The sequence below is a fragment of the Anolis carolinensis genome, chromosome 1 (assembly GCF_035594765.1).
Source record: "Anolis carolinensis isolate JA03-04 chromosome 1, rAnoCar3.1.pri, whole genome shotgun sequence".
NCBI lineage: Eukaryota > Metazoa > Chordata > Lepidosauria > Squamata > Dactyloidae > Anolis > Anolis carolinensis.
Genome location: NC_085841.1, coordinates 241,617,367 through 241,879,834, shown reverse-complemented (window position 1 = coordinate 241,879,834; position 262,468 = coordinate 241,617,367). Strand labels below are relative to the sequence as shown.

Genomic DNA, 262,468 nt, shown 5'->3' with positions numbered 1-262,468 from the left:
TTAAGCACCAAAACATCATGTTATACAACACATTTGACAGAAAAAGTAGTTCAATATGCAATAATGTTATGTTGTAATTACTGTATTTACGAATTTTGCACCAAAATGCATTGGATAATCCAGAATGTTGGATAAGCGAATGTTGGATAAGTGGTGGAGGCTCCTTCTTTGGAGGCTTTTAAACAGAGGCTGGATGGCCATCTGTCGGGGATGCTTTGCATGCGATTTCCTGCTTCTTGGCAGGGGGTTGGACTGGATGGCCCATGAGGTCTCTTCCAACTCTACCATTCTATGATTCTACGAGGGCTATCCAGAAAGTACATGATGTTTTGGAATTAAAAAAGAACAAAGTATAGGATAAACCACTTACGATATGCAGCTGAAAGCCACACTGAAATAGTACATTTCAACATAGTCCTCATTCAGATTTAGGCACCTATACTTTGTTCTTTTTTAATTCCAAAACGTCATGTACTTTCTGGATAGCCCTCGTATGATTCTATGAAGTGAGACTCTACTGTATTAAGGCAAGTGTGAATGTTGGAAATAATCACCTTGACTAGCTTTGAAGGGGCCCCTGGTGGCACAGTGTGTTAAAGCGCTGAGCTGCGGAACTTGTGGGCCAAAAGATCGCAGGTTCAAATCCAGGGAGCGGAGTGAGCACCCGCTGTTAGCCCCAGCTTCTGCCAACCTAGCAGTTCGAACACATGCAAATGTGAGTAGATCAATAGGTACCGCTCCGGCGGGAAGTTAATGGTGCTCCATGCAGTCATGCCAGCCACATGACCTTGGAGGTGGCTACGGACAACGCTGGCTCTTCGGCTTAGACATGGAGATGAGCACCAACCCCCAGAGTCGGATACGACTGGACTTAATGTCAGGGGAAACCTTTACCTTTACTACCTAGCCTTGAAAAGCTTTGCAGCTTCTAGGCTTAGCTGATTCCTGCCTGGAGGGGATCCTTTGTTTGGATGTGTTAACTGGCCCTGATTGTTTCATGTCTGGAATTCCCCTGTTTTCAAGGTGTTGCAGTTAAACATAAAAAAAACCCAAGATTATGGCAACCAGACACATTGATAGCTGGCAAATACAGGAAGAAAACGTAGAGGCAGTGACAAGCTTTGTATTTGTTTATATTGTGGATTGTGTATCATGTCTTTGTTTATTTTATTTGATTATGTTGTTCGGGCCTTGCCCCATGTAAGCCGTCCCGAATCCCCGTGGGGAGATGGTGGCGGGATATAAATAAAGTTTTTTTTAATAATAATAATAATCATCATCATTATTATTATTATTATTATTATTATTATTATTTCTAGGTGCGATGATACTGCAGATGCAAACTGCACCCTGGAAATTAGAAGACATTTACTTCTTGGGAGGAGAGCAATGACCAATCTCGATAAAATAGTGAAAAGTAGAGACATCACACTGACAACGAAGGTCAGCATAGTTAAAGTAATGGTATTTCTCATAGTAACCTGTGGATGAGAGAGCTGGACCATAAGGAAGGCTGAGTGAAGAAAGATACAGTAGAGTCTCACTGATCCAACATAAACGGGCTGGCAGAACATTAGATAAGCAAAAATTTTGGATAATAAGGAAGGATTAAGGAAAAGCCTATTAAACGTCAAATTACGTTATAATTTTACAAATTGAGCACCAAAACATCATGTTTCGCAACAAATTGACAGAAAAAGCAGTTCAATGCACGACAATGTTATGTAGTAATTACTGTATTTACAAATTTAGCACCAAAATATTGCAATGTATTGAAAATATTGACTACAAAAAAATTGTCCACTAAAAGGCAGACTGTGTTGGATAATACAGAACGTTGCATAAGTGAAGGTTGGATAACCGAGACTCTACTGTATGTGGAATGTTCAGGGTGGGAGAAAGAACTCTTGTCTGTTTGATGCAAGTATGAATGTTGTGATTAATCACCTTGATTAGCACTGAGTAGCCTTGCAGCTTCAGGGCCTGGCTGATTCCTGCCTGGGGGATCCTTTTTTGGGAGGTGTTACCTTGATTGTTTCATGTCTGGAATTCCCCTGTTTTCTGAGTGTTGTTCTTTATCTACTATCGTGAGTTTAGAGGGTTTATTTTTTAATACTGGTATCTAGATTCTGTTCATTTTCATTGTTCCTCCTTTCTGTTGAAATTGTCCACATGCTTGTGGATTTCAATGGATTTCAATGGCCATAGCACAACACTTGACGAACCGACCTGGACACAGCACATTATTTGAAAACACAGAAATCCTGGACCACTCGCAGAACCACAATTTCTGGCTACACTGAGGAGCCACTGGGTTCAGAAACTGGGCTTCATGGCAGTGTAGATCCAACCTCAAAGCCCTCTGAAATAGCAAGTTCAACCGAACTCCCAGAGCCCAATGTATGTGTTGCAGAGTAATTACATTTTCCCAGCGCTTGGGCATGAATGCAGTTTGACACCACTTTAGCTGCCATGGCTCAATGCTATGGAATCCTGGGAGCTGTAGTTTGGTGAAGCACCAGCACTCTTTGCCAGAGGAGACAAGACTGTAAAACTACAACTCACATGATTCTACAGTGTTGACCTATGGCAAACACTAGTGTGTTTACCATTGCTTAACACTATAGAATCATGGGAGTTGTAGTTTTACTAGAGTGTTTGCCATACACTATTGTTTGAGTGGTGCCAAACGGCATTAATTTTACAATGTAAATGCAACTTCAGAAGAAGAGAATTGTCTTCTTCCCCCTGTTCTTTACTACTAGTGTATTCTGTAGTGTGAAGAGTGTCATCTACTGGATAGTGTCAGTAATGTGGTATGTCACCTCCCATAATTTCTCTTCTGTATTTTTTCTGTATTCATTGTGTGCTGTGTGTATTGGTTATGAATATCCCAATTAATATTGTAAAATGAAGACTGGGAGTGGCAACTCTCGTTCTTTATTTTTTGCACTTTCGCATGGTATGTTTGCTACATGTATATTACATTATCCAACCTCCAGACAATGCATGGGGTGGCCAATATAGTCCTCTTATATGGAGGAGATCGCCATTCTGGTAAATGCTGCTTTTAAAATCAAGATCAAAGCTCAGGAAAAAAATAATGTGTGCACTACATCTCTGATAATTCCCAACCCCAAGTCTATGCTGGCTAAAAGGCTCCTGGGAGTTATAGATCAAAAAAGTAACTTTTCTAAGTTCTGGCCACTGTCAGAAATGGTCCAGTATGTTTATAGCAATCCTGACTGGTGCAATGGTTTGAGTGCTAGGCTAGAATTTGGGAGATCTGAGTTCAAATCCCACTTGCCCATGGAAACCCACTGGTCAAGTCACACACTGTCAGCCCCACAGAATCATAGAGTCGGAAGAGACCACATGGGCCATCTAGTCCAACCCCCTGCCATGCAGAAAAAGCACAATCAAAACACCCCCAACAGATAGCCATCCAGCCTCAAAAGGTCACTTTAGGGAAATGATTTCAAGAAACACAATACACATATGTATATGATTAATATTGTTTTGCAAATATATCTGCATTGATATTGTAATAAATATATAAATAGGCCTTTCTTTAGCTAGGCATAACTATAGAGGCAAATCGAGCTCTCACTGCTTAAAAGGATGAATGGCAGCTAAAAGCTATTATTTTAAAACATTGATTTTGTACCAAATGTCATTTTTTTTGTCTCAGGAAGCCCTTCTGTTACTATGACAACACAGCTACTGTAAAGATGTCTTTAGATCAGAAGACAGTGAAGGGTTGCTTGAGAAAGAAGGGAGGGGCGGAGGGTTAAAATGTTGGCCTCTAAATATGACAGCTATACAAGCCTGTAGTGGCATTATCTCGAGCCCATTTACATGCATTAAAATAAGCAAATGACTCAACACAGGCTTAACACAGTTTATTTCTGATGCCTTTCATCCCTGCTTTTTTATTCTCTGAGTTTATACACTGCAAATGGATGCTTCTGTCCTGAAGTGCCCCCTATTTACCCCAATCTCCTTATGTATAATCCCACCAGAGACATAGTAGTAATAGTAGTAGTAGTAATAATAATAATAATAATAATAATAATAATAATTTTATGAAATTGTCCACATGCTTGTGGATTTCAATGGCTTCTCTGTGTAGTCTGACATGGTGGTTGTGAGAGTGGTCCAGCATCTCTGTGTTCTCAAATAATATGCTGTGTCTGGGTTGGTTTATCAAGCACTCTGCTGTGGCTGACTTCTCTGGTTGAGTTAGTCTGCAGTGCTTGGGCAATGCTGCTTTTGGTGGTGCCTATGTAGACTTGTCCACAGCTGCATGGTATACGGTAGACTCCTGCAGAGGTGAGAGGATCACTGAAGGTAGCATTTGTTGGATTTTCTTAGTGGGTCTGTAGATAGTTTGTGTTTCTTCATCAGCTTCCCTATGTGGTCAGTGGTTCCCTTGATGTATGGTAAGAACACTTTTCCTCTGGGTGGATCTTTGTCTTTCCTCTCCTGGCTTGTTCTTGGTCTTGCAGCTCTTCTGATGTCTCTGGTGGCATCTCTATTGGCCTGCAGAGCCCAGTTTGGGTGCCTCCTCAACTCAAGACAAAATAAAGCACCATAGTATGCCAGTTGTATTTAGACAAATATTGGATGTCAAGGTCTTTATTCCTAGTTTCCCCTTTCCCTTCTTTCCCTGCTCAGGAATTCAAGGGAAAGCTGACTCTGCCCGTCTGAAAAAAAGCTCTGTCCCTTTAAGGAACAGGCGAGGAAGGTAGTTGCTATAGTAACCAGTGGATACATTGCGGCCTCCTCTAGAAGAAAAGAAAAAGCAGTGAGTCTATTATGGAAGGCCTCTGTGGGACTAATATGGGCTGGAATGGGTTTCTATAGGGCCATCCATCTTCCTGGGAAGCTCCTTGTATACAATGGAAGGAATGTAAATAACCGGGGGGGTGTGCATCTATACTGTAGAATTAATGCAGTTTGACTCCACTTTAATTGCCATGACTGAATGGGATGGAAGGCCTCTGAGGGACTAATAAGGGCAGGACGGGGTTTCTGTAGGGCCACCCATCTTCCTGGGAAGCCCCTTGTATACAAGGGAAGAGATGTAAATAACTGAGGGTGCATCTACACTAGAATTAATGCAGTTTGACTCCATTTTAATTGCTATGGCTGAATGGTATAGAATCAAGGCAGTTGTCGTTTGGTGGGCACTAGCATCAGGCCTGTAGCGAGGGGGCGGTTTTAGGGATTCAACCCCCCCCCCCCGAAATTTTTCAGGTTATAAAAAAAAAACCTGGTTTACTCATGAATTTTAACTGGTTAACCAAATCCCCATGCTAAGTCTATGAGACACAAAACATTAAGAGTCCCTCCAGGCACTATCTCAAGCAGATATTGACAGGTTTGTAGCGGGGAGGGGTGTGTGCAAGGGGTTAACCCCCCCCCCCGAAATTTTCAACCCCCCCACCCACCCACCCCCCCAAATTTTTTTCTGGCTACGGCCCTGACTAGCACTCTGGCAGGGAAGGCTAAAGACCTTGTAAAACTAGAACTCCCATGATTCTCTATCCTTAGGAGAGTTAAAGTGGTGGCAAACTGTATTAATTCTACAGTGTAGATCCCATCCCCCCCCCCCCCCCCCCGGTCAGCCTTAGTATGGGTGTTGCTGCACCCCCTAATTTCCTTGCTTACTGTTTCTGAGGGCCTAGATATTGGATTTCTTTGAGAATACAGATTTATATTTGTGCATGGGAGGCAGAGGTAATATATTCAGAGAAGAATACGACACAATACATGAGACACGCTTGGGTTGGGGGCGGGTTGAGAACATGACACCTCTGTTTACCAGAACGCACCCCTAAATATCTGCAAAGTAGTCGCTGTTGTTGATATGATGACTGCCACTATGATGTGAGACCAAGAACCGGATTTATTCCCTTTGACTCACTCGCCCATATTATGTGGCCCCAATTACATCAATACAAGATAATTATGGCCTTTAATCAAGCCTTCTTATTAACAGTCCTTTTCTTCCAGAACTCCAGACCTTTGGAAAACACACATAAAGTCACCAGCTTGACAAGCTCCTCAAAATGCAAACTCAGAAGTCAGAAGTGACTGAAGAGGCAGCAATGCCAAAAATCCCAGTTGCCAGCAAGGGGGCAGTGGAATTCCTCTCCCTCATTGGTGAGTGTCCCTTAATTAGCAGGTGGAGGCGAGGCTGTTCATCTCAGGGTGCATCTACAGGCATAGGCAAGTTTCAGCCCTCCATGTAGATCAGGCATAGGCAAGTTTCAGCCCTCCAGGTGTTTTGGATTTCAACTTCCACAATTCCTAACAGCTGGTACGCTGTTAGGAATTGTGGGAGTTGAAGTCCGAAACACCGGGAGGGCCGAAGTTTGCCCATGCTTGATCTACATGGTTGAATTAATATATGTTGACACGTTTTTCAATCCCATAGCTCAATACAATTGAATCACAGGAACTATAGTTTTACGGAGTCAAAGAAGGCTGGTGCTTCACCAAACTATAAATTCCAGGATTCCATAGCATTTAACCTTGACAGTTAAAGTGGTGGTAAAATGCATTCATTCTACCATGTAGAGCCAGCCTCAGAAGGATCACATTGTTGTGGTGGTTGACAGACTAGAGCTTCTGTAATTCTGGATTTTGTAAATATGGAGTTTTGTGTCCAAACTAGACATGACACTGAATGCATCATGGTAAATCATATTAGATTGTTGTCAATGTTTTAATCACAAAAGATACTGAGGGTCCTTCCACACAGACATATAACCCAGAATATCAAGACAGATAATCCACAATATCTGCTTTGAACTGGATTATCTGAATCCGCACTGCCATATAATCCAGTTCAATGTGGATTTTATACAGCTGTGTGGAAGGGACCTAAGAAGGAACAGATTTTAATCATGCATCGAGGGGCCATTTCGCCTTTCCCACATGGCTGCAATTCCTACTGACAGACCATGCTTCTGTTGTCTCTGTGTAATCTTTCCTTGTTGGCAGTGGAACTTTTTCCCACAGGCCCCTTCCACACTGCCCCTATATCCCAGGATCTGATGCCAGATTATCTTTTTATCCCAGATTATCTGGCAGTGGAGACTCATATAATCCTGTTCAAAGCAGATAATTTGAGGTCAGATCCTGGGATATAGGGCAGTGTGGAAGAGGCCTTAGAGTAGCTATATGGAAAGGAGGCAGCATTCATTGTAGTGAAGGGAAAAAAGGAAAGTGTTAAATCTTCCCTTTTACCTTACAGTCCCAACATAAAACACCTCCATATTGGCAGTCTTAACTGGTAAGTCTTTGAGGAGAACCAGGAGGAAGCAGTGGAAAGTGGGGACAGTCTGGTTAATTTCAAATTGCCCTTCATGTTAGCATGCATGTAGCTGTTAGAGATCTTGATTTAAGGAGTAAACACACCAAAGGCTTGGAGAAAGAAACTAAGCTATATTGTAGGAATTCCATTCTGAGGTTATTGATATTGATATTACTCAAGATATTGAGTAACCCAGATATACATTGGAGTGTTCATACAGAACTCAAGGAAAGAAGAGGTAGAGAAACACCCCAATGCTATAAGGCATTCTTCACTCTTCAGTGCTAAGTGTTGCTGGATTTCCAATAGTTCTGCTCACAATAACTGGTAGCCATTTTTAAGGGATTTCTTTTCTTGCTCTGGGTGGGAGCAAGGGAAGTCTCCCGGTTTTCCCTGAATGATGCAGTTCTGCTGGTCTCGAGTCACAGGGGAAGAAGATGTCAAGCCTTGCCTTTTTGAAGAATCGCTGGTTGCCATCTCAGAGAGTGGACAGACGATTGGAACTCTTTCCATCTCAGTGAAAATGGCCTACTATTCAATCAACGAATGGCAGGATGAAGACTGTTACCTAGTGTGTGCAACCAGCAAGGTGACTATTGATGGCGTACCTTGCACTACCACTATTACAGGTAATTTACGGGTGGATTTTTGTCTTTACTCCCTTGGCTTGTTCTTGGTCTTGCAGCTCTTCTGATGTCTGTTGTAGAATACGCATTAGCCTGTACAGCCCGGTTTAGATGGTTCCATTCACCTTGGAGGAGGTGGGGTTCGCAGATCTTGTTTGCACGGTCTACCAGGGCTTTTATTGTGCTTCTTTTTGACCTGGGTGATGGTTTGAGTTTTTGTGTAAGTATCTATCAGTGTGTGTAAGTTTTTTGTAAACTGTGTGGCCCAACTGTAGATTTGGTTTGAGGATGACTACGACATCTAGAAAAGGTAGTTTTCCTTCATTTTCTTTTTCCATGGTAAATTGGATGTTTGGGTGGATGTTGTTGATATGGTACAGGACAAGGGTTCTTTCTTCCACCATGGACATTCCACAGGTATATATACACTCCACTTGCCTCACTGCCAACAGAACCACTGAAGATGCCAGCCACAGATGCAGGCAGAACATTACTAGAGAATGCTGCTGGAACATCGCCATACAGCCCAAAAAACCCATAGCAACCCACTGAAAACATTGGAAAAGAAATAATTTAGATTTTCTATTTTTTTGTTTTAAAAAAGCCCCTGGATGAACTGATGGTTGTCATTTCAACATAAACAATAAATATGTAAGTATCCTGAATACAATAGGTCCAACTGTCAATTTTGTGATTTCTAGCCAATTAGAGACACATCTTCAGGCAATTTAAAAATGTGGATTGATGCAGGGTCACTTGATGAAAGTGTTTCCAAGGGAGATAAAGAACAGACAAGCAACTTGCATGTAGAAACAGAATTGGCATCCTTCTTCAGAGCAGATGGCACTAGTCTTACTTGTTGGCTTTGTTCTCTCCCTCCCCCTTGCCTCCCTTCTGCATTAGGACATGTAACAAAGAGACTGGAAACTGTTGAGCAGCATACAAAGGAAAGTGTGCGGGTCAGTATATTCATTGTCTTCTACCTCTGTTAACCAGCAAGGCCTGAACGTACACAACTCTGATAAACTTTCTCTTCCCAGACGCAAGCTAGTTTTTGTGACTAGGTTTGGATCAGATTTTTGAAAAAATTTCTTCTTTGGACAATTAAGTCTCATATTTCCCCTGCTAGGACATTCTGATCATTGGTAAAAGTAATTTACCAAGCTATAATTTAGATGTAATATCACTGGATGTTAGTATTTTTCCATGTCTTTCACTATCTTATCTCTACTCCATCCTTCAATGAAAGTGACATGTTACTGCCTCCGGTGGTGCAGTGTGTTAAAGCGCTGAGCTGCTGAACTTGCAGACCGAAAGGTCCCAGGTTCAAATCCCGGGAGCGGAGTGAGCGCCCGCTGTTAGCTCCAGCTTCTGCTAACCTAGCAGTTCGAAAACATGCAAATGTGAGTAGATTAATAGGTACTGCTCCCGCGGGAAAGTAACGGCGCTCCATGCAGTCATACCGGCCACACGACCTTGGAGGTGTCTACAGACAACGCCGGCTCTTCGGTTTAGAAATGGAAATGAGCACCAACCCCCAGAGTCGGACACGACTGGACTTAACGTCAGGGGAAACGTTTACCTTTACCTTACTGGGGAGCAGCCTGTTTCATCAAAAGGAAATTAAATGTACATTCAATAATGCACTGTATAACAGAGAAGGATGGTGACACACCAGGCGAACGTGACAAATTTTCTCCAGAATTGCCAGCTTCCCATGGGAGCCAAAAAAGTACATAGTGAAAAAAGTCTGCAAATTGAAAAACAACAAGGCATGATGAAAATATGCCTGCTGCTTCTTCTATCCCTCGGAAGCCAGGGCAGTGGCAGTTGGGATGGAAGGTGAGCTGTTCTCAACTTCTGGGCCTAGGAGTGATGGAGCTGTGCCTTTCTCTTCTCTCCCTCCAAGAGAAGAAAGCTGAACTCAGTACGGCTTCATTCTCAGCAGGACATGCAGTTCCACTCAAGGGCTTCAGTTCAACATGCTTTTGGTATTGTGTAAATATCTGCATACAGACCTAGGCTTAAATGAACCAAATTCCAGCCCTTGACCTAAAGTAAAGCCCTGAAGCTGCCTCATATAGCAGTTCTGTGCTTCAAGGTGAGCAGGCAGATTAAGAAAAATTCTAGCTACATCCCATACAATGATGAATCAGTACTGAGATTTATGGGGATCCTCCAGGGGTCTCCATATGTCTGTAATCACCATGCATCTGGCTGAGTTGCCAGGCAGTTGACCTTGCTTGCTCATCTCGAATCATAGAGTGGCCATGCAAGGTGGCTTCAGGGGTTTACAGTAAGTTGAGAAGGACTTTTTGGATGCTGCAAATACCAACCCCTTCAACACTTGCCAAAACACATCTGCATGCATAAGGAACACTTATATGAAATACCTTATGAAACTACAAATCCCAGAATTGTAAAGGATGAAGCCATGTCAGTTAAGCAGTGTAACATGAAAGAGCACGGTGTTGCCATGGAGGCGTCATCATGCTATGTTTCCCCTTTCCCACAGTTTAGAGAGCATCCAGTGGAAACTAGGATCCATGTGATGAAGCGCCAAGATCAACTTTTTGTGAGGAAAGCCATAGTGGAAAAAAATGTGAGTAAAGTGAACAATTCCTAAAGGTTTTCCAATTGTTTCTCCAGGATGAAAGGAATCCCATAGGCAATTCATAAGGCTTAACCAAAAGTAACCACATGTTGTGGCTTCTGTTAGGAAGGAGTGAGCAAAAGCAGGTCCTGGGCCACATGCAGCTTGCAATGACATTTTGTGCCTCTTGGGTGTCTGCCAGTTTTTTCCCACCACATTTTTTACATTCCTGGAAGCCTGTAACAGTGGCACTTTTAATCAGGTTACAACCTTCCATGCTTTTCAAGTTTCTTCTAGGTGGGGTGGCAATGTTGATAGAAGTTGTTATTGTTTATTATGGGGCCTAATGGGCCTTCCCAGGGGATCTTGTGGACTCTCTGAAGTAACCTCCTAATGGAGACAAACCAAGTCTCTTTCCAGTTCTTTCTACTTCATCTCATCTCCTCTAGTACAGTAGATCTGATCAATTAGCAAAAAATAGTATTTCAATATTTATTTTAAGAATCATTTATTTTCAAAACAAAGATTTTTAAAATACATTTTGATATTGTATCTGATCTTACAACACTCAGAAAGTGAATTTAAATCTGCATATTAGTCTGCTACTTCTGGAATGCCACCTATTGTTATGTGCCTACAAGTAATTTCCGACTTAACAGGAACTTTATCACCGGTTTTCTTGGCATATTTGTTTAGCGGCAGTTTGTCTTTGCCTTCCTCTGAAATTTTGTCGGGGTCACTTCCATGGCTGAGCAGGGTTTTGAAGCCTAGTTTCCAGTCATAGTCACCAATAGTAGTTCTCAAGAATGCCACTTACAAGACCCAAAAGCCGTTTCCCCCTCTCCCACTAGGTAACCTTTTTTCCTAGGATTTGGTGAGGGATTCTTTCCTTCTCTCTCACACAGGAAGAGATCCATGTAGACACTTTCTCTTATAAGTGCTCACAACTCCAAGGCTTCATCTCAGAGTCTGCCAACTTCCTGGTGCTGCGGGTGATGGCTCGAAGGCAGCTTGTGCCACAGGATGCTATCTTTCTCACATTTGACACTGAGCAGCACATCTGTACCTCCACCTATGTAAGTCTGCCTGGGGCATACAAGGTGGGTCAGTAGGGGCACCTTGTCTGTCTTGGTAATGGAGAGAACAATGTGTCTTAAAAATGAGCTGTAAATAGGGGTAAAGCAGCATTGTGTAAGGCAGGACTATCCATAGGTACTAGACATGCTGGTTGTATTTCCCCTTCAAGACCAGAAGTATTATTCTTTTGCCATAGCTGGGAAATATGGGGGTTTTGGATGAATATTCCTGTAATCTCTCTCATACAACTGCTAGTGCTGGGTCTTCTGGGATTTTGAATTTTACAAAGTATTTTTTCAAGCTTGGGGCTCAAAATATCATTTTCTAAAGGGCATAACCAGAAAGGTGCTCTTGCAGTTATCACATTTTTCTTATGAACTTCCAGAGGCATCAGTTTAGTCACTAAAGCAAACAATCCTGTAGACATATACTTTTAGCCTAATCCAGCGCAGGATTTCTTATGTTCAACATGCAAGAAGGTCCAGGTTCAGTCCTTAGCAATATCAAAGACAGCTAGGAAATATCTCTTCATGCTGTCAATCAATGTAGATATTTCCAAGCTTTGGCCAGTATGAAATGGCTTCATATATTCTTGTGGCTTTCTTGTTCCAGACATTTCTCTCATCCCATCTAGCTCTACTCCTTCTGTAAGACTTCTTTAATCTATGGGACTGGAATAGGTAGAAAAATAAATATAAACTGGATAGCCATAGATTAAGAGGACTGTGATGCAGAATTGTGGGGTGGGTGGAGGCAGAAATAAAATTGAGATCATATGTAGAAATCAAGACATTGCTGCCTCTGCAATTAGCAAAAGAAAAGGAAAGCACACACCTCTTTTCATTTGTCAATCACTTTCTAGGATACTCTGGGTTTACAGAAGCAGCAAGTGGGCAAAGAGGAAGTGGACGTGTTTGTGATTGAGAGAGCTGTGCACCCTGTGGATGAGATTCCCCTGAACTGTCAATTCTATTTCCTATCAGATGGGTAAGAAAGATCCAGGCTTTCCTACCATACAGTACTACTCCTAGCCCCTCTTGCAGTGTTCTTGATGGTGATTTCCTTGATGCTTAATGTGGGTCCCAAGTTTCCTTTGAACTCTGGTTGCACATACAGCAGAAATGTATTTACAAATAAACACTTCTTTCTGTCTTACGGATGTTACAGTGCGTTCACAATGATAGGTAGAATAAGGAGGAGACACAAAAATTGAGGAAGTATAGTTCTTCATAGACAGCATTTTCAGATACTTTCACAAGAATGTCCTGCCTGTGGGTTTTGAGGTTGGATAAAGGATCTCTAGTCTAACAACATCTGGGAACCATAGGCATCCATCTTCCTGGATTTCTGGTGTTCTTGACCCTAAAACATCCACAATTATTTGCAGGAGAGATTGGGGTTGGCTACTTCTGATAGGGATTGGCTGCTTAAGAGAGTCTAGTATCCACAGTTGATTAGATAGCCCCTTCCTGATGAATTCAGAAGTAGCCAAGTCCATTTGCATTTTTTGGGTAGAGTGAAACCCCTTCCCCACTGTTAAAAGATGAAGGGAGGGACCTGAAAAGAGATTAAATTCCATGTTCTAGGGCAGTGGTTCCCAAACTTATTTGGCCACCGCCCCCTTTCCAGAAAAAATATTACTCAGCACCTACTGGAAATTAATTTTTAAATTTTTTAATAGCAATTAAACAGAAAGATATATGTATTAATGTTTCTACCTTTTTCGTAAAATATAGTAAAGAAATGCACCTGTGGTCATCACCGCCCCCCTGGATTGCTGCAGCACCCACCAGGGGGCAGTAGCGCCCACTTTGGGAATCACTGTTCTAGGGTAAGGGTCCCCAAACTAAGGCCTGCGAGCCGGATGCAACCTTCCAAGGTCATTTATTCCCCCCCCCCCCCAACCTAAACTTTAGACTTAGGGTCGCCCTAAATCTGAAACGACTTGAAGAAACACAATAACAACAATCCTAATTAACTTGGACTATTTCATCAATCAAAAGCAGGCCCACACTTCCCAAACTCTGAAGCACCAATCAAAGATGTGTATGCTTAATTCATGCTCCTCCCTTGTTTCCTATGCTTGCAATCTTCTCTCACAACTTGTGGCCACTTGTCTAATTTTTATTAGGTAGGGCAATGCTCTTTCAGTCCCATACTTTGGATCCTGTACTGGGAGAAAGGCAAGATTATTAATTAAATAAGTAATGAAATGCTTCTGTAGGAATGGGTCATAAAGCACCATAGCTGTATTCTTCTCAGTGCCTCAGAACATTCAAAGTATAGGCCAGACCTCTGAAACTTGGTACTGTCTGCACAATGTGAACTACCATTCCTGGAACCCCAACCAGCATTGGCCATGCTGGCTGGAATTATAGAAACTCTATACTTAGAAGGTGCCAAGTGGGAAAAGGTAAGGTATTAAACACTCTCTTAACCCGAGGCTTTGACAACTCAATGGGGAATGGAGAATGTAGACACTTAAGAAAGGGAAGCTTATGACACCATCTACAGTGGTAATATTTTTAAAACATCAAAAGTGAGGAAATATTCTACATGTTTGAAACCAGCATTTACTGGTTGATTAGTTGCATATACCATGACAAAAGGAGTTCCCATTCATAGCTGAGGCATAATGATCTATTCACCTTTTCTCCTCCTGAAGGCAGCAGTCTCATATGGCTTACAACACTGTAGGGCTCCTGCCTGTCTCTTTCAGTTCCAGAAATAAATACAGAAGGGTCCAGCTGGCTAGTTTTCCTTCTTGCCTCCTCCACCCAGGCATTTATCTCGAAGCATCCAGATTGGATCCCCAGCCATCATGGTGATCCTGCAGACGCCTGTTCTGATTGAATTAGGTAAAAAAAAATGTTATGAACTCTCCTAGCTAAGTCCTAGCATGTACCTCCCTACCCACTTAGTTGGAAATGGTCAACAGTGGCAAGTGAATTGATCATAGCTGAGGGGAACTGTTGACCTTCATTGTGGGAAGCAGCTAGGGGTGAATTGTCTGATCTGAGCAAAATGTCACAAATACTTCCTCTTTCATTGACCATTGGTTGCGCATAAATGGCACCATTGGGAATTTTATGATGTAGTTTCTCAGATCTTAGAAATATTACTTTTTAAATATTGTATTAGGCATTATGCCTTGAAGTTTCTGGTAGTCTAGATTTCCGATATTCCTGGATATGCTGCTGCTATCACTACACCTCATGTTTCCAACACTCTTGTTCCATTTCTATCACTTCCCAGATGTGCCAGATCCTCGTCCGGTGTTTGGAAAAATACTTCTAGACTGGGAAGAAGATCCACAGCTATATTCCTTGTTCTTAGACAGAAAAGTGAGTTTGGATGGAAATGGAGTTCAAGGATAAGATGACAGGTGGAATCTTGCCCCATAATATGCTAATTTTCCCCCAAAGCCCAAACGTAACATCCCATAAAAGATGCACAATCTCAGCATTTGTATTTTTTGTCCTTAAAGCAATTGAAGTGGGGCTTCAAATTGGATAGGAGCAGCAGCATGGTCAGAGGACTGCTTAGCATTCCCTCACGATGTTGCTTTCCTTCTACAATGAGATTGTTTGCTCCAGGATGGATGAGGGAATGCATGTAACTTTTACAGAATTTACACTATAAGTGATGATACTTAGAAGTAATAAAATACTACTACTACTACTACTACTACTAATAATAATAATAATAATAATAATAATTTTTATTTGTTACCTGCCTCTTCTCACAACTTGAGGCAGGGCACAACACAGTTAAAACCCATCTCCATAAAAGACATAAATACAAACATTAAAACACCCCATCATGAAATACGTATACAGTACTGTATTAAAATACATAGTGCAAGGATTAAAATACAATATAAACACAAGTATTAAAATACAAATAAAATATATATTTAAAATTCACCCTGGGGATTCTATGGAGATGAGAATCAAATAGCCCTCCAGATTTGTTGGACTGCCGTTCCCAGCAGCCCTGACCAGCTTGACCAATAGTGAGCAATGCTGGGATTTGTAGTAACAACATATAGTATTGAAAGACTGAGATAAGTTAAGAAAGATACTATGTTGTAGTCTGTTCATTTTAGGTTACTGAGATAGCCTTAGAACTGTGTTTCCCAAGGGCCAGATAATGTTATAGATGAAATTAGATGAATCTTTCCTGGGAGAGTAGGTCAGTGCTTTGCCTTTATCTCTAATGCATTGCCCCATTGTAAGAGCACTCTACTAATAGTGGTCTGTTGCTTTCATTCTCCTAGGAAGAGCTTGAAGCCAGCCATGCTACCTATGTGCGGCGGCATCCCGAGCTTCCTGCCTTACTGGCAGACTTTCTGCAGCTGCTTCTCCTTCGCAAGCCTGATGATGTAGTCACCTTTGCTGCTGAATTCTTTGGCCCCTTTTCAGCCCAAAACCCACCATGCAGGTCATTTCAATCATCTGACAAGCCCAGCCCCTTCCGCAGTCGTGTCTAAATTATTCCAGTGGAATAATAAAAATTCATGGATTGGAAATGAATGTCTCTGAAACTGTAGGGGAATCAACTGTGGATGTTATTGGGCGACTCCTTGCCCAGGTGAATGGTAACTCTTGCATCATGGGTGGCGAGATTTAGTTTTGTTGATACTGGATTCATCAAGATGATGCATATGTGTCAGAAGATTGCATTGTGGATATATTGCTGAAATTCTTGGGATTTTTAAAATAAAATATCCAAAAACATTTATGTTGTCCCAGACAATAGTTGTCCTGTCAATTTCTTTGTTTTTAATTTTGAGATATATTGAAAACAACGTCTTTTTGACTTTTCCTCCATTTATTTTTTTTTCTTAGAGTTGTGGTGCATCAATGAAATGGCACTTTTGCTCTAGAACTTGAAGGAAAAAAATCAAAAAGGAAGCAAGCAATCAAGAAACATTTGCCCTTTAAGCTTATGATAACTCCAGCAACTATGTTCTGATTTGCAAAACAACAAACTTTAGAACAGCCTTAGTGTGGACACAAAAAAATCACTACAAATAGCTATAGAATAGAATGGATTAAGAATAAAATGGACACAGAGGAGACAATAACCAGCAAAACCCAGAAAAACTCAAGAAACTAAATCATGATAACACCTGGAGGAATCCACTCTTCTCAAAATGTTGTTAAATGTATTTCTATAAGTTGAAACTGCTTTGATTTCTAGGCAGAAACCCAGTCAAGACTGCAAATGGGCAGAAGTTCACTGGAATGTGACATTTCTGTAAGGGGTAGGAACTAAGAAATCAAACTTTAAAACAAATTCTCAAATTAATTATTAATTAAGATGTAGCCCCCTCTGCATAATACTAAGAGAATCAACTGTTGAATTTAACAAAAAGTGTGTTTAATTAAAATGTTTGAGTTTCAACATACCCAAGGCTCATACCTGTAAAGCAGGGACAACCAACTTCAGTGGGTGAAGGGGCAATTTGTCTGCCCCTGGATCTTCAGAAGGATGAAATGGACAATTAAAATGGAAAGAAATTTGGAAGTGTTTTTTTTTCTGAGCTGCCCATTATTTTAAATAAGATCCTAGGCTTCCCAAAACTTCCATCTGATCTAGTAAAGTTCTTCCCAGTTTAGCTAATTTAAGCACCATCTGAGGCAGAGGTGGAGAGCCTCTGCTCTCGATGCTGGCCTCCAAGACTCATCAGTATCAGGTAACTCTCAGGGGTCAGATATAACACTACTCACAGTTGTAGTTCAAAAATGCCCGAAAGGCCCACGCAAGCAGTGAACAATTTCTGCAAAAGCCTGCCTGTTGCTGAGGAAGGGCTCCCTGTTTATTCAATGTATTGTTAGTTCAGGACCATACATAATTAGTGACTTCACCAACACTTTGGAGTTCACCCCACCTCCCCACCCCAAATTGTTCAAAAGAAGAGGGAAACTGGAATGTATCTCAGGTTTATCCTGAGAAAACCAAGAACATTTGGGTTCCATGCTTCTATCTGCATGATTGTTTTTTCCTTCAGCTTCCTCATTGAGGGTGGTGATTCCGCAAAATCGCATGATGATTCAGCAACACCCAACACAAATGTTACACATCCTGTGCAAATAAGCAAAATGTGATAAGAGCGATATGCAGCCTTCGATTTCTCCTTCCAGGAATTTATTCATTTATTATGTGTATGTTTAAGGCACTTGTAAAACAAGTTCCTAAGGCATTCTTTAAAATCAAGTTTAAAATAATGAGAATAATCAAGGATGCTGTTAAGATATTGTTATCTCTTTTGAACTGATGAAATGATTGCCCTGTTTAGCATTGCTATAATTTTTAAGCACCACAACTCAAATGTTGGCTACTTTTTCAGATGTAGTTCGTTTTGCAGGTGCTTTCTTCTCCACAATCTTTAGATTTCTCCCTATAGTCAGCCCCCTGCATTTGTGGATTTAACTTTTGCAAATTTGATCATTTCTATGTTTGATTAATATGGTCTCTAGGCATCTCTCAGTCCTTCAGTGCAATGCTGTAGTCAACTTCTGCCCAACACTTGACCATAGAGTTTTACTAGAAGACATAGACCATAGAGTGTTTCTAGAAGTAGGGTTGTTGTATGTATTCCGGGCTGTATGGCCATGTTCCAGAAGTATTCTCTCCTGACATTTTGCCCACATCTACGGCAGGCATCGTCAGAAGTTGTGAGGCATGGAGAAACTAGGCAAGGAAGGTTACTATATATCTGTGGAGAGTCAAGGGTGTGAGAAGAGTTCTTTATCAGTTGGAACCAGCATGAATGTTGCAGTTAATCAGCATTGGAAAGGTTCGTCTCTTGCCTGGGGGACATCCTTTGTTCAGAGTCATTAGCCATCCCTGGAGCTCCTCTGCCCTCAAGGTGTTGCTTCCCATCTACTGTTCTGATTTTTGAGTTTTTTAATACTGGTAGCCAGATTTTGTTCATTTTCAGCCAAAAACTGCCATCCCTTTTCAATGTTTGTTTTGTAAACAAACTATAAAACATGTTTGGGGGGGGGGGAGGTATCCACATTTAAAAACGTGCATGAAAGCAAGACTGCATTAGGATGTAGGCTGATTTGTCTCCAATCTTTTGAAGTCTCATTAAAATTCCATTTTTCCTCCCAGTGGCACATTGACTTTCACCTGAGAAAATGATAAGCTTTGAAGGCAAGAAAATGAAGAAAAGAAGGGGTGAGGCGAAACTTCATGCACCTCTTAGGCTCCACTGTCCCTAAGAGGTGCGTGAAGTTTCACCTCACCCCTTCTCTTCATTTTCCTGCCTTCAGAGCCTACCGTTTTCTCAGCTTTCCACTTGCTGCTTGCTCATTATTTCTCCCTGCAGCCACCTTGCTTCTCAAATCATTCCTTCTCTTCTAAGGTAGCCAATGTTTGGCGAGGCTTCTCTTTCCTTTAATAGGTGTGCAAGATGCAGATATTCAATAGTGCCAGCTTTCTCCGTGTTACCCACACACATAGATTTTACATACCTACATGGTTCTAAATAAGACACAAGAGAGATTATCAGGTAAGTAACCACCTAGTTTTTAAATAAAATAAATAAATAAATCTACTCTTATGTCACTCTCTGATCGTTTTGTACTACATCTTCAGACATCTTCAGCCAACACATTTGCGGAAGGTTGGGAAAGACCACCCTTGTACTTAAAAAGGCAAGAGAAGTACTGTATGTTTTCCAACAAGGAAGCAGCTCTGCCTGTTGAGATGAGCACACAGAAATGCCCATAACTTCAGCTTTGCTGAAGAATGATTAACAGCCCTTGTGACTCAAATTATGGGGCAATCCAGAGAATCCCCAGTCTCGTACAATTTCACAGCCTTTCCCCTATTTCTGACCCCAGAGCAGGAAAATCCCCAGAGATAACATGTCTCTAATGTTAGCAGCTGACCTGCCCATAGAATTGACTGATTTGCTCTTTGCGTGTTTTAAGGACAGTTAGATCAACATTTTATACTACAAAGGACAAGATGTATCAACTGCTAAAATCTGCAGATCAAACTATTGTTAAATGTGCAGGAACAGAGTCTATAAGGTTGGAAATTGTGTAAGAGCTTTTATGGAGAAGGGGTTATGGGGTCAGGTGGGGACTTGGGAGATCCAAGCCGTACTGCCCACTGAGCCATGAAAGTCAGTAGGATGGCACTCTTTCCATGGGTAGTTGTGAAGTTGTTGTAGGGATGAGAAGACCCATCTATACATATTAGTTGCTGGGAAAAATGAGCAAAAGGGTGCTGTTGTAGTCATATCCTGGTGGTGAGCTTTCCACTTCCCATAAGCAATTGCTTGCCAACCGAAACAGAATGCTGGACCAGATAGGCCTGTCATCTGACTCAGATGGATTTTCTCATATTATTATTATTATTATTATTATTATTATTATTATTATTATTATTATTATTATATTTTACCCCACTTTATTTCCCCAAAGAGGACTCATATTGTAGTTATAGATCAAATGGACCAATTGGCCACTTTTACAGGTGTTTTTTGGCTTTTACTATTCTTTGTCATCTTATTATGATTATTTATTTGGTATTCATTTTTGTGGTTGTTGGGCCAACTTTCACACTATTTTGTGGTAAGGTAAGACACATTTAAATTAAAAATAAATAAATAACCATTAGAGGGAAAATACAGGCCTCGCTAAAGATAAGGTTAGGTACATTAGGTTAGTTCAGGCCAGGCAACTGCATAGTGGGCAAGAGCCACTTTTCCAGCTTGTGCTTGCACCAATACGTTTTGGTGAAGGCAAAGTGATATGATATCACTTCCATCTACCCTTTCTGCCGATTTTCCGCTCATTGTCTATTCATTTTATATTTAGGGCTTTGGAGACCATCAAAAGCAAATTGCTGTTGTTTGCAAATATTTTTGGTGGGTTTTGTGTAAGATTCAGTCTGAAGATTCCAAGGGTCACAAGTGCAAACTTTACACGTGCACACTCTTTGGTTAAAACAGAGTGTCTCAAACTGTGCTCCTCCAGGTGTTTTGGACTTCAGTTCCCACAATTCCTAACATCTGGTAAGCTGGCTGGGATTTCTGGGAGCTGAAGTCCAAAACACCTGGAGGAGCAGAGTTTGAGAAACACTGGCTTAAAGTAAACCCACATTTACATTAAGTGGAATTATACAGTAACAAAGAGCATGTTGTGTTTTTGAAACAGTCACACAATTCCAAATCATACCACAGCATCACCACATGAAAGAGGAACACAGTTGGATCTCTGGCCATTTCCAGTTCTGTTCAAAATTGTAACTCTACCCAGACTTTTTCCTATATGACTGTTCTAAAACACATAAAAGCTGAGGGATATTGCATAGAATTTTGGCATAGGAACGGCATCAAGCTTTGACTCATCCTGCATCAAGTGTCACATGATACATTGCAAAAGTGTCACTGAATACATTTCATTCCACTAAATATCTGTACCGTTCTGCTTCTCTTTGTTTCCTGAAGAACGACCCATAAGATGTTTGTACAATGTTTGCTTGATATGCAACAGTAAATTTGCTCCATGAATTATTTTTGGCATACTAAAGAGCAAAGGCATCAATGTATTTGCTTACTTCTTATGGGTTATGCTTAGTAATGGCATTGCCAAATACTGGCTGTGGAATACTGCTTGTTGTGGTTCCAAAAGTAACTTACAAGCTATGAGTTATGCTTTCATTTGTAAAATGCTATCAACAATTGTGAATTAGATTCCACTCCACTTGTCTTCTGTTCCACATATTGTGGCCGCATCTCCACCTTGTGGCTTTGTAACCTTGAAATGGAATTTGCATAGAAGTTAACATTTTTACAGATTACCAACATGGGTCAGCAACTATGGGAATTTTCAATTGGGGGATTTCCAGTCCCATCCCCTTCTTGAGAATGAATTTTTTGATATGATAAAGGACATCCTGAACATAGTGTTGCTGTTCAATTTCACTTTCCAAACCAGACAGAAAGTACCAAGTTGGGAAAGAATTCCTCCAAACTAAGCTAGACTGATAGTAGCTTCAAAAGACCATCTGGACAACAACAGACATTTCAAGCCTAAATGCTATCCCCTAATATCAATGTTAGTGTATGTTGGGTAGTTTTACCAGTGGGTTGTTGTTTTTAATTCCTATTACTTGGTATTCCCTATTTTCAAAATTCCCAAACCATACAATATCACTTGGAAATCAAGTTATAAACATAAAGTTAAACTACCGGTATATAGCAAACAGAAATCTGAGTCCGCTCTAGCTTTAGACTCAATAATCCTCAACAGGGCACCCTTTCATCTCCTGTATCCTCAGATGCAAGAGTATAGAATTCAGTATGGAAATAAGACAAACAATACTAAGAGAATGAAACAGTTATTCCGTTTAGATAAATAGTGGCACCTGAGTTTCAAGCAGGCAAATAGCTTTTTAATTCCTATTTTATTGAGACAACAACAACAACAACAACAACAACAACAACAACGACAACTTATTTTTGTACCCCGCTTCCATCTCCCCGAAGGGACTCGGGTGGCTTTCATATGGCACAAGGTGCCTAAAACAACGCATAACAAACACACAGTACAATACAAAATAAAACCACTAGTATATAAAACAACAATTTGAACTCAGAACAGCGCCTAATAACCTATAGTGTCATCTGTTGTAAAACCATGGCCAACTGTAAACAAGAAGAAAGGAAAGGGATAGTGCAAGTTGTAGCTAAGGAACAAGGGAATGGGATAAAAGTGCTGTGCTGTGTAATTACACGTTTAAAGAAAGGCTAGATTTGTGTGTATGTGTGCATATGGATATCCAATTTTATAAGCTCAGATAGGCTTCAGGTAGAAAAGGATTGGTATACTCACTTGGCTGAATGGATCTTTAGGATATACACATTACATTAGTATGAGCAGAAAAAGGACCCAACCTCCTAGTTGCACAGCCTAACAGAAAAATTCCATATTACAAAACAACACAGAGGGATAAAATATAAACACATAACAATCTGAGCTACTAATCCAAACTACTACTAAAACTAACCAACATAGAGGAAAGGAAAATATGAATTTCAATTTGCTTGTTAAATGTTTATTTATTTATTTATTTGCAGTATTTATATTCCACTCTTCTCACCCCAATGGGGACTCATGGCAGATCACAGAACATATATACAGCAAACATTCAATGCCGATTATAACAACGACAAGACAGACAACAGATAGAGATATATATAGACTTTCCCATCTTTTGGCATCTTTGGAGGCTGGGTTTGGTTGCGGCCACCAGGGAGTGCTGTTGCTCCATCTCCCTGCCAAAGAGCTTTTTTTGTTTGTAAACTTCCTCCTTTTTTCTGAACAAACGCTGAGCCTAAATACATCCCTGCTTTAATGTGGTTCCTATTTATCTACTCACATTTGTTTTTGAACTGCTAGGTAGGCAGAAGCTGGGCTAAAGTTCAGGAGCTCCCCCTGACCTGGGCTTCAAACTCTCAATCTTCCAGTTGGCAAAATTATTGCAGCTTGATGATTAACCTGCTGTGCTAAAGCCTAGTTTTGGGACTTGTCTGCATTGGCATTATAACCCAGACTCACCCTGAGTTCACTTCTGGTTGTTCCTACAACATTTCTCTACTTCCAGTAAATATTGCAGATTAAACCAATGTGAGGAGTGATTTAGCCCTGTGTTAGGAAAAGTTGAAGGATGCACTGGAATAACCCCACGGCTTCAGGGGAGTGTGGACAGCTTTGATTTGGACCAGTCTGCTGTCTCCACCAAACACCACTGTCCCTGTCTCCTGTGGTAGACAGGCTAGGATTCAGCATAAATTGACCCTAGAACCTTCTGCATCTGCTCACTCCTGATCTATGCCAAGGAAGATATTTATTTAATACCTTCATTATTTCCAATCTATTATCTAACCACAATAAATTCATGATTGACAGAGTAATCAGAAAAGCATTACAGGAAAAATTGATGGAATGAATCTAAAGAGTTTTAAAATTCTAATAACACTTGTTAATTCCTATCCTCTTTGTTCGCCAATACACTTAAGAGGAATGCATACTGATAACAATCCAATTAATTCCATAAATGCTAGTAACATAGTGCTTCTAATCAAATTCCTATTGAAATTTATTTTTGGTGTTTGATTTGCTCTTCCACAACAGTTGAAACCATACAAATGACTAGTAACTGATTAAGATTTTATGGATAGTGCAGTATATTTTGCTTTTATGTCAACAGTCTTGAGGAGACCGAATTTTGGATCTTGAGGAAACTGATTTCTGAGCATCACTTCCGAACAGCCCTCATAACAAAATCTATGAGCTCATACAAATTTCACAATCTGTTTTCCTTTGTAACATTAGAGTCATGCAGAAAACAGTCACAAGAGCACCTACTTCACTGCAGCAATATTTGGTAATTAATACACAAAAAATTAAACCCAGAAAAAATAATAACATAGCAAGTAGAACAAAGCAGGAAATGAATGCAAGATGTTTCTTAACTTCCTCAAAATACACTGAGGACTTTGAACTTTATTTATTGCAATGACGGGAACCAGAATATCAATTTTACTTTCAAACTCCACTTCCTACTTCAGTGCTAGAAAGTATTGGGAGTGGGAAAGAAAAGATATCACACCTTCTGGAGATTCTGCTTTTTTAGTCAAGAACTTCTAGTTGCATCCTATCTTTATTTCTCTTTTGGTTTTTGTGACTTTTCCTGAGTGACAGCTAAGGTTGCTACCTTTTTTCTTTTTCAGGGCTTGTCTGACTAATACTCCTCCATTACTGCACAGTGCACTTCTATGCTGCAAAGAGTAATTTCTTTAACGTTTTGGGCTATTCATGCAAATGTTAAAATATTGGTCAGGATTCTGGATCAGGAGATGTAAGTGTTCTGAACTGTGTCATGTTTCCTCCATCACCACCCAAAGGCTGCCATTTACCTGCTGTGGTCTCCCCAACATGGTCATTAATAGCTGGTGGAAAGTATGAGATAGCAGAAAAGTGTCCACTTAGGTTTCTGTAGCCGAATGCATAATGAAAAGTCATATTCTGCAAATGTTGAGGAAGGTATCCTTCACAGGTCCCAGAGGATGACATTGGTGTTGCGTATCCAACAACAGGAACATAACTGGTCATTCTCCACTACTATCACTACCATGTCCTCTCCATTGGCTAATAAATGGCTGTAATGCAGTGATTCTCAACCTGTGGGTCCCCAGATGTTTTGGCTTTCAACTCCCAGAAATCTTAACAGCTGGTAAACTGGCTGGGATTTCTGAGAGGAAGGGAAGGTAACGGCGCTCCATGCAGTCATGTGCCGGCCACATGACCTTGGAGGTGTCTATGGATAACACCGTCTCTTCGGCTTAAAATGGAGATGAGCACCAACCCTCAGAGTCAGACATGACTAGACTTAATGTCAAGGGGCAACCTTTTCCTTTATTATCTCTCTCTGTGTGTGTATTTAAAGCATTTAGATCCCATAAATAGTTAATTGGAAATAGCCTGCCTTCTAGTTTGTGATCTAAAAAGACAGGATACACATGGAAAGGAGAATGATAGTGAAGCAAGAGATTAAGTCCAGCAATTTTGTATCTTATTTATTTATTTATTTATTTATTTACAGCATTTCTACCCCGCCTTTCTCATCCGAGGGGACTCAAGGCGGCTTCCAAAATCTGGCAAAATTCAATGCCAATAACAAGTTCAAAAAATAAAGCATGGCACATTTAAAACAATTAAACATTACTTAATAAAACAGTATACAAAACTTAAAACATAAATACTTAAATCCATTCATCCAGGGACCTTGCATGTAAATCTTAATTCGGGCCATGTCGAGTCACAGAACTTATTCATCAAATGCTTGTGCACATAACCATGTTTTTAGGTTCTTCCTGAAACCCAGAAGAGATGGGACCTACCGAATATTGCTAGGGAGGGTGTTCCACAGCCGAGGAGCCACCACAGAGAAGGCCCTGTCCCTCGTTCCCACCAACCGTGCCCACGAAGCAGGTGGGACCGAGAGCAGGGCCTCCCCAGATGATCTTAAAGTTCTTGATGGCTCATAGGAGGATATACGTTTGGACAGGTAAGCTGGACCAGAACCCACAAGTCTAGTCATTCTCATATAGTATTAGGACTGCTGAGTTAATGGGAGGCACACTTTGTCTGATGGCTCTATTGCAAACCATCAGACCAAGAGCCACTGGCGGCTGTACTTGCTGCCTCCCACAAAGAACCTCAGGGCAAGAGGAAGGACAGTCTGGCCACCTTCAATGATCAAAATTGGTGCTCCTGCTCCAATGTTTGCTTGCTTTTTAAATTTGACTTTCTGCACTTTCTGATTGCTAGCAGGGATTGTCTTTTCTTATTAATATCTCTGTGAAATGGACTGAGTAACTTTGGGCCAGGTGCTGCATGTCTGGGACATCTCACCACTTGCAGAACTGAGGTGCACACAACTGTATCATCTTTGCAAGACCTCACCAGATTGCAATCTTGACTCAAAATCAGAGGTGGTCAGATGGCAGACCCTTTGGTCACATGCAGACCCCAGCCTCTAAAGGCAACTAAATTTCTTTATTAAAAATCATTTTTATTAGATTTTCCACATACATACATTATTTTTTAAAGAAAAAACACAATAATATTGTAACAAAATTGAAAAAATAAAGTGAAGAAAAAGAGAAAAAGATAACAAAACAAAACAACACACACACAAAAATCTAAAAAAACCTATTCTGTCAACTTCCAATCCATATCCTTGCCATCCAAAATAAAGAAATGTTTTATTTCTATTAATGCACTACTTTTAACTTTTGTTCAGCTTCCCTATGTTGTCGTAGTCTTCCGCGTGTAATAAAGTTTTATATCAATTTTCATGTTATTATAGTTTTCTTCTCTTTTTAATATAATCCAAAAGAGAGAAGAACAAGCTGTTCCCCTCTGGCAGATAACCCACCCACCCCCAGAAATACAGACCTCGATGGAAGAAGATGTTACCTCTATTCTGCATGCATATTAATAATTCTAAATTTACCATGACATCAGAAGTATATATAGCTCAAAATTCAAGGAAACAATACTATCAAGGGCACTAAAATCTCAAATCTTTCTTGCTATGAGAGAAAGGAGTCAGCAGCATGATGGAAAAACTGACAGGCCTGCACTGTCAGTTTTTCCAGGCATGTTCTAACAGGTTTATGTTGTGATACAAAGAACTGTGAGGTCTATTCCTTCTGCACATTTACAAGAAGATTTCTTACTGGAGTTGCTGATGCTATTCACTACGCCAGGGCAGTCATACGGTAAAATGGGGTTTACCTATAGCTCTCTGGGTGATTTGCAGTAGAATTAGCAAAGGTATCCAAATCCCAGTGGTTAAACAGAGAGCCAAGCATCTATGCTCCTTCTGAGATTAAGGAAGTGGGAAGAAGTGTCCGTGCAAAAAGCTTTGTGTGAGAGTTTCAGCCGTGATAGCAACAAGAAACTTCCTTGACTACGCATGTGTTCAAAGGTAACATCTTCCTTACTTTAATGTTTCCCTTCCAGGGGCACTATTTTGTACTTCTCTTTAATTAGTAAACCTAAAGAGTTTAAAGGTAAAGGTTTTCCCCTGACATTGTCTAGTCGTGTCTGACTCTAGGGGTTGGTGCTCATCTCCATTTCTAAGCCGAAGAGTGGGCATCGTCTGTCGATACCTCCAAGGTCATGAGGCTGGTATGACTGCATGGAGTGCAGTTATCTTCTTGCCGGAGCAGTACCTATTGATCTACTCACATTTGCATGTTTTTGAACTGCTAGGTTGGCAGAAGCTAGGGCTAACAGTGCAAACTCACCCCGCTCCTCGGATTCGAACTGCCAACCTTTTGCTCAGCAAGTTCACCTGTGAAAAAAAAAATAAACGAAAAAAGATCCAGTAATCCCACTCCTGCTTTAAAAGAGAAGGTAAATCTGGATCAACTAATTTGGTAGTACGAGATCTCTGGATCAGCAAGCATTTCGGATTACCTGGAGGCACCTCCAGAAAGGAAAAAGGGTATCTGGAAATTTCAAGAGTTTCCAGTTGTATTTGATTTGCTTGTACCTGTTTATTCAACATGTTGCATCAAGTCTCTTTCTCAGTCCGTTTAACCATAGTAGTGGAAGAAACAAAATTATGCCCTGTTCTACTCATCCTTATTTAGACTTTCAAAATTAAGATAGACTGGTTGGACCAGGAACAAATTGTTATGTGGAATGACTATAATCTCTGCTCAGTTTTGGTCCTCCAATACAGATTCTTGGTATTATCATTCTTTTGCAACAAGCTCGGATGGGTGAATATGATCTGGTTTTAAAGATCCTGCAAGACTGAAGTCTGCACTGAGCCAATGGCCAGCTCCCGTGGTCACGGGAGCCAAAAATAGTTCCTTCCATCCTGACATGAAATGGTTCCATAAACAATCCAGAATTCTAACAACCATGCCTGTGTTTTGATTGCTCATACCGTGTTTCCCCGAAAATAAGACAGTGTCTTATATTATTTTTTGCTCCCAAAGATGCACTAGGTCTTATTTTCAGGTGATGTCTTATTTTTCCATGAAGAAGAATTCACATTTATTGTTGAACAAAAAAAAAGAACATTTATTATATACTGTACAGTAGTTGTCATCACAAACCAGCATAACCAAACAAACTGTGAATCTTATCAAGAATTTCTTGTTATTACAATTATTTACATGTACAACAATTGATGGTACATACATTTACCGATCCTGCATGCTCTGGTGTTCTGTTCGCTGGGCATGCTTCCAAACAAAACCTTTGCTAGGTCTTACTTTCGGGGGAGGCCTTATATTTAGCAATTCAGCAAAACTTCTACTAGGTCTTATTTTCTGGGGCTGTCTTATTTTCGGGGAAACAGGGTACCTATTTCTTTTATGCATTTATTCATTTATACAGCACTTCCTCCGCAGTTCTAGGATTCAAGGTGACTTATAAATTATAAACACCAACACAAATTAAAAGCATATAAAACTATCGCTAAAGGTGTATAGTCATTATTTTAAAACAATCCATACAATATAATAATTTAAAATTGATTTTTATTTATTTTATTAGCTTGGGGACCCGGCAGTGTCTGTGTTATTGGAAGAAGGCATTGTTTGTTTTGGGGTGATAGGTAATATCACTTAAGTTTTGTCCAGATCCATCATCAGCTGGATTTAGTACTCTCTGGATAACGGTGAACTACAATTTCCAGATCCGAGATTAATCTTGGTTGGGTGAACAGTGGTCTCTGGATGTAGGTCAAGTACAACTTCTGAAAATCATGGTGAATTCTCCCCAAACCTCTTGTTCATTTGCCGATAAATTCTTCTGTGAACTGTGTGCCATAGGAAAGACTAGGAAAGGGTTAAGGTAGAGGCAGTGGGAGGGGTCATGCAAATTAAGGAACCCTGGGATGTCCATTCTGGAGGAGAAACAGAACATCTAGGAGGAAATTGTCTCCACATGGAAGCCTCACTTGGGTGGGGGACAGAATGGTGCTTGTGGAGGACACTGGCAGGGTTTGGCCTAAATGTTCATGGCACTCACTATAACCTGCATGTCGGGGAGGGAAGGCCATCTCCTGCTCTCCTGCTCAGTGGGAACTATAGCTGTCTGTGGAGGTGGGAAGCTGTTTGTGTAAGTGAAAACCTCCTACACATACAAATTTTTCACTTTTCATACACATTTTTCACTTATGTGTATAGATAGATAAATTATGTGTATAGGTAGGTAGATAGATTGATTGATAGATTTATTGTATCAGAAGCGAGTTGAGAATACAGTTATAATTTATAGAGGAACCACAAACAAAGTTAAGAACTTGGTGTTATGCTAAATTTCCTTTTACCAGAAGCTGGCCACTTGGAGTGCTTCTAGTTTTGCTGTAATAAGGTCCTCCATTGTGCATGTGGCAGGGCTCAGACTGCAATTGTGGTTTGCTCTTGTCCACACTTGCATGTTGTAGACTTCACTTTGTGTCCCCATTTCTTGAGGTTAGCTCCACTTCTCGTGGTGCCAGAAAGCAGCCTGTTCAGCGCCTTCCAAGTCGCCCAGTCTTCTGTGTGCCCAAGAGAGAGTCTCTCATCTGGTCTCAGCCATGGATTGAGATTCCAGGTTTGAACCTGCCACTTAAATTGATTAAAAGAATATAAAAATAAGCAATATAGCACATCATTAAAAGTAAATTGCAATCAGTTCTTAAAAGTGTCTAGCACTTTTGACTTTTAATATCTTGCTGCTTCTCCCCTCACCCTTGGTTTTATTATGATCTTTGCCCTGTTGAATTTTCTTTTTGTGTAATACTCACTATGATTTCTTTTGTACTTAGGCTGTTCCAAAATGATCTCAAACACATATATATCTATGAATTGTGAGGCAGTAGTCTTTTCCTATCGTGCTCGCTTCGGCAGCACATATACTAAATACTATCACTTGAAGCCAAACAGATTCAATTTTCTTTGATTCCTGTTTCTAAACAAATGAACAAAAACCAAATCTTTAGAAGGTTAAGTTGTGCTGAAAGCAAAATTGTAACTAATAACTTGTCTTTCTTTCTTGGCAGGTAGATATAACTGTACTGTACAATGGGACAGGGAGAGAATTATGTTTCTATTGGCTGGTTACTTCCTTGTTTTACTTCCTTGTGAAATCCCTTGCTGATGAGATTTGCCTTTTGCCAGCTGCCCCGTTACTGGGTTTCTTAGGCAATGCTTACAGACGCGTTCACTCCACTTGTTACAAAGTGTGTTAACATCCAGCTTTGCATCTGAGCTGAAGTTACCTCTTTATCTAAATGGGATCCCAGGAATCAGGTAAGGATTCATTCAACTAATCCTTCCTTTTGTGATTTATAAACTAAAGCAGAGTTATCTTTTGGTCATGCTCCTTATGTGGATTTTCTGATGTTCTGATGTTTTCAGTTATTTTCCCCTTCAGGCATTATCAAAGGGTGTGCTTAAAATATATAAGTAATTGCCCTAAAAGAATCAGATCAGTTTTCCCCAAATTAGTTCTCTTCAACTGTGACCTATAACCCCAAATGGTCATGCTAATGGGGATGATGACATTTGTAGTCCAAGACATAAGTTATGCCATTTCTTCATTCATTCATTCAATGTACCCTCCATCTTTCATTCATCCAGGATATATTCCAATATATGTTCCATGGAGCTTAGGTCAGATTTCCCCAGCCTGATGTGCTGGTAATGATTCCCATTGTGCTACAACACATATGTGAGTACCAATTTGGCAGGAAATTGTGAGGATGATGAGAGTTGTAGTTTGAGGAAGACAGGGGCTCTGAGAATTTAGCTTCTTCACAACTATTTGTCAGAGCTGTCTGTCCTACCAATAGTCAGAATGAGGCAGTGTCCATTAGGTAGCAAATGCAGGGAGATGCCACAGTGAAGGACATCATCCATTTGAACTTCCCATCCAGCCAACTTTTGGACATCAAAAGGGAAGAAGTACCATGTGGTCTTCATCTCGGCAGCAAAGTGTTCCTAGCTGCTGTGACTATTTCCTCATGCCTTTTCACTAGCCATTTTAAAATAGGCAGAAATTTAGGCTGTTGTTTTTTTTTTACTTGCTTACCTTGAGCATAAACCTTATTGAATTCAGTGGAATTTGGGAGACTTTGAATAGATTTCTCCCCCCTGTGTCAGGAGCGACTTGAGAAACTGCATGTTGCTTCTGGTGTGAGAGAATTGACCGTCTGCAAGGACGTTGCCCAGGGGACACCCGGATGTTTTGATGTTTTTACCATCCTTGTGGGAGGCTTTTCTCATTTCCCTGCATGGAGCTGGAGCTGATACAGGGAGCTCATTCACGCTCTTCCCGGGTTGGATTCAAACCAGCAATTTTCAGGTCAGCAACCCAACCTTCAAGTCATCAGTCCTGCCAGCCAGAGCCGGTCTAACAATGAGGCGAATTAAGCGGTCGCTTCGGGCACAAAACATACGGGGGCACAATCGAGACTGCTTTTTCTGTTGATTTGTTGTAAAACATGATGTTTTGGTGCTTAATTTGTAAAATCTTAATGTAATTTGATGTTTAATAGGCTTTTTGTTAATCCCTCCTTATTATCCAACATTTTCGCTTATCCAATGCTTTTATTTTTCAGTGATTGGTTTGGGGGGGGGCGCCAAAATTCTGTTTGCCTACACTTGCAAAATACCTAGGGCCAGCTCTGCTGCCAGCACAAGGGTTTAGCCCACTGTGCCACTGGGAGCTCCAGATGAATAGATGTAATGGCATAATGAAACTATCTATAACTGAGCAGCTGTAGAATGACAGCTTAGGGGTGTTACGTTTTTGGACAATAGTTCCCAGTATTCATGTTGGCTAGGGAGGTTCAAGGAATTGGAGCCAAAGGGGTACTTTCCCCCAAATTCGGGCTTACTTGATGGTTTGGGTGTCAATAACTTTTCAAACTGTCCTTCTGAATAGACATGCATATGATTGTTCTGTCATTTAGTTGTTGGCCAGTTGAAATCATGAGAACATTCTTGGTTAGTAATTGATGCTATAAACTACAAAGGTTATTATAAAACTACAAGAATACTTTTGCCACTGAGAAGTGTGGTGAAATCCTGTCTTTTCCAACTCAGTAAGCACATTGATTATGTAATGTGTGACATTCTTCTAGGCTTATTAACTGTGAATCAGCTATGTGATGCTGATGTGAGTCTGTATTTGTGATTTGTATTTTTTTTCCTGTTATATGTATGCTGGCACTGAATTTCTGCCATTAATAAACTGCCCTAAGTCCCCCCAGCAGTATAGAAATATAGTAAATAAATAAATAAATAAATAAAGGCATAGTATATATTTAATGACTAGGTTTACTCTGGATTAGTTCTGAATGATCTTTAAATAAAGAATTGTATGTGACAACACTGATAACTTTTGTAATGCTGATCATTACTACTACAAAGCAATTCCCATTATCCACAACAGTTAAGGAGACCATAGATTGTAAATAGTGTTTGCTAAATTACTGAATATATAGTAAGCATTCCTACAACACATTTCACCGTGACCTCGTCTATACTGACCAGTTTATGTAGTTCAAGATAGTTTCAAACTAGACAACAAACCCACACAAAAGTGCGCAAAAAGTCCGTAATGTGCATCAGTGCTCTGTGGTTTGTGTAATCCAGACTTCAAATTGGCTCTAGAATTTCCTATAGGATAATCTGCATAACAAAATCCCTTTCTTCAATACTGATTTGAAACTGCCTTAAATTGTCAGTGTAGATGGGGCCTATGCTGAAGAAGGCTTTAACCAGGGGATACATTTACACTTTAGAACTAATGCAGTTGGATAACACTTTAACTGCCATGGCTCAGTGCTACTGAATCCCAGGAGTTGTACTTTAATGAGGTCCAGCACTCTCTGGCAGAGAAGAAGAAAGATCTTGTAAAACTACAATTCCCATGTTCCCATAGCATTGAGGCATGGCAATTAAAGTGATGTCAAGCTCCAGAAATTCTACAGTGTAGATGTACTCCTGTGACCCATGCGCCTGTTCAGTCCAACAACATTGAATCTGTTTTTGATGGATAAGGGGAAAGGAAATCAAATCAATAAATAAGGCTTCATGTTTTATGGCTCTTTATCTCTACATTGGACAATGCTTTGTAGAGGGGTTACCTTCAATAGAGTATGTCTAAGAAAAATATCATTGCCATCATCATTAGCATCATTTGTTGTATGCTCTCAAGTCAGTCCCAGCCCTAAGACAAACCTTTCATTTGACTTTCTGAGGCTGAGAGTGTGTGATTTCCCCAAGATCTAATTTTAAGGACTGCAGAACTGAGCTGGAGTTGAGCCCTCTGTAATCTGAACTCTTTGATTGTTAACATGCCACTTAAGAAAACGTTTTATTTCCTGCATCTATTTCCCAAAGGGGAATACACGTTAAGCTTTCTGTTTCCTTCGGTTACGACACACACCCAGTTTTGGGTGCAAAAGTATTTCATTGATTGGGAGGGTATATTATTGTGATGGATGGTTGTTCTTTAATTGTTAGTTTGAGAGCTTTAAGTGTTAGAGAAGCATAATAGGAGTCTCATGTTGGGTTCAGCCCTCCCTAGTCCTACCTCTTTTATGGCTAACTAGTAACTACTATAGGTTAAGTACCCGGCATATGTGCTATTCATAAGAAATACCCATTGTTTGATTTTCTTTGTTTATGAATTCTCCCACTTAAAATTGTATAAATATGTTGGTGTACTACAACTCCCAGCAGTCTGAGTTCCCTGAAAACCCCACCAGTATTTAACCCCCCCCCCCACACACACACACACAATGCCTCCAGTATTTTCTGTTAGTCAAGGAGGTCTATGTGCCACATTTCATCCAGATTCATCACCAGTGGGGTTCACAGTGCTTGGATGTAGCAGCTATCCACATACAAACAAACATATCACCACTTTTATATACAAACAAGTTTACAAACAAGATAGGTTCTCTAAGTCAGTGGTTCTCAATGTGTGGGTCCCCAGATGTTTTTGACCTACAACTCCCAGAAATCCCAGCTAGTTTACCAGCTGTTAGGATTTCTGGGAGTCGGATGCTAAAACGTCTGGGGACCCACATGTTGAAAGCCACTACTGTAGGTTTATTCTTACATTGAATTTGAATGTAAGTCAGAACCGGTCCATTTTTTTAAAATGTAACTATTGCCAAATATATATATCTTTTAGCTTTGAAGATTTGACACTCCTGTGGTGTTGGTTTTGCTGTCTGTGCCTCTGTTCAGAAGGTTTCACCTCACTTTCTGTCCCTGTGATTATTGGATTTTGAAAAATGTGACTTGTTTTGGAAAAAAGGATTGGAGATAAAGCTTCAGTGGAGACACTTTTTCCCCATAATAAATCTTTCAAATGAAAGTTACCAATTTCAATTAACTTTGTCATGTGTTTCTATTTCAAATAAACATATTGTTCACATTCATAGCCGGAGGGGGGGGGGGGCTTTAGGGGTTCAACCCCCCCCCCCCCCCCGGAGATTTTTCAGGTTAAAAAAAACCTGGTTTACTCATGAATTTTAATTAGTTAACCAAATCCCCATGCTAAGTCTATGAGATGCAAAAATTTAAGAGTCCCTCCAGAACTCCAAGTACTATCTCAAGCAAATATTGACAGTCCTGTAGCTGTCAAAAATCCCCCTCCCCCCCCAAAAAAATTCTGGCTATGGCCCTGGATGGGGCACACCTTTCTGTCTTTTTATGATCTTTTGGCATCTTGTTCAGTTTATAAAACAGGGAAAGCCTTCCAGCTTATCAGGGACACCTGTCAACCTTGCCAAGCAAGAACTGTTTGCACATTTTCAAAATGACACCTGCTTTTCCTGCATATCTAAGTGTCATGTATTATGGATATGAGCATGTCAAGTTCAATCTTGCTGACTTTCTCCACATTTCATCTACATTTTTTTCATCCATGATAATTATGTACATTTGTGTGTGTTTTCCTTATGGATGCATTCATTTGCAGTTTCCTAAGCTTCATAACTTCCCTGTAGGAGTGGACCTACAGGGAATATATATGAGTGGAGAGAAACACTTGTACAGGATAAAAATACAAATTACAAAGTATAGTAAAAACATGCTCCTGTTTTCAATGCTTTTACTATACTTTGTAATTTGTATTTTTATCCTGTACAAGTGTTTCTAGCCACTCGTATATATTCCCTGTAGGTCCACTTCGTCATTGATAATGACACATTGAAATTAAATATTTGAAGAATGGAATTGACTACTTTAGGTACTCCATACCTGCATAACCACCACCTGAGGAAGACTACACAGTCAAAACCATTCGTGGATGGTGACTAACCTTGGACTTGTTTAAAACATTATATTTCATAAAAGGATTCACTTACTTGGACATTTAAATTTGGACTCACGATTAGTGACTTATACAGTCCTCCATGTGGAAAATGAACTCTGGTGGGCACTGGACTCACAAACTCTGAATATAGTTTTACTTTCTATGTATGTATGTGTGTTGGTAACACATTGATTATATTTTGGTTTAATTACTGTTGTATAGTTCATATTATTGGATTACATTTCTAGCTATAGTGGCCTCTTGCCTGCCCAAAATAACTGGTCCCATTCATTCAGGAAGACACATCTGCACTGCCATTCTGTTTGCTTTTGGTCATAATTTAATATGTCAATCATGAATGCATTTGATTCAGGATGCCTAAGTCCTGCATTAATTCTGTTCATTAAAGAAGCAGGCATCTTGCACTTGCAGTCTTCCACAACACATAGGGACTTCTGAAAAATATCCTGGTTTTTTACCCTTAACCCAACTTTACTTTGCATTAAACAAAGTCGGGGGATAATCTATATTGGTGCAGGGAAGGGAATGTGATGCTCTTCACTGGACATGTGCCTGGCCATTGTAATTGTATCTGCTGAAATCAGAATGGGGTACCTATACAATTAGGAAATAGGAGCATTTTGCTCTGCCTCCTCCTTGCTGATTACATTGGTGCCCCATTATGACCTTGGCAGATGTGACAGGCAAGGAGTAATAGCAGAAACACATGGACAAAGGGCACAGCTCAGTGGGGCCAATATGGTCTCAGTCTGGCTGGACCAGCTGGACCTCAACATGGCTGTTTTATGTAAATGTATGTTGTTTTTATGTAAAGGTATGTTGCTTATGTAAATGTGTACTGTCTTGTCGTGGCACTATAGTGTACTTTTTGTGAGCCGCCCCGAGTCCCTTTGGGGAGATGGTGGAAATAAAGGGGGGGAAAGGATGTAGCCTCTAGGAGTCAACTGCTCGCAACTGTAAGTCAGCAGCACTACAGCTCACAATTGAGAAGTCTGCAGCAGAGCCATTAACTCCCAGAGAGGAACCTATACATCCTTGGAAAATACTTCCTCAAACAAATGAAGCAAGCAACCTGAAGAAGGGAGATTTTCCTGAAACAAAGATAAAAGCACCCAGGAACCCTTGTAATTCCTCATTATATTCCTGAGCGCCGCTTGCATAAAAAAAGATTTTCTACCACAGTTTGAAACTTACATGGGACCGTACTGTATTTATTTAAAATTATTACTATGGAGACTATAGAAGAATTAATGAGGGTTTTTTTTGTAAAGTATTAAAACATGAACTTGATGTTTGTTATATCTATCTTGAATTTCATATTATTACAATTAAGTATACAGAGACAGGACAACTTTGTATCAATACTAGTTACATGGATATCTGTTGAGTTAGCTATCCATATGAAAGCTGCCCAAGTCTCTCTGGGGAAATTGAGGCGGAGTACAAAAATAAAGTTGTTGTTGTTGTTGTTGTTGTTGTGGTCGTTGTCTCTGCCAATTATACGGACAACTTTGGATTTTAGAGTATTTTGGAACTCTGGATATGGGATGCTCAACTTGTAAATTCCCTTCAATAAATTAATCAACTAAAAGGAAAGCGGCTAGGAAAAATAGGATCTTTGGTAGATCAGGCTTACCTATCAAGAAACATAACAGGGTGTTTGAAAAAGAACCCCCTATTCACCATTTAAACTAAATGCTGAATAGGGAGCTGTTTTTCAAACACCCTGTATATTAGGAGTTTCTCACTAAAATTACAACTATATGTTTTGGGCTAATTACAACGTGAGGACCTTTCCAAATAAACACATTTGTCTTTTTCATTATTCATTCCTTTAGTTTGACCCAAATGTATAGTTTATGCCTGATAGAACACATTGTATCTGTCCTTAGCATTTAATTTAATTTGGAGGATGGAGCAGTCCTGTGCCTGTGCAAAATCTATAGCTGGTGCTGTGGTACATTGCCACAATGTATAACATTCAGGATATCACACACTTTCTTACAATTTGCATGTATAGCATCTGAATGCCTAGTGCACCAAAGTGTTATGAATTTAAATGAAAAGTTGTATTTTCAAGAACTGTGACAATCTGTATTTAACTTGTTTTTATTAAAATGTAGAGAAGCTAGCTGTTCTTGCTATTGAAAAAAAAAATTAGCAATGAAAATGCTCCCTCCCCTTGTATACTATGTAGGACAGCAGTTTACTTTAGGGTCTCAGGAGAGTTTGTGTGACATTGCCACAAAGAGCTGAATAACTGGGGAGTCCATAAGGACCAGATAGCAGGCTCTCCCTGGTGCTTACAAGCATCTGTTATCCAAAGCAATTGCCTTGCTCTGTCTCTTTAAAGTATTTTCTACAGTGAGTGAATAGAATGTATATCCAGGACTGATGTATCTTAGACGTACAGTGAACTGTTTGTTGGTGGTACATCTCCCTATTTGATTCTGTTAGCAAAATGCCATCTCATGTGGGAGCTGGAGTAACTGAACTAGTTTTTCCTGACTTTTTACTTATTAGCAATGAAATCAAGGTTACAAAGACAAAACATTAGGGTTCTGCAGGAGTCAAATGTGAATTGCTTATGCAGGAACAGCATGGGTGATATTGTAAATGCTGAGCTTGCAGAAATGTTATAAATGACTTAAATTGAAAAACACTGTTGTATCAGTACCTGCAAATGTCCCAATTTGGCATGAACACTCCAGATGTATCCACATTTCCAGCTGCTTTTAAAAGGTCCCAGTTCCTCTCACCTTCTCCCACTCACCCCTTTGCCCTCAGCTTACTTCAGTTGCTGCAAACTGAGTTCAAAGGACAAAAGTAGTTAGCCCTCAATGAACATAGAAGATGGGACACTGAAGGAAAGTCTGGGATCTTGCCCTTCCCTGTAACATCAAGGCAAAGCAAACTGATGTAGGTTCTTATAGATTGTGTGTTCTTCCACATTAATAACTTTTGCCACCATAATTACAATCTGATGTTGCTTGGCCACATATCTCCTAATTGTCATCTACAAAACGGAGGGTATATACCTCTGTCTCATTGGTTCTCAACCTGTGGGTCCCCAGATGCTTTGGCCTTCAACTCCCAGAAATCTTAACAGCTGGGGAACTGGCTAGGATTTCTGGGAGTTGTAGGCCAAAACACCTGGGGACCCACAGGTTGAGAAGCACTGCTCTATCTCCTTTTCTTCTCTCCTTTCCATGGTCATCCGGATATCTTGGCTCCCTCTGCAATCCCATGGAGTTCTTATGGTGTAGCGCTATGCTGTGCTGTGAATCTTGGTCTTGCCTTTGGGCTTCACATAGGCTGCATCTACAGTACAGAATTAATGCAGCAACACTGCTTTAACTGTCATGGCTCAATACTATGAAATCCTGCTAAGTTGAAGTTTTATGTCTTTAACCTTCTCCACCAAATTATTGACTCCATAGCATTGAGCCATGGCATTTAAAGTGGCATCAAACTGCATTAATTCTCTAGTGTAGCTGCACCCATAGTCATCTGACAAGCCTTTACAACAGTGGTTCTCAACCTGTGGATCCTCAGATGTTTTGGCCTTCAACTCCCAGAAATCCAAACACCTGGTAAACTAGCAGGGATTTCTGGGAGTTGTATGCTGAAACACTTGGGGACCCTCAGGTTAAGAACCACTGCTCTACAAAAAACAAGTGCCTGGATGAGGTAACAGGTGTCTTACTGAATTTGCCGGATCATGTGTTTCTCTGCTTTTTCTCATATAGCTGTGAAGGCTGAGAAAAATCCATGCTGTAAGGACATGTTGAAAAGCAACTGCTCTTCCACATTCGGGGGAGTTCAGCAGTGGCAGGTGGGAAGGAAAAATAAAAAAATGCAGGTTTCTTTCTGTATCCTACTACCTGCAATATGATCTGATTATATCAGCCTGTCTTGCTCTGTTGTTGTAACAGTAACTAAAACAATAAATGCAAAGCACCTCAATCACTTGAAATCTGCTGAGTACTTTTTTATGGTAGCACTTAAACCAGGCAAAGACATTTGTATTCAGCCAAACCTTTGGTTATAAGCAGCAAAAGGGGGTCTAAATGGTTGGGTATTGTTTAGTTGAAATACGGCATGCAAAATGTTTCTGCAACCACTGAACAAACCTTTCCTTCCCTACCTACGTTCAATAAAAAGTTACTGAGGGCCTCTCCTTTCCTTTGTTTTTTCCTTCTTCATAGGCAGAGAAATCAAAAGGAAAACTACATATGGTGCTACCAATTCATCAGAAGCAAATCACCATGAGGAAGACCAAGATCAAACCTATTTGGATGAGAAGATTGCCATCCCAGATGTGGCAGGAGTAAGTTTGTGGATAGCAGGGAAACAGAAGATTGCACTGGGAATTGGGCTTTTGGCCAGGTCATAGTATCAACAGAAGGGTGCATTAGTGGCATATCAGAGTGGTCCCTTTGATTCATATTTGTGCAATGTAAATTGGCCCGCTGTGTCTGCATTTGGCTGGGAAAACAGGTTTTGTTTATAAAGTTAGAAGAGTAGAGGTTGCTAAAAGTCTTTGAGACCCTGGCAAAACAATGATTAAACCCTGAACACACTTTGGTTCCTTTAGAAGTACCATATAAAGGAAAAATATTTTAGGATGACTTTTTCTGCAACTGAAGCATCTCTATGGGAAGGAGGTCCTGGATCATTCTTGGATGAGAGATCATCAATTAATACCAGCTGCTGTATGCAGTATTTAGAGGAAGGAACTAGCAAAACCACCTCTGAGTATTTCTTGCTTTAGAACACCCTGTCAAATTCATGTAGTGAGATAAGTCAACAGGCAATTTGGAGAGAGCTCACAAAGAGAGAGTACTGCATAGAGACCTTGCTGTGCAGGCTTAATCCATGGCATGTTGAGAAAGACCAACAGCTGAAAATCTTCAGAGGGATCCAAATCAGAATAAGCCAACCTTTCACAATCTGGTGTCCTCAAGATGTTTTGGTCTAGTACTCCCTCTATTCTTTCATGGAAATAATGCTGGCCTAATCATCATCAAAGGAGCCACGGTGGCACAATGGGTTAAACCCTTGTGCCAGCTGAACTGCTGACCTGAAGGTTGGCAGTTCGAATCTGAGAGACGGAGTGAGCTCCCGTCTGTCAGCTCTAGCTTGCAGGGACATGAGAGAAGCCTCCCAGCAGGATGGTAACACAGCTGGGCATCCCCTGGGCAATGTCTCTGTAGAGAGCCAATTCTCTCACACCAGAAGTTACTTGCAGTATGTTCTCAAGTCACTTCTGACACAATTTTTTTTAAATGCTGGCCTAGGCTCAAGAAGAACTGTCAAGAATATAAATGTAAAAAAATTAATATGAAAAACTAGCCATAACTGGTGCAATTCCACCTTGTTTAAACAAGGTACAAGGGCATATATTGGGCCAGATAATCTGACAGTAGGTCTTATTTTGATGTACCATGACTTTTGTTAACTTCTTTTTCCTTTTATTACTCGGTCTTCTTTGGACAGTATATTCTTGCTTTCTAAAGCTAGAATCAAAAAATTCCTCTAATAAAATATTCAGATATAAAGTGAGACATACAAACATAGTTACTTTTTGTTTTGGTTTTTTTAAGCCAGCTCCCTGTACCAACATCATTATTCTTTCATTGTGTGAAAACAGGATAGGGTGCTACAGGAAATGGATGAATAGAACCGGTATAGAGTTGTATTGCTCAAGGACTGTGAAGCAGGTGGAGAGGGCAAATTATTATCTGTCATGAGACTAAGACATTTCTTTTTCCCTCTCCAGCATGGTTTCAGTTTTAGGAAGCTCTGGGCCTTCACTGGGCCTGGCTTCCTCATGAGCATTGCCTATCTGGACCCAGGAAATATTGAGTCAGACCTACAGTGTGGAGCTGTTGCTGGCTTCCAGGTGAGTGTGACAGTAAGACTGGACTTGGCTGGAAGTTTAGCCTACACCAGTATGAAGTCAACAATCCCTTCTTGGTCTATTTGGGGTCTTTCATAAACACTTAAGTTCCTAGACACCCTACTAACTTGAGGCTAACACAAGACATTTCACTAAGTGAGAGAAATAACAACATAGTGCTACCTCCATTGTATATATAAAAGCAGACTGAAGGGGCAGTTGGGGAAATGAGATAAGAGATTGCCTTTCATCGCTGAACTAAGGAGCCGTGGTGGCGCAATGGATTAAACCCTTGTGCTGGCTGGACTCCTGACCTGAAGGTTGGGGTTGCTGACCTGAAGGTTGCAGGTTCAAATTTGCTAGATGGGGTGAGCTCCTGTCTGTCAGCTCTAACTTGCGGGAACATGAGAGAAGCCTCCCAGCAGGATGGTAACACATCTGGGTGTCCTCTGGGCAACGTCTCTGTAGAGAGCCAATTCTCTTACACCAGAAGCAACTAGCAGTATTTTCTCAAGTTGCTTCTGACACGATAAAAAAATCACTGAACTCAGTGTTGCTCTTTCACGTCTGGATTCAAATGGGCTTGGCAAGATTGGTGTCACTGTTTCTATTCATCATAGGTAGCCAGTCAGCCATGCAGCTAAGATTCAGAGCTAAGCAAACATTTTGGAGAAAGTTGGGTTTGTACCTTGCAATCATGTTTTGCAAATGGCATGTGTCCTTCCTCCCTCTCAGCTCCTTTGGGTCTTGCTCTGGGCCACAATCCTAGGACTGCTCTGCCAAAGACTGGCCATCCGGCTTGGGGTAGTGACAGGCAAGGACCTGGGAGAGATATGCCATTACTACTACCCCAAGGTGAGTACAATGTGCAACAGGCTTACCACCTTCCTATGAAATGGGGGAACTCTATGAAAGGGGAAAACTCAAACTGGGAAAATAGGCTTTGTTTATAAAACATATTTCAGCATATCCCCCCACAACAGCAGAGGTAGAAGCCGATTGAGGTGTGTGCAGAACAAGTTATGAGGCATACACAGCTTTATCTTTTAATAGAGATGAATAGCCAGGAGTTCAGCAGCTAAGAGACTGGCCACTACTACCCCAGTATTTGACCTCTAAAGTTGTCACTTCACTTTGCCTAAGGCAGTGGTTCTCAACCTGGGGTCCCCAGATGTTTTGGCCTTCAACTCCCAGAAATCCTAACAGCTGGCAAACTGGCAGGGATTTGTGGGAGTTGTAGGCCAAAGACATCTAGGGACCCCAGGTTGAGAACCACTGGACTAAGGACAGCTGACTGGCCCTTCTGTGACTCATTACTCCATTTAATTCTGAATGTGAGAAATATTAGGTGTGAAATACCTTGTCATGACAGCAGGTCTTTGTGAATTAACTAGCCACATTTGACTAGCAACAAGTCAGTGATTTCTAGATCTGCAAGAAGACCTGGGTGCTAAAGGTTACCATGAAATCAATTCTCAATAAAATCATCTGCTGCCATTCAAGAAACCATGTGACAAATCCAGCTCCTAAATTATATCACATTCTAGTACAACCTTTCTTAACCTCAGTGCCTTCCAGATGTTTTGACTAGAATTTACACATTTCCTCTCACCATTAGAATTGAGTCTTGTGGTATTTCATAGAACCATAGAATCCTAGAGTTGGAAGAGACCTCGTGGGCCATGTAGTCCAACGCGCTGCGAAGAAGCAGGAAAATCACATTCAAAGCACCCCCGACAGATGGCCATCCAGCCTCTGTTTCAAAGCCTCCAAAGAAGAAGCCTCCACCACACTCTGGGGCAGAGAGTTTCACTGCTGAATAGCTCTCACAGTTACGAAGTACTTCCTCTTGTTCAGATGGAATCTCCTTTCCTGTAGTTTGAAGCCATTATTCTGCGTCCTAGTCTCCAGGGCAGCAGAAAACAAGCTTGCTCCCTCCTTCATATAACTCACATATTGATACATGGCCATCATGTCTCCTCTCAGCCTTGATGAATAGAGTGGGCCCTTGGCCTCTGCTAGGGTTTGGTTCCTAAATCACCTGTGGACAATAAAATCTGTGGATGCTCAAGACCTATTACATACAATGGTGTAGTAAAACGGTGTCCCTTATATAATAGGCAAAATCAAGGTAAAAAAGAATAATTTTAAGCCATCTATGATTGAATCCTTTGATGCAGAATCCATAGATATGGAGGCCCAACTATAGTCTGGCTATAACAGGTCAAATATTTATAAATAGAACCTAGCAGACATTGCCTCAAACACAATATTATTCATGAAGTTAAATAATGGGTTCAGTCAAGTGGCAACACACTGAATATGGATTAGCCATTGCAGTAATATCTAACTCATTATGTTAGAGAAAAATTCATTGGTCTTCATTGGGCAGAGAGAGATCTTACGCCAGCAGTTCTCTCTTTGTATGCCATTGTCTTCTTTAAAAATGTTCACATTCCTGTTGGTTGCAGGTGCCACGTGTGCTGCTCTGGATCATGATAGAAATTGCCATTATTGGCTCTGACATGCAGGAAGTGATTGGGACAGCGATTGCTTTCAATCTTCTCTCTGCTGGACAGTAAGACCAGATGTGAATTGGGGGGGGGGGGGTAAAGGCACAGGAAGATCTCACAGAAATTGCTGCCTACTAAACCCAATTTCCACTAGATCAAATAATTTGGCTTCTCCAAACTGGAAGACATTGACAGGGAATAGAGTAACACAAGTGGATGTGAACCTTTGCCATTTTCTGTCTTCTTTTGAAGATTAGGCATAATTTCTCCCCCCTTTATACTGAGCAATATCCTTACAAATTGGTCTGAATGAGCTGTGGGGTGTTTCCTCTGTCCTGGATGCCCCAGGCAGGTAGAAGCCAGGACATGAATCTGGCAAGGCCATTAATGCTAACCAAGGTGATTAATTAAAACATTCACACTGGTCTCCAACAGACAAGAGTTACTTTTCCCATCCTAGACCTTCCACATATATAAACCTTCCTTGCTTAGTTTTTTTCCAATATACCTCACAACCTCGGAGGATGCCTGCCAATGGCAGGCAAAATGTGAGCAAAATGTCAGGAGAGAATGCTTCTGGAACATGGCCATAAAGCCCAGAAAAAACACAATAACCAATTTTGTTTGCCTCTTGACAGAGTTGCACCCATTTTTCTTAGGATGCCATTCTTTTAAAAGGTGAGGAAAAAAAAAGGGAAACTCAGAGTTTGATACAAAACCAACTGTTCCCATGCCCTGAAGAACTCCGTATTTAATGTGTTGTCGAAGGCTTTCATGGCCGGGATCACAGGGTTGTTGTATGTCTTTCGGGCTGTGTGGCCATGTTCCAGAAGTATTCTCTCCTGACGTTTCGCCCACATCTATGGCAGGCATCCTCAGAGGTTGTGAGGTATGGATAAGCCCGAAAGGCATACAACAACCCTCTTAACTCCGTATTTGTTCAAAGCTGCAGAGCATTGAGTTCCCATGGTGATGTAAAGAGATAGCAGAGAGATGTGTGTGCATGTGTACTTCGTACAACTATTTGCATTGTTAATTGGATACCATCTGTGATTTTCCCTTTGCAGTATCCCTTTGTGGGGTGGAGTCTTGATCACAATTGTGGACACTTTCTTCTTCCTCTTCTTGGATAAATATGGTAGGCATCTGATGCGGGAAAAGGTAAAATGCATGGGATTGAGTTCAACTCTTGAAATGTCTGAAGGTAGTTGTGCCACATAGTAATTTCTTAGACAGTGCCCATAGGCATTGCACAATAAGGGGTCATCTACACTGACCATATAATCCAGTTTCTGAATGCAGATTATCTGCTTTAAACTGGATTATATGAGTCTACACTGCCATACCTAGCAGTTCGAAAACATGCAAATGTGAATAGATCAATAGGTACCGCTCCGGCGGGAAGGTAACGGCGCTCCATGCAGTCATGCCAGCCACATGACCTTGGAGGTGTCTATGGACAACGCCGGCTCTTCGGCTTAGAAATGGAGATGAGCACCAACCCCCAGAGTCGGTTACGACTGGACTTAACGTCAGGGGAAAACCTTTACCTTACCTTTACCTACACTGCCATATAATCCAGTTTAAAGCAGATGGTCTGTGTTCAGAACCTGGATTATATGACAGTGTAGATGGGCCCAAAGAGGTACCTAAGTTAATATCTTGAATATGTCTGAAGTAGCCTTGAATCCCAGTTCCTCCTGCAATGTCTAAACACCTCTTGTCTTTCCCTCTCAGGTCTGAGGAAACTGGAAGCTTTTTTTGGTCTCCTCATCACAATCATGGCAGTGACATTCGGCTATGAGGTAAACTCCTGCACACTCCCACAGTATCTGATGCCTTTCCCCACCATCCTTCATGCTCTCCTGGCCCTGATTCTTTTGGACATAGACAAAGCAACATAAGAGGAACTCTGCTAGGTGTCTCTTTGATCACAGTCTGTGCAGAAGGTGAAGGCAGTCACCTTCCCCACCCAATTGCATGTGTTATTTGCCTCTGCAGTCTGGTATACAGAAGTATACTGATATATCTTCTTGTGTATGGTGAATGATGCTCCAATTAGTTATCAAGGACGATAATGAAAAATGCACTGACATTCAAGGAATTTGAACAATTCTTTAGATAATCACTCTGGTCTAATCACATCTAATAACAAGAAAACTTGCTTTCATTGGGTATTTAGAAACTCATACTTTCATTGGGGTCTCAGTGCCCAATGCAGTGTTTTCTGCTTTTATCATAATACCACATAAACCTGGGACATCTACTGAAACAGTTGGAGAAGGGGGGTACAAATACAAGAAACTTTTCACACAGTTGTATAAAATCTCACATCTGCTTTGAACTGGATTATATGGCAGTGTGGACTCAGATAACCTGGTTCAAAGCAGATATTGTGGATTATCTGCCTTGATATTCTGGGTTATGTGGCTGCATGGAAGGACCCAAGGTCTTCATTCCAAAGTTAAACTGTGTGGTTCACTAATACTAAATGTACTGATGACTGCCTACTGATAAAGGTTGCAATATACATTCATGAAGAGTGGGTCTGTACATGGGTATTAGTTTTGATGCCTATTACTTCCATTATTGGAAGCGGTATACCTCTGTATATCTGTTGCTGTGGATTGCAAACTGAAGAATGCTATATTACACTTATGCCCTATAGTGGGTTTCCCAGGGGTATTAACTAGGCATTGTGTGAACCAAGATATCTCCTTGGTCTTGTCTAGCTTCACTTTTCTTACATTATTATCAAAAAGACATTTGTATGAATAATAATAATAATAATAATAATAATAATAATAATAATAATAATAGGTTGCTGTGAGTTTTCTGGGCTGTATGAATATGTTCCAGAAGCATTCTCTCTTGAAGTTTCGCCCACATCTATGACAGGCATCCTCAGAGGTGTGACTCACAGCAATCCGGTGATTCCAGCCATGAAAGTCTTCAACAGCACAATAATAATAATAATAATAATAATAATAATAATAATAATAATAATAATAATAGGGTGCCATGTCAAAAGATCTCAGCCGGCATTTGGAAACAATAGATATTGACAAAATTACGATCTGACAACTGCAAAAGGTCACCCTACTGGGATCTGCGCGCATCAGCCAAAAATACATCACACAGTCCTAGACACTTGGGAAGTGTTCGACTTGTGATTTTGTGAAACGAAATCCAGCATATCTATCTTGTTTGCTGTGTCATACAATAATAATAATAATAATAATAATAATAATAATAATAATAATAATAATAATAATTTTATTTCTTACCCACCTCTCATGGTTCGAGGTCAGTTACAACATAGCTAAAATGCATTATCATCTTAGACATTCTATTAAATACACATATTAAAATGTATTTCTATAAAATAAATATTAAAACACATATTATAAAAAGGGCATCAGAGAGGTTTCATTTAGACATCATTCCAAATAAAAAGAATGTGTGTCTCACTCACTCTTCTTTGACTGACGTCTCATCTTTCCTCCTTCTACAGTATGTAGTGGTGCGTCCCAACCAGAAAGAGGTGATAAAAGGGATGTTCCTGCCATACTGCAAGGGCTGTGGGCATGAGGAGCTTCTTCAGGCTGTGGGTATTGTTGGAGCCATCATCATGCCCCATAACATCTATTTGCACTCCTCCCTGGTCAAGGTCAGTATCTGTCAAGAGGGAAAATGCATTCCTGAGCACATTTCTCTTCTTTACAGTTTTGGATGAAAGAACACTTTTGATGGAAATGGGGCTATCGAGGAACTTAACACAATTGTTTTTATGAAGAACCTCAATGGCCTGAGGTTTAGGGATTTTTTTAATGATGCTAACTGTAATCTATTATTCTTTTACATTTTTATATGTATTATCTGTTATTGGTTTATGTGGTTATGATGCTTTGTTGAATTTTTATGCTATGTCATCTGCTACTTTAGTCATGTACACCGGGAGCCCCCGGTGGCGCAGCGGATTAAACCACTGAGCTGCTGAACTTGCTAACTGAAAGGTCAGCAGTTCGAATCCAGGGAGCGGGGTGAGCTCTCACTGTTAGCCCCAGCTTCTGCCAACCTTGCAAATTAAAAATATGTAAATGTGAGTAGATCAATAGGTACTGCTCCAGCGGGAAAGTAACGGCACTCCATGCAGTCATGCCGGCCACATGACTTTGGAGGTGTCTACGGACAATGCCGGCTCTTCAGCTTAGAAATGGAGAGGAGCACCAACTCCCAGAGTCAGACGCAACTAGATTTAATGTCAGATGAAAACTTTTACCTTTATGCTGCTTTGAGTCCCATCCATGGGAGAAAAGTGGGATAAAAATAAATAAATAAATAAAGTCTTCAAATCTGTATTCAAGGTTATTAGTAGAGGCTGTGACTAATGGGAACATTATCTATTAGTTACAGTTACAGGCTAACTAATTCCGTGAGTGCAGGATTGCATGCAAAAACACTCTTTCCTTATTCTCATAACAAGCCTAAAGCAGCCCACAGAAGGACAAACTGGTGCTAAATTTGTTTGTAGTTCAGGGTCAAATTCACATTCTTTTGCTAGAAATCATTTTCTAGACTTGGCAAGCTAGAATTGCCCACTGACTAGTTTTACTGTGAAAGAGAGATGCACATTTTTTGCACCCTCTCCCTACCATATCTTCATGTTGCTCATTAGATCCAGGGATAATGCATCTTTTGGGCACTCAAAACACAATTAAAGTGGCATGGGAGAGACATGAAACAACTCTCTCGACATTTAGAAACAGTGAACAAAACAACATTAGATCTGAGTTTGATCTCAGAAACAATTGAACGGAAGGAATGTTTAAATGTTTAGGTAGACCAGAATTGTAGTCCAGTGCTCAAACTGCTAACTACGCTGCCTCCAAGTCAGAGGGCCGCATGGTTAATCTTCCAGTTCAGCTTGACAGCACAGCTTCCCCTAGGCTGCCCCTAAACGTCCACTCGCCCATTTTGTGGTTTAGATCAATTTCTTGGAGGAAATGACTAAAAATGACAAACTGGGGGAAACGCCCCTGCTTTCCCCTTCCCCCTTGCTGATTCTCTGTTGCAAATGCCCTTCTTACTCTCCTATTAGCCTTATGAGAAAAAACTTGGAATGTAGTCAACTCTTTTGCTCCACTTTTAGCCCTTCTTAATTTATAAGACATTTAGGGGATTATTATCCCCCTTCTCTATGCTTGCATTTTATGTTCAGCCAGATTTTACAGAGGGCACCAAGCAAACAATGCTGTGAAAAATGGCTTGTCTCATTGAAGGAAAATCTTGAATGTTTGTTGAAGGACTTTCAATCAGTCCATAACACTGGAGTGTAAAAGGAGATGTTACCTGTGTAAAATTATCACGTTTTAGGAAAAGTTCTGTACCTCTCATTATCTAAGCTTATGGTTTGATTTGCTATAGAAATAGATTCAGACAACACCACCCATATGGTCATAGCCACCCCTACCCCCATAATATTCACTGGTTCCAGATTCTGCAATGGGGTGGGAAGTTGGCAGAGATCACAGAGTTCAATGAATGATAGAAAGAGTTGTGAGATATTTTATTATTTCCCCTTAGACTCGAGATGTGGATCGTACCAACAAGAAGGCAGTAAAAGAGGCGAACAAATACTTCCTTATAGAATCTACCATTGCACTCTTTGTCTCCTTCCTCATAAATCTCTTCGTCATGGCAGTCTTTGGACAGGCCTTCTTTCACAAACAGAACAAGGATGTGGTGAGTACATGCCAGGCTGTCAATCAATAGGCTGCTCGCCAGTTCATCTCAGTTTGGGCTTAAGGACCAAAGGTTCCTATCCCTCCATGGAATGTGTGGGTTCTTCTTCTGCCCTTCCTTTTGTTTCTTCCCTAGTTAGAAGAGGGAAGAGCAAACGTTTTAGCCAAGCACGGACTGGCCAAGTTCTTCCTCTTTTCTTAGCTTGGTCCATCAAACTCCTGAAGGCAAGGCATTTGAATACTGATAATGGTGGGATAATAGAAAAATTAAAAACAGAGAAGCACTTGGATGAACAAATGCCATGCAAAGTTGATTTATATAATTGCAAAAAAGAGGGAGGCTGGCAAGTGTGACATTTTATACCACTGGTTCTCAACCTGTGGGTACCCAGATGTTTTGGCCTTCAACTCCTTCAACTTCAACTGGGATTTCTGGGAGTTGTAGGCCAAAACATCTGGAGACCCTCAGGTTAAGAACTACAGTTTTATACAAAACACTGGCCCTACCATTAGGCAAAGTGAGAATGCCCCTCAGACTGCCTCACGGGCAGCAAGGTGATGGAGGACAGTGCTTTGTGGATTGCCCAATTTGCCCTGTTTCTTTCAAACTATCCTCAATCTGGTGCAAGGAGATGCTGTCCAGATGCCAGTGCTGAAGTACAACAGAACACCTGTTCTACTTAGCATCTACAGTAGAGTCTCGCTTATCCAACATAAACAGGCCGGCAGAACGTTGGATTAGCGAAAATGTTGGATAATAAGGAGGGATTAAGAAAAAGCCTATTAAATGTCAAATTACATTATGATTTTACAATTAAGCACCAAAACATCATGTTTTACAACAAATCAACAGAAAAAGCAGTTCAATACATGTTAACATTATGTAGTAATTCCTGTATTACCAATTTTAGAACCCAAACATCGCAATGTATTGAAAACATTGACTACAAGAACATTGACTACTAAAAGGCAGGCTGCGTTAGATAATACAGAATGTTGGATAAGCAAAGGTTGGATAAGCGAGACTCTACTGTACTTTGAATACAGGAGACCACCACCTTTTCCTATCCTTGAAGCAGCAATGGGCCCAGACTCAGCCCTGAGCAATGCTGGATTTCTTTTCTGTACACAATTTATAAAAGCATAAAGGTCACCCAATGGAAAATTCTCTTATAAATAGCACAATGGCCCTTTTGACCCTGGATAGTACTGATCCAAGTCACAGACACTGGATGTCAGGGGATGTGAATGTGCAATACTTACATATTTTGAATAATGTTGACAAATGCATTTTTTTAAAAAAAGGAATATACTTTATTAGACGCAGTTTCGGTATTACACTCAGTTTCAGTATTTCACACAGTTTCGGTAACATTTTAAGATCCAGTAATGGGCTGCAGTAGGACTGGAAATCATGAGACCTTCTAGATATTTTGTACTACAATTTCCAGCATTCCCTCCCATTAGCTATAATGCCTAGGGTTGCAGTCTGACAACACTTGCTTTGAGCTAAAGGGAAAAGGACTAGGCCAAATGATAACTTTATGCAGGAGTATATGAACCTTTCATACTCTTCTTTGTAAAAAAAAAATAAAAATCAATGGGCCCCCTGGTAAAACAGCCATCAGCTGTTTACGGGGGACATCCTGATACTCCCAACTTCTTTAAACTAAGGGTATATCAATAAAGCTTTTAACTTGGAAATGCTAGCTGTAGACCAGTTGCATGTTTACTCGCTCTCTTGATGGGTTAAAGAGCTGGGAGGTATCCAGTATGTGTTTCTGAGATGTATGTATTTCTGGGGCAGTGCATCATTCAAGAAAAAAGAAGTCATTGACTTTGAATAAGAAGGGATTGGCTTGAAGTGATTAACTGCTTAAGGTACTGATACATGTTGTGTTTGTTTTTTGTTAATCCATTTCCCTGTGCATTCCAGCATGATGTCTGTGCCAATCAAAGCATGTTCTCCAACCACAGTATTTTCCCAAATTTTCCTGATGACAACAATACAGTCTCGGTGGACATTTTCCAAGGAGTAAGTTCCAACAGAATCATGCCTATTCCCCTATCAATGTTGCTGTTGGATGTAATGCATATGTAGTTGAATAAAACCCACAGGTGAACTTTCAATGGCTGCTCTTCCTTTTGGGTGGTTAATGTTAACCGCAGTTAGCATTGGGGCCGTGGTTAGCACAGCGGGTTAAACTGCCAGCTACAGAAAATTGTGTTGACTGGAAGGTTGGCAGTTCAAGCTACGGGTCAGGGTGAGCTCCTGCCGTCAGCCCTAGCTTCTGTTTACCTAGCAATTCAAAAACAGCAAGGTAAGTAGACAAATAGGTACCGCTTTGTCGGGGAGGTAAAAGGTGCCCATGAAAACATGCTGGCAATTTGATCAGGAAAATGTCCATGGACAACAGGCTCCTCGGCGTGGGAAAATGGTACAACAGCACCTCCCCATGGCCAGGTTGAGTACAGCCTCCAGATACTGGAGATGAAAAAAGAGGGAAGCCTTGCCTCTGTCTTTGTTGTTAATTGTATAATGGCATTGAACATCTGCCATATATATATATTTGTGATGACTCATGGGCCATGTAGTCCCGTTCCTGGCGCTGTTGTGCCAGATGAAGAGGAAAACTTGGGTTTTTCACCGTTTCAGCCAGAATTGGAACTTTCCCAGCCAGATTTGGAGACCTTGCACCTGCAAGAGATTTGTCTTCCAGAAGTCTGTCAAACAAGCCCCGAGCCAAAATCTCCCCCGTTTTCTCGCCATGATTTTTGTAAACAACAGAGGGGAGTTCAACAGGCGTCTCGCAGGAGTGCTAGGATAGCTGCTAAGCATTCAGCTGATTAAGCCTGCTTTCCATGGGAAACTTTAAGGAGTCATGCATCTGGACTCAGAGAATAGCTTTCGTTTCTGGTTCTCCAGAGAACTGCTCTTTGGCGGGAAAACTAGACCCTATTTAGGTGTTTTGCCCACGAAGGGATCTTGCGGAGTCAATTCGTCAGCTACTGGAGTAGTGTGTGTGGACAGCTACTCCCGCTTCCAAGCCTTTGTTCCTGATTCCAAGCCTTCGTTTCCAGCCTTGTTTGCTCCACGGATCTTGCCTTGCCTTCCAGGACTCAGCCTTGCCTTGTTTCCCGGACCTTGCCAAGTAAATTACCACGGATCTTGTTCTTGTTCCTCGTTTTCTTGTTGCCTTGAATCAAGCCTTGTTTTCCCAAGAATCAAGTTACTTCTTAGCCTCGCTCTAGTTCATGGGCTAAAGGACCTTGTCGTCTCCCTTCACTTTGCTTGGCAAAGTGAGTGTTTCGGTTATTGGATTACAACTTTGGACCTTAATATTTCATATTGGACATTGTTTCTTTGGACTAATTTTGACCTTTCCTGAAAGGTCTATTTCTGGACTATTTCATACACTTGCTTTTATTAACTTTATATATTCCTTCAATAAAGATATTAGATAGAATCTGGCCTCGGTGTATGGTTATTGGTGCTCTGCAGCCTGGGTTGTGACAATATTCTATAATCCACTCTGGAGCCCCGGTGGTGAAGTGCGTTAAAGCGCTGAGCTGCTGAACTTGCAGACCGAAAGGTCCCAGGTTCAAATCCCAGCAGCGGCTTGAGCGCCCGCTGTTAGCTCCAGCTCCTGCCAACCTAGCAGTTTGAAAACATGCAAATGTGAGTAGATCAATAGGTACTGCTCTGGCGGGAAGGTAACGGCACTCCATGCAGTCATGCCAGCCACATGACCTTGGAGGTGTCTATGGACAATGCTGGCTCTTCGGTTTAGAAATGGAGATAAGCACCAATCCCCAGAGTCAGACATGACTGGACTTAACGTCAGGGGAAACCTTTACCTTTACCTTTAATCCACTCTGAGTCCCCTTGGGGAGATAGAGTGGAATATAAATAAAGTATATTATTATATTATATAATCATTATTAATGTACAGAATAATAATTATATTGTTAAGGAGGTAATACATTAAGTAGTAATCAAGGCTGCCTATAGGATAATTTTAGGTGGCACATCCTTTTGCCACCTCCTTTGAAATGGTACCAAGCCACTTCTTTTTTTAAAATCACAACTCTTCTTGCATTTTTGCATATAGGCATTCTCCACCCTTCCTCAAAAATGTATTATTGACTACCTGAAACAAAACTCTGAAATTATCACAATGACCAAGAAGTGGAGGGTTTTGATGGGAGGAATTGACTTTTTTCATTTTTTAAGGAAAATAAAGGGATCGCCTTCTTATTAAATACAAAGTGACCTATCGCTTGCAAAATAACCATAAATGCTACAATGAAAAATAGCATAGCTCTTTTCTAGAGTAAAGCTATTTGCTTTTAATTAGAAAAAATCAAGAAAGAATAGCTGGCTTCAGTTGGTGGTAGTCTGTATGTGGAGAGCCCTAGATAGAATCCCACAATGTGGAAAATACCACCTCAAAAGGCCTGTTTCCCTCCTTTTCTTTAGGTGCGCTGTTAAGACCTCCATCCCTTTTGCACCCTCATAGGTCCTGTTTTAGTTTGGCCTGGCTTTAGCTTTCTGACTCATTTTATTATCTTTGAAACATATTCATTTCTGAGTTGTAACTGTGAGATGCCTTAGGGGTCCTCTGTTGAGTCAGAAGGTGGCAATAAACATTATATTATACATAAATAGTTATTTTAAAATTATGGTAATATTCACATTACTTCCATGCAAGCGCACACAAGGACAGGAGCACTTATGGGAGGTAACTTATGTGAGTAATATCCATGCTTAGTTGTCTATAAGCATTGATTTTGTCTTTTTCTTCCTCAAGGGAATCATCTTGGGCTGTTACTTTGGGCCCATTGCACTCTACATTTGGGCTGTTGGAATCCTTGCAGCTGGTCAAAGTTCAACCATGACTGGGACATATGCCGGACAGTTTGTTATGGAGGTGAGAAACTGTGATGGACTCTTCCTAGATCAGAGATGGCAGCAAGCACTAGATGTCCTGGAGTCCAGCTCCCAACACCTATGATTGTGGTTGGAGTTGATGAACGGTATATTCCAAGACTCTAGATGGCCACCTCGCTGCCTATACTTGCCCTAGCTATACTGTGTGTCAGAGGCCCTTTCTACACTGCCATATAAAATCCAGATTAACTGCATTGAACTGGATTATATGGCAGTGTAGACTCATGTAATCCAGTTCTGGATCTGAACTGCTTTGAACTGGATTATGTGAGTCTACAATGCCATATAATCCAGTTCAAAGCAGATAATCTGGATTATCTGCTTTGTTAATCTGGATTATATAGCAGTGTAGAAGGGGCCTTAGATCAGCACCAATGGAACTACCATTTATACTCAAGTATAAACTAAGTTTTACAGCCATTTATTAGGGCTGAGAAAGCTTTTCTCATCTTATATTCGAGTCCTGGCTGGCTTATATTTAGGCTGGCTTATACTTGAATAAATATGGTACAATTATTATTATTCTCTATTATTATTATTATTATTATTATTATTATTATTATTACATGTATTATTTTACTCTATTATTATTACATTTATTATTTTACTCTATTCATTATTACATTTATTATTTCACTCTATTATTGTTATTATTACATGTATTGTTTTACTTTATTTATTATTATTGGAAGGATACGTAAGCACACTTACATTGAAGGTGATTAGAATAATGGTTTAATTTAATCAGAATTGGACAGTGTTATCTTAAATTACAGTTTTATGTAAATATTCAAAAACATTTATCCTACTGATGCCTCAATTAATGTAATTTTATTGGTACTGATTTTTATTTTTGAAATTTACCAGTAGCTGCAGCATTTCCCACCCCCAACTTATACTTGAATCAATAAGCTTTCCCAGTTTTTCATGGTAAAATTAGGTGCCTTGGCTTATATTCGGGTCGGCTTATACTTGAGTATATATGGGTAAATCTGTTGGATCCCAGCTGCCTTATATCTAATCAATTGGTCAATTTAGTCCAGTGTTGTTTTCTCTGATTGGCAACAACCATCCTAGGCATCAGGCAAATGTCTTTTTCCTGCCCTAACCAAAGGTTGCAGGAATTGAATCTGGGATGTTGTGCATGCAAACATAAAAGTTAATTTTTTGGATGCCAGCTCCCAGAATTTTCCAGCCAGTATAACTTTTCTGTGCTTAGTTTGCAAAGTAGATGCTCTGTCATTGAGCTACAGTGTACTCTATTCTTAACTTCTCCTTTCGGTCTTTGCCCTTTTATAGTCCTCTTTCTCTTTGTGTGACTTTGTTCCTTAACATTTTACAAAAAAAAAAAACCCTAAGGAAACTGTTCTAAACATCATCCCACTCATTTTGGTTAAGTGCTGTATTAGTTACAGTGTTCATAAGACATCTGGTCCACATCTCTATCACCACCTAGGTTTAAATCAGCAGCTTTTCGGTATAACATGGAACAAAGTTAATTGTACTCTTTTGTTGTTGTTATTTTCTATAACCCTAAGTGGCTCTCTAGATCTTTCTCACACATACCACTCTCACATGCTCTTTTTTCTTATGGCCCCTTCTTGATTCTGCCAACTTTGTCCCTTTTAAGTTCAAACTAATTTTAGCATGTCAGCATCTATATTTATTTTAGCTTGGTAGCTATTTCTGAGCTACAGATCCATGACCCACAGTAGCACATATCTTTTTATATGGACTTGTTAGCTTGATCACAGATTCAAAATAGGGGTGACTTTGCTTCTGTCAGACCAGGAACAGTAAATATTCAACCTGTAGTTTTGGAGTGAGAAAATGACAAGACTTGTCAAGTAATGGCCACAGGTGGGAGGGGGGGCGGGTTACGTTAGGCCAAAGATTTCAAATGTTACTCTAAAAATTATAAAGCCCAACTGGAATCAAAGTTTGGAAATATTCTGGGTTTTTTTTTTGAAAGACAACTCCCAGAATCTCCCAGCTAGCATGGCTGTTGTGATCTGGGTGTTATAGGTTAAGAAAGTAACTTTTCCCAGTGCCATGACAAGCCTACTCAAACAGCATAGGACTCTTGTGGTGTATGATATCTGCCCTCATGCATTATTCCTAATTTTTGTTCCTTTTCCCCAACAAGCTTTGTAACACCCATGTTCTTGTCTCCAGTATATATTGACATGTTGTAGCCTGAAGTCGTGCCATCAGCATTATTTATATACAGGTTTTCCAATGACTCTGTAGTCTACTTTTGATAAATAATAAAACAAGCCCTTGCATCAGCCAAAACAATACCACTACTTATGTTGGACTATGATTCCCATCATCCACTGTGCTGCTCAGAGCAGTAAGTGGGACAAAAACATAATGGGTGTACGGTATAACACCAGCAGTAGATCCAGGGGTCCAAAGCTGATGCTAGCCTAGATCCATGGATTTAATTTGGGCCCCAGGCACAGTATTTCTCTGAATGCAACCAAAGATAGCATACAGTAGGTCTTTTAGCAGCTTCTGGCTATTATTCAGCTTTTTAATCAACTAAGGCCAGAGCCGGCCCTAGGTATTTTTCAAGTGTAGGCAAACAGAATTTTGGCGCCCCCCCAAACCAATCACTGAAAAATAAAAGCGTTGGATAAGCGAAAATGTTGGATAATAAGGAAGTATAAAGGAAAAGCCTATAAAACATCAAATTACATTATGATTTTAAAAATTAAGCACCAAAACATCATGTTTTACAACAAATCAATAGAAAAAGCAGTTCAATACATGGTAATGTTATGTAGGAATTACTATATTTGCAAATTTAGCACTAAACATTGAACAGGGATATAGGGCAGTGTGGACTTAGATAACCCAGATAGCCCTCAGTATTAAAAAAAAAACCTCTAAAATCAGGACAATAAATAAAGAACAACACTCTGAAAACAGAAGAAATCCAGACAGTAAACAATCAGGGACAGCTAGCTCCTCCCAAAAAAAAGATTCTCCCAGGCAAGAAGAAGCCAGGCCTTGAAGCCACAGGGCCATTAAATGCTAATCAAGGTGATTAATTACAACATTCACACCTGCTTCAAAGAAAAGTTCTTTCTTCCACCCTGGACCTTCTACAGATATATAAACCCCACATACCTAGCTTCCAAGTTCCTACAGACCTCACAATCTCTGAAGGCCCCAAAGGTGGGCTTGTGTGGTGCAAAGGTGGGTCTGCGCTGGCCGGAAGGCCCAGCGCGGCTGCTGGAAGGCCCGAAAGAGAAGGAGATGGAGAGTGGTGCCCTCCTCCCAGGACGATGGTGCCCCCGGGACGATGGCGCCACAGGCAAATGCCTATTTTGCCTTATGGTTGGACCGCCTCTGACTAAGGCACATTGGACCATGCCAATTTCCTAGAATCATAGAATCATAGAATCATAGAATAGTAGAGTTGGAAGAGACCACATGGGCCATCTAGTCCAACCCCCTGCTAAGAAGCAGGGGGTTGGACTAGTTATGTTATGTTTATTGTGCCAAATATTTTACACAGTTTCTATAGGTAAATCCTATGTTCTTCCCAGAATCATTTTTATTTCTATCCAGAATAACTGTTCATTCACATGGACTTTGGGCAAGCACAAAAGAATAGCAACCTATAGTAATTTTTTAAAAAATCATGTCAGAAGTGAATTGAGGCAAGTCGCTTCTAGTGTGAGAGAATTGGCCCAGAGTATGCCCAAGAGACTTCTCTCATTTCCCCTCATGAGAAGCTAAAGCTGACAGACGGGAGCTCACCCCATCTCGCAGATTCGAACTGCCTTCAGGTCAGCAGTTCAGCCAGCACAAGGGTTTAACCCATCTATAGTAAATGAAAATAGGAAGAATAGCCTACAGGGAATGAAGGTAGGAGGAGAGCATGTCCTCTCTCCAGCTAAGACATGGACTTCCAAAGCTTCAGTGACAGCAAATGGGGTAACATCAGTAGCAACTATCCAGCACTTTTGCTTTCAAAGGATTAGTCCATGTTTACAGAGCAACAAACATACTGTACCTTAGTGTGGATGTTTTAACTTTTCTCAAAGCTGGTAAATCTTCAAGATATGTTGAACCACAGTCAAGCAGTTCTGCTCATCCCCCCAGCATATAGCTATGGTAGTTTTCATTTCAGCATCCACCCCCAAAACATCTGGAGAGGGCTCTGTATTTATGCCAACATTTTAGCACACTGACTTGAGAAACTCACTGCTGCTGCCTGTCCCAATCTGGTGTCCTCCAGATGTGTTGGATTACAAGGAATATTATTTCCAGTCATGCTGGACTACACTGTATGTCCTCCTCCACAAGATTTGTCATGAAGCACATCTGGGCAGACAATGCCACATGATTTGCACTCTTAGCTTGTTGCAGCACTGCCACCATCTGGTGAAAACGTACATGAAATTGAGCTTTTGGTTAAAGGCAAGTTTCAAACTAAAGGACTTCTACCTGCATCCTACTGTTTTGGAATAACCTTTCTCCAACCCTATGACCTGTACAATGAAAGTTATCATGTTTTTTTTCTTTGAAGAATAGTTAACACAATTAAAAAGCCTTATTATAGAACATGTTGCATATCCCTTATCTGGAATTTTGAAATCCAAAATACTCCAAAATTGTCCTCATGGATGGCTGAGATAGTGGCACCTTTGCTTTTGGATGGTTCAGTGAAGACAAATTTTGTTTCATGCACAAAATTATTAAAATATTGTATATATAAAGTACCCTTAGGCTATGTGTTTAAAGTGTCTCTGAAGAATAAATGCATTTTATGTTTAGACTTGAGCCCCATCTCAAGTATTTCAAAATCCAAAAGGAAGAACATTTCTAGTCCCAAGCATTTTAGGTAAGGAATGCTCAATCTGTACTTTAAATACAGACAGATTTTTTATAGCATATATAGGTGCCAAACCTAATCCTGTTGTTCTGTTTCTTCACTCTCAACCAGTGGGTTTTTCTCCTCCTTTAAAGTCTTTATTCCTTAGTTAACCTCTTTTGTTATCTCTCCAAGTACCTCTTCCCTTCTTCATGGAGATAGTTGTGTGAATCTGTTTCATCAAAAAAAAAAAAGAGAGAGAGAGAGAGTTGTTTGCCAGCACCTTCCAGACTACCTCATTTATTTTGGCATAAGCTTTTATGGATTTCTATCAGATGCACTGATGGGATACAAAATAAATGTCACAGCTATGATAGTACTGTATTTATTTAAGCAATTATATTGATGTGAAGGGAGAATTTACCACTAGGTGGCAAACACTATCAAGATCATAATTTGCTTCTTGAGTAGCCTCTTCCTACCTGCAACCTGGGAGGGAAGAAAATATGACAAGAGTAGGAGGTAGCAAGAGGGGTAAATATAGCATTTTACGCTTCATTGAGTGATGGTGCCTTGGCTTCTGAAAAATAAAAGTCTGCCTTCTTGTCTCCCCCATAGGGTTTCCTGAAGCTACGCTGGTCCCGTTTTGCACGGGTGGTCTTCACACGTTCCTTAGCCATCCTTCCCACTGTCTTCGTTGCTGCTTTCAGGAATGTGGAAGCTCTGACGGGCCTCAATGACCTTCTCAATGTATTGCAGAGTATCTTGGTGAGGAATCCTTCCTGACTACTCCTCTTCCAATATGCAGGCAAGATCTAAGGGAAAATGTCCTGTTGGACTAAGGTTGGCCTGTCGTTCCCAAGCTTTGGTCTTTCATGTGTTTGGGACTTCAGTTTGGCCAACTATCGAGACTGCTGGGAACTGAAGTCTAACAACGCTTGGGTTGGGAACCACTGGCCCAATATATTGTGCTACCCAAGAGCAGGAGCAAGTCACAGCCAAACACCCAGATGACGCTGTGCATCCCAAATCCAATCAAGTTATTTTTTGTACAGAGAGAGAAGACCCCTCAGTCATCTTTGTTACTTCAATAAGTATCCCTACAAAAGGTAACTAGTACCTCTACAAGAGGTCCATCTCTATCAATGACAAATACAATTACATAAGTAATAGTTTCCTACCCTTTGATGACACCCCAAATTTGCCTCACTCTGACTAATCATAGGGCCATCCCTGTGCCAGAGACTCCATCACAGATCTTGTTGAAAAGGCTACTATTTGGGGATTATACATCTTTTTCTCCCTACTGTGCCCACACACATGGTACCATATGCACCCCATTTATCCAAAATGCAGAGTCTACATATCCAGCATAGCCACTAGTCATGGTGGCATGGGGAGAGTGGGAGTTGTAACTCAGTGAGTAACATTCCCATACTTAGAGTCCCTCAATTCCTGAGAGAGATTGGCTTCAAAGTTTCCATTGTTGAGAAGGCAGCAGGAATCATCTAATGAGGAACAATTTCTTAATTTGCTATTCTCTAAATCCAGATATGTTGTTGAAAGCTTTCATGGCTGGAATCACTTTGGTTGCTGTGAGTTTTCCAGGCTGTATGGCCATGTTCCAGAAGCATTATCTCCTGACGTTTCGCCCACATCTATCTCCTGAAACGTCAGGAGATAATGCTTCTGAAACATGGCCATACAGCCTGGAAAATGCACAGCAACCCAGCAAATCCAGATATGTTAGTGGTCCTTGAATACGGAAAGAGAAATGCTGTTCATTTTAAAAAAAATAATGTGCACTCAACAGTTTTTCCTTCTGTTTTTAGCTACCCTTTGCAGTCATACCTGTTCTCACCTTCACCAGCATGCAGCCTCTCATGCAAGACTTTGTCAATGGGGTGTAAGTAGTGCCATCTTCTTGGTTGGGAATTCTGTTGTATTTTCATAATGAAGAATAGTCTTTCATCACTGAAGCTCCCACTAATTGTGGTACATATAAAATAAACAATTGCATTTACCTTAATATTGCCATCTAACCTCTGCATTTCCCTGCTTTTATCATAATCCAGCTCAATTATGTTTGCTTGCCTTTCCACGTAAACAACTTCTCTTTATGTTTGTCCATTACAAGAGCTGCTCAGGAAATGTTGAAATTCCACTAAAAACAAAACCCTCATTCTGTCCTCAAACTAGATAAAATACATAATTCATTCTGACCGCAGTATTTGGAGGAGAAGGAAGTTTTCAGGGCTAGGCTTTTTAAAATGTAATATTTTGTTTGAGGGAAGAGATGGGGAGGAACACATACTCAGAATATACACAGGAGACATGTAAAGGACATCCTCTGAAAACAGAGAGTGGGTCAAAGCTGCTCAAAATGGTGACCCATGGACTGGTGCCACCCCACAAACCCTCAGTTATCAGTCTCTGGAGAGCTTTCAAGAAAGAAATAAGCAATAGTAACCAATGGGGCACAAATTCAGTACCGGCCATGGCACATCGGGGAATTGTCTACATTGATACCATAAGAACCACTGTTTGCTTGATGTGTTTGCTTGAAGGCCGTGTGGAACTTTAAATATTTTCCCCCTCTCATGTTTCCCATGCTTTGCTGCATTTATGAGGGTTGTTTCTTCATGTTTATTGATTTTATTCAGACATTGCAAATACAGAATTTAGCTCTTTATATTCTGTGTGCCTGGAGTAGATGTGGATTTAAACATTTGTTAAAGGGGATGCTTTGTCCAATGCTCATCCTGACTGCCATGTTTTTGACCTCTCTTCTTTAACCTTTCATCTGTTCCTCCTTAGCATTGGGAAGATGATAATGATCCTCATCACTGGACTGGTCTGTGCAATCAACCTCTACTTCGTGGTGACAACTGTTATGGGCCTGAGCCATTTAGTGTACTACATTGTCATATCATTTGTCCTGGTTGCGTATGCAGCCTTCGTCTGCTACCTGGTAAGAATATGACAGATCAACGAGGCACCATTTTGAGTACAGAGCTGGAAAGCCTAAATTAGGATTGATATTATGAGAGGCAATAGATTATTAGTCTGAATATATGTATTTCTTTGTGTGATTAATAAAACTATTTCGTTTTCTTACTAAAACATTTCTGCTTTTATCTTCCTCATTTTCTCAAAACAAATGCAAGCTGACTTTTAAAAATCAATATTCTTAAAAGGTGACTTTTAAGAATATTGATGAAAGAGTGTTCTCAAGTGGAAGACAGTATTAAGTATTATCTTCAGGGTTGAAACCACTTGGTATTCATGTATTATACTCCAGGATCTCTTTTTTCCAAAGTACTTGAAAAAAATAGCACTTCATTTTTCAAATTCAGATAATTTTTTATCGTGTCAGAAGCGACTTGAGAACATACTGCAAGTCGCTTCTGGCGTGATAGAATTGGCCGTCTACAGAGACATTGCCCAGGGGGATGCTCGGATGTGTTACTGGGAGGTTTCTCTCATGTCCACGCAAGCTAAAGCTAACAGACAAAAGTTCACCCCGTCTCACAGATTCAAACCAGCAACCTTCAGGTCAGCAACCCAACCTTCAGGTTAGAGTTCACAAGGGTTTAACCCATTGTGCGGCTCAATATTTCCAGATATAGACAAATCAGAGAAGGTGTGGGGTTAAACGTCTAGCCCCTGGTTGCACAAGCTTTGTGGATAATATTGCAGAAATGTGCACACAGGTCTGTGGTGGTTTTCCCCCATGTATTGCAGTTGGCATCCTGAACATTAGAATTCAATTTCATGCATGGAGTAAGGTTACCAAAGGAAAAAAAATATTCTGTAAGTCCCAGAACTGGGATTCTAGTGCCAACTTGGCACAAGTAGCATGATGTCAGTTCCCATAGATCATTTTCTGGCTCTCCTTTTGCTGAAAGCCTAAAACAGCATTGCCCAACTTTGGCACCCTTTCCCAACCACCTTGGGCATGAAGGGAGCCATAGTACAACTGATCTGGAAAGTACTAGGTTGGACCAAGCAGCACAAATAGTTAGCCACAGCATAGGGAGAGAAGGACATCATTGACAGTAGTCACCTTCCTCTATAGTAGTGGTTTTCAACCTTTGGACCTATAGCTGCTTTAGACTTCATCTCCCAGAATTCTCGGTAATTGGCTGTGCTGCCTAAGCCTTCTGGGTGTTAGAACCAAGATGGAGAGTAGCCACTACCAAATGTCAGCTTATGAAAAGTGGAAGTTTTATGAAAGCAGCTAATGGAGGAGTTGGACAACAATAAGGGAAAGATGATCAGACCAGGAGAGACTATAGGCTGTTGAGCATTTTAATTTCATCCGGTCTAATTTTGCTCTATTCCCATTCCAGATTTGGACATGCCTCATCTCCCATGGAGCTGCTTATCTGGCACGGGGACCCCACACTCGGTTTGGTTATGGGCTACAAGAATAGAGCACCACTCAGAGCTGTACATTGGAAACTGATAAATTTCTACACTCCATCCCTATTTTGACAAGAAGCAGCTGACCCTTTTGTTTTGCCAAGAGGTAGAGGTGCCAGAACGTTGATTTTGACAAGGGCCAAACCTAAGGATGTCGTCAAGTGGCAAAACGTATGTTTTATGTGCAGAAAGTTCTCAGTGTCCTTCGAAGGATCTTGAGACACTGAAGAGCTGTGGCCAGTTAACCTAGAGGACTTGACAGCATATCGTTCTAATGGAAGAAGACAGCTGTTAATATCTTCAGTGGAACAAACTCTGTTGCACACAAAGAGTGACAAAGCAGCTGTTCCAAATGACCCGCACATCCTTTTCTTAGCAAAACACAGTAGTTTACATAGTTTTCTGTTAAGGCATCATTTCAAAATTCAAGAAAACTATTATGGGCATATATACCTTTGGTGTGATCTGACAAGCCATAAAAAACAAGTCACTTTCCCAAGAAATAGAGCACCGCGTTTTGCCGAGCTACACTGTAACACTATTCAAGTACCCATTTCCGAAAGGAAAAACTGGCAATATTGAGAGAAAAGCACAGCGCCACATACAAAAACAACTAGATAATCCCCCCATGAATGGATATAATTATGGAGGGTAGGGATGAAGGCATTACCCTCCAAGAAAAAAATCTGTGCCCATAAATTTTTCTGGTAAGAGTGATTCAACAGTGGAATAATTTCCTTGAAGACTCTCCATCTTCAGCTGTATTGACACTGAGATTGGAGGGTCATCTCTCAGTAGTGTTTTTGTTGTAGATTCCTGAATGACAAGGGGTTCAACTAGATGACCACTGTGGTCTCTTCCAACTCTATCACTTGACTTACAACTGGAGACCTTGAGGTTCTCCAAATTTTGATGAATGATTCCTCTTTATGTTCCTCAACACTGGCCAGCCTGGCTAATAGGAATCCAGCATTACATGGGCTACCTATTCTATGCACACTTCATCAACAAATGTACACTATAGAAGTAACTTGCCATTGGGAAGGAAACACATAATTACAAGTCTGCTCTTTTGGCATGTACAGTTTATATGTTTTGGCATGCATAATTTGTGGTTAATGGTCATACAACCATGGACCTCCAGATGTTGTTGACATCTGCTTCCAGTAGCAATGCTGGAATTGGCATAACTAATACTGCAGTCCGGTAATATCTAATCATTTAATTGTTTGCCTATGATATTAGCCTTTGACTGTAAAAAAGTAGAGTCTGATATTTGAAGAGGTAATTTGACAGAGTTCAATATGAAATGGCTTGCACTGACTGAAATTCTCTGTAACTTTAAATCTGGATAGCCATTCGAAATGAGTGAACCACATTTCTTTTGCTAAAAAGAAAATAGTTCCCTAGAGCTGTCCTCTTTTATACTTGATTCTGTTTCTGTACTAATAACAGGAGTATGATGTGCAGACATTAGCAAGAGATAAGTATTAGATCTGTGCTACAAAAAATTTTCACCTGATTTTGATGAATAATATGCACAAGATTTAATAAGGCAGGTTATTTCTAGTCAGCTGGCAGTTCCTTTGTAAACAAAACTCATTTATCAGAAGGTGAATGTGAAGAGCAGGAAAGCAGTTCTTCCTTTGCCTCCAAATATCTATGTCCTCATTCTTCCTCTGGTTTTAACAATGAGCCTGTGAACAACTGACTGTAATCTCATTCTACGTAAATTTGTTAACTGCTTCACTTTTTTCATTCTTTCACTGATTATTTGAGTCATGGAAATATATGTGACCAACTCCATTTAAGATGAACTGACTTGGTAGTGAAAAAAATCTTTCTTCAGCTAAAGAACATATAGTTTAAGAGGAAGTATAATCAAAGGGGTTTTTTTTAACCAAAAGATGTATTTTGAGCATTGGTTGCTGCTAGGGCTGGAAAACCACAGTTCAGAGTGAAGAAGCTTTATTTGAAATCAAACTTCATCGCTAATAGTCAACATGGATTTATCAGAAACAAGTCATGCCAGACTAATCTGATATCTTTTTTCGATAGAGTTACAAGCTGGGTCGTTGCAGGGAACGCTGTAGATGTAGCACATCTGGATTTCAGTAAGGCCTTCAACAAGGTCCCCCATGACCTTCTGGCAAACAAACTAGTCACATGTGGGCTAGGCAAAACCATGGTTAGCTGGATATACACGAATATTCTCCTGATATTGGAGGTGATGTACAGCCACCCTAATAAGTATCCATTAATGGCCTCATCCTTTGTAAATTTATCCAGTTCCCCTTTGAAGTCATCCAAGCTAGCAGCCATCACATTTTTGTCACTAAATTTCAGAATAAATCATCCACTAAGCAAAAAAGGTAGTCCTGAATCTCCTGATACTCAGCTTTAGTGGATGGCTCTGTGTTCTAGAATTAATTTTACACATCTCTTAACTCCCCTGCTCCCATTAAAAAGCCAGAAGTGATGTAAACTTTCCTAAAATGAGAATTACTTCAGTCTGTTCATTATAACGGTTGCCCTTTCCTGCCCCAAAAGATCCCAGTTTTTAAATTCAATGCTTATGGGCCCATTCATACTGCAGAATTCGAGTGATGTGATTCTGCTTTGACTTCCATGGTTCCATCCCATAGCATTTCAGACTTGGAGGAGACCACAAGGGTCATCCAGTCCAACCCTTGCAATACAAAAATATACAATCAAAGCCTCCTGACAGATGGCCAATCTCTGCTTAAAAACCTCCAGAGAAAGAGATTCCACCAAACAGTAATTAGTTTGACAACTAATTCATATTAATGGCTGTTGAACAGCTATTACTACCAGTTTTCCTAATGTTTAGATGTAATTTTTTTTCCCTATAGTTAGAATCTATTCCTCCATGTCGGTCTCAAGAGCAGCAGAAAACCATCTTGAGCTTGGTAGTTGAGGGAAAGCTATTTAGAAATCTCAGGCAGAGTGCTTAAATGCCTCCGCAAACTACAAATCCTGGGATTCAATGGAATAGAACCATGGTAGTTAAAATGTAGCAATAGTGCTATAATTCTGTAATGTGGATGGGCTCCGTATCGTTGTAGTCCAACACTTTTGGAAGACAGATGGCAGGGGAAGGGTGATTCGAACTTGAATGCTTCTTGTACCCAAATTCAGCTCTGTTTACTGTGTCACAGGGCCTGCATTTTTCATCAGCACTAGTAAATGTTACAAATACTGTACATTTCTAAAGCTCTGCTAATGCTGCATTCCCAATTTCCATGTCACTCCAACTTCCTCCCCACACTGCTATTTACATAACAAAAATTAATACTGATGAACTTGGGACATGACTTTGAGACAAGTAGAATTGCATTTTGGCCCCATGTGGGTCACCAGTTTTCCTTAGATTTTTTTTTTCAGATCACATCTAGTTTGGGCCTAAGCCTTTCTTTTTCCTTTCTATTCTCTCCTGGCAAGAGTGCTGTTGATTTTTAAGTGTGCTACATTATGCCTTTCATGTGTCTCTCTTGGCCTTCACCACAGCTCACTCTAAGCGAATTAGCAGACCCTGGAGATGCTCCCATCCCAATTAGCGTCTGAAACAAAATCTCTCTCAGGGAACTAAGCTTTGTGCTACATCAAACAGGATATTGGCAATACTTAACCACATGGGAACAGGATTATGGTCACTGCACCTTACAGCAATGTTTTTGTGCCTTTAACAGCTGGATGACAGGTCAGGATGAGAGACGTACCTGTAGAATTTCTTCCCTTTATTTATTAAACCCGCAGAGTTGAAGTTAGGAAAATGAGGCAGTACTAGACAACACATATGGAACCCCCACCAGCTCCAAAAAAAAAAAAAAAAAAAACCTCAAGATTCAACATCTCTGCCCCCTGATATTTGTTATATATTTTTTGTCCATTTGACCCTCTTCTGCATCTCTATAGTTAAAAGATAAGCTCACTCTTTATGTGCAATAGCACAATAGTACAAACACCACGGCAGTCAATGGAATGTCTAATTGTAGCAAAATGCACAGAGTCTAGCAGATACAGGTACATTAGGGGCATTTATAGCAGAAATAGAGAACATTTCTAAAGTGTTGTTGGACTACAACACCCATGCTATCCAATCGCTCACCATTGGCTATCCTAGAAGTTGCAGTACCATCTGGCGAGCCACATATTCCTCACATCTGATATCTTTGGAGGGAGGTAATATTCAAAATACTTTATGGAAGTTATCAGCAACTCCATAAGGCCCCTGAAAGGTCAAACACTGCCGTCCCCACATTTCAGACAGGACTCATAAGAGAGCGGTATGCTTTTGGGCACTGTTAAGAGGGTTTGGCAGGAGGTCTGTGATAAGAAATTGATACAGTACATAGTAAGAAAGATACAAATTACAAAAAAAAAATTAAATGAAGTAAAAGGCTAGACATGATAGCGTTTGAGGGGTACAGCTGCTGCTATGTCTATTCCAGATCTTCTAAAGCTTTGAAATTTCACAACTTCTGATCTCTGGAAAAGGTTTTAAATAAAAAGAAAAAAACTCATATATTTATTTGTAGTGTCTTAGTGAACTATACATCTTTCAGAAGGGGAGGGGGTTACCGTGGCTTGATAATGTCATCAACTGTTTTGCCAACCTAGCAGTTTGAAAACATGCCAATGTGAGTAGATCTGGCAGGACGGTAACGGCGCTCCATGCGGTCATGCCGGCCACATGACCTTGGAGGTGTCTACGGACAACGCCAGCTCTTCGGCTTAGAAATGGAGATGAGCACCAACCCCCAGAGTCAGACATGACTGGACTTAACGTCAGGGGAAAACTTTACCTTACTAAGCACTAGAGCAATCTACACCAGTGTATCACAAGGAAGTCTCACTTTTTTGGAGTGCTGGGATATACAGTGCTCCACAGCAGCGCATTTACACCTGATATCGGATTTTATATGAACCTTTTTATCACGTGTTTTTCAAGCAGTCCTGTGATCAAGAGCACATTTTCAGTCTGTGTTTGTTAGCCCCCCTTTTTTATCCCACTTTCTTCCAATTTTGGGCCTACGTAGATGGGGCACTCAGAGAAAGGAACTGGCAACACCATCCTTGATCATTTTTGCTTAAGAAAACCCTAAGGAATCAGTGGGGTCACCATAGGTCAACAGAAAACCCAGAGGCACATGCAGCATTGCTGTTTAAACTGCAAGAGAGATGCATCAATATAGGTTATTTTAAGAGTAAGAACCGAGGAAAGAGAAGTAGGAAGTGTTAAGAATACAGGACCAATCTATTCAGCATTTTCTGCAAAAAGAGTCAGAAAAGAAGTAGTTGATGGAATCTGCTGGTTGCAAACAAACCAGGAAGCTTTGTTAATATTATGTAAGAACCAGGAAGTTATGCAGGATGATCCAGCTGACCTCATGAACAGCACGAATAATAGAAACCTAATGGCATTTAATTGTACTGTACAAAGTATCAGGCCACTTAACAGCGTCCTCTAAAACAACTGTGCGAATGGCTATCTGTGAGCACTATCAACCAAAACGGGCCACACAGTTCAATTACAAAATGTTTTAATAAGCAGAGACAATAATATACATTGTTTGGTAGTACAAAATGTGCATTAAAGTTTTAAACTGTGTTTGACTGAAATAGTGAAAAGCAAATGGCATTATAGATTTATTTTTTTTAAAAATTAAATAATCATTTAAATAAATGAAGTTATCCACAGTGAGTTCCATTAAAATCTTGGTCATGACTAGCTTTTCACATTGATATGAATGGAACATAAGTCTGAATGGCTGAAATTGAAATTCTGGACCATTCACCTAGGAGTAAGCCTTTTTGAAATCAAGAGGAATTCATTCACGAGAATGTTTTATACTTGTGTCTGGAATGAAATATATGGTATTTTTTATACAATAGGGCATGGACAATGAAGACACCTTCAGGTGAGACTCTGGGGATACATCTGCATTGCAGATTTAATGCAGTGGGACATCACTTTAACTGGCATGGCTCAATACTATGGATTTGTAGTTTGCTGAAGCACCAGCACTCTTTGACAGAGAATGCTAAAGCCGTTGTAAAATTATAACTCCTATGATTCCATCGCATTGCCATGGCAATTAAAGTGGCATCAAGCTGCATTAATTCTACCGTGTACATGCATGCTTAGGCTATTTCCTCATAAAAATTTAATTTGAACACTACAGGGTAAGTCAGATGTAATTTCTACCCAGATCTATTGAAAATATTCGGAACTAAGGTTAATTGTGATTAACAAGTCCCATGCATTTCAATAGGTCTATTCTAGGTAACACTCACATTGGATTTAGCATTGGATCTGAATTTACATCACAATGTCTCAACACACGAGTATTCAAAAATGAACCTCACTGACGGTTTGAAATACTTCCAGTGGGAAAAAATTTGATTCAAATGGAAATTTCCCCTTCAGTGTTTGATCTGTAACCCCTCATTGATGAGAGTAAAAGACATAATACGCTTAGCATTTTTAAAAGACAAAATTCTTCCTTAAAAGTTTTGTGATTGGACAATAGTAGGTAAACACAGCTTAATTTGCAAATCTGATGGATAAGGCATGCATTTATGACAGTGAATACACATTTCCCTTCCCTTCCAATGTGACCCATTCCACCTTATCACAATGAGAAATTTCCCAGTCGTAGGACACTTCAGACTCTTTTCACGCACTGAGAGGAACTGAGCTCATCACATGAGTTAAAATACTTCTGGCAGGCATGCATAGTCCTCCGTGGTTGAAAAGAGGTAGACATGTCCTGAAAGGAGGAAACTCCGGCAATCAACCTCATTACATTGGGAAAATTCTGTTTTGGGCATTGAATTTTGCCAGTTTTTGCAAGCCGCCTTGAGTCCCCTTGGGTGAGAAAGGCGGGGTAGAAATGTTGTAAATAAATACATAAATTAAATTAATTTCCCCCTTGTAGTACACTTTGACTTCTTTTCAAGCATGGAGAGGCACAGAGCTCATCACATGTTCCAGGGTTGTAAAGAGAAAGAAATGCCTTGAAAGGAGGGAACTCTGAACATGAGCCAGCAATCATGTTCAGAGCTCCTACCTCTTATCACAGTTTACTCTCATCTTTACAACTAAAAACAGGTGTGATGGGAATCATCACAGTTTCCCATCCTGTTTCATTGCCCAACCTGGATCACAGTCTCTTGTTTCCTATGGGCTTTGATGCAGAACTATAAGATCTCATGGAAATGAATGGTTTTAAACTGGTGTCAGTCCCCTTTAATGTAAGGGGCTTTGGGCAGGGCAAGGTTTTTGGATATTGTTATTTCTCCTGATTAAAAACAAAAAAAATGTAATACTGACCTTGTAATGAATGTAAGATGAATATATTGCCAGTTCTTAATTTTCCATATGTGAATGTGAGTGTCATGGGGAGGCAGAATGAGAAATTGAACTGCTAATGATATGTACTCTTAAAGGGACGGTCACCCATGCTTTCCCCTCTCAATGTGATCAGGTGAATGAGGAACATCAGTCTGTATGCTTCACATTACACTTTGGAAAGAATCTGGCTCTGGCCTTGAGTTAATTTTATTTCTGCAGTGAAGCACTTTCACTTGGAAATCAAGAGCCGTGGTGATGCAATGGGTTAAGCCCTTGTGCCGGCTGAACTGAAGATCTGAAGATCAGTGAGATAGGGTGAGCTCCCACCTGTCAACCCCAGCTTCCCATGCAACAAGCTTCCCACAGGATGGTAACTCACCTGGGCATCCCTTGGGCAACATCTCTGTAGACGGCTGATTCTCTCATACCAGAAACGACTTGCAGTATATGCACAATTCGCTTCTGACATGATAAAAAAAAGTGGAAATCAAACATTTTAGCACCATGAGGCCAAACATATCTATCCCAAGACCTTTCCTGTTAGTATATTTGTAAAGCTATTGATTTCTTGGAACTCTAGGCCTCATCTACACTGCCATATAATCCAGTAGCTGATCCCAGATTATCTCCTTTGAACTTCATGATATGAGTCTACACTGCCATATAATCCAGCTCAAAGTGGATAATCTGGGATCAGCTACTGAATTATATGGCAGGGTAGATCCAGCCATTGTTAATATCTTGCATTCAAAAATATAGAGTGAAAATAAAGTAGCCTTCAATGAAAGCAGCACTTAATATGAAATAATAAATAAAAATGTGACTCCTAATTCAACCTGGAAGAAAGTTCTCGAGGATTTGGAAAGAACGTCCAAGTGATTAGATCTCATGTTTAATTTTTTTCCCTTGGGGGATAAACAGGGTATGTTAGTCTACCACACAAAAAACCTGAAAAATATTGGCCTTCCTGAAATATGAACTATTTTTATTATGGCATAATAATGAGCTGCCATCCACTAAAATGTATACCAAAATGAAATTGCTAAGATATTAAGGTGTCAGAAGACATAGAAGGAAAGAAAGAAAAGGGCCAAAAGCATCTGCCAAATAGTAGCAAGCCTGACAGACAAAATGACAACAATCCAAAACCCCTGTGTTTGTATAAAAAGTAGCGCATATTACAAGAAGTTCTGCAATCCGGGGTTAGTTTTGGTTTAGTTTTGTATTTAATATTACTATCCAGAGATACGCAGTCGAACTTTGGTTTTTATGGGTTTAACTTTTGCAGATGTAATTATTTGTGAGTTTGCCATCAATAATTAAATGGGAATTTTGGAGGAGCTCTGTGACCTAATGCAGAAAATCACTGGCAATGTGTGTAAATGAGAAAATGTGAAGATTTTTTTAAGTTTATTAAGTCATCAATACTTAAAATAAATGTATTGTACTGTAAATGTGTGCTAAATATGGTCAACAGTATTAAGAGTGAAGGCTTGTGGGAAGGCTATATGTGACGGCGTGAGTGGCGCCATCTATATGTTGGAACTATAAGTTGCAAGATTTGAATTGTTGTATCATGCCTGATTTTGCCCTTACCCTGTAAATGTAGTTGGATTGGTTATTTATATCTGTCAATCAATGTTGTTTGTACCTGTTATATTGCTCACTCAGCAAAACTGTTTGGCTCCACCTCTCCCTGGAGTAGGACTGTGTTTCCTCCCTTTTATTCCATCAGCAAGTTCTCTATCGGATGGACGTGAAAGAGAGGCTTGGCTCTGAAAGCCCTTCAAAAGTTACCTCTCAGCACCAATTCTGAGGTTCTTACCCTTGGGACTCACACTTCATGTTCAGGGCCAACCTGAACAACGTTGAGGAGTCTCAAGCGCCTTCACATCAGTCCTTTGGCAACAGAGGAAGACTCTTGTCTTCAGATATAGGTCATTGGACTGAGGCTGAGTTTGCTCCGGCATTCACAGCCAGAGAAAGAGGGATCTGGACAAGCTTCATGGACTTAAACAATCAAAGACTGTAATGTATATTTTCTTTTACCCCCTTTGTGAAGAATAAACCCAGTTTTGAGTTAACTACAGTGTTTTGGTCCTTGAGAGTTCCAGTTTCCCTAAAGGAGGGCAAGAAGCAATCCCCTGGGGAAAGATGTCACGTCCATGCCTCTTTCACTAAGAGTTTATAGCCCCAGGCGCGACGGCACAGTGCTGAGAGGACCCTTCTTTTCCAGCAGTGCTGAGAGAAGCCTTCTTTTCCAGAAGTACTGAGAGAGGAGCCTTCTTTTCCAGAACTGCTGAAAGAAGCCTTCCTAAAGTGCTAAGAAGGGAAAAGAAGGAGTGAAAGGGCCTTAAATTTGCCAAGCCCATAGTCTCCTAAAGATAAAGAAGTCAAAAGAAGCCTGCCTTTGCCTCCAGAGGGAAGCCCAGCCTTCACAAAATTGAGACATTTGCAAGCTTTCCCGCTCTTTTTGCATCTCAAGCCACCAGCAAATTGCTACATTCAGCTCTTGTAGCTGCAGCAAGTTGAAGCCTTCTGCAAAGTGGATACATTTGCTAGAAGCCTAGCCTTTGCAAAATTGAGACATTTACAAGCTTTCCCGCTCTTTTGCATCTCAAGCCAGCAAATCGCTACATTCAGCTCTTGCAACTGCAGCAAAATCCAGGTTTCTGCAAAGTAGATACATTTCTCCAGAAGTCAGCCTTTGCAGACCAACCAAGCCTCTTCCAGAACCCAGTTTGCAAAGCAATAAATTCCAACCTTCTGCAGTTCCTGCCATTTCTTCAGAGCCTGCTGCAAGTTTATGAAAGCCCAAGCTTAACTTCTCAAGCAGCTGTTTTAATTGTCTTGTTTAAAATATTGCATTGCCCTTTTGTGTGCCTTTAATTGTATAGTTATATAGTATTGCATTTTGTACTGTTTGAAGCTTGGGATAAGTTTCTTTTTGAATTTCATAATGGCAAGTCATAGCAATGGGATTTTGCAAACAAGGGTCAAATCCCCCCGCCCTGTCAGAGAAAGGCACCCCACAGAGAAAACAATGCTCTGCCTTTTGCAGCAGGAAGGCCAGCTTAGGCAGAGGTTTAACAGAGCTTGGCAAAACCTGCCAACCATAGCTGATGCAATAAGGGCATCCCTTTGCCCAAAGGAAAAGGAAATTCTTAGGCAAGAATTTGTAAAGGCCTTCAATAATGGGAGTGCTATTGCAGAAGAAATAATCTATGTACTGAACAAAATTAACACTCCAGAGTCTTTAGATAGGGCTAAGGAAATTTCTTTTAGCCTACAAGAAGAGAGGAGGCGCTACAGCGCGGTTCTATCTGAACCAGAGCCCAGTTCCTTATTCAAAGGTGCAGAAGAAAGGGTTCAAGGCTCCCCATGTGTAAGCCTTAGATCTAGTCTGCTCAAGATTCCATCTAATGATGCTAGCCATAAATCCAAGCATTCATCTAGGCATAGCAGTTCTTCCCAATCCACACACTCATTCATCAGTACTTCTTCCAAAGCAGCCCACTACAACAGAGAGGCTGTCCGTTTGAAAATTAGAAAAGAGGTTTTAGAAGCAGAGGCGTCTGCAGAAATGGCTAGGCAAGACTTTGCCTTCAATGAAGAGGAACTCCTCCTTCAACAGGCTAAAGCCAAGCAGAAACTGCTTCTAGCTCAGGCTAGGGCCCAACAAGAAGCTGACCTAGCACAGGCCAGGGCCCAGAGAGAAATAGAGCTTGCAATGGCTGAAGCCAAGCAAGATGAGCTGCAACGGGATCTAGATCTGCTTCAAGTAAAAAGAGACACAGCACAAAAGATAGTCAGAGCTAACGTTCTAGCCAAAGCCCTATCACAGGAACTAACCCAAGAAAACCTTAGTTTCCTGCCAACACAAGAGCCTACAGCAAAGGTTTCAGCACATCTGCAGCTGGAATCACCTGTAGTGCAGAGTCATATCTCCTTTCGCCACCTTGAAGATTGCTCACCTGTTCCAGTGTTCGCAACTTCAAGGCCTGCCCATTCCTCAGAAGTACAGCAAAGCACGGCCGGGAGAGTGCCATCATCTCTGTCAGAGTCCATCCCTGCACTTAGGCCTCAGAGATACCACCTGTCTACTTGGGAACGAAAGGATGACGTCTTTCAACAACATCCAGATGTCCATCCACATTGGCAAGGCATGGCCGGGAGTGAACCACCACATTCATCCCTGCATACCAAGTCAATTCTCCCATCGCTGAAGATGGAGGCTTCAGAGGTGCTGCCTGCCAGCAATCTGCTGAACCCAGCATCGCCTACCATCGCAACAAGATGTGTTCAACCGAAGAACATTGACTTCGTCGGGCCACATCACACTCCTCAGATGTACCCTTACACACTGGAGTCTCAATTGGGTTCCCTCTTGAGAAATCCAAGAAGAGACATCAGAGACAAAGGCGTCCAGAAATTCACTGACCGACCGGATGACTACCTTCTGTGGAAAATCACCTTCATGAGGGCCATTCGAGATTTCAAGCTAGAAGCGGATGAAGAACTGTCCCTTCTTATGGCGTGGCTTGGACCCAGCTCAGCCGAGCAAGTAAAAAGACTTTATGCTGCTCATGTAGCAGATCCCCAAAGAGCTTTGTCCACAGCGTGGTCTCGCTTGGACCAGCGCTTCGGGCGGAGCACTGAGATAGAAGCGTCCCTCATGGATCGACTCAACAGGTTCCCATCACTGAAGATGAAAGATTGCAAACAGCTTTGGGACTTTAGTGATCTTTTACTAGAGCTAGCTTCAGCCAAAGGAAATCCAGAGCTGCCAGGTTTAGCATGTCTGGACCAGCACACGTCACAGAGTGCCATTCTCTGCAAACTTCCTTTTCCTCTTCGAGAAGCTTGGGGGAAACAGGTGTTCAAGTACAAAGAGGAGAATGCAAATGTATACCCGCCCTTCACCTTTTTGGTGGATTTCGTCACTAGAGCAGCCCGTGAGAGGAATGACCCTCAAACAGGTCTTCTCGCTTTGTACCAAGACCTAAAGCCTGAAAAGACCTCCAAAGAAGACAAAGCCCAGGGCAAAGATCTTAGAAGGAACCTGAGTGTCAAGATGACAGACGCAACTCCTGCAACTTCTGCTCAACCAGGCAGCAACAACACCATATCCTGTCCCATTCATCAAAGGCCACACAGCCTAGCTGAATGCAGAGAGTTCGCAAAGAAGCCTTACAAAGAACGACTCCAAATAATTCAAAAGGCCAAGGTGTGCTTTAGATGCTGCGGCGCCACTATTCACTTCTCCAAAGACTGCAAAGAAAAGGTTAAATGCCAACACTGCAACAGCATCAAGCATTGCTCTGCAATGCACAACTTCGATTCCCCTCAATTCAAAGCAAAGTCAAATTCTCCTACCAAAGAAGAAACCAAAGAAGACCAAAAGCCTACAGAACCTCAGGTAGCCCTCAAGGCTCCTGCGGTTGCCTGCACCAAGCTTTGTCAAAATAGCCACAAGCCCAGGATTTGCCACCCAATCTGCCTGGCAGAGGTGTATCCAGACAAGCAGCCGTGGAATAAGAAAAGGGTCTACGTCGCCTTGGATGCCCAAAGTGACGCATCTCTTGCAACCCCAGAGTTCTTCAACATGTTCGATCTTCATACAGAGACAATAGAATACACCATATCCACTTGTTCTGGAAAGAATAAGATGAATGGCAGAGTTGCAACAAAGTTCAAAATCTCACCTGTCGGACAAAAGGCCAGGTACGATCTTCCTGACCTTATAGAATGCAGCCTGATTCCCAGGAACAAAGAACAGATAGCCACGAAGGAGGTGGTACAAGCCCATCCTCATCTCAAAGGTATTCAAGACCTAATTCCAGCTTTGGACTTAGAAACAGACATCGTCATGCTTATCGGTGCAGATTGTCCCACACTGTTCCGTGTTAGCAACCAGATTGAAGGTCCTAAGGGATCACCCATGGCCCAGCAGTTGCCTTTAGGATGGACGGTGTTAGGCCCAGTCTGCCTGAACAAGATGTTCCAGCCTGTCACTAAAAGGCCTTCACTAATGCAAGGATGTGCCAGCCACATCTCAGTTTGCTGCCAGGGAGTAATGCCCGATTACTCTCCCATCATCGAAGTCACAGAGAGAGATGAGCAAACAGCCTTCTCTAAAAATGAACAGAAGTTCCTTGAGATGATGAACAACCAAGTCACTCAAGTCTCTGAAAATAATTGGACAGCACCTTTACCTTTCAAGCCGGAAAAACCATCTCTACCCAACAACAGAGATGTTGCCCTTCATCGTCTCCTGTCCTTAAGAAGAAGGATGCTAAAGGATCCGAAGGTAAAGACCCAGATCACCCAGTTTGTGGAAGACTTCTTCAGAAGCAACTACGCTGAACCAGCCAGCGTGAGTGCGGAGGGAGAAGAGCAGTGGCATTACATATCCACTTCAGAAAATCCGGCAGATGTGACATCCCGAGGAACATCAGCCGCAAAGTTGTCCAAGTCATCCTGGATCACTGGACCCAAATGTCTTCAAAATCCTTCCTTTCCAGAAAGCATCTCCGTGCTCAAAGACACTGAGTTGCCAGAAATTCAGTCCTGCAAATCTACCATCGATGGCCAAGACTTATCAAGGCAAGGTTTAAATCCAGCCAAGTTTGAAAGATTTTCAAAATGGACTAGACTTCAGGCAGCCATTGCCAGGCTCATACATTACATCACTACAAAAAACAGTGGTGCAATTCAGCCCCAAGATCTTTCGAAAGCCTCAACAGTCATCCTGAGATCCACTCAAAGACAGTGTTTTTCAGAAGAAATAGCTTGTCTAGAAAGAAAAGCATCCTTGCCCAAAAATAGTTGTTTAAAGGACTTGAACCCCTTCCTGGACAATGAGGGTCTCCTTAGGGTTGGAGGTAGACTAAAAAGAGCAAAGATTAGATCCTGTGTTAAAAATCCTGTTATTTTGCCACACCATAACCACATAGCTCTGCTGTTGACACAGCATTTCCACGCAAAGGTTAAACACCAAGGAAGGTCAATTACAGAGTCTGCCCTAAAAAACTATGGGTTTTGGATTGTTAGGTGCCAACGTAAAGGTTGGGGATTTGATGTTACTTAAACAAAGATGCTCCTAGATACCAATGGGCTTAGGGTATTGTGTCAAAATTATATCCTAGTTCTGACAATAGAGTGCGCAAGGCCCAGGTTAAGGTCGTCTCTAACGAAAAGGTTTTTTTTTATTTGACAGGCCTATTAGCGACATGGTTGAGTTATTTTCAGAAGACATACAGTCTAAAGTTATAAGAGTTAAAGGTATTTAACTCCATTTTGTTTAGATTTCCGAAAGTCCGGAAATCTAGGCCGGGAGTGTGACGGCGCGAGTGGCGCCATCTATATGTTGGAACTATAAGTTGCAAGATTTGAATTGTTGTATCATGCCTGATTTTGCCCTTACCCTGTAAATGTAGTTGGATTGGTTATTTATATCTGTCAATCAATGTTGTTTGTACCTGTTATATTGCTCACTCAGCAAAACTGTTTGGCTCCACCTCTCCCTGGAGTAGGACTGTGTTTCCTCCCTTTTATTCCATCAGCAAGTTCTCTATCGGATGGACGTGAAAGAGAGGCTTGGCTCTGAAAGCCCTTCAAAAGTTACCTCTCAGCACCAATTCTGAGGTTCTTACCCTTGGGACTCACACTTCATGTTCAGGGCCAACCTGAACAACGTTGAGGAGTCTCAAGCGCCTTCACATCAGTTCTTTGGCAACAGAGGAAGACTCTTGTCTTCAGATATAGGTCATTGGACTGAGGCTGAGTTTGCTCCGGCATTCACAGCCAGAGAAAGAGGGATCTGGACAAGCTTCATGGACTTAAACAATCAAAGACTGTAATGTATATTTTCTTTTACCCCCTTTGTGAAGAATAAACCCAGTTTTGAGTTAACTACAGTGTTTTGGTCCTTGAGAGTTCCAGTTTCCCTAAAGGAGGGCAAGAAGCAATCCCCTGGGGAAAGATGTCACGTCCATGCCTCTTTCACTAAGAGTTTATAGCCCCAGGCGCGACGGCACACTATAGATATTCAGTTTTTCCACCTGTGCCCTTAATCCCTATGAATGTGGAAGGCTGACTCTATGTACAACCTATGCCTGGTAATATGTGCCCAGACCCAGAGGCATATTATAACTAAGGCTAAGCATGTACATCTTAAATAATCACATTCTCTTCTTTTCCTCACTTTCAGTTCCCTCTCTATCCTCTGTTGTTGTTTTTTCTGCTTATATTTACATTGTACATCCATCCCTTGAGGGTGGGGACCTGTCAGACCTGTTCTTTGTAAAGTGAGGTGAACATGGATTTTCCTATAGAAATGATAACAGAAAACAACAATGAAGAGTGTGCTCTGAAATGTGGGGAATGCAAGATACTTCCTATCCTGAATGGCACTCAGACTGACCTTGTTCCAGTTTATGCTGCTACTTTCTGTCATAATTATAGGACTTTTAAAAAGGACTGCACTACCTGTACAATGCAGTAGTGTCACCAGGGGGATTGACACCAAAACAGATGTCTATGGCCCCATTTACACTGCTATATAATACAGTTTCTGAATCTGGATTATCTGTTTTGAACTGAATTATATGCTAGTATAGATTCATATAATCCAGTTCAAAGCAGATAATCTGGATTATATGGCTGTATAGATCCAGCCCATAACATTTTTGTGCAGTGTTTCAGCAGAAATTTACTGATTTTTTAAAAAATCTCATCTTTATAATTAGATATAAACACAAAAACATGCTGTAAGCCATTTCATCTCCGTGAGTGACATCTCCAGACCATCCTCTGTTCATATATCAGCCAGCATGCCAATGCCTTAAACCAAGAAATAGCTTTCTAAGATCTACAGAGATACTTGCAGGAACACCTCTGCAAGCAAGAGTCCAAAAGTGGCAGGCTAGAATCTGGAACCTCAATCAGTGGCTGATACCAGATGAGAGACTCCCTCCTGAGCACACAGAAGACTGGGTGACTTGGAAGATGCTGAAAAAACTGTGTTCTGGCACCACGAGATGCACAGCCAGTCTTCAGAAATGGGGCTACAAAGTGGAGTCCACAATGTACAAGTGTGGATAAGAGCAAACCACAGACCACCTATTACAACGCAGTGTGAGCCCTGCCACATGCACCATGGAGGACCTTCTTACAGCGACACCAGAGGTACTCCAAATGGCCAGCTTCTGATCAAAGGACATTTAGGATAATGCCAAGTTTTTAACTTTGTTTGTATTTTTAAATACATAACTGCACCCTCAATAAATAAACAAATACCACAAAAATGTATTTGTAAAAACAGTTTACATGTACTATATCAAGGCCAAAACTCTATGCAAATTTACTGTTTGAATGTTTTAAAAGCACATGTGCTCTGCCACAGCTGTCATTATTATCCAATGAAAGCAAACTGCATTGCTCGCTGCTTTGAGTCTCATTTGAGAGAGGAAACCAGGAAATAAATAAGTAAATAAATACATATAATAATTGCACCGGAGCCCCTGGAGGCTCAGTGTGTTAAAGCGCTGAGCTGCTGAACTTGCAGACCAAAAGGTCGCAGGTTCAAATCCAGGGAGCGGAGTGAGCGCCCGCTGTTAGTGCCAGCTTCTGCCAACCTAGTACAGTAGAGTCTCACTTATCCAAGCTAAACGGGCCGGCAGAAGCTTGGATAAGCGAATAACTTGGATAATAAGGAAGGATTAAGGAAAAGCCTATTAAACATCAAATTAGGTTATGATTTTACAAATTAAGCACCAAAACATCCTGTTATACAACAAATTGGACAGAAAAGGTAGTTCAATATGCAGTAATGTTATGATGTAATTACTGTATTTACGAATTTAGCACCAAAATATCATGATATATTGAAAACATTGACTACAAAAATGGCTTGTATAAGCGAGGCTTGGATTAGTGAGACTCTACTGTAGTTTGAAAACATGAAAATGTGAGTAGATCAATAGGTACCGTTCTAGCGGAAAGGTAACGGTGCTCCATGCAGTCATGCCGGTCACATGACCTTGGAGGTGTCTACGGACAATGTCGGCTCTTTGGCTTAGAAATGGAGATGAGCACCAACCCCCAGAGTCGGACACAACTGGACTTAACGTCAGGGGAAAACCTTTACCTTTACCTTTATCTTTACCTAATAATTGCACTGGCCAACAACGTGTTAGTGACTCAAATGTTAGACCTGTTTCTGGGTATATTTGAACTGCTGATTCCAGAAATGGCACCAGTTTTTATAGCCTTTGAGATATACTGTAGAATGTATGCCATATCTGCTTGCACATAAACAATTATGATAATCATATCTAAGGAACTAGAGCTGATGTGGTCTAGCCAATGCAATTGTCTGAATCAGCAACCCAAATAACCCCAGGAACAGGCCTAAAAACCAAGACAGCAAGAAATCATAATAATCCTTCGAATCACATGGTTTTCTCTGCATGTGCTACAAGTTGTTTTCTCATAGTGCATGTGTTACTGTTTTCATTGCCACTGGATTTTTATACTCTGTTGCTTTTGTTCTATTTTCTGAAATGTTACCTACACTGTTGTGGGCAGAAGTTCATCATGCGGGGTGACACCGTGAGTGACCGTACCAGGTGACGCCACTGGAAGGATGCACAGTTAAGCGGGCGAAACCGCCTGCTGCAAGAGGCAATTATGCAAACCTCTTGGGAACAGCAGCAGCACTTGAATTAAGCACATGCGCCATTAAAGGCGCAAAGCCTCTGGGGACGTCTGCAACAGTTATTATTTGTGTCACACCCAAGGGCTTGGCTCCGCTGCCTTGAGTCACAAGGAGCAGGACGGAGCCTGAGAATCTGAACCCTGGTATCCTGGAGGCCACGTCTCATCCCACGGGAACGCAGGAGCGGGAGGGAGGAAGACAGGGCTGCCAGGCAAGAACTATGTATCCCATTGGTTCATTAATGACACCCGTGTGGATGATTACACAAACAAACCTGCAAGGCTTTCATAGATTGCATGAAGTAGCATGATGCATTCTGCACATGCATCCATTTTTGCCCACTTAAAAGATTCCCCGAGAATCTTTTAAAGCTGGGTTGCTGTGAGTTTTCCGGACTGTATGGCCATGTTCCAGAAGCATTCTCTCCTGACATTTCGCCTGCATATATGGCAGGCATCCTCAAAGGTTGTGAAGTCTGTTGGAAACTAAGCAAGTGGGGTTTATATATCTGTTGAAGGTCCAGGGTGGGGGAAAGAACTCTTGTCTGTTGGGAGCCAGGGTGAATGTTGCAATTAATCACCTTGATTTGAGCATTGAAAAGCCTTGCAGCTTCAAGGCCTGGCTGATCCCTTTTAAATCCTGAAAGGTGCATGAAAGTTTCAAATTGTGGTTTTGTTGAGGTTGGAATAAACCAGAAATTCAAAAACATTTAAAAAGAGAGAGGCAATGGTTGCATAACTCAAAGCAGGGGTCCCCAAACTAAGGCCCGGGGGCCACATGCGGCCCATCGAAGCCATTTATCCGCCCCCCACAGCACAAAGGCAGAAGGGGGTTGGCTAAATGACCCAAGGGTTCTCATCTTCTCTTTTATAATTTATTATTATTATTATTATTATTATTATTATTATTATTATTAACATTGAGGCGGGGAGGCCATCTGTCAGGGGTGCTTTGCTTGTGCTTTTGGTGCACAAAGGCAGGAGGGGGTTGGACTCAATGGCCCAAAGGGTCTCTTCCAACCCTCTTTATTATTATTATTATTATTATTATTATTATTATTATTATTATCATTGTTATTATTAACATTGAGGTGGAGAGGCCATCTGTCAGGGATGCTTTGCTTGTGCTTTTGGTACAAAAAGGCAGGAGGGGGTTGGACTCAATGGCCCAAAGGGTCTCTTCCAACCCTCTTTATTATTATTATTATTATTATTATTATTATTATTATTATTATTATTATTGCTTGGTGGCCAACTATAGTCCAGCCCTCCAATGGTCTAAAGGATCGTGAACTGGCCCCCTGTTTAAAAAGTTTGGGGACCCCTGACTCAAATTATTTACAGGGAGTTCTACTGAAATCCGTAACACTCTGGGTGCATCTATTATTGGGCACCACTTTCCTTGCCATGGCTCAAGGCTATGGGACAGTGGGAGTTGTAGTTTTGCAAGGTCGCTAGCCTCCTACGCCAAATAGAGCTGGTGCCCCACCAAACTGCAGCTCCCTGGGGATTCAATAACACTGAGCCATGGCAGTGTCAAACTGCATCCATTCCACAGTGTAGATCAGGTATGGGCAAACTTGGCCCCTCAGGGGTTTTGAACTTCAACTCCCACCATTCCTCACAGCCTCAGGCCCTTTCCTTTTCCCCCTCAGCCGCTTAAGCGGCTGAGGGGGAAAAGGAAGGGGCCTGAGGCTGTGAGGAATGGTGGGAGTTGAAGTCCAAAACCTCTGGAGGGCCCAAGTTTGCCCATGCCTAGTGTAGATGCTCCCTAACTCCTCTCCCCTTCTCCCGTTTCGCCTCCGGATGGGGTTGGCTCTTGAGCGACGCTCCCTGGCCCGTTTCAAGTCCTCCCTTTCCCCCTCCCTTTCCCCTCTTTCCAAAGGCGCCCCACTTTCCCTGCCGCCTGAGTCCTGGGGGGCTCCTGCTGCAAACAGACGGGGAGCAGGAGTGCAAATCTCCCAAAGGGCGCCAGCCAGGGACTCCCTCGCCCTCCTTGCCAGCCCCAGTCCGGACTCGCCTAAGTCCGGGGCGCGCAGCTTCCAGGCCCAAAAGCTTGTTTATGCGAAGAATTTCATCTTCCTTAAAAGGGCGATGTCTCTAGGCGTGGGGCCGCTTGGGGAAAGCATCTTCGGCTTGTGCTCATGCGCAGACACTAAGCTTGGAGAGAGAAGCAAGTCGCTGTCGAAGGCTTTCATGGCCGGATTCGCTGGTTTGCTGTGAGTTTTCCGCGCTGTATGGCCATGTTCCAGAAGCATTCTCTCCTGACCTTTCACCCAGAATCTATGGCAGGCATTCTCAGAGGTTGTGAGGTCTGTTGGAAAACTATGCAAGTGGGGTTTATATACCTGTGGAATAATATCCAGGGTGGGAGAAAGAACTCTTCTCTGTTTGAGGCAAGTGTGAATGTTATAATTGGCCAGCTTGATTAGCATTGAATGGCCTTGCAGCTTCAAGGTCTGGCTTCTTCCTGTCCTGGGGGAATCCTTTGTTTGGAGGTGTTAACTGGCCCTGATTGTTTCCTGTCTGGAATTCTAGGCTCTTCAGCTTAGAAATGGAGATGAGCACCAACTCCCAAAGTTGGACATTACTAGACTTAACGTCAGGGGAAAACCTTTACCGTTACCTAGCCAGATTTTGTTCATTTTCATGGTTACCTCCTTTCTGTTGAAATTTATTTATTTATTTCTATCATTTCCACCCCGCCCTTCTCAGGGTGGCTTACAAAAATGGCAACTAATGCCAATACACCAATCTATATATATAAAAGGGTAATGAAATTTCGGTCTAGGACAAAACAACAAAACCACACATCCCAGAAACACTAAACTTGGCAGCACAACCCCTCATCCATGCCTCTTCGTTCATACAACAAAAAGCTCCAGCTACTCCAGAAAACAGCCAGGCTTTGAGATTGCAAGGCTATTCACTGCTATTCCACCTGGCCAACAAAGGATTCCCATAAGCCACAGCAACGCGTGGACGGGCAAAGCTAGTATACAATAAAATAACATTAATACAGTTAAAACATTTAAATAGTATCATAATATACAATAAACAAAATTAAAACAGTGCAAAATGCTTGTCCACATGCTTGTGGATTTCAAGGGCTTCTCTGTGTAGTCTGACATGGTGGTTGTTAGAGTGGTCCAGCATTTTTGTATTCTCAAATAATATACTGTATCTAGTTTGGTCCATCAAGTGCTCTGCTGTGGATTACTTCTCAGGCTGAATCAGTCAGCAGTGCCTTTCGTGTTCCCTGATTTTGTGTTTGGGCAATGCTGCTGCGTTTGGTGGTCCCTATGTAGACTTGTCCACAGCTTCATGGTAGATTATGGCAGAAGTGAGAAAACACAAATGTTGGACCACAACCACTATGTCAGCATTTCTGTGTTCTCTCACCTCCGCAGGAGTCTACCATATACCATGCACCAAAGGCAGCAGCATTGCCCAGACACGAATCAAGGAACATGAAAGGCACTGCAGACTAACTCAACCAGAGAAGTCAGCCATAGCAGAGCACCTGATGGACCAACCTGGACACAGCATATTATTTCAGGACACAGAAATGCTGGAACACTCTAACAACCACCATGTTAGATTACATAGAGAAGCCATTGAAATCCACAAGCATGTGGACAATGTCAACACAAAGGAGGAAACCATGAAAATGAACAAAATCTGGCTATCAGTATTAAAAAAAACCCTCTAAAATTAAGACAGTAAATAAAGAACAACACTCAGAAAACAGGAGAATTCAAGACAGAAAACAATCAGGGGTAGCTAACACCTCCCAACAAAGGATTCCCCCAGGCAGGAAGAAGCCAGGCTTTGAAGCTGAAAGATTATTCAATGCTAATCAAGCTGGCCAACTGCAACATTCACACTTGCCTCCAACAGACAAGAGTTCTTTTCCCCACCCTGGGCCTTGCACAGATATATAAACCCCAATTGCCTAGTTTCCAACAGACCTCACAACCTCTGAGGATGCCTTTCATAGATGTGGATGAAATCTCCAGAGATAATGCTTCTGCAACATGACCATACAGCCTGGAAAACTCACAGCAACCCAGAAGCAAGATGCTTTGGGTGCACCCACCCAAACGGAATGGATGCTGTTTAACACTACTTTCACTGCCATGGCTCAATGCTATGGAATCCTGGGATTTGTAATTTGGTAAAGCACCAAAATTCTTTGGCAGAGGAGACTCAAGGCTTTGCAGAACTACATTTCCCATGATTCTATAGTACTGAGCCATGGAAGTTAAAATGGTGCCGAAGTGCATTCATTCTATAGTGTAGATGCAGCCTACACTACACCAACAGAGTCTTCAGATGTTGTTGAATTGCAAGTAATCAGCCCTATACAGCATAGGCAGTGGGGAAGATAGGAGCTAGTCCAACATCTAGAAAGCCACAACTTCTCCACTGTAGTTCAGAGTCACATAAAAAAAAGTTTTGCACAATCAGACTGTAGGCCTGTCTTCACAACCATTTAGTGTGTTGAAAAGGGGGATACTAAGGCCTAGCCCTGTTGATAACAGAGACCCCCACCCCCAAATAAAAAGAAGACATGGTTCTCCCACCCTGGACCTTCCACAGATATATAAACCCCATTTGCCTAGTTTCCAACAAACCTCACAACCTCTGAGGATGCCTGCCATAGATGTGGGTGAAACGTCAGGAGAGAATGCTTCTGGAACATGGCCATACAGCTTGGAAAATTCACAGCAACCCAGTAATTCCGGCCATGAAAGCCTTCAACAATAGACATGGCTTCGTCCCCCATCACCACCACCACTACCACATCCCTCGAGCCTCCCAAGACCATCAGAAACACCAACCCCATCACCTCCAAGCCCCCAAACACGTCCATACACACCTGGCTCAGCTGTTCAGCTTGAGCCAGTCCCCCCTCCCCCAGCCAAGCTACAATGCAGGTAGTGACAGTATATCCAAAACACCTGCATTTCCAAACCCCTGCTACAATGTATTTCTTTTTATATTTTTTTCCTTATGAGAATATGTGCCCGTGCGGAGGGGATAAAATATAAACAGATGAGGCAAATAACCTTTCTCACGTTATGCTCAGCAAAGTCAAGATCCTCTCACTTCATCCTCTCTTCCTTCTATAAGCCTAGACAAAAACACCACAGGAGATCTCTTTCATATTTTTATAATTATTATTGAACTTTATTTATTTATTTATTTATTTACTTACTTACTATACTGGTATTTCTACCCTGCTCTTTTCATCCCGAAGAGCGCCTTACAGTTATGACAAAACTCAATGCCGCATTATGAATACAATAAACAAATACAACACATTAAGCAATAAAACCAATAAAAGATATACATACAATTAAAAAAGATTGAAACATAATGCCTAGTTTCATAGTCGTTATTTGTAGTGGTGTGTTTAAGTTGAATTCCATATTTCACTACTCCCCGAACACCTGGTTTCAGAGCCAGGCTTTTGAGAAGGCCCTGTCTCTTATTCCCACCAGTCATGCTTGTGAGGGAGGTGGGATCGAAAGCAGGCTCTCCCAGGCAGATCTTGATACTCTTACTAGTTCATAGAGGGAGATAGGTTCATACAGGTAAATTCAGCCAGAACTGTTTAAGGCTTTATAGACTAAGGCCAGCAATTTGAATTGTTCACAGTAGCAGACTGGCAGCCAGTGGGGCTGATGCAGCAGCGGGGATGTATGCTCCCTGTATGTTGCTCCAGTGAGCAGCCTGGCTGCTACTTGGAGTTTCCGAACAGTCTTCAAAGGCAGCCCTACATAGAGCACATGTAACATCGAGAAAACCAACATGCTCTTTCAGCAGTCACCAGCCAATCCCTCTGCAAGGCCAGAAATACAGCTTAATGTTGTAACGTTAGAAAATGTTAACCATTTCCGCTACCTTGGCAGCCATCTCTTCATAAAAGTCAACATTGACACTGAAATACAACACTGCCTGAGCTCTGCGAGTGCAGCATTCTTCTGAATGAAGCAGAGAATGTTTGAGAATTGGGACATCCATAGGGATACCAAGGTGCTTGTTTATAAAGCTATTGTCCTCCCAACCCTGTTATATGCCTGCGAAATGTGGACTATCTACAGACGTCACACTTAACTCTTGGAAAGATTCCATCAGCATTGCCTCAGAAAAATCCTGCAAATCTGTTGGGAACATAGGCAGACTGTTAATGTGGAATTTGTGTATAGATAGTGTTTAAATGAAATTTGTGTCTAGCATGTATTGCATCATCCAGGAAATGCTATAGTGTGTAAAGAGTTAATTTGTTAAGAAGCTGTATTGACCTTGGATATGTGGCTGGAGTCAGATAGGAGTGTCCAGATTACAAGTGTGTTTGTATATAGCTGATTGCATCTGATGAGATCTGGTTCTGCCTACTGAGAAGATCTGTGCTGTTTGTCTAGAGCGAAAATCTTATGTCCATTGTCTGCAAGTCTGTTTGTTTTGTTCAGTAAAACTTTGTAAATACTCTTACATAGTCTCTGATTGTCCCTTCGTTCTGCGCTCAACTGACATCATTAATCTGCTGCTACGCTGTGTGCATTACTCTGATACAGACAAATATCAGAATGCTGGGGAAAGCAAAGCTCATGAGCACTGAAATGATGCTCCTATGCCATCAACTCTGCTGGACTAGCCACGTCGTCCGAATGCCCGATCACCGTCTTCCAAAGCAGTTACTATATTCCCAACTCAAGAACAGAAAACGCAATGTTGATGGACAGGAAAAGACATCTAAAGATGCGCTTAAAGCTAACTGTGGCGTAGACACCGAGATCTGGGAAGCCCTGGCTCTCGAGAGCTGTGACAGGAGGTCAGCTGTGACCAGTAGTGCTGTGGAATTTGTAGAGGCACGAATGGGGGGTAAAAGGGAGAAACATGCCAAGAGAAAGGTATGTCAAGCCAATCCTGGCTGGAACTGTCTTCCACCTGGAAACTGATGCCCTCACTGTGCATTTATACTTTAATATTAGCATTTGTCAATGTGAATCTTATTAATAAATGCTTTAAAATCTAATTATATTCATGATAGTGTCATGGCTTGATTAACCCAGCAATATGAATGTTGTAGTTTCTCACCCAGATCCTAAAGAGGAAAATGAGTGTATAGCAGTGCTTTACCTGCTGTCTCTGTTGCAGCTCAACTGGGCAGGCAGCCACAGGTCTGTAACCACATTATTCCTTCACTTCTCAGCAAAGGAAAATTTCTGACAGTTAATGCAAGCCAATAGCCGCCACAACTCAATCAGTGTGCTTCTTAAAGCTCTCCAAGGAGCAGAAATTTAATTCTCACAAAAATGTTATGAGGTATGTTAGGCAGAACCAAGATAATCCAATGAGCAAAGATTTCAGACTAAATCTCCTCAGGCTTAGCTTGACTGGCTTTGCAGTATTAGGAAAATAAAATTGTACCTTGAGCCTCTTGGAGAAAGGAAAGGGGGACATCAATGCATAAATTCAGATATGATTCAGATGTGAACCCAGAGGATTGCACAAGGTCACTCTGCTGCTATCTGAAGGCACCTGCTTGATCTTGGAAGCTCAGCAGCATCAGGCCTAGCCAGTATTTGGATGGGAGACCACAAGTGAATAGCAGGTGCTAAAGGCTATTATTTCAGAGTATGAAACTGGCAAAACCACCTCTGAGTATTCCTTGCTTAAGAAAACCCTGTGAGATTCATGGGATTCACCATACGTTTGCATGAACATTTTGAGAAACTGTCTTTAAAAGGGAGTCAGAGACTCAGGTCCCTTCTAGACAGGCCCTATATCCCAGGATCTAATCCCAGGTTTTCTGTTTATCCCAGATTATCTCGTGGATGAGCTCCCTCTATCAGCCCCAGCTCCACATGGGGACAGGAGAGAAGCCTCCCACAAGGATGGTAAAAACATCAAAAACATCCAGGTGTCTCCTGGGCAATATCCTTGCAGACAGCCAATTCACTCACACCAAAAGTGACTTGCAGTTTCTCAAGTTGCTCCTGACACTAAAACACAGGTGTTTTAAGAGCAACCCTAAAAGGAGAGAAATCTCTTGGTTCGCTTTGCACCTAAGATCTCCCTCTGCCCTATAGCTCTATTTTCATATCAGACATAGCTGTGTATGGATGATCAAATCTCCCACCACCACGAGCCTCAAAGAACCAGCAAATTTACTGAATGCAATCAAGATTTTCTACAACTGCTGTCTGTAGCTTGTGAAAGTGCCAGTGGTGGAGCTGAAGCATGAACTTTCTATTGGGATGAGATTTAGGGAGGGACAGAATACATAACTGATACTTTGGTAAAACTGCCAAAGCGTCACACAGCCAACAAAACGCCCGTTTCCTGGCAGACGGACATCCCTCCTCTTTTGGGATCTATTGTGGAAGATGAAGTGTTTTATCTGTTTATTTATTATCCTGCCCTTCTCCTAATGAAAGGGCCAAAGACAGTTCAGAACACAATTTTAAATACAGAATCAAGCCGGTTATTGTTTCGAGTCAGTCAGTATAACAATTAAAAGTGCATTTGAGAAAACCAAATAGGAAAAGTATAGCACACATACATGTTCTAATAACCTTTCCAGTCCTTTTTTATCTTGGAAGCTAAACAAAGTCAGGCCTTGTATGAGAGAGTAGTTGAATGAGAGACTGCAATGGAACACGATGGGCTTAATATACACCAGAGGAACGAACTGGCAAAAGCACTTCTTAGGGCCCTTCCACACAGCCATATAACCCGGAATATCAAGGCAGAAAATCCCACAATATCTGCTTTGATCTGAGTTATCTGAATCCACACTGCTATATGTTCAAAGCAGATAATGTGAGATTTTATTCAGCTGTGTGGAAGAGGACTTACCGTATATACTCGAGTATAAGCCAACCCGAATATAAGCAAAAGCACCTAATTTTACCACCAAAAAAACGGGAAAACATTGACTCCAGTATAAGCCGAGGGTGGTAAATTTCAGAAATAAAAATAGATACGAATAAAATTACATTAATTAAGGCATCTGTAGGTTAAATGTTTTTGAATATTTACATAAAGCTCTAATCTAAGATAAGACTGTCCAACTCTGATTAAATCATTATTCTCATCTTCAATGTAAATGTGCTTATGTATCCTTTTAGTAATAATAGAGTAAAATAATACATATAATAATAATAATAATAATAATAATAATAATAATAATAATAATAATAATAAATACAGGAAAATAATACATGTAATAATAAATAGAGTAAAATAATAAATGTAATAATAATAATAAGATAAGAGTGAAATAATAAATGTATTAATAATAATAATAAAAATAGAGTAAAATAAATGTAATAGTAGCAACAATAGTAGAGAAAAATAATAAATGTAATAATACCAATAATAATAGAGAAAAATAATAAATGTACAGTAGAGTCTCACTTATCCAACACTCACTTATCCAATGTTCTGGATTATCCAACGCATTTTTGTAGTCAAATGTTTTCAATACATCATGACATTTTGGTGCTAAATTCGTAAATATAGTAATTACTACATAGCATTACTGTGTATTGAACTACTTTTTCTGTTAAATTTGATGTATAACGTGATGTTTTGGTGCTTAATTTGTAAAATCATAATCTAATTTGATGTTTAATAGGATTTTCCTTAATCTCTCCTTATTATCCAACATATTCGCTTATCCAACGTTCTGCCTGCCCGTTTACATTGGATAAGTGAGACTCTACTGTACCATATATTCTCGAGTATAAGCTGACCCAAATATAAGCCAGCCAGGACCCTCACCCGAGTATAAGCTGAGGGGGCTATTTCAGTCTTAAAAAAACCCCTGTGAAATCCTTGGAGTCTCCATAAGTGAGCCAGTGAATTGAAGGCACCTACCTTATATAGCAGAACTTTCCAAACTGCGTCGGGACACACTAGTGTGTTGCCTGTAAAGTCTACAGGTTTGTTGCATAAAATTCCCCCCCCCCCAAACAAAGCACTCTATTTAAAAACCTCAACAAAAGAAGATTCCACTGGGAGAGACCCCCAAAGTACATCTAGTCTAACCCCCTTCAACCAGGCAGGAATACACAATCAAAGCACCCCTGACAGAAGGCCATCCAGCCTCCATTTAAATGCCTCCAAAGAGGTTTAATCACTACAGAAACAAGGCGCCAGCGCTGTTCAAGTGCAGGTACTGTTATAACTTTTATAACTGGCACAATTTGTTGGTCGAGTTGTGGTCATTGCCACTAAAATGGATAAGTTTTCCATTAAGAAAAGAAAATCTGTTGACAATAATGTTTATGATGAACCACATGAGGCGGCTATAGAGAAAACTAGAGGGAATCAACCGTAAGGGAAAATTTCAAAACCTCATTTATACATAGTAAAAATTATATGAAACTTATATGTATTGAGGAGCCCCCAGTGGTACAGCGGGTTAAACTGCTGAGCTGCTGAACTTGCTAACCGAAAGGTTGGTGGTTAGAATCCAGGGAGTGAGGTGAGGTCCCACTGTTAGCCCCAGCTTCTGCCAACCTAGCAGTTCGAAAACATTCAGAATGTGAGTAGATCAAAAGATACCACTCCGGTGAAAAGGTAACGGTGCTCCATGCAGTCATGCCGGCCACATGATCTTGAAGATGTCTATGGACAACACCAGCTTAGAAATGGAGATGAGCAGCAACTCAGAGTCGGACACAACTAGACTTAATGTCAGGGGAAAACCTTTACCTTTACCTTATATGTATTGCATGGAAATCTTATAAGTTGTTGGTTTAACCTCCAGTTTGCTAGTAAAACTGAATGACCATGTCACAAAAGGGGGCATATCTCAAAAAGCGGGTCCCAAACATGAAGAGTATGGAAAACTCTGTTATATGGCATCACAGCAGCTTGTGGAGTTAAGAATAGTATCTCAATGGAAAGGAACTTGCCAATCATGCCAGGTATGGAAATTTCTCACACAATCTGGCTAGTAGGAGAGAGTCCAAAGTGTGGGGAAAAGGGAAGAGACCCACTTCAAACTCCCTACCCTTTGCCTCCTTTTAGCATTTTGCCCTGAAAACTGCTAACAGATGGGTAGGAAAGGGACCAAGAATGCATTATAATAGACCAGGTTTTGACTACAGGGCAGAATGAGAGTAGTTTGGACACCACTTTAGCTGCCCTGACTCAGTGCTGTGGAAATCTGTTTGTAGTTTGTCAGACATTTACCCTTCTCTGTCAGAGAGCGCTCGTGCCACAGCAAACTACAAATGCCAGAATCACATAGTGCGGAGCTCTGGCAGTTAAAGTGGTGTCAAAGCCTTATCATTCTACAGTGTGCATAGTCTTCTTGGTGCATCTGTAAAATCAACAGTAGCTTGCTTTGACTGCTATGGACTCCTGGGAGTGGTAGTTTTACAAGGTCGTCAGCCTTCTCTGCCAGAGAGGGCTGGTGTCTCACTAAACTACACATTCCAGCATTTCATAGCATGGAGCCATGACAGTTCAAGTGGGATCAAACTGTTGTTGTTTATTCGTTCAGTCGCTTCTGACTCTTTGTGACCTCATGGACCAGCCCATGCCGGAGCTCCCTGTCGGCCGTGGCCATCCCCAACTACTTCAAGGTCAAGCCAGTCCCTTCAAGGATACCATCGATCCGTCTTGCCCTTGGTCGGCTCCTCTTCCTTTTTCCTTCCATTTTCCCCAGCATCATTATTTTCTCCAAGCTTTCCTGTCTTCTCATTATATGGCCTAAGTACTTAATCTTTGCCTCTAATATCCTTCCCTCCAGTGAACAGCCGGGCATTATTTCCTGGAGTATAGACTGGTTGGATCTTCTTGCGGTCCAAGGCATTCTCAGCATTTTCCTCCAACACCACACTTCAAAAGCATCTATCTTCCTTTGTCCAGCCTTCCTTATGGTCCAGCTCTCACATCCATAGGTTACTATGGGGAATACCATTGCTTTAACTATGCGGACTTTCGTTGCCAGTGTGATGTCTCTAACTCTTCATTATGTTACCGAGATTGATCATGGTTCTCCTCCGAAGAAGTAAATGCCTTTTGATTTCCTAGCTACAGTCTGCATCTGCAGTGATCTTCTCACCTAATAGAAGCCTGTCACTGCCTCCATGTTTTCTCCCTCTATTTGCCAGTTATCAATCAGTCTGGTTGCCATAATCTTGGTTTTCTTGATGTTTAACTGCAACCCAGCTTTTGCACTTTCTTCTTTCACCTTGATTATAAGGCTCCTCAGCTCCTCCTCACTTTCAGCTATCAAAGTGGTATCATCTTCATATCTTATCTAAATGAAGTTCAACAGGGACAAATGCAAGATACTTCACTTCGGCAGAAAAAATGAAATACAAAAATACTGAATGGGGGACACCTGGCTCGACAGCAGTATGTGTGAAAAAGACCTTGGTGTCCTCGTGGACAACAAGTTAAACATGAGCCTACAATGTGATGTGGTGGTGAAAAAAGCCAATGGGATTTTGGCCTGCATAAATAGGAGTCTAGTGTCTAGATCCAGGAAGGTCATGCCCCTCCCCCCTCTATTCTGCCTTGTTGTCACGACCCAGGCTGCAGAGCACCAATAACCATACACCGAGGCCAGATTCTATCTAATATCTTTATTGAAGGAATATATAAAGTTAATAAAAGCAAGTGTATGAAATAGTCCAGAAATAGACCTTTCAGGAAAGGTCAAAATTAGTCCAAAGAAACAATGTCCAATATGAAATATTAAGGTCCAAAGTTGTAATCCAATAACCAAAACACTCACTTTGCCAGGCAAAGTGAGGGGAGATGACAAGGTCCTTTAGTCCATGGAACTTGAGCGAGGCTAGGGAGTAACTTGAAACAGGGCTTGATACAAGGCAACAAGGACGAGGAGCAAAAACAAGATCCGTGGAATACTTGGCAAAATCCGGAAAACAAGGCAAGGCAGAGTCCTGGAAAACAAGGCTGAGTCCTAGGAAGCAAGGCAAGGTCCGCGGAGGTAAACAAGGCTGGAACGGGAACGTAGGCTTGGAAACAGGGACGAAGGCTTAGAAGCGGAGTAGCGCTGTCCACACACAACCTACTCCAGTTGCTGACGAATTGACTCCGCAAGATCCCTTTGTGGGCAAAGCACCTAAATAGGATCTAGTTTTCCCACCAAAGAGCAGTTCCCTGGAGAACCAGAAACGAAAGCTATTCTCTGAGTCCAGATGCATGACTCCTTAAAGTTTCCCATGGAAAGCAGGCTTAATCAGCTGAATGCTTAGCAGCTATCCTAGCACTCCTGCGGGACGCCTGTTGAACTCCCCTCTGTTGTTTACAAAAAGCATGGCGAGAAAACGTAGGAGATTGTGGCTCGGGGCTTGTTTGACAGACTTCTGGAAGACAAATCTCTTGCAGGTGCAAGGTTTCCAAATCTGGCTGGGAAAGTTCCAATTCTGGCTGGAACAGTGAAAAACCCAAGTTTTCCTCTTCATCTGGCACCACAGTGCCAGGAATGGGACTACATTGCCCATGGGTCATCACACTTGTTCAGTCCACACCTGGAATCACACTATGTCCAATTCTGGGCACTGCAATTGAAGGGAGATGTTGACAAGCTGGAAAGTGTCCAGAGAAGGGAGACTAAAATGATTAAGGGTCTGGAGAACAAGCCCTATGAGGAGCGGCTTAAAGAGCTGGGCATGTTTAGCCTGCAGAAGAGAAGGCTGAGAGAAGACATGATGAGTGGCATGTATCAAGATGTGAGGGGAAGTCATAGGGAGGAGGGAGCAAGCTTGTTTTCTGCTGCCCTGGAGACTAGGATGCGGAACAATGGCTTGAAACTACAGGAAAGGAGATTTCACCTGAACATTAGGAAGAACTTCCTGGCTGTGAGAGCTGGTCAGCAGTGGAACTCTCTGCCCCGGAGTGTGGTGGAAGCTCCTTCTTGGGAGGCTTTTAAGCAGAGGCTGGATGGCCATCTGTCGGGGATGCTTTGAAATGACATTTTCCTTCTTCTTGGCAGGGGGTTGGACTGGATGGCCCGCTGTGGGGTCTCTTCCAACTCTATGATTCTATGATTTTATCTGCATATCTAAGGTTGTTAATGTTTCTTCCAGCAATTTTGACTCCAGCCTTGGATTCATCAAGCCCCGCACATCGCATGAATAGGTAGGGTGAGAGTATACACCAGGCATGGGCAAACTTGGGCCCTCCAGGTGTTTTGGACTTCAACTCTCAGAATTCCTGGTAGGCTGTTGGGAATTGTGGGAGTTGAAGTCCAGAACACCTGGAGGGCCCAAGTTTGCCCATGCCTGGTATACAGCCTTGCCCTACTCCTTTCCCAATCTTGAACCAGTGTGTTGTTCTTACTGTCGCTACTCAGTCTATACAGATTCCTCAGGAGACAGACAAAGTGCCTTGGTATCCCCAGACCACCAAGAAGTTTCCGCAGTTTATTATGATCCACTCAGTCAAAGGCTTTGGAATAGTCGTGGCATGATCGTGTAGAATAGCCATGGCAGTTCAAGTGGGGTGAAACTGTATGACTTCTGTATTGTAGAAGCAAAAGCGAAATGAGAAGACAGGAAAGCTTGGAGAAGATCACGATGCTGGGGGAAATGGAAGGAAAAAGGAAGAGGGGCCGTCCAAGGGCAAGATGGATGGATGATATCCTTGAAAGGACTGGCTTGGTCTTGGGGAAGCTGGGGGTGGCGACGGCCGACAGGAGGCTCTGGCGTGGGTTGAAGAGTCGGAGGCGACTGAACGAATAAACAACAGAAGCAAAAGCTTCTTCCTCTCTTGTCGGTCAACAGCCGCCCTCTCCCTCCCTCCGTTTGGGAGCTGACATAAAGCGGAATGTAAACAGGCGTGAATCCAAAAGCGACCATCGCGGGAGGCGGAAGAGGGGCGACGGAGGGAAGGTCTGCTTTGGGAAGACCCTCAAAAACGTCGACCCAAAGCCCACCTCTCCCTGAAAGATAGACGATGTTCAGGTGGGATCCACGCTGACCATTTATAGCAGTTCGAAACTAGGCTAGGCAACAAGCGCCCACGACTGTGCGCAAAAGCAAGCCGTGAATGCGCGTCAGTGTTCTGTGCCTCGGGGTCTCAAGCTGGTTCCAGGATTTATTCTGCAATCATTTCTGCCATGTCGCTTTGAAACTGTACTAAACTGTATACAGTGGAGATGGGGGCCCAGGCTGTCCCTTTCGGAGCCATCGCCCTTTTAAGGGGGAGCTTGAAACCGCGCCTGGGCTCCATGTTTGTATCAGAAACCGTGAAGAGGGAACTCCATGTTGTAACAAAGTTTCCTTCGCCGCTGTCTTTTTTTTTCTTCCCCCCTCCCTTTTTTATTTTGGTCCCCCCTCTCCCCCGCCCCGTTCTTCCTCCCCTTCCCCCCTTTGTTAGCCCCCCTCTCCCCCTCCCCCCGACCATCATTGCGACCCAAATCTGCGAACTCTTGGGGGGAAAGGACCCCCCAAAGCATCGGCGGCGCTGGGAGGAGGACTGGCGGAGAAGGACCCGGAGGAGGGGCGCCCCCGGGACTCCCGGGCTCATGGACCCCGCCGCCATCATCACCCAGGTCAGGCAGGAGGAGCTGCTGCACTCGCCCCTGAGGGAGAAAGGTGAGCACCCCTGGGGCCAGGAATAGGGCCCTCGGCTCGCCCAACACCGCCCGCCTTGGGCTCCTCGGGCCAGGACCTGGCGATGCGCATCTACAATTAAGGCAGCTGAACGGCCATGGCTCAAGGCTGGTGCAGTTTGGGGAGGCACCAGCACTCTGGGGCAGAGGAGCCTAACGGTGGTTTAGGATGCCTGCGCCTTCCAGTCCATGCCTGTTGATTTATGGACACCGGAGAAATCCCTGCCTCTGAAAGACAGCCTCCAGCATTTAGTCTCCCACCCCAGGACTTCCAAGATCAGCCCGCCTTGTGTGCATGCCCCATAGGGCTGCCTGGGTGGTTTTCGCATGCCTGTGCTTTCAAGTCGCCTGTTGACTTACAGCCACCCATATGCACAAGGATTGCTTAGGTAAGGGAAGACTCTGATACTGTGTTGTCGAAGGCTTTCATGGCCGGGATCACTGGGCTGCTGTGAGTTTTCCGGGCTGTCTGGCCAATCCTTCCTGACGTTTCGCCTTCATCTATGGCAGGCATCCTCAGAGGTTGTGAGGTCTATTGGAAACTAGGCAAGTGGGGTTTATATATCCATGGAAGGTCCAGGGTGGGAAAAAGAACTCTTGTCTATGTGAAAGTTGCACTTAATTCACCTTGATTAGCATTGAAGGAGCCTCCGGTGGCTGAGTGTGTTAAAGCGCCGAGCTGCTGAACTTGCAGACCGAAAGGTCCCAGGTTCAAATCTGGGGAGCGGAGTGAGCTCCTGCTGTTAGCTCCAGATTCTGCCAACCTAGCAGTCCGAAAACATGCAAATGTGAGTAGATCAGTAGGAAGGTAACGCCATTCCATGCAGTCATGCCAGCCACATGACCTTGGAGGTGTCTACGGACAACGCCGGCTCTTTGGCTTAGAAATGGAGATGAACACCAACCCCCAGAGTTGGACACGACTGGACTTAATGTCAGGGGAAACCTTTACCTTTTTTTAGCATTGAAAAGCCTTGCAGTTTCAAAGCCTGGCTGATTCCTGCCTAGGGGGATCCTTTGCTGGGAGGTGTTAACTGGCCCGGATCGTTTCTTGTCTGGAATTTCCCAGTCTTCTGAGTGTTGTTCTTTATTTACTGTCCTGGTTTTAATTTTTTTTAAAATACTGGTAGCCAAATTTTGTTCATTTTCACAGTTTCCTCCTTTCTATTGAAATTGTCCACATGCTTGTGGATTTCAGTGGTTTCTCTGTGCAGTCTGACATGCTGGTTGTGAGAGTGGTCCAGCATTTCTGTATTCTCAAATAATATGCTGTGTCCAGGTTAGTTCATCAGATATTCTGCTTGAGTTAGTCTTCTTCACATCTGCCTCCAACAGACAAGAGTTCTTTCTCCCACCCTGGACCTTCTAAAGATATATAAACCCCACTTGCTTAGTTTCCAACAGACCTCACAACCTCTGAGCAGACTTTACAACCTCTGAGGATGCCCACTTTCATGTGGGCAAAACAACAGGAGAGAATGCTTCTGGAACATGGCCATACAGCCCGGAAAACTCATAGCAACCCAGACTCAGATACTGTTTTGCCACTTCCTTCCTCTGAAATATAGCCTTCAGCACCCAATATCAATTAGTGGTCTCCCACCCAAGTACTAATCAGGGCTGACCTCCTCCCAATCCCCTTAGCTTCCAAGATCGGTTGGAATCTGGTGCCTCCAGGTCCTATGGTGTTTAGGATCCCTTCCCTCCACGGACAAAGGGTTCACCCTGGACTCAGAATGCTCTCCGCTCCACAAATAAAGTGTTTAATATCTGGATATGATTTGCCCCATACCCCTGTGTTTATTTTGCACCTGGGGCTGGCTCTGCCTCCCATTATCATGACTTACACCAGGTTGGCATGCAGCTGTTGTTAGTCCATGCCTTGGCACCCACTGTTATGCCCAGGTGAATCTGGTGGGCAAAGATGCTGTGGTCAAAGGCTCCCCAACACCAGTGTGCTTGATAGCACTGAATCTTTCCTTAGATACACTTTCTAAGGACCTGCCAGCTGTGTTTTTGTGTACATGTTAGGAGCTGTCACCTTGTGATCTTCCCCTGTATGTGGTTTTTATTTGAGGGGAGCTGTTACGCAGCAACAGGTTCGAATTCAAAAGGAGCCTTCACAATATACTTGAAGCTTTTCCATTTACCTTTGCCATGGCTTTTCTGATATGTTGTCAAAATGCTTTTGGTGTGGGATTTGGTTTGTGGAGTGGGTGACCTTTGTAAATAAAGGACTGTAGTGGGCACTGTCTTTTTTTTCTAGTGCAGCCAGAGGTATTGTTTACTGTGGAAGGGACAGCCAGGGAATGCATTTTTTCCCATGCTGGTGCGCAGCGTCTTCCTGACTTGATCAGCTTTTTTCCTGTCCTCATTGGCTTGCCTACCCCACATCCGCCACCCCATTTTCCTTACTAGGCAAGAGGGGAGTGGTAACGCTGCTGTGATGTTTTTGTGGGAAGCTGCCAGTCTTGGTGCCCTCCCTGAGTGCTGGTTGAGTTGTAAACATTAGTTACTCAGGAGGAGGGAGGGCAGCTCAAATCCTTTTCTCTCTCTGTGGCTTTGATAGGTGCCCTAGATTTTCTCCTCTGTTACTTGAGGGTTTTGGCTCTTATTATGAAGTAGGTGGGTGGCAAGGTTCGGAAACTGGAAGCCTTTACCTGAGGAAAGAGGACATTTCCCAAGTGGCCAAGGAATGAAGAATATTGGTTCCTCTGTTGTTGTGTCAAACATGGACACAGATGCCTTCAGCAGCCATTTATTAATTTTCTTTCTTCCTTTGCCAGTTTTTGAATCTGCAGTTTTTTAGACAGGTATGCGTTTCTGATCCTGATCACCACTTGATTCTCCTTTCTCAGACCATTAAGGGTACAAGCACAGTCAGTAGGAAAAACCACTATTTATTGTGGCTGAATGGAATAGAACTAGTGTCATTTGGTATTAATAGTACTGGACAGTATGATCTCTTTATCCACAGATTCACATACCTATGTTCCCCAACCTATTCCTCCTGGAATTGTTTGTGGTCCTCTAGTGCTATTATTTGTTATGTTTCTGACTCCGGTATAATCAAAATAGGTTTGCTATTATTCCCAATTCAGGAGCCCCCGGTGGTACAATAGGCTAAACCCTTGTGCCAGAAAGACTGTTGACTAAAAGGTCGGCAATTCGAATCCGGGAAGTGGGGTGAGCTATCATCTGTCAGCTCTAGCTCCCCATGTGGGGGCATGAGAGAAGTCTCTCACAGGATGGTAAAACATCAAATATCCAGGTGTCCCCTGGGCAACGTCCTTGCAGATTACCAATTCTCTAACACCAGAAGTGACTTGCAGTTTCTCAAGTCACTCCTGACACAAAACAAGGGTATGTGGTGAGAGGAGGGGTGATTCTTGGAAGGGTCCAATATTTATGCTTTTCCCTCTCCCTGGAAAGACCTCATCTTATCCACAGGTCATATCAAAATCTATAGCCTTAACCCCAAATATACTGTTGATGTATACATGAGGTCAGTTTACATATATGGTACTATATTGAGCAAATGGGATGCATATCACTCAAAATGTGGCTTTACGCAATAATGCAACAATATGGTTCCCCCAGTGGCGCAGCAGGTTAAACCACTGAGCTGCTGAACTTGCTGATCAAAAGGTCGGTGGTTCGAATCTGGAGAGCAGAGTGAGCTCCCACTGTTAGCTCCAGCTTCTGCCAACCTAGCAGTTCGAAAACATGCAAATGTGAGTAGATCAATAGGTACTGCTCCAATGGGAAGGTAACGGCTCTCCATGCAGTCATGGCAGCCACATGACCTTGGAGGCAACTATGGACAACGCTGGATCTTCAGCTTAGAAATTGAGATAAGCACCAACCCCCAGAGTTCGACATGACTAGAATTAATGTCAGCGGAAAACTGTTACCTTTACTATGGTTCTGAAAACCCCCAGTTTCGTACTGTATTAAGCTAGATGGGCCACTGTTTTGATAGTATAGCACAGCTTATTATAAGGGTGACATGTCAGATCCTTCATCAGCCATACTGAAACATCTGAGAGGTGACCATGAGTTAGATTGGTCTTGGAATTCTCAGGTCTTGATGTCTAGAGATATACGTTGGATAGAAAGTGGTGCAAGATCACCCTGTGGGTTCTATGATTCAGTGGGGATTTGAATATCATTATCTCAAGCTCTAGACCAGTGGTTCTCAACCTGTGGGTCCCCAGATGTTTTGGCCTTCAACTCCCAGAAACCCTAACAGCTGGTAAATTGGCTGGGATTTGTGGGAGTTGTAGGCCAAAACACCTGGGGTTGAGAACCACTGCCTTAGGTAGATATGTTGGTTTGTTTGGCCCTAGGGTGGATGTGTGTGAAAGTGCTGTTGCTTTGCATCTGGTAGGTGCATAGTGGATCAAAAGTTGTCTTTCTTAAGACTGTGTTGAATTTTGGTGTGGCTTCCATAACAGAGGCCACTCCAAAGAGGTTGTTCCTTGCTCACAGTATAAACTCAGTCAAGAGCTCAGTCTGGAGGTACAGAGTAGTAAATCCGATCCTAGAGCACTGGGACAGAACTTGGAAGAGTTGCCTTTTCGGACTACAGATCCCAGAATTGTCCTGGTCACTATGGGCACTAGCCCTTTTGGGCTGGAGGGGGGATTTTAGGAGATGCATTGGCAAAAATTAAATTTCCCAAATGTTTGACAAATGCATCCTTCTAGCCTATCCAGTGCTAAAAATCTTTTTAGTTCTGAACTGGCAGCCAAAACCCGACACTTTTGCAGCCACCAGTTAAAGCTGGTGGTCTCTGTTGTCATTGTTGTGTTCAAGTTATGTTTGACTTATAGCAGTCCTGTGACTAAGGGATCCTGAAGTGCCTTAGTCATGAACAGCCCTGTTCAGGTCTTACAAAGTCGCGGTTGTGGCTTCCTTAGTTGAATCAACCCACCTGTAATATGGTTTCCTCTTTTACTGCTTCCTTCTATTTTACCAAGCTGTCTGATGATATACCATATACAAAGTCATTTTGGGTTAGAGGAGTGGTTCTCAACCTGTGGGTCCCCAAATGTTTTGGCCTACAACTCCCAGAAATCCCAGCCAATTTACCAGCTGTTAGGATTTCTGGGAGTTGAAGGCCAAAACATCTGGGGACCTACAGGTTGAGAACCACTGGCTTAGAGGGAAGTTCAGGCTTGATTTGCTTTAGGTGGGCCATGGGACCTGTTGAACTCTACCCTATCACCACATTTTAAATGAGTTGCTTTTCTTCCTATCAAACTTTCTTCATTGTCCAGCTTTCCCAACCATACATGGAAATAATATAGCATGGATACTTAGAACTACAAGTTGTGCAGGGTCACCCAAGAGGCTGTGAGCCTTAGGGATGGCAGTAGCTGCTCCCAATCTGTAAACAAAGCTATCTGGCAGAGTTACACTGAATCCAACCACCAGAACCTCCACTCTATCTACCTGAGTATTGCCTGCACAGACTAGTAAGCAGGATTCGGGCTAGCTAGAGTTGAACCTAGAACTTTTTACATGCAGTTCAGGTTTGTGTCTACCATTTAGCTATAGCACTCTCCTAAAAGATTATACACCTAGAACAAATATTGAGAAATGGGTGACAAGGCCTCATTGGGAAAATGCTAGTCCCATGTTTCAGTCTTTGCATCTAATTAAAAGAATAAAGGATAGTGGGTGATAGAAAAGGCCTGTCAGTCAGCAAGCTACTATACTAGATATATAGGCCCGGGCTGTGGCGCAGGCGGGAGAGCAAGTCAGCTGCAATTAACTGCAATGAATCACTCTGACCAGGAGGTCATGAGTTCGAGCCTATGTTTGTTTGTCTTTGTTCTATGTTAAAAGGCATTGAATGTTTGCCTATATGTGTAATGTGATCCGCCCTGAGTCCCCTTCGGGGTGAGAAGGGCAGAATATAAATGCTGTAAATAAATAAATAAATAAATAAATAGATGGGCTCTAGTTGGTATAAGCTGAATTTTGGTCTGGTTCAAGGAAAGGCTTATTTATTTATTTACCATATTTATATCCCACCTTTTCTCTACCCTGAGGGGGACTCAAGGCGGCTTACAAACGGCATTTGTGCAGTGCCTTGGGCATAAAACACAAACATGAAATAGAATTATTAAAATTAAAGATAGTTAAATGGCTAGCTGCAGGAAATCTGCTGACCGAAGTGTCAGCATTTCGAAGCCGTGAGTCAGGATGAGCTCCTGGTGTTAGTTGTAGCTTTTGCCAACCTAGCTGTTTGAAAGCATGCAATGCAAGTAGATCGGCGGGAAGGTAAAAGGGTGCCCCATACAGACAAGCAGACATGCCAGCAACATGATTGGAGATGTCTACAGACAACAGGCTCCTCAACATGGAAAAATGGAACAAGAGCACCTCCCCATGACCAGAGTTGAGCATCGCATCCAGACGCCTGACTTTTGCCTGCGTATTGTATGGCATTGTGGTTTACTGTGTAAAAGGCATTGAATGTTTGCCTTATATGTGTATACTGTAATTGTTCAGAGTTCCTGTGGGAAGATAAAGCAGAATATAAATAAAGTGTGTTGTTGTTGTTGTTGTTGTTGTTAAGAAAATGGAAACTATCTGTCAGCTGGCTTAAGAGCTATTCATAATAAGGTTCTGCTTCCAAAACAAACATCACTTGGGATAGACAGCGGTGTATGTTGATGCCAGTGTGTTATAGTGGTTTGAGTATCTAACTACAGTACATCTTTGGAGACCAGTGTTTGATTTCCCCGCAAATGGAAAACCCTGTGATAGGTGTTCTAAGTTTCCTCTAAGTTTGCTGTAGTTTGGAGAATATTTGAAAGCACAGAAAAACATGTTAATTCTCTCTTTCCCCATCCCCCCTGTTAATGAAATCCATGATTTTAAGTACTCTTCCTTATTTTAAAGGCTTGGCTGTTATTCTGAATATAGGGATGCTTGTATTGCAGTCTCTTATCAGCCGATGCTACTCTGGTTTCTGAAATGGCTCTACAAAGTCTGTAGTAATGAAATTAGGAGAATGGGGCAGAAGCTTCTAAGCCCAATTGTGATCTGTACTAGGATAACCAGCTCCTCTTTGTGAATGAAAAGAGGCTTAAAGAAACTCCTTTTGCAAGGCTGGCCTCTAGTCCTCAGCAGCCTGCTCCATAGACCTTGTTTTGTTTTTCTAGTCCTTTCTGGAAGTTAAGGGGGAAGTACCCATGTTTCAAACTCCCACTCAGTTCCGGTTCTGTTTCCTCTTGCTTGACCAGAAAGGTATTTTTAAAAAATAGATCAATGCCTGGTTGTTTTTTTCTCTCTCGCTCTCCTCTCCCACATTTCAGATGGCGCTTAATCATTCTCAGAAGTAAGAAGTCACAAGCAACACACAGATAACTTATATCTGATTCTTCAAAAGCAATGTAATAACTATGGATGAAGAGAGCCATATTAGTCTGTTTTAACATAGAATAGCACCTTTAAGGCTGACTGGTTTATGCTAGCATAAATGTTCACGGACTACACGAATAAGTGGTTTGACCTGGTATAAATTGGTATAAGCTGGTCTTGAAGCCCATAGCCTTGAGCTGTAAGATCTGAGCAGGGCAATAGGATGATTTGGAGGCAGGGCTGTAGCCAAAAATTTTCAGTTTTTTTTTTAAACTGGTTTACTCATAAATTTTAACTGATTCCCATGAGTGTCCACTGAAGTTTATCAATGGAGCCTGATTTCTAAATTATTTTGCATTATGGAGATACTCTACACGATTCACTAAAAAGTGATTCTACCTCCAAAGCCTGGAGACAGGCAGCTGTGTGTAGGTTAGTGTGTATACATTAATTCACCCTGCAGAAAAATTCCTATATTAATGAAGCCTTTTATTTTTAGGGATCTTCCTTAGGATAAAAACTTGGCTGTGATTCTGAATGTTGCACAGCCAAGGAATGTGACAGTAGGAACAAAGTTGACTTTACTAATGCAATGAGTAACATTTCCCTTTTAATTTTTAATTTTAATTTTTCTTAAATTTTATTGTAAATGTTTTTAATATAGCACTGGGAGAAAGGTGGCATATGAAATAATAATAATAATAATAATAATAATAATAATAATAATAATAATGACAGTAAGAGGTTACATTCCTGCAATTTTAATGAGTAACAACATTTTTCTCCTTGTTTTTATCATTATTTATTCCCCTTCATATCTATACAACTGGGACCCAATGTAACTTGCAAACTAAAATGATTACAATATAATTAAAATGATATAAAAAGTCAACATTAAAATAGAATTAAATTTGTTGTCGAAGACTTTCATGGCCGGGATCACAGGGTTATTGTATGTTTTCCAGGCTGTATGGCCATGTTCCGGAAGTATTCTCTCCTGATGTTTCGCCCACATCTATGGCAGGCATCCTCAGAGGTTGTGAGACAACCTTTGAGGATGCCTGCCATAGATGTGGGTGACACGTCAGGAGAGAATACTTCTAGAACATGGCCATACAGCCTGGAAAACATACAACAACCCTAGAATTAAATTATTAACAGGGACCAGAATCCTGTTAGGGAATTGCATCTTTGTAAGTGGGAATTTGAATTGGGACGTTCCATAATGTCTGTGTCTAGGAAAAAAGGCTACAGTGACGTTATACATAAGGCGGCCTTTGAAGTCATTGGTACCGATACACAATGGGACAAGTGCACATCAGTCTGTTATTGACAGGACATTGACTAAGGAGAGCCGGTGCACATAAGTAGAACCTGATGCACAATAGAACATTCTTACTGGTATCTCATTACACATCTTCACAATTCACTAACAGGGTTCTTTAACACTTCTGCTACGTAGGTAAGTTTTCATAACATTATGTAGTGTATACCATAATAGACAATTCTGACCCAAGATTAAACCATACACTTACAAAGGATAAAAAGCAGATTAAGTACATTAGATTGTTAAACAATGTACTGCCCTCTTGAAAGCCCTTTTCCCTAATAACTTTCGGTTCTAAAAGACAGCTGGAATGAAGACATTTTTGCTTGATGAGCAAAAGGAGAACAAGGAGGGAGCCATTCTAACATTCCTAGGGAGGGAGTGCCACCAAAAAGGCCCTCTCATGTGTCCCCACTTCTTGTCTACATGCAAATGTGATGAGACTGAAAAGAAAGGCCCTAGGAAAGTGCTCCCAGGTTCTGGACTGGGTCATTTGGGGCGATAGCAATTTATCAGATAGCCTGGAGCTAAACTAGTGTTGCCAAATCAGGTCATTGGTCCATCAAGCCCAGTGCTGTTACTTTTGATGGACAGGTGATTCTCATGGCTTTTCTGACCACCTGGAGGATTAGTCTTTTGCAACAACTTGCTTTATTAAAAGACCAGGAGAGTATGAAAACTTGCTTATTGATCTTTGATTGTGGTGGCTATCTTTTCTTTTTAAAACTAACTTGCCAAGATCTGATAATTAATAATGCTTAACTTAGGCTGTGTCTCATTTGACTTGCAAGTCGTCGCAAGTCACCCATTCCAATCTTCTGAAGTCGTTCTGCATCTACAACAAACAAACCCATCTAGGTGTTGTCGAAGGCTTTCATGGCCAGAATCACAGGGTTGTTGTATGTCTTTCGGGCTGTGTGGCCATGTTCCAGAAGCATTCTCTCCTGACGTTTCGCCCACATCTATGGCAGGCATCCTCAGAGGTTGTGAGGTATGAATGCTTCTGGAACATGGCCACACAGCCCGAAAGACATACAACAAACCCATCTAGCTGGCTTTAAGCAAATCACTTTTGGTTTTGTTTTCACCTCCCTGCCAATAAAGCAGGGCACGGCTTCTTAAACTACGGATCCCCTTAGTTCAGTGTTGGGGTTGTGAAAACTTTGGTGACAAACAATGCTTTCTGAATGCCACCTAGACATTTACAGGAATCCGTTTGCAACAACATGCAATATTTACAGTGGACTTTGCAGAAAATGCTTCAGCTGTACTTCATAAAAAAGGAAAATCAGCCTATTCAGCAAGCTTTGCAAATATTGATTATAAGTAAAAGTTTTGGTTTTATATCTATTTTCTATACCTATATATTTGGGGTTACATAAACATTATCGGGCAGAAAGGAATCACAAGTAGAAAAGTTTAAGAGGCCCTGGAATAGAGCATGATTACACTGACTTACTATACAAGGTCATTGCTACAATTGTGTGCTTTGAAGTCATATCTGCCTTATGGTGACCCTAAGGCGAACCTATCACAGGGTTTTCTGGAACTGAGAGTATCATTTATAATAAGCGCCTAAATACCTGAAAGGAACCAGATTCTGGAAACTAAACAGAGCCAACCCTGGTTAGTACTTGGATGGCAGACTGACAAGGAACTAGGTGCTGCAGACTATATTTCAAAGTAAGGGAATGGCAAAACTACCTCTGACATTTCCTTGCCTGAAAAAAAACCCATAAAATGCACATGGTTGCCATAAATAAGCAAATGACTTGGAATCACATACACCTACTTGATGACTAGGTCAAGAGTCAAGTGGACTGGAAAGAGCAAGGACCCTTGCAGTGACCCTTTCAAAGGGGGAGAAAAAATGAACAGCAAAACTAGCTGCTTGTGGTTTGTTTGCATCCACTTATCTCTCATGCTTTGCAATCCAAGAAGGGTAGATAAGGTGCATTACCTTCTATATTGGAGAATCTGGCACAGCACCTTTTATGTATAACAACAACAACAACAACAACAACAACTTTATTCTTTTACCCCGCCTCCATCTCCCAGAAAGGACTCAGGGTGGCTTACATAAGAAAACAGTCCAAAATTAAAACAACACAATAACATAGATTATAAAACAATATAACATGAAAAAAAACATAACACGACAGTTATTAAAACCAAGATATCAATTGCTATGCACAGAGGGTGATTGGTTCAAAACTCTGAGTAAAATCCATGAGTAAAAAGGGACGGGTGGGAAAGGACAAGGAACCAGTCGCATTAAAACACTTTTTTTCGTGTCAGGAGCGACTTGAGAAACTGCGAGTTGCTTCTGGAGTGGGAGAATTGGCCGTCTGCAAGAACTTTGCCCAGGGGACGCCCGGATGTTTTTGATGTTTTACCATCCTTGTGTGAGGCTTCTCTCATGTCCCCGCATGGAGCTGGAGTTGATAGAGAGAGCTCATCCGCGCTCTCCCTGGGTGAAACACTAAAACCTATAAAATAAAGTACAGCAAAGTTTGAGTACGAAATGCATGACTGATGGCCTCTTCACTCAAAAGCGCACCGGTATCATAGTATTGGGAATGGTCCTTAAAGCTAGAGAATTTAACTTGATTAATTCCAAATTCACTGCTCTCTTGAGCCTAGTTCTATCTTCCATGTGGATATATGTAATTGGAAGGAGAAGCCACAAGGTGCCAAATGGTAGGAGATGGACAACAGTTGTAAATATACTAAACTCTAGTGATAGGCGAAATGTGGCCCTGAGTTTGTATGCATTTCCTTCAGGACTATTTCTGTAGTCTTTCACCCATCTAGATACCCCAGATAGCCATAGTCCAACACATACAACCTCATGTTAAAATAACCATTAAAATGGGTAGATTTTTAGTTAGTTGACTTTTAAAAAATTTGGAGGGCAATTTTTGCTATCTTTTGTATGATCAGAAATCTTTGTCAGTGTTCTGAAATCACTGAGATTTTAAACTGGGTCCTTACTGATCTTCTTCCCATCAGGCCTTGTCTTCCCATTAGATTTTTTTTCTTCGTGTCAGCAGCATTAGATGTCAAACTACAGTCCCTGTTATCTGCAACCCTCATAACCAAGTGTGCAGAATGATGGGATTTTCATTTCAGCCTTTATTCTCCCGCTTTAATAGCGGAGGGGAATCATAATGCTGTCGTGCCTTGTAAGCCTATTGTAAAAATAAGAGAGTATATATGAAGTTGCTGGGTTTTTTGGGTTTGTTTTTTTTTTTACTATGAATGACTATGAATTCCTGCCAGCCTTTTTAATCTCATCCCTCAATAGCCCAGTGTTTTGGCTTTCCAAATGTTATGGTGAGTTATGTGTACGGTTGCCTTCTGTAAAGATCTCAGATTATTTTCACCAGCCAGCAAAAAAACATGAAGCAAGGTCACACTGGGGCATGACTGATAATCCTGTGACCCAGGATATAGGGAATGGGTCTTTTTTCTTAATTCAGTATGCAGAGGAAAGGGGAGTAAACTCAAGGATATAAATTCATGGTCTTAAGGTAGGCAGTTGTTTCTCTACCCTCTTCTGCCTTGCTAAGAATCCTATCTATGGGGCATGCATTTGTGGCATTCCTTGAGAGAAAGGGGGCTGCCGCCCACTGAATGGGTCAGTTGGAAGGCTGAAGGGGCTGACATGGCCTTCTGTCTGAATGATCTGCAGCCTGCCAAAGTAGTTTCTCTTTTTTGCATTGAATACAGAAATGTTCCCATGAGAACCGAGACCACACACCTTTCCAAGCCTGGGAAATCCTTGCCCGGTCTAAAATTTGCCACCCCATAAAGAACCATTGGGAGTCCTATGGCATGTGGACAAGAGAAGTGTAGGCACAATGTAGAGGGAGAAAGGGCAAGCAGCCTGGATTGGTGCCACTCTTCCTGAAGGAATGTTATGTGAGTATTTCCCTTTCCATTTTGCTGGAGGCAAATGAACCAGATGCCAACAGCACAATCCTGTGCAAGCTGCAGTCCCGGCCATTAACACATTCCCACATTGATCTGCTCGTATTCCTCTGTTAGCAACCTTTGTCCATCTAGGCCAGCTTTTCTTTGCTTTTTTCCACTATATCAGCTCTGTGCTATCTGGCCAAAAGTTCTTACTGTATTATGGATCTTTCATTTATTATTCATTTATACCTTGGCATTTGCCCTGTAATGGGAGTCAAAACAATACAGATTAAACCCATACAAAGTTATTAATGTAAATATAAGAGGGATTGAAGAAGTGATCAAAGAATGTAAAAGTTAAGCCATTAAAAGTTAAAAAAAACATATAGTAACTTTAACATATGGTGTGTATAGGTAAAATCTTAGAGTTGGAAGGGACCATAAGGGCCATCTGGTCCTTGCAATCTTCCATGCAGGAGTACACGATCAAAGCACTGTTGAAAGATGCCCATGTAGCCTCTGTTTAGAGACCTCAAAAAAGGGAACATCGTTCCACGCAGCCACCAACAATCTATTCCACTGTGGAAGATCTCTGACAGCAAACACCATAAGTTCTTCAAAATGTTTACGTAGAATCCCTTCTCTTGCAGTTTGACTTTATTGGTTCATGCTGCTCTGGATCAGCATGTGTGTGTGCTCATATGCATACTTCTTTGGTCTGATCATTTGTTAGTCCCATTGAATGTTGTTTAACAAATCAGCCATAGTTCCTATTAATGATAGGAAGAAGGAAACAGAATTGCTGTTTGTTTTCTTAAAACAAATGCTTGGAAACTTCATTTTTTGGACTACAGTTCCCCAGTTTTAAGGGCCAGTGTGTTTTGGGGGACTGTTTTTTTTTTTTTTGGAGGGATTACATTTCTCAGAATGCTAGGAGTTGTAGTTCAAAAATAACCTTCCTAAGCTCTTCTCCATGCCATCTGTTACTTCCCCAGGAGTTCTATGTACTTTCCATTGCACAGCTTGGAAGCTGTCCTCGAAGTTAGAGAAGGAAGGCTACAGACCCTCCTTTGGGTATTGTAGAGGAACTGGGGCTAACTGGATATTAGAGTTTTTCATTGATTTGGGACTATAGTATGTTGTCCAAGGGACTGGGAGAGTAGCACCAAAATTTCAGAAAGATAGCTTTTTCAAGCTTGAAATAAGCTAACGTTGCTTACGACAGAAATGTCTCTTTCAATGGGAACTGACACTCATTTAAATAGATATGGTGGGTGTTGCATATTTTCTTAGGGTTTTTCTGTGCTTCCATGCAGTGTTTCACCTTACAATTTGGATTGTTGCCTAGATAAGTATATAGTATCCTGGCATACATCCTCTGTATTCATAGATATTAACAAATGGAGCCTTGAGACATGATGCACAGGATGTGTAATTTTCTTAGTGCATATAAATATGTGACCCTCGGGGAACCTGCGTGTAGCTTACACCTGTGCAGAGAAAATTCTCTATCTGTGGGGTGTTTATAGGATCTATTTTGCTTGTTTGTGGATAGGGGTTGAGGATGGATTCCTCTGTACATTCCTGGCTTTCAAGCTGCTTTTTAATATTGCATGCCAGGAAGATTTTGTAAGTATAGCTTCTCCCAGAAGAGTGTTGCATATTCTCATCTTGTCACCAAACTAGGTGTGTCATTTTACAAAGGCATTGCAATCATAACCAGAGCATTGAAAAGGTTACTTTTCTGGGTTGCCAGGTCCCAGAATCCCCCAGCCAGCATTCCCATGGAGCAGGGTCCCCAGATGTTTTGGCCTTCAACTCCCAGAAATCCTAACAGCTGGTAAACTGGCTGGGATTTCTGGGAGTTGTAGGCCAAAACACCTGGGGACCCACAGGTTGAGAACCACTGCCATGGAGGATTCTGAGACTCTTTTGCCCAAAAACAATGATTGATTTTTCCAAGCAGTAGCTGTAAATTAAGTGTTCAGATTTGAGTGAGATCTTGTGGGAAGTCTTGAAACTGCCAGGAATTCCACAGGTGATAAACATCTGGATGCATGACTCTCCCCAAGAGGTATAAAGAGGGAAGAGAATTTGATTAATCAAAGCAAAACACAACACTTTGTTGCTGCGTTCCCACTCCAGGTTAAACATGTGGAATATCTACAGTTTCAACAGAATGCAACAAGCCTGATCTGATCTCTCCCTATTAATCTTTATTGACCTTTGGATGTTTTAGATCTCTAATCAGTCATCATATCAGCCAAGGCTGTAGTTGTAGTCTAACAAAATCTGGAGGATGTGAAGTTATTGCACCTCTAACTTGATCATATAGGATGGATCCATCAACGGCCAACAACCATGCCATTGAAAGGGACTGCCGCTGCCGTTTGTGCCGCTGAAACAGATGAGTGGCTGTTTGTGGGGATCAGAATATTGGGTTAAATAATGTCTTTGATCTCATCTGGATCAGAGGGGCCTTACATCCAAAAGGACATCCTTCTGCACAACTTGCATGCTCACCAAGGAAGTGACGTACCACATGCCTGGTTAATACCCTTCCTTTGATACCTGCAATTCCAAAGAAGTTGGAAGGGGGGGAACCAAGAAGGTTTATTCACAGTGGACTGGAGCCCATGGTTGGTGAGCTGTGTTCAACCTGGTGGGTCCACACTGGGGTAAGCCTGTTCTCATAGCAAGTGCAAATTGCAAAACGTACTCAATCCTTCCCCGGGCACTTGCATGCAGTCTGCCTTGTTAGAGGCTACGAGGCTTTGTGTTCTAAAGGAATCTTTGTGGTTACCTACTTTGCATTCCATGTTCAATGAGCGCTTGTCTTAGATTTGTATATTTCACTGTGGTGACATAATTTGCCAGGGTAATGCTTCTGAGAAGAAACCAGTGCCATTGCTTGTTTCAGCTTGTTTGAATTCTTCCTTTTGATAGTTCTTCTGTTTTGACCTCTCGTTCTTTGGCTGCTGATCAAACCAAAGTTTGTGCCTTGTTTATTATTTACGTCATTACATTGGTATCTCAACTTTCCCATAATAATACAGCTGGCCCCCTGTATCCATCTTTTGGTTCTCCTTTTGCAGGAATTGAAAAATAGCTAAACCCCATAGGTGTCAAGACTCCATTTTCTTTGGGAAGATTGTGCCACCTGGCTAGCTCATTAACTTATTTTAGGTTTTTGTACCAGGGAAGGGCAAAGGACAGCACTCCAGACGTTGGAGTGCAAATCTCAGCATTAGTCCTTTTTGGCTTTGCTGACCAGGGTTAGAGGGAGCCACAGTGCAAGAACACCTGAAGGGCTACGTAGTCCTTGTTTTATACCCTGCTCTTCAACAGCAAAGCCTTTCGGATTCACTTAACAGACCAATAAAACAAGGCAGTCCCTGCCCTTAGGATCACAGTCTTGAGAAGAAAGGAAATGTGACACAGGAAAATTCAGGCAAGAGTTCACAGGCCATTGTGCATTTTATGTACCATAAATAAACACCAGCCTAATCATGCTGGGATCCCCCAGTCATGTCACCAATGGTGTATGTATTTGGCATGGAGACCTTGAACTTGCATGTTCTGCAAGTCAGTTAGCTTTCTAACTACCAAGCAAGAGTGAGTGAGTGGGTGCTTGGGAAGGAGTATCTATACCAGTGGTTTTCAACCTGTGAGTCCCCAGGTGTTTTGGCCTACAACTCTTAGAAATTCCAGCTAGTTTACCAGCAGTTAGGATTTCTGGGAGTTGAAGGCCAAAATATTTGGGGACCCACAAGAAGGGAATTACTGATCTATACAACGAGCCCCAGTTATGTAACCTGTGGGAAAGCATGCTTCTTTTAGAAAGGCAATGATGGACTTCTTTCAGGAATACTATAATTGTGTATTTCTGCAGGGCAGGGAGTTGGATTAGATAGCAGCCCAAATGGCTGGACCTTTAGCAGAGCCACTGCAATGGCCCCATTTCCCTTCTCTCCCTCTACTTGTGGAATGGCTGCTGGATGGCAGCTGAGGGTGAACTAAAGCTGGTAAAGACGGCTTCTTGGGCGGGTTGGTGGTAGAGTGTTGCCCTGTCACAAGTGCATGACAGGAAAACTAAAAAGCATCACCTTTCCAAGGACTTTATAGCCAAATTTGCCAGAGACTAGAAGTATTATACATAATATCTGTTTGTTATACACATGGTTTGAAGGGGACAGTGAGGTCAAAGAAAAATTAAATTCCGAAATCACTGAATGACAATTTATATTTATATGCTGTGAACACCACAATCCCGACACTACACTATAGAATTAATGCAGTTTGACACTACTTTGATGCTGTAGCTCAAAGCTATGGAATCATGGCAGTTGTAGTTTTTAAAGGACTTTAGCCTTTTCTGCCAAGTGGTACTAGTGCCTCACCAAACTAGAACTCCCATGATCTTATAGTATTGAGCCATGGCAGATAAAGTAGTGTCAAACTGCATTAATTCTACAATATAGATAGGCTGACATACTATTGCGCTGTTTAGTACCGACTAGCAAAGACCTATCCATCCAAGTGTGGAATGGTGAGCCAACATATAGTTAAATCCTATTGATTGAATGAATCTACTCTAGTCAGAAGTAACTACATGGTCATTTCAGTAGTACAATATAAGTAACTGTCTACCCACTGTAGACATTGGGGATAGACTGGAACTTCCCAATGAATTGTAATTCAGAGGTTTCTCTCTCTCGTTCTCTCTCTCTCTGTGTAAGATCTTGCTCCACAGTGGTTTTTCTATGGTCACTGATGGTTGTCCTAGAATAAAGCCGTATTCTCCCACTGGTTTCAGAATACTGTAATTTCTAGTTTTGTCAAATTTGTGTCCATTTATTCTTTTGCGTAGCTACTGACCAGTTCACCTTGTTTAGAAAACAGGAGAGCATTGATGACCAAGGATGGCCTATTTCACATTGTATGATGAGAAGGCAAAGGAATCCCTGGTGTCATAGTCTCATTGTCAATTCTGCTAATGTTGCTGTCACAAAAGATGTGGGGACAGACTATTCCCTTGTTTTTGAATTGCTATTGTGCGACCTGGCGTTGCTAGAAAATAGTTGTTTTGAGTTATTTTGGTTGCTATGTAAACAAGGACAGGTCTACCACCCTGGGTTTCTGGAAGAGGAAGTGTTAGTATCTAAGATGTGGTGTAGCTCATTGATGATACATTTAAGCGATTGCAGCTCAGAGCTACAGGTGAGAAGTGGATAGCTTTCTCTTTCAATTTTGTCTTGTCGGACATTATTCCTGGGCATCCATCTGATATATTCGCTTTAGGAGCTGGGTATTGCCGTGTGTGGGATACTTGTTGTAAGCCCTGAGTTGTAAATCGATCCAATGAATCTAAACAGATGCTATTTTGTCATAGGGTATGGCTATAGGCAGAATTGTTCTGCGGGGTTGTTGTATGTCTTTGGGGCTGTGTGGCCATGTTCCAGAAGTATTCTCTCCAGAAGTATTCAACCTCTGAGGATGCCTGCCATAGATGTGGGCAAAACGTCAGGAGAGAATACTTCTGGAACATGGCCACACAGCCCCAAAGACATACAACAACCCTGTGATTCCGGCCATGAAAGCCTTCGACAACAGAATTGTCCTGCATTTTCAGGAGAAGCTAGAAGATATGTGTTGATATATTTTTAAAACAGAGCAGCATTTATTTGTCAGTTGTATCATTATACAGTCGTATTTTAAAAATGGAAATATTAGGAGAACTGGTTCAGCCAGTGGTGAGGTGAAAGTTATTGGAAGTCTTGATAAAGCATCTCACATTATTCCTATCCATCAGTCCAGATGATTAAAATGTCACCAGTGTTTCTCAGGTACAGAAGAGGGTTTTTATGTGTGCAAAGGGTTACAGAGCATTGTTCCAGTTCAGTAATTAATATGTTCTCATGCTATGGAGCCATATGAATATCCATGGCAGTCTGGACTTAACATCAGGGGAAACATTTACCTTTTTTACATGTCACCCTGCATTTGATAATAAACTTCCCTAGAGCCAGGATAACAATGCAAAGCAGTTTTGTTAATGGTCAGTATTATTTATGTAAATGTTACTGTGAATACATTACTGTTGTCAATTTTCTTCTGATTTCACTGCCTATAATCCCTCAGTTTAGTATTATTCTACACAGATTTGTAAAATTCCGAGTAATCATCGTGCGTCTGAGGAAGCGTCCTGTGTATTATACTATGAAAGCTCATGGTGTAGTATATTTCTTGGTCTTGAAGATTATTTTTTCTGCAATAAAATAACACAACTGTCACTTTGGGAATTGCAGTAGTAAGAAGCACTATTGTGTCTTTTTATATTGCCATAGGATAGTGGTTCTCAACTTGCGGGACCCCAGATGTTTTGGCCTACAACTCCCAGAAATCCCAGCCAGTTTACCAGGTGTTAGGATTTCTGGGTATTGAAGGCCAAAACATCTGGGGACCCACAGGTTGAGAACCACTGCCATAGGAGATTAAGGGTCTTGATGAGCAGTAGCAAGAAGTATCTTGATTCAGGTATTTGTTTAACATTCTTGGACTTTATGGGCATGCATAAAACCTGGCATCAGGTCTCCTCTGTCTGCCCTCTTATCACACTTGCTACTCCTAATTTCGGGATCCTGACCAACTGCAGTGTCTTATGTAATAGGAATACCACAGGAGCAGAAATGATGGGGCTCTCGGGATGTTGCTGAAATGAAGGTCCTAATATTTCTCACCATTGGCTGTACTGGTAGAGGTTTCTGGGACATACATTTCTACAATATCTGGAGAGCCAAGTGATTTTTACCCCAGACTCTGATATACGTATGAGAATTTTGGCTGAAGTGTTAGGGGTGAATTTTGTCCATTCAGTGGTTTCTTGGGGACATAAAAGAGGAAAATGCAATGGGTAGAAAATACTAAGCTATGAATATTCTGATAAGGCATATCTATAGGGCCTTCTGGGAAAGATACATTAACTTTCCTGTTCTAACCTCAATTTTGATGTTTTCAGGGTGATACATTTTTCGGCCTAGGTAAGCCTGATGTACATTTAGAATATATGTAATACCTTCTGCCTTCTAATACCAGTAAACTATTTTTGGTTTAGTGGAAACCAAGAGGCAAAGCACTTAGAAAGCACAGGGGAACTTGAAAATGGTCAGATAACAGATGCAATATATAAGTTTATATTCATGCTATTTTATTTATTGTTTTGATTTGGTTTGTTTGTTTATTATGGCATTGAATGTTTGCCACTTTTTGCCTAAGTCCCCCTGGGGAGATAGGGTGGGTTACAAATAATAATAATAATAATAATAATAATAATAATAATAATAATTATTATTATTATTATTATTACCATTACCTTTTTCATATTGTTTATACAGGCATTTGCAAGTTATATTTGGGATTTTATTTCTGGACCATCTAGAATGGGACACAGGTCTTGGGCTTGGTGGCAACTTCACAATGTTTGGCATGTAACAAACACAGTGTCTTGCATTTGGGCTTTCGTTGCTATTCAGCATTCAAGCTTTGCTCCGGCAAGTGTTTAGATGGTGTTTTGTATTCATGTTAAGCACTTCAGATCTCAGTATATTTTAAGCCTGAATAGGTTGCTAGCTGAAACTGCTGCACTTGCCCTTCTGGTACACAGACCTCAAGTTCAAGTTGTCACTGTTTTTATTCTGGTGAGGTTGTCTTGTTTTCATCCAGTTACCTTTTGTAACAGGAAAGCAGAAACTACAAAATGTTTTCAGGAGGATATAAGAACTGAGCATGTTGGGTGGATGTTTCCCTTCTCTTTTCCGATGTATGCCTGTCAGTATAGGAACATGATGTACCTAACCCAATATGCCAAACAGAGGGATGGTAACTCGATGTACAAAAGCAAATGGTTCTTGAGATTGCAAAGCCACTGGCAGAGGGACAGCTTTTCACTACCGGATCAACATGTCCAGCGTAGCCATTCAGTCTTCTGACATTTGTCCTAAAAGGCTGCTTGTTAACACCTTTCAGAGACAGGGATGGAAAATGACGTAGTACAGATTTCTCAAGGCAATAAGGCAGCCTTAACATCATGTCACTAGAATAAATGGATGTTCTTCTCTCTACTGCTGTTGCTGCTCTGCATGAATCTCTTTCTCAGGTTGTAGAAAGGAGTAAACAAACCAGAATATCAAACGATAGTCGAATCCAGTTTGTAGGACCACATTGTTCTAACTGTGGTTTGCTCTTTTGCCCCAAGTCAGTAATTACTGGGAAAATTTGTTGTTATAGGTCTTGTTGTTGTGTGTCTTCAGCTAGTTTCTGAGTTATAGTGACTTTGGGGTGAATCTATCATTGGGATTTCTTGGTCAAATTTGTACAGAGGAGCATTATTTTTGCCTTCCCCTATTCTGAGAGTGTGTGACTTGCCCAAGGCCATCCAGAGGATTTCCATGGCTGAGCAGAAATTTAAAAACCAACATGCAAGCTGTCACAACACACAGGCTCTAGTCTTATCCAACACTCGCTTATCCAACGTTCTGGATTATCCAACGCATTTTTGTATCCAATACATCGTGATATTTTGGCTCTAAATTCGTAAATACAGTAATTACTACGTAGCATTACTGCGTATTGAACTACTTTTTCTGTCAAATTTGTTGTATAACATGTACTTCTATTTAAAAATCCTGCTGTATTGTGAAGGTGGGAGCAAACATATAGTGCTGAGCAGACACAGAATGAACAGCCCTAGACTAAGGATTGCTTGATGTTCATTAGCAGAAACTGGCAGGGCATAATGCCTAAAGTATGCCAGTCCTATCTTTTCATTCTATCTTTCTGTATATGAAGGCGAGAGATCCCAAAATGACTCTATTTCTAAAGCAACAGCTGGGAATGGGTATATTAAAGTGTAGCTTGAGTGGGATAGGGTGCAGTTCATGATTCTTCTATAGCTGTTAGATTATTTTGGAGATGAGAGTTTAGTCTTAGCAGGATCACAATTCCATTGATTCAGGCTTCACCTTGCATCAGCTTTGTGTTAATACACAATACTGGTTGCCATAGCTCAGTGGTTCTCAACCTGGGGTCCCCAGATGTTCTGGCCTTCAACTCCCAGAAATCCTAACAGCTGGTAAACTGGCTGGAATTTCTGGGAGTTGTAGGCCAAAGATATCTGGGGATCCCAGGTTGAGAACCACTGCAGCTGATTACAAATTGCATGTAGATGGGTGAGCGGCTAGCAGAGGAGAGGGAGTTCACCATTTATCCTCTGTAGACCCAGCACAGAAGCTAAACTAGCTGTGTTAGCAAGAAGAGGGAAGTAGTTTTGGAAACTTTGCAACTTTTGTGGGCTTAATTTATAATGCTTCAGCAAATATACACATTGTGAGAAGGAACTTCAGGATGCCTGTGTCCACAATATGTGAAGTCATGGCAAAAAACGTTTATTTGAAGATCTCTCGATCTCTCTCCGTGGCTTTGGTCAGGTTTTTCCTTAACCAAGAAGCCCAGGTCAAAAGGAAATTTCTTTACCTCCAGCCAGCTGTTAAACAGCATTTCCCACCCATTTGCCTCAAGGCCTCTGCCTGCATCCAGGGACATTTACACCTTGGGTGATCCTGATGGTTGAACATAGCACCTGATTCCAAATTGCGAGGAAAGCTCCTTTTCCTTTGGGTGTGATCCCCTATTCTCTTTATTCTAACAAATATACATGCACACAGACTCAAGTACTTTGTAGGGATAGATGCATATTCACTTCTGCAAAGATGTCTTAGGGTCACACCCAGCATGATATCTAATTGTCTTCAACAAAACCCAATTTTGTTAAACCATCTCTGAGTATTCCTTGCCTAAGAAATCCCTATGAAATTATTGAAGTCACCATAAGATGAATTGGACACACACACACACATACAGATAAATAGAAGAACTTTAAATTATGTGAGATGCCCTCCTGCAGTCTCAACTACTCTCAACTTTTATTTGTTATGATTTCAATAATTTGCCAATTTTGTACGCTGTCCTGAGTCCCTTCTGGTGAGAAGGGCGGGATATAAATGTTGGAAATAAATAAATAAATAAATACTTTTCACCGAATGACTGCTTTTGATCTCAGTTCACTGTGGGAGGGCACCTGTTGCTGAAGTACTCTACTGTGGAAGGTGTAGAACAGCAACGTTTTGGGTTTTTCTTGTGGTTTCCACAGTAGCTGGCTGAATTGCTGATCTGGCTATTTGAAACTTCTTGGTTTCATTGTGGTTGCATATTGGCGCTTAGCCACCCTGCCGACATTACAGATGTCACTGCGGAGGTCCTTGGGGATAAGACCTCTTGGCAGGCCATTTCCCATGTCAGCCTGAGTTGGACTGGAACAACAGATGTGAAATTCAAATATACATATCCACCATTATCCATGCATAACTGATTTGCAGAAGTAGTTATCATAGGATGTGGTGAAAGATGTTGGCTTACATGGCTTTCTTGAAAACATTATGCAGAGACATTCTCTGTTGGTTTCTTAGAACCTCAGGTAGCTTAATGGAACTTTTCTCAGTGAGTACCAAATGATGGGGACAAACCATTGAGCAGCATGTACCTTAAAAATTCCTTCTTTTCAGTATGCACCCTTCAAAAACTAGGTGGTATCCCTCCATTTACTACAACTGCAGTTTCACCCAATTTGCTATTGCTCTCTTTCCTTTAGCACAGTGAATAGAAAATGTACTCTACCCTGCAGTCTCAGAAAGGACTGTTCTACAGGGGAACACTCTGGTAGTACCGACATAAGGTAAAGGTTTTCCCCTGACATTAAGTCTAGTCGTGTCTGACTCTGGGGGTTGGTGCTCATCTCCATTTTTAAGCCAAAGAACCGGCATTGTCTGTAGACACCTCTGAGGTCATGTGGCCGGCATAACTGCATGGAGCGCTATTACCTTCCTGCTGGAGTGGTACCTATTGATCTACTCACATTTGCATGTTTTTGAACTGCTAGGTTGGCAGAAGCTGGGGCTAACAGCGGGAGCTCACTTTGCTCCCAGGATTCAAACCGCCAACCTTTCGGTCCGCAAGTTCAGCAATTCGGTGGTTTAACCTACTACGTCACTGGGGGCTCCCAGTACCAACATAGTTGTCATTAAATTTTGATGGCAGCAGTGACAGCTTCATGGGATACACGTGCCTTCAACAGAGTATGTCCATGACTCAAGAGTGCATTAACTGCCATTCCTGCATGGCAGTGGGTTGAACTAAATTGCCCTTGAGCATGTGATTCAGTGGAGAGGCTGGGGTTAGGTGTGCAGGTCAGCTGCAAAGCTGTCCATCCTGCTATACTGTATATAGATATTTACCCGGTGTTGAGTCTCATTGAACTCTAGTGGGATTTGCTTCTGAACAGACATGCAGGCCAAATAAAGAGGAGGCTGGGCATGAGCTGCCCCCAACATTAATTCCCACTGCTCTCAAGAGCCTTCAGTAGAGATTTGCAGTGGGATGTTTGTGACTCCAGAGACCCAGAGGTGCCAGGGCTGAGGCCGCTGCCAGTTTCTCCTCCCTGTAGTTTCCTTGTTGGCTTGCTTTGCTCGCTCACAGTCCCTCCTTCCCAGTGTCTTGGCAGCCCTGAACCTGGACATCTGAGAGGAGCAAGAATCTCATTATCTGGGGCCGGATTAGGGAGCAGGAGCCGCTCAAAGCAAAGGGATTAGACGGAAAAGTGAATTTAATCCAGAGCTTGGAGGTGGCTCATTATTATTTTTTTACAAAAAAAACCCCACCCTTTAACTTTTCCTTCTGCCAGGACCACATGTGTGACAATGGAAAGATTTGTCCATGGGCTTTTAAAAATCTGTCTAGAACCAAAGAGGAGGTTTATGTGAGAAGATGAGCCTGAGATGAAGATTTTTTTTCCTACAAAAGCAAAAAGAACAGTTCCCTGCCAGACTACTGGCCAAAAATAGGACATGTAACAAATATCTGAATTCAAAAGAAACATTTTGCCAGCTGGAGGACGAGCACCTAATGTCAGAGGAGACTTTCATTATGCCCAATGGCAGAGCCTTTTCTGCTCCAGTTTTCTCTTCGGCCCCTTCCATACAGCTGTGTAAAATCCACATTGAACTAGATTATATAGCAATAGGGCCTCAGATAACCAAGTTCAAAGCAGATATTGTGGATTATCTGCCTTGATATTCTGGGTTATATGGCTGTATGGAAGGGCCGCTCATCTCACTTTCTCTGCTTACTTCCCCTTCCAGTAATGGTAGTCTTCCATCTCCCTCCTCTTCCCTGCCCCAACTCCAGTCAGACTCATAGATCTATTTGGCATGGCGCTTTCTCCTCCGCTTCCTCAAAAAAGAATACCGTGTTTTCCCGAAAATAAGACAGTGTCTTATATTAATTTTTGCTCCCAAAGATGCCCTAGGTCTTATTTTCAGGGGATGTTTTATTTTTCCACGAAGAAGAATTTACATTTATTTTTGAACTAAAAAAAAGAATATTTATTATATACTGTATAGTAGTTGCCATCACAAACCAGCATAACCAGACAAACTGAATCCTATCAATAATTTCTTGTTACTACCATTATTTCCATGTACAACAATCTATGGTACGTTCATTTACCAATCCTGCATGCTCTGGTGTTCTGTTCAGCGGGCATACTTCCAAACAAAAACTTTGCTAGGTCTTAATTTTGGGGGAGGCCTTATATTTAGCAATCCAGCAAAACCTCTACTAGGTCTTATTTTCAAGGGATGTCTTATTTTCAGGGAAACAGGTTTTGGGGAGGTAATCTGCTTAATATCTCCTCTCATCTCAGTCTGGTTGGGGTGGTTAACTGATTTTGTTCAGCATCTTCTTCAGCCAGGCCTATCTATCTAGCTAAAAGGCCTGGATTCATTCACTGATTAATGCCTTTGTACTTCCATGTTTTCTGCTTTACAGTGGCAAACATTAAAAAAAATGTTTGTGCCATTTTGGTAATGCACAGCGTTAAATTAATATCTTGATAACAACAATAAAGCATTGTCTGGCACACTGAAATCTGCTGAGAGTTTCATAATGTTAGGCAGAAAGTTGTTGGTGTACAACTGGCATGTTCAACCTGTGGCTCAGCAATCCCATGCTGGACTTGGCCACTCCTTGGCCACTGTGCATGTTTCTATTCATGGATTAGGATGTATTTCTGCATCCTTTGACTTCTTCTCATCAGTCAGGTACGTTTTCAACTCTGTTTGCTGTGGCACAGAGCCATAGCCAATGCTGTTTCCTGGCAAGCATCCCTTTCTCTCTCCATGTGGTGGAAAATTCATTTGTTTCCTGAGTAAATTATGTTTTTTCCCCCTTACATGTATGCCTTTAAAACCATGAGTGCCTAAAAGGGAAGGGAAGCTGCTGAACCATGAGACAAGGAACTCTCCTTTTGGATGTTCCTCATTGAGTTACTAAGGGATGTGTAAGATGAAAGCCTGTGTTGGGGTGCATCTACATTGTGGACTGAATGCAGTTTGACACTACTTTAACTGCCATGGCTCAATGCTGTGGAATAATGCGAGTTGTAGTTTCACACACTGTTTAGGCTTCTCTGCCAAATACGCCTGGTGCCTTATCAAACGACAAATCTCATGTTGCATTAGCATTGAGCCATGGTATTTAAAGTGGTAGCAAACTGCATTCATTCTACAGTGTAGATGCACCCAAGATTTCATGCAGTCAGAGGCATCCTGATTGGGCCAGACCACGAAGAAAATGAAAACACTTGGGGAACTTTGGCTCTACATACAGTTCATTGTTTGCTGGGTTTGGTTCCAGGACTCTTGTGGATGCCAGCATCTACTTCTGAACACTGGAAAAATGGAGACTAAAACCATGCTATGTCTCACCTGCATGGGTGGAATTTATATGGTGGGCACCATGCCAAGTGGGGAGGATGAAAAAAAGGGATTTGATTGGATAAATAACCCTTCCTTTTCATTTCTACTTGGCTCTGTTGCTTGCAGGAGCTCAACACCCATCACCTTCTAAGAAGCCCAGGAATCGCAGCATCTTCCAGTCCCTGTTTTGTTGCCTTTGCCGTGACAACTCGGAGCCCATCCCTGTCAACAACAATGCCCCATTGCTGGTGGAGGAAAATGGGTCGGTGACCAAGGTAGGCATAACTCCCCAGTTGGCTGGCTGACTTCATATTCATTGTACAAAGATGTTGATTTTGCTTTGCAGTTCAGAAATGGATTCTTATATGTTCTCCAGGGTAGTGGATCCAACTGGTTACCACTATTCCAGAGGGTTCAAAAAAGAGGAAGAAGAAAGAACACGGTCGCCCCAACCCTGTGCCACTTCTCTCAGTTGATAATGTGTTCCCTGTTGAATTGTGATAATGTTTAGTTGAGTCAGAATTCCTGCGTTCCTCGATGAGATGTTAATGCTGTCAGTGCCAATGTTGGCACGCCAGGCTAGAAATGGGAGAGAGCTTTCAAACCTTAATGGGCTCAGTCATGTGGCATGGAGCCCAGCATACCTTGTGAGAGCTTGAGAACCTTGGAGCACACAGTCCAAATCACTGAATATGTATTAGTTACTCTTTTCATGGCACATTAATCAACCTCTTGTACTTGTAAGAAAGGCACTTAAATTCCGTGCCTGCAAGGTGTCCGTCTTGCAGTTCCGGCATTCAAGGAGAAACCTTTAGATTGTTACAAAGGCAGGCATAACTCTTCCTGTTCACCTGCTGTTCCTGCCCAGATATACAATGGTGTGCCGCAGATGACAGGACTGAGGACTAAGAAGAGACACGTCTCCTTCTTTCTTGCTTCAGTGATAATTGTAAAGATTTATCTTCCATGTTGTAGGTTTCATCCCGGACTTGCAGGTCTATCAGTATGGTGTATTTGTGCCTAGGGAGTACTACCTTATTCTGACGCTTGGAATTTCAGAGTCTAACGGAGACATTAGTCAGTTACCCGAATTCTCCAGTTTTAAAATATTTTCACCCTCTGACCCCTGACTTGCCAAACTACCTTCCCAGGGCCTTGAATTGACATTTCTGAGGTAAAGGTAAAGGTTTTCCCATGATGCCAAGTCTAGTTGTGTCTGACTCTGGGGGTTGGTGCTCATCTCCATTTCTAAGCCGAAGAGCCAGCATTGTCCATAGACACCTCCAAGGTCATGTGGCCAGCATGACTGTATGGAGTGCCGTTACCTTCCCGCTGGAGCAGTGCCTATTGATCTCGGCAAATTTGTATGTTTTCAAACTGCTAGGTTGGCAGAAACTGGGGCTAACAGTAGGAGCTCACCCTGCTCCCCGGATTCGAACCCCTGACCTTTTGGTCAGCAAGTTCAGCAGCTTAACGGTTTAACCCGCTGCACCACTGCTGCTGCATTTCTAACCTCCTATTATTCAGTAGGATGCTTTTACTTGAAGTTCACAAATTATGACTGAAGATACATCCCTGTTAATTATTTGTAGTGCCTCTTTCATCCTGTTTTGTATGGGCCTGAGACATGTGGCAAACTCATGTGGTTCCTGATTAGATTAGGCTGTTGATTAAGTCATGGAGATGACTGGGGCCTTAAATCACCCAGGGCTGCTAAACTACCAGCTTCTCTTTAAGCTGGTAGTGAAAGTGTGTTTTAGAGCCACTTGATCTTTGTCACTAGTGCCCTCTGGTGTTCCATTGTAGAACTACAAGTGCCTGTGTTTCATTTCAGGGCAAATTCTCCTGTCTCCTCCCCTTACATTCCAATGTAATCCAGCCCATCCCAAACACTTTCTGCTCCCACTTCCATCACAGAATGGAAAATGAAACGTGTATGCGTGTGTTTATCTGTCACCAGGCCTTCCAGCTTGGTGATTACTTGCTACCTAATTACTGCTGTTGTTCTATAAGACTGATGTCAGGCATAGCATCTCCCAGTACTGAGATGAAACATTGGGATCAGCAGAGATCCAAAAGAGAGAGCATCCAGTTCACTGGAGCACCACAAGGAGAGATCCAGTGACCTCAACTGCTTACTAGAACTCTCTTGCGTCCCATTGTTTTCCAACCACCATTATCACTGCCGTCTCTTGTGAGTTACCTGCAGCTCAGGCATCTCTCATCTCATTGCTGTGCAGACACTCATTCATATGCATGTATCTCTCTGCAGGCTACTGTCAGATACCTGCTGCCAGAAATCAAGCCTCAGGATGCCAACAAGATCTGTGTGGTCATTGACTTGGATGAGACATTGGTACATAGTTCCTTTAAGGTCAGTACATTCCCCAAACACCACTTCATTCTCATATATACATATACATATACATATACTAGCTGTGCCCGGCCATGCGTTGCTGTGGCGTTGTCTGGTGGTGTTGGTGAGAAATGGTTGAGGTAGTGGTGGTATTGAATGTCTGTTGTATGGTTGTCTTTATGCTTAGTATGCATTTGGTTGTTTGTATGCTGTGAAAGTGGTGAGGATAGAGGGGGTCTATGTCCCTGTGTAGTAATGTATAGTATTTATACGTTGTCCATGTGTTGTGAATGCTTGGATTGTGTCCTGCTGCATAGTAGAAAGGGTTGGGCTGGATGGCCCTTAGGGGTCTCTCCAAACTCTTGGAGAGCCTGTCCCCTGGGCTGAGTAGGTTGCTAGGAGACCAAGTGGGTGGAACTTATCCTTGTAACTGGCAGCAATTGGATAAAAACAATTATTCCTCTCCTTCTAATTAGGACTTTATTTTTCTTTTCTTTTGTTGTATCAACCTAGAGGCGTGGATGATGGGTTGTATTGTCAAATTTCGAGGTTGGGGGGCCTGTAGTTTTGTTGTGTTGTCCGCTGCCCTGATGCCATCACTCTTTTATATATATATAGATATATGAGAATATGTGCACATACACTGTCCCCTTTCTCCAATACTTGCTTTGGGTACATAGGTCTAATCAAAATTATTTATCTGTTTATTTGTTTCTGCTTATTTGAAAAAGAATGGTGGCTCACCTTTCCATGATTCCAGCTTTTCTCAACTTGGATTCCACCAGGGAGTGTTTTGGCCTACAACTCCCAGAATTCCAAGCCAGTTTACCAGCTGTTAGGCTTTTTGGGAGTTGAAGGCCAAAACATCTGGGGACCCACATGTTGAGAACCACTGTTCAATTGCCTTTAGCCTCTGCTAAGGAGTGCTGGCCCCTCATCAGACTACAACTCCCAGGATGCCAGAACATTGAGTCATGGCAAGTGTGTGTCACTTCAGTGTGCTATTGAAGTGGTGTCACACTGCAATAATTCTATAGTGTGTTTATTATTTATTTCCCATATTTATATCCTGCCTTTCTTAACCCCTGGGGGGGGGGGGGGACTCAAGGCAGCTTACAAATGGCACTACATAGTGCCTACAGCATAAAACAAGTTACAATAAAATTAAAATAAACATAAAATAATCAGTGTGGAGCTAGCCAGAGGGAGTCTGGCTCAGTCACGGTTGCTGGAGCGATATAACTTTCACGTTCTTCCCACCACGTAGTAATGCTCAATTAAGAACCTGGTAGGAGACTTGTTTTTTAAAAGGGAGAGAAACCCCAACAGAGTAAGAAACAAATATCTAAATTGGCAACAGCTGGGAAAGGTAAATTGTAATGTCTTGATCACGTCTTTTATCCTGCCCACCAGGACATTTTTAGCCTTAACTGCTGCTGTCTTAAATTTGAGAGACTACTTTCTGAAAACTACATCAGCTGTAGAACTTTTGGTTTATTTATTAAAGTTGCTTACAAAAATGGTAGCAAAAGAGTAACCAGGCTTCTTCATTACCTGTAGGAGATTGTCTCAACCTCTTGCATTCCAGATGTTTAGAGGTCCTATAATGCTTGACCACTGGTCATGCCAAACGGGCCTGATGGGAATTTTAGTCCAAAATATCTGGAGTTGGAAAAGATTGAGTCGCTGAGCATACAAATGAATGTGATTTATGGGGCTGGTGTTAGGAGAAAAGCCTATTCTCTTTCTCTACTTTCTCAACCAGAATTGTTCATTGTCCAGAGAAGCTAAATCTAAGGGATGAGTCACAAGTACAATTGGCCGTCCACATTCACTGGGGTTAGGAATGCAGGACTCCCACAAAAGTGAGAAAATGTGAATAAAAAGCCACTAATTTTTTACCTGAGGGAATACTTCTTTAGGAATCTCTATGTCTTCCAGTGCAACTTTATGGTCCATAACCAGTGGAAGTTGAGCATATAGTTGCACTAGAAGACTTTGAGATTTGTAGAAAGACCATATTAATCAAATTCATGCATAATCAAGTCCACAGAAGTCAAGCCTGAAAATGTGGAGGGCTGACTGTATAATAAATGCATTAAGTCAGGTGTGGGAATTATGCAGTTTTCTAGCTGTTGCTAGACTGGAAGTCCCAGCATTGGCTGTGTTAGCTAGGGCCGGTGGATGTTGAAGTCCATCAACATCTGCAGAGCTACATAATTTCGCCCCTGAATTTGATAAATGCTGAATTTGATAAACTCTCAGCTTGACTCTTGCTATCTTAACTATGAAAACTATACAGTTCTTGATGGGGAATGTAAGTTAGAGGGTATTACTTATACACATATATCCAGCTTGGGAGTTTCCCATGGAGGCATTTGATTGATCTCTATGGAAAATGAATTCTGAATTCTTTAGATAAGCTGATGATCTGATCCAGCACAGCTGCTCTTACATTTCCACTCTGTTAATGATTAAAATTGACAAACCTTCCACATTTGGGCATGGAAACTGGAGAAATTGTGCCTTGGCTAATTCATCTTCTATCTCAACTTGAATTGCGTAACAGCTTAAGCACAACTCGATATGACTGTATCTTCACAGGGCAATCAGCTTGTATGGTTTCATTTTCCCTACTCGTGGAATTTGGCTATCTTGAAAAAAATAAATATTTTTCAAGGGTTTCCCCCTTTTTTCCTTGCTGAGCTGTACTTTATGCTTTAGTGGAAAGCCAAGAGAATCTATTATATTTATCCTAAAAATAGCAGTTCAGATTACATGCTCCCTTTTCAGCTGCTTGGTATCCCAGTTGCCTTCAGCTCTTTTAAAAGTTGCACAGAGAGGCTTGTTCTAAAACTCTACAAGGAAGGATCCAACTCTGGGCAGTTCCTTCTGCCAGGGCTGTGAGAGCCAGGAGCAGAGATAAGGGGAAACCACTGGCATGACTTCCTTTCATGCAAGGCAGAAGCCAAATACCAGCCTTATTCCAGGACCTAGGAAAACTACTTTTTGGAATACAATTCCCATAATTCTCTATCCATCATAGCCATGTTAGCTAGGGGATTCTAGGAGTTTAAATGGGTAACTTTCCACACCCATCTCTTTCCCAGAAACTATATGCAGCTGCTGCCAATATAACCTAGTTGAGTAAGAATTGAAGACCTGGTGGTGTCGGCAGGTTTTTCAGTAATTACATTGGAATACCGCCGATTTCTGGGCCTGAATATATTGCACAAGATTTCTCTAACTTAAAATGATACATTTTAATATATTGGGTTTATGGTTCTCGTCCCCTTGATCAGGTCATGTAAGTGTTATTTATTTCTATAATTGTATTTTTACTTTGCTTAATAATATGTTATTATGTTTGTTATGTAATGTTTGTGTTGTTTTTATGATTGGAAACCGCCCTGAGTCCCATCCGGGAGATAGGGTTGTATATAAATAACATTTTTATTATTATTATTATTATTATTATTATTATTATTATTACTAGTGAGATGCATGGTGGTAGTAGGGGGAAGTGAGGAAAACTGAAGAACCCTGTTGAGCTCTGACCTAATGACTCCCTTTTATCTTCTCCAGCCAGTGAACAATGCAGATTTCATCATCCCTGTGGAGATTGATGGGGTCATGCACCAGGTATGGAACCACGAGGATGACCGTAATGGGAGGAGAGGGACAATGGTCATTGCTGGTGGGTTTGGCAATGCTATCTTGATCCGATAATGTTTGAATTACCAAATGGTATAGGCCTTGAACTCAATGCTTAAAGGAATTGGTATGTCTGCACCTGAGCAGAAGCTGGAGCTTCAGTTGTTGCCAGTGGTGAGGCTGAACGTCCACAACTTCTTCTGTTCTCCAGTACATGCTTTGAATATTGTCTTTATGTAACAGGACTGTGGCCAGTTTCAAGTAATCCAGGATAGGCTGTGGGTACTGATGTCAGCCTGTTCTTGATTACTTGGCCTTGGAGGCAGCCGGTGGCATCTTTTAGGACAGCTGTATTAGCTGCATGCATCAACCCTGAAGAGGAACTTGACCTGCCGAGTACATATTCTCATCTTCCATGACTGGCTTCCAGGATGTCCCCTCCCAGCCACGCCGTTTTGTATCTCCAGAACCGCAGCATCGCAAATGGGATGTGGATTGCCCCCTGTTGAAACGTGGGAAGCAGAGGAATTCTTTAAAACAAGAAGTCCTTGCCCATGTGTTAGCCACAGTGTGGTTGGCAAGCAAGATATCCTTTAAAGCAACCTCTTTTGAGATGCATTCCAAGAAATGTATTATATGTCTCATATAACCAACCCCAGGCAGCAGCCTGGTAACAGTATTTTAGACCTCCTGACAGTTTCCGAAAGCATGCCTGTGTAAAAAGAGTGTTACAGTAATCCTATTGAGGTGTGGATGGTCTGGGATTTGACTTGCTTGCATGCCAACCTCTGCCCTCCATAACTCTCTCTCCATACTTTCCCTTCCTCTTCCCAGGTGTATGTACTAAAGCGACCCCATGTGGATGAATTCCTGCGGCGGATGGGCGAGCTCTTTGAATGTGTGCTCTTCACTGCTAGTCTAGCAAAGGTGATTCTCTTTAAGTGTCAGTAATAAAGATAGTGGGACACTGTTTCCAAACAAGCTGAGGTATTAGAGTGAACAGTAGAGCTGTGCAAAATTTCGGACATATTCGTAAGTCGTTACTATTTCAGCGGAATTTCATACATACGACTTGACTTATGAACTTGGAACACCTACCCCCCCCCAACCCAAACAGAAGAAAACAGCCATTACCAAAATTCCAGAAAAGTTAGTTTATTTTCGTAAGTCTCCTTGAGCCAGCTTGTTTTGCAAATGGAAGCAAACTCTCCTGAGAGGTACAGCCAAATAGCTCTGTCACATCCTATCCCGTCCCCAACTGACGTTTGTCTTTAAATCACTGCCATTCTTAGAGGGAGATCGAGCCATCTCAGGAGCTCTTTTATCCAATGTTTTTGCAGCTTTTAATGCTAATAGCCTAATAGCCAGCCAGCCAGAGTTTAGGATCCCTTTAGGATCATTTTCTTTGTGTGTGTGGGCTTTCTGTTTACTAAAGATTCATTTTTTATTTGGAAACCGATTAACATTTTTTCCTTTTGGGTTTCTTTAATTAAAATTAATTAATAATGCTACAAAGTTCATTCTTTCCTTTTCCTGGGAATTAAATCCTCCCTTACCGGGCATAAAGTATAGCACCATATTAATGATATTTTTGGATCAATAATTCTACCAACTTCTTCCTTTCCTTTTTTGCCATATTAAAAATATATTTAGTTCAATTAATAATTCTACCAACCTCTTCCTTTTCCTGGGAAGAAAATTCTCCCTTACCAGACATAAAGCATAGTGCCATATGAATAATATTTTGGGGTCAATTAATAGTTCTACCAGCTTCTTCCATTGCTCGGTCTCGTCGTCATCTCACTCGTTCAGTCGTTTTCGACTCTTCTAAAAAGGTCTATTTCAGTCTAAACCTCCGTGTCTCCCTCATTTAGATTCATCCTCCCACTGACATGAATCCCATTAGCCACCACTGTTCCCATCCCCACTGTAATGGGAATCTATCAATCCACTAATCTCTAGATTATTTAGGGAATGGGGGTCTACTAACCTACTAATCTTTAGCTTCTGACTCCCAATAGCAGCACCAAAACAATATTCTCACTTAAATTAAGAGGGATGAAAAGAAACGGTTTGCCATAATCACAGATAGACATTTGTGCAAAAGGACTGTGGGCACAACAAAATTCTGGTGCTGAAAATAAGTTTGCAATCATCTTCACTTGACTCTGGTTGCTAGATCTTGGAACTATAGGAAAAAGCTGAATAAATAAGCCTGAAATCTGACCACATTGCTGCTAGTTGTAGTAGAAAAGGTTTAAGCACCCAGCCAACAGCAGAGCTGGATGAAGAAGTCTTCAAGAGGGCCTGAATGTTAGATAAAAGGAATGTGTTGTCTCAGCTTGATTAATAAAAAGTAAACATTCCCCTTACTTGCACTTGTTTGCAGGCCTCTTCTCTTCTTGGATCTCGATAAGGAGGCATCCTGGGAAGAACTACCCTTACCTCCTGGGATGGGAGAAACTATAAGGGAATATTAGACATTGGGAGAATGAAGGAACAATGATGCATAATGTAATGTGGAGCTCTCTCTCTGCTCCACTCTATTCACAATACATTTGATGAGTCTAGTCCAGTTGCTTTCTGTCTCACCACAACCATGACATCTTTCATCCCACACCCAGTATGCCGATCCTGTGGCTGACCTGCTGGACAAGTGGGGGGCTTTTCGGTACCGTCTCTTCCGCGAGTCTTGTGTCTTCCACCGTGGCAACTACGTCAAGGATCTCAGCCGCCTTGGACGAGACCTGACACGGATCATCATAGTGGACAATTCCCCTGCTTCCTATGTCTTCCACCCTGATAATGCTGTGAGTAGAAGCTGGAGAGCTTTATTCCTGTGAGATGCAAAGGTGGGGTTGGCACTTTTTATTTGGGAGGCTCGCTTTAGACAGGGAAATGCATTCATCTCTGGAGGGCAACTGCTGTTTATAGAGAAGCCTCCCCTTCACATTAAAAGAGAGGCAGTTGCTTGTGAAACAACAATTGAAAACCTGGATGTTTGGGCTGGCCTTTGGAGAGACAGCCATTGGATGACCAGCCTCATTATAATTATAATTCTATTCTGAATGTTATTAGGTTCCTTTCACTGGGATATTTTAATCTAATGATTTTATCTTATATTGCTGCTATAGTCCCCCCACCTTTGAAGTTGACTGAATCGCATTGGTGGTTGTTTGATATTATTACTATTGATATTATTATTGTTGTTTAAATCTTTGTTTTAACTTGTTTTATCATCTTCTTGTGTTTTAAACTGTGTGTATTGTTAATGTATTTGTGCTGTTACTTTTGTAACATTGTGAGCCGCCCCGAGTCCCCACGGGGAGATGGCGGCGGAGTATAAATGAAGTATTATTATTATTATTATTATTATTATTATTATTATTATTATTATTGCTTGTGGGCAAGCCTTTTTGCTTCCTAGCTAAAGGTGACATCAGTTGAAGCCATATCTTAACTACAGAGATTCATCAACCTTCTCACCTGTCCCTTCCTTCCATCCTCATAGGTGCCTGTGGCTTCGTGGTTCGACAACATGGCTGACATGGAGCTTCTTGACCTGTTGCCATTCTTTGAGAGACTGAGCAAAGTGGACGACGTGTATACAGTGCTAAAGCAGCACCGGACTAGCAGCTAGTGACTGCAGGGAGAGGGGCTTTGGGCGGGGGCGGAGGGGTGCGTGCCCATCTCCGCTGCTTTTTTCTTTGGAGCAGGGCAGCCTGTTCCCCCCCAGCCTACCCCCTTGGCAGCCTCGGCAAGCAGTGCAAGCACAGGAAACCCTGCAGGGGACAGCAGAGAGCACTTGTTTCATGGGCCACCAGGACAAGGCTCCTCAAGGTCTAAGTGTGACCTTGAGGAAAAATCCTCAGTGCAGTGTTTTAATGGTTACCCCTTCCCCTTCCTATTATGGGCTGTGGGAGCCAAGACCTCGGCCCAGTTTCCCCCTTTGTATCACGTGGGACCAAAAAAGTGGTCTTTCCCCCTCCAACCAAGGTGGACATCAGAACTGTGCCTCACTCCCCGTTCCACAGGTTGGGGATACTGCACACAGGTGCAGGAAAGGTACCCACTACATCTTATCATTATTCTCTTCTCCTTCTTGCTTCTTTATAGGTGTTGTCCTAGACTTCTTGAAGGGGAGCTATAGAGGGTTATTGATTGACTAGATTAAGACCACATATCCAAGAGAACTTGGAGGCAGCAGAACTCATTCAAGGACATAGAGGAAGAGGATTGAATGTTTAGAGGGACTTAGCTGCACCTATAAAGGAGACCTATTTCTGCTTCATAAAAAGGCTCACCTGATGGTTTGGGCCTGAAGTTTGAGGGTTGTATCTTCCTCAAACTGAAGCTTAATTCGTAAAGCTGTCTACAGCTATTATAAATCAGTTGTTTCTCTTGGGATATATGCAGTGTATTGTTCTTCCTTGAAATATTTCCTTTTATAGAGGAAGTTTTCATAACCATTCCCAACTGGGAATCCCAACTGGTGGGAGATCTAGAATTTTACCTAGTTTTCTGTCACTAGCAGAGCACAGGAGATATTCCAGCAGGAGAAGGGAGGCTGGTTCCATTGTTTACCAAGAAGCAAGATTGTCTGTTTGCCAGATTGTGCTTGGAGGATGCCTTCAGAAGTAGAAGAATGGTCAGTCTAGTGGTTAAAACACTCTAGACAGAGACCTTAGACAGCTCAGTCTCAGCTTTCCAGCTAACTGGAGGCAAAGACCTAAGCTGGTTCTGTGATTGGTTTAAGAAGGGACGGATAGTTTGTGATATGAAACACTACTTATGAGGAAGGATATGTTAGGGATAAGGGAATTAAGATGGACCTGAGATAGTTCTTGAGGTGGTTTGCAGCAGGCTTGAAAATGGTTGAGAAGAAAGTCGGTACTGTTGGTAGTTCTAATGAGGGATGATTGTATCTAATGCCGCACTGGGCATCTTGTCACAGTCCAGATATTGTGTGACTGTTCTCATGAAAAGCACAGTTAATGTAGCTTTATGCTGTCTTTGGCTCATAGGAGTATTGGAGGGCCATAGATTGACCACTCCAAATCTAGAATAACCAGCTTTGATCTGGAATAAATTCTTAAAAGAGAATTTATTCTCTTTTAATGAGACTGCCTTGTAGTACCCGCAGATGTCACACTCTAATTGTCCTTATTGTACGCTTCCCCATATTTCATGGCAGTCTTTAACTTCTTCTATTACAGCCTCTCTCTGAGATGTTTTCTTCAGTTTCCTTAACTCTGCCCTCCCGACAAGTGTGACCAGAAATCATGGGTGTCTGGGGCTGGACAGGAAGAGGGGTCTAGGGGGTGGTAGGATTGGTTCTTCTGCTCAAGGAGGTTTTCCTGTTATGCTGTTGTGCCTTCAAAACCCCACTATCGTCCTGCTTGGATTGGATACAGAACCTGAAAAGCAACTGTTGCTTAAGGGATGTAATTAAAACTCTGGATTTATGGGATATGTGGGGAAAACGTGCCTTTTAAAGAGCTGGTCAATCTCTTGGTGCCATTGATAGAGGGTGGATGTTGTGTGGGTGGGTGGTGTTGATGGATGAGGACTAGCTTTGAAAATAGTCCAGCTGCTTCAGGGTCCCAAAATCAAGACGGCTGTTCATTGGCTAACCAAGTTTCTTCCCCACCTCCCTCTTAAAAGAACCTTGAGTCAGTATAGATGTGTCTTGGTCTTCAGCCCAGTCCCTTCTATAAACTATGGATGTTGCCTTGGATTTCTCTCCAGTGCCACCTTGAACACCTTGCATTTGCCTTACAATGTGTCTTTGATTTTTTATATATACAAAGTCCTTGTGCCTTTTACTCTTGTTCTTGGCTGTTTAGTTAAAAGAATGTGATGCCACAGATCTTTAGAGCCTTAGCCGATGTCCGGTGGGAATGTTTCAGGAATGTGGCAGCCATTGGCTCTCAGCAGAGGCTTGTTCAGTGGTTGGTGAACGAACGCAGAGCACAAAAAGGGCCACACTGAATCTTGCCACAAGGGATCAATTGAGTTGGCCTTTATGGCACAGAACAGTGTGACATTTAAACCTTACTAATTGACTGTTGCAATGCATCAGGAATAGTTGAAGTACTTCATGGCTGCCGGACTCGACATAACCACGCAGGTCCATTTAGAATAATAGTCTATGTCTCTTACTATGGATTGAAATCTCTTTTATGGGGATTACATTCTCTCACAGCTACTGCTGGATCTATCCTTAATGACTGTATAGTGCCTAGTTTTTAAAATATATCAAGATCCTTTGATAATGAGAACTGCAGGTGACTCGTGATTCTTTTTAAACGATTGTTTTAAAAATATTTAAATACTGTGTTTTTAAAAATACTTTTCGATGGAACAGTAAAACCAACATTGCCCCCCTCCCTTTTTTAAAATCTCCAGAATTCCTCTCAATTTCAAATTCCAAGCATTGCTGAGGGAGAAAGAGGGAAAATAATGGAAAAGTCACCAAGAGAGAAAGTAAAAAGGTTTTTAGAAAACTTCTTCCATTTTTTTAATCTTTCCTGGCATATCTAGGGCATTTGTTGCTAGATAGATATATGGAAAAATCCATAGTCATTCTTAGGAATTGAGTCTTTGCAAATTTCTCTGAAATTTTCAGATTTGCACCTTCTGGACTGATGTGTAGAACCACAGCATAGCTCGCCAATGAATTTTTCATTTCTCTGAATGTTGTGACATATTTCTTAACAGTTTAATCATATCAAAATATACATTTAAATATGTATTTTCAAATAGCTTTAAAAATCACTGTCAAGCAGATATGGATTACAAGTAAGGATAAAAATATGTTAAAACAACATAGAGTGTAAATAGTCCCTTGGTCTCTTCATAGTATTTTTTTAATCTAGTCAATATCATTGACAAATTCAATCAAACTACAGAGTCTTTTGTGGCACCTTAAAAACTAACTTACTGTACATGCTGTTGCTGCAGCACACTGAGCAACAATTATGGGGATGGGCAAATTTGTCAGCAGTCCTTTGCACATTTATCTGTTAGAAAGTTCTTTGGACTTATCTCAGAGTAAATGTACACTGGATTATTCTGAATGTATCTCTTGCATTCTTTGGCCAATTGTCTACCTTTCAACCATCAGTATCCACCCAGGCCAGGTGTGTGCCATTTCAAATACATCAGCTCCTACCTGGTGCTCCATATGTTTTGTACCAAGGTGCAAGAGGTAACTGTTGGTTCCCTGCACAGAATATCCAAGGATTGCTCCATCCCGGCAGCACAGAGAAGCCCTTTCCATAGACCCGTGGTTCTCAACCTGTGGGTCCCCAAGTGTTTTGGCCTATAACTCTCAGAAATCCCAGCCAGTTTACCAGCTGTTAGGATTTCAGAGAGCTGAAAGCCAAAACATCTGGGGACCCACAGGTTGAGAACCACTGGCATAAAAGTTGCAAATCATAGGTAATCCACTCTAGCTTCCAACCAACAAATTGCTCTGTTTTTGAGATTCCTCCAGACAAGCCTTCTGTTTGAGAGAGTTCTTTTAAAAAATTTACAGAATGCACAAAGAAGATTTTCTAACTGGGTGTATTTTAAATAAATGATGTATAATGTGTATATATTTTAAGTAAAAAAAATGGGGTGGGAGGAACCAATGGGATGGGTGGACAAAGCTGTATTTTTAACAATGTTCCTGGGAGATGGTTTACTATTTTTTTGTGCGTGTGTGGCTGATTTTCATTATTCCTGGTATAAAAAATGTGATGGAAATGATTTTGCCTTTTGAGTTGACACCACCTTTGGAAGGTGGGCGTGTTTCCCTTTACCAAATGACCGCTGTTTCCCCAAAACCCGTGAATCATACATCCACTGAGGCAAAGGAATTAAGTGTCCCATGTGATATTCACTAGCCTTAGATTAAATAACTTAGTTTACCAATGATTGAAAATTAGACACCATGAAACATTTTAATTTTTCTGCATCAGATAATGGGATGCCAAGAGCTGCTCTTTCCTTTTCCTTCATGTCTCAATTTCACTATTTCTGTCCACCCATCCCTTCTCTCCCATTTCCAATTCTCAGTGGATGTTTGGAGCAGCCCAGTTTGGTGTGTGCCATCTGAAATCCCACCTGATTCACCATATATTTTGTATCATACTTTTATCAAATCAATCAATTAATCCATCACTTTCTTTATGCCCTACTCCCCCCCCCCCCCAAAGGCTGGGTCTCAGTCCTCAGGAGTAATATTTGCTAAGCAAAAGCAAGTCAAACCCATCCTTAGAAGAGAGCCGTTCTCTCTCAGAGAGAGATGGTTTTCCCATCTTCATCAAAATACCCTTTCCCTTATTTCATTTTGTAATAAATCATAGTGAGATAAGGAGTGCAAATTCAGTGCTGGCAACCAAATCTGAATTCTCTCACACAGTATTGAAAAACTCAGCACTTTATTGGAACGATCCGTGCTGACAACAACCCTCTCAGTGCCAACTTGAAAGTGCTGTAAGTTTTCAACTAGACATGCCAATGAAAACGCAACTCAATGCTTACAACATTGCCTTTCTGCGTTTTGGGAAGGCAGAGGAAGGCAACACTTGAGATTCTCCTGCCACAAGCCTCTTATGAAGGTTACCAGCCTGTAATGCCTCGTTTCTCCCCAGCAGTTGTATATGGAGAAGGAGTTGTTCCCCTCTGGTTTCTGTATAAACTTTTGCTGTGTATTTGTTGACCACACGCTGATCTTTAACTGTGGAAGAGAGGGGAGGGGGGATAATCACAGATTAAAAGTGCCTTCTCATGTGATTCAAACTGTAAAAATAATCTTTAAAGAAAAACAGTACAAACAGTATGAACAGTCTCTGCCTTTTTGTGTAGCACAAAGCATAAATGTTTTTTGCTGTGTTGGTGACTTATCAGAAGAAATTAAAAACAGGTAAGAAAAATTATCTGTCTTTATTCATCTACAAACATCAGGGCTACACACGTTTGCTCATACACCCCTTTGATCAACTGTCCTATGTAGACATTAGAAGCTCTCTGAAGAAGTAATAATAAGTTTATAGGGACTAAATAGATTGTGACATAGGATAATTGTTGAAGACAATTGAAAAGTGTTTCATAGCAAAACACTAGAAATGTCTGTGTTGGGAATTAGAAAAGGAATTTGAAATTTGAAAACTGACTTGAAATAAAACCTCCAGTATTATCCAAAGTTTATTCATAATATATGTGATTTATCTGCACATGCAGTGCTGCATGTATGTATGTATGTATGTATGTATGTATGTATGTATTTGAGACCTTTATATCCCACGCTTCTCACTCCGAAGGGGACTCAGGGTGGCTTACAAGTTATATGTACATACAATATATTGTATTAGCATAGCACAATATAAGCATTATACAGAGTAGAGTTTCACTTATCCAACCGTCGCTTATCCAGCATTCTGTATTATCCAACACAGTTTGCCTTTTAGTAGTCAATGTTTTTGTAGTCAATTTTTCAATACAATGCAAAGTTTTGGTGCTAAATTCGTAAATACAGTAATTATTACATAATGTTATCATAATGCTTTTTCTCTCCATTTGTTGTAGTAAAACATGTTTTGGTGCTTAATTTGTAAAATCATAACGTAATTGGACATTTAATACGCTTTCCCTTAATCCCTCCTTATTATCCAACATTTTTGTTTATCCAGCATTCTACCGGCCCATTTATGTTGGATAAGTGAGACTCTACTGTATTACTGTATTGTACCACACCACTATACTGCAATATTATTAGTAGTATTACATGTAATATATAATATGCAATTATAATAGTGTATTATTATTATATTGTATTACATTATAATGCTATCAATATTATATGCATATACAATATATTGTATTATTAGTATAGCATAATATTAGTATTATATATTATTATATTGTTATATTGACACAGGAGACATGGTGGAATGATGTCTTCCTGGCGTCTCCCTACCTGAAATCTGTTATTTAACTAGGAAAAAAGATGGAAAAGGGAGTAACTATAATGATTGAGCAGATACACATCACTTTCATTGTGAGCCAAGATTGAAGCACAGAAGTGGGGATTCTGCAATCTAATAGTAGAAGACCACAGGTCTAGTCTTTGCTGCACATTTGCTACACTAATAGGTTGGAAATGGTTTAAACACAATAGGATGGAAATGGTTTAAACATGATGGTCATGTATAAATATATGAGGGGAAGTCATAGGTAGAAGGGAGCAAGCTTGTTTTCTACTGCCCTGGAGACTAGGATGTGGAACAACGGCTTCAAACTACAGGAAGAGAGATTCCACCTGAACATTAAGGAAGAACTTCCTCACTGTGAGAGCCATTCAGCAGTGGAACTCTCTGCTCTGGAGTGTTGTGGAGGATCCTTCTTTGGAGGCTTTTAAACAGGCTGGATGGCCATCTATCAGGGATGCTTTGAATGTGGTTTATCTACTTTTGGCTAGGGGGTTGGGCTGGATGGCCCACGAGGTCTCTTCCAACACTATGATTCTATGAATCTAAACATCATGTGGAGCATCTTCATGCAGAACTTTATTTATGGCTTTCCTTTTAGAAATCAAAACAGAATCCCAAATGAAAAGATTTAATAATTTCCAAAAGCACTCATGACTGTGTTGGTTATAGTGGAAATAATTCTCTCCAAATACTAGAACTCCGTTTTCTAATGGCAAAGGCAGTGATGAGTGTCCTTCAGTAATGTAATTGTTCTCAGCCATGGATCTTCTAGAAGCTTTGAATGTCAGTTCCTGGAAATCAGAACTTTTCTGGTTGCAGATATCTAGTGAGGTAAAAACAGAGCATTGACATAATGAAAATACAACTTTTGGGGTTCACCCTTCCAAGATGGCTGTGAAAGTGTAAATCTAGATGCTTGGTTCCCAGTTCCCACCACCTCTAACTGAGGTTATGCTGGATGGTGTTGGTAGGAGTTGTGCTCAATAATATCAAGAGCTCTGTCTGTTCCCCATCCTAAGCGACTAAGTCAATTAGTGACTATTGCATTTCTACATTGTCAGTGGCACCATTTAAGTACCAGCTGATTAAGACAAATGACATGAATATTTAACTGCTTTCATGACTTGACGCATGAGCCTCATAAAGATAACTGGCTGGCCATTGCTGCAAATAAAAGATTGGACTAGATCAACTCTCTTCCAGCATAGTAATGAAGAACACTTGCATCTGTGTATATATATTTCTATACTTGTTACTTTTTCACTTTGCTATTTGTCTAATGAGCTCAAAGCAGTGTACATGTTTCTCCTCCTCTTCATTTCATCTTCACAACGGGAGCAGGTCGAGCTGAGGGGATGATTGAGCCAAGGCTACCTCAACAGAGAGCTTGATATAGTGGTTTAAGCTTTGGTCTATGACTTGAGTCCAGAGTTCAAGTCCCTACTTGACCATTTATACATACTGAGTGAACTTGGACAAGCCATACTCTCTCATCCTCAAAGAGTGGCAATGGCAAAGTATCTCTAAACAAATCTTGCCTTGAAATCCCTGTGATAACTTCACCTTAGGGTCATGATAAGTTGGAAACGGAGGCACACAGCAAGTACTTCAATTACAGCTTGGCATTCAAACATACATACATAGAGATAGAGAGTAAATAAGTAGCAGCAACAAATCAATTCAGCCTTGCAAATTGTAGACCTCTGCTCCTATAAGCTGAGCTGCAATTCTGCACACATCCTTATCCTTTTGCCAAGAGCTGATCCCATCAGAACTGGATCATTTGTACCTCGTCCCCTACCCAGAGATGACCTATGAAAACAGGAGGGTCAGGGCCAAGCTCTTCCATCTTACAATCCTAGTATTAACTCTTATCTAGTAACTTAGTAAGGTGTGTCTCACTTCCCTGTCAGTTAATGATTATAGCTGGTTGCCTCCTGGACTCCTTGCTTCTCTGTGTACAACTCAGCATTTGCTTAGCTTAGGGATCCTTCTTGGATTCCCACTAAAGCTACCTGATCTCGGGTTTGCTTCTGAGTACAGTAGAGTCTCACTAATCCAAGCCTTGCTTATCCAAGCCTCTGGATAATCCAAGCCATTTTTGTAGTCAATGTTTTCAATATATCATGATATTTTGGTGCTAAATTCGTTAATACAGTAATTACATCATAACATTACTGCATATTGAACTACCTTTTCTGTCCAATTTGTTGTATAACATGATGTTTTGGTGCTTAATTTGTAAAATCATAACCTAATTTGATGTTTAATAGGCTTTTCCTTAATCCCTCCTTATTATCCAAGTTATTCGCTTATCCAAGCTTCTGCCGGCCCGTTTAGCTTGGATAAGTGAGACTCTACTGTATTAAATTTTGGTCAGATAAACAGTTATCTGTGTTCAGTAAACTTGAACTCACAGGAATGTATTTTTGAGGAAATGTGTATGGAATGGGATTGCAGAGAGGGCTTTTGCAACTCTGGGGAACACTTACCTTCATTTTCCCTGTAAAGAAAGGAAAAAAGGAGGGAGGACACAGAGGAAAGTCAAGAGCCATGGTTTCCACCCAGCATAGTTTGTCCAGTCTCCAGTATGTGGGTCCATTTGACCCAAAATATGGGGCTAGCACTCTTTTGGCTCTCTAAGAAAAAAAGGCAAGAATACTGAGTGGATTTGCAAAAGGAAGTTGTAACAATAAGCACTGGAATACTAAGTCAGGCTGACAGTGTTCAGTACAGATGTGAAGTTCAGGATGGCACCTTACCCATGTACAGAAGTTGATCGAGTGGCAATTGGATCTTACTTCATCCCTAGGGATGGGACAGTGAGGAGAGCTGGTTGTGAGCAGCACACAGATTTGACCTCTGATCAGGAGAGGTGGTGGTTGTGGATTGTGCATGTGTTTGCATCTCACCCGAAAACGGAAAGATTGGGTACTTCTTTTGGTTTGGTTCATAACCCAGCGGTGCCTCTTTGTGTAGTCAAACCAAAAGGAGTACCCAATTTTTCTGTTTTCAGGTGAGAGGCAAACATATGCACAATCCACAATTACCACTTCTCCTGATCAGAGGCCAAAGCTGTGTGCTTGCCCTAATATAAATCACTCTCTTACACACACACAACACAATTGATACATATTAACTAAAGGGGGAAATTGTTTTCTTATACATTTCTTCCATCAAAGTGCCAAGAAGAAAACTATATGGTTTGATGCCACTTTTTTGGGTGAAACAATCCTCAGGGCTACACCTGGCAATTCTGCAAACCTGGACCTGCAGTTTTCCAATGGGTTTTTTTTTAAGTTGTAGCCTTAGACATTTTGCCTGCCTAGGTTAAACACCAGATGTCTCCACAGACCCCTTTCACAGATCAAGAAAGGGCAAACTGCAGTTCCCCTGGACCATTTATGTGGCCTCCAGGGATCCATCACATCCTCAAATTACCTCTGAGATGCAGAAGTCATTTTCCACCAAGTCTGGAGACCCTTTCCTTGCACTCCTCAAAGGCCAAACAATTTTTTGCAAAATTGTCAAAAAACTTTTTTTGGCTCAGTGTCCAAATTGTACTTTGATACTGACCAAAGGTATGGTAAGAATGCCCTCATGTCCCATAGAGGGTGCCTGGGACAGAAAAGTTGCTATTGTTAATAATTATTATTATTGAAGCAAGTACCGTGAGAGGTGCTGCCTTCTAAAGTCTCCTGGGGAGCTGATGCAGGCCCCTTGTTTTCCACAGTTGCCTTTCCATGCCATAGATGTAAACTGGAGGCATGCACTGAATCTGCTTCAACAAGGATCCTTATCAGTGTTCATACCACATAAATGCCTGGAAATCAGAACTAGTTACATTCAGGGATGAGACACAAGATCATTACCACAGGGGAAGAACCTCTTATAATATCTTAATAACCAATCTAATTGGATTGTTATGTGTGTTTTATATATTTTTGATTAATGTTTTTATACAAGACGCAACAATAATTGGTAGGTTATATTATCCATTGGTTTTGTTTAATTTTGTCTTAGCTGCTGTTTCCTTTTGATACTTGATTAGTCTGTTTTGAATTTTTTTTTATTTATGAATATGTTTGGCATTGAATGTTTGCTGTTTTTGTTGTACTTCACTCTGAATCCCTTTGGGGAGAGACGGAGGAATAGAAATAAAGTTGTTTATTATTATTATTATTATTATTATTATTATTATTATTATTATTATTACAGTAGAGTCTCATTTATCCAACATAAATGGGCCGGCAGAACATTGGATAAGTGAATATGTTGGATAATAAAGAGAGATTAAGAAAAAGCCTATTAAACATCAAAATAGGTTATGATTTTACAAATTAAGCACCAAAACATCATGTTATACAACAAATTTGACAGGAAAAGTAGTTCATTACACATTAATGCAATGCAGTAATTACTGTATTTACGAATTTAGCACCAAAATATCACAATGCATTGAAAACATTGACTACAAAAATGCGTTGGATAATCCAGAACATTGGATAAGTGAGTGTTGGATAAGTGAGACTCTACTGTATTATTATTATTATATGACACAGCAAACACGATAGATATGCTGGATTTCGTATCACAAAATCACAAGTCGAACACTTCCCAAGTGTCTAGGACTGTGTGATGTATTTTCGGATGATGCGTGCAGATCCCAGTAGGGTGGCCTTTTGCAGTTGGCAGATCATCATTTTGTCAATGTCTATTGTTTCCAAATGCCAGCTGAGATCTTTTGATACAGCACCCAATGTGCCAATCACCACCGGGACCACCTGCACTGGTTTCTGCCAGAGTCTTTGAAGTTCAATCTTGAGGTCCTGATAGTGGCTGAGTTTTTCCTGTTGATTATTATTATTATTATCAGAGCCCCGGTGGCGAAGTGCGTTAAAGCACTGTGCTGGAGACCGAAAGGTCCCAGGTTCAAACCCCAGGAGCGGCGTGAGCGGCTGCTGTTAGCTCCAGCTCCTGCCAACCTAGCAGTTCGAAAACATGCCAATGTGAGTAGATCAATAGGTACCGCTCCGGCGGGAAGGTAATGGCGCTCCATGCAGTCATGCTGGCCACATGACCTTGGAGGTGTCTACGGACAACGGCGGCTCTTCGGCTTAGAAATTGAGATGAGCACCAACCCCCAGAGTCGGTCACGGCTGGACTTAACGTCAGGGGAAACCTTTACCTTTTTTACTTATTATTATTATTATTATTATTATTATTATTATTATTATTATTATTATTATTATCACCACAGGATGGTACATGATGTGCAACCCAGAAAACAATGACCTCCAACACTCTGCACACACATACAGTACATCCAAACATCTACCAGAAGCAGCTGCCTAACATTAGGACCATCCTTGCATATCTGGACAGCTTACTCCCCCTTGGAACCCGTTTCAGCCATGCTCAGCTGAGGGGATCTCGTCTAGAGTGGTCAGTTTGTTCTCTCATTGAGCATTTGGACGTGACCCATTAGTTCCACCCTGGGGCTGCAAAACTGCCTGTTTTCTTTTTGTTTGTTTGTTCCTCACTCTCTGAACTGGCTCTCTTCCTCCTGGTTATGCTTGCCTTGTCCTTTGTTGTCATTCCCCAACACCATTAATGAGCGCCTGTCTTCCCTAGTCACCACCGCACTGCCTTTTAGAAAGTATTTGCTGGAATTCGGCTCATTAGGGGCCGGCGTGGGGGGGGGGGGGGAGAAGCTGGAAGTCTAGTGGTGCAGGAATAATCCAAGCCTAGACTGGTAGCTCTGGTCCCCCTCCCTTGCTCACGACTGTTTTGCTTCTCTTCCTGAGACTACAGCATAGCAACAACAACTAGCAGTCAACGGCAGAAATATTTGAGGGTATTAAAAAGATTTTGACGACAGGCCACACCAGGTAAGTTGTGAGGCTGTTGTTGCCTTGATGTGCATTCCTTGGGGTGGCAGATGGTAGAGCAGGTGGCACTGCCATCTTTTCAACTAACCTCTAAATTTGTCTCTAACAATTGCTTGGAACATTGGGAAATGGACAGTGAATCTGTGGAAGGAAACATTTGCATGCCGTTGAAGTTTCCTGACCAAATTACAGTTAAAAATACAAATACAAGCAAGCCTGCTTTGTTTTAGTTCTTTTTCTGGGCATACTAGGAGTGTTCAATTGGCAATCAATTTAAGTTTGAAATAGGTATCTCAGTTAACAAAACTTCTGGGCATTGGTTCTTTAATAGAAACTTTGCGACCTGCAGCTTATATAACATGGAAAGAATATGTATGGGTTTCAAAGAAGAGGAAGAAGATAATTTGATACATTTCAAAAAACTTTTTAAATAAAAAAAATGAACAACATGCACATGTGAAATGAAAAACTAAGTCAAGCAATAGTAAGCAAAACCATTTTCAGTCTAGAGACAAAATAAAAGCTTTTTTCCAAAATGCATCCAGGGACAATTTATTTTTCATCAGCCTCTACCTTTCTTATAACTTAAAGATCTGTTTATTTCTCTTTAACATATTGCAAGTAACTAATAAAGCAGGTTCATCTGTTCTCCCCTTTTGCATTGTATGCATAGTAAGGTATTCTGGAGGGAGCTGCTGGTTACCTTGCCTTTTGAGGCAGGCACACATATCTATAGCAGGATTGACTAGAGCAGTAGTGTACAATCTATGGTCCCCCAGATGTTTTGGACTTCAGCTCCTAGGATTCCTGACCACTGCACAAGCTAGCTAGTGCATCTGGGACTTGGAGTCCCAAACAGCTGTAGAGTCACAGTTGTGTTACTACTGGGCTAGAGTAAAATCCCATCCCTCCATCTTTACCTTCATTGCACTGTGTACATTACAGATATGCTTCTGCAACCTAACACTGGAAAGATGTGTTTCTCCTCCTCTCTTTTTACTTGCTTCCAGTGCTGATGCTGCTAAAAATCTTCCAGCTATACAGAGGAAAGAAAGAAGCCTGGGCAGTATTGAAAAACTCTGTAAAAAGAATCTTCCTTGTTTTAACTATGGCATGCCTACTTGTTGTGTGCCTTGAAATAATTTCTGACTTATAGTGAGGCAAAGCAGAGCCTGTCATGTGATTTTCTTGGCAACTTTTATTTAGAGGGTTTTCTTTTACCTTTGTCTATCTTTGTCTGAGACAGAGTATGACTTGCACAAGTTCGCCCAGTGGATTTCCCTGACCAAGCAGGGATCCAAACCTTGGTCTCCAAGTTGTAGTCCAACACTCAAATCACTACACCTCCCAGGTTCAGGGTTTGCCTATGGCTATCTCAGAAAAGAATTTCCTCTTTGTTTCTCATGAAGTACAGGCATACAGTAGCACTATTTTAATATGCAGGGGTTTAACCAAGACAACTAGCAGATAATAGGAACAGCTGGACCAGTGTTTCCCAAGCTTTGCTCTTTCAGGTGTTTTGAATTTCATCTCCCAGATTACTGGCCAAAGCAGCTGAAGCTTTTAGAAGTTGAAATCCAAACCACACAAAGGACTAGAGTTTGGGGATAATTGAACTAAGTCATATATGTTGGGTGGAACACCAGCAATATTTAAAAGATTTTTAAAGGAGAGACAAAGTGAAAACTAAAGATTAAATCAAACCTATTATTGTGAGAGTGGTTATTAGAACAGATGGTTCACAGCAGGACAGATTACCAGGAAAGCGAGGGAGCAGGCAAGTCTAACTGGAGAAAAAAACACAAAGAGAAACAGTCTTATTTTAATTTTAATTTAATTTAAGGGGTGGTATTTCCAGTGCAGCAGTAGAGCAGCATAATATTGAGAGTGTGGTGTAGCATTTTCCACTGTGTTACAGTGGATCTTGAGATGTGTTCACATCAGATTGTTCAGTAGAAGAAAGCTGTTCAGGAGCCATGTTGTCACTTTAGAGGTGCACATCTGAGTTTTAAAGCTACTTTGTGTTTCTGGGCTGTAAGATACTAGGTATGAGCCTCAAAGAGCATGAGTGTTCTGTCGGTGAAAGGACTACTACGACTTTCAGTGGGAGAGGAAGAGATATGTGGGTTTTATGACTTTACTGAGAAAGGCAACGGCATTATGCTCACCTGGCAGGATGTCTCCTGGATTGTGCTATATTTGTGGTGCAAGGATCCAAAGCACAACAAAGACCATCCAGATCCATAAACCATGACCTCTTCCTTCTGATCCATGTGTGAGCATGTGTGTGAAAGAAAGTTGAAAGCATTTAGACAAAATTATAGAAGATGGAAGCAACAGTTCAGTAACTGTTGAAGTCTACAATAGACCTCTGAACTAGACTGAAACTTCAACAGATTTTCAAAGATTTAAAAAAATAGAGACAGTATTGATTGGGGCATCGAATGCAAAGTCTAATAAATCCCTTGCTCACAATTTCAATCACTAAAAGATGGAAGAACTGACCCGGAGTTTGACTCCCTTGAACCAAATTCTCACCCAAAGAAAAACTGGTTTATAATATGTAAGAAGTGAAAATCTTAGTTGGAATAGGACACATTCTCCTTATGCAAAAGAAATAAAGGAGGGAGGGAAAGAGCTGGGTACAGTCAGATTCACACACTGGACTTTTAAGAAAGCTGATTACAATAAACTTAATGGGTGAAAAAAATACTAAGAAGGAAGGGAATTCTTGACGAATGGGAGTTTTTTAAAAATGAAATATTGCGTAATAAACTGAGGTTTTAAGAGGCATGCATAAGACGGTACAAGAAATCTTAAAAGGGGCAAATCACGAATGTAGTAAGACAATTTTAGCAATGTTTGCAAAATCCACAATTCCCATCAGACTTTATAGAGTTAGACCCCTTTTTAATAGTTTTCGAATTACACCAGTACGAGTATTCCAAGAACTGAACATCTACCCTTTAATAGATGCTCGACTTAAGAATAGGAGGGAGGATCTGCAGAGGGTGCATCAGAGGGAGGATTTGCAAAGATCAATGATCACTAAGATCACCAAGACTCTGCTGATTGAAGAATTAGGACCCTCCAGTGAACACTTACCCCTTTCCTGGCCTCTCCTCCCCCCCCCCCCCACCCCCAATCTTCAGCGCAGCTCAATGGACTAGACAAAATAGGCAGGCAAATCCAGAGAAATTGAAGGAAACCCCACAAATAGAAACAGAACTGTCTTGGAACTTTGAGACCCCTGAGGGCATAGTTACTGAAATGCCCTCGAAGGATCCTAGGAGATCCTCCCTAGAAGGAAATAGGGCTGCCCCAATTCTGTCACTCTGCCCTATCTCAATCTCAATAGCATCATTGGAAGATGACTGTGTTGAGGCCTTCTCCCTACTCCCAACCCCAGAACAATCTAAAATAATTAACAGAACAATTTAAATAATTGTGGGCAGTCTGTAAAAGTCTGTTACATAAGATAATACAGACTCCTGTTTAGCCCCAGCCCAGGCCCCAATAAACCAGGATGGGTTTTTAACTGTCCCTGATGCTCAGTTAGACCTGGAGGAGACCCATAGACTGCTGAGTAGTGAGGTTTTGGAAACATCTTCACCCAGATTAGAAAATCCAAACAAGCCAGGGAGGGATTGAAGGAATGGACGAGGGAACTGATTAATACCCCATTACAACAAGATGTGGTTTCCTCGATAATGAAAGAGGCAATAGTTAGACCTCTGCTGAGTTGAAGAATTACCAGTCGGTGTCCAATCTACCATTCCTAAGTAAGATCTTGGAGAAGGTGGTGGACAGGCAACTCCACGAGTTTATGGATGAAGCTGATTATCTGGATCCATGTCAGTCTTGTTTCCGACCAGGATATGGGACTAAGACAGCATTGGTTGCCTTTGCAGATGACCTATGCAGAGAACTAGATAAGGGGAGTGTGACCTTCTCTTAGGTTCTCTTAGACCTCTCAGTGGTGTTCAATACCATCGACCATGGTATGCTTCTGGGACGTCTGGCTGGGGTGGGATTGGGGGGCACTGTACTACAGTGGTTCCCAGAAGGTAGTGCTGGGGGAGGCCTACTCAACCTCCTGGCCTGTTTCTGGGGTGTACTGCAGGACTTGATTTTATACCCCACACTGTTCAACATCTACATGAAACCACTGGGAGAGGTCATTCATAGTTTTAGGGCTTGATGTCATCTGTATGCTGATGACGCTCAACTCTATCACTCCTTTTCACTAACTGCCAAGAAAGCTGTCAAGGACCTAAACTGGTGTTTATTGGCTGTCATGGATTGGATGAGGATTAACAAATTGAAGCTTAATCCAGACAAGACAGAAGTACTCCTGGTCTCCTGTATGATAGTCCCGGGAATAGTGACACCACCTGTGCTGGATGAAGTCACACTCCCTTGGGGATAGTCCTGGACTCTGACCTAAACACAGAAGCCCAGGTGGTGGGGCGGTAACCAGGTCTGCCTTTGGTCAGTTAAAATTGGTATGCCAGCTATGACCCTTCCTGGAAAAGTCAGACTTTGTGTTTGGAAACTTCAATTTGTCCAAAGGACAGCAGCAAGGATTCTAAATGGAGCTGGGCTAAGGGAATATGTATCCCTCCGAGACAGCTCCACTGGCTGCCCATAGGTTTCCAGCACAATTCAAGGGCTATAAAGCCCTTTACGGCCTCAGATCAGGATACTTGAAACAGTGTATCTCCTACTATGAAGTCGAAAGGCAACTTCGATCAAGTGGGGAGGGACTGTTGACACCGTTACACCATCCCAAATGCGGCTTAAAGCTATTCGAGAAGGGATCTCTTTTGGGAAGGCACCAGGTTTGTGGAATGCCTTCCCTAGAGAAATCAGGGCCACCACCACTCTTTTATAATTTAGGAAAGAAGTAAAAACTTCTATGTTTAAAGCCTTCAGAGGAAATTAAAATTGTAGATGGTCCACAGGTCTCTCTAGATCCAAGAGTATGGGAATTTGGTTCCCAATGGGGTTAATTAAAGATTTTAAATATGTATGCTATATTTGTAAATAGGGTTTTTATTGCTGACAGCTTTATATAATCAGGTTGCTATAAGAAATTTATTGGGCTTTAATCCCTTTTTATTTTTACTTTGTATGTTCTTGTTGTATTGTTAACCACCTTGAGTCTTGCCTTGGTGCAAGAGAAAAGCAGGGTAAAAATTGACTCAAATAAATAAAATAAATACAATTGAGCAGCCAAAATTTCTGAAGCGAAAATCAGAAGGACGAATGAATCGAGGCTTGCAAGAGAAGTTGAGATTAATAGAAACTTTTTAAAAAGAAAATTGGAGCCAGAAGTTGGATGAACTGGTAGGTCTGCTTCTTGGAAAAGATGGGGAAATGGTAAGACAGAAAGTAGGACTGTGTCCAATGTGTGTTTTTGCTCTGTCCAAAAGGAAGTCAGTGCTAAATGGTGAAAATAAAATAAATGATGCATTAAATGAGCTCTAGTCTGAAATACTTGAACCGGTAGTACAGGCATACCTAGCTGTTTTAAATAAATGTAAATCTCCAAGGTGTTCAAATATACAAAGGAATTTTCAGATGTAATCTCAAAGATTCTGTCTATAATATTCAAAAATTACTCAAAACTGGAGACAGACAATTGTTTTCCCCATCTTCAAAATGTAAGGGGAAAGGATGCTGACAAAGTCTGATCAGTCAACTTGATAATGTTATCAGGAAAGGACCGAGAAGAGCTCACACAAAAGGGAGTGCTTTGATTACTGTAGTTGGGCACAAGATTAGACAAATTAATCTTATCTCTCTTTTCCAGGCAGAGTTGCAAGCTTAGTGGGTTGTGGAATGTTACAGATGTTGTGTATTTTTTTAAGGCAGGGATGGAAAGTGTGCAGCCCTCCAGATGTTGAGCTACAACTCTCAGTATTATTTACCATAGGCTATGCTGAATAGGTTGCTGGAACTTGCAGTACAATAACGCCTGGAATTCATCTTGCATTTTAATACTTTCCATTCTTGTAGTAAGACTTTGAATAAGTCACCGATGATACTCATACAGTGCTTCTCAAAATTTTAGTCCTTGGAAGCACATCCAGTCCATGAGCCATTGGCTGCTGATACTGCTGGAGCTATGGGAAAATACGATTTCAAATGTGTAACTGGTCCCTGGCTTGGGAATTTGCAGGTGGTTGATGGACCTAAGCCAGAGCTTTCTCAAATGGTGCCTTATTGTGTGAACAGAAATTACAAGTGGGCTGCACCACATTTTGTCCTTGGCCTGAAGTTGTTTAACATTTTTATCAATGACTTGGATGAAGGAATAGCAGACTTACTCATCTAATTGGGAGGAGTAATTTTTCAGTAGACTGATCAAGAGTCATGGACAAAATGAATCAAAATTAGGTAAAGGTAAACGTTTTCCCCTGATGTTAAGTCCAGTTGTGACCGACTCTGGGGGTTGGTGTTCATCTCCATTTCTAAGCCGAAGAGCCGGAATTGTCCGTAGACACCTCCAAGGTCATGTGGCCGGCATGACTGCATGGAGCGCTGTTAACTTCCCGCTGGAGCGGTACCTATTGATCTACTCACATTTGCATGTTTTTGAACTGCTAGGTTGGCAGGAGCTGGGGCTAACAGCGGGCGCTCATTCTGCACCTTTTGGTCCGCAAGTTCAGCAGCTCAGCGCTTTAACGCACTGTGCCACCAGGGGCCCCTTGAATCAAAATTAGCAAAAATAATTTCTGCAGAGATAAAGGCAATCATTTATGCAGGAAAAATAATATGTACAGATGTAGGATGAGTGACACCTGGTTTGAAAGCAGAGCATGTTTCAGTAGACCGTGAGCTAAACATGAGACAGCAACAGTATGATGCAGCAACAAAATAAATGCAGATTTATGCTACATCAAACTGAAGTAGAGTTTACAGATAGAGGAAAGTATTCTGGTCTGGCAAACCTTACCTGGAATACTCTGACCAGTTTTAGGCCTCAGATTTTAACTAGTTGAAATGTGTTTAGAGAAGAATGAGCAAGATTTTTCATGGAAAACCAAACCCTAAAGAATGATTGATGGAGTTGAATGTGTTAGGCTCCCCAAAAAGAGATGTAGAAGTGGCACAACAACCAGTATATCAAAAGGGCTGTCATGTGAAAACTGAATTAAGCTGGATTTCTGCTACTCTAGAGAATACGACATGAGTGAATAAATTAAAATTATAAGAAGGCATATGAACATTATGAAGAATTTATTCCTGGTAAGAGTAGATCAACAGTGTAATAAATTATCTTGAAGAATGACAGATTCTCTGTCATTTGCGTTTTTAAGCGGTCAGTGGTTCTCAACCTGTGGGTCCCCAGATGTTTTGGCTTTCAACTCTCAGAAATCTTAACAGCTGGTAAACAGGCTGGGATTTCTGGGGGTTGTAGGCCAAAACACCTGGGGACCCACAGGTTGAGAACCACTGGTCTAAGTGGTGACTTTTAAGCCAGTGGTTCTCAACTTTTGGGTCCCCAGTTGTTTTGGCCTACAACTCCCAGAAATCCCAGCCAGTTCCCCAGCTGTTAGGATTTCTGAGAGTTGAAGGTGAAAACATCTGGGGACCCACAGGTTATGAATCACTGCTTTTAAGCAAAGCATTAGTGATGGATTCCCATACTGTCTGGGGCCTTGGCTTAGATCAGTGGTTCCCAGCCTTTGGGCCTCCAGGTGTTTTGGACTTCAACTCCCAGAAATCCCAGCCAGTTTACCAGCTGTTAGGAACTGTGGGGAGTAAAGTCCAAAACACTTGGAGGCCCAAAGATTGGGAACCACTGGCCTAGATGATCCTTGGGGTCATTTCCTACTTCATGATTCTGTGGCTGTGTCATTCACTTCTGGATTGGCTGTATGTTTTGTGGCTGGGCATCCCCTAATTTTCAGAGTAAATCCCTGTTGAATTGTCTTCTAAAACAGACTGCAGTCTTTGCACTCAACAGCCAGAATTAGCCCAGGCTAAAGTGATCTGAAGGACTACTCTTGGTGGAGAATGGATGAAAGGTGTTGATCCAGGCAATAGAGAAGCAGTTGAGGGCAAGAATATTTGGAAGGTCTGAATTCATGAGCTGAATTAAGAAAGTACAAGGCATACTCCTTTGCTGGTGAAGTTACCATGCATCAATATCAAATTACAAAATAGTTTCTCCCATATGGCATAACTGAACTTTGGAATTTATTGTTCGGCACTGTGCATAAGAGCGATTTACAACTCAACACTTATGACTTGATAACTTGTCAGACTATGAACTGATACAATCATATTTGAAGACAAGTATACTGCATTCCTATGGGAACCATATACAGTATTTGTTTATTTATTTGTTTGTTTTTTGGTACTTTTTGGCTATGGCTTGATATCCATGTGGGGAAAATAGGTACATGGGTTTTGTTATTTGATGATATTATAATAGTAATTATTACTATTCTTATGGGAAATTTGGTCATGGTAACTAGCGGTTCTCAACCTGTGGTGTTTTGACCTACAACTCCCAGAAATCCCAGCCAGTTTGCCAGCTGTTAGGATTTCTGGGAGTTGAAGGCCAAAACATCTGGGGATCCACAGGTTGAGAAACACTGTTCTAAGGGAAATGAAGGAGTTGGGTAGAGGAGGCAGAAGTGTGATGTCGCCTTTACCATTGTTTATGAACTGGGCAGGGTGCCTACCTTAATACTATCCGGGCTGGCTGGTGGACCTATTTCTATGTACTAATTTTCTACTCCAGGTGTTGTCCTAGAGAGTCCACAGGCCAGGGGCAGGTTCAATACTATAAATTATTTCTCTTCCCAATACACTGTTTGTTTTTCTCAGAGCCGTAAAATCCAGAAAGGGAGGAAGCTGCTGGTTAATATTTGAATAAGCTTCTGGGAATATTGACCTTCAAAGCCATTGGTGTCCTCCTAACCAAGATCCTTCCAGAATGGCTCCAAAGCAACACTGAGCCTATGATGGGAATCACATGGTGCTGGACTACACCTTCCAGTAGCATGAGCCAGCGTGGCAATGGTGAGGAATGCTGGGCATTGCAGTCTAGCAACATCTAGAGAGCTGCCTAATTCATGCCCCTTCCCAAGACTAGGATAGGCTTACATCATGCAATCCTAGCAGTTCTTCTAAAGCACACAAGGACGTATTGTTTTGTTTTTATTTTGAGTATAACAGTAATCCTGGTGGAGACCCTGATGGTGCAGTGGGCTAAACCACTGAGCTGCTGAACTTGCTGACTGAAAAGTTGGCGGTTCGAATCCAGATAGCAAGATGAGCTCCTGCTGTAAGCCCCAGCTTCTGTCAACCTAGCAGTTCGAAAACATTCAGATGTGAGTAGATCAATAAGTACAGCTCCAGCAGGAAGGTAATGGTGCTCCATGCAGTCATGCCGACCACATGACCTTGGAGGCATCTACGGGCAACGCCGGCTCTTCAGCTTAGAAATGGAGATGAGCACCAACTCCCAGTCAGACACGACTAGACTTAATGTCATGGGGAAACTTTTACCCTTACCAGTATCATTCAGTGAGCCTTTATGGCCTGTTTGGCTGGTATTCAGGTTTTTATTCAGTCAAAAAATCAAATGGTTACCCTTATCCCAGTGCAGTCACAGAAGTAAACAACTTTCATTTTAGCCTTCTTTGTGGGATTGTCATACACTCCCTGGAGGATTATGAACCACAACTACAACTGAATTCCTTTTGCATGGTATGAGTAGCATTTCTTTGGAAGTCAACATAAAAATAAGCTGGTTGAATAATTGAATAATAAAAAGAATAATTGATTCTCATAATGGCATTCTTTTTTATCTTTCCTTCACAAAATCCATATGGAAGGTAGTTTGTGAAGAAAGAAAATGAAAAGCTTAAGCTGTGTGTACTTTAAGCATTGTGTGTTTATTTTCCAATATGTGACTTTTGAAACTGTAAAAACAACAGAGAGAGCTATAAAAATACATTTGCTTGAAAAATGATAGTTTATGTAAGCTTCCCTGTTCCTAAGGGATGTTGCTCTGGGGGAAGGGGAAGTCACTGCCACAAAAAATGAGAATGTTGTGTCCCAAGTGAACATTTCCTTCCACTTCCAAATTTCTAACATTGCAGAGAGTTGACCATTAAAAATCACTCATACTCTTACTTTTGATGCCTTCACATTCTCTTGGCAACTTTGCTTGTCTCTTTTCTTTGGACGGCTAAACTATATTTCTAAACATGTTGCTGGAAAGTGAACTTACTGCAATACAAGAAACCAGAATGGAATGAAAGAAAATTTCATTGGGGACAGAATATTTTTTTGAGAGGCAACACCTTCATTTTGCCTCCTTGCTTTGAGTCTCCTTGTAGAGAGAAAAAGTGGGTATAAATAAACATAATAACAATAATAGCCATATCCTGTTGTTCTCTCTGAGCTTGAACAAATTATCATAGTAGCCCAGCTTGGGTTTCTTTTCAGTAGCAATATTATTATTGTAAGCTGTCCCTATATGATCTGCAAAGTATTTGGGTTTGGCTTGGACTTGAATGAGAAATAAAGAGCCATTAGCTTTACCGAAGACCTGCTTCTGGTAGAAATGAACATTTTTGACTGGGTTTGTTAAAATTCATCTACAGAAATTGGATTTTCCTTGACAGTCAGTTATCAAAACTGTCAGGATTTTGCTTGCTGGTCAGAATTAGCATCATATGCTAATTTCCTTAGAGTCAATCCCAAATTGGAACACTTGTTTTTGTCCTGAAACCATATAGAAAAGATATGTTTTCAACTTGCCTTAAGAGTCTAGAGCAATGGTTCTCAACCTGGGGTCCCCAGATGTTTTTGGTCTACAACTCCCAGACATCCTAACAGCTGGTAAACTGGCTGGGGTTTCTGGGAGTTGTAGGCAAAAAACATCTGGGGATCCCAGGTTGAGAATCACTGCTCTAGAGTGTTGAGAACTGGATCTCTAACAGAAAGAGATTTGGGATCAGGGTGCCATCACCGAAAAAACCTAACTACATAAAATCATAGATCCATAGAGTTGAAAGTGGCTTCTTGGGCCATTGGGTTCAACCTCCTACTTGGCACAGGATTCCCAGTAGTAGCTGCCCTGTCCCTTTTTGAAGATGTCCAGAGAAGAAAACCCACTCCCTCTCTAGGCAATGAGTTCTACGGCTGAATAGCTCTTATCATCAAGATGATCACCCATAATCTACTCTCCTATAATTTAAAACTATTAGAGCTGATCCTGCCCTCTGGGGCAGCAGAGAACAGATTTTGCACCTCTTCTCTGTGACAGTTTGGCATTCATGAAAGCTTCTATAATTTACCACAATTGGTTGTGATTCATAGCACCATAGAATTGGACAAGAGTACAAGGTCCTTCCAGTCCAACCCTTGGCCATGTAAGAATATACAGTCAAAGCACCCTTGACAAATGACATCCGGCCTGTTTCAGAGAAAGGGACTCCATTACACTCTGAGGAAGCGTATTCCACTTTGCAACAGTTCTAACCATCAGGATGTCTTCCCTAATATGAATCATTGCATGTTAATGACCTCTGCATGTGTTATGTGAGTTAATAATTGTGGGGCTCACGAAGGCATGTATCAGATGTTGGTATTCCCTCTTGCTTACAAGAATCTGTGACCATTGTACTGGGAGGGGCATTGTGTAGCTGGAATGTGTCCAGAGGAGGGAGACTTAAATGATCAAGGGTCAAGAGAACAAGCCCTATGAGGAGCGGCTTAAAGAGCTGGGCATGTTTAGCCTGCAGAAGAGAAGGCTGAGAGGAGACATGATAGCCATGTATCAAGATGTGAGGAGAAGTCATAGGGAGGAGGGAGCAAGCTTGTTTTCTGCTGCCCTGGAGACTAGGACACGGAACAATGGCTTCAAACTACGTGAAAGGAGATTCCACCTGAACACTAGGAAGAACTTCTTAAGAGCAGTGGAACTCTCTGCCCCAGAATGTGGTGGAGGCTCCTTCTTTGGAGGCTTTTAAGCAGAGACTGGATGGCCATCTGTCGGGGGTGCTTTGAATGTGATTTTCCTACTTCTTGGCAGGGGGTTGAATTGGATGGCCTATGAGGTCTCTTCCAATGCTATAATTTTATGATTCTATGATCTATTTCCTAGATCAGGGATTCTTAACTTGAGGCCCACAGATCCCTTGGCAATCCATGAAAAATTTTCAGGGGGGTCTATGAGTTTGAACTGAAAAAAGCCAACTTACTATATTTTTTCGGACCTCTAACTGCAATATAGCAATGAATGTATGCAATAAATTACAGTAGCATTCATTTCACACATTACAGTTGTTGCATATCTCAAAAAATCACATTCATCTAGGGGATAATTTAAAGACATGCCGATGTTGAGTGCCATAAAACTATTCTGAGAAAAGGGTTGATGGTTTTCACCTGACTGGCAAAGGGGTCTGGAACAAAAAAGGTTAAGGTTCCTTTGCCAAAGATTGAAGTTTAGAAGCTTTGTTTACAGTATCAGGACCACTCTCAGATTCGCCCATGAGTTTCCACTGGGAGGAGATTGCCTTCCCGTTTACTAGGATTCATGTTCGTTTCTCCTGCTTTTAAATCAAACAAGCAAGCATCCTTCCTGTGAGCACAGTGTCAATGGGTAACAGGAGTGAGTGGGCGTAAGGAGCTGTCAAGAGATTTATTTTTGCTAGCTCAACAGTAGAGATAAGATAAGTTGAGCCTTTCCCTACAGTCATAAAGAAAGAAATGTGGAGTAATTGAAGCCCTTCAAGCCTTCATAAGAGTCACTAGTAGTTTATTAAACACATGTCTAGGAGGATTTGGTGTGAGGCATTTAATTCTACATAGAATAGATTCATAGAGTCGGAAGAGACCGCACAGGCCATCCAGTCCAACCCCCTACATGAGAGAGGAATGGAAAGTGTCCCCCTCCAATATATTGAAAAAAATGGACAACACAGAGCAGAATCTTGCAGCTCAACAGATGTCTTATTTGAATGCTCCTCCATTTAAAAAAAAAAAAACATAGAGAAGCAAGGCATCTGATTATTATGTTTTTAAATATAGTCATCATTCTTTGGGCCCCAGGTGGCACAGTGTGTTAAAGCGCTGAGCTGCAGAACTTGTGGACCAAAAGGTCCCAGGTTCAAATCCTGGGAGCGGAATGAGTGCTGCTGTTAGCCCCAGGTCCTGCCAACCTAGCAGTTCGAAAACATGCAAATGTGAGTAGATCAATAGATACCGCTCTGACAGGAAGGTAACGGTGCTCCATGCAGTCATGCCGGCCACATGACCTTGGAGGTGTCTATGGACAACGCCGGCTCTTCAGCTTAGAAATGAAGATGAGCACCAGCCCCCAGAGTCGGTCACGACTGGACTTAACGTCAGGGAAAAACGTTTACCTTTTATCATTCTTTGCTGGATGTTATTTTCAAAAGGGCAAATTCTTCACCTGCAATCTGACATGGAGCAGCCCAATAAGAGCTGTACTGTGGAAGTCTGCTGCTAAATGTCTCCTTTGTTTCTGGAAAAAATGTAGCTGGGCTACACGTACCAAATGGAAAATAAAAATGCTTAAAATGTAGTGGTGGAAGGGAAGGGATAACAACGCCCAACTTCTATCCTTCTCTCCTCTCTTCACACACATTGCTGCAAATGGAAATAGGCAACAGTGATGTATTGGCCCATCACAGATGAAGCTATGGGATTTTAATGGAGCTCAAGAAAAGTCATTGCAGAAAAGTGCTTTCAGACCAATGGTTATGGATGTAAATTGGGATATTGTGAAGGCAAAGAGTTCTGCAATTCTTAGTGCCTTCCCTGCCCAGTGTTACAGTTGCAATTTATTCCTGATGTATCTCCTCTGAGACCTCCATACAAGCATATTTCAAACAAGAATTTTGCCCAGATTTCCTGTTTTCATCCATATAAATAAGGATTGACACTGAAGAAGATAAATTAAGATGATGACCAGGGATCTATAGGAGGACGGGGGAGTGCCACAGAGATGGGGCTGGTGGGCTTCCATGGGCGCTGTGGTAGTCCACAGGTGGTGCAGGCCCCCCTTTGTGAGACAGGTAAGTGCCTGTTTCTTCCTGCCCGGAGGCACAGCTCAAGAGCACTCACCAAGAGGGTGGCCTGGCTCACAAGGACAATGTGCCACTGCGTGTGTCGAAGGGACCTTAGCTGACTCGGTGGCTCTTCCCTTTCTAGGCACGTCTGCCCTTATATGGCGAAGGCAGGTGGCGTTCCATGCTGAGGGAAGGAAGGAACAAAGGTCACCCCCGTGCTTGCTTTATTCAGGTACAGCCCGTCTCCAAGGTGCCGTGTGCCCACCAAGCAGTCTCCACAACTAAGGTAAGTTTGCTCTTGCTGCCACTGGATGACCCTTCCTGTATGCGAGGAGAGTATATTTCTGCATAGCCTCTGTCCTGTGCTTGCCCTTGCTCCAGTCCTCAGCTTGAACACGAGAGTGGCCTTGCCCTTGGGCATATGGGATGAGAAATAGCCTCCTCCTTCCCCCCAGTTAGTCCCTGCGGACACTTTTTTGAATGGGAATTATTTCAAGCTGAGGTGCATAAAAGAAAGTTTCTAGACTTGGAGGTTGCCCTTGACATACAGAACACTTTTATGCTTCATATTTAACTTACCATCATTCAATGCTGCTTGGGTTCACATAAGAGGCTTCTCATAAGTTGATAGATACAGAATCTACAAACTTTGCCCCATATAACTGTCTCAGCCTTGCTTGTTTGGTGAAAGTTGCTAGCTTAGCACAAACAGAATGCCATAATGTCTGACGAATCAGAAAATTTTCTCACAAGCAACAGTGAAGAAATGCTTTCCACATGACAAAGTGGTCTAAAATGAGACATGGTTAAAGGAAATCCAGCTTGTAAAAAGAGAGTGAACAAGTGGATCTTCTCAAAGCAATTCAGGTGCAAAAAGAGAGTGAACAGGTGGATCATCTCCATGCAATTCAAGTGCCACTGGCTTTCAATGTGTCACGCAGTGCCCTTCTTAAAAGGAGCCAAGGGAAAGTTCAAAGGAAAATTCTGCTACTGCAGATTCTGTTCCTTAATTGCCATTCATCAACAGGCACTTAATATTTATTTACAGTATTTATATTCCGCCCTTCTCACCCCGAAGGGGACTCAGGGTGGATTACAATGAACACATATATGGCAAACATTCAATGCCAACAGACAAACAACATTCAGTTTAGACAGACACAGAGGCATTTTAACATCTTTCCAGCTTCATGATTCTGGCCACTGGGGGAGCTGTTGCTTCACCGTCCACTTGGTGGCTGTTCTTCCTCATTCTTTTCCTCGTGTTTTGCTGGCAGTTTTATGGTGTTGTAAATTAGTTAAATTAGCCTCCCGCATAAAGCGTACCTAAATTTTCCTTACTTGACAGATGCAACTGTCTTTCGGGGCTGCATAGGTCAACAGCAAGCCAGGGCTATTTTTTTTAATGGTCGGAGGCTTAACCCGACCCGGGCTGCGAACTCATGACCTCTCGGTCAGTAGTGATTTATAGCAGCTGGTTACTAGCCAGCTGCGCCACAGCCCGGCCCCTGTATTTTACTGATTTGACTGATTCACATTCCTGAATTATGCTTGGAAGCCTCCCCAATTGCACTGTGGCAGACCCACTTCTTCCTGCAGAGTCAGACCTTCTTAAACTCCTCTATTATCCAAGGTCTGTCTAGGCCTACTAAGGCTTGCCAGGGAGTGCTATGCTTTGCAACCCTAGCTTGTACTTTCCCCCTCAGCCTCCCCATCTCAAGCTAAACAAGGGGCATGTGAGGCTTATCCTGATTGCATCTCAGGTAGTTCTATATCTTGCTTGTGGTTATGTGCCTTCAAGTCACTTCCAATTTATGGCGACCCAAAGACAAATCTATCAACGGGGTTTCTTGACAAGATTTGTTCAGAGGACGAATTGGCTTTGGTCTCTGAGATTGTGAAAGTGTGACTTCGCCAAGGTCACCGAGTACTTAAGTAGGTAGTTGAACCCTGGTCTCCAGAGCCATAGTCCATCACACAGACCACTACATCACGTTGGCATCTTGCTTACTATCTCCTAAAGTAATATGTAGTGGTGCCCCTGAAAGAACATACTCAAAGGGAGAATGGGTGATGTTGAATAATACTTGATTGTTGCAATTGGAAAGCCATGATACGAAGTATGGATGCCATGCTTACTTGTGGTACAATAAGTTATAAATAAATATAAATTTTAATAATCATTTTGTGAGACTTGCCATTTTGAGAATTTGGAATAGATACAAGTCTAGGTTATACCTATATGGATTTCCATGCAAAAAGCATTTCATAGGGTCCATAGAAAGACAAATGAGAAGTGGCTGACATATAAAGATTAATTATTTGGGAAAATGACCAGTGTAGATTTAAAACACAAGATAAAAACCTTCATTAATTGCAATATAAGCATCTGATTAAAAGATTTATATTAGATAAAAATTTGGTTTTGAAAAAGAGAAAACTAATAGTTGATTATTCAACTGTGTACTGATGATAAACACTGGATTGAGAAAATGTGTAAAATGTTGCTCAAAACTAAGTTGGAGGAAGAAGAAGTTAAAGAATGAATGGTTAAATGGACCCCACATTTTAGTTATACTACTGAGCTGGAGCCTCGGAGACAAATGTGGATTACTGGAAATAAATATATATTGTCCTTGGACTTAAGGGGAAACGTAAAATGATGAATAGATGGCACTTAGCCTCTAACGGGGCTGTTGAAGATGCATAAACAGGACAATAATATATTTTGGAAATGCAAAGCACAAAAAGTCATCTCATACTACAAGTGATAATTTTGTGAAAAGGCTAAGAAATACTGGAAACTGATACAGATATTGATTCAAGATATCTTTAAAATTGGAATTCACTTAAAGCTAGAATTATTTTATTAAAATTTCCAAATTGAGCAAATGAAAGGAGTGAATTATAATTGCGGCATTATATAATTTTGACAGTAAGCCTGCTAGATGCGTAAAAATGGAAGAACATTGATTTCCCAAAAAAAGGAAGAATGGATTTTGAAGACTTTTCTAATGGTAGAGATTGATACATTGTTTACTTTAATTAAAGAGAAAGCTTTGTATAATTTACTAAAAGACTGTAAACAATGTTTACTGTGGTCTTGGAGGAAAATTCTGAGAGTGCCTTGAATGACAAGAAGATTAAACTAGTCCATCCTCCAGGAAATAATGCCCGGCTTCTTACTGGAGGGAAGGATATTAGAGGCAAATATGAAGTACTTTGGCCACAGGAAAGCTTGAAGAACAGAAGGATGCTGGGGAAAATGGAAGGAAAAAGGAAGAGAGGCCGACCAAGGGCAAGATGGATGGATGGTATCCTTGAAGTGACTGGCTTGACCTTGAAGGTGCTGGGGGTGGTGACGGCTGTGGTCTGGTCCATGAGGTCATGAATAGTCAGGAGTGACTGAACAAATAAATAGCAAAACAACAAAAGAAGAAAGAAAGAATAACGGTACTCATGGGGTCTCAAGGTTGAATTTTATTGTTTGATTTTTAAGCAGTAGTTCAAACTTTACTTAAGAAGTAATAAAAAGTTTTATATCAATGTCTGGTTTGAAGAGTGGGAAGTAAGGAGAAAGGAGAAAAAATAAGAGAAGTGTAAAACAACTATGTCCTAAGAACTTTTAGCTGAGCTAAGATTTAAAAGAGACATGCCTAAGAAATGAAAAAGAGGGGAAATCACGAAAGAGGAATTCACACAAATAACCAACATATGTAGGGAAAAGGTTGATAAGGCTAAGGCACAAAAGGAACTCAGGCTTGCCAGAGAAATTAAAACCAATAAAAGGGGTTCTTTGGTTCAATCAGTAGAAAAAGAAAGTAGTAGAGCCTCTGCATGGAGAAGGTGGTGAAATGCTAAGAGGGGATAGATGTCACGACCCAGGCTGCAGAGCACCAATAACCATACACAGAGGCCAGAATCTATCTAATATCTTTATTAAGGGAATATATAAAGTTAATAAAAGCAAGTGTAGGAAATAGTTCAGAAGTAGACCTTTCAGGGAAGGTCAAAATTAGTCCAAAGAAACAATGTCCAATATGAAATATTAAGGTCCAAAGTTGTAATCCAATAACCGAAACACTCACTTTGCCAAGCAAAGTGAGGGGAGATGACAAGGTCCTTTAGTCCATGAAACTTGAGCAAGGCTAGGAAGTAACTTGATTCTTGGAACACAAGGCTTGAAACAAGGCAACAAGAAACGAGGAGCAAGAACAAGATCCGTGGTAATTACTTGGCAAGGTCCGGGAAGCAAGGCAAGATCCGGGGAGTAAACAAGGTTGGGAGCGGAGGCTTGGAAACAGGAACGAGGCTTGGAAACAGGAACGAGGCTTGGAAGCGGGAGTAGCGCTGTCCACACACACTACTCCAGTAGCTGACGAATTGACTCCGCAAGATTCCTAAAGGGCAAGGAACCTAAATAGGTTCTCGTTTTCCCACCAAAGAACACTTCTCTGGGGAATCAGAACCGAAAGTCAATCTCTGTGCCCAGATGTATGACTCCCTAAAATTTCTCATGGAAGCAGGCTTAATCATCTGAATGCTTTGCTGCGATTCTCAGGCTTCTGCGATTAGCCTGCTGAACTCCTTTTTGTTGCTGATAATAATTACGGCGAGAAAATGGGGGAGATTTTGACTCAGGGCTTGTTTGGCAGATTTCTGGAAGACAAACCTCCTGCAGGTGCAAGGGCTCCAATTCTGGCTGGGAAAGTTCCCTTTCTGGCTGAAATGGTGGAAAACCCAAGTTTTCCTCTTCATCCGTCACAACAGCACTAGGAACGGGACTACATGGCCCATGAGTCATCACACTATCCCCCTCCTCAAGCCCCCTCTCAAAATAGGGCTCTCTCCCCGAGGCGCGAGGCCGCGGCTTGGCGGGATAGGTCTGATGGAAGCGGCGGGTTAAATCGGGGGCATGGACTGTGGAAGCGTCTTCCCATGAGCGTTCCTCGGGGCCAAAACCCACCCAGTCAATGAGATATTGCAGGCGGCGGCGGTGAAAGCGAGAATCCAAAATGTCCTGAACCTCGAACTCCTCCTCCCCATCCACCAAAACAGGAGGGGGGGCCGGCCGGTCTGCATCAGGGCGCACACCATCCGCCGGAAGGAGCAGGGAGCGATGGAACACTGGATGAATGCGCATAGAGCGCGGGAGTTGGAGTTTGAAAGTCACGGGGTTAAGTTGCGCCACCACCGGATAGGGACCAATGAAGCGGGCATCTAACTTCCAGCAAGGGCGATGGGAGGGCAAAAAGCGAGTGGACAGAAGAACCCGGCCTCCTACCTTGATTTCGGGGCCCGGCTGGCGATGTTTGTCAGCGTGGCGTTTATAGTCCTCCTTGGCTTGGTCTAGTTGCTGGAGCAAAAGTTGTTGCACCGCTGTGAGTTCCTGCAGCCAGTCTTCTGCTGCGGGAACTTCTGAGGTTTCAACAATAGAAGGAAAGAAACGTGGATGGAAGCCGTAGTTTGCAAAGAACGGGGTTTCTTTAGTTGAAGCCTGGACACCATTGTTATAGGCAAACTCCGACAGCGGTAATAGGGAAGCCCAATTGTCCTGCTGGTAGTTTACATAACAGCGAAGGTATTGTTCCAGAGTGGCATTGGTGCGCTCAGTTTGCCCATCCATTTGGGGATGGTGAGCCGAAGATAAACGAGAGTCTATGCCCAATAGTTTTTGTAGTGCTTTCCAGAAACGAGAGGTGAATTGAGACCCACGGTCTGTGACCAAACTTTTGGGCAAACCATGCAATCTGAAAACATGCTGAAGGAATAAATCTGCAGTCTCTTTGGCCGTGGGAAGGCCATCGCAGGGAATGAAATGGGCGAGCTTGGTAAAAAGGTCCACCACCACTAGGATCGTGGTGAATCCACAGGAAGGTGGTAGGTCAGTGATAAAATCCGCCGAGATTATTTCCCATGGGCGAGATGGAGTAGGAAGGGGATGCAGAAGCCCTGAGGGCTTCTCCCGTCTTGTCTTGGAGCGCTGGCATACTGGGCAGGAATTGACATATTTTTCCACATCCTTGCGGATCTTGGGCCACCAGAAATCTCTTAGGATCAAATGCATGGTTTTAAATAGTCCGAAATGCCCTGCTGGCTTGCAGTCGTGACACAGACGAAGTGCCTTTTCCCTGCCCGGCCCCGGGGGGATGTAGACATGATTTCTATAGCAAAGTAAACCATCCTTAAGCGAGAAGGGAAAATGTAGTCCTTGGCGAAGTTGGTCCTGAGCCCAGGCATCTGCTTGTTGACTGGCCCTGATTTCCTGAGCACAAAGGGGCCCTGGAGTAGAGGGAGTAGATTCAATTGGAGTGGATTTGGTGTTTCCCACTGTGAGCGTGGCAAAGTTCTCGGGCTGCAGCAATTGGGACTCAAAGGTCTCTTTGCGCCCTGCAGCATATTCCGGTTTTCGTGACAGAGCATCTGCCTGCTTGGTCTGGGCTGGGGTTACATAATGAATTTGGAAGTCAAAACGCTCAAAGAATAAAGCCCAGCGTTGTTGTCTCTGATTTAGCTTGCGGGCAGTTCTTAGATGTTCTAGATTCCGATGATCAGTGTGGACCTCAATGGGAAATTTGGCCCCTTCTAACCAATGTCTCCAAGTTTCAAAGGCTGCCTTTATGGCCAAAAGTTCCTTTTCCCAAATAGTGTAGTTTCTCTCTGGGGCGGTCAGTTAACGAGAGTAAAAGGCACAAGGGTGAAGATGTTCTCCCACTGGTTGCAAGAGTACCGCTCCAATTGCCACATCGGAGGCGTCTGCCTGTACGACAAAAGGGGTTTCAGGATCTGGGTGCTGAAGGATTGGCTGTGACGTGAATAATTTTTTTAGTTGTTGGAATCCTTTCTCAGCTTGCTCTGTCCAGCGGAAAGGCTGTTTCCCTCGGATGCAGCTGGTGATTGGATCAGACCAGCGGGCAAAGTCTGGAATGAACTTGCGGTAGTAGTTCGCGAACCCCAAGAAGCGTTGCACCTCTTTCTTGTTGGTTGGAGCCCGCCATTCCAATACTGCTGCAACCTTTGCCGGGTCCATGGTGAGCCCTAGTGGCGAGACACGATATCCCAGGAAATCTACCTCTTGTAGATCAAAAGCGCATTTTTCCAGCTTGGCATAAAGTCCATGATCCCGCAATCGTTGTAACACCATTCTGACGTGGTTCTCATGTTCTGATTGTGATCTAGAAAACACCAAAAAATCGTCCAGGTAGATAATCAAGAACGGGTCTAGATAATCCTGAAAGATATCGTTGACAAAATGTTGAAACGTTGCGGGAGCTCCACATAAACCGAAATTCATGACCAGGGTTTCGAATAAACCGAATTTAGTCTGGAAGGCAGTCTTCCACTCGTCCCCTTCCCTGATGCGAACTAGATTATAAGCTCCTCGAAGATCCAGTTTGGTGTAAACCTTAGCCCCTCGAAGCCGGTCTAAGAGGTCCGAGATCAAAGGCAGGGGATACCGGTTTCGCTTAGTGATATTGTTCAATGCTCTATAGTCCACCACCAAGCGTAGGTCCCCTGACTTCTTTTTTACAAACATCACTGGGGAAGCGGCTGGGGATTGAGAGGGTCTGATAAACCCCTTGCGGAGGTTTGTCTCTAAGAACTCCCTGAGAGCTTCTTGCTCTGGTTCAGTCAGGGAGTAGAGGTGTCCTTGCGGGATCGGGGCCCCCTCCACCAAGTCAATGGCACAGTCATAAGGTCTATGTGGGGGTAGTCTCTCGGCTTCCTTTTCATTGAATACATCCCAATATTCCGAGTACTTCTTGGGCAAGGTGATGATGGGTTCAGCGTCTGTGGCATGACAGACCTTGGCTACAAGGCAATGGTTTTGGCAATATTTTGAAGCAAACTGCAGTTCTCTGTTGGACCAGGAGATGCTTGGGTCGTGGAGTGTCAGCCATGGAATACCCAAAATCACAGGGAAGTGGGGAACCTCGGTAACAAAGAAGGAAATCTCTTCCATGTGTTCCCTTATCCACATTCTGGTGGGTTCCGACCACTGGCTTACTGGACCTGTCTTGAGGGGGCGGCCATCGATGGCTTGCACCACACGGGCGTTCTTGAAGTCATGATATTGTAATCCCAGAGAGTCGGCATACTCTCTATCAATGAAATTGTTTGTGGCTCCTGAGTCTATCATGGCATGGACCATGATGGGTCCTTTTTTCACTGACCACAAGGTGACCACTAGGAGAAATAGGACCCCGGTTGGCGGCTCTTGAGTGGGGTTTTTGACCGGGTTGGCGAGCCTCTCTACGCCCGGTCGCTGGCTTCCCCCGCCGGCTGTGCGCCAGCCGCCTCAGACGTCTTCGTCTCCGTGGAGGACGCCGCCGCCAGACGAGCGGCGGGCTTCCCTTTGGCTGAACACTCTCTGGCAAAGTGGCCCCCGTTTCCGCAGTACCAACAGAGATTTAGGCGTTGGCGGCGGGCCTTCTCGGCGGCATCTAATCTGGGACGCACATTGCCCAACTGCATCGGCACCTCCTCGCTTCCTCTGGGGTATGGGGCTGGTGGCGGGGGTCTCCACACTGGACGCGGCTGGACGCCGGTGGGAGCAGGAGGTTTCGCTCCGGTCCTACCGCTCTGGCCTCGGATCCATTGCCTTCTGTTGGCAAGCATGACTTCAGCTCATAAACATTGATCAATGAGTGCTTCAAGAGAGTGTGGAGGATCCACCTTGGAGATTTCCTCCAGCATCTCGATGTTGAGACCCTCCCGAAATTGTCCTCTGAGGGCTACATCGTTCCATCCGGTGTTATGGGCCAGCACTCGGAACTCGGCTATGTACTGGGACAAGGGTCTGTCCCCTTGGGAGAGGCGCCGGAGTTTGTGGCCGGCTGCCTCCAAATTGTCCTCGATCCCCCAGGTCGCCTTAAGGTGGTCCAAGAAGTGTTGCGCTGATCTTAGATGTGGGGAAACTTGGTCGAACAGTGCCGTTGCCCAGTTGGCCGCTGGCCCGTCTAGGAGACTGTAAATCCACGCCACCTTGATGTCTTCTTGGGGAAACTCGGCAGCACGGGCCTCTAGATAAGCCTGGCATTGGCGACGGAAAACATGAACCTTAGAAGCTTCTCCAGAAAACTTGGTTGGCAACGCCATGGCCGGGAGACGGATTCCGCGCTCCTTCAAACCCCTTATTTCACCATCCTGCGCGTTGAGCTTATCACGGATACGGTCCACTTCGTCCTTGTCGATGGTGTAGCTGAGTGGCTGGGCCCCCGGTCCGGCTCCGGTAGACATTCTGGCCTAGGTTAATTGGTGCTTAGGGTGGCGGAGTCAAACTGTCACGACCCAGGCTGCAGAGCACCAATAACCATACACAGAGGCCAGAATCTATCTAATATCTTTATTAAGGGAATATATAAAGTTAATAAAAGCAAGTGTAGGAAATAGTTCAGAAGTAGACCTTTCAGGGAAGGTCAAAATTAGTCCAAAGAAACAATGTCCAATATGAAATATTAAGGTCCAAAGTTGTAATCCAATAACCGAAACACTCACTTTGCCAAGCAAAGTGAGGGGAGATGACAAGGTCCTTTAGTCCATGAAACTTGAGCAAGGCTAGGAAGTAACTTGATTCTTGGAACACAAGGCTTGAAACAAGGCAACAAGAAACGAGGAGCAAGAACAAGATCCGTGGTAATTACTTGGCAAGGTCCGGGAAGCAAGGCAAGATCCGGGGAGTAAACAAGGCTGGGAGCGGAGGCTTGGAAACAGGAACGAGGCTTGGAAACAGGAACGAGGCTTGGAAGCGGGAGTAGCGCTGTCCACACACACTACTCCAGTAGCTGACGAATTGACTCCGCAAGATTCCTAAAGGGCAAGGAACCTAAATAGGTTCTCGTTTTCCCACCAAAGAACACTTCTCTGGGGAATCAGAACCGAAAGTCAATCTCTGTGCCCAGATGTATGACTCCCTAAAATTTCTCATGGAAGCAGGCTTAATCATCTGAATGCTTTGCTGCGATTCTCAGGCTTCTGCGATTAGCCTGCTGAACTCCTTTTTGTTGCTGATAATAATTACGGCGAGAAAATGGGGGAGATTTTGACTCAGGGCTTGTTTGGCAGATTTCTGGAAGACAAACCTCCTGCAGGTGCAAGGGCTCCAATTCTGGCTGGGAAAGTTCCCTTTCTGGCTGAAATGGTGGAAAACCCAAGTTTTCCTCTTCATCCGTCACAACAGCACTAGGAACGGGACTACATGGCCCATGAGTCATCACAATAGAGAAAAGGCTGTTCAACACCTCATTTGCCGCAGTCTTCTCCCAAAAGGAGATCAGTGTTCAACCTGAGTAATACGGAGTGGATGAGGAAATAGGGGAAATGCAACCCAAAATAAGTAAAGAAATAGTCCAGGAATACCTGGCTACTCTAAACAAATTCAATTTCCAGGGCAAGATGAATTACATCCAAGAGTATTGAAGGAACTAGCAGAAGACATTTCAGAACCGCTGGCAATAATCTTTGAGAATTCTTGGAGAACAGGAGAAGTCCCAGCAGACTGGAGGCGGGCAAATGTTGTCCCTATCTTCAAGAAGGGAAAAAAGAGGACCTAAACAATTACTGTCCAGTCAGCCTGATATCAAAACCAGGGAAAGTTCTGGAGGAGATCATCAAGAAGGCAGTCTGCAATCACTTAGAAAGGAATGCTGTGATTACTACAAGTCAACATGGATTTCTCAAAAACAAGTCATGCCAGACTAATTTTATTTCTTTTCTCGATAGAGTTACAAGCTTGGTAGATGCAGAGGATGTTATGGATGCAGCATATCTTGATTTCTGTAAGGCTTTTGACAGAGTCCCTCATGACCTTCTTGCAAGCAAACTAGTCAGATGAGGGCTAGACAATGCTACCATTAGATGGATCTGTAGTTGGTTAAGTGACCGAACCCAAAGGGTTCTCACCAATGGCTCCATTTCATCCTGGAAAGAAGTGACTAGTGGAGTGCCACAAGGTTCAGTCCTGGGCCCAGTACTGTTCAACATCTTTATTCATGACTTGAATGAAGGTTTAGAGAGCATGCTTATGAAGTTTGTAGATGACACCAAATTAGGAAGAATAACTGTTACTCCAGAGGACAGGATCAGAATTCAGAAGGACCTTAACAGATTAGAGAGCTGGGCCAAAACTAACAAAATGAATTTCAACAAGGACAAATGTAAGACACTACACTTAGGCAGAGAAAGTGAAATGCAAAGATACAGAATGGGTGATGCCTGATTCGACAACAGTCCATGTGAAAAAGATCTTGGTGTCTTTGTGGACAATGCGGCGGCCCACGCCTCGCATCACCCTCCTTGCCTGGAGAGTGATCATAATGGGGGAAGCATGGAGTTTGTGTGGTGCACGTGGCTTTCCCTCGTAGATTGGGCAGGATGGGAAGCCTCTCATGTTGCAAGGGCAGCAACGGCATGCCAGTTCCGCCCCTCTGCACCCATGGAGCCGATACGACATCATTTGATGGGAGCCAGCTGGATCCGTGGGTGACTGGAGCTAGATTGGTGTTTGCCGCCGAATCTAGCTCCGTGTTATGCCTTTTCTGTGTCCCTCTTAGTATTTTTCAGTCTTCTTGATACAGTGAGCCAACCATTTCCCTGTTGTTCCTTTTATAACTACAAACAAACCGTTTTATTAACCTGCCTAGCAAGCCTGAACCTGTTCAATGCTTTGGCTTTTCTATTATTATCCCAACATGCTGTAGATATTTGTTTAAATTCCTCCTTGGTAATTTCCTCCTTTTTTTCCATTTCTTGTAAATGTCCCTTTAAAATCTTAGTTCGGTTGAAAGCTCTTTAGGAGTCCATCTTAGTTTCTTTAGACACCTTCCATTTTCCATCTCATTTAACTATTTAAAAGTCTGCCTCTAATATCTTACTTGAAAGAAACTCTCATTCACCATGAACTTTCTTCTCTTTTAGTATTCCTGACCACAAGATCACCCCCAGTATTTCCCTAATTTTATTGAAATCAGCTTTCATAAAGTCTAGAATGAACACGCACACACACACACACACACATACTTAGCCTTTCCTTTCTGCTGTATAACAAATTCCAGAAGAACATTGTACCTTTCATGTTAACAATCATGCCCCTTCCACCCCATTAACCATGTCATCCCTGTTGGTTAAGATCACATTTAAAATAGCTGGTATCCTTGTTGCTTTTTTCACCTTTTGTTCAATTAAATTGTCTGCAAGGTATCTGAGGAATTAACTGAATTTTGTAGTCTTGGCAGAGTTAAACTTCTCTGAAATACCAAGATAATTCAATTTTTCCATTACTACTACATCTCTCATTTCTGACTATTTGGTCATCTGTTCCAGGAAGACATCATCCAAGTCCTCAGGCTGGCTTAAGAGTCTGTAGTATATTCCTACAGTGGCTTTCCCATTGTTTGACTTCACTTTAATTTTTACCCAGATGCTCTCAACCTGGCTTCTGGGATTGGAGTCTTGGATCTGTTCACAGATGTAGACATTTTCTATTTGGTCCATTTCTCTGAAATAGGTTATACCCTCTGTTACAACATTCCAGTTATGACTCATCTCACCAGACTTAAACGATTCCCATTATAGCACATTTGCTTTGCTATGTTGAGAGTTAAAACGTATCTTATTTATTTCCCATATTATGTGAACATTGCCCCCTAGGTATTTATTTAAGGATTTTTCTCTCTCCCACTGTTGGGTTCCTGTACTGTTTGCCTGGTTCTCCCTTTAATATTCAAGCTCCAGCATTTGAGCAAAGTGATTCTTTAGATTGTACAACATTTAGCATATTTGGAGCAAAAAATGCTAGACATCCATTTGCTGTTTTTTTTGTTTTTTTTTTTGTTTTTGTTTTTGTTTTGCTAATAACATGATGTAAATGGCTGTTTCCAAAAATTAAAGAAGGAAGCATGGCTGCAGCTGAATATTAAGAAAACAAAACTAATACTCATAGAGTGGGTCATTGTTTAGATCAGAGGTTCCCAACCTTTTTTTGACCAGGGACCACTTTGACCAGGGATCACTCTCCAACATTAATACCAAAAGGGTTACGAATCATTTTTGGTCAACTTTAGATTTGGTTTGATTATTCAGAAAATTGCATTGGATAGACCACTTCAGCTCTAGTGTCTGATACAGAGCATATACCATCCAGTAGTCGCCATCTGCTCGTCCACAGAAAACCATATTTTATAATCTAGAGCTGATGTGGTTTATCCAATGCAATTTTCTGAATCAGCACCCTAAATAACTCCAGAAACAGGCCTAAAAATGAAGACACCATGATTTTTTTTTTGATAGGGCTGTCACGGACCATATTTTAGTTCTTGCAGACCATTGGTGGTCAACAGACTACAGGTTGGGAACCACTGGTTAGAGAAAGTGGTAAAGCTATACATTTTAAAGATTTTCTGTACCTTGACTTAGTAAAAAAAAAACCATGAAGATTATAGTAAAACAACTAAACAACTAAAAGAACAGTCATAAAGGAATGAGGTGAGATCCTCAAGTGTAATATTATATTATTGAATACAACAATCAGATCATTAATGCCATCGAATTCCTGGCTTCGGTGTATGACTTTGAAAATAGGATAGTAAAGAAGAGGTTTTCTTGCAAGATTTATTCAGAGGAAATTTGCCATTAATTTTGTCTTCAGCTGAAACAGTGTGAGTTGCTCAAAGTCACTCAGTTGGTTTCCATGGCTGAGCAGGGATTTGAAGCCTAGTGTCCTAATCCAACATGCAAACCACTATCCCTCCCAATTTGGTGTCATGTGTACAATTGATAAGCGTGCCCTCTACACCTTCATCCAAGAAACAGTAAGGCAGTCTGATTTCTTGACGATATTTTCAAATTGTGGGAATGGCAGTACGAGAGGAAGATTCTGAGACATAGGATGGATGCTAGATCTGCCTGTCTGTCTTCTGGCATTTTCATGTGTTGCTTGTTGTGTATGATTGTGTGTGTGAATACACACACAAATAAGAATGAGTGATATTTTTGTTACTAATGGCTTTTCCCATTTTCAGTGTCAGATCCCCCCGGAAGGGACCAATCATAATGGTGGAACTTAATGCCAAAGTCACCAAGACTCTAAACAAAACAACGCCTGGTCTCCAGATATGGAGAATTGAGGTGAGTAGAAGAATCAGCATGAGGACAGACACACACCATATAAAATTTAGTGAAGATCTATGTGTTTCCCCTCTTTCCCTGAATTTAGCATTCTCCTGCCTTTTGTAGACCCAGTCTGGAAGCTCAGAATCTCATATGTAATGTACTATTCCAGATGCCAAACTATAGAATGACATTAATTGTGTAAATGTAATTAATGAATACATTTTAAAAATGCAACAGGAAATACCTTCTCAAGAAGATATTAAACCTCACTAGGATGGAAAGAAACATTTATTTCTCTTTCTGTTGTGATCAGAAATACTGTAAATTCTTCTACTTGCCTCGATAATTCTATTGTCTGACTTGGTTGGGTAAAGGAGTCAATAGCTATAAAGAGCAAAGCGAGTCTACAGCATGGAGCCAAAATGGGATTTCCTCTCAGTGCAAACAAAGCTTTCAGAAGAAGGATTTTCTCCAGCAGAGGAGCAAAGAAGAAAGGTTTAAATCCTTTGTTTCCTTGGCTTTTAGTCATTATCAGCTCCCTGGAGATGCTATTTCCATTTTTAAAACGTGTACATCCAGTGAAAAGAAAAGGGATGGAAATTGTACATTAACTATGATTTACTATAAATTATTACCCTATTTGTGGTTTGCAAGACTATTGACGGAAAGCATACATGTGCCTTTTGGTTTCCCGTCTTTGAGATGATCCAGTAATCACCACATTAGTTTGCCTTCTTTTTCACATGATATCCAAGCTAACACAAACAGTGAAACATGGGAATATTTTTAAAAGGTGTGCAAAAACGTTTTATGTGTTGTCGAAGGCTTTCATGGCCGGGATAGCAGTGTTTTAGTCAGTGAGGGAAATGTGTAAGAAGTGTACAGTAGGAAAGCGTACACCCCAAATTAACATGACTTTCAATGTAAGAGGTGGAGAAAACATCACAAATTTTGATGGGCCAAGGACCTTAGATTCACCATACATCGTGGTGAATCTGTGGGGTCATGGTGGGGAGCATGGAGATCTCGTCACCCCACGCCCTGCATTGCCCGACTTACCACCAGCCCCATCTCATGGGGAAAGCATCTGCCACCCGGCTTACCCCCATTGTAGCAAAGCTGCTGAAACTATTGGGAAAAACAGGGTTTAGCACCTTGGATAGCCCTCCAAAGGCCAGAGCAGATACCCTGCCTCACTTGCATGAGAGCCACCAGCCACCAGGGTGGAATCCTAGTATAGTCTAATGGCCTTATCAGATGGGGCAATTTGCTTGTCATACGCTGCTTGCTCTGCCCTTTCGCCATGGAGTCAGGCCAGAAGTAGATGTTTTTCGCCATGGGCTCCATGACGATAGGGGAGAACAAGCAGCATACATTGGGCAAATTGCTGGTGGCTCTCATGCCAATGAGGCAGGGTATCTGCTCTGGCCTCTGGAGGGCTATCCAAGGTGCTGAACCCTGTTTTCCCCAATAGCTTCAACAGCTTTAATATAAATGAGGCTACTGCCTCCCATAACAATTCTGTCCTGAAATTAATTTTCCTTCAAATCCCAAATTCCTCACACATCCCCAGGGTGTTTATTGTTCACATCCCTTTTGTACCTTTGCCTGCTCTTTTTCTTCACGTGCCTAACCAATATTTGTAAGTGCTCAACTAAATTAAATTTCAGTTACTGCAGTTACTAGGAATTTGGGGGCTAAAGGGACATTTGAGAAGGGATGCTCACATTTTATTGCTTTCCCTAGTACTTCTTTACTGAAACCTTAAAGAGGCTTGCCTAATCAGAGATTACAATAAATGCAGTCCTCCATATCCATGGATTCTGCATCCACAGAAACAAATTTTGTTTGGGGGGAGCAGAATTATTATTGGATGGAGCAATGCTCTGATTTTGATCACTTTGGTTCCCAATTCTTTTTGTATGGGAGGGGAGGAAAGCAGAGTGTAATTAAATAACATCATCATCATCATCATCATCATCATCATCATCATCATCATCATCATCTGTAGTTACAACACTGACATAGTTATTTTAAAGCCTCAACTAAACCCAAGAGAAAATCACTATCCCTCTAACATGTAAGCCATTAATCACTAGTGAGATTCTAGGAGACACAACAGAAGCAAAACTGACAAGATATTCACATCCATAGCAAAGGCACATTGAAGTCATTTGCCTTGGTCTTCAAGAGAAACACAGGAAGAACATGCCCTGCAATGCAAGTTCTTCTGAGTGAGGCATCATTTGCCCGAAGCCAAATAATTTTTCTTTCTTTTTCTTTCCAGAGCATGGAGATGGTCCCTGTGCCACCCAAAACATATGGAAACTTCTATGAAGGGGATGCCTACGTCATTCTCTCGGTAAAACTAATTATCACTAATGCAGGCCTTCTTTTGTTAAGCATACTTGGGCAGGACAGCCAGAAACTAAAGAAAGAAGCAGGATAGGCATGTCGTCTTGTCCAATTTAATTTATGGGAAGCGAGTTATGCTTTGCATCATTGTTGAAGATTACATGGACATTTACATTTCTCTAGTGGATGATGCATGATTGCAATTATGTAACATCAATATAGTGGGTACAAAGTTATTCAGATTACACCTTGTATTATTAATAGACTTCTGAAAAGGTTCCTTTTTAAAACTTTAATGTCATTATTTGCTGTTAATATGACTTTCATTGTGGAATTTAATTAATGAGAAACCTTCATGGGCACCACTCATACACAGCCCTTGCAAACTTGGGGCCATGCCTTTCTTTATTGTAGGCATGGGCAAATTTGGGCCATCCAGGTGTTTTGGGCTTCAACTCACACGATTCCTAACAGCCTCATGCCGCTTCCTTTTCCTTCTCAGCAGGGCTGGCCCCACCATGGAGGCCACGTGAGGCAGCCGCCTCGGGCGCAGGTCCTCGGGGGGCGCCGTCAAGCTTCCCCCACCCCAGCGGGGACCATGGGCTCGCTCGCCGGTGAACAGGAACAGGAAGGCCTGTTCGGCGACGAGCGAGCTCCACATGGCCGCTGCCGGCTGGGCAAGGCCAGCCAGGCCAGGGTGCACTGGTCAGGAGGCGGGGCACCGTCAGGGCGGTGCCCCGCCTCCCGCCCAGCGTGCCCTGGCCCCGCCTCCCACGCTGCGTGGCAGGCAGGGCCAGGGCATGCTGGGCGGGAGGCGGGGCACCGCCCTGACGGTGCCCCGCCTCCCGCCCAGTGCGCCCTGGCCTGGCTGGCCTTGTGGCCTGGCTGGCCTTGCCCGGCCGGCAGCCGGCCGAGCAAGGCCAGCCAGGCCCAGGCACACTGGGCGGGAGGCGGGGCACCGTCATGGTGGTGCCCCGCCTCCTGCCCAGCGTACTATGGCCCCGCCTCTCACGCTGTGTGAAAAGCGGGGTCAGGGCGAGCAGCGTGGGAGGCAGGGCCAGGGCGCGGGAGGCGGGGCCCGCCGGTGCCGCAGGAGGCGTGGCCATGTGCCTCCCGCGGCACATGGCCACGCCTCCCACGGCGCCGGTGGGGGGGGCGCTTTTCCCCACCCCCGCTTAATATTTAAAATTATCTCCAGCCGGCCCTGCTTCTCAGCCACACGGGGGTGTGAGGCTGTTCAAGTCCAAAACACCTAGGCAGCCCAAGTTTGCCCATGCCTGCTTTATTGCATCAATCTGTTTGCATTTCAGTCTCCCCTTTTTCCTACCGCTTTCCATTTTATCAAGTATCACTATGGTTTCCAGTGAGTCATGTCTCTCATATTGTGTCCAAAGTATGATAGCCTCTACCTCTTCCAGAACCCCCTATCTAATATGGCCAGTGGCAATGTTGGCTGGCAGATTTTGGAAGTTGTATCCAAAAAATAACCTTTCAAGAACTCTGATTATAACTCTAGCAATAACTCTAGTTATTGCTATTGTTACATTAATATCTCATACCAGGGAATTAGAGCTGCTTACATATAGTTTACAGAGGCAGACCTGCTTAGGCTCAGCCTTTGTACCATGTTAATGGTACAATGGATCATTCTCCAGGCTAGAAATTGTATGTCTTTTCAAATGCTATTGAAGTGCAACTCCCAGAAATCCTAACTATATTAGGAATGACTTATTGAATTATGTCAACACTTACCAAAATTCCATTAATAGGTTTACTCTAATTGTGAGTAACAATTGGATTTAAACAAAGATGACCAAATGTTCATTGGTATGTAAGTTAATATTTGTTGTTGGATAGTACAAAAAGTTTGCCTCAGCCTTGAACTCATCAAGTAGCTGTGATTATCACTCGCTTTTTAGGTTCAGTTCCCCATCTCTAATGTAGAGACAATGACTTATCTTATTGTACTAATATAGCTTAGAAAGTTATTCTAGGGATAATAAGAAGTAAATAAGTTAGATCCAGACTTAGACAGAGTATACTTACTAAAATCAGTAGGATTTCAATGGGTCTACTCTGTCTAAGTCTGGATTTACTAAATTAAGTCCCATTGATTCTTGTGAGTCTGCTCTCAACGCAACTAAGCATGGTCAGAGTACCAGATCTAGAGTTCTTAGAAGCAATTTGAGTGTTCTTGAATGAAACAAACCTCCTTTGTTGTGTCTTTAAACATGTTGTTATGCTTTAAATGTGTTTTAGTATTACTTCCTTTAACCCCATCCTGGTTCTTTTCATGATGTTTAATCATTTTTTGCATTTCTGCTTCTTGAAAGCTGCCTTGAAGGCCAAAGTTGCCCAAAAGGTAGGGAAGTTAACAATAAATGATATCTCATTCCCAGACATTCTCTAAAATCATTTCCTGGTTGCACTGTGAGCCAGTTTCTCTTTGCATTAAACACATTCCGGATACCTGCATATTGGCATTTTGGATACAAGGTCAAGAAATTAAAGAATGGGTAAACGAGCAGATGAAGAAAATTAGTTGTCAGGTCAAAGCAAATTCTACTGATAGAACTTTATCTCTTGGCCTAAGCAATATGAACAAGCTTAAGCGTTGCAAGCTTATGTGCTGTAGTGGATAGCTTCCCTGTCGGTGGGATTGTGAATCCATTTCATGTTTTAGTCTGAATTTTTAGGAGATATCCAAGAGCTGAATATAGGGTTTAACACCTTCAATAGATTCTTTATAATTCAAATTAAAACTCATTATGGATTCAGGTCTGTGGCCAACCTAAGTTGCAAGCAAGCATGGCAGTGAACATATAACCTTCAGAAAGAATATTGTAGGTTAACTAAAATGGCCAGGCAACCAAAGTAATTCCCATGATAATATTTGACACTGTTTTGCTTAGAAAAAAGGAGCAAGCAAACAAAAAATAATGTGTAAAATTATATAGGTACAGTGAATAGAGAGTTTTTCTCTCTTCATAATACCGGGGTTCATCCACAGAAGCTGCATCATCAGAGATTTAGGAGATATTTTTTAAAAAGTAGTAAATTTTGATATGGGGCAAAATAGTCAAACTGGAATTTTCAGCACAATGTTCTGATGGCCACTGACCAGATGTTGATAAGAGGAGACTGACCATATTACTGTCCGTGGGTTCTGTAGGTGAGTTCAAGTATCAAAGGAAACATACCAATTTCTTAGAAACATAAGGAACATAATTGCTGTTTAAGGGTATGGCAGAGAGAGGGGAATGAGGTTTTTTTTCTTGTCAGGAACGACTTGAGGAACTGCAAGTCGCTTCTGGTGTGAGAGAATTGGCCGTCTGCAAGGATGTTGCCCAGCGGATGGACCAATGTTTGATGTTTTTATCATCCTTGAGGGAGGCTTCTCTCATGTCCCTTCATGGGGACCTGGAGCTGACAGAGGGAGCTCACCTGCTCTCCCCAGATTCTAACCGCTGACCTGTCGATCAGCAGTCCTGCCGGCATTAGGGTTTAACCCATTGCGCCACCAAGGACACAGAGAATGAGGATGTTGCTCCTGAATATAATGTCCTTCCTTCAATCTCCAGATTTATAGCACTTTAGAGAGTGTGACAGGAGAACTATTCACACGTTATGTTTACAATCCCTTGATAACTTTGCTTGCTCTTTTTCTTTGGATGCTCAAACAGTATTTCTGAATGTTCAGTTGAAGTTTTGATTTACTGCAATACTAGAAATGAGGAGGCTAAAGGAACATTTTATGGGGAGGGATAGGATTTTAATTAACATTTGCAATGGCCTTACCCCCCCCCCCCCCGCAGTAACTAACTATATTCATGGTTTTGTTGCTTGCGGGGCTGCCATATAAACAGGAAATTGGACTAGAGGGGACTCTAGTGTGATCGAGCATGCTTGTTCTTCATATTTCATTCATTTTCTCTCTTTATAATGTGGCAACATATGTTTATCTAAAGTTCTTATTTTCTTTTTTGGAATATGGTACCAATGAGCTACTTTATATATATACTATTTTTAGGGGGCTTAATAGTCTTTTAAACTGTTTATTTATTTATGTTTACACTACTGCGCTGTTTTGTTTTTATTAACTGATATATGATAATTGTCTGTGTTATATCATTTACTGTATTCATTTGTTTTGTTGTAAGCCACCCCGAGTCCCTTCGGGAAAAGGGGGCTGGATATAAATAAGATGATGATGATGATGATGATGATGATGATGATGATGATTATTATTATTATTATTATTATTATTGTTATTAATTCCCTTTTAATAGGGACATCTAGAGATATAAATACAGAATTGGTGTAAATGTTCTTTCTTAGTAGGCTCTTATGGATGGTTATGAACAAATCTAGTTCAATATGGGAATCAGATTCCCTACTGAGCACAGTAGAGGAAATATATCATTGAGGTTTGGGTGAGTGATACATAGAGACACCTAGTTTTTTTTTTCTTTTTGTCACTTCAACTCAGACCCATAAATCAGGGAGCACCTTCACTTATGATATCCACTACTGGCTGGGAAACTCATCATCTCAGGATGAACAGGGTGCAGCTGCCATCTACACTACCCAGATGGATGAGCACCTTGGTGGAGTGGCCGTACAGCACCGTGAGGTCCAAAACTATGAGAGTGAGGCCTTCCGGAGTTACTTCAAACAGGGTATAATGTACGTAAGCCTGTCTTTTGTGGCTAAACAGGGTAATTATAGCTTCTTGGTTCAGCTTTGTATTTTTATGTAACAAAACATTGTCCTACCTAAACCAACAGTGGGTAACATTAGGCCAAAACCAAAACCTGTGGCCAAGACCAAGCCACCTGAGGTCCTAAGCTGACTCTCCAGGAGTTTCCACTGATGATACTTTCACTTTCCTATGACAGTGTTGTTTGGTGGTTTCCTACCTTTCTACAAGGTTCTCCCATTTTATTAGGTTGAAATTTCTCTCCCAACTCAATAAGACTTTAAGGTTAAATATCCTGGCATTTTTGGTCTCACCCTATTGCTTTTGGTTTCATCCATCACTGGAACATTGTTTCCAGAGAATTCTGATTAGGCTGGTCTTTTTGAGATCAATTTTCAGTCCTACAAAGTAATAAATAGCTAGAAGCCATATAGCAGCCTGTTCTTCTGTAGTGCAACTGCAATGACATTGAAAAAGAGGCAGATTAGAGTTATGAAATAATAGAAGTATAAAGTAGGAAGAGACCATAAGGGCCACGTAGTTCAAATTCCTGCCGGGCAGGAATTAAAGCACTCCTGTTTAAAAAACCCCAGGAAAGGAGTGTACTCCACTGTTAAAAAGCTCTTACCATCAGGAAGTTCTTCCTAATGGTTAGGTGGAATCTCTTTTCCTGTAGTTTGAATCCATTGCTATATGTTCTGCTCAGAAAATAGAAAACAAGTTTCCTCCATCTTCAATACAGCATCCTTTCAAATATTTAAACCTGGCTATCATGCCACTTCTTAACCTTCACTTGCCCAGCTCATTAAGCCACTTCTCATAGGACACGGCTTCCAATTGCCTGCTGTAGATGTGGGTGAAACGCCAGGAGATAATGCTTCTAGAACATGGTCATAAAGCTTGGAAAACTCACAACAACCCAAATCTTTTACTATTTGGTGATTCTCTTCTGGACATGTTCCAGATAAAACAAGAGTAGATTGTTCCCATGAGATATGAAAAGATATTAATTATCTGAAAGGAAGACACACACATATACAGTAGCTGCATCAGGACACTAACCAAAGAGTGTCAGTTGTGTATTAGTAGAGTCTGTTATGCATCAGGACACTTTTGCAACTGTTCCTTTATGCATTTTTACAATTCACTAACAAGGTTTCTTAGTAAGCTCTGCTACATAGATAAATGCATGTAAAGTTTCATAACGTACACTATGATAAAAGATACTTGCCAGAAGGAAACTGTAGTTTTTTTTTAAAATGATGCTTTTGGTCTCCTTTTTTCCTGTGAAGGATAAGGATAGTCATGTGTGTGACCATTGTTGTCCTTACTTCTACTTTCTGAGGCAAAATTATCTCCCCCCAAAATTATTCTTTTTACTGTTTACTTTTGTTGGCGTAAGTGTTTGATGTTGCAACTGTATAGCAATCTTCTCCAACCCAGAACTTCTCATATGGGTTGCATTACAACTTCCATGGCCATTTTCTATGGCTCTGCTGGCTGCAGATGATGACAATTGTGGTCTAACACAAATTGAGATCTTCACATTTGGAAAGGATGTTGAATAAAACAGACAATGCCTGTCCATTGACGTTAACTGACATTGGATTTTGACATTATGGCAACGAGTTGGAACCATTATAGATGGTTTTAATTATTATTTTATTATGTACTGTAGTTTTATATGATGTGTTAAAATATTTGTATCTGTGATTTATATTTGTTTTGAGTTTTTGTATAGTCTTAGATTCATACGGCATCAAATTGCTGCCAAGTCTTAGCCACTCCAGGCCCCTCAATGAGGGAGAGAGAGCAGGGTATAAAACAAAGTAAATAAAATAAATACATTCATCCCGCCATACGGATTTCATGAATGGGAATGTGGAACTGCACTCCACGCTCCACTACAGTCCAAATCCTGACCCTGCATTTTCTCCACAGCTACAAGAAGGGAGGAGTGGCTTCAGGCATGAAGCATGTGGAGACCAACACATACAATGTGCAACGCCTCCTGCATGTCAAGGGCAAGAAGAATGTCGTGGCTGGAGAGGTAGGTCAACCACAGGAGGCAGGCAGCAAGGAGAAGAGGAATGATAGTGGCTGATCACTTAGCTCCTAGTCAAAATGGTTGGGTTATGGGAATCCAGGCTCTTGAAGATGTATTTGCTTCTGGGTGATCCATAAAGCTGAAGATTAATCCTGATGAGGAGCCGCAGTGGCACAATGGGTTGAACCTTTGTGCTGGCTAAACTGCTGACCTGAAGATTGGGTTGCTGACCTGAAGGTTGCTGATTCAGATCCACGAGACAGGGTGAGCTCCTGTCTGTCAACTCTAGCTTGTGGGGACAATGAGAGAAGCCTCTCAGTTAACACATCCAGGCATCCCCTGAGCAACGTCTCTGTAGACGGCCAATTCTCTCACATCAGAAGTGTGCAGTATTTTCTCAAGTTGCTTCTGACACCATTTAAAAAAATCTTGATGTAGTGGCCAAATTGAAATGGATGAAGGTGCACTTAGATCTTGTATGACTTAAAGTTTGGATAAGTTCGTTTTTGCACTGAAATACTAGCTAGGCATTCTGGAAAGAGTCATTCAGAAAAACCTTCCCAATCTCTGGTGCAAATTACCAATTTTTGAAGGTGATAGGACATTTGCCCTTTTGTTACAATGAAGTGTCATATCTTTTTGTGCATGTATGTGTGTTTTGCTCCCCCCACCCCCCGGTTAAAGTTCCCCCATGTTGAAAGAGTCCTGGTCTACTACATTTAAATAAACTCAACTTCTACCAGAACCACAACTAGATGATGTACTTCTTCTTTTGCACAGGTGGAGTTGAGCTGGAGCAGTTTCAATTTGGGAGATGTGTTCCTGCTAGATCTGGGCAAGCTCATCGTCCAGTGGAATGGTCCTGATAGCAACCGGATGGAGCGACTGAAGGTGCTGCAAAGGGCAGGGAGTGGATGGAATGAGGGTAGAAATGGAGAAGCTGAGTAGAGACCTCAGATGGGCAAGAGAGGAGGAATTGGATCCATAGGCTCTATAGCAGTGGTTCTCAACCTGGGGGTCCCCAGATGTTTTTGGCCTTCGATTCCCAGAAATCCTAACAGCTGGCAAACTGACTGGGATTTCTGAGAGTTGTAGGCCAAAGCACCTGGGGACCCACAGGTTGGGAACCACTGCATTAGTCCAAGGCTATGCCTCGTGCAACCTTCTGATATGGGTGTGCTGTAACCTGTTTCTCACAGGGGATGACTCTGGCCAAGGATATTCGGGACCGGGAACGTGGTGGCCGAGCACATGTAGGTGTGGTGGATGGTGAGAATGAAGCTGCTTCTCCTGGACTCATGAAAGTCCTCACCTATGTGCTGGGAGAGAAGAGGGATATACAGCCAGCCATCCCAGATGCTGTGGTTGACCAGAAGCTGAAATCAGCTCTTAAACTCTACCAGTGAGTGACTTCCGGCATGCAGTGCAAGAGACCAACATAAAATGTTGAAGTGGTCAAGTGGAAAGTACACCTGGAGGAGCAGAGCTTGGAAAAGTTACTTTTTCAGATTGTAGCCCCCAAAATTATCAACATTGCTCTGTGCTACTTAAATCATTCTGGGAGTTGTGGTCCAAATAATTAACATTCCTAAGCTCTGTAGCAGAGTGAAAAGCAAATCTTTCATACAAGCAGTAATGGTACTATGAGATACTAATGACATAACCATCCTGGATGTTGGTTAAAGAAACAAAAGTTCAGTGTACAAGTATTTTAAAATACAGTAGAGTCTCGCTTATCCAACATAAATGGGCCATCAGAACATTGGATAAGTGAAAATGTTGGATAATAAGGAGGGTTTAAAGAAAAGCCTATTAAACATCAAATTACATTATGATTTCACAAATTAAGCACCAAAACATCATGTTTTATAACAAATCGACAGAAAAAGTAGTTCAATACATGGTAATGTTATGTAGTAATTGCTATACAGTAGAGTCTCACTTATCCAACATAAACGGGCCAGCAGAATGTTGGATAAGTGAATATGTTGGATAATAAGGAGAGATTAAGAAAAAGCCTATTAAACATCAAAATAGGTTATGATTTTACAAATTAAGCACCAAAACATCATGTTATACAACAAATTTGACAGAAAAATTAGTTCATTACACATTAATGCTATGTAGTAATTACTGTATTTACAAATTTAGCACCAAAATATCATGATATATTGAAAACATTGACTACAAAAATGCGTTGGATAATCCAGAATGTTGGATAAGTGAGTGTTGGATAAGTGGGACTCTACTGTATTTACGAATTTAGCATCAAAACATTGCAATGTATTGAAAATATTGACTACCAAAACATTGACTACTAAAAAAAATACTATAAATAAAGATAGAATTGCATGAAATGAACTTACAGTAACAACACTGTCAGAAGCTAAATCCATAAAAAAATTAATTCCTGTGAAGTTTTTTAAAAATCTGTAATCCTTGCCTGCCTAGAGAAGCAGCTGTGGATCCAAATGGGAGGCAGACGGCATTGGATAATACAAAACATTGGATGAGCGAAGGTTGGATAAGCGAGACTCTACTGTATATGTATTGTTCTAATAAATGCTGCTGTTGTGAACATTTGGCCAAATGTTACCTTCATGGACATCATTCTATCCTGTGGGTGGATTCTATTTAGACATAATTCAGAATAATTTAGTAAGTCTGTGATGACTGTGAGAAAACAGGGTGTGAAATTTAACCAGAGCAATATTGCAAAGAAAGTGGCTCCTTAGGTATCTGGTGATTTGGCAAGTAGCATTTTCAAATATTTCTGGACATCAATGATGGACAACCTCTAGGAAAGGACTGAAATCTCAAAAGTCACTCTACAAGCTCTGCACATTGGTTGACTGGTCCTAGAATAACATCTTGTTTTGTATTTCCATCCAAGTGTCTGTGATGCAGAAGGGAATCTACTAATCCAGGAAGTTGCCATCCAGCCTCTCACCCAGGACCTCCTGAAGCATGAGGCAAGTGGCTTCTTTGGAGAACTAGTTGCACTGGCATAATCCAGAGGAGTGACCCATGCACACATGTACTGCGGGGTGTGTGGAAGGCACATTTGGCTAACTAAGGGAGAACAAAAGGCATCCATCACACCGCCGTCCCCAAAGTACATAGCATCCTATGAAATCGTTATTTTGTAGCAAGGAGACCACTACCACCCAGCACCTCTTCTCATATCTAGCAAGGAAAAAGTGAATACCTATCAATTTACTTCTCTTTTGTGACACTTAAAACCTATTACCCAAGGCAGTTGCTTTACTTGCCATAATAGTAGTCTCATATAAGAAAGCTTAGAGCCCTCGGTGGCACAGCATGTTAAAGTGCTGAGCTGCTGAACTTGTGGACTGAAAGGTCTCAGGTTCGAATCTGGGGAGTAGAGTGAGCACCCGCTGTTACCTCCAGCTTCTGCCAACCCAGCAGTTCGAAAACATGCAAGTGTGAGTAGATCAATAGGTACCGCTCTGGCGGGAAGGTAATGGCGCTCCATGCAGTCATGCCAGCCACATGACCTTGGAGGTGTCTATGGACAACGCCAGCTCTTCAGCTTAGAAATGGAGATGAGCACCAACCCCCAGAGCCTGACACAAAAGGACTTAATGTCAGGGGAAAACCTTTACCTTTACCTATGAGAAACCTTAGCAATTACATCTGTGGGAGGACGGGGCTTTCCCTCAAAAACGTGCACTTGTGTGTGAGAGAAAGAGACTGAGAGAGGGAGAGATTGCCTTATCCAGATCCTGTTTTGCCTTCTGTCAGGACTGCTACATCTTGGACCAGGGTGGCATGAAGATCTTTGTCTGGAAGGGAAAGCTGTCCAGCAAAGAGGAGAGACAGCAAGCCATGACACGGGCTTTGGTGAGTGAAGACAGAGGTGAACATACCGTCCTTGGGAGAGAAGCATGGTGTCTGATTATCTTTGAGATAATGGAAGAGAATCTCCACTTTTAAAAATCATATCCTATCTTTTTAAAGGACTGTAATTCTTATGTTTCAAATATTTCACATTTTGACTGGCTAGAGCAGTGGGCCGGGCTGTGGTGCAGGCTGGTTAGCAGCCAGCTGCAACAAATCACTCTGACCAAGAGGTTATGAGTTCAAGGCCAGCCTGGTGCCTGCGTCTATCTCTGTCTCTGTTCTATGTTATGGCATTGAATGTTTGCCTTATATGTGTAATGTGATCTGCCTTGAGTCCCCTTCGGGGTGAGAAGGGCGGAATATAAATACTGTAAATAAAATAAATAAATAAATTCTCAACCTTCCTGATGCCGCAACCCCTTAATACAGTTCCTCGTGTTGTGCTGACTCCCAACCATAACATTATTTTCACTGCTACTTCATAACTGCAATTTTGCTACTGTTATGAATCGTAATGTAAATAATTAATATGTAGGATGTATTTTCTAATTTGGCACAAATACCTGGTATGTTCAAATTTGAATACTGGTGGGGTTGGGGGAAAATGATTTTGTCATTTGGAACTTGTAGTTGCTGTGATTTATAGTTCACCTGCAATCAAAGAGCATTCTGAACTTTGGTAAGTCTCTAGTCAGCCTGGATTTTAGTATTAGTAAAGACATATTACAGTACAATGCAACCTTGACTTAAAACTATCCCAACCTAAGAGCATTTTGAGTTAAGGGCTGTCACTCAGCCTGGGTTTTGCTTTGACATACAAGCAGCATTTTGAGTTACAAGCTAGTGCCAAAGGGAGCTTTAACATGAGAGTACAGGCCTTTACAGCTTCAAGGGAGCAGCCTCTGTGTCTTGTGCCTCCGTGCCTTGTGCCCTTGTCCACTTTGGGAGATTGCTGTCCGCTTTGCTCTTCTCCATTTTAAGGAACTTTGGGTTAGTTGATTTTGTGTGGTTTTTATTACTGGTATGTTTGACTTCATGAAGAGAGAGAGGGAGAGAGAGCAAGAGAGGGATGCTTTGTACTTCCTTACCACAACTTTGTGCTTCTACCTTTGTGCCACAACTTTGTGTGTCTACTATTTTAAAGTTGATCTTTCATTTTTATTGTTATGTGCAAATGTGCATTTATACATTATTTGTTATATATAAAGTACATTTTCTTATTTTAAAACATGTAACAAAAAATTGGGGGGTTTCGGGAAGCTGAAACGGATTAATAGCATTTTAATGCATTTCAATGGGAAAATTCACTTTGAGATAAGAACGATTTCAGTTAAGAGCTTGGTCACAGAACGACTTCAACTCTTAACTCAAGGAATCACTTGAGTTAGATATTTTACTACTTGCAAAATTGAGATCTGAATCTGTTGTTTGCAAAGATAAACCTGCAATAAGGTTGTTATATATTTTCAGACCTCTTTTTATGATGGTTCTCCTATGGCGCTCATTCTCTTTTCCACTTCAGGGTTTCATCAAGGCAAAGAACTACCCACCCAGCACCAGCGTAGAGACTGAAAATGATGGCTCTGAATCAGCTGTCTTTAGGCAACTCTTTCAAAAATGGACTGTCCCCAATCAAAGTGTTGGCTTTGGCAAGACCAACACAGTTGGAAAAGTAGGTAAGTGCTATAGCTTTGTTATGAGCTGGCTTCTCTCATGTTTGGGAGCAGGACTTTCATTATATATCTCTTTGGGGATCCTTTGTAGCCAATCTCTTTCTCAAAAATGGCACAATCCCAGGATGTTCTAGTCTTTCCAGAATAACTTTGGTTTGCATATGCACATGCCTTGAATGCTGTTTGGTTTTTTTAATACAGCATATTTTGTCACATGACTATTAGAGGTATCTTCAGCAAGGCAAAAGCCCTTTCCCCTATTTTTCAGTTGCAAAGGATTTGTGTTACAGATGAATCCACGAAAACCTTAGAGCAGTATTTGGTGTTATTAGCCAATGCGTAGCAACATTCTATTTTTAGCTGTGGTAACCATACTTTACTGGGTTTCTTTTCTAGAGAAATACATTCCACCAGTCTGACAGCACCCATTCATAGTTTGTTCCAGCACAGTATAGGTGCTACAACATGATCTCCAAATTTACCCACTGATGTGCCTTTCCATCATTTTCTCAACAGCCAAAGTAGAGCAGGTGAAGTTTGATGCTACCACTATGCATGCCAAGCCAGAGATGGCTGCCCAGCACAAAATGGTGGATGATGGCTCTGGAGAGGTAGAGGTAAGAACTGGACCTGACAATTCTTTCTTCAGCTGCTTTGGAGGAAACATCAAGCTTAGATTTTTCCTCCAATAGCAAAATGAACTGTGATTGTAGTTTTATAAAAGTAGCTTGAACACATAGGTTCATGGCTAGCAAGACTGGTTTCATGTAAACAAGCTTTGTACTCCAGAGGTGGAGTTGGGATGGAATCCAAAGCCTTGAAATGAATCAATCTGCCATTATAAAATAAAAAAAACTATAAAGTGAGTTACAGTACATAGCTATGGAGAAGAACTAATATTAATGCTATATAACTATAGAAGGTAGCGGAAATGTTGACAATTTCCGCTACCTTGGCAGCTGCCCCTTCACAAAAGCCAACATTGACACAGAAATACAACACTGCCTGAGTTTTGTGAGTGCAGCATTTTTCCGAATTAAGCAGAGAGTGTTTGGGGATCAGGACATCCATAAGGATACCAAGGTGCTTGTTTATAAAGCCATTGTCCTCCCAACCCTGCTATACGCCTGCGAAACATGGACTGTCTATAGACATCACACTCAACTCCTGGAATGATTCCACCAGCATTGCCTCCAAAAAATCCTGCAAATCTCTTTGGAAGACAAGCAGACAAATGTCAGCATGCTGGAAGAAGCAAAGACCACCAGCACTGAAGTGATGCTCATACGCCATCAACTCTGCTGGACTGGCCATGTTGACTGAATGCCTAATCACTGTCTTCCAAAGCAGTTGCTATACTCCCAACTCAAGAATGGAAAATGTAACGTGGGTGGACAGGAAAAGAGATTTGAAGATTGGCTTAAAGCTAACCTTAAAAACTGTGACATAGACACCGAGAACTGGGAAGCCCTGGCCCTTGAGCACTCTAACTGGAGGTCAACTGTGACATGAACATGTGGATCAAGAATAGGACTCTACAGTCACCTATATATCCACCTCCAAGACAATACACTTGGAAGGCCATCAAGAGGAATCACCTAAGTAAGTAACTATAGAGACTTCTGAGAGGGCCAAATTTGATATTTCCAGTGTCTTCATAGCAGTTACCAGGAGGAGCCTTACTAAAAAACTCCAGCATTAGGAAAACTACTGACTTACTGAAGCTTTAATGGTGTGATGTGAAACTGACCCTAAATTAAGAAACAAATTAGGATGCAAATCCTATAAGGTCTCTGTTTAAAGCAGTGGTTCTCAACTTGTGGGTCCCCAGATGTTTTGGCCTTTAATTCCCAGAAATCCTAACAGCTAGTAAACTGGCTGGAATTTCTGGGAGTTTTAGGCCAAAACACCTGGGGACCCACAGGTTGAGAACCATTGGTTTAAAGGAATGCTTCTTCTGTTGTGACAGTTTTGTTAACAGAACTGTACCAGGAAGCACAGTTGTGAGCATTAGCATTTCACTTGTGTTTGCTTCTAGTCTCCCAATAATATTAACACAGAGATACCAAGGTGTGGGAAAATGCTTCTGGCTTTGTCAGCATACAAGAGTGGGAATCCCAAAACTTTAAAATCACCTCCTATGCCCCACCACAGCATTTCTATTTTGATGTTTTAACTTTACCTGCATAGATTGAAGCTTCTCACTGTGATTGTGAGATTTAGTGAAGTGAGTTTTGTCTTTATTTTAGATGAAAGATGAAAGCTAAATGAGCTAAATGCTTCAGTCATTGTGACACCATGCACTTTTTCTTTTCTTGCACTTTTACAGAATAGAAAAATGTATATATTGCTACTTTGTATTCATTGCTTCTCGATACATGCTGTGGTTCCCTTTATTGCATTCCTTGGGATGCAGCTTCTCTCTCAGCTGGGAATAGGGACTCTACTGTATGCAGGGATGGAGAAAATTGATTAGATTCAAAATTCTTTGGAAAATTATATTTCACAGCTTGCAAGGTGCATTGCAAAACAAGGTATCCCATATCTCCATTATGCACACATCAGTGAGACTTGGTGTGCATGTTGAAGATATAACACATCAAATTATATGTTTTAAAAACCGTTTGATTGTGTACAGTTTAAAATTCCATGTAAATTTCCTTTAGTTGCAAAGAAAAAGGTGAACAAAAGCACATATAATTTTATTTGAGGAGGTTGTGCCAAAAAAGCAGTTATAACGCAGTAATGCAAATTGAGATGAAGAATATCAACAAGTATCAGAGAAACACAATAATGCTAAGATAGTTTTTTCACATCCTTACCAGGAGCTGGTTGTTATCCCAAGTGCTAATTCATTTGACTTTGTCCAATAGAATATTGCTGACTGGACAAACTCTACCTCTTATCTATCTGATATTTTTGTAACTATATGTCTACTGTTCATGTTCTGTTTGCCTTGAAAGGTCTGGCGAATTGAGAACTTGGAACTGGTGCCAGTAGAGAGCCGCTGGCTAGGGCATTTCTATAGTGGTGACTGCTATCTCATCCTCTACAAGTACCAAGTCTATAATAAGATGCACTACATCCTCTACATTTGGCAGGTGAGCAAACCAAGGGTGCATGGGAGGGTTAGGAATAGGCAAAAGTAAATAAATCATTGGTAGAGGAAACAGAGAGGTGAGAGAAACATGATTTTGTCTACATGTCACTGCAGATGTGAATGAACTGTAGGGATATTCTAAACAAACTGAGGACTAGAGATCTCCTTTCTTATTCTCCCATTGTAAAAATAATATATGTGGCATTGAATATTACCATGTTGTAAGCCGCTCTGAGTTTCCCTTGGGATAAGAGAGAGCGGAATATAAATATAATAAATAAAGAAATAGTTCTCAAGAGAAATAGTGAACATGACTAACAATCAAGATAAAAGCATTGAATAAACAAGATTGGATAGGGCCAATCTTATTACAGCAGTGCAAAAATATTACCACCAAAATCCTTGAATGCATTGTCAGAAAAGGTCATGTTAACTGGTGTATGTATCAAAACAAGACATTTAAATGAATTTATGAAACTTAATAAAAACCACTTGAAAAATAAATCAGGACCAAGTACATTTTACAAAGGCCATATTCAGCACAAATGAGACAAAACTATCAATGGAACTATGCAGCTTGGTTTTTTAAAAGGTCTGTGTCAGGGAAAACTTCTAAAATGTTAGCACCGGTTCATGAAACAATCCTTAACTCTGTTCTTTGCCATTTATATTTTCAAAAAGAAGGGGATCGTGAGGAAGACTGTACTGTGAATTATAGACTGCATAACTGTGATGTGCATTCTTTTATTCACAGCACAGCCAAGAAACAGGAAGTTTTTTAGCACTCTATACAGAAACTTCTTTTTCCAGTGAATTGCAGTGCAAAATAACTAAATCTGCCTACTCTGTTGCTGCTTCCTAGGGTCGCCATGCTAGCAAGGATGAGATCACTGCTTCTGCTTACCAGGCAGTCATTTTGGATCAACAATATAATGATGAACCTGTGCAGGTGCGGGTGACCATGGGCAAAGAACCTTCTCATCTTATGGCCATTTTCAAGGGCCGCATGGTGGTCTATACAGTAAGTAGGAAAAGCTTGCTTTCTCTCTCATCCCTTAAGGAAGAGCAAAATGTGTGACTCACAAGGTTTTGATTTGCTATAGTTTTCTTTTAAAGCTGAGTCTGGTGGTTCCAATCTTAGTGTAGTAGAGAATCTGCTTCAGGTTAAAGGAGCTATCCAAAGTGCTGAACCAGTTTGGAGGAGGAGGTTCAGCACCTTGCATTGGTCCCTAACTTTTGGACTATCTGGTGTCACTGATTGAAAGCACCTAGTCAGATTTTGCTTATAGTAATCAGGTTGGAGATGGGATGCTTAGCCCTCTTTCTTCAATAATTTTCCTAGTCTAACTACCCCTGTGAGCCAGTCTTAGTCCTGCAGAGGGAACAGGAAGAAGAACAGACACAGTGTAGCAGAATATGAAAAAATTACCTTTAAAAAAATAGTGGTCCAAAAGGGAATCTTTCAGGACATTGGGATTGCTATCTGGGGATACAATAAGTTGAGGTCTGGAAAAGTAACATTTCCAAGCTCTGCAATATGGGGAGTTCTTCTTTTCCCTTCCTCATAATTCTTGTACCAAGTTTGGAGATGGGAGGAGAATGGCACCTTTAGAATGGGAAAATGATGAAAACACATTGAAAGATCGAAGAATGGTGGGTTTAAATTTCACGCACTTCTCTTAAAATACAGTAGAGGAAAACCCACGTGGAGTAGTTCCACAACAAGGGTGGACAAAGTACAACCCTTCCGATGTTGGATTGCAACTCCCATCAGCATCAGACAGCAAAGCCAATGGTGATTGATGCTGAGAAATGCAGTCTAATTTCAGGAGGGTTGTACTTGGCTCATCCCTTTCCAGAATCTCTTTCCTTTTGATGCCTCAAGACAAGAAAGACCTCTTAAATTCTTTCTCCAGGGTGGTACCTCTCGAGCTGGCAATACAGATCCAGTGCCCTCCACCCGTCTCTTCCACGTCCATGGCACTAACGAATATACTACTAAGGCTTTTGAGGTGCCTCCCCGGGCCTCTTCCCTCAACTCTAATGATGTTTTTATTCTCAAGACCCCAAGTTGCTGCTACCTCTGGTATGGAAAGGTAGGTTATTGTGTCCAAGCATAGCTAGACATTTGCGGAGTCAGGGCATTAGCCTGTTCTTGATTGCAGTTCTGCTAAAGTGAGTACAGTACAGCCAGGAGAAGTTACTTTTTAGATTTTAACTTCAACTTCCACAATTCACCAGTCAAAATCATGGAAGTTATTTCATATTCTCTGTTTGTACTATGACAGTCGGAGTCCCCAGTGGCATAGTGGGTTAAACCGCTGAGCTGCTAAACTTGCTGACTAAAAGGTCAGTGGTTCGAATCCAGGGAGTGGGGTGAGCCCTTCTGACAACCTAGCAGTTTTGAAAACATGCAAATGTGAGTAGATCAATATGTACTGCTCCGGCAGGAAGATAATGGCGCTCCATGCAGTCATGCCAGCCACATGACTTTGGAAGTGTCTACAGACAATGCCGGTTCCTTGGCTTAGAAATGGAGATGAGCACCAACCCCCAGAGTTGGACAACTAGACTTAATGTCAATGGAAAACCTTTACCTTTACCTTACTATGACAGTCATACATCTCTACCAAGCAAATTCTGCCACCCTAACCATGGTGAGTTGTGGAGGTATGCTTGACTGCCATTGATCCATTACTATGCAGCTAAAGAAGGCATAACAGGGAGAGAAAGAGAGAGCAAAGGCTGTCCTTTCTTCCTAGCTGTGCAATGGCACCTGGGCATTAGTAACCAGAGGAGTAGTGTTGTGCCTAGCATTTGTCCAACTATTGTGTGCAGCTGGCTCAGAGCCATTTGCAAGCCGCTATTGGTACATTTTTGTACAACGTTGAAAAATATACATACTCAAATACCAAGGAGTTAGACCAGGGTTACAACAGGTATCTGGTCCTAACACCATCTATGCAGAGCAAGGAGTAGTGAGTTGCTAGGAAGGAGATTTCTAGGAACTGCAATTTTCTGGATTTGATTCCTGGTAATAGGAAATAGAGTCTGATATTCTATTCACCACAAGTTAGGTATGCTATGCACTTCCAGCTGCTACACTGAAGTCCAGAACTATCCTCTGAAGTCTTATCCCATAATAACCCACTATGTTCTCTTTCTTTCCCACAGGGTTGCAGTGGAGATGAGCGGGAGATGGCCAAAAGTGTGTCTGATCTAATCTCCAGGACTGAGAAAGTGGTGATAGCCGAGGGCCAGGAGCCGGCAGAATTCTGGGTGGCACTGGGCGGGAAGTCTCAATATGCCAGCAGCAAAAGGTAGCACTGGTGCAGAACTCAGGGAAACTTTTCATCACCTTCAGGTGGATGGAATAGGAACAGGTGTGCTCCATGGGGAAATCAGAGATTTGCTCTCTTTATACTTCACCATGATGAGCACCAGCTTGTGAAATCAACCCTAGGATCAAGCCCTGGATTTTATTTTGAACTATTTTATCTCTTCTAAACTGTCTTTTTAGCTTGTTAAATTGTTCAATATATTTTAGTCTTTTAGAATCATTTTATTTACTCAGTGTTACATTTATCAGATTGGTGGCCTGAGATCTCTGGGCAAAAGGAAGGATATGTTTAAAATAAATAAGAAGCATACATGCACACAGTTATTGTTGCGGTTTATGCAGAATATAGTCCATCAAAGACACATGACTCTGTTTTTTATGGATGCCAACTTCAAGAACATGTATGTTTGGAATTATGATCAGCTTATATTAACCTGTACACCTAAACTGAGATTTGGATATAGTATGAGACATTGTGACTCAATAATGAACATTCTTGGCAAATATGATGAAGCATAGGCAGTAGGAAGAGAGGAAGTCTATATTACAATCAAGGAAGTCAAGGTGCTGAGTTTGCAAAAGCTTAGCAGGGCAGCTGATGACCTGGTTTCTTGGAGATCTCTCATTCACCATTCAGCTTGATGACTCTTAACAAATACGCTTAGTCCAAGTTCATATCTATGTGCCTCCTTTTCTCTTGTTTTCTTTTCTCCCACTTTAGCCATCACATTTTTTAAATCCAATAAAACATTTTTAAAAAGTCATGCTAATCTACTTCCCCACCAGATAGCACTATGAGAGATTGGAAAAGTTACTTTATCAGGTTCCCCTAAGCACTGGCTCTGTTAACTGAAGGCTTCTAGGAGCTGTGGTCTTGAAACTCACTTTTTAAAACTCTGAATCACAATCCTTTACACTCTGGCAGAAACAAAACCACATTTCTTTCTCACGTCTGGTGCTTTTTCCCAGGTATTTTTCCTTCTCCCTTTCCCATTGCCTCCTTTGCCATGGCACAGCAATGCATATAGACCTATGGGGCCAGTGTGGCCAGATAGTTCACGTGAGATCTCCAGGTTCCATACTGCACTGAGACGTTAAACTCCTTGGATGTGTTGTGAAGGCTTTCATGGTCACAATCACGGGGTTGCTGTGAGTTTTCTGGGCTGTGTGGCTATGTTACAGAAGCATTCTCTCATTAAGACAGATATCTAAATAAGATTTCCTCAACAGCTAATGACTTATTTGTTGCATTTTAAATCTTCCTCTCCTCTGATGAAAGGTGGTGTGCATGGGCCTCTTTCCCTTTCCTGCTCACAACCCTCCTGAGAGAGTAGGATTGCTATTCATGGCCGGAATCACTGGGTTGCTGTGAATTTTCGGGGCTGTTTGGCTATGTTCCAGAAGCATTCTCTCCTGACGTTTCGCCCACATCTGTGTAAGGCATTTTCAGAGGTTGTGAGGTCTGTTGGAAACTAGGCAAGTGGGGTTTATATATCTGTGGAATGTCCAGGTTGGGAGAAAGAACTCTTGCCTGTTCGAGGCAAGTGTGAATGTTGCAATTGGACACCTTGATTAGCATTGAATGGCCTTTCAGCTTCAAAGCCTGGCTGCTTCCTGCCTAGGGGAATCCTTTGTTAGGAGGTGTTAGCTGGCCCTGATTGATTTATATCTGGAATTCCTCTGTTTTCTGAGTGTTGTTCTTTATTTACTATCCTGATTTTAGAGGTTTTTTTAAGTACTGATAGCCAGATTTTGTTCATTTACATGGTTTCCTCCTTTCTGCTGAAATTGTCCATGTGCTTGTGGATTGCAATGGCTCCTCTGTGTAATCTGAAATGGTGGTTGTAGAATAGTCTAGTATTTCTGTGTTCTCAAATAATATGCTGTGCCTAGGTTGGTTCATCAAGTGCTGTGCCATGGCTGACTTCTCTGGTTGAGTTAGTCTGCAGTGCCTTTCATGTTTCTTGATTTGTGTTTGGGCAATGCTATATTTGGTGGTCCCTACATAGACTTGCCCACAGCTGCATGGTATACAGTAGACTCCGGCAGAGGTGAGAGGATCCCTCATGTCCTTTGCTGAATGTAGCATTTGTTGGATTTTCTTAGTGGGTCTGTAAATAGTTTGTATTTTGTGTCTTTATCAGCTTGCCTATGCAGTCAGTGATTCCCTTGATGTATGGTAAGAACACTCTTCCTCTGGGTGGATCTTTGTCTTTGCTCTCATGGCTTGTTCTTGGCTTTGCAGCTCTCCAGATGTCTGTGGTGGAGTCTCCATTGGCCTGTAAGACCCAATTTAGGTGATTCAGTTCCCCTTGAAGGAGGTGGGCTTCGCAGATTATTTTTACACAGTCTGCCAGAGCTTTAATTGTGCTTCTTTTTTTTTTTTACTTGGGTGAGGGTTTGAGTTTTTATATTGGATTTCATGTTGCATGGATTTCATGTTGTATGGCCATAATTTAAAACAACATTTTTTGTTTGGGTATAACTATTAACTTTGCACTAAAAAAAAACCCCATTTGCAATGTGTTCATTCTATATTTATTTGCTTGTACTGGGCAAAAGAACCTGATGCAGCACTTGGTTTTCTCTCTTCTTTTCTGTTCAGATTACAAGAAGAGACACTCTCCATCATGCCTCGGCTCTTTGAGTGTTCCAATCAGACAGGGACCTTCCTTGCCACGGAGATAACAAATTTTACTCAAGATGACTTGGAAGAAGATGATGTATTCTTACTGGATGCGTGGGACCAGGTGGGTTTGGGCAGAGGAGGGAGAAAGAAGATAACCTTTCTTCTATTCAGTCCCTGGGAATATTGCCCTGAGATCATTTTTATTGCACTGGGATAATTTTTATTGCCATGATGTAATTTGAAAACTGTTTACTTCTGATTCATTCACCCATTTCATATAAATTCTGAAATTATCTGTGTTGGTCATAGATTAAAACTTGTCCTCCTCCTCTTGTTGTTTGTCTGATCATTCTGGATTTTCCTTCCCCTAGTATCCATTCTAGATTTCTGTCCAGATTTCCTATTGAAATGATCAATTGGATTCCTCCCTCTCTCCACAATATTAAGACAACTAGTATGTGGATGTAGAAGCTTCCCTTGCAGATTTCTAAGTAGTCTATTGTCCTTGCAGATTAAAAAATATCAATTGCATTGGACATTGGAAGCCCTCGATGGCACAGCCAGTTAAACCGCTGAGCTGCTGAACTAGCTGACCAAAAGGTTGGCAGTTCAAATTTAGAGAGCAGGGTGAGCTCCCACTGTTAGCCCCAGATTCTGCAACCCAGCAGTTCAAAAACATACAAATATGAGTACCACTTCTGTGGGAAGGTAACAGCACTCCATGCAGTCATGCCAGCCACATGACCTTGGCAGTGTCTACGGACAACACCGACTCTTCGACTTAGAAATGGAGATGAGCCCCAATCCTCAGAGTTGAACACGACTAGACTTAATGTCAGGGGGAAACCTTTACCTTAACCTTTACTATTCATTGCATTGGTGTAGAAGGAAATGGTATTCATATGTTTAAGAGAAATACGGATAAATGGATTTGTTGCCATTCAACACGATGGATTGTTAAAAGAGTCCTAGCAAGCCTTATTATTCCTTCAGAAGATCTCTTGCTGATAAAAGAGAAAAACTGGATATGCACGGCGAAAGGGCTGCTGCAGGAGCAGTTTTTGGATCGTCACATACTGAAATCTGGGAAAGGAGCAAAGTTGTTGAAGGACTGCACTGCCATCAAAAACAAATGAAAAGAACTACTGTATACCACAATGCTATATATGCCAACTCAAAAAAAGTCCCATCAAGTTCGGTGGGGTTTGTTCCCCAAATAAGCAGTACTTCTTAGATTCCCCCAGCCCCATAAATGTTTGAAGAGTGTAGGTAAAGGTCTATTTTAAGCTCATACTGCAGAAAACTTTTAAGTATTTGTATGGATATTTCAAGCTTGAATTACTCTGAAGATTCAAATGTGGCTTCTATTTGTAAGGGTTGTTTTTCTTGTAGGTTTTCCTCTGGATTGGCAAAGATGCAAATGAGGCCGAGAAGGAGGCTGCTGCTGTCACTGCCCAAGAGTACCTACGGACTCACCCCGTAAGCCGCGACCTCGATACTCCCATTGTGATCGTGAAGCAAGGCTACGAACCTCCTACATTCACTGGTTGGTTCCTAGCCTGGGATCCTCTCAAATGGACAGTAAGTAACACAACTTGTCAAGCCTAGCAAAAGGCAGATTAAGACAGGCTGAGACCTTGTAGAGCTAGTTTGGTATAGTGGTTTGAACTCTGGACTAGGATTCTGTGGGATCAGGGTTTGAATCCCTGATCAGCCATGGAGAGCCACTGGGTGACCTTCACTCACTAAGCCTCAGAGGAAGGCAACTGCAAGCTGCCTTTAAACAAATTTTGCCACGAAAACCTTGCGATAGGGTTGTCATAAATCCAAAATGTCTTGCAGTCACACAAAAACAATGGTGTCTCATCACCTACTGTTGGAATGTAGGTCCCAACAGCATGAGGCAGCATAACTGGTTGTAAGTAATGCTGAAGGCTGTAGTTCAACAATTTCTTTAAATTTTATTTCATTTTACAGAAAAACACACATCCAATAAAGCAAAAACATACTAGACACCTGCCTTGCAAACCACCGATAATATATAAACACTAACACTAAATACAAACAGTAGTTGGTGACAGAGTAGTTTGTCAGTGTTTAGACTCCAACGATATTTAAGCGAGACATATGATCCCGTCCATGCCTGCTGGATCACATTTTAGAGGCTCAAAGCATTATACAAATACATTTATGAGTCTATTGTGTTTTAGAAATATATTTCTTATATAGAAAGGCCTTCATATGCTGAGGTTCTGCAGTCTAGCTTTTTTAGCTCTTGTATACATCTGGCACTTTGTGATTACACCATGCAAAAGAGACATAGTGTAAACTACTTTCATGTGATGCAAAGGCATTCACTTGGAAAGAAATGAGTAGAAATATTACTCTTTCCCTACCTGTCCTTCCGTGTTTCTTGCTATCACATTTTGCTGGAAATAGGATGCATTGTCAATCTGAACAGAATATTAGTCAACTGTTCTACACAGTTAAGGCCATTACATTCAGGAAAACCTGTTTGTAATTTGGCTAAAGGCTTCATGGAATGTTTTCTTATTCTCGAGTATTCAATATGTTTTGAATACTTTGATTTGTTATCAGTTTGGGTGATGCTGTAGTTCCTTTGTTGTCTTCATACAGGACAAGAAAAGCTATGAAGATCTGAAGGCTGAACTGGCTGATGATAACAGTCTTGAGCAGCTCACTTCTGTAAGTATTGCTTTACTGAAGAGTCAGATATAGGATAGGGAGCAAAGAGAAAGAAAGGGAGCTTTAGCATCTTTGTACAGCTGTCTAAAGCAGCTAAATACATAGATATGTGTAACGAAATGTCTAGTTATAATGTAGAGTTTTAAATATGTTTGTTGATGTTGAGACTTAACTTACATTATAGGGCTGGCGTGTGAGCAGCCATTTTGTGATTCTCAGGGAGCAGCAGCACCAGGAGAGGAGCTATTTTGTATAAGAGCAACCTGATTGGTTGTATGCAAACGAGCAGGTGCCAAGATTTGAAATATGAGTCAAGGATGACAGTTGAAGAAAAAAAAGAAAAACCCAACTGAACATTCTATGGAAGTTGAAGTCAGTTAGTAAGTGAGGGAGTTAGCTGGAGAGTCATGATAGTTTGTTAGTAAGAGTCAGGACATTAATGAAAGGTGGTTAGAGAAGTAGTCAGAAGAATAAGTTTAAAATAACTTATGATGTTGGGACTTAACTTACATTATAGGGCTGGCATGTGAGCAGCCATTTTGTGGTTCTCAGGGAGCAGCAGCACCAGGAGAGGAGCTATTTTGCATAAGAGTGACCTGATTGGTTGTATGCAAATGAGCAGGTGCCAAGATTTGAAATATGAGAGAGTCAAGGATGGCAGTTGAAGAAAAAAAGAAAAACCCAACTGAACATTCTATGGGAGTTGAAGTCAGTTAGTAAGTGAGGGAGTTAGCGGAAGAGTCATGATATCCTGTTTCCCCTAAAATAAGACATCCCCAGAAAATAAGACCTAGTAGAGGTTTTGCTGAATTGCTAAATATAAGGCCTCCCCCAAAAGTAAGACCTAGCAAAGGTTTTGTTTGGAAGCATGCCCACCAAACAGAACACCAGAGCATGCAGGATCAGTAAATGTACGTACCATAAAGTGTTGTACATGGAAATATTGGTAGTAACAAGAAATTCTTGATAGGATTCACAGTTTGTCTGGTTATGCTGGTTTGTGATGACAACTACTGTACAGTATATAATACATGTTCATTTTTTTGTTCAACAATAAATGTGAATTCTTCTTCATGGAAAAATAAGACATCCCCTGAAAATAAGACCTAGAGCATCTTTGGGAGCAAAAATTAATATAAGACCCTGTCTTATTTTCGGGGAAATACGGTAGTTTGTTAGTAAGAGTCAGGGATGACGTTAATAAAAGGTGGTTAGAGAAGTAGTCAGAAGAATAAGTTAAAAATAATCAAAAATCTGTATTTACGTAGTAATATCGCATTCCTTTTTATGAAGAAAAAGATTGGAGAGTTGTAATGAAACGTTATTTCTTAACGACTAAGCATTTATACCTTTGTGACCATTACGCTTTTACCATAAGAACATTATAAATAAACGAAGTTACTGTTACTCTTTAAATAAAAAACTCTTTCTCAGTATCCTGAATATAATTCAAGAAGTCACAAAAGGTGGAAGAAAGCTTAAACAGTCATTTACTTCTTTGGTGGTATGTTCGCATAAGCGGATAACCTGACCTCTTCCTGACTGTTTTACATTTTGATGAGATAATTAAGTAAAAAGACTTTTCTATTACGCAACACGTTGGTAGTACCTCACAGATTTAAATGTTGGCAGGGGAGGAATAGCTAACAAAAGACTCCCTTGCCTGAAGGTTTCTGTAGGCATCACTGAGGAGAAAGTGTGCGTCTCAATATGTAATTTTGGGTGGCTGGCATAGTGGTCACACAAGCAGCTGAAAACCAGTTAACAGTAGGGTTTAGTTCATGGGTGGACAACTTCCAAATGATGATCTTTTGCCCTACAAAGCATACACCCTCGAAACCTCTGGAGCAGGAAATTTTTCTTTAGATATAATTTTGCACAACAACCCCTCCCCTTTTGTTTTAAGAGTGAAATGGCCATTTCGGGGAGGGGGGGGACAGCAGTGACTGGTTAGTCCGTTTCAATTTTTAATTTTTTAAAAGGTTTAAAACAGGGTAAGGGAGAGCATAAAACTGAATGTCCTAGAGGTCTTTTGGAAATACGGTATCATAGGAAAGAGGACTGAGGGACACATGGAGAACTCCTGATCCTAGTGAGTTGTTCTTCTCAAATACCTCCTAATAGTAAAAGATGTCCGAAGATACTTGAAATGAAAATGAGTGAGACAAGTTTTGGAGGGAGGGAGAGCTTCGGTTTCTTCCTGGCCTTGGAGCCCTCTCCAACCACCTTATCACACTGAGAAATTTCCCCATCAAAAGACACTTGAGAGATGAGAAAGGGAGGACGCAAGCAAAAAACAATTTTTTTGTTTTTTAAGAGCAGGGGAGAGAGGAGAAAGCTAAATCAAGTCAAAGAGGGCAGCAGCGCTAGTGATGAACCAGAGCAATGAGGAACATGTCCAGTTGGAGTGGTAAGCAGGCAAAAAGACTGGCCTTCTAGCTTAGTGGTTCTCAACCTGTGGGTCCCCAGGTATTTTGGCCTACAACTCCCAGAAATCCCAGCCAGTGTTAGGATTTCTGGGAGTTGGAGGCCAAAACATCTGGGGACCCACAGGTTGAGAACCACTGTTCTAGAAGCTGCTCCTCCTGAGGACATCAGGAGGCCATTTTCCTGCCTATCTGGAATGAGTTGGAGAAGCAACCCAAATCCAAAGAACCCCTTGTCTGCTGGGAAATTTCAAAGTTCATCTATATATATAAAAGAGTGATGGCATCAGGGCAGTGGACAAAACAACAAAACTACAGGCCCCTCAACCTCGAAATTTGACAACACAACCCATCATCCACGCCTCTAGGTTGATACAACAAAAAGAAAAGAAAAATAAAGTCCTAATTAGAGGGAGAGCAATAATTGTTTTTATCCAATTGCTGCCAGTTTAGAGGGCTAATCTCTGCCCACTTCGTTGCCTAGCAACCAAGGGACAGCTAGGTTTCAGTTAGGGGACAGGCAAATTTAGGCCTCACTTAGACTTCTTCCACAGATTATCTAATTTGCACTGGAATATATGGCAGTGTAGACTCAAGGTCCTTCCACACAGCTATATAACCCATTTATAATCTTATATTATCTGCTTTGCACTGGATTATCTTGACTCCACACTGCCATATAATCCACTTCAGTGTGCATTTTATACAAGTGTGAAGAAAGGGCCTCATATAATCCAGTTCTGAGCAGATAATATAAGATTAGAAATATACAGTAGACTCTCACTTATCCAACATAAACAGGCCGGCAGGATAAGTAAATATATTGGATAATAAGAAGGGATTCAGGAAAAGCTGATTAAACATCAAATTAGGTAATCGTTATACAAATTAAGCACCAAAACATCATATTATACAACAAATTTGACAGAAAAAGTAGTTCCATGCGCAGTAATGCTATGTAGTAATTACAGTAGAGTCTCGCTTATCCAACGTTCTGGATTATCCAACGCATTTTTGTAGTCAATGTTTTCAATATATCGTGATATTTTGGTGCTAAATTCATAAATACAGTAATTACTACATAGCATTACTGCGTATTGAACTACTTTTTCTGCCAAATTTGTTGTCTAACATGATGTTTTGGTGTTTCATTTGTAAAATCATAACCTAATTTGATATTTAATAGGCTTTTCCTTAACGCCTCCTTATTATCCAACATATTTGGTTATCCAACATTTTGCCAGCCCACTTATGTTGGATAAGTGAGACTCTACTGTACTGTATTTACAAATTTACCAGTAAAATATCACAATGAATTTGAAACACTGACTACAAAAACATTGATTATGAAAAGGCAGACTGTGTTGGATAATCCAGAACATTGTATAAGCGAATGTTGGATAAGTGAGATTCTACTTTGATATGAAATAATTTCTAGGATAGAATAATGCAGAACAATATAATCTCTAAAACCAGGACAGTAATAAATTCTTCCAGAAAGGAAGCTGAGAAGGCAGTGAAGCACTATGTATTACCAAAGTCATTATTATTACTATCATTACTATCCTTACTATTATTATTATTATTATTATTATTATTATTATTATTATTATTATTGTGTTGTGGTCAACCGTGAAAATGAATACAATCTGGCTCCAAGTATTCAAAAACACTAAAATCAGAATATAAAAAAATTAATGTGGTATAATAAAACAGAACAATACAATCTCTAAAATCAGAACACTAAATAAAGAACAACACTCTGAAAATAGGGGAATTCCACACAGAAAACAATCAGGGCCAGCTAACACCTCCCAACAAAGGATTCCCATCATCAAAGTCTGGCCAATCCTCTGTTTTCTCAGGGCCACAGACAGTAGAAGCATATAAAATATCGCAAACAACACCACTCTGAAAACAAGGTAATTCCAGACAGGAAACAATCAGGGCCAGCTAACACCTCCCAACAAACAAATCACTCAGGGAGGAAACAGCTAGGCTTTAAATCTGCAAGGCCATTACATCCTAATCATTTTTCCTAATTGCAGCATTCATACTTGCCTCCAACAGACAAAAAAAAACAAACAATCAGAAATATTGCATATTCACAACCTTTAGGAAATAATGTCCCCTGATGGCACAGCATGTTAAAGCGCTGAGCTGCTGAACTTCTGGACCGAAAGGCCGCAGGTTTGAATTGGGGGAACTGACAGAGCCCCCACTGTTAGCCCCAGCTTCTGCCAACCCAGAAGTTCAAAAACATGTAAATGTGAGTGCATCAATAGGTACTGCTCCGGTGGGAAGGTAACGCCGCTCCATGCAGTCATCCCACATGACCTTGGAGGAGTCTACGGACAACACTGGCTCTTCGGCTTAGAAATGGAGATGAGCACCAACCCCCAGAATCATACATGACTGGGCTTAATGTCAGAGGAAAACGTTTACCCTTTACCTTAACTACCACCAATTCCTCAATACTTTATTTCCCATACCACCATTCTTCGCCACAGCAACGCGTGGCCGGGCACAGCTAGTATTTTATAAACTGAATTACATTTTGTCATAATACTATCACAAGTTCAATATAGCTAGTTTTTATCCTACCATAAATGGTTAATAAGTATTTCACTTGCCAACATCTGGCTGTTTTGGATTATCAGCATTTGTTTTAGCACTATCTATATATATAAAATGATAAAGTTGTTTGCGCAGTGACTATAACAACAAAACTAAACATCCCAGAAATACGAAATTTGGCAACACAATGCAAAAGGCTTGCCTCCAGGTTACAACAACACAACCACACCACAAAACCACAATCCAGACCCACAAAACTCACAACAACGCATCATGCAATAGCAACACAACTAAACGCCCCAGAAATACAAAACTTGGCAACACAATGCAAAAGCCTTGCCTCCCAGTTGTAACAACACAACCACACCACAAAACCACACAGGACCCACAAAAGTCACAACAACACATCGTGACTATAACAACACAACTAAACGCCCCAGAAATACGAAACTTGGCAACACAACGCAAAAGCCTTCCCTCCAGGTTGTAACAACACAACCACACCACAAAACCACAATCCGGACCCATAAAACTCACAACAACGCATCGTGACTATAACAACACAACTAAACGCCCCAGAAATACGAAACTTGGCACACAACTAAACGCCCCAGAAATGTAAAACTTGACAACACAACGTAAAAGCCTTGCCTCCCGGTTGTAACAACACAACCACACCACAAAACCACAATCCGGACCCACAAAACTCACAACAATGCATCGTGACTATAACAACACAACTAAACGCCCCAGAAATACGAAACTTGGCACACAACTAAACACCCCAGAAATACAAAACTTGACAACACAACACAAAAGCCTTTTCTCCCGGTTATAACAACACAACTACACCACAAAACCACAATCCGGACCCACAAAACTCACAACAACGCATCATGACTATAACAACACAACTAAACGCCCCAGAAATACAAAACTTGGCAAAACAATGCAAAAGCATTCCCTCCCAGTTGTAACAACACAACCACACCACAAAACCACAATCCGGACCCACAAAACTCACAACAACGCATTGTGACTATAACAAATACAAAATTTTACAACACAACTCATCCACCTCCCCAATCCCTCCCCAATCCACACTTGGCCTCCAAAAAAACAATTACAATAATAACAATGACAACAACAACAACAATAAGAATCAACACCATCACAGGCAAGAAACAGCCAGGCACTGAGGCTGAGAGGCCAGTCAGTGCTACACTGGGCCTCCAAAAAACAATACAGTAGCATCTAACTTATCCAACCTTCATAATCACTACAACAACAATAATAATAAACACCTACACAGGCAAAACAAAAAAAGACTATTGTACCACAATAAAAATATAAACCGCACTCAGCAGAATCAGACATTACAACTAACAACAAACCAAAGACAACAGGGATCTCAAGCAATTATCAATCAACACAAAAATTGAAGAAGGTAACAGACTTCAAATACTACTACTAATGTGAGTATAAAGAAGGTGGAGGTCACAGCATCAATACAACCTAATGTAGACTGAACAACACCACCAGACTAAGCCACAGCAACGCGTGGCCGGGCACAGCTAGTATACTATAAATCCTCTACTTTTTGTATTATTATTGCTGTTTTAGTATTTTTTTCCCTGAATAAAAATTAAGTTTGATTTTTTTAAAAAAAGGTTTGTACCACAATAACTCTATATTTGATCGTCTTTACGGGTGCCGCAACACTCTTACAGTTCTTGTTACTGCCAAATCAAACCATTATTCCCTGGTACATTCAGATTACTCTCACAAAATGACACCAAATCCAGGGTGCTTTCACTGGTCATTTATTACTTACTCGTCATGCTGCTCCCTAAAATATGCAACCTCTTAAAGTTTGCCAATTTAGAATACTTCAGCCAACAACATAAAATATAACCATTCACATTTCAATTTAAACCACCCTAATACATTCCAAGCATCTGAAGAGTTTTGAAGGTTTTCCCTTTCCTTATCTCTTTCAGGAAATCCTGGAAGCAAAAGAGGTTTTCACTGCCAACACTGCCTTTAGCAGTATGTCCTTGTCAACATACCCCTTGGAGAAACTGGTGAATATGTCGGCAGAGGAGCTCCCCAAAGATGTAAATCCCACCAGGAAAGAGGTGAGAGATTAAAGGAGGGCATTCAGAGTTCTCGTTTATAGGGACTTACCTTCTTATAAGAGCAGTGTGTAATATGTAAATGCAAATAAAAAAACCTCGTAAGACTATTGCTCATTAAACAAATGGCCTTGGGCAAGCCAATATGATGAAAACAAGCGAACTTAGAAATGTTTTGTCTGATCTATACAAAAATGATTTTAGACACCATGTGCAAGAAGTAAAGAACATTTCTAAGAGATATGGAAAATTATGCCCAAGTGAAGCCATTTCCTTTTAGTGCGGTGGTTCCCAACCTTTTTTTGACAAGAGACCACTTGACCAGGGACAACTTTGACCAGGGACCACTCTCCAACATTAGTACCAAAAGGGTTACGAATCCGTTTACGGTCAACTTTAGATTTGGTTTGGTTACTTGGGGTGCTGATTCAGAAAATTGCATTGGATACACCGCATCAACGCAAGATTCTGATACAGAACATATGCCATCTAGTAGTCACCATCTGCTCGCCCACAAAAAAACTATATTTAATGAATTAGAGCTGATGTAGTCTATCAAATCAATTTTCTGAATCAGCACCCCAAATAACCCCAGGAACAGGCCTAAAACTTTTTTTTGGCCGGGCTGTGTTGTTATCCATAGTGGTAACAGTGAGGCCGCGAACCATATTTTAGTTCTTGTGAACCACTGGTGGTCCATGAACCACAGGTTAGGAACTACTTCTATTGTCTCCCAGAAGTGATTGACAAGAATCTACTTCATTATGTTTCCTCACCATTATTCAATAATTCAAACCCATCTTCATCCTATGTGTAAAGTGTCCCTGATTATCTAAACCAGTGTTTCCTAAACTTTGCTCTTCCAAAAGTTTTGGAAGCTCCCAGAATCCCGGATCATTGGGCAAGGCAGCTGAGCTTTCTGGGAGTTGAAGATCAAAACACCTGGAAGACCAAGTTTGGGAACCATTGATTTAAACTGATCAGCCCTCCACATTTGCTGGACTACTGCAAAAGTGAAAAATTGTAAATAATAAAAAAAAATTAACCTGAAAGAAAACATTTCTAAGAATCTCCAGGCCCTCCCCTATGGCTCCATGGTCAACCTCTGCCAGCAGTTGACCAAGAACTGCACTGGTAGATCTGGGTTCCTGGAGAGGTGTTCTTTTCAGGAATATCTGGTTCCTCCAGAATGGCTCTATGGTCAACTTCCAGATCTGCAAAGTCAAACTGGATATGGAAGTCCTATTATTGTTCATTTTCATTATAATTACCTGGCAATTTACAGTGCATGTCAAGCCTCCAATCCTGTAGTTTGCACTGGTCTTGTCATTAGCACAATTTCTAGGATAGAGGCTGTATGCAGAAATCTGCACAATCCATACCACGAAATCCAGCCAATTCCAGGTACAGTAGAGTCTCACTTATCCAAGCTAAACAGGCCGGCAGAACCTTGGATAAGCGAATATCTTGGATAATAAGGAGGAATTAAGGAAAAGCCTATTAAACATCAAATTAGGTTGTTTTTACAAATTAAGCACCAAAACATCATGTTATACAACAAATTTGACAGAAAAGGTAGTTCAATACGCAGTAATGTTATGTTGAAATTACTGTATTTATGAATTTAGCACCAAAACATCACAATATATTGAAAACATTGACTACAAAAATGCCTTGGATAATCCAGAACCTTGGATAAGCGAGTCTTGGATAAGTGAGACTCTACTGTACTTGCTGAATCGGTGGTGGAAACATTTAGCCATCAAGAATGTAGGGGCAAAAGCTTACTAATATACAGAAGGATCTTCCAAAGGTTAGATGCAATTTAAGGATGCCATGTCTACAGATCTATATATTTAATCCCTCTCTATAGCCACATTCTTCAGTCCACAAATTGTTTTGGGATTGTTAAGAAATTTGAGTGCATGTTAAACATTCATAAACTTAAACTGTTTGTTTCAGAATATAGATTTGCAGAGTATTCCATTGTAGATTTCTTAAGGCAGTCTCTTATCTTTTCCCCAGGGAAAAAAGGAAAGTTACCATATTCACTGCAGCTGAACCCATTTATAACTGTAGATTTCCCCATCTCTTTCTTACCTTTCTTCTACCCATAGGACTATTTGTCAGAAGATGACTTCCTTGCTGTCTTTGGCATGTCTCGACATGAATATGCTGCTCTAGCTGTATGGAAGCAACAGTCTCTCAAGAAGGAAAAAGGACTCTTCTAAATTTAAACTTCTACTGTTAGGTAGATGCATATTTTTAATTTAATTAATTAGTGCTTGACAAACTGGAGCATCAACAGATTATCAAGCAAACTTCCTCACTGGGATTTTTGCAGGTGGTTATTTTAAAACACCCCTACAGATAATTTTATTCCAAGCAATCAGAGCAGATGGAAGAAAGTAGCCTTCAACCTGGGATAGGGAGCCTTTGGTCTTCCATGTTTTGAGCGATAATCTGCAATAAATCCTTAGCATTAGCTATGTTGACTGACTTATTTGAAAGTTCATAAACAGATGGAGGACTAAATATTTCCCTAGCATTTTATTGGCATTGTTCCTCTTCTCAATTTAATTTCTCCCCATGTATGACAATGCTTGTCAGCCAATACGAAGTTGTCTTACAGGAAATTATACTATTTCCCTTTGAACTCTTAACTGCATTTTGCCATGCAAAAAACTACTCTTTGAAACTTTGACAAGAAAGGTTTACATGGGTTACATTTGAGTGTGACTCCACTGTCCTGTATTATGTATGTTTGCCAACTAGATTTCAAGGACAGGTGACAGCTCCTTCACCCAGCTAAAATGGAACTAATGTGTTTAACTGCTGTTAAACTTTCATAAAATAATGTTCAGATGTAAAATTGCTTCTTTCCATGACAACTCCTTACATCAATGTAAAAGGAATGTATTTATAATCACCCTGAAAAATAAGACGAGGACTCCGTCTCAATTCAATTTAATTTAGAATGCAGGAAACTTGGATGTGTTTTGATATGCGATTGTGAAGTACTTGGGAACACAACACAACAAGCAGCTACTATTACCATCGCCTCTCAAGCTTTTACAACTGTGAGAAATAGTTGGTTGACTACTAACAGCAGTTCTTTAAAACAGCTGATCGAGGAAACATAATTTTCCTTATAAACCTATGGGGATGGACAAGGGAGAATACAGACACCTCCTAGCTCAAACATTTTTTCTTGTTAGTTTATTTTTTGCTTTCTGATGTTCATTCTAATTGGAGGGAAAACAAATTTGCCAACCAGAAGTATGGCTGGGGCATGTGATGTCAAATCTATCAACTAATATAATGTATGTACAGTAAATATGTCTTAAACTGTGCCTCCAGAAATGTTTGTACTCTTGAAAGGATTACTAGTAAATCCATGCATGTCAAAAGAACTACAAAAGCCACTAAGCTTTGAAATGTCACTCAAAATATAGAATTCATTTCTAAGATGCAGAAAACAAGTAAAATGACTTTTAAAAGCCATTATTATAGAGAAGAGTGACATAAACCGTGCTGTTAGAAAAGCAGAGTTAAGCTGTAAGTTTCTGCAAGTTTCTAGAAAGAAAGAAAAAACAGAAATTCAGTATTAATAAAGTGTTTTAATTTCTCTGAGGTTGATCTACACTTCATTTAAAGAGGAAGAAAATAGGCAGAATTGTAAAGAGTACATAGGTACAAGTCTGCTAAAACACAGAAAAGTGCTGCTTCATATTAAGTGTCAAGGGACACAAAGTAATTTCCAACATAAAAACCAAGGCATTCCCGTACAACTGCCATGACAAGGAATTTTAAAAACACCCCCTCCCAGTTTCCACATTTTAACTCATTAAAGCATAGAGGAGTAATGAAGTGGATTAATGCTAGATTAAAAGCATACAGCATAGGGTAAGTATCCCACACTTCCATTTTTAATTTAAAGGTAGTTGATTCCCATTTTAGATTGGTTAAAAAGTATAACAGTTGTTCCAGTCCAGAATGTTCAACTCCACATTGTACTAAGACTCTCACTGCAGACAACAGAACTTCCGTGAATTTCAAGTGGAAGATGGTTGTCTTTAATGCTAGATAACTAACCCACCCTCAAATTGACAGCTTTTAAAAACCAATTTAACATCTCAAAGACCCTGCATGAAGCAGGTGGCAGTGGCTGCTGATACTATCTAAGGAAACAAAAGGTCAAAGTGGACAAACTCAGAAGAATCTTTTCTGTTTTCCTCAAGTCTTTCCAAATATGTGTACTATGAAGTGCTAAAGATTCAGTTTCCAATTGTAAGGAAAAGAAAGCAAAACGAAAGTCTTTTGAGCCAAAATGATGCCCAACTCCCTAGTATCTGCAAGCTTAGATGTTCAGTTAGGTGCTGGTTCATGGCCAGGGAAAAAGCAAGTTTCATAAGGAAGTATCTTCACTGAAATGCAGATCCTTGGTTGTTTTTTGTTTTTTTTCTAGAGACCTACCAGAATTACTTTTTTAAATCTTTTATGTGCAAGGTTCGTTTTACTGGCCAGGGGAGGAGTTAATTGAGGGGTTTACTAATTTAGTGCAAACACACATATGGCTATTTTTCTTTATCAAAGTAATTATGCAAGAAAAGCAAAAATAAGGGAACAAGAGAAAAGCAAAATAAATATATGCACAAGCTCATAATGGACTCATGTTTAGCTGCTGCATTCCTTTGAAACCAAAAATAGCATCTTTGAGACCATGTCCCAAACTGTTTCATGCCACTCAGGTCTAAAAACAAACCCTTTCAAAACCCAATTCCCATTAACAAGAAACAGAATTCTAGATGCCAGCAGCTGCAGCTCAAATTCTCAAGAGGTTTTCAAATCATTTCCAAAGTGATGGTATGATAAAAAATTTGTGCACAATTATATACTTCAATGTTTGGTTTTTAAAGTAATCCTGAAAATATTTTATGAAGGGTAAACGCTTGCACAGCTTTAGCATTAAAATATGTTAAAGAACTATACAATATCAAAAACTGATTTAGTAAGTAGCAAAGAATTATAATTTCACAACAAGCCAACTTTCTACAGATACTGGACAGATTATGAAATGCAAACCAGGATGTAAATGAAAATGGCCATAACATGTCCCACAGGGTCCCTTCCTTGCCAGTGTATTTTGGTTTAGGGAGAAGATACCTATTTAGAGGGATGACAACAAATTGACTTGCTGCTTGATACAATCAGTCACAACTTCTTGCTAAATAAGAGTCATGCTGCCAAAGGGAGAAAGGTTTTTCTCATGTTGCATTCCCTGGATGAAGCAAATCAATCTTACACATATTAGTTTGGGTTAACATCACTTCCAGATACTCTATAATTTCTTAATTAAGACATAGTCCCAAAACTATTTTTGACTAAATAAATTACCTAATTTGCCTTCATCATCTTATAAGTATGGAGCAATAGATATTAACTAATGATTGCCATGCACTGGATACAGGCCCTTCCATTTACAGGCATAATCAAGATCTCAGAGAGAGGCTTCCACTAGAATAAAGGTGAGTGACTATAGCAGATTTTCCTGAAGCCCTCAATGCCGGTTCCCTTTCTGTATGAGGCCATGGGGAAGGAAATCTCTCTAAATCCAACCTTGAGTATGTGTGCATGCATGGGTGTATGTATCTGTGTGTGTGAATGGAAGGGAGAGATGAAGACGAGGAGTATCATATATTATAAGGTTCTCTTTTTCACTGAAAGAAAATTGATTTATTCCTTGCTAAAAAAAACAAAACAAACAAACTCAAGAGTGAAGTAACTTCAGTCATCAACAGTACAAAATCACAGCAGCAGAATACGGCATTTTATAGTTCAGGGAGTGAGACTTTCGAGAACTTTGCCTTGTTCAACACAACAGCTAAACATTGAAATAAAGTTATATTAGGCTACAATGCTACGCGTAGCAAGTGTCACTTAGAATGCATGACTGAGCAACCATCTCAGCTCCTCTTAAACATTTGAAATGACAGGGTTGAGTCAGAAGGAAACCAAGTTATTAGCAATTTCACTGCCACAAAAAGAAAAAGAAAAAAATGCAATTAACTTTCTGTAGTAAATCAGGGACGTTTGCAAACTGATTCTTGATTGCATGTTTCCTGTTTAGCCAAGATAAGCTTCCTTTTATCCAAATTAATCAAAACCTAATATTTCTGCCCAGAAATGTTTTTGCAAACAAGATGTAACGATATTTAGAAGCTTTGTGAGGAAAAATTGGATTTCATCTGATTGAACGGCTCTTATCAGAGGCAACTAGGACAAATCCAAATATATGTTAAGGTTTCATCTGTCAGCATATGATTCTTGTCCAATATGGTAAATTTGGGAACGCGATCTCCCTTCAAGCATGGGTGGTTTCTCAGGCCTGAAGGCTGATGCAAATACAAGGAGAAGCAGAACAGAACTGCTGTTGTTCGTGCTTCTCTTGCCTATTAGCGCTGGCTGGGCAATGCCCGACAAAGGGTCTGGCAAAGGCTAGATCTGAAAGCTTCCACTGTTAGCAGCCTTCCCCACTAACAGCCCAAATGGGAGAGTCTTAAGTGAGACACAGCAAACAGATACAGATCAACATACACACACACTCAGAGAAATAAAATTGTCCTGCAAATGGCAGTACATAAAAGAACGCAGTCAAAAAGAATAAAAACTTTCTGAATTTAAAATATATATATATGTGTGTGTGTATATATATATATATATAATATTATTATGAAACAAGGAAGAAAGTGAACTATAAAGATGGCATATGCAACAGGTTCCAGAGCACCAAGTTTCTTGGATCCTTTCAATCCTGGATTGTAAATAATGAGTGCCCAAATTCATCCGTTCACAATTTTAAGGAACACCACTTAGCTGCCTAGCTATAACCACTTTCCAGTGAACATTTTGGACACAAAATATGCCAGATTATAAACTATTGCTTATTTTGTTCATGTGTGTGAGAAAAAACTTTCCAAAATTGATCTTCTCCATTTTCCTGCAGTAGGTAAATGGGTGAACTTGCAGTCTCCTTTCATTCTATCCTTTGATGAGTTTCTGAAGGAGCTGTTGATCCACTATCTTGATTTACTTCCATTGGTGGCAAAATAATTTCTTGAATGTCATAACCAGAGGAAAAGGAAGAGAACTTTGGATAGAAGATATTTAACTGCATGGATGAAGTCAATGGTCCATTCCTCCAACTCCAAGGGATTTGTCTCAACGATGCCCTGAGTTCTTGAAGGTTTGTGGCTCCTGCACATCAGATACAAGTTCAGAATACTTTGCGCTTAGGAAACAACACTCTTTGCAGGGGCTGTCACACAAGGCGTATTCTTTTCCACTTCTAGCAACTCATCAAATATGTCCCTAGGGAAGAGGAGAGGTTCATATTAGTGTGGGGCTGCAAAGAAACATGGGAATTATGTCCAAGGGACTCACAAAGCAAAGCATGGCTTAGTCATCTTACATCTTTCTGATTTAAGGCTGGGAAACGGAAGCTCCTAGGATACACATAAGCAATTCTAGGCTGTTTCAGAGCTAGCCAGCAGGAAGACATTTTATGAAAGGATTAAAGCTTTAGATAGAAGGAGATAAAATGAGGAGGATAATACACACATCCCATTTTGTATGAAAGGTGGGGTATAAACTCAACAATTTAGTAAATAAATAAACAGTTATATACTTGTGCATATAAAAAAAGATGTAGCCACTGCGGTCTCTGTCACTCTGCACCGAGGCCTCCTGAATTCTGGACACTGCCAAGTCATTGCACGTGAACCACGCCTGCTTGCGAATGTCATACACATCACTAATATAGTGACCTGAAAAGCAGTTAAGAGAAAGAGGAAAATGGATTGCAATTAATAGGTTACATTAAGAACCCCAACCTTTTCAAGGCGGTTTATTAGAGTTATTAGATCACCCAGCATATTCAAGTGAAATGCATAAGAAAAAGTATTAACAAACAGATCAGTTTAATGGATTCCACTGAAGTAGTTTATTTTCTATCATATTCCAACAACTCTCAAAAGACTTCCATAATATTTAGTGTTCATTCAATGCAAAATTCTTACATGGTTGTCTCCCAATTAATATATATAATTTTGATGGGGAAATAGCATTTTTTCAAGTATATTATGAATTTTTGTTCCCTGTGCATTTTGGTTGCAAAATAATTCCTTTCTTGTTCAGAACAGAACTGTCAGAGAAGTAGTATTTACCTGAAGATGATGTGTCTCCAATATGGCTGACAACACTAGTGAGGCGATACGAATTAGGAAGCTCTCCTGTCTGATAAAGAAATCCATTGTTAATTTTGCTTTGTTTCTGAATAACATTTCTACTTGGCTCAGACCACTGATTCCCAACCTATGGTCCCCAAGAACTAAAATATGGTCCACAACCTCACCGTTACTACACTGTTGCAACGAGAGCGATTGGTCTCGCAAAACCCTATTATAGTGCCGAGGCAATGGGGATGTCAGGAGGGGAGAAGCTGGCTACCCACGAAAGACGCGACAACAGGTTTCCTGACTGCTGCTTCTCCTCCTCCCCCCTCGCGGAGCTGTTCCATGTGGCACTTGGAAGCAGGGGCGCTTTGTTTTTAAGCCTGTTCCTGGGGTTATTTGGGGTGCTGATTCAGAAAAATGCACTGGATAGACCACATCAGCTCTAGATTATTAAATATGGTTTTCTATGGATGAGCAGATGGCCACTACTGGAGCTGATTTATTTATTTCGTGTCAAAAGCATTGGTAGAGCAAATACATTTCAAATAATGGAAATAAAATAGAAAAGAAAAGAAATCACAAGCAACTAAATAGTTTTGGACCAAAAGCGGGCAACAGCAACCGCATTGTCTGTAGCTTTAAACAACTCCTCCTCCGTACATGAGGCAGGGCATTGTGGGCAAGCATACATATGCTGAGTTGTTTGTTCAGCTCCACAGTCACACAAGGTGGAGGATTCCTCCAGGTAGTGCCACCTTGTCAAGTTGTCTTTTGATCTGCCCACTCCACTTCTGAGTCTGTTCAGGGACTTCCAAGTTGCCCATTCCTGGTTTGCCCCTCTATCTAATGCAATTTTCTGAATCAGCACCTCAAATAACCAAACCAAATCTAAAGTTGACCAAAAACTGATAAGTTGGAGAGTGATCTGTGGTCAAAGTGGTCCCTGGTCAAAAAAAGGTTGGGAACCACTGGCAAGACAAAGATTTTATGACGAAGCTTGGCCAGATTACGGTATAAACACTGGAATTCTTCCCTTGAATCTAATTACTTTTGTCAGATCTGAAAATAACTGGAATTACCAATCTTTAGCTTATAGGATGGATAGAGTCTATGGAGACTGGAGGGTATTTTTCAATCTCTCTGCCAGACTAGTAGGGAAGAAAGCAAGTCCTCCCTATATAGTACAATTTTCTCCACAGCAATTAGATTTTCATGTCAACAGAAGCTTTATTCACGTAGAATTATTCAATGATTGGGAAACATTATGGAGGCACAGCTGAGGAAGAAGGATATCTTGGCTTCTGTCTGCTGGAAACATTTGAGTTTGAAGGCAGCAAACATGGGTAAGCAAGTAAGTAAGTAAGTAAGTAAGTAAAACTTTATTTATATACCGCCCTCTCTCCCCGAAGGGACTCAGGGCGGTTTACAAGCATAAAAATAGCAACATACATTACAAGCAACGCAATACACACATTATTAAACAAAATTAAAGACCTATACAACTTGTAATACAGTAAAGACCATAAGAAACAATCACAACAACCAGAAGGAACAAGAATACATAATCAGATGGGTTGACATGGACCGTTATTAGGGATAGATGATCCTTGTACAGCATGTACAAAAAAGATGAACAAAAACAAGAAGTCTTTTTCATGAGCAAAGACAAGGCAGGAGTTAAACTTCCAAAATCAATGTTGCTTTGTCTGAAATCTTTCCCTGTTTCTCTCTATTTAACCATGTTTACAGGCTAAGAAAGCATTTCTCTGTCCTTGAGTTCCCACACGTTTCCCAGCTATTTCCAGAGAACGTCTGGGACGATGAACCCTTAACCTTGTATCTCAATCTAAGGAAGACTCCTCTGGCTCGCTGCCAAAGCCACCTGGATTTTGTTGATGTTCAAAATCCTGTGAAAGTTCATCCTTATCACTAACTTGAGCTTCCCTGCATTGCTAAAAAGGTTCATTTTTTGCATAAACGGGAGTCTTTTAAAATCATGCAAATTAAACATAAAAAGGCTCTTTGACATTATAGAATTTGAATGTTTGTCTAGTGGCATGCAGACCAGGGTTCAAATTGCCTACTGGATGCCCTCGAGCAAGTCATACTCTCTCTACCTGAGAAAAAGGCAAAAGCAGCCCCCTCTGGACAAATCTTGGCATGAAAAGACCCAACAGGGTCACCATAAATTGAAAGCAAATTGAAGGCATATAACAACAACAACAACTTTCCCCTGGACACATTTCTTACATTTAATGATGGTCATTTTGAAAACTTGACTCTCTCCAACCAAATCTTCCTTTTCTAAAAGTTATTGCTAGCTCTACCACCCCAACTCTAAGATTCTAGGATAATTCCCTCAAATGCATGCAGGTATATATATTAAAGGGTTGGCCTTGTCAGGAGGTCAGATGAACTTTTCTTGGATGGCAGAGCAAATCCTTTTAAGAAAGCTGTGTGCCATATGGTCCACAGCAGCTCTGATTTGGTAAAAAGAACCACATGGTGAGAGAGGCTCCTCTCTGTTTCCTTGGAGGAGGTGGGCAGCCGTTAAAGCCACATGCTTCACTGTTCACAAACCACCAACCCCAACCATAGTTTAAGTTACTGTATTAACTGGAGGACCTGATTAGAGCCACCACATCAGAATAAATTTGAGGATTACCCAGATGCAACAAAGCCACTTTTGAAAAACATTTACTTATATCGTAAATTGCAGGAGGTCTTTCATGGTAAAGATAGCCTACTGCTCTATCTACTATGGAGGTCCCCAATCTACAGAAAATGTGCTACTCTCACCCCCAAGTGTGGGCACATGCTCCCTGGCCCTAGAAGGAAATCAGACGCATAGCTGTGAGGCAAAGACATTTATATGTTTGACTGTACAGCTAAACAAAGCCGCTCCGAAAGTTGCTACAGTTACACTGGAGTTTTGTGTGGTTTTCAGGCTATATGGCTATTATCTAGCAGCAATTTCTCCTGATGTTTCGCCTGCATCTGTGGCTGGCATCGTCAGAGGATATGATGGTGGTAAAACAAGTCGAGTATATATACCTATGGAATGCCCAGGGTGAGAGAATTAACCAGTGTCTATTAACCAAGTGTGAAGGGTACAAGTGTTTGAGTGGGATCCATCCATTAGCATGCTAATGGATGGATCCCACTCAAACACTTGCAAATCAGGCTCACTTATTTCACTCTTCACACTGGTTCTTTCTCCTACCTTGGACATTCCACAGGTATATACTCCACTTGCTTTACCACCATCAGATCCTCTGAAGATGCCAGCAACAGATGCAGGCAAAATGTCAGGAGAAAATGCTGCTAGAACATGTCCATACAGCCCGGAAACCACACAGCACTCAGTGATTCCAGCCATGAAAGCCTGACAATATAACATTTACACCATCTCATCTGTCACAACTCAGAAGAGAGGGAGGGAAAATCCACTAGTTTCCACTATAAATGTGTGAAGTTAACTGATTCTCAACATTCCTGTATTTCTGAATATAATGTTTGAATGAATAATTCAATGTCTTTTAACTATTGTGCTTGTTATTTCATATGACGTAAGATAACTGGGACATATTTAAAATATATCCATGGCAATTTCATCTTACAAAACATTTATTACACATCTCTTCGAGAAAACATTTTATCCTTTTAGGCCACATACAGGCAGAACCACAAGCCTCAACTGGGATGGATGAAGGAAAAAAAGGAAAGAAATGCAGGATGGCATAAATCTATGTATACATAATCTTTGACTACTAGAATACTTTCTGTAGGTATTCAACATATCTAGAGAATACTGTGTTAAAAAAAACCCCTTCTATATTGACCTTAACCATTATACTCTGTGTATGCCAACCCGTGATTTATATTCCCAGAGAAACATCTGCAGAGGGTTTTTTTTTTAAACTTTGTGTGACAAATGAGGGAGGAGTCCTATCTCCTGTTTTGATGAGAGTTGTATCTAAGCCAAGAATCTGATCCAGAACCTGCCAAACCCAATGGCCAACATTATCCTGAATCAGTCATTGCTTGTGGATAGTCACTGAAAGCACTTTGCAAAATGAAACCCCAAGAATTTTCAAAAATGGTTAGTGACACAGGCTGCATTATTAATCCAAGAAAGTACTTTTCAAGCATCTGTATATGTTTTTGCTGTGGCAAGCACAGAACAAGTGATAGCAAGTGATGTCCCAGATGATTACCTCAGCATTTCGTTTCAGTTCCTCAGCCTCTGCTTCTGAGTACTCCATGTCTAGAAAGTCCTCATTCCCAGAGTCTTCATCAGACGCAAGACTGTCCAGCAAAGAGTTGTTAAATTCTAAAGAGTATGAAAATGACACTGCATAAGACCATCATGCTCAGGCAAACAAAGGCAATTATGTTTTGTAGCAGTAAAGTTCACATCAAATTCAAAGTATTCAATCACTTCTCAACAGGAAGAGCAATAATCCTAGGAACAAATAACCAACCCAGTGCCATAGGAACCATTATTTGTAGTGTCATCACAGATTCAGAAATACTAATTTATGGAAGACACTGTTTCCTAGAATCACACAGCTACTCCAATGCAATAAAAGGCAGCATGCAACAGGAGTACTGGCAATAATTTATTTCTTCATGGCAGTAAGTGTGCTTTATGGGAGTTTTTATTGTTTCTATGAATAAGCAAGATATACACATGGTTCCTTCCAAGAAGCAGAGAACTGTAAGACATTTAAGGTTCTGCAGCAGTCTATTTCCAGAGTCATCACAAAACTGAAACCCAGAAGAAAACTGGACTTGCTGCTGCAATTCAAATGTTCCACTTTGACATAATAAAACAATACATACAAATCTTCCTTTGTAAATCACCTAACTTGAGATGAAATTCAAGAATGTTATCCCTAAGTCAAGGTTGAGAATTCTATACTAAGAATTGCAAATTCCCAAGCCCAACCCACTGCCTTGGCTTCTCTCCCCTCCATTCCTTCCTTCCAATCATGAGCCCTTTTCCCGCACTGATTTGGAAACTAGGCTGGGTTGGAGAGACGTCTCCAAAGCAGGAGACCAAGGCTCTGCGTGCACCAACAGCAGGGAGAGAGAAGAGAGCCATTGCGTTTCCTTTTTTCCCTCCTCCCTCCCTTGCATACAAATGGCCCCCAATTCACCTCCCTTCCCTCCAGAGATGTGCTTTCCTCCTCGGATGCACGGGAAAGAGAGCCACCCGCTCTCACCAGGCATTGAATGAAGGCGCACCTATCAAAGGGTGCAATGTTTCCAATCTGTCACAAGATGGTGTCTGATAATATGGAGTGTTGGTTAAGCGGAGGTCGGATAAGTGAGACTCTACTGTATGTTGAACTGATTGAAACTCAATTAAATATTCATTGAAAAACTATAGCAAAATGTGCTGCAGATATCCCGCAAAAACAAATTTTTGCAGTTTAATAAACTATTTCTATGTTTTTATGATAGAACCAATTAGAAAATGACATTTATAACTCAGGAACAAAAATTGTGTTACACAGTTGACCTCTTGTGCCATGCTCTAAGAGCCATGCTTGGCAGACTAGAGGAGACATATATTAGTGCACAGTAAGTAAAATTACATCTAGTCAAAATAACAAACTCATAAGGAAAACGAGGAAGAAGAAACAAGCACTGGCCTTCTTGAAACACATTTTGCTAAGCGCACAATACTGCTAAGTAATGATATTAACCTCTCTTCAACAGCAAAATCTTTAGTAGCAAATATTTATAAGAGCCTTTTAAAGTTGCATTTATTAACTACAATGTTAGTTATAAGCACACAAGCCACTGAGGCAAATGGTTTTTTATATACAGTAGAGTCTCACTTATCCAAGACTCGCTTATCCAAGTCATTTTTGTAGTCAATGTTTTCAATATATCGTGATATTTTGGTGCTAAATTCGTAAATACAGTAATTACAACATACCATTACTGCGTAATGAACTGCTTTTTCTGTCAAATTTGTTGTAAAACATGATGTTTTGGTGCTTAATTTGTAAAAACATAACCTAATTTGATATTTAATAGGCTTTTCCTTAATCCCTCCTTATTATCTAAGATATTTGCTTATCCAAGGTTCTGCTGGCCCGTTTAGCATGGATAAGTGAGACTCTACTGTACTATAATTATCTGCTTAGAAAATTTCTCCATAAATTGCCTTTTTAAAAATAGTTGTGGTGCTCAGAAAGTTACAGAAACTCAAGAAAAGTAGAACCATTTATTATGATGATATTAAGGCATACCCTTATTGACTATGGTTTTTATCTCACCTTGTAGACTTAATTCAGTGGCTCGTTTAAGGTCATCATCTTCTTTTTGTTCTCTCGCCTCCTGCTGGGGTAGAGAACCAAGCTTAGTCCCCTGAGATACTAGACTTCATTGAATAATAGTCACACACCCCTTGTTGGGGGCCCAGTTTAGGTCTTTTATAATTCTTCATATAATAGTCGCACCCCCTGCCCGCGCACCTGCCCCCAGCCAAAGAACACCCTCATAGCTCCAAAAGGCAGGTGAGGACCCTGCCTTCACCCATTCACAAGCCTGTTGGCCAGAGCTACAAGGCTTTCCTCGGTTGCATCCACTCTAAGCACAGATTTATAGCGTTGTCATATAAAATTAGGTAAAAGGGTAACACCACTTATTTATCTGCACCAGAGAACATGTTACGTCCACAGAAAGGAATAGTGCCTTGATTTCTGTGCTTGAGAAGTCTTACTTGTTCTTGGAGGCTCTGAGCCAAAGCCTGCTGCAGTTCCTGTTCCTCTCTCTCTCGCTCCAGGTCATACTGCTGCAGCCAATCAATGTCCCCCTGAGCGCCTTCTGGAGTTTTGTTCTCCTTATTTTCATCAAAATCTTTAGTTATCTCTGTAAAAGTGGCAAAACCTATAGAAAGAAAGACAACTCATTGAAATCATAACTTGGATTCTGAGGGGAGATGGGGGAGTTCTCTTGATCGCCAACCAGTTACATCCTTTTCATGCTTTTCTAATCTCAGGAACAGAAAATACTTTAGGATGAAATATTTTAGGATTGGCATTAATCTAAGTGTTTGTTTTCACCAGCAAAATAATCTGCATGCAACACAGAATCTTTTCTCCTGGGGCAGCCCTGGATTCACCCATCTACACCACTCTCATTGGCAATAAAGTGATCTAAAATAGTTTCCTTGCCCAAATCCAAACTAGCACCACTTTGTGGTTTCCTCTTCCATGGAGCCACTACTGTTTTCCTGGCAAATCACCGCTGGTGTGTTTGGGTACTCTGGTATCAGAATGAGGTATTAGAATGAGGTGCCATGTGATCAATGATGGGGGAACCAATCCCAGAATTGCTGCTACTCCTGTCCTGGCAAAGAGAGCCCCATTGGAGACATTGCTAGATCAACCTCTTCCTATTGTTGATCACATATGGCTGGGCAACTGCTCTCTACTAGATCTATGATGCACAGCCATAGTTTTTACAGGTAAACAGCTCATCAAAAATATAGGTACTACTATGAGATCTTTTGGGAAGGAAAATGCGTATTTTATATTTAACATGAATAGAGATTAAGACAACCCAAATTGTTTTGAGCAATTTAATCATAAGAGTGTACAAATTCAGCACAACTTAAATTCCCTAACTTTCCTCCCTATTTCCTCCAAGCACTGTCCCAAGAAGGTCAAACTTACATTAAAATGAATTTCCCTACTCTTCTTACCTGATTCTGCAGACACTCTGGGTTTCTCAACATCCATAGGTTCCGTATTATCTGGCAAGTCCTGCAACTCCTCATCTCCAAAGCCAGTATCTGGACTATTGGTGGGTTTGTCTTCATCATGACTTAATGACAGTGATGTCTCCTTCTTACTCATTTCCAGGACAGCTGCTAGGAGTTCGTCCTCATTCATCCCATCAAAGCCAGCATTTGTTGATTCTGATGCCTTCTCACTCTCTGTTCTGACTCTCTTGGAGCTCTGAAGATGAACAAAAAACCAGAAGATGTAGCACAGGCACATAACTATGCACATTTTCCCCAACCTTCAAGCAGCTGAAGCAGAGGTAAAAATGAATAAAATGCTCTGGATGCACAGGCTCAATATTAATTCTTTTTAGGCCTCATGTTGTACCTGAAGCCTTCAGAATTGCTACCCTGTGCACTACCGTACAAAAGAACACAACATTTTTTTTTCTTTTTCAGTTCAAGTCCTTAAACATGTGGCTATCTTGCATTTACATTAATATATGGCATGGTTGAGATATTTGGAAATCTCTTCCACAGAGTTGCTTAATCTGAAGGAAAAAAAGATGAACAAACTAACTATGAAGAAATTGTGAAGATGAGCATGATCCTATTCAGACTGTGTTTACTACCCCAGGAATATTTGAGTACTTCTATATCCATAGATATTTCACAATTGTGAGCATACAGAAAGGTGAAGTCAAATCAAAATTTGTAGAAACCAAAAATAAAGTAGGTATTGATGGGGAGGGGGGCAGATAAAAATTGTGGAATGCCCGAACACCACAAAACTGTTAGAGCTTGTCTAGTCCTCACTCACAGTGTCAATAAAAAGATGACTCTAGAAAATACACAATGTCGAACAGTTTCCTTTCAACACCTCTTTGAGGACATAAGTCAGTTTTGGAAGTTTAAAAAGGGACAAAAAGGTCCAGCAATGACTGACAAACTGGCAATCCATTCTTTTTTTTAACGCTTCTTTCAGCTGCTCACTGACATGGGCTATGGGTGTTCCTACGCTAAACTTAACAGACTCTTAAATGGTTGTGCCTCCCAATCACCAGCTTTGCAGGAGTAGATATTGGAGCAATACACAACACAGGCTTTAAGCCCCTCCCCTTACCTTCTCTAGATCATCTCGCTGCTGTGCTTTATCACATTGTTTCGGACTGTTTGTAACAGGACGTTTCAATGGTTCCTCTTCACTGTCTGAATCCATAGTGCTTACAACAGGGCCTTTAAATTTGAATGTGTATTTTCTGAAAAGTAAGCACAGAGGTTTGGTCCTAAAGTGTTTAGAAACCTTCCACAACACAAATAAATATCAGACTTGAAAGGACACATGCTATTGCAGAAGAGCTGCAACCCTCCCCCTCCTATTTTAATACATTTTAAAAAAAATAAATGTACAAATAAATCAATTCATGTAGGGGAAATTCTATAGTCTACTAAATCTTAGGAAAATTAAGCAAATGCGTTCTTAATCTTTAGAATATAAACATTAATATTCCTAGACTCTTCCACAGGGATAAAACATTATAAATTTGGGTTCATTCCAGCTCACATATTAGCTTTGAAATGACATAGCAATACGTAAAATTCATTCATGTACAGTACAACCTCCTTATCCTCAGGTCCAATATCCATGGTTTTGTTTATCAACATCTGACAAAATATGCCTTCCCTCTCTAGGCATTTTCCATTTCTTCCAGTACAACCCTATGGAATTATTTGAAGTCCTTCATTTCATTAGGGTTTGCTTTTATTTGCAATTTTACACATCCATGTAATTCCAAAAACATAACCCCGTGGATATGACAGTTATAGTGTACCTCTCATATGGATTGCATCAAAGACATTTATCATAAAATTTGGTTAGCACTTTTTTTCAAATTAATTTTTTATTATTTTAAAATGTGGTGCATTAACACATCAATTTCCAGCATTACAGGACAGCAAATATAAACATAAAACCCATTACATCAAAATAAGTGAACAGAAGAACTGTTCACATCGAAGAACTATCTCCTTCAGCATCCCGTTCCCCACAGCGACCAACACCAGGCAATATTCCCTGGTCAAACTCCCATGTTGGTTTGGACATAAACCTCTAAATGGCTCAGGACTCTGTTTATCAAGTGGTGATGCTGAAACTGCAGAAGTGTTTGGTTTTTACTATCCAGGCACTTTTATTGTTATTTTAAAAGATGTGATCTTGGTTTCATACCATATTTTGAAATAACAGTTACTAAAACCCAAAATCTTAAAAAAACAAAAGTTAGTTCATTTTCGAGGGCAAGTAAAATAAGACAAGTTTAATAAACAGAACCAAAGCTATTTTAACAGACATTCACTATAGGTTGCTTTCAGGCATTCCAAATTATGCAAAATCCATACACACCGACTGGGAGTAGAAGGGCTAACAGAGCAGGAATTCACCATCTGAGACACTTTCAGTGGCCGAGAGCTGATTTAAAAAAAAAAGTTAATTGTTAGACACTTAAATATTTACTGTACATGATGGTAATCTAAAATGCTAATCTGCACCAAAATAACTACAATAGGAGGACTTGTTAACTGCTCTTACCAATTGTACGTAAAACATTTTAAATCACTTTATTTCCCATATGTTTTTTCCATAACTATGCCTCACAGTTATCCTATGGCCTGATAGACTATTCTCGGGGGGGGGGGGGGGTGTGGAAACAAAAACTACCCCACATACCATATTCAAGATAATTGTAGACATGTGGTTATAAATGACCAGACCAGCACTTCTTCTTTATAGGTAAACGTGGGATCCTAACTTTTAATAATACATTACTTTTCTTCTCCAATATTACTACTGCAAAAAAGGGAATGTCTTACATTGTTGATTGCGCACTCCACCCCAGATTAAGTGGAGGCCTTGTGCTTTCTGTACAGTGAGACTGAAGAGTTAAAAACCTTGGTATGACCACTTGCTGTCCAACTTTGTGGTTGAGGGAGAGTGCCACATTGTAGCTGTATCGTTTCAGGTGAAGAATCAATACCCTTTAAAACACAAGAACAATTGGAAACTTGGTAAATTATTTTCCCTCAGCAGAGAGGTGTGTTTTCTCCTGCATTAGATACACTATCTCCAAACAAACAAGACAACCTATTCCCTACACATGCTCCAATAGATATCTAATGAATGTATATGGATTAGAAGGGTCACAAACCTTAACCACTGATTACTTAGGGATGAATCCAGGTTGTTTTCTGCCAGAAAAGAAAGGGAGGGATATGAGAGCGAGGAGTTGATGCTTGTTGATTCATTTCTCCTTCTGAAGCTCTCAGTGATCCTTCATCCACTTCTACTTAGAGCCCTCCAATACTGGAGAATGGGATATGAGACTTACTGTCAAACTGCAATGTCATCCAGCCTATTAATGTGGTTCCTTCAATGGACTGGAAGACACCTCTGGACAGAAAAAGGCTTGCCATATTCAAAACAATTATTCTAGATTCAATCCAGACCATCTAGTATCTTTTTATGTTATCTTTTAGAGAGATTTTTGTAATTTTTAAATAAGAATTTTGCTGCTACACACTTCATCAGATTAAATATTCTTAAGGCCATTCACTAAACTCCTACTTATTGTCAATGGATGATTTTAGCCTGTCTCGTGTTTGAAGCTAAATTAAAGCCACTACTTCTAGGCCAATCCTGACAAAACTGTGCATCTTGCAGTTCTTCTCAGTCATCTCATCCATGAACATTATTAGTACTGTCATTTTTTCCACCAACTGACATCACATACCTACCTGGGTAACCGACTGAATTTGTGTGTAACAAGAGCAGATTTTCCATTGCACTTTTCACAGGAATATTCTATTTCCTCTGCCTTAAAGACACAATAAAACAGGGTCATAATTCAAATGGATTCTCCTTTACCAACGTTTCCTTTAAAACTGGGCAGCATTCCTTAGTAATAGGTTCATGACCCACCTCACAAAGAAAAATGCAATAGGTTACACCCCAACTTACTACCCAAATCTTCCTCCGTGATCATACAGAAAAGAACACTGCTCTTAAATCAGGGATTCCAACCAGCTGGAATCGATTATATTTCTGAGACTTGTGAAACAAGGGATTCACCTGATTACATTATGATTCCTAAATCTCCAAAAGCCAACTATAAAAAAACTTGTGCAGAAAAAAAACTATTCATATACATCTACTTTCATTTCTGTTTGAGGATTTGAGCTAATTGGGCTCAGATAACAAAATAAAGTGTTATGGATTAATTAATCAGTCACTGAAATGTTTGGAACAGGGGAGAAAGAAAAATTATTCTGGCACTTAAGAGACACAGCGAGACAGAAATTTCGTAAGGTGAGAAGGAACCAGTTAATTATAATTTTAATCAGCTGGAAGAAAGGTGTAGGGATGAGTGCTGTAATCTCACGGAAAGGTTAAGAACAGACCAAATGAATCTGAATTAACCATAAATCAGATTTAGCCTAGCATTGTTAAACACAAGCATTGAATTAAAGGTGGAACAAACCTTTTGTGAATACATTGCCTGAATGCTCTTCACAGACAGGCCCTGCTGGATCCTGGCCATGATTTTACAGATATGGGGACATACTTGCTTAATTCAAGTTATTTTGAGATGAACCAGGAGTGGATTTTGAAAAAGGGCTAAGGTGGAACAGATATTCCAATGTAAGTAAAAGATAACCTGGGATTTTGTCAAAATCGAATTTAGACCACAGATTATTTGCATACAAATTAAAAATATGACATTTTAGATGTATTTTGTACTCCTTGCTATATTAAATATGTTCTATGTTGCATGACAGTTAGATGAAAAAGAAAAAGTCTCAAGTATAAACAGTGTTTATAAACTTCTTAACGAAAAGAGAGAAAACACGATACAAATAAATAGTAACTTTAGCTGAATTATATACCCTGAAAAAGAGATCCAAGGAATCTTGGATAGATCGAGATGGAAGAAGTTTTTTCCTTCGTGGCAAGTCAATGGAAAGATCATTAAACTGCTCCCGTTTTGTGACTGTTTCACCACACCTAGATGGAAATAAAAGATTCTTGTTTAAGTTTGTTTTATTCAGATCATCAAAGAGCTACATAAGTTGTAATATTCCAGCAGCCAATAAAGAATTCTTACTTCACAAATAAGAATCATAAACATTAATTTAGCAAAACCAAAGAAACCAAATGCTTTGGTGGCATTAATAACAGAGATAGTTCAGTATTTAAAATTAGGATCCAATTGCTATACCAATAATATAATATATTGTATGTACATATGACTTGTGAGCCGCCTTGAATCCTCTTCGGGGTGAGAAGGGTGGGATATAAATGTCGCTAATAATAAATTGTGCCATCTCATCTGGGGAACAGCTTTTGATTCAAAAGATGCTCAAACCACCAAGTGAAGAAGCTGTGATTTTTTATTATTTGCTCTTTCTCTTGAAGCCCAACTTGACTGAAATTTTTGGAAACAGGAAAGTAATAAAAAGTGCCTTGTCTTACATTAACAGAAGTATTTGCTGGATCAAATGTTGTGATGTGAATGACTCTGTTGTAATGTTGGTAAGACAATAGATTTCATATAGAATAGTATTCAAAGTTCTTAAAATAAGACCTCTTCAAATTTACAGCTTTTTCATTGAATCTCTTGGAAGCATTTAATCATTTCTAACTGTATGCTATTTTACACAACTGCCTGGGATCATTGCTAGTTAGCCAAAATCCATCACAAAAATAATGCTTGAGGTATTACATCTCCACTAGTGGAACATGTATAGCAAAAATGTTATTAAACCACTCACATCATGTTTATCTGCATCATACCCCCCTACTGTGTGAACTACTAGAAAAGTGATGTGCTCTTAAGAGGAAGATAACAACAGAAGAATAAGACACAAAGGTGACCAAATACTTACATTTTACATATGATAGAGTGCTGAACTTCAAATTCTAAATTTGTAATAATTGGACATGTATAAACTCGGGTAGCTGATAAGTCATCAGATATACGTCCTACAGAGCTATCTTCACCAGAACTTGGCTCACTCTTCCAAGTTTTATTCAGCTTCTCCATGTCCTCCTTCAATTGATCTAAGCATTGGCTTAAGAATTCATGGGCATCCTAAAATCATAATTACATTTCATAGTGAACAGAAGTTTTAACATCCCATGGATATTTACATATATTCTCTTTATAAAAATGAAGAAACATTACTTAAATCTGGTTTCTGCACACAAACATGAATGAGAACTCAGGCTCCTGACTTAATTAAAAATAGCTGAAATGATAAAACATTTAAGATACTTTAAGAGACGGAATAAAACCCAAATTCTCATTTTCTTGTGAGATTGCTTTATTTATGGTAATTAAGCAGATATATTAATTTTTAGGATATCAAATTTTATATTATCTTCTGTGAATACTAAACACAAAGAAACACTTTGTTTATCTTCTGTAAGTAAGAAGTGCATATGCATGCCACAAGTATGTATGCATGTCAAACATACATGCATGCAACAAAATATAGTTCAAGAAGTAGTAAATTGGAAAAATGTACAAAACGCCTGCTAGAAATTTAAGCCTTCCTGGAAAAATTTTGAAAAATTCAAGAAAACCCATTTTTCCCCATAAAAAGTTGAGATTTTCTTTTCTTTTAGAATGATAAAGAAAATATTTAAGTGTATTTACTCCTCATAAATTATTTCTGAGGACTATGGTAACAGGATGGCTCTTGTGTAAAATTATGTACAGCATCAGAATATTGCAATTCTCAGTCTTTTGCTTGACATTACAGACGAGAAGATAATTCTTATGTAATTTTGTCTGAAAAACTGCACTTTTTATCCTAAACCAAATTATGTGTACTACATTTTATGTCCCCCCCCCCCCCCTGTTGTTCTTCTGGTGAAAGGCATAATACTTACATTTTGCATATAACCAGAGAATCTTTCTGCAGTAGCTGAAATTGCATTTTTCACCTTTTTAAGTAGCTCTTTCTTTGCCTCAAAGCTACAGACATCTTTTTTAGCAAGCAAGACGCTAAAACGTCTAGAAAAATCAAGAGAGTAACATTCAAACATATAAAAATGAATTTAAATTATTGAGTCCTAAAAATATCTCCAAACTTCCATCCCACTGCCCATCCATTTATTTGTATGGCATATTTTTAATGGTACAAATATTTTCAAAAGGAAAATAAAATTAGAAAAAAGCACTTCCTGCCATTACTTTACATATATTAAGAATTTATACTATGCTTTTTAGTAAAATACTGAGCAAGCTATGAATAAACAAAGACTGGGACAAGTAATTCATTTGGTAGATGTGCACTATGCAAACTTTGGAATGTCTCACACCAGATAAGCAATAAGTCAATAAACCATAAAGGCTCTGCAGACATTCGAAAGTTATGCATGAGTCCACTAAAATAAAGCAAATAAAAGGAAATTACAGAGGTCAAATAAAAGAATAACTGAAGCAGTACTAAAATCAACAATTTTAGAAGACAGATAAATATTATATAAAGAATGAATAAAAAATACAGACAGTCCCCAAGTTACAAACATCTAACTGACAAACGACTCATAGTTATGAATGGGGGTGAGACAACTGGAAGTGAGAGAAATCTATCCCTGAAGAGATATTCACTCCTGAAAGAGTTGTCATGGGGAAAAGGTGTCTCAACTGAAACTTTATCACCAATCCTTATTTCCATGAAGCCATATTTTTCAAAATCCAGATATCACAAGGACAGAAAGTGAGGTGAAATCTTTTGATCAGGGGCATAGACAGCAAAACAAACACCACAGGGGTGTTAACCCTTCCCTATTCTATGCAAAAACCAAAAAAAAATTCTGTTTTTGACTGGAATTACACTGAAAAAATGTACCTGTTCCATCTTACATACAAATTCAATTTAAGAACAAACTTACATAACTCTATCTTGTTTGTAACTTGTGAGCAGCCTGTATTGTATAAAATTATATAATATATAGTCTCAGCAATTGATGACATAAGGAATTAAGAGAAAAGAAATTTTATTCAAAAATTCAACCCTCCCAAAAAAACTAGGTCAACCTACCTATGGGTCAATGCAGTGTGGTACCTTAACTCTTATCAAAATAGGAACCATCTCCTTCTTTGAGTAGCGTGGTAAAGGCAATAATGTTTGCCTTTTGTATGTAAGTCCCCTCGGGGAGAGAGGGTAGTCTATAAATAAAGTATTATTTATTATTATTAAGAGCTTAGTCTATCCTGGCAGGACCATGGTGGCACTGTGTCTGGCTTTGTTGAAAACATGAGCAGTGGCAAGAAGTGGCTGACCCCCCTGAGGTGGCATTGCCACTTTTCTCTTTCCACGGATTTATTAAAGGGTCATATCAAAATACATACTTTTGTTGGTCTCAAAATCTGCCCTCGACTTAAGTATATACAGTTCTCTTTCTCAAAATTATGGTTCACATAATATTCAGTTGTCATCTAGAGACTCTAAACATTATACCAAAACTGGATGCTTCTTTTAATGCTACAACCGGAACAAAAAATTACTTTATTCACAAAGCTGTGCTCACCTGATTAGTGCATTGCATGGAACTTTCTTCCATGGGATATTTTGCTTCAAAAGATCATTAGCCAATGACTGAATTGAAAACAAGGATTGTAAAATAGCATTCATGTAACAGGTATTTCCTAAGTTTGCAAATCTGTGAAGAACAAGATAGTATTATAGCAACTGGAATATTTGTAACACACATGTGATTTCTCATGTTGATTTATTATGTGTACACTCCTTATGTAATGATATGTAAGAGGCTGCTTTGAAAGTTGGTAATTAGTTTCTGTGAAAAAACGTATTTAAAATATCTGTCTTTAATAAAACATGGAATCGATCATCCCCAGTTCTGTGGTTTCAGGGAGAGAATTCCAGGAACTAATGTTGTAGTGGACACATCTTGAGTCCAGCACTCAGCAACACAGCTTCTGTTGAGGCCATGCGGTCTAGTATCTTTTGGACTGTCCTTGCCCTGACTCGGCAGCATGACTGGCAGCAAAGGACCTCTAACTGGAAGCTTGGAATCCTTCTAGATTGGATTCTAGCTTGGAATCCTTCTAGAGGAAGAAAGGCCCTCTCAATAGTGTAGTCGAGGAGTACTCCTATGAACTTGATGGACTTTGACGGAGTGAGGCAGGGTTTTTCGGCACTGAGAAGGCCGAGAAAGTTGAGGAAAGACAGTGTGGTGTGTGGTGTTTGCATGCTGCTTGAGCAACTGCTCGAATTGAGCCGTGATCAGCCAATCACTGAGACAGGGGTAGAGGGCAATGCACTGTCTCTAGAGCCACACCGCTACGATGACCATGGGTTTTTTTGAAAATGCGGGATACTATCGTTCGGCCGAAAAGAAGGTCCAAAAAGTGGTATGTCTGATGAGTGACTTGGAAAGCCAGGAACCTACGGTGGGAGTGGCGAATCAAAATATAGAAATATGAGTCTCTGAGGTTGACCATCGCAAACCAATTGTCCTTTAGTAGGGGCAGTATGCAATTGATCGTTACCATCCTGAATGTTTTTGGCATCAGGAAGGAGTTTAGGGTCCAGTATTGGCCGAAGTTCACCATGCTTCTGTGGAATGGTGAAGTATTTGGATAAAAGGATAGTGGGTTTTGGTTGGAGTGGACCAGTTGAATCGCTCCAGATGAGGAGATTGCTGATTACCTCAAGGATGGTCGGTGACTCTGGAGTTCGAAGGATGTGTCCCATCTTGAGTAGCTCCTCGAAATCTAATACATAGACTCTTGAAACAATTTCGAGCACCCATGCATCTGAGGGTGATGGTGGACCATGGCTCAGCATAGTAAGTGAGTCGGTCCATGAAGGAGTTGGTATTGGAGTCGCAGACTGCATCACCCTGGGAATCATCAAGCCTGAAGTCAGGCCTGGGATGGCTGGGAGAAGAGGTTCTTCTGCATTGGAAGATTTTGTTGGCTATGTTGGCAGAGGGGTGGAGATGGCAGGGCAGCTGGAGAGATTCTTTGTTGTTATCTGTAAGGAGTCAAGTTATACCGACATTCGCAGTGGGACTGCCATTGGGATCTCAGGTACTGGTGGTGCGGTTGTGGAGGCATACCGCATTTTGCAGCCAGAATTTTGAGGTCTTGGTTGGACTTCAGCTTGTTGTCAGTCCCCATGTTGAATAAACCAAGACAATTGAAGGGAAGATCCACAATCGCTTGGCAGGAAGCAGAGGAAAGGCCTGAGGACCAAAGTCATAAATGTCGGCTGATAGCAAAGAGGGTTCAGTGGAGGGTCTTTGACCTCTCCTTCAAATAGTGGTCTGGGGGAGGGTCTGGTGATGAGGACTGCAATTGGGCCAATGGGAGTGGCGCCATAGAGCGGCGTGATGATCTTGCCAAGGAGGCTCCGTTCTTGAGGAAGATGCTGGGTCATGGATTCTTCTCTTTTTCGTAACCTTTTTTCTATTTTCCGATTCTAGGGTCTTTCCCAAAGCTGGAGGAATTGCTGGAAGGCTAGGAGTTAGTGTAGCTCCAGCCGTAGCCCTTCTAGTCTCTTCATGGGCTCTCTTAAACACAATCCTCATTCAAGATGAGGAGAGCGAAGTGGCTGATATCGACGTGGATGAGCATACTGAAGCTATGGAGCCGGACATATGCTATGCTAAATATGTAATTGGCACCCCATGCTCAGAGGGAGTACAAACTGAAATTAAACATATAGAGACATATAAAAAAGTAAGGGTTAAAATGACCCAATGGAGGCAGAGCAATAGAACACCTGACTTCTTTGAGTTGTTTGTAATTGGTCATTAACTAAGTACATGTATGCATACACAGCTGTAAAAATCTTACCCTTGCAACTGCTGTTGTGGGTGAGTGGAAAGGGGAACTCGTGACTTGTTCCATCCCATGTAATCTTGATTAGATCTCATTTTTTTAACAGAGAGAGGAGCTGGCTGGGAGAGAAACCCCAAGGTTCTTTTGGCGGAAGGAGTCTGATTCAAGACATTAGATCTGTTAAGGAAAGAAAGGAAAATAATATGTTTTTTCAAATATGATAAAGGCAGTTACTGGTACTAGTGACAAAGAAATAGTGAACACTGTATTACACAAGCCATACAACACCTACTTAGGATCTTTAAGATTAAAAAAAGAGACATTTGAGTACCCAATAGCACAGAATACATTACCTCAAACACCACACATGCAGTTCTTTTTGAGAACAGATCATATGTCTCTTTCAGCCAAATATATGCAAATTGTGAAGACTTCTTGGTATATTCAATTACAGGTTTCAAAAGAGACTTTTCTAGCTCTTGGTTACAGAAAATGGTAAACAAGTTAAAAATGAAAAAGGCTCCATTAAAAGAATTGTTATATTTTATGGGCACTTATGACAAGGTTTCATAAAAATAATATTTTATGTTTATTCCACATATTTTCAAATAATGTCACTGCATCTGTTTTATATGGTTTGTTGCAGAGCATTAAAAAGTCATCTAAGTGTATTGAATCAGCATTTTTATATGATAAACTGAAATGTGCGCATTATTCCAATGCTGTGGAATAAAACAACTTTCATATGCACTATTTTGATAAATAAGAATGTAAATAGCTTTCAACAATAAATACACAGAAATTTAATCTTAGATTAATATAGTGTTTTAAAGATTGAGCAAGTAAGAGAAAAACAACCCTTCTCCTGCCCTCTGCGCCTACCTGTCCAAATTGGAATTGCCAGCTGAATAATCCTTTGAAGATCTGCTACCATAGAATGAAGATGACTGTAAAGGCAAAAGCCCTTAAAAAGGAACAAAAATAAACTTTAAAACAATACATATCCTAGGTTAATTGTATAAAATCGGCTTACTCAACACTTCAAATGGTATATCGCATCTCTCCAGAATAAATGAGGCCTTCCAGATGTTGTTGGTCTGCAACTTCCAGAATTCCTTAAAATTGACAGGAGCGATAGGAGCTGCAGCCCAACATTTAAAGTGCTTCCCTTTACCAACAGATATTTCTCAGGATTATTTTAACAACAACAACAACAACAACAAAATTTATTTATATACCGCTCTATCTTCCATGGGGAACAAAGCGGTTTACACATAATAAAAACATTCAATACATATACATCATACAAAATACAAGAAACCAATATAACATCAATTAACAAAACATATTTAAAATTCCAACATTTTAAAACAATATAATACTTTTAAATCCTGAATATATTTACCTTCTTGGGATTCTCTTTACTGTCTGAAATCTATGAATTTACATTCACTTTTACTGCAAGGAATGATACACCTTGTCATTTATGCCAATAAGGAACTCATTTACTCAAATAAGGGTGGGTTGCATACCGCTAACCACAGTTCCTTGAGTGATCTTCTGTGAACTCACACAAATGTCTCTCGCCTCTGCGCACTACATTATTTGGAAACTGCTAGAACTATTATGCAAGTGTTTTGGTGGTAACCTCTTGTCCCCCGGTCCATTTACCATCAAGATTCCCACTTACACCCTGACTTCTCTGGATGCTGTAGCAGCACCCAAGAAGCAGGACATGATGTGGGGAGCGGGGGTGGTGTGTGAGTCCATAGTTGACTACTCAAATAAGAGTTACAGGTAAATAACCCATCCTCCTTCTTTGTAGTATCTGTAACTCATACAAATGAGAGGTGAGCAAGCTACTCACCACAGGAGATGTGAATGTCATGCCACACAAGAAAACATGACTATCCCAAAAGTGGGATCAAGCTCCGGACCTCACATCTAGCGTATTATGGGTGAAGGACATAGGCTGTAACCATGTAGCTGCTCTACAAATCTCCTCTAATGGCACAACTTTTACAGAGGCAGATGACAAATAAAAAGGAAATCCAAGACTCAAAGACAAAATTATATTTCAGTCCTTCTCAGGAAGTGGCAACGCAGGAGGGCTTCATGAACCAATGGAACTGGAGTGGGAGTCAAAAAGGGCACCACAGGGGGAAAAATGATTATTTCATCCTCAGCAGATGTAGCTGCCTGACCTTCCTGTGGTCACCTATCATGTGACATCAAGCCTGTTCTTCTGGATATGGTAAGGAACATGTCAAATTCACAGAAACTGGAACTAAAATCTCTCTGTGGTACTTATTTGATAGAAACAAGTTGAACAGTCCGACTCAAAACTTGGGGCAAAGAAGACAGTCACTTGGGCCAAGTTTTTTTTTCTTGTATCACCTTTTCTAAGTATGCTTAGTGATAGAGACAAAGACTTCCAGATCCAGAGAGTAACTTAGGTGTGGAGTCATAGAATCGTAAGAGTAGGAAGAGACCACATGGGCCACCCAGTCCAGGAACATAGAATCAAAGCACCCCGAAAATATGGCCATCCAGCTTCTACTTGAAAACCTCAAGAAAAGGAGACTCTGAGGCAACGCATTCCACTGCCAAACAGCTCTTACCATCAGATAATGTTTAGGAAGGAACATGGGACCAAGGTTGCACCTCGACTAATCGAACTAACACTGAAAGAGTCTTGAATTGACTTCAAGGATGGGAAGCTGGATAGTTAAGAGTCATTCTTGGACTTCTCTGCAAGACTTCAAGACTCTTGGAGATTTCTTTAACACTGAGCAGGCAGATGAACCAGAAACAATAGGTGCTGAAAACTTTATTGTGGTAACAATCTGCAACTCATATCGGCGAGCTTACCCAAAGCAGATACAACCTGCTAATAGAGAAGCCTTAAGACTGAATAAGTGGTTTTTATACACTTGTACACACCTCACTCAAGGCACATCCCCACTTTTATGGCCTTTCTCTGAGACACAACAGACATTCAGGTATCTTTGCACAGTAGGAGGTGCACATATTAAAGAAAGCAGATGAAGACATGACAGGCCACTAAAACCAAACCACTGAGACAAGGCATAGTCTTACTCAAATAGCCTAAGTAAAACTGAAGTGGAGTACAGAACAAAGCCAAGCCAAAGTCCAAAGAAACCAAAATGCAGTCCAAAGGGAGCCAAGAATAACTGCTTATCAAAAACTCCTTTGATGCTACTGTCTAGTCTGCTATCAGTCTAGTCACATGCATGAGGGAAGGAGGGGCTACTGCCAAAATGCTTACATAGCAATGCTAGAGCTTTCAGACTGATGCACTGTGGAGGCACAATATACACATTTGTGTGAGTTGCAGAGACAACAAATAAGCAGCTTTGTAGAATACAGGAAGGGTGGTATGCATGTATACACGCACATGTGAGTGTATTACATACAACGTATTTTGAAACACTCTCTCCAAGACAAACCTTAAAAGACATTATATTCTACATGGGAGCACAGAATAGGTTGTTTTTCAGGTTTTCAGCAAAAAAAAAAACTATTTCTAATTTTAGTATCCAGAAGTCATTTACTTGAGTGACAACTTGTAACTCCAGCTAGCACTATTAGCGTTGAACATGTCAATAATAATAATAATAAGGTAAATCTAGAATATTATATTTTCTTTGGTGTTGGAAGGTAATAATACTACAGATTAAGGTGGCATCATAAGGAACAATAGGTAAGAGGCAATTATGTCTTTGAACCAATCTCATAATACAGATACCTTTTAAACTTTTTCAAAATATCAACCAAATTATTTCAGTTCAGTTTGGCTAATTTGGCAGTGGGTTGGAATAAGACTATGAATAAATGATTAATATTACCTGATGCCCTGTTCTCTTCAGCCTGTTTCAAATTCAGCTGCTTTTCTCTACAGCTATGTAAGAATTTGCGTGTTGGATCCGTCATAGCTTTATTATTGCTGCAGATAAATTGATACAACATATTTATATTTAAAATGTAACAAAAACACAGTAAGATATATCTATAAACTGAGGTTGGCATCTCTCAAAGCCTAATCATAAACTTGCCGGAATCCACCATAGCCTGAAATCTACTTGTTTTTTTATTTAAATCACCCATGTATAACTTTTGAAACATGTAGCATAGTGGAAATGACTACAGGGTAAACTGTACTTTCAAAGGTTTTCCAAAAATACTATTTCTTCTCTTCTGTTTATAATTGAGAGAAGGCTTGTCAACTATATAGCGCCGATATTTTTAAAAACCACACTTGATGTAATGTTGAAGTCTATCAAAAGTAAAGTCACCTAACCTTTTATCAGCGTAAGTGCAACTCTAAGATTCAACTTTAATAATTGGTATACCAAAGGAAATACAAACTTTATACACCTACAATCTTTTACTATTCAGAATCTGTACTGTTATTTTGTATACTAATGTTGGGTCTTTACAAAAGCACCGTGTTAATCATTAAAGTCAAAATGGATTTATGACATATTTTCAACAAAAATACTACATTGGAAGTGGAAGGAAGAAACAAACATAAAACCCATAACCATCAGAAACATACGTTGAAGAATCATTCTCTTTAGGATAATCTTCATTCATCTCTGGAGTAGTTGGTGCCCTTTTTCTCCTTTCACTGTTTCATGCAGAAGAGAAAAATTATTCCTTCAATTTCCAGGAAAACCAAGAGTCTAAACTCTTCATGTTTAAGATAACATTTTCAGGTGGCATTTAAATAATTCCACTTCTCAAAACCATATTGTTCAGGATACAGTGTGAAAGATTTGGGAAACATTTTTCAGAAATTTCACCCATACATAAAAACAAATAATAAAAACCTTAAAATAAAGTTTATTAATAAAACTTTCAGTGCCAAATAGTTCAATGTATGCATACTGAAGGTTGCAATTATTTAAAAGATTGCTTCCTTACCGATTTTCCAACAAGCCTGTTCTGTGAGGTGTTGAAGTAGCGGGAGAAGTGGAACCATTGAACCTGTTGCCAGACATTCCAGGTACTGGTGTGATCTTAACTGATGTTCTTCCTGGAGAACTCAGCACCTTACTTTCAACATTTCCTCTTTTCTATGAAATCAAAGAAAAAAATGCTAAAGTCAAAGGGACATGTTCTGCTTCAAAGCATAACACATACCCATTTCAAAAGTCAAGATCAGGGCTCTAATAGGCCACAAATCCAGCAAATAATTCACTTGTATAAACTAGTACTTTTATCTAGGGTCTACAGACAGGTAGCAAGGTTTTAGCTATTGCAACAGGATCCCAGCAGACTTACTAGAAGATGTGTATACCCCCCCTTAGGTGTAGCTAGCTAGAGATTACCACAGCATATCAGAAGTCTCTTCTGATGAACTTGTACATTGGAAAGTATACTGCATGAAAAAACCAGAATGACTACATGTCTAAAGAACAAACTCTAAAAAAGTTTTTTAAACGTTGCTTTCATCCATGAGGCCACTGTCCTTTGGATTTTGTTTGCAGCATCCTTATTTTATGAACAAAAACTAATATCCAATTAATGTTTTATGGAGTGTCCTGGAAAATCTCTTACTGTCCACAACTAGTTATGGTACAAGGCAAGTATTTAGACTAGAGTCCTGAAGAGCCTCGAAGCCTTTATATAGTATGTTAGGCTACAAGTAGTACAGAATCAGAAGCAATATAATTTCAGTGATCTGAAACAGAACACTGTGAGTGTTCCTTCTCCTTGGAGATGGGAGGCATTCTGTGAATGGTTACTCCACAAATCGTTTAAGATCTAACTGAATGTATTTATCTTGACTGTTGTGGGAAGGGGCATTCTACTCCCAGTGCTAAGAAGGAGTTTTTCCAAAATGGGTAGGATCCAGAAGTCCTCCCATCTTTCTGAGACATACACGTGACTGGTATTGGCCACTGCCTTGACGATAAAAAGAAATAGAAAGTACAAGGCTAAGTCTGGTTAGTCTACCAGGTAGTTGCAACAGTAGTATTTGAATTCAGTAAACCTTCCCTATGAAGGACCTAATAACTCAGGGATAGGCAACTCTTGAAGGTAAGGGGTCACATTGGTCCACAAAAAACCTTGATGGGACCCCCCCCCCAATTGTGCCTATTTCCACAAAAAAACCCTTCCAAATACTTTTCCACAAGAAATACCCTTGAGGGTAGGGGTATTTTCACCATGTTTTGGGGGTCTTACTGCAAAAGAGGACTTTATTTTAAACGAGAAGTGAGCAAAAATCTTTTTTTAACAAATACTTTTCCAAGGCTTATACGGGAAGGGTGGTGGAGGAGGTTGTTTGGGGGCAAAAAATGTTATTTTGGAAAAAGAATCCCCATACTGTTTTTGGAGCCCTGAGTGGTCGGGGGGGGGGGGGGGTATAAATGTAGTAAAAATATTCCCTACTCTGCCTAAGGGGCAGTGTGAAGCAAAACAAAAATGTTTAAAAATCAGTTTAGGGCAGCCCTATGGTGACCACACACTGCCTACAACACTCTCCATTTCACCTTTGGATAAATTCTTCCCATTGACACTCTGCAGAAATTTGCTTATCTGTATGAGTTCCAGGCTGGCAGAACAACACATGGTAGAAGTATAGTTTAGCTGCAGTTTCTTTAGGTAAATTCTGATCCTTAGGAGGTAAGTTTAATAAGTTTGACGAAGTTTAAATATGTGCAAACACAGGTTTTGAGTGGTTCTGGTCTTCATACAAATAAAGTTCTCACGTCCTACTTGACATATACCACAAAAGGCAAGACATTTTCAAAAAATAAAGCAGTAGGAGAGGAAAAAAACAGTGAGACATCAAATCTTCTGAGATGATTGAGAAGTTAAAAAACATTATGAAGAGGAAACAAAATGAGGCCTGAGGTCAAGGAAGACTATCTCCTAAAAGAAGGAAAGAAAAAAGAATGGAGTAGAAAACAAGTCGTTACTCGGACATAATGAGGCCTTCCTTCCTTGGTGGTAATAAGGCCTACCAACAATTCAAAGCACCTTCTAGAGACTAAGAATTTGGGTCCAAACGTAAACAAAACACCACCTCTTACCTAATTTATAAGATATATATACAATGCTGCCTTCCAATGTAATAGGCTTAACACACCAAGCATCCTAAAGCTGTATGATAATATCGCCTAATTACTGCACCATAATTGTAGCCAGAGAAGAACAGCATAAGAAACAGAATTAGAGGAAAGTATTTAAATTACCTGGTTTTCTGTGTATGGGAACTGCCTATAAGAATCTTTCTGTGTACCTCTGTTGCCTAGAACACCTACAAAACTGCCAGATCCCAGTGGTATCTTCACAGCTGAAAAAAAAAAAGCATGATCAGGTTCAATACCATTTTATTTTGCATAATGCACATTCAGTATTTTACTACAACATAATTCCCGCAATCCTTTGCAGAACCGCTTGTTGAAAGCAGAAAGATTTGCATCAATTTTGCTTATCTTAAACTGATACTGAGGATACACAATCTCCAATCAACAATTGGGAAAGGTATGCCTTCCACTAACCTGCATGCGTCCCGTTTTGAACCCCCTCCAAAAACAGCTTCATTTCCTCTGCATCTTTCAATGGTATTTTGTCCACCATGAGGAAACTAGAATCCTTTAGTGTTATCATCAGCCGACACAGTTTCCCTTTATTTGGTTGCACAACCACTTTTTTAATATTACGGTTTAGCTAGAAAAAATAAAGGATATCATGTATATATGGATAATTTAGAGAAACGCTAAATAGTTGTTTGATCCTAAAGGTAACAAAGCTTTACTGATTGTAGATTATGGTGTTCATGTAACTCCATGAATGTCCAGATATTAGCTCCTAACCACACTGTAATATTATGCAGTTTCATAACAAGTAGCAGAGCTTCTACTCAAATTCCTAATTCCTACTCAGTGCTATCTTAAAATATCACTTTATAGACTCATGGGTTTTTTTTTTACCTAACTGCTGTATATTTATTCAGAATGCCAGTTATAATAAAGAGCAGACTAAACAAACATTTTTGTCTATGGAAGACTTCCAAACTTCAAGATAACCTGTTAGCCTGTTGTAATACTTCTCAAAGAAAACATTATACTTCTGGATAGCTTTAATATGAGAGTGATTCATGAGCCAGCAGAAAGACAGATTTACAAAGTAATAATCTTATACGAATTTATCCAGAAGCAAATCTGTTTGGCATTGAATTTTGCCTATTGTTGTAAGCCGCCCTGAGTCCCCTCAGGTGAGAAGGGCGGGGTAGAAATGTTGTAAATAAATAAATCCTACTATGCTCAGAATAATTTACTATCAAATGAATATTCTGAAGATCCTAGTCCTCCACACAAATACAGTACAATAGCTAGCCAGTGGTTTGGAAAGCAAAAGAATGATTCTCTGAGAAAAATTCAAGTGACAATTCAAATGGACTTTTAAAAGATAGTTCTTCACAGACACACAGTGAATGGCTGATTCAAAACAGATTCTCTTTGAAATTCTGAGGTACCTGAAACATCTTTGGAATTCCTCCAGCATTGTAGTGAATCACCAGAGTCACTTTGCTGTCCTTATCCACTATTTCAAATGTCCCTTCTTTCCATTTGGTAGTCCCAGTCTGCATGCTATGCATGCGAATAGATCCACATAATTTCAGCAGAGTCATGTTTTCATACAAATAATTTATGAAATTAAATCTGATAGGAAACGCAAACCCTGTTTTTAAAAAAGAGAAAGTTACAGGGTTATAATCAATAAAGGATTAATTAAAATAAAATAATTTTGCACTGATTCTTTCTGACAAATGAGTAAGTATCAATGAATATCTACAATATGAAGGTTTTCAAAAATCTGCTTAGTAGATTTGTATAATTTTTGTTTCTCTGCAAGCAGATCACACAGCAGCAGCCAACGAGACTCCACCTCCTTGGTTTTACCATTCCACTTACATACCAGCCCTCTGCAAAGGTGAAGAAAGGAAAAGGGAGACCGCTGCTATGACAGTGAATATTCAATGTGTTGTTTGTTGCTGTTCTTGCCTTCAAATACTGAGTCAGAGTGACACAGATTCCTCTTGGCAACATTTGTTCAAAGGGAGTTTGACATTTCCCTCCTCTAGAGCTGAGAGAATACAACTTGCCTAAGGTCACCCAGTGGGTTTCCAAAGCAGAGGTTTGGCCTCCCAGAGTCCTAGTCCAAGATTCATGCCATTACATCATCTGGCTCTAATGTCCAATGCTATTTATCAAACAGTCTGAAATACATATTTTAGGACAGACACTGTAAATCTTAAGAGAAATTGGGAGCAAACGATGATCCTTCGTATGTTATTGGACTGCACTCACATCAGGTCTACCCAAAACCAGTGATGACAGATACTGGAAGCTGCATCCACATTTTAACCAAACTGATCTTTAATGGGACTTGCATAGAAGTCAATGTTTTTTATAAGGGAACTCAAGAACACTCAGAGTTTCAAAATGTAACTATGCAAGTATGGCAAGTTTCCTAAATTAATTCTTCCTATCCCTTCCCAATCTTTATACCTGGCCATAAATCAGTATGACTACCTAGCACCAGAGAAGCCATCTCTACTACCCACACAAAACTAATCAGCCCACTCATCCAAAAAACAGCCACAATGCTCAACTATACACAACGTAATCTTGTATTACTAGTGAAACATACCTACGCTCAAGGTAACCAATAACACTGATTTATAGATGCTAATTATATTTAAATTAGGTTGTTCTGTTTTTATAGCATTATACATACAGCAGAGTCTTACTTATTCAACATAAACGGGCCAGCAGAATGTTGGATAAGCGAAAATGTTGGATAATAAGGAGGGATTAAGGAAAAGCCTATTAAACATCAAATTACGTTATGATTTTAACAAATTAAGCACCAAAACATCATGTTTTATAACAAATTGACAGAAAAAGCAGTTCAATACACGGTAACATTATGTGGTAATTATTGCATTTACGAATTTAGCACCAAATGTATTGAAAATATTGACTACAAAAGCATTGAATGCTAAAAGGCAAACTGCGTTGGATAATATAGAACACTGGATAAGTGAAGTTTGGATAAGCGAAACTCTACTGTATTAGTTTGTTATTAACATCATTCATAACCCCTGAGTGGCCTATACATTGATAAAAATGAGGCAGTTGCAGGGTAGCAAAATTATTTCAAGCCCTTAACCATGAGAAACAAATGTTCTCTACAAAGCCTTATGACAGTTGGGGGGGACTACATGGAATAATGTTACGCTTGTTGTTTTTCCACCTGTCAAAAAATAGCTACAGGCATAAAGTGGCATTGCTGTGCGTGTTTATGCATATACAAACACAAGGGAAATGAGAGGACAGTAATAATTATTGTTCAGTGGAAATGGCTGCAATCCTACACAAATTCACCTAGGAGTAAGTCTCATTTAATTTAATGAGATTTACTTCCATGTAAACGTGCACTGTACAATATGAATACATACCAGAAGTATATTAAAAACTATTTTTAGTATGCTAGTTGTACGTAACCAGAAAAGGGAAACTTGCCTTCCAGACAGTGTTGAATTCCAACTCTGATCCCTTATCAGTAGCCATCCTGAAATGGAATCAGTGGCTTTCCCCACTCTGTTCAATACAATTAAGATGCATACCAGTTTCTCCAGTTTTTGGGATTTTTAACTCTACAGCTGTGCAGCATGCTGAAGAAAATTATTATTTCAAAAATTATTTCAAGCCCTTAACCATGAGAAACAAATGTTCTCTACAAAGCCTTATGACAGTTGGGGGGGACTACATGGAATAATGTTACGCTTGTTGTTTTTCCACCTGTCAAAAAATAGCTACAGGCATAAAGTGGCATTGCTGTGCGTGTTTATGCATATACAAACACAAGGGAAATGAGAGGACAGTAATAATTATTGTTCAGTGGAAATGGCTGCAATCCTACACAAATTCACCTAGGAGTAAGTCTCATTTAATTTAATGAGATTTACTTCCATGTAAACGTGCACTGTACAATATGAATACATACCAGAAGTATATTAAAAACTATTTTTAGTATGCTAGTTGTACGTAACCAGAAAAGGGAAACTTGCCTTCCAGACAGTGTTGAATTCCAACTCTGATCCCTTATCAGTAGCCATCCTGAAATGGAATCAGTGGCTTTCCCCACTCTGTTCAATACAATTAAGATGCATACCAGTTTCTCCAGTTTTTGGGATTTTTAACTCTACAGCTGTGCAGCATGCTGAAGAAAATTATTGTTTTGATTCTACTGCAATTAAGCACATGTTGCCACCATACTTAGAAATTATTTAGCAAAGTAAGAAGTCAGGTCTCCATAGTCCAGTAGCAAAAACATATTGTAGAAAAAAGTATTTTACACACAAAACTATTAAAAGTCCGTTTTTAGCACAGGGGTGAGAGTAAAGTGGTCCTGCAAATGCCGCTGGGCTGTAACCCCCAGCAGCCCTAGTCAGGATAGTAAATGAGGAGAAAAGCTAGGACTTGCAATCTGACAATATCTGGAGCACTGTACAATTCCCACCCATTTAAACAAATATAACCAGCTTCATTGGTTCTACAACCTATATATAAATAATTTAGAGGAAACAGAATGCCAGGAAGAGTTATATTTGGGACTTTAGGGAGGTAACATGTATTACTTTTGCAAAGACATGACTTCAAGGTCACAGAGGAGATCTAAGAGTGAAGACAATTAAGAAGCCCATCCCTATTTTTTCTCATCCTGCCCTGTTGCCATTTCAGTGTATGTCAAACCGTCAATTCAGCAAAGTGACCTACAATCCACAGTGACACTATATTATCTACCAGTATACCTAGATATACAAAGCAAGGGTGCTGCAAGAAGGCTTCTCACAAGCAAGCCAAAAACAGTGAGCATAACTTCCACAACATTTAACAGGATTATTCTTTTATTCTTTTGTCTTTTGTCCTTTTGATGGTCATAAGAATATTCCAAAAGAAAACAGAATCAGCATTTGAGAGTTGCTATATTCCTCATGGGAGTTCATTTCCTATTGTATCACCAACCTCAGTATATTTACTCATCAACTCAGCACTCTCACTTTGGTAAAACATAAAATTCATGCTACCAGTATTTGTAAATGACTGACTGGAATTATTCACTTCCAATTAAACTATTGCCTACAATATAACAAGCAACGGGGTGGGGTTGGGGTGGGATAGAAGACCATTACACTAATTAATGCAATGCCTATTTAAGACTATGGTGCAGCATTTTTTGTGCTACTCTGATTACACTATAACTAAAAAGTTATACAATTGGTAAAGAACACTGAATATTATTAAGAGCAAATTCCTACAAGATGTGGACATGTTCTCATCTACCTTGGAGCCAATGAAACATATTCAATAGATGGAGCTTTCCTGCTTCCACAGGTTCACCCGCAAAGTAGTTTCATTTGCCTCATTTCTACATTTCAGTTTTCTGGATAGGAAACACTATCACTTTTACAGAAACGTGACTGTAAGAGGATCTAGGAGTCAAAGCAAGGGAGAACCCTTAATATTTTCTTGGCAAATCTTTACAAGCCTGGCTAGGATTAAAGGGGTGAAAGCAAGACCAACAAGTGGGAGACTCCTAGAAACCTCTCTGGTGGATCAGAGCCAGGGAAGACAAGCAGAAAGGAAAGGAGGCGGAAATCATGGGGTGCATCTACACTGTAGAATGAATGCAGTTTGACATCACTTTAATTGCAATGGCTCAATGCTTCAGTATCATGGAAGCTGCAGTTTGTTGAGGCACCAGCACTCTTTGGCAGAGAAAGCTAAAGACTTTGTAAAAAGCAGTTAAAATGGTATCAAACTGCATTAATTCTACAGTGTAGATGTAACCAAGGCATGGATCAGCAGCCCTAGAAGCCTGAGCAGAGAGAAAGAGCATAGCTCAGCCTGAGGGCATGGAACGAAGAAAAGGACTGGGACATGAACCAGGCCAAAGTTGCCATGGAATAGAGGAGTGAAGGAAGGAAAGAAGAGGTGCACCTACACTGTAGAACAAATGCACGTTTGTACCACGTTAACTGCCTTGGCTCAGGGCAATAGAACAGGCCCTATGAAGAGCAGCTTAAAGAGCTGGGCATTTTTAGCCTGCAGAAGAGAAGGCTGAGAGGAGAAATGATAGCCATGTATAAATATGTGAAGGGAAGTCATAGGGAGGATGGAGCAAGCTTGTTTTCTGCTGCCCTGGAGACCAGAACACGGAACAATGGCTTCAAACTACAGGAAAGGAGATTCCACCTCAACATTAGGAAGAACTTCCTCAATGTGAGAGCTATTCAGCAGTGGAACTTTCTGCCCCAGAGTGTGGTGGAGGCTTTTAAACAGGCTGGATGGCCATCTGTGTCGGGGTGCTTTGAATGCGATTTTCCTGCTTCTTGGCAGGGGCTTGGACGGGATGGCCCATGAGGTATTTTCCAGCTCTATGATTCTAGAACTATGGAATTAAGGGGTATGATTTTTTTTGGAAGGTCTTTAGACTTCTCTACCACAGGCAGTTAAAGTGGGATCAAACTGCAGTAATTCAACAATGTAAATCACGCATGGGCACACGTCGGCCCTCCAGGAGTTTTGGACTTCAACTCCCACAATTTCATTAACAGCCGGTCAAAGTTTGCACATGCCTGAGATAGATGAACCCCTGGTGTGGAGCAGCCACACTGGAAGGCAAGACACGGCTCCGGCTGAAGATCCTCAGCGGGATAAAATCAGTTTCTCCCACTCTGGGCATTCCCCAGATAGATGTACACCCCACTTGTTTCATTCCCACATAACCTCTGAGGATACCTGCCATAGATGCAGGTGAAACATCAGAAGAGAATGCTACTGGAACAGGGCCATAAAGGCCGAACCAGGCTCAGATTGTTATGGAAGATGTGAGCGAGGCAAGGAAAGGAGGGAAGAAAGAGTGAATGGAACTTCTTTCCACCACTTCAACCGCTATGGCATCCTGGGAGTTGCAGTTTGGTGAGGAAAGGGAAAGGAAGGGGAAAAGGAGGGAGGCGAGAAAGTACCACAGAGGGCCCGAGAGGCCTTCTTGCCCAGAGCAGGCCTGCCCCCCTTCGCCCTCCCCAACACTGAGGAGGCAAGAATTCCCTCAGACTCCAGCCATGTGCAAACTTGGGTTCTCCCAAGTGTTTTGGACTTCAACTCCCACCATTCCTAACAGTCTCAGACCCTTTTCTTTTCCCCCTCAGCCGCTTAAACGGCTGAGGGGGAAAATGAAGGGGCCCGATGCTGTTAGGAATGGTGGGAGTTGAAGTCCAAAACACCTGGAGGGCCCAAGTTTGCCTCAGAGGATACGCCATGCTCCAAACCCACTACCACAGAGGATGATGGCGGCGACGGCTTTTCTTCACCTTCTCGGCAAGCCCGTTCGGGCTTGGCTCCGTCTTTAGGCCTTCTCCCTCTCTCTCTGTTCGCGGGCACCGGGTCTACCTTCAAGGCCAAGCCTCGCCTCGTTCTCACCCGGCCTTCCTTCCCTTCACGAAAGGGCAGATGGCGGGAACCAGATCGGCCGCGCCACCGTCGCTCTGACGCCAGCACGCAACGTAGGCACGCAATCACGAGTAGGGGCGGGGCTGCGAAGAGGAGTGGATATTCTATACTAAGGGATAGGCCCCCCTACGTCATCACGCCTAGACGGGGCCGACTCCTGGAAACTTCTGCGCATGCGCGCGGGGTTCCCTCCGTCGTTTCGAGTTCCTGGCGGCGCATGCGCTCTCTCGCCCTCGCTTCTGCCCGTGTACAGAGAGAGATCAGAGGTCGCGGCAGTGGCGACGGCCTGGGCCGATCCATCATGGCGGCGCCTGAGGTAGAAGCGGCTTCCTGAGCTCCCGCGAAGGACTCTCCGACCATGCACAGTTTGGCCACGACCGCGGTAAGACCGGGCCGGATTCTTATCCTCGACAGGGCGGCCACGAAGCCCGCTGAGGATCTGAGGGAAGGTCTGGTTTCATTGGCCGGCGGAATTAGGGGAGGGGGCGGCCAGGGCTTGTTTTCCCGCCAAATTGCTCCAAACGATGGGTCCTCAGTTACTCGTGCAGCTAGCTCCCTTCTGTTTCTCCGAGAGAGGACCTTCGGCCTAAAGCGGCAGCGGTGGCAGCATGGCGGCAAAGAAGGCGCCTGCAGGAAGGCGGGGCCGCGTGCCTTGTTTTTTCCCTCCTCCCATGTGCGGATTCATCGTTTATCGTGACTGATGCGTAAAAAATGGCCGTAGGTAGACTGGGAGTTGAACATAGAAGCATGAAATTTGTAGTTTTACGAGGCCCCCAGCCTTGTCCAGCCTAAACAATTGCGGCAAGTTCTTGGTGGTATGGGGATACCAAGTCACCTTGCCTGTCTCCTAAGGAATCTGTATAATGACCAAATAGCATCAAGGTGATGGAGGGGAGCTTTTTCAGCCTGAAAAAGGGCTGAAAAACCCAGCTTATACTCGACTATATTCACTTTGACACCACTTTAACTGCCATAGCTCAATGCTATGGAATCCTAGGAGTTATAGCTTTACAAGGTTTTTTATCCTCTGTCAAAGGGTACTGGTGCCTCCCCAAATTACAAATCCCATTATTCCATAGCAATTGATGTCAAACCACATTAATTTGACAGTATAAATGCACCCTAGGTAACAAATTTTAAAGCAGCAGTAGTATCACTCCTAAGTTTCAAATTATTTAGAAACAACCAGAGGTGGAAATTATGCTTTGTCTTAAAAAAAAGATGAAGGAACCCTGTTCTTAAAGGTTACAGTTTAAAGTTCCCTCTCCAGAAACCAGACTTAAGGAGTCCACTTCTCATTAAGTCTGGTTTCTTTTACTATTTTGTATTAACTTTTACTTTCTTGCCATATTATACTTTACTCCCCCCCTCTTCTTATCCTGTTAGATACTTCCAAGTTGCCTTTGTTTCTTCTTTCTGATTTATCTTAACTTCTAACAGCTTTCCTATCCTTGCATTTAGAAATCGTTTTTGGAATTTAGTGAGTTTTAATAACTGTTGTTCAAGACATCATAAGACTTTAAGCTATGCTTATAGCTACGCAGTGTTTGTATGGGTTGACTGGAAATGTGAAACTTAGAAAAACTTATAAAAATGTGGGGAGACAATTTTTCAGGGAGCAGAATGGAAAAAATATAAAACATTTTCTTATAAATTTATAAATATTCAAGACAACATGTTCATATATTTAATTTCTAATAAATGTATAGCCAGTAGACCTAGGTAAGATTATTTACAATAGTGCAATTTAGAGTGGAGTTCTAGAGACAGGTGCTAGTACACAAGCTATTGGCTATAAACCTGCAGTTAATTTCCAGGAAAGAAATACTTATAATTAATGGGGCCAAACACCATGCTGGTTATTAGCCATTAAGAAATAGAAATCTGGCTCTGCCACGTTACATTAGTCTGAGAAGTAGTGAAGTATAGTATCAAAAGAAACTAATGCAAACTAAAATAATGACACAACATCATCTAAAAAAGCCTTCCCTGGACCCTCTGGAGTTTAACAACTATAGACCAGTATTGAATCTTCCTTCTTTGGCCAAGTGATTGATAGGGCAACTATACAGCCCTGAGCCCCGTCAGGGAGAGAGGGTGGGTTATAAATAAAGTATTATTATTATTACTATTAACTTCAGATAGTCTTGGCTGACTGTCCCTGTTGATGGTTTTATTTTATTTTATGGACCTCTTAGTGGCATTTGATACCATCAACCATGATATCCTTTGGAAATTCCTGAGGGCTTTGGGAACAGAGGCACTGTGCTTCAGTGGTTTCTATCCTGCCTCCTTGTGCCTCTCACATAGATTCCAGATGGTGGTGCTTGGGCACAGCTGATATTCAGAAAAGAAACTGCTATGTGGCATCCCACAAGGTGCCATTCAATCCCCAGTGCTGTAATGTACAAATGAAGCCACTAATAGAAATAATCAGAGGCATAGGGCAGGGTGCTCTCTGTGTGCTAGTGACACTTCTCCATGCCTTCAAAAATAGCATTAACTAACCTTCTGAATCAATGCCTGGAGAAGGCAGTGGGCTGAATGGGTGGGGGAGCAAGGCTTTGAAAGCATTGAAAACCAGTATTTTCCATCAGGAAAATCCATATGGTTTTTAAATTAGTGTGTTTGTATTTTGAACTAATGTCATTCTTGTCTAACTGTTTTTTAATTGATGTTAAATAATTGATGTGCTTAACGTTGTTGTGTATTTAATTTATTGTTCCCTGCCTTGCTCCATAAGAAGAGGCTTGTATAATTTTTAAGTATTGTTTTTGTTTCTGGTGTTGTAATTTCTGATCCTGGTTTCATTTTCTTAGTTCTTTTTATGTGAATGAGTGCTTTTGTTTGTTTGACAGTACTAAGAAATAGATAAAATCATTTTCTGTGTTGTATAAAGTTTGTGGTTTATTCAGGGTTGTTGTTGGATTTTTTTTGCCTACTCTTAAATAAAACCAGAGAGATTCCTTTGCAGTTCAACCGTATATGTAAGAAAAAAATAGAAGTAAATTCAATTTGATTTGTTTTCTGAATCAGCTGTATATCTGCCTTGAAAATAAAACTCAGAATTGATTTTTATGTGGAAAAGGCTGTGAGCTCAGTTCCCTAGTTCTGAAAATATTATTGATCTGTAGTAGTTCAAGTGGAGGTTTATCTTGGGAAGTAGGTCATTGAAGTGCATGCAGGTAGATGTCTTCATGCTTGAGTCACCAGGGTTTGTCTGCCTCCACCTTCAAATGCTCTTCCATCCAGCAGTGGTTGGTGAACCTCACAACTTTATTAGAAACAATAAATGAAATGTGGCCTTTTGCTTTCAGCTAGTCATTATTAACAAAGGTTCTGTTAATGTTCAAGTGAAGCAGCTAAAAGTTCTTGGATTGGGTGGCTCTTGTGGTCTTTTACAATTCTGATTCTAAGCAAAGCCTTACTTGGACTGGATGTCCAGAGTCTCTGAGGTGCCTCAGGTACTGAAGTAAGAGGATGTACACAACTCTGACCAAGTTACTTCTGATCTTGACTCAGGAGAGCCCTGAAGGCATCCCAGGATAAGCTTAGTACTATAATATCACATTGTCATGTAAAATGAGAATCTAGGCATAGGCCATGCGGGGACTTACTTCCCATATGTATACACTAGAGCTGCACAATCAGAATTTTAATTTAGCAACTAAGTTAATTCCCTTTCAGAAGTCTATGTTAATCTGCTGCGATCTTCTTTCTATTACATTAAGGATACATTTGTGTGCATATTGGTGTTAAAGTTAGCTCAATTAAAGTGATTAAGAATTAAATCTCATCCTTATTTACTTGGAATAGTTTGCTTCTTGGTCATCTTGTTGTTTTTTTGTGAAGTCCTGTTAACTATTTGTCATTGTGATTTGATTGGAAGAAGAAGAAAAAAAAACCTTTGTATCATTTCTGTCTCTTTATATAGCCTGTGCCAACGGCACTTGCTCAGGTTGATAGAGAGAAAATTTATCAATGGATCAATGAGCTGTCTAGCCCTGAGACCCGTGAGAATGCACTGCTGGAGCTGAGCAAAAAGAGAGAGTCTGTCCCTGATCTTGCCCCAATGCTATGGCACTCCTTTGGAACAATAGCTGCTCTCTTACAGGTAGGTGGGACATCTGTTTTCTAAAAAAATAACCAGAATTATTTACTTAGTCTAGAATATCCATATGTAAGACGGGAGCCTTAAGGACTTGGGAGTGTTAACAATCAGCATGGGCCAAACCAGTCGGCTGTGACTTGTGAGGCATCTCTACATTTTAGTTTCTCCACTAAATTCGTTTAACTCTGTGACTGTCCCTGTGTAGTTAATACATGGACAGATATTCTATGAGAGTGGATTACTAATTATAAATAATTAGTAGGAAGATTTGGCAACTCTTTCACGCATTGGAATCCCTAAGTGTAGAAATGTTTTTGCACAAATATGTTTTCTCTTTTCTGTAGGAAATCGTAAATATCTATCCATCTATAAATCCACCAACGTTGACAGCTCACCAATCCAACAGAGTTTGCAATGCTTTGGCACTTCTGCAGTGCGTTGCATCGCATCCAGAAACCAGGTTTGTGTTCTCTGTGTACAGTATTGGTTTTTGGGTAAAGAATAATGTAGACTTCTAGTGAGGCTTGTGTCTGTATTGGTCAAAAGATTGGACCAGCAAATTTCTTTCTTGCAGTTATTTGGATCTTACGTACAGTACAAATAGCATCAGAACTATATTTTAAATAGCACTATAGAGGGAAGGTATTTATCTTTCCTTTGTTCTTTCTTTCTTTATTGCATGTGCATTACTCTTCAGGCAAAGGGTTCCTGGACCAGTTTACAAGAGTTGAAAGGGATGCAAGGTCTAGGTTGCCCAGTCTTCTGCCCTGCAGGATCACACAACTTAAAACACATTCAGCAAAACAGTATAACAGTTGCTGTCACAAAACCTATGGTTTAAATAAGACATGAAATGACACAGGAAAAAGATAAGAGAAGGGAATAGGCAGCGGTTACTTATTACAACAAAAGAGGTCTTTTTCATGGCTGAGACTAAGATCAGTTTGCACCAAAGGCTTACACCCGTGGTTCCATTCTTCTCCAAATGTACTATCAAATGAATTGGCTGTCCCTGAAATAGCTCTAGCCAAAACAACTTTCAGACAGAGATAGAGGATGTTGAGGTAAGAAGAGAAGATGTTTTTTTATTTTTCAAGTGGACATAAATTTATGTGCATTTTTCTAGCTATTAGATATCTTTTATGCTAGTTAAGGCACAATATTCTGTGACACATTCAGTGTATTGTAATGGAAATATAATAACTACTCATCTAAACATTTGTTCTCGGCTATATCAAATTGTATCTCTTGTATTTGTTTGTTTGCCATGCCTTTTTTCCTCCTCTTGTCCAGGTCAGCCTTCCTTGCTGCTCATATACCCCTCTTCTTGTATCCCTTCTTGCACACTGTGAGCAAGACTCGTCCCTTTGAGTACCTGCGACTCACAAGCCTTGGTGTAATAGGTAAGCACCTCCTTAAGCCTACACCATCCATTCAACACACACAGGTTAATGCAGCTGAACATAGGGTTGGCCACTCAATCCAGCTTGACCCCTGGTTTAAAAAACCCAAGAAAGTTCTGAATTCCATGACAAGATCTGGACTTTTCCTGATGTTGGGCATTGTGTCCAGCATAGTGTCTCCATAGCTATCCCACACTCCCTGGGCTCAGGTAGCCCAGAGAGATGGAATCGCAGTGCCTTCCTGCCCCCTTCACCCCCCCCCCCCCCAGCAGAAAATGCTTGCTTTGTACTTGATAATTTTGGGGGAGTGAAGGGTGCTTACCCCTTCCAAGCTCATTTGCTTCCTGAATGATGATGATTAACAAGTATAGAACATACAGTGCCAATAACGGGATAATTTTTGTTGGCCTTTTTTTTGGGGGGGGGGGTGGCTGAACATGCTGGAAGGGTGGGGAGCTTAGCCCATGGTCAGCTCTGTCTAACCGGCTGCAGCATTGCTGAGCTATCGGGCCAGTATGCCTCTGGAGAGGCGGCTTAGAATAATCTTCTATGGTTTCCATGTGGCTCAGAACGGCGGTTTTTTTGTGCTGGTTCCAAATCACATTTAGTGCCTGTATGGAAGGACCCTAAGACCGAAGTGGAAGTTTGCAGTTTTGATACATTTGGGTTTTTGACACAATAAGACTACTCATTTTTGTTTATGTGAGCCACACCAATCAAATCTAAGCCCTAATCTAAGCATCCTCGTCACGGCAGGCACCCATATTTAATATTTTATATAGCACCTACCTAGATAATATGCTCTGTGTTTTCCTTTCCTTGGGGTATAGGTGGTGTCAACAGCTGTTGGTCTTTTGTCTTTTGTTGTTGTTTCTGGTACTGGATTATATCCTGCTGATTCAGAAGCATTTGTACTGGTCCTTGGGCCAAGTCATGCTGCTCGTTTAATGTTCTTTCCTTCACTTTGAACTATTACTTTTTATTGCAGATGTTTGGAGTTTATTGACTTACCTCTCTAAAAGTAGCTAAACACGGTGCTGACTGATAAGCATCTTTGTAGAGTTGCTCAGCTTTTTGCAATCAGGAGCTTTCCAGATGTGTTGGACTACAGCTCCCATCAATTTCAACCTGCATGCAAAGAAGTTGCAGTCCAATACATTGGGGAAAGTACTAGCTTAAGAAAAGCCTGTGTTATTTGTGCATGGAGGAAGAAAGTATTACAAGTTTGCTTCTGAATTTCTAACCCTAGCCTCAAGTGCTTAATTTGAGTTTCTTCTGGCTGTGCAGAAGTAGACTCACTGGGCAGTAGTTTGGTGAGAACATTGTCATTAATGCCTCAGACAATGGCGTGGCCATTTGTTTGGGCCTAATTGAGAGTGAGCATATGGATGTAACTGGACTACTGTTCAGTTATCCATTTTATAATGAAATTGTAATTTATTGATTTTCTGTCATTTCTGGATGTCCCTTCAGTTTCTTTTCATTGCCAAATTATACATAACTGTTCTGTTTTCGCTTGTGTCTGTGAAGGGGCTCTGGTGAAGACAGATGAGCAAGAAGTAATTAACTTCTTACTGACGACTGAAATTATCCCTTTGTGCTTACGCATCATGGAGTCTGGCAGTGAACTTTCCAAAACGGTAATGCTTTTAGTGTAATAATGTGATTCTACCTTCTTGGCTGCTTTCTCTCTCTTTCCAGTTCATCATGTTCCTGTGTGCAGCAGACAATTGCTTGGCTATATCTGAGTACAGAAGTATCTGATCCAGTTTATCATGATTAATTGCCTTCTTTCGGTGAAAGGAAGCCTTGAAAATAAAGCAGGAAATGTGCATTCCTTTTTTGTATCATTTCTTTCATAAAGAATTATTCATATTCTTTCTGCATCTATGTGCAAATCCTAAATGATTTTTTCCCATTTGAAGGGTTCTTGTATATATACAGCCGCAGTGTGAGTTACCTAAAGAACTCTTCAATTTACCTGTATGCTTCATGAATTTCTGATCAGTTTTCCCACCCATTCCCATTATCAATGTAGTGCTAGAAACACTTTCAGGCATTTTCTATGCCTTATTTTTCTTATTTTGTTATCAGCAGTACTTGCCAACATTGTCTAAGCAGTTAAAACTGGATTCCTCATCATTTAAATATTACTTTTAAAGTTTTAGTCTATCCGTGGCATCAGGGCAGATAATTTCAATACTTTCTGCTCTTTTCATGGCATACTAGAGAGTAGCAGTCATCTAGCTCTTTAAATTTAGTTGGACTTCAGCAATGAATACTCCTAGTCAGTAGTGAATAATATTTGCCATCCAACATATGAAGGGTTGCATAATTTCAAACTGTGGTATAGCATGAAGCTTGTATTTGACTTCATCGTTTCTATGATTTCCTCTCATAGATTTAATTCTAGCCCTACACAGTATGTTCTTATTCAACCCTTTCTTTTCCTGTCTTACAGGTTGCTACCTTTATTCTACAGAAGATCCTTTTGGATGATACGGGATTGGCTTACATCTGCCAAACATATGAGAGATTTTCTCATGTTGCAATGATATTGGTAAGATGCATTCCTTGATGGTTTAACAGCTTGAGGAAACCAAATTATGTTTAGAACACCATGTGGGGAACATAGTTTAGGTCCTTGAGGTAGAAAATCTATTCATGTAGAACAGGACTTCTTAAACAGTGGGTCCAAACCCCAAATGTGGTCCCCTTAGCTCAATGTTGGGTTCTTGAAAATATTTGCAACAGTAAGAGTTTTCTGAATACCACCTAGTAGCTGTTTTAGACATTTATACAAATCTGTTGTGCAGTATTTGTAGTGAAGTCTGTAGAAAATGCTTCAGCTGTGCTTCATAAAAAGGAAAATCAGCCTATTTTGCAAACCTTGCCATGGTTATCAGGTTTTTAAAACATTTTATGCCTGTTTTATCTATCTATGTACCTGGGATCATGTAAATATTTCTTGGACCAAAAGGAGTCTTGAGTCGAAAAGTTTGAGAAGCCCTGACATAGAGCAAGACCACAAGATCACAGGACTGTGCAATAAGTACAGTAATGTCTTTTTTTAAAAACTAATTTTCTTTTAGCCTGTAATTCTCCAGTGAAGAACAGACTGGGCTATGTTGACAGTGTTTTATCGATTGAGCCATAATGGAGTCAAGCTCTACCTTCCAGTCATTCCAGTTGTTTTTCAAAACCTTATGCTCCAGTGGCTACTAAGATGGATGTTTGTATCTTGAGCATTATGAAATAAGAATACATGACCAGACATCATTACAGAGGGGAAAAATTCAAGGATGTTATTAGTGTATGCAGATACTGTGAGCATTTTTATGTGTGTGTATAATTCTACTCAACCTTTTTTTGAAGTTCCCATTGGCAGCACTTCTTACTGCCAGCAAGGTAAAGCAACCTTTAGTTTAAAAATGCTGGCCTCTTCAGATATTTGTTCTCAGTCAAGCCTCAGTATTATGTGCACTGCTTGCTGGATCAAGCATATAACTGCAGTAGAGCAGACAATGAATATATTTTTTCTTTAAAATAGGAGTACATAATTTTTCACTATACAAAACTCCCAAGTGTTATCTAATAAAACCGTTGTAGTATTCATAGAATCATAGAATAATAGAGTTGGAAGAGACCTCATGGGCCATCTAGTCCAACCCCCTGCCAAGAAGCAGGAAATCACATTCAAAGCACCCCCAACAGATGGCCATCCAGCCTCTGCTTAAAAGCCTTCAAGGAAGGAGCCTCCACCACAGTTCGGGGCACCCCTCACAGTGAAGAAGTTCTTCCTGATGTTCATGTGGAATCTCCTTTCCTGTAGTTTGAAGCCATTGTTCTGCATCCTAGTCTGCAGGGCAGCAGAAAACAAGCTTGCTCCCTCCTCCCTATGACCTCCCCTCACATATTTGTACATGGCTATCATGTCTCCTCTTAGCCTTCTCTCCTGCAGGCTAAACATGCCCAGTTCTTTAAGCCGCTCCTCATAGGGCTTGTTCAAAGAGGATGATGTCGGCCGTCTTTATCAATGAATTCCACATCCATAGCTTTAAAATATTTTAAAAACAAATTCAATAAGCCGATTTTGATTTTGCCATTTTTATGAGCGACACCAATTTACTGTGCCATTGTATCTAATGGATCTTAAGCATGCACAGATTTTGGTATTCACAGGGGGTCTTGGAACAAGATTCCAGCAGACACAAAGGGTCCACTCTAATTTCTACCCACTGGCTTCCTTTTTTTCATATTCCAGTTGAAAACAACTCAGGTGGTATTGCCACTGATTAGATCATGTTCTAAATTATTCAGTCTGGCATTTGGTATAGTGATTTGTGGCACTTGCTTTATCAAATTAATAATTTCTTTGTGTCTTGCCATTCTTTCTTCCAGTCCATGGGGAAATAAAGATAATGCCATGTGTCACTATGTGAAGACAATAGAACCTATACCCTGAGACACTTAAAGGATCCCATTCTCCCAGATTCTAAACCAAACCACCAGTTTCTAGGTCATTTCTTCTGCCATACTGGATGGGAACACAGTCACAAGAAAAGCACTCTTGAAAATTATTAGGTTGATACACCTCCTTTGTTTTTGCGGTATGTCGAGTATAAATGGAGGACAGGAAAGCAATTCATTACTTTGCCACTCCTATATCTAGGAAGTAATATTTTAAAACACTTTTTAATAGTCCAATCAACATCCCTAATGTTTTGAAGACTAACATTGGCTAAATGACATTTATTTCACCAAAAAGGTTTACAACTGAAATTACATTTCAGAAGGAAAGGACAGAGCAGGCCTAATTAGAGAAAAACGTGAGCAAACACTGGTACATTACATCAACTCAAAATGTCTCATTTTTACTAATTTCTGTTCATGTTTTTAACCTAGGGTAAAATGGTCCTGCAACTTTCTAAAGAGCCTTCTGCCAGACTGCTGAAACATGTGGTCCGTTGTTATCTTCGCCTTTCCGATAATCCAAGGTAGACATCTTAAAAGTTTCCATGGGTCTCTTGGTAGGGATGGGCGTGGAGATTGATAGTGTCCTGTAGAACTAAACATAATTGGCTTTGTTGAGTAATTTGATAAAAGGAAAGCCATTTAAAAATGTAAATCAGCAAAAACAACGCCAGCAGCAGTTTTAGCAGATCAGAAGCTTCTTGGGCATTAGAGCAAATGAGCTTCAGCAATTACAAGAGCAGGGTCAAGCTTTCAAATTTACAAAAGACTTTATAGGAAGAATTCTATTTCTATACAGGAAAGTAAAAGTCTAGTCATCTCAGTATCTCTCTGGAGACATGTCTCTTTCCATGCTCACTGAAGAAAAACAAAATGGAAAAAATGGGAGGCTTGCCATGTGACAGTAAATTTTGAATAAAAAGACGTGTCCCTGAGAAGTATCAGTTAAACAAGCAGGGGAGAGGAGGAGAAAAGGAAGACAGGCAGACAGAGAGGCCTATTGGGGAAGGGTGTTTCCCTGCCAGCTAACTCATCTGCCTATCTGTCCTTGTTGAGGACTATAAACTTGTGCAGGATGTGGTTGAATTCCAACAATGTCTTGTGCATCTCCACAGCACACATAAAGCAGAATCTAGTGGTTCTCATCACAGTAGGCACCAGTGACTTAAGGTCCGCAGATTCCTTTGGCATCTGGAATATGAACCACATCCAAGTGAGATCCGATTCTTTAAACTTAAAATGTAGTACCTCTTGATAATATCTTTTTCCTTTAATACAGCCCCAGAGTCTCTTTTTGAACCCACACCCTCCAATTGCAAATGTGTTTGCATATATTAAGTTGGCCATAAACTTGTGGATTTCAGTGAAATCTTACCGGTTCACGTGGATGACTCTGACATGGCGGCAGTGGTTTCCGGAGAGGGGCTCACTCCCCTCTTGTCTATGTGAGTTTATTTGTTGGCCCCCCTCTTTCTTGTCTCTTGATGTAGGGCACGGGAAGCCCTCAGGCAGTGCCTTCCTGACCAGCTGAAAGACACCACCTTTGCCCAGGTCCTGAAGGATGACACCACCACCAAGCGCTGGCTGGCACAGCTGGTCAAGAATCTGCAGGAAGGCCAGGTCACCGACCCCAGGGGCATCCCCCTTCCTCCACAGTGACAGCCAAGGAGGTGGCAAAACCCTGGAGGAAACAGCTCAGGTTTACAGACAGCCAGGAACCAATGACCTCTTCCAGATCCTGTCAGGCACGCATGGGCAGCTTCTTGGACTGTGAAAAGCTACCTGGACTGCAGGCCCTTTCTATAGCAACTTTTCACCATGCCTCTGAGGATCGTGACACCAGCAAACACAGTTGGGACCGAGAAGCCCTCTTTTCGGGTGCAGGTTTCGTTGCGCTGTTCAGTTGAGCACCAAGCTGGGCATTGTTGCTTCCAACAGCATTTCTCTCTCTGGTTCAGCGTGGCAGGCTTGGGAAGCGTTCCTCAGATTCCTTGTTGTTCAGTGTTTACATGTAAGTTCAATAAAGGTTGGTCTAGTCATTTGACCCTCTTAGGAGTACCTTTTGAGCTGCATCTAGCTCTAAGCAGAAGAGGACTACTTCCCTCTTCACAACTGGGAATTATATTTTCATCCCCTAATTCATTATTTTGATAAGGTCAACCACTGTGGCTTGACTGCTTAGAATGATCACTCTGGGAAAATTGGGCAGTAATATTATGTGATTCTCACCTCTTTCGGGATTGTCCCTGGTATGTCAGAAGGCACTGACTTCCTGGATTATATTCCTTTGGCCATGCAGTAGAACAGTTCCTCCCTGTGTGACTATATTTGAACCACTGTCAAATGTTCTATTGATTCACGTACACTAACCTAGTCAGTATGACCCAGAATGCTATCAAAACATTCCTTTTGACAGTCAAACTTCTGTAGAGCTGGGGGGGAAGGCTTGTTGTATAGTTGCCACATCTTAGAACCAGCAAGCCATTTGGCTTTGGACTTTGGTGCAGCCAGGACCACTGGTTAATGCAGCAACCCTAGGGCTCAACAGAGCAGACAGGGACCAAGAGCTATTTCAGGCAGACAGTAAAGGCTGCAGGTATTTCAGCCTTGCTGGCTGCTGTTGATAAGTGCAGTGGCTGCAAATGCAAGGGTCCCTGTGCTCTTTATCTTCTTCCCGTGCTACCAGGCTGAGTGTGTCCAATTCATCAAGTAGAATGCACCCCTTCCCCTGTTGTTGGTGTCTCCTATGGCAGAGGAACCATTAAGAATTCTATAGAGGCAGCCTTTCCCCTGCCCTTTGTGTGAAAGAAGCGAAAAAAGGTGTGTGTTTGTGTTGCAGGACAGGGGACCTCATCCAGGCTGCTTGTCAGTTGCATAGCACGACTGGGAGCAGACGGCTTCTGTTTCCATGCCAGACCCCTTAGCATCAGCACTTGCTGCAGCTTTGGGTAGAAGCCTGTTTTCTCTTCCCTCTTTTTTTTCCTTTGCTGATGGCTGGCCAGGCCACGCCAAGAGTGTCTTAACTCTTCCCTCTCTACATGGACTGCTTTTGCTCTTACAGCGGCTCCCAGTTTTATACCAGCCTTGTTTTTTCCATCCCTGCCTTGAGTGGACTTTACCAACTGCTTCTGTTTTGTAACTTGAATAAAAAATAAGCCAAATGAACCCGAATCTTCTTTGACTTAAAATAATGCTTTGGCAGGTGGGGAGGGAGGGGATTTAGTGTACATTCTATGCATACAAATGTTCTCAGAAAATCTTTTGCCTTGTGAAAGACAATATATATACTCTAGATGAGAAATCAGCCTTTTGCTCACTGAGAATTTTCAAGAAGTAGGTAGCTCTGAATAAGTGGTTGGCCGAGGGCATAAATGG

The 262,468-nt window shown here is 41.1% G+C and overlaps 6 protein-coding genes and 1 non-coding gene across 15 annotated transcripts; 6 read left to right on the top strand and 1 right to left on the bottom strand.

Annotated features, from left to right (window-relative positions):
- Nucleotides 1-4,695: 4,695 nt before the first annotated feature.
- On the top strand, nt 4,696-16,359 carry catip (ciliogenesis associated TTC17 interacting protein). 5 transcript variants are annotated; one of them, XR_506337.3, is made up of 10 exons: nt 4,696-4,807; nt 6,019-6,168; nt 7,753-7,953; nt 8,854-8,909; nt 10,466-10,552; nt 11,449-11,619; nt 12,483-12,607; nt 14,286-14,478; nt 14,876-14,964; nt 15,900-15,949. XR_506337.3 is itself a non-coding variant. In XM_003214927.4 (10 exons), exons 2-10 carry the CDS (start codon nt 6,075-6,077, stop codon nt 16,110-16,112), a joined length of 1,113 nt encoding a protein of 370 aa, XP_003214975.2. In that variant the 5' UTR covers nt 4,698-4,807; nt 6,019-6,074; the 3' UTR covers nt 16,113-16,359. The 5 variants fall into 5 exon arrangements, 4 of the variants coding, with proteins under 4 accessions (XP_003214975.2, XP_008108455.2, XP_016849623.2 ...); XM_003214927.4 differs by having other exon boundaries at nt 4,698-4,807; nt 14,402-14,478; nt 15,900-16,359; XM_008110248.3 differs by lacking the exon at nt 6,019-6,168 and having other exon boundaries at nt 4,771-4,807; nt 14,402-14,478; nt 15,900-16,359.
- A 13,348-nt stretch (nt 16,360-29,707) lies between these two features.
- slc11a1 (solute carrier family 11 member 1) lies at nt 29,708-68,432 on the top strand. 2 transcript variants are annotated; one of them, XM_008110226.3, is made up of 15 exons: nt 29,708-30,476; nt 39,732-39,853; nt 41,306-41,428; nt 42,161-42,280; nt 43,897-44,003; nt 45,006-45,076; nt 45,676-45,743; nt 47,453-47,608; nt 49,525-49,683; nt 51,619-51,717; nt 54,494-54,613; nt 60,080-60,229; nt 61,294-61,367; nt 62,279-62,432; nt 63,814-68,432. In XM_008110226.3, exons 1-15 carry the CDS (start codon nt 30,458-30,460, stop codon nt 63,895-63,897), a joined length of 1,626 nt encoding a protein of 541 aa, XP_008108433.1. In that variant the 5' UTR covers nt 29,708-30,457; the 3' UTR covers nt 63,898-68,432. The 2 variants fall into 2 exon arrangements, with proteins under 2 accessions (XP_008108433.1, XP_062823391.1); XM_062967321.1 differs by lacking the exon at nt 29,708-30,476 and adding an exon at nt 36,247-36,337.
- A 28,398-nt stretch (nt 68,433-96,830) lies between these two features.
- Nucleotides 96,831-138,929, top strand: ctdsp1 (CTD small phosphatase 1). 2 transcript variants are annotated; one of them, XM_062967318.1, is made up of 7 exons: nt 96,831-97,582; nt 124,216-124,364; nt 126,362-126,463; nt 130,031-130,087; nt 130,934-131,026; nt 132,724-132,909; nt 133,611-138,929. In XM_062967318.1, the coding sequence occupies exons 1-7, from the start codon at nt 97,144-97,146 to the stop codon at nt 133,737-133,739; spliced, it is 1,155 nt and encodes a 384-aa protein (XP_062823388.1). In that variant the 5' UTR covers nt 96,831-97,143; the 3' UTR covers nt 133,740-138,929. The 2 variants fall into 2 exon arrangements, with proteins under 2 accessions (XP_062823388.1, XP_062823390.1); XM_062967320.1 differs by lacking the exon at nt 96,831-97,582 and adding an exon at nt 97,652-97,988.
- mir26-1 (microRNA mir-26-1) lies at nt 130,336-130,431 on the top strand. The gene has a single exon (NR_129939.1). It is a non-coding gene; the product is annotated as a microRNA mir-26-1 (primary transcript).
- A 6,865-nt stretch (nt 138,930-145,794) lies between the features above and the next one.
- vil1 (villin 1) lies at nt 145,795-211,332 on the top strand. Of its 2 annotated transcripts, none has more exons than XM_062967317.1 (20): nt 145,795-145,970; nt 174,058-174,163; nt 176,436-176,510; nt 180,993-181,189; nt 183,144-183,252; nt 184,030-184,140; nt 184,449-184,651; nt 186,143-186,221; nt 187,015-187,113; nt 188,636-188,789; nt 189,303-189,403; nt 191,750-191,887; nt 192,749-192,907; nt 193,803-193,982; nt 195,061-195,206; nt 197,832-197,976; nt 199,248-199,436; nt 200,493-200,561; nt 207,565-207,702; nt 209,817-211,332. In XM_062967317.1, the coding sequence occupies exons 2-20, from the start codon at nt 174,089-174,091 to the stop codon at nt 209,928-209,930; spliced, it is 2,481 nt and encodes an 826-aa protein (XP_062823387.1). In that variant the 5' UTR covers nt 145,795-145,970; nt 174,058-174,088; the 3' UTR covers nt 209,931-211,332. The 2 variants fall into 2 exon arrangements, with proteins under 2 accessions (XP_062823387.1, XP_062823386.1); XM_062967316.1 differs by lacking the exon at nt 145,795-145,970 and adding an exon at nt 160,186-160,325.
- usp37 (ubiquitin specific peptidase 37) lies at nt 211,300-249,182 on the bottom strand. 2 transcript variants are annotated; one of them, XM_008110217.3, is made up of 24 exons: nt 248,968-249,182; nt 243,061-243,266; nt 242,084-242,252; nt 241,775-241,875; nt 239,496-239,647; nt 239,128-239,199; nt 238,418-238,515; nt 235,431-235,512; nt 234,564-234,725; nt 232,271-232,402; nt 230,624-230,747; nt 229,615-229,820; nt 228,616-228,733; nt 227,467-227,546; nt 226,546-226,710; nt 226,079-226,144; nt 224,801-224,936; nt 223,657-223,912; nt 222,673-222,839; nt 222,227-222,287; nt 220,151-220,266; nt 215,925-215,994; nt 215,387-215,525; nt 211,300-215,070 (listed from the first exon to the last, which is right to left on the bottom strand). In XM_008110217.3, exons 2-24 carry the CDS (start codon nt 243,214-243,216, stop codon nt 214,992-214,994), a joined length of 2,907 nt encoding a protein of 968 aa, XP_008108424.2. In that variant the 5' UTR covers nt 243,217-243,266; nt 248,968-249,182; the 3' UTR covers nt 211,300-214,991. The 2 variants fall into 2 exon arrangements, with proteins under 2 accessions (XP_008108424.2, XP_008108416.2); XM_008110209.3 differs by having other exon boundaries at nt 222,227-222,290; nt 248,968-249,181.
- Nucleotides 249,183-249,299: 117 nt separating this feature from the next.
- On the top strand, nt 249,300-262,264 carry cnot9 (CCR4-NOT transcription complex subunit 9). Its single transcript, XM_003214925.4, has 8 exons — nt 249,300-249,488; nt 253,041-253,220; nt 253,562-253,677; nt 254,511-254,620; nt 256,151-256,260; nt 257,082-257,180; nt 259,526-259,617; nt 260,584-262,264. The coding sequence occupies exons 1-8, from the start codon at nt 249,465-249,467 to the stop codon at nt 260,750-260,752; spliced, it is 900 nt and encodes a 299-aa protein (XP_003214973.1). The 5' UTR covers nt 249,300-249,464; the 3' UTR covers nt 260,753-262,264.
- Nucleotides 262,265-262,468: the final 204 nt, after the last annotated feature.

Bases quoted from the DNA above. Each gene is read 5' to 3' on its own strand.
- catip (XM_003214927.4), top strand. From the start codon at position 6,075: ATGCAAACTCAGAAGTCAGAAGTGACTGAAGAGGCAGCAATGCCAAAA. The intron at 10,553-11,448 runs GTGAGTAAAGTG...TCTCTCACACAG, and splicing joins AAGCCATAGTGGAAAAAAAT to GAAGAGATCCATGTAGACAC. The intron at 11,620-12,482 runs GTAAGTCTGCCT...ATCACTTTCTAG, and splicing joins ACATCTGTACCTCCACCTAT to GATACTCTGGGTTTACAGAA.
- slc11a1 (XM_062967321.1), top strand. From the start codon at position 36,262: ATGGTCTCAGTCTGGCTGGACCAGCTGGACCTCAACATGGCTGTTTTA. The intron at 39,854-41,305 runs GTAAGTTTGTGG...TTCCCTCTCCAG, and splicing joins CCATCCCAGATGTGGCAGGA to CATGGTTTCAGTTTTAGGAA. The intron at 45,744-47,452 runs GTAAACTCCTGC...CTCCTTCTACAG, and splicing joins CAGTGACATTCGGCTATGAG to TATGTAGTGGTGCGTCCCAA.
- ctdsp1 (XM_062967318.1), top strand. From the start codon at position 97,144: ATGGGGGCCCAGGCTGTCCCTTTCGGAGCCATCGCCCTTTTAAGGGGG. The intron at 126,464-130,030 runs GTCAGTACATTC...TATCTTCTCCAG, and splicing joins TGGTACATAGTTCCTTTAAG to CCAGTGAACAATGCAGATTT. The intron at 130,088-130,933 runs GTATGGAACCAC...TCCTCTTCCCAG, and splicing joins TTGATGGGGTCATGCACCAG to GTGTATGTACTAAAGCGACC.
- vil1 (XM_062967317.1), top strand. From the start codon at position 174,089: ATGGTGGAACTTAATGCCAAAGTCACCAAGACTCTAAACAAAACAACG. The intron at 186,222-187,014 runs GCAAGTGGCTTC...GCCTTCTGTCAG, and splicing joins AGGACCTCCTGAAGCATGAG to GACTGCTACATCTTGGACCA. The intron at 195,207-197,831 runs GTAGCACTGGTG...TTTTCTGTTCAG, and splicing joins CAATATGCCAGCAGCAAAAG to ATTACAAGAAGAGACACTCT.
- usp37 (XM_008110209.3), bottom strand. From the start codon at position 243,216: ATGACTCTGCTGAAATTATGTGGATCTATTCGCATGCATAGCATGCAG. The intron at 238,516-239,127 runs GTATGTTTCTGA...ATTTATCTGCAG, and splicing joins AAAGAGAATGATTCTTCAAC to CAATAATAAAGCTATGACGG. The intron at 230,748-232,270 runs GTGAGCACAGCT...TGATTTTTCTAG, and splicing joins CCATGCAATGCACTAATCAG to ACGTTTTAGCGTCTTGCTTG.
- cnot9 (XM_003214925.4), top strand. From the start codon at position 249,465: ATGCACAGTTTGGCCACGACCGCG. The intron at 253,221-253,561 runs GTAGGTGGGACA...TCTTTTCTGTAG, and splicing joins CAATAGCTGCTCTCTTACAG to GAAATCGTAAATATCTATCC. The intron at 253,678-254,510 runs GTTTGTGTTCTC...CCTCTTGTCCAG, and splicing joins GCATCGCATCCAGAAACCAG to GTCAGCCTTCCTTGCTGCTC.